Genomic DNA, 288358 nt, shown 5'->3' with positions numbered 1-288358 from the left:
AGAACCACTACCAGACGGGTATTAACCTGCTGAACTGGAAAGAGTAGGATAGATAGAGAACCACTACCAGACAGGTATTAACCCTGCTGAACTGGAAAGAGTAGGATAGATAGAGAACCACTACCAGACAGGTATTAACCTGCTGAACTGGAAAGAGTAGGATAGATAGAGAACCACTACCAGACAGGTATTAACCTGCTGAACTGGAAAGACTAGGATAGATAGAGAACCACTACCAGACAGGTATTAACCTGCTGAACTGGAAAGAGTAGGATAGATAGAGAACCACTACCAGACAGGTATTAACCTGCTGAACTGGAAAGAGTAGGATAGATAGAGAACCACTACCAGACAGGTATTAACCTGCTGAACTGGAAAGAGTAGGATAGATAGAGAACCACTACCAGACAGGTATTAACCTGCTGAACTGGAAAGAGTAGGATAGATAGAGAACCACTACCAGACGGGTATTAACCTGCCGAACTGGAAAGAGTAGGATAGATAGAGAACCACTACCAGACGGGTATTAACCTGCTGAACTGGAAAGAGTAGGATAGATAGAGAACCACTACCAGACAGGTATTAACCTGCTGAACTGGAAAGAGTAGGATAGATAGAGAACCACTACCAGACGGGTATTAACCTGCTGAACTGGAAAGAGTAGGATAGATAGAGAACCACTACCAGACGGGTATTAACCTGCTGAACTGGAAAGAGTAGGATAGATAGAGAACCACTACCAGACAGGTATTAACCTGCTGAACTGGAAAGAGTAGGATAGATAGAGAACCACTACCAGACAGGTATTAACCTGCTGAACTGGAAAGAGTAGGATAGATAGAGAACCACTACCAGACAGGTATTAACCTGCTGAACTGGAAAGAGTAGGATAGATAGAGAACCACTACCAGACAGGTATTAATCTGCTGAACTGGAAAGAGTAGGATAGATAGAGAACCACTACCAGACAGGTATTAACCTGCTGAACTGGAAAGAGTAGGATAGATAGAGAACCACTACCAGACAGGTATTAACACTGCTGAACTGGAAAGAGTAGGATAGATAGAGAACCACTACCAGACGGGTATTAACCTGCTGAACTGGAAAGAGTAGGATAGACAGAGAACCACTACCAGACAGGTATTAACCTGCTGAACTGGAAAGAGTAGGATAGATAGAGAACCACTACCAGACAGGTATTAACCTGCTGAACTGGAAAGAGTAGGATAGATAGAGAACCACTACCAGACAGGTATTAACCCTGCTGAACTGGAAAGAGTAGGATAGATAGAGAACCTCTACCAGACAGGTATTAACCTGCTGAACTGGAAAGAGTAGGATAGATAGAGAACCACTACCAGACAGGTATTAACCTGCTGAACTGGAAAGAGTAGGATAGATAGAGAACCACTACCAGACAGGTATTAACCTGCTGAACTGGAAAGAGTAGGATAGATAGAGAACCACTACCAGACAGGTATTAACCTGCTGAACTGGAAAGAGTAGGATAGATAGAGAACCACTACCAGACAGGTATTAACCTGCTGAACTGGAAAGAGTAGGATAGATAGAGAACCACTACCAGACGGGTATTAACCTGCTGAACTGGAAAGAGTAGGATAGATAGAGAACCTCTACCAGACAGGTATTAACCTGCTGAACTGGAAAGAGTAGGATAGATAGAGAACCACTACCAGACAGGTATTAACCTGCTGAACTGGAAAGAGTAGGATAGATAGAGAACCTCTACCAGACAGGTATTAACCTGCTGAACTGGAAAGAGTAGGATAGATAGAGAACCACTACCAGACAGGTATTAACCTGCTGAACTGGAAAGAGTAGGATAGATAGAGAACCACTACCAGACAGGTATTAACCTGCTGAACTGGAAAGAGTAGGATAGATAGAGAACCACTACCAGACAGGTATTAACCTGCTGAACTGGAAAGAGTAGGATAGATAGAGAACCACTACCAGACGGGTGTTAACCTGCTGAACTGGAAAGAGTAGGATAGATAGAGAACCACTACCAGACGGGTATTAACCTGCTGAACTGGAAAGAGTAGGATAGATAGAGAACCACTACCAGACGGGTATTAACCTGCTGAACTGGAAAGAGTAGGATAGATAGAGAACCACTACCAGACGGGTATTAACCTGCTGAACTGGAAAGAGTAGGGTAGATAGAGAACCACTACCAGACAGGTATTAACCCTGCTGAACTGGATAGAGTAGGATAGATAGAGAACCACTACCAGACGGGTATTAACCTGCTGAACTGGAAAGAGTAGGATAGATAGAGAACCACTACCAGACGGGTATTAACCTGCTGAACTGGAAAGAGTAGGATAGATAGAGAACCACTACCAGACGGGTATTAACCTGCTGAACTGGAAAGAGTAGGATAGATAGAGAACCACTACCAGACGGGTATTAACCTGCTGAACTGGAAAGAGTAGGATAGATAGAGAACCACTACCAGACGGGTATTAACCTGCTGAACTGGAAAGAGTAGGATAGATAGAGAACCACTACCAGACAGGTATTAACCCTGCTGAACTGGAAAGAGTAGGATAGATAGAGAACCAATACCAGACGGGTATTAACCTGCTGAACTGGAAAGAGTAGGATAGATAGAGAACCACTACCAGACAGGTATTAACCTGCTGAACTGGAAAGAGTAGGATAGATAGAGAACCACTACCAGACAGGTATTAACCTGCTGAACTGGAAAGAGTAGGATAGATAGAGAACCACTACCAGACGGGTATTAACCTGCTGAACTGGAAAGAGTAGGATAGATAGAGAACCACTACCAGACAGGTATTAACCCTGCTGAACTGGAAAGAGTAGGATAGATAGAGAACCACTACCAGACAGGTATTAACCTGCTGAACTGGAAAGAGTAGGATAGATAGAGAACCACTACCAGACAGGTATTAACCTGCTGAACTGGAAAGACTAGGATAGATAGAGAACCACTACCAGACAGGTATTAACCTGCTGAACTGGAAAGAGTAGGATAGATAGAGAACCACTACCAGACAGGTATTAACCTGCTGAACTGGAAAGAGTAGGATAGATAGAGAACCACTACCAGACAGGTATTAACCTGCTGAACTGGAAAGAGTAGGATAGATAGAGAACCACTACCAGACAGGTATTAACCTGCTGAACTGGAAAGAGTAGGATAGATAGAGAACCACTACCAGACGGGTATTAACCTGCCGAACTGGAAAGAGTAGGATAGATAGAGAACCACTACCAGACGGGTATTAACCTGCTGAACTGGAAAGAGTAGGATAGATAGAGAACCACTACCAGACGGGTATTAACCTACTGAACTGGAAAGAGTAGGATAGATAGAGAACCACTACCAGACAGGTATTAACCTGCTGAACTGGAAAGAGTAGGATAGATAGAGAACCACTACCAGACAGGTATTAACCTGCTGAACTGGAAAGAGTAGGATAGATAGAGAACCACTACCAGACGGGTATTAACCTGCTGAACTGGAAAGAGTAGGATAGATAGAGAACCACTACCAGACGGGTATTAACCTGCTGAACTGGAAAGAGTAGGATAGATAGAGAACCACTACCAGACGGGTATTAACCTGCTGAACTGGAAAGAGTAGGATAGATAGAGAACCACTACCAGACGGGTATTAACCTGCTGAACTGGAAAGAGTAGGATAGATAGAGAACCACTACCAGACGGGTATTAACCTGCTGAACTGGAAAGAGTAGGGTAGATAGAGAACCACTACCAGACAGGTATTAACCCTGCTGAACTGGATAGAGTAGGATAGATAGAGAACCACTACCAGACGGGTATTAACCTGCTGAACTGGAAAGAGTAGGATAGATAGAGAACCACTACCAGACGGGTATTAACCTGCTGAACTGGAAAGAGTAGGATAGATAGAGAACCACTACCAGACGGGTATTAACCTGCTGAACTGGAAAGAGTAGGATAGATAGAGACCCACTACCAGACGGGTATTAACCTGCTGAACTGGAAAGAGTAGGATAGATAGAGAACCACTACCAGACGGGTATTAACCTGCTGAACTGGAAAGAGTAGGATAGATAGAGAACCACTACCAGACAGGTATTAACCCTGCTGAACTGGAAAGAGTAGGATAGATAGAGAACCAATACCAGACGGGTATTAACCTGCTGAACTGGAAAGAGTAGGATAGATAGAGAACCACTACCAGACAGGTATTAACCTGCTGAACTGGAAAGAGTAGGATAGATAGAGAACCACTACCAGACAGATATTAACCTGCTGAACTGGAAAGAGTAGGATAGATAGAGAACCACTACCAGACGGGTATTAACCTGCTGAACTGGAAAGAGTAGGATAGATAGAGAACCACTACCAGACAGGTATTAACCCTGCTGAACTGGAAAGAGTAGGATAGATAGAGAACCACTACCAGACAGGTATTAACCTGCTGAACTGGAAAGAGTAGGATAGATAGAGAACCACTACCAGACAGGTATTAACCTGCTGAACTGGAAAGACTAGGATAGATAGAGAACCACTACCAGACAGGTATTAACCTGCTGAACTGGAAAGAGTAGGATAGATAGAGAACCACTACCAGACAGGTATTAACCTGCTGAACTGGAAAGAGTAGGATAGATAGAGAACCACTACCAGACAGGTATTAACCTGCTGAACTGGAAAGAGTAGGATAGATAGAGAACCACTACCAGACAGGTATTAACCTGCTGAACTGGAAAGAGTAGGATAGATAGAGAACCACTACCAGACGGGTATTAACCTGCCGAACTGGAAAGAGTAGGATAGATAGAGAACCACTACCAGACGGGTATTAACCTGCTGAACTGGAAAGAGTAGGATAGATAGAGAACCACTACCAGACGGGTATTAACCTACTGAACTGGAAAGAGTAGGATAGATAGAGAACCACTACCAGACAGGTATTAACCTGCTGAACTGGAAAGAGTAGGATAGATAGAGAACCACTACCAGACAGGTATTAACCTGCTGAACTGGAAAGAGTAGGATAGATAGAGAACCACTACCAGACGGGTATTAACCTGCTGAACTGGAAAGAGTAGGATAGATAGAGAACCACTACCAGACGGGTATTAACCTGCTGAACTGGAAAGAGTAGGATAGATAGAGAACCACTACCAGACAGGTATTAACCTGCTGAACTGGAAAGAGTAGGATAGATAGAGAACCACTACCAGACAGGTATTAACCTGCTGAACTGGAAAGAGTAGGATAGATAGAGAACCACTACCAGACAGGTATTAACCTGCTGAACTGGAAAGAGTAGGATAGATAGAGAACCACTACCAGACAGGTATTAATCTGCTGAACTGGAAAGAGTAGGATAGATAGAGAACCACTACCAGACAGGTATTAACCTGCTGAACTGGAAAGAGTAGGATAGATAGAGAACCACTACCAGACAGGTATTAACACTGCTGAACTGGAAAGAGTAGGATAGATAGAGAACCACTACCAGACGGGTATTAACCTGCTGAACTGGAAAGAGTAGGATAGACAGAGAACCACTACCAGACAGGTATTAACCTGCTGAACTGGAAAGAGTAGGATAGATAGAGAACCACTACCAGACAGGTATTAACCTGCTGAACTGGAAAGAGTAGGATAGATAGAGAACCACTACCAGACAGGTATTAACCTGCTGAACTGGAAAGAGTAGGATAGATAGAGAACCACTACCAGACGGGTATTAACCTGCTGAACTGGAAAGAGTAGGATAGATAGAGAACCACTACCAGACAGGTATTAACCCTGCTGAACTGGAAAGAGTAGGATAGATAGAGAACCACTACCAGACAGGTATTAACCTGCTGAACTGGAAAGAGTAGGATAGATAGAGAACCACTACCAGACAGGTATTAACCTGCTGAACTGGAAAGACTAGGATAGATAGAGAACCACTACCAGACAGGTATTAACCTGCTGAACTGGAAAGAGTAGGATAGATAGAGAACCACTACCAGACAGGTATTAACCTGCTGAACTGGAAAGAGTAGGATAGATAGAGAACCACTACCAGACAGGTATTAACCTGCTGAACTGGAAAGAGTAGGATAGATAGAGAACCACTACCAGACGGGTATTAACCTGCCGAACTGGAAAGAGTAGGATAGATAGAGAACCACTACCAGACAGGTATTAACCTGCTGAACTGGAAAGAGTAGGATAGATAGAGAACCACTACCAGACAGGTATTAACCTGCTGAACTGGAAAGAGTAGGATAGATAGAGAACCACTACCAGACAGGTATTAACCTGCTGAACTGGAAAGAGTAGGATAGATAGAGAACCACTACCAGACAGGTATTAACCTGCTGAACTGGAAAGAGTAGGAAATACAGAGAACCACTACCAGACAGGTATTAACCTGCTGAACTGGAAAGAGTAGGATAGATAGAGAACCACTACCAGACAGGTATTAACCTGCTGAACTGGAAAGAGTAGGATAGATAGAGAACCACTACCAGACAGGTATTAACCTGCTGAACTGGAAAGAGTAGGATAGACAGAGAACCACTACCAGACGGGTATTAACCTGCTGAACTGGAAAGAGTAGGATAGATAGAGAACCACTACCAGACAGGTATTAACCTGCTGAACTGGAAGAGTAGGATAGATAGAGAACCACTACCAGACGGGTATTAACCTGCTGAACTGGAAAGAGTAGGATAGATAGAGAACCACTACCAGACTGGTATTAACCCTGCTGAACTGGAAAGAGTAGGATAGATAGAGAACCACTACCAGACAGGTATTAACCTGCTGAACTGGAAAGAGTAGGATAGATAGAGAACCACTACCAGACGGGTATTAACCTGCTGAACTGGAAAGAGTAGGATATATAGAGAACCACTACCAGACTGGTATTAACCCTGCTGAACTGGAAAGAGTAGGATAGATAGAGAACCACTACCAGACAGGTATTAACCTGCTGAACTGGAAAGAGTAGGATAGATAGAGAACCACTACCAGACAGGTATTAACCTGCTGAACTGGAAAGAGTAGGATAGATAGAACCACTACCAGACAGGTATTAACCTGCTGAACTGGAAAGAGTAGGATAGATAGAGAACCACTACCAGACAGGTATTAACCCTGCTGAACTGGAAAGAGTAGGATAGATAGAGAACCACCAACAGACAGGTATTAACCTGCTGAACTGGAAAGAGTAGGATAGATAGAACCACTACCAGACAGGTATTAACCTGCTGAACTGGAAAGAGTAGGATAGATAGAGAACCACTACCAGACAGGTATTAACCTGCTGAACTGGAAAGAGTAGGATAGATAGAGAACCACTACCAGAAAGGTATTTACCTGCTGAACTGGAAAGAGTAGGATAGATAGAGAACCAATACCAGACAGGTATTAACCTGCTGAACTGGAAAGAGTAGGATAGATAGAACCACTACCAGACAGGTATTAACCTGCTGAACTGGAAAGAGTAGGATAGATAGAGAACCACTACCAGACGGGTATTAACCTGCTGAACTGGAAAGAGTAGGATAGATAGAGAACCACTTCCAGACAGGTATTAACCTGCTGAACTGGAAAGAGTAGGATAGATAGAGAACCACTACCAGACGGGTATTAACCTGCTGAACTGGAAAGAGTAGGATAGATAGAGAACCACTACCAGACGGGTATTAACCTGCTGAACTGGAAAGAGTAGGATAGATAGAGAACCACTACCAGACAGGTATTAACCTGCTGAACTGGAAAAAGTAGGATAGATAGAGAACCACTACCAGACAGGTATTAACCTGCTGAACTGGAAAGAGTAGGATAGATAGAGAACCACTACCAGACAGGTATTAACCTGCTGAACTGGAAAGAGTAGGATAGATAGAGAACCACTACCAGACAGGTATTAACCTGCTGAACTGGAAAGAGTAGGATAGATAGAGAACCACTACCAGACAGGTATTAACCTGCTGAACTGGAAAGAGTAGGATAGATAGAGAACCACTATCAGACAGGTATTAACCTGCTGAACTGGAAAGAGTAGGATAGATAGAGAACCACTACCAGACAGGTATTAACCTGCTGAACTGGAAAGAGTAGGATAGATAGAGAACCACTACCAGACAGGTATTAACCTGCTGAACTGGAAAGAGTAGGATAGATATAACCACTACCAGACAGGTATTAACCTGCTGAACTGGAAAGAGTAGGATAGACAGAGAACCACTACCAGACAGGTATTAACCTGCTGAACTGGAAAGAGTAGGATAGATAGAGAACCACTACCAGACAGGTATTAACCTGCTGAACTGGAAAGAGTAGGATAGACAGAGAACCACTACCAGACAGGTATTAACCTGCTGAACTGGAAAGAGTAGGATAGATAGAACCACTACCAGACAGGTATTAACCTGCTGAACTGGAAAGAGTAGGATAGATAGAGAACCACTACCAGACAGGTATTAACCCTGCTGAACTGGAAAGAGTAGGATAGATAGAGAACCACTACCAGACAGGTATTAACCTGCTGAACTGGAAAGAGTAGGATAGATAGAGAACCACTACCAGACAGGTATTAACCTGCTGAACTGGAAAGAGTAGGATAGATAGAACCACTACCAGACAGGTATTAACCTGCTGAACTGGAAAGAGTAGGATAGATAGAGAACCACTACCAGACGGGTATTAACCTGCTGAACTGGAAAGAGTAGGATAGATAGAGAACCACTACCAGACAGGTATTAACCTGCTGAACTGGAAAGAGTAGGATAGATAGAGAACCACTACCAGACGGGTATTAACCTGCTGAACTGGAAAGAGTAGGATAGACAGAGAACCACTACCAGACGGGTATTAACCTGCTGAACTGGAAAGAGTAGGATAGATAGAGAACCACTACCAGACAGGTATTAACCTGCTGAACTGGAAAGAGTAGGTTAGATAGAGAACCACTACCAGACAGGTATTAACCTGCTGAACTGGAAAGAGTAGGATAGATAGAGAACCACTACCAGACAGGTATTAACCTGCTGAACTGGAAAGAGTAGGATAGACAGAGAACCACTACCAGACAGGTATTAACCTGCTGAACTGGAAAGAGTAGGATAGATAGAGAACCACTACCAGACAGGTATTAACCTGCTGAACTGGAAAGAGTAGGATAGATAGAGAACCACTACCAGACAGGTATTAACCCTGCTGAACTGGAAAGAGTAGGATAGACAGAGAACCACTACCAGACAGGTATTAACCTGCTGAACTGGAAAGAGTAGGATAGATAGAGAACCACTACCAGACAGGTATTAACCCTGCTGAACTGGAAAGAGTAGGAAAGATAGAGAACCACTACCAGACAGGTATTAACCTGCTGAACTGGAAAGACTAGGATAGATAGAGAACCACTACCAGACAGGTATTAACCTGCTGAACTGGAAAGAGTAGGATAGATAGAGAACCACTACCAGACAGGTATTAACCCTGCTGAACTGGAAAGAGTAGGATAGATAGAACCACTACCAGACAGGTATTAACCTGCTGAACTGGAAAGAGTAGGATAGATAGAGACCCACTACCAGACAGGTATTAACCTGCTGAACTGGAAAGAGTAGGATAGATAGAACCACTACCAGACAGGTATTAACCTGCTGAACTGGAAAGAGTAGGATAGATAGAGAACCACTACCAGACGGGTATTAACCTGCTGAACTGGAAAGAGTAGGATAGATAGAGAACCACTACCAGACGGGTATTAACCTGCTGAACTGGAAAGAGTAGGATAGATAGAGAACCACTACCAGACAGGTATTAACCTGCTGAACTGGAAAGAGTAGGATAGATAGAGAACCACTACCAGACAGGTATTAACCTGCTGAACTGGAAAGAGTAGGATAGATAGAGAACCACTACCAGACAGGTATTAACCTGCTGAACTGGAAAGAGTAGGATAGATAGAGAACCACTACCAGACAGGTATTAACCTGCTGAACTGGAAAGAGTAGGATAGATAGAGAACCACTACCAGACAGGTATTAACCTGCTGAACTGGAAAGAGTAGGATAGATAGAGAACCACTACCAGACAGGTATTAACCTGCTGAACTGGAAAGAGTAGGATAGATAGAGAACCACTACCAGACAGGTATTAACCTGCTGAACTGGAAAGAGTAGGATAGATAGAGAACCACTACCAGACAGGTATTAACCTGCTGAACTGGAAAGAGTAGGATAGATTTAGAACCACTACCAGACAGGTATTAACCTGCTGAACTGGAAAGAGTAGGATAGATAGAGAACCACTACCAGACAGGTATTAACCTGCTGAACTGGAAAGAGTAGGATAGATAGAGAACCACTACCAGACAGGTATTAACCTGCTGAACTGGAAAGAGTAGGATAGATAGAGAACCTCTACCAGACAGGTATTAACCTGCTGAACTGGAAAGAGTAGGATAGATAGAGAACCACTACCAGACAGGTATTAACCTGCTGAACTGGAAAGAGTAGGATAGATAGAACCACTACCAGACAGGTATTAACCTGCTGAACTGGAAAGAGTAGGATAGATAGAGAACCACTACCAGACAGGTATTAACCTGCTGAACTGGAAAGAGTAGGATAGATAGAGAACCACTACCAGACAGGTATTAACCTGCTGAACTGGAAAGAGTATGATAGATAGAGAACCACTACCAGACAGGTATTAACCTGCTGAACTGGAAAGAGTAGGATAGATAGAGAACCACTACCAGACAGGTATTAACCTGCTGAACTGGAAAGAGTAGGATAGATAGAGAACCACTACCAGACGGGTATTAACCCTGCTGAACTGGAAAGAGTAGGATAGATAGAGAACCACTACCAGACGGGTATTAACCTGCTGAACTGGAAAGAGTAGGATAGATAGAGAACCACTACCAGACGGGTATTAACCTGCTGAACTGGAAAGAGTAGGATAGATAGAGAACCACTACCAGACGGGTATTAACCTGCTGAACTGGAAAGAGTAGGATAGATAGAGAACCACTACCAGACGGGTATTAACCTGCTGAACTGGAAAGAGTAGGATAGATAGAGAACCACTACCAGACGGGTATTAACCTGCTGAACTGGAAAGAGTAGGATAGATAGAGAACCACTACCAGACAGGTATTAACCTGCTGAACTGGAAAGAGTAGGATAGATAGAGAACCACTACCAGACAGGTATTAACCTGCTGAACTGGAAAGAGTAGGATAGATAGAGAACCACTACCAGACAGGTATTAACCTGCTGAACTGGAAAGAGTAGGATAGATAGAGAACCTCTACCAGACGGGTATTAACCCTGCTGAACTGGAAAGAGTAGGATAGATCGAGAACCACTACCAGACGGGTATTAACCCTGCTGAACTGGAAAGAGTAGGATAGATCGAGAACCACTACCAGACGGGTATTAACACTGCTGAACTGGAAAGAGTAGGATAGATAGAGAACCACTACCAGACAGGTATTAACCCTGCTGAACTGGAAAGAGTAGGATAGATAGAGAACCACTACCAGACGGGTATTAACCTGCTGAACTGGAAAGAGTAGGATAGATAGAGAACCACTACCAGACGGGTATTAACCTGCTGAACTGGAAAGAGTAGGATAGATAGAGAACCACTACCAGACAGGTATTAACCCTGCTGAACTGGAAAGAGTAGGATAGATAGAGAACCACTACCAGACAGGTATTAACCCTGCTGAACTGGAAAGAGTAGGATAGATAGAGAACCACTACCAGACAGGTATTAACCTGCTGAACTGGAAAGAGTAGGATAGATAGAGAACCACTACCAGACAGGTATTAACCTGCTGAACTGGGAAGAGTAGGATAGATAGAGAACCACTACCAGACAGGTATTAACCTGCTGAACTGGAAAGAGTAGGATAGACAGAGAACCACTACCAGACAGGTATTAACCTGCTGAACTGGAAAGAGTAGGATAGATAGAGAACCACTACCAGACAGGTATTAACCTGCTGAACTGGAAAGAGTAGGATAGATAGAGAACCACTACCAGACGGGTATTAACCCTGCTGAACTGGAAAGAGTAGGATAGATAGAGAACCACTACCAGACGGGTATTAACCTGCTGAACTGGAAAGAGTAGGATAGATAGAGAACCACTACCAGACGGGTATTAACCCTGCTGAACTGGAAAGAGTAGGATAGATCGAGAACCACTACCAGACGGGTATTAACCCTGCTGAACTGGAAAGAGTAGGATAGATCGAGAACCACTACCAGACGGGTATTAACACTGCTGAACTGGAAAGAGTAGGATAGATAGAGAACCACTACCAGACAGGTATTAACCCTGCTGAACTGGAAAGAGTAGGATAGATAGAGAACCACTACCAGACGGGTATTAACCTGCTGAACTGGAAAGAGTAGGATAGATAGAGAACCACTACCAGACGGGTATTAACCTGCTGAACTGGAAAGAGTAGGATAGATAGAGAACCACTACCAGACAGGTATTAACCCTGCTGAACTGGAAAGAGTAGGATAGATAGAGAACCACTACCAGACAGGTATTAACCTGCTGAACTGGAAAGAGTACGATAGATAGAGAACCACTACCAGACAGGTATTAACCTGCTGAACTGGAAAGAGTAGGATAGATAGAGAACCACTACCAGACAGGTATTAACCTGCTGAACTGGAAAGAGTAGGATAGACAGAGAACCACTACCAGACAGGTATTAACCTGCTGAACTGGAAAGAGTAGGATAGATAGAGAACCACTACCAGACAGGTATTAACCTGCTGAACTGGAAAGAGTAGGATAGATAGAGAACCACTACCAGACAGGTATTAACCCTGCTGAACTGGAAAGAGTAGGATAGATAGAGAACCACTACCAGACAGGTATTAACCTGCTGAACTGGAAAGAGTAGGATAGATAGAGAACCACTACCAGACAGGTATTAACCTGCTGAACTGGAAAGAGTAGGATAGATAGAGAACCACTACCAGACAGGTATTAACCCTGCTGAACTGGAAAGAGTAGGATAGATAGAGAACCACTACCAGACAGGTATTAACCTGCTGAATTGGAAAGAGTAGGATAGATAGAGAACCACTACCAGACATCAGCAGAAGAGACTGCCTATAGGGTAGCCTGTTGGCCAGATAGCCAGTGGAGGAAAATACACCATATAAAAACACACACGTCACAGCACAGGGGTAACCCAACCAATAATACCTCACACAAAATTAATGTCAAAGCAATTCAAAGGCAACTTCCTAGAAACAATGGACAAGAAAGAACCCAGTCATAAAACGTAGAGAATTTAATATATTCTGTATTACCTCCAAGTGGAGGAGGGAGGGGGTATGAATGGGTGTGTTCAGACAACAAAAGGCCTTAAAAATGTCCAAATGTCAGTTGTCCCACACAAAATCAATAAAGTTCAAAACAATACACACACAACCTCCCTCTAACTAAAATGTCAAACAGTACTACAGTGAATTATTAGTTCACTGAAGGCAGTTTACATAAAAAGGAGCGCAGCACAAAGAGAGAACATATTTCACTGTAAAGCACTGAAGAAGGAGATAGAAAGTGAGATGGGCTAAACTGTTGTGTCCAGGCTTGAACGTGCATTTGTCCGTCCGACACAATACTTGGTTGTTCGTTTGACAAAAGCTTGCAACAATGTTGCTAGTAATCGATGAGATCAGAGGCCAGAACGCTTCCAACTCGTCAGGAGTAATGTTTGAATGTTAAATGACGAGACAGAGGCATTGATGCGAGTAACCAGTCTTGTTCAGTATATTGCAATACATCCGGGTATTTCAAGCACACCGGTAAAAACACTGGAGTTGCAGTAATTAACATTTACCAACAGATGGCATCACTGTGCCATCTTACACCCATAACATCTTTCCTTTTATAAAATAGGACAGGAGCTGTCAATTCACTAACAAAACAAACCTAGTAGTAATTTCCAACATGAACAGTATTTTTTCTTTTTTTTTCTTCAGGTAACAACTTAACACATTTTGATACTCTCTTCACTTTTATCTCTGTCTGTCAACAATCCCTAATGGGAAACCTACAGAATAAGTTTTTTTTGGTGGCTGGGACAGACGCCCACTGCGTGAAAAGACTCGTCTGCGAGGACTGCGGGTTCCGCGAGCCTCCTTTTGTCTTTAAGGCTCATAACGTTACATGTGGCCCCTGAATCTAGCTGGCATTGCTGTGGTTTATTATTAAGTAGCAGAGTGACAAACCACTTTTGCCCTCAGTGCCCCTATGCACTCGCTAGCATGTACATCCTCTGTGCTGTTGTTCCCTTCATCTGTGTTTGTTTCAATGGAGTGCACTTTACCCTCCTTTCTCTTGCTTTTCATGCAGACTTGCGAAGTGATTAGCTGTACCACAGGATTTGCATATTTTTCCATAGGCTGGGCAGTATTCTTTTCCTCGTCCATGAGAAATGCCACAATATCGGCACGTATTGGGGTTGTCTGCTGCAGAGTTGGCTGTAGTATTAGCATTAGCTGTGGCAAAGGGGAATTTCTTTACTGGCTGCCTGAATGTAGCATTGACATTGTCCATATGTTGTCTTTCTAGTTCCATGGACCTTACCCGTATATCAGTAAGCTCTGCTGCACGGCATGTCTCCACCGCCAAGACCAGCGTCAGGTCACGTTCTCTCAGCAAACGTCTGCGGGTGCCCTCATCAGTTATGCCAAGCACTATCTTATCTCTGATCAGTTCATCTCTTAAAGCACCATAGTCACATGTAGCTGCCGTTTCCCTTAGCCTAGTGACAAAGCTGTCAATGGACTCCCCGTCCTCCTGTTTGCAACAACCGTAAACATAACGCTCATAGATAACGTTCTTTGCTGGCTTAAAGTAATGTTCAAGAGCATCAAGAACAGCTGTAGTGTTACCTTGCTGAGCTGCTGTTAGGTTCAGGTTGTGTTTGTATACGTGTCGGCATTCTGTTCCCATTATAGTCCTCAAAGTGGCAGCCACTACCTCATCGTCCTTGTCCAGAAGTCCCGTTGCTAGTGCATAGTCCTCCCATTCACCTCTAAACGTATCCCAGTTTGTGCTCCAGTCTCCGCTAAGCTTCATAACGGCGGGAGGAGGAATGTTCGCTGCCATGTCTAACCGGTGCTAACAACACTGAAGCTAACTAGCAAACTCACTCTAGCTAAAGACAATTCCGGCGTCCGGCGAAGTTTTACTCAAATAAGCATTTTTAGGGGGTAAACCAGAACAGGTGACTAATTTGCGGAAAGCATGGTTAGTTATCCGACTCTGACACCATGTTTGAATGTTAAATGACGAGACAGAGGCATTGATGCGAGTAACCAGTCTTGCTCAGTATATTGCAATACATCCGGGTATTTCAAGCACACCGGTAAAAACACTGGAGTTGCAGTAATTAACATTTACCAACAGATGGCAGCACTGTGCCATCTTACACCCATAACAAGTAACGCAACAAAAGGCGACCAAACTTGGAAACGTTATAACTAAGCATATTGAAACTAAACAAGACTTTTGCGGAGTTGCACACACCTGTCAAAACTGCCGCGACAACCGAGAGCTCCTAACAGAGCTGGAAGAGCCGTCTTGATTTCCTCTTTCCTGACTGCTGCTGCGCTCTTAAAGTGGCGGCGCACGGTGAAGGCTCCGTGTAGGATTTCGTTACTAGTGTTTGTGTGCTTAACTGTTGCTTTGTCAAGTAGCCAGGGATGTTTTTCACCATTCTGATTAATTTACAGTTTGTAATGTTGTTATTAGTCCAACATTATTGAGGACATTAACATTTGACGGCTGCAGTAATGTTGCATGCCACTAGGCGGAGATCTAGTCTAGAATAATATTCCGACAGTAGCACTTTGAGAGTAAATTGAATGTGTTTCTAGAATAGAATGAATGACATCATGGAACTGACCAAATGTAAATGGAACTTTGACCTGTGTCATGTAGAACTCAGAGAGACAATGCAACACTGTCTTGTTTTGTACGCTTTGTACAAAATAATAAAATGCAGTACTACAGGATATTTCTTAACGTAGCTCTTTATTAGCTAGCTACAACTGCATGTTCACTTATCTCCAACCATGATCAACTGACCATGACCTCACCATCTGGGTGGTCTTAACCAATCATAGCACAGTATGATACGGTGGTAAAATGCATCCAATTACATTTAGGTGTGTTTACACGCATGAATATTACATCCCCCTTCTTTTAAAACAAAAGACAAATGTTTACATATTCTAAGCGTTTCTTTTGAATACATGCTCTGTAGTTTGAACTCAAGGTAAGTAACCATTTATATTGCATACTACACCAACTGAATCAACATAGACTCTGAAACAATGATCCAACATACTGTTACGTTTCGAACAAGGAATTCTCAGCAACTCAGCTTTCACTATAGAAATTACATCTAAACATTTCAAACAAATACAATACCAAAGCATTTCAAGTGAACTTTCAATAACAAGTTTACAGTCTGGAACTCTTTTAGGGCAGCGATCCGCCTACACCCTTTGACATTTCACAGGTCTAGGACAGCTCTGGGCTTGACCTCTCTTCCTGACCTTGTGCGATATGATGCTGAGCATGCTTCTGTGTCAGTCAGCAGTTCTTGTGGTGTTGCAGGTAAGTATGGTGTATGTTGTGCTGTGTGTGTGTTTAGTCCATCACGTTCTCTTTCAGGGGAACAGTTCATCTCATCAGTGTGTTGTTCTTTTGTGTTCAGTAGGTGACGACGATTGCGGTGGTACACCGCTCCTTCTGCGGTGCGGACGTGATATGAGCGTTCAGTGTCAGCTGGCTGGATGACGACTGCTGGCTTCCAGGGGCCATGCTCCTGGATTCTAACTGACTCTCCGTCAATCAGTGGTGACAGTCTAGCTAACCTGTTGTAGTATCGCTTTTGTTATTGTTGTCTCTGTGCACGTTTTTCATGCATTTCCTTGTAGCTGACGACCTCAGGTTGCAGCTGCTGGTTGGTGCTGGGAAGGCTTGAGCGAAGTCTGCGGCTCATCAACAGCTGGGCTGGTGATTTGAAGTTGTTAACTGGAGTGTTGCGGCATTCAAGGAGACTGAGGTAGGGGTCTTTCTTGTCTGCTTTTGCTTTGTCCATGAGTGATTTAGCAATCTGCACAGATTTTTCAGCAAGGCCATTACTTTGAGGGTAATGTGGGCTTGTGGTGACATGTGTGAACTCCCATGCTTTTGTGAAGGATTCAAACTCATTTGATTTGTAACAGGGCCCATTGTCAGATATTAAAGTCTCTACAATGCCATGCCTGGCAAAGGCTGCTTTCAGCTTGTATCACAGCTGCAGATGTGGTGCTGTGAAGCTTGTCGAGTTCAAAGTATCTGCTGTAGTAGTCCACTGTTACGATGTAGTACTCGTTGTTCTAGGTGAACAGATCGGTTGCCACGACCTGCCAGGGTTGGTCTGGGATACAGTGAGGTAACATTGGCTCTTTGGTGTTTGAGGGGTGTCGCTCAAGATAGATGGCGCATTTACCAAGAATGTCCTCTATTTGTTTGCACATTCCGGGCCAAAACAAAATGTCCCATGCTCTCTGTTTGCACTTTTCCATGCCCATGTGTCCAGTGTGGATCTTTGTCAAAATCTCTTCTCTGAGACTGGTAGGAATAATGATTTTCTCTCCTTTGAAAATGATTCCGTTGATCTGTGATAGTTCATCACGATGGTTTCAGAATTCTGAGACGCTCCGAGGGCATTTTCTCCTCTCCTCAGGCCATCCATCCTGTATGACTTTCCTCAGCTGTGTGAGTTGTGAGTCCTTTTCTGTTTCTGCTTGGATCTCCTTCAGTTTTGTGTCACTAACTGGTAAGTTGCTGCACACAGTGTGCACTTGCATGTCCATGCCTTCACTGAGGCTGCTGTCCTTGAAGGTAAGAAACTTCCTGGAGAGTGTGTCTGCGACAGTGATGTCTTTGCCTGGACGGTGAGTGATTGTGAAGTCATATTTTTGTAGTTGAAGGATCATTCTCTGTAGCCTTGGCGGGGCTGCAGCTAGTGGTTTCCTCATGATTGACTCAAGGGACTTGTGGTTGGATTCCACAATAACTTGTCGTCCATATATGTACTGATGGAAACGTTTTACATCCGAACAGAATGGCGTAGAGCTCCTTTTCGATTTGAGCGTAGTTGATTTCACAGTCTGTGAGAGATTTGGAAGCGTAGCCGATGGGTTTTCCTGCTTGCAGTAGCACTGCACCTAGTCCATACTTCGATGCGTCCACTTGGAGTCTGAGCTCTTTGTTGGGGTCGTAGTAGGCAAGGATTGGTCCTGGTTCTCTTGTGATCAAGTCTTTCACACTCTGGAAACCAATGTCGTGTTGCTTGTCCCAGAGAAACTCACTGGACTGCTTTAGCAGTTGACGCAGGGGTGCATTAGTATTGGAGAGGCTGTGTGCGAACTTGGCTAAGTAGTTGACCATGCCAAGCACTGTTTCGAGCTCTGCACAGTTCTTTGGTGGCTCCATTTATTTTATGGCTAAGATCTTCTGTGGATCTGGCTTGATTCCGTTCGCTGTGAGAAGATGTCCGAAGTAGCTGACCTCTGTAGCACTAACTGGGCTCTTCTCGGGGTTGAGCCGAACTCTTCTCTCGCAGGACCTTTGCAGCATCGCGCGGAGGTTTCGGTCGTGCTCCTCTTTGGTTCGACCATAGACAAGGATGTCGTCCACAACTGCCACAACTCCGTCGAGGCCTTCGTACACTTCGTCGATCTTTCGCTGAAACTCGTCTTGGGCTGAGACAATCCCAAAAGGCAGGCGACAGAACCTGTAGCGTCCAAACGGTGTGTTGAACATTGTGAGCGTAGACGACTCTTCTGTGAGCTTGATAGCCCAGTAGCCTGATCTTGCGTCCATGACACTGAAGTAGTGTGCTCCTGCTAGCTTGTGTGTGTGTGATGTCATCTAGCGTCGGTAAAGGGTAATGGGGGGCGTTTGATAGCCTTGTTCAAGTCTCTTGGGTCGAGACATACTCGGAGCTTGCCTGTGCGTGGTTTCTCCACCACCACTAACGCGTTTACCCAGTCAGTCGGTTCTGTAACCTTGGTGACTGTGTCAGATTGCTCCATGCTCTCCAACTTTTCTTCAGACGGACACGGAGAGCAAGGGGAATCTTTCTCGGTGGGTAGACCACAGGGGTTGCGTCTGGGTCAAGGTGAATGGTACATTCTCCTGGGAATAATCCTATTCCTGTAAAAACATCAGCAAACTCCTCCAGTACATTTTCTGTCTCTACTGGTGCTGTTACTGATAAAACTAGCTTGATGAGGTCCATGTCTAAACATGCTTTAAGACCTAGCACTGCAGGTGTTCTAGTGTCAACAACGTAAAAGTCCAACATCATGTCACTTTCCTTCTATTTGCAATTGAAAGTGCATGTGCCTTTTACTGGGAGCTGTTCACCACCATAACCAGTCAGTCTGCACATGGTGGGCTGTAGCTCACACTCAGATGTCAAGCTGTGGTACTTATTCAGAATAATGTTTACTTGTGCACCAGTGTCTAGTTTGAACTTTAGCTTTGTGCCTTGTGTTCCTATCTCAATGTCAGCAAAGGCTTGCTCTGTCTCTGATATTTGACTTTTCTGTGTCAGTGAATCAATAAACAGTTCACCAGCGTTTGACTCTTTGATTGACATTTCATCTTCACTCACTGTGTTCTGTTTTTCCACGTTAAGCTCTGCACACTTTTGCAAAGTGATTCCATTGACTATATTTCAAGATATTGTCAAGTGTACTTACAAAGTGAAGTGAAGGGGTGAGGTCTTGTACAATGAGTCAGCTTACTGGTTGTGCATGGAAACTGACAGTAAGTGTGAATTATATGGTTGATACATATTTAAAGTAGTTGGGTGGAACAAATAGCTGATGCAGAACTTAATTTCCTTCCTCTTTAAGTCATTAACATTCCATTTACCACATGCCTTTAGCTGGGCAATTTCCTTGTTCGTCATGCACTTTGTATCCACAATATCCCCGTTTGTAGTCCTCTGGCACAGACCACAGATCCCAGACAGAACACTAGACATATATAATGAGTGTGTGAAGTGTCAAAGTGAAGAGGAGTGCACCTCTGATTTCCTTCCCCCTCTCCCTCAGCCTAAGCTGTGAAACATGGACATGACATCATCATTAGAACATTGAAGGGATCTTTGCCCAGTGAACCTCCTCTATGATGACCATGTTGTAGACACTAAGGGGGCTGACATCTGTTGTTATCATGTGTTTTACTGTGTATGTATTTATGGTCATGTGACTGGACGTGACCTGAATCTGTGACCCCTTGTGATGTCACTTTGAGACTCACTGCCAGCCTGATGCCATAGGGTGCCAAGTAATTGCCCCTACAGGGGATAAATAAACAATGCTTTTTAATTGAATATGGGGCATGTTCCAGGCAGACTAAATTGCAGTCACCTGCCTTCTCTCACAACACCTGGATAGGTGTTTGTTTAAGATGTCAGCTAACCCAATCATGATATAGCAAACTGATGCACGACTGCACAGTCAGTGACGTGGCACACAACCATGAGTCAACCTGGAACGTCACCAGTGTCCATGGGGTGTTCTAACATCCACACTAGACCACCTTAAATGAAACAAGTAGTGTGCTACTGTGGATATTGGAACAAGACCCATAATACCTTCGTAATATTGAGTTGCTCCACCCCCTTTTTGCTCTCAGAACAGCCTCAATTCGTCGGGGCGTGGACTCTACAAGGTGTTGAAAGCGTTCCACAGGGATGTTGGCCCATGTTGACTCCAATGCTTCCCACAGTTGTGTCAAGTTTGCTGGATGTCCTTTTGGTGGTGGACCATTCTTGATACACACGGGAAACTGTTGAGCATGAAAAATCCAGCAGCGTTGTAGTTCTTGACACACTCAAACCAGTGCGCCTGGCACCTAATACTGTACCCCATTCAAATGCACTTAAATCTTTTGTCTCACCCATTCACCCTCTGAATGACACACATATGCAATCCATGTCTCAAGGCTTAAAAATCCTTCTTTAACCTGTCTCCTCCCCTTCATCTACACTGATTGAAGTGGATTTAACAAGTGACATCAATAAGGGATCAAAGCTTTTATCTGGTCAGTTAATGTCATGGAAATAGCCGGTGTTTCTAATATTTTGTACACTCAGTGTCTGTTCAATGGACTAATACAATTGAAGTTGACTAAAGTGACAATATGAGGAGTACAGAATGACTGTTTGAGAGCATCAATGTAAAATGACAATCTGTCTGTATCCTCTCAGCATGTGGGGGAGCTGGGTGTACAAATGACTGTTTTATTATGTCAATCAGTTGTATTAATTCATAATAAAATACAGTTTTATCAAATCAGATGAAGTTTCATTATTAAATGTAATTTTTATCTGTATCTTTATCCGCTGCCACGTGGCGTATATTTACATTTCCCTCGCTGATTGGATTATCTGAATTCACTCGTCGAGTGACAATTTAAAGAAAAAAAACAACATTGCTGAAAGATGAAAGACAGACCATATCTGGGAAAACGATTTAGGCTTTGACTGTTTCTCTCTGCCCCTGGCCCCAATCCTTTCTGTCTGCGTCCCTTTTCTCCACCTTCCCGAAGTGTGCACTAACAATTAATCACACACACACACACACACACACATACACACACACACACACACACACACACACACACACACACACACACACACACACACACACACACACACACAGTATTAACTGAGTTGTCTCATTTCAGTTGGAGAGTTCAGACCCTGTGAAGAGAAAGAGAGCTTCACTAACAGGTGACATTAATACAATTGTCTCAGAATGATTATTTCTATTCACTGAAATGACCCCAGTTTAACACTGTATGTGTGTGTTCTCCTCCAGAGAAGGGTATCAGTTGTTTAAGCAGGGCCAGTACTCTCAGGCTGTGGACATGTTCTCTGAGGCTATCCACTGTAACCCCAAAGACCACAGGTACACCTTAAAGCTTGACCTCTAACCTACGACCCCAAACACCACAGGTACACAACATAAAATATCACTATACTCCCACCTGAAATTAGATTTGTGTAATCTTGTCCAAACTCTCTCTGTCTCTGTCTCTCTCTCTCTCTGGTTCTTTGGGAATAATTGATATAGCTACGGATGTTTGGAGATCTACTCCTCTGACTTATCAGATGCTCAGAAGTCTATCCAGCTTGCTCCTGATTGGCCAAATGGATACTTCCACAAAGGGAGTGCACTAACAGAGTTGAAGGTCACTATCTGAGCTATCTACTGTGAACGTGCACAATGCTTTGTGTGTGTGTGTCTGTCTGTCAGAATTCTGACTATCTCGCCATCTCTCTTCCTCCCTCCTCCCCTCTTCTCTCTCCAGGGGTATGGTGAGGCAGAGAGGGCCTCTTTTTTTATGTTAAACATTTAAAAAGTTATCCTTTTTAGATGAAACTATGTAATCAAATAAATTACTAAAACACACTATTTTGCAATGAAGGTCTATAGTAGCCTCAACAGCACTGTGTAGGGTAGCACCATGGTGTAGGTGGAGGACAGCTAGCTTCCTTCCCCTGGTACATTGAATTTCATACAAAACCCAAGAGGCTCATGGTTCTCGCCCCCTTCCATTGACTTACACAGTAATTATGACAAGTTCCAGAGCATGTCCTCCAACCTATCAGAGCTCTTGCAGAATGAACTGACATTTTGTCCACCCAATCAAAGGATCTGCGAATGAATCTAGTACTGAAAGTATAAGCTACAGCTAGCTAGCACTGCAGTGCACACAATGTGGTGAGTAGTTGACTCAGAGAGAAAGACAATAGTTGAACAGTTTTGAACAAAACAAACACATTTCTTCCAAAATGAAGGAGAAGCAAGATAGAGAGCAATTTCGTAATTCTTTTTCACTTTCACTTACTTAGCCAGCAAATGCAGCTATGTAGTTTAGCCTACTCAAACATCCTGCTCAAACAGAGGGATGCTATGTTAGCTAGCTGGCTATGACTATCCAACACAACACTGGAACTCTTCCAGGTCAAGGGAAGCTTTTGGTTTTACTAATTTATTGCCATCAGGGCTCGCCTGTGTAAGTGGTAAACTGCTTACTGACTGTACACAGTAACTTTACTGCATGATTTTAGCGGGATTACTAAAGGGTTAGTTCTATTAGCTATTGTAGCGACCCGCACAGACAGCTGTGTGTTATGTGTTAGGCTATTAGTTGGTTGTGTTGTACTTACCAGTACCCAGTGTTCGCGGGGTCCGACATGCCAATCAACCTGCCAATCACGGGAATGCCTGGAATGTTCTGATGCCGGGCATACTGGTGGTTGGTGGAGTGGCGTGGAGGGGGGTGTCGCATGGAAGTTAAGACCAGAAGTTCATGGTTGTTTTATAGGGTATCCTTCATTTATTTGGCGTGGGCTACGGCCAAACAGTAATCTGTGTGAAATTGGATTAATAAAACGTAAATTTGTTAACTCAATCCTCTGTCTGGACAATTGTTCCTTTATGATCTAGCCAGGTCATTACACTATGTTGACTATGACGTTACTTTAGCTAATATGGTGACAACGATATAGGGTGTGTGTAGTGGTTTGGCTTGGAAAGGTTTTTTTACCTGGTCACATGCATACAGCTGATGTGTTGTGCATTGCTACTATAACATCCTCCACTCTTCTGGGAAGGCTTTCCACTAGATGTTGGAACATTGCTACAAGCATTTCGCTACATCGTTTGGCTAACACCCGCAATAACATCTGCTAAACATGTGTATTTGACAAATACAATTTGATTTGATTTGATTGCTGTAGGGACTTGCTTCCATTCAGCCACAAGAGCATTGGTGAGGTTGGGCACTGATGTTCGGCGATTAGGCCTGGCTTGCAGTCGGCGTTCAAATTCATCCCAAAGGTTTTCGATGGGGTTGAGGTCTGGGCTCTGTGCAGGCCATTCAAGATCTTCCACACCGATCTCGACAAACCATTTCTGCATGGATCTTACTTTGTACACGTGGACATTGTCATGCTGAAACAGGAAAGTGTCTTTCCCAAACTGTTGCCACAAAGTTGGAAGCACAGAATCGTATAGAATATCATTGTATGCTGCAGCGTTAAGATCTCCCTTCACTGGAACTAATGGATCTAGCCTAAACCATGAAAATCAGCCCCAATCCATTATTCCTCCTTCACCAAACTTTACAGTTGGCACTGTGCATTGGGGCAGGTAGCATTCTCCTGGCATCCGCCAAACCCAGATTCGTCCGTCTGACTGCCAGATGGTGAAGGGTGATTCATCCTCCAGAGAACGTGTTTCCACTGCTCCAGAGTCCAATGGCGGCGAGCTTTACACTACTCCAGCTGACGCTTGGCATTGCGCACGGTGATCTTAAGAAATGGAAACCCATTTCATGAAGCTCCCGACAAACAGTTCTTGTGCTGAAGTTGCTTCTTGCCACATTTCGGAAGTTGGTAGTGAGTGTTGCAGCCGAGGACAGACGATCTCTACACGCTACACACTTCAGCACTCAGCGGACCCCGTTCTGTGAGCTTTTGTGGCCTACCACTTCACGGCTGAGCCGTTGTTGTTCCTAGACGTTACAACTTCATAATAACAGCACAACAGTTGACCAGGTCAGCTCTAGCAGGGCAGAAATTTGACAAACTGACTTGAAAAACAGTTGTAAAGTTGGCATCCTATGAAGGTGCCTCTTTGAAAGTCACTGAGCTCTTCAGTAAGGCCATTCTACTGCCAATGTTTATGGCGATTGCATGGATGTGTGCTCGATTATATACATCTGTCAGCAACTGGTGTGGCTGAAATAACCTAATCCACTAAGTTGAAGGGGTGTTAACATACTTTTGTATATATAGTGTATGTGTCCAAAAAAACACATTTCCTGAGCTTTGTTATATCCCCTAGATATAGGACAGTCACTTCAAAACATTAGTCCTTATGATACATTTTTTCACTGTCTTTTTTTAGAACCATTTATGAATGTGTTGTTCCATGCGTTTGTATTGTCTATAGCAGTAAAGGCCAAATTCAATATTTTATCAAATCACTTTTTAATGTATTTTATTTTTTTACCTAAAGGGGTACTATAATTCAAAATCAAAGAAGGTGGTACGACCACCTTAAAACAATTCCGTATGTCAGCTAGTAGAACCCCCCCAAACGGCTTAGACTTTTAGATGTTCAGAAACCCAGTGTCAGAGGGAGCAATGTCCAGCACCTAAACACACAAATCAAATCAAATTGTATTTGTCACATGCACCGAATGCAACAGGTGTAGACCTTACTGTAAAATGGTTACTGACAAGCCCTTTAGCAACAATGCAGTTGTTTTTATGTAAGAAAATATTATATTTTTTAAATTATAAAAATGCAAAAAAAATGAATTACACAGTAAAATAGCAATAACGAAGCAGCAATAAACAATTACATGAAAGATTATTCAATGTCATTTTCAAAAAACACGCATCATGCAGACACAATAGGACACAATAATCCCAGACAGACAGACAGACTTAGCTATGAGCATGTCAGGGTTCACTTTGGGTCCATTGCTCTGAAGATTAGTGAGCTGAACACATCTCTTTCACACAAGAACACATTGGAAATTCAGAGCAGCTTGCCTTGGCCTTGGCATAATGTCAGCTCACTTTTGTCTGTTGTTTCTAGCTAGCTAGCTAACGTTGTTATATAAAAGTTAGCTAACTAACTAGCTCACTAGCTAACTATGGGGTCTTGATGTAATTCAGAGGCAGCTTATCATATTGTTCACAATCCAGTACATTCAGAGTAGCTGTGTGATGCACAGAAATGCTTGTTTATCACTGAATAACAGCCTCTTCATGTAGCTAACAAGCTAGCTGAGCTCCCTAGTTCACTCAGTTCAAATGCCAGTTCAACATAAGTCCCAATGACACAGTATTTTTACGTGCATGCCTGGTTTATTCTATATATATTTTTAACATTTTCAAATGTTATTTGACCTTCTATTTTGTGTATTAACATCGGTCTAGTAGGGACATATGAAGCCTGGAGCCTGCAGTAATGTTGAGATGTCAGTAGGGAGAGCTCTAGTCTAGAACACTGGTACCAAAGACACTCCCCTTTCATCTGTTCTGGAACCTTCAGTACCACTTTGTTGCAGCTGATGAGGAGTGATGGAATGGGTCACATTTTGTCTCTTGTAAAACATGTAGGCCCACTGCTCAAATAAAGAAATGTAACTACAGTATGCTGACTTTAGACCATTTTCTATTTAGATACAGTAACATCCCTTATGTGACATGCTGTTGCTGCATGTTAATGCCCTGACTAGGCTACTTTAAAATGTATCAACCACAGAACTCACACAGGCTACTCCTGCTTCTACTAATACTTACAGTAGACTACTTCTTGTTTCCACGCAGTGACAGTAAGTTGACTAACTGTTCAAGACTTCTCCCCTTCACTTCACTCTGTAAGTACACTTGACAATATCTTGGAATATAGTTTTTGTTTTGATGTTTTTAGCCATACATCACATGACTTACTGTATCTTTGTACTTGTTGGTTTATTTTGAACTGTGTTTTGGTTGTTACATCAGGGCCTGTATTCATAAAGTGTCTCAGACGGTCCATATAATTATGATCTAAAAGGCTAAACTGATCCCAGATCAGCTCTCCTACTCTGATACACTTTGTGAATACGGACCTTTGGTTTTATGTGTTTAGTTCTGTTTATTCATTTGCATGTTTAAAACATGTTCAGTAGAGTATGCCAGTAATACCCAGATCTCCATTCAATAGGGTCAAGTTCACTGTCAAAGTATAACAGGGTCAAGTATAACTGTGTAAGTGTGCATGTGTGGTTTGTTTGTGTGTGTGTGTGTGTGTGTGTGTGTGTGTGTGTGTGTGTGTGGTGTGTGTGTGTGTGTGTGTGTGTGTGTGTGTGTGTGTGTGTGTGTGTGTGTGTGTGTGTGTGTGTGTGTGTGTGTGTATGTATAAATGTATTTTTACATATTCATCTGATGGTTGGATATACAGTCACGACCAAAATTATTGGCACCCTTGACAAATACTGAGCTATATATTGTGTGATACAAAAGATGGGATGTAAATTGTACATGTTTCACATAAAAACTTGTGCATGCTATTTTCAGAGCTCTGAGAGAAATAGATTGTTGTGGAGATATTTTGAAAATGGCGTGTATTTGACTTTTGTCACATGCACTGAATACAACAGGTGTAGACCTTACAGTGAAATGCTTACTTAAAAGCCCTTAACTTGTTACGGTATAGGGGGCAGTATTTTCACGGCCGGATGAAAAACGTACCCAAATTAAACTGCCTACTACTCGGGCCCAGAAACTAGGATGTGCATATCATTAGTAGATTTGGATAGGAAACACTCCGAAGGTTCTAAAACTGTTTGAATGATGTCTGTGAGTATAACAGAACTCATATGGCATGCAAAAACCTGAGAACAATCCAACCAGGAAGTGGGAAATCTGAGGCTTGTAGTCTTTCAAACCATTGCCTATTGAAACTACAGTGTCTGTGGGGTCATTTTGCACTTCCTAAGGCTTCCACTAGATATCAACAGTCTTTAGAAAGTTGTTTGAGTCTTCTATGGTGAATTTTGAGGGAATAACAGCCGGTTCAAGCAATGGACTGGCTGAGGTCATTTAGTTACTTCATGCGCATTCACGCATGGCTAGCATTTTTTTTTCTTCTGTAATGAATACGCTATTGTCCGGTTGGAATATTATTGATTATTTATGCTAAAAACACCCTAAGGTTTGATTGTAAACATCGTTTGACATGTTTCTACAGACGGTAATGGAACTTTTGAACTTTTCGTCTGTTGATTTGCGCTCCCGCATCGTGCCTTTGGAATAGTGTTCTGGATGCACCAAAATGGAGGTATTTGGACATAAATGATGAACCTTATCGAACAAATGAACATTTCTTGTGGGAGTCCTGCGAGTGCATTCCGCCGAAGATCAGCAAAGGTAAGGAAAGATTTATAACACTAATTTAGAGTTTTGTTGATGCCATGACTTGGCGGGTAGCTGTATAGCTTGCATTGATGGCTGAGCTCTGTACTCAGAATATTGAACATTGTGCTTTCTCCGTAAAGTTATTTTGAAATCTGACACAGCGGTTGCATTAACTTCTATGGGCTACGTGGGACGCTAGCGTCATAATAATTAGCCATAATGACCATCATCATGTTTGGAGGAAAAAGGTGGAGGCTTGCAAGCCGTAGAACGCCATCCCAACCGTGGAGCACGGGGGTGGCAGCATCATGTTGTGGGGGTGCTTTGCTGCAGGAGGGACTGGTGCACTTCAAAGTAGATTGTATCACGAGGGAAAATTATGTGGATATATTAAAGGAAGTTAAAGCTTGGTCGCAAATGGGTCTTCCAAATGGACAATGACCCCAAGCTTACTTCCAAAGTTGTGGCAAAATGGCTTAAGGACAACAAAGTCAATGTATTGGAGTGGCCATCACAAAGCCCTGACCTCAAACCAATAGAAAATTTGTTTGCAGAAATGAAAAAGCGTCTGCGAGCAAGGAGGCCTGAAAACCTGACTCAGTTACACAAGCTCTGTCAGGATGAATGGGCCAAAATTCACCCAACTTATTGTGGGAAGCTTGTGGAAGGCTACTCGCAACATTTGACCCAGGTTAAACAATTTAAAGGCAATGCTACCAAATACTAATTGAGTGTATGTAAACTTCTGACCCACTGGGAATGTGATGAAAGAAATAAAAGCTGAAATAAATCACTCTACTGTTATTCTGACATTTCACATACTTCCAATAAACTGGTAATCCTAACTGACCTAAGACAGGCATTTTTACAAGGATTAAATGTCAAGAAATGAGTTTAAATGTATTTGGCTAAGGTGTATGTAAACTTCCGACTTCAACTGTATATGGATAGATTCGACTATATGGATAACAGGCTACATTAGACTATATATATATATATGGATATGTCACAATAGTTGAAGCCGTGTTGTATGGACCAAACTGCAGACGGAATGTGGATACTCATCTTTTTAATATAGATAAGCAAAGCATTCACAGAAAACAATAAACAATGACAGACTTTAGACAGGCTACCAGGGTAATCGTACAAAATAATAGCAGTGCTAGCTCAACCACCCACAAACCCAAGTGACAAACACACTCCTAAATATATGACTCCCAATCAGGAACAACGATCCCCAGCTGTTCCTGATCAGGAGTCACAAGACCAACACAGAAACAGACATACTAGACAACACATACAGACTTCGTCTGCCACATCCTGACCAAAATACTACACCACTACTCCCTCTGCTGGTCAGGATGTGACAGTACCCCCCCCTAAAGGTGCAGACCCCAGAATGAACCTTAAAAGAAAACACAAAAATCCCCAATACCGCAACAAAAAATAATATTCCCTAAACAAAAAAGGGAGGGAAGGGAGGGTGGCTGCCGTCAACGATGGCACTGTGCTACACCCTCCCTCCCCAACCCACCTATCCTGGAGGTGGCTCTGGTTCCGGCCTCCTGCCCTCCAGGTTGTAGGCAGACTCATTGGGGTCTGGGTCGTAGACAGACTCAAGTTGTTGTGGCTCGTGGGCAGGTTCCCTCATCTCCACTCTGTAGGCAGACTCATTTACAACACAGTTAGTCAATTTCAGTTCCGAATCGCAGGCAGGCTCCCTCTGGTTCCGGGTCGCAGGCAGGCTCCCTCTGGTTCCGGACTAGACACTTGCCGAATACTCTGGACTGCACGCTGGTGCCGGATACTCTGGACTGCACGCTGGTGCCGGATACTCTGGACTGCACGCTGGTGCCGGATACTCTGGACTGCACGCTGGTGCCGGATACTCTGGACTGCACGCTGGTGCCGGATACTCTGGACTGCACGCTGGTGCCGGATACTCTGGACTGCACGCTGGTGCCGGATACTCTGGACTGCACGCTGGTGCCGGATACTCTGGACTGCACACTGGTGCCGGGCTCTTGAGGCTGGGCCGACGCACTGGAGGCCTGGTGCGTGGGGCTGGTAGAGGTGATACCAGGCTGAAGACACGCACCCTAGGGCTAGTGCGAGGAGCGGGAACAGGCTGAATAGGACTAGGCCGACTCATGGGAAGCTTGGTCCGGGTTGCTGGTACTGGTCGTGCCATACTGGAGGTACTCACTTCTGGGATAGCACGAGAGGCGGGAACCGGAAAGACTGGGCCATGGAGGCGCACAGGTGGCCTTGACCGCACCGCCTGCACAACCCATCCTGGCTGGATGGAACTAGCAGCCCTGCACAAGCGGGGTGCTGGTACAGGGCGAACTGGGCTGTGCAGGGGCCTGATGGTTGCCGTGCATAGAGCAGGAGTAGGGTAGCCTGGTTCTAGGAGGCGTAACGGCGACCAGATGCGCTGCACAGGCATCCCTCTACCAGGCAGGATGCCCACTCTAGCACGGCATCTGCGAGGGGCTGGAATGGAGCGCACCGGACTGTGCGTGCGTATGGGTGAGAGTGCGCACCTCAGCAAAACACAGCGCCCTCCACTCCTCCACATAATCACGGGTAGCTGGCTTATGGCTCTTCCTTGGCCTAGCCAAACTACCCATGTGCCCCCCCAAAAAAATTATTGGGGGTGCCTCTCCGGCTTCCTCGCCAGTCGTGTACCCCGGTAGCGTTCCCGGTCCTCACCAGCCTTTCTCCACGGGCCCTCTCCAGCCAGAATCTGGTCCCAAGTCCATTTCTCACGAGTGTCCATGTCAAAGTCTATTTCCTCAGAATAGTCCATATATTCAGAGTCCTGCTCCTTTTTCCGCTGCTTGGTCTTGTTGTGGTGGGTGGTTCTGTCACAATAGTTGAAGCCGTGTTGTATGGACCAAACTGCAGACGGAATGTGGATACTCATCTTTTTAATATAGACGAGCAACGCATACACAGAAACCAATGACCGACTTCAGACAGGCTACCAGGCTATACTTACAAAATAATAGCAGTGCTAGCTCAACCACCCAAAAACCCAAGTGACAAACATAATCCTAAATATATGACTCCCAATCAGGAACAACGATCCCCAGCTGTTCCTGATCAGGAGTCACAAGACCAACACAGAAACAGACATACTAGACAACATATACAGACTTCTTCTGCCACGTCCTGACCAAAATACTACACCACTACTCCCTCTGCTGGTCAGGACGTGACAGGATAACAGGCTACATTAGACTATATATAGATAACAGGCTATATTAGACTATATATGGATAACAGGCTACATTAGACTATATATGGATAACAGGCTACATTAGACTATATATGGATAACAGGCTACATTAGACTATATATGGATAACAGGCTACATTAGACTATATATGGATAACAGGCTACATTAGACTATATATAGATAACAGGCTATATTAGACTATATATGGATAACAGGCTACATTAGACTATATATGGATAACAGGCTACATTAGACTATATATGGATAACAGGCTATATTAGACTATATATGGATAACAGGCTACATTAGACTATATATGGATAATACAGCAGGCTATGGTGATGATGATACTGATTCCTCTGCTAACTAATGCTACTACCAGAACTGTACACAAGGGTCAACAGTGTAACATAATATGATAGTGGCATGTTGTAATACTACAGACATCAGTGTTTGTGTGATTAAATGTGACTTTGTCAAGTAGACAGTGTTGAGCTTCACCATTCTATCTGATATATTGTCAGTTTGTAATGTTGTTATTAGCCCAACTTTATTGATGGTGCAGTAATGTTGAGATGCCAGTAGGGAGATCTCTAGTCTAGAACACTGGAACCTTCAGTACCACTTTGATGCAGCTGCTGAAGAGTGTAAATTGAATGTGTTTGTAGAATAGAATGAATGACATCATGGAACTGACCAAATGTAAATGGAACTTTGACCTGTTCCATGTAGAACTCAGAGGGACAAAGCAACACATTCTAAGATATTATAAACATTCCATATAGAATAGTCAACATTTTGTTAACATGGTTCTGTATTGAATAAAAAGTGGAAATGTGGGACATTTTGTACATTTCAGAAATATAGGGCCCACTCTAATACAGTAACCTTCCTTTTCTGATGTGCTGTTCTGGTCCTCATGCATGTTAATGTCTTTAAGAGGAAGGAAAGGACAGTTCTGTATCAGCTACTTGTGTTCTGACTACTATAAATATGTATCAACTACAGAACTGACACTTACTAGCAGTTCCCACTCACTACCAGTCAGTTGACTCACTGTACAAGACCTCTCTCCTTCAGTTCACTCTGTAAGTACAATATAAAATATAGTTTTGGGTTATTTGTTTTTAGTCATTAGTCATATTCTTGAGGGTAATGTATCATTTTACTTCTTGTTTTGTGCTGTGTTTTGGTTGTTACATCAGGGTCAGTATTCATAAACTGTCTCAGTGTAGGAGTGTTGATCTACACAGGGATGAGATGATTAACCAGGGTAAAAAATACATGCAGACAAACATTGTAACACTGCAGTGTCTGTCTGTCTGTCTGTCTATCTGTCTGTCTGTCTGTCTGTCCGTGTGCGGGGGATTTGTACATTTCTAGACATGACCACCTTGTTGACCTGATAGCCAGCGAGGTGAGACAAGTAGTCTCACCAACAGCACATAAACAGCGCATAAACGTTCTTGTGTAAGGGGAAGCTGGTTTGATGTTCATGATGATGTGATTTCCTGTGTGCCAAATCCACCAGATATTTTTGTGCCGGGGGCAGGGTGAGGTGCTCATTTTGGAAGTGGGGTGCTCATTTGATGACTACATGGAGCAGGTTTTTACAGAGAATCTGCTTAAATACCAGCCCCTCGTGGTGTTTGGACAGCGTGGGTGGAGGTGTAGCGGGTGGTGCTGATATTTGGCGGTCTGAGACACTCTCACAGGCTTGCAGTTTGTGGCCTCCAGATTGAGGACCTGACAAAAACTAGGACAAAGCAACTGGCTAGGTACTGCTCAGTTTCAGCTGTCGCGGGAAGTCTAGCTGTTTGGAGAAGGAGGTGCTTTATGTACCTTTGAGTGTCATGCATACAGGGGCCTTCGAAATGTTTGGATGCTTTTTATTTCAAATGAGATTTTTGTGGATTCAAATAAAGTATTTAAAATGTGTGTGACACAGTGGATTTATCTGAGGGCCCTTCAGGACCAGACTGATAGGGAGTAGGGTGGACATCTATACTGTGTAGGATATGTGTTTTAACTTTTCTACATCCATAACAACCAGCTCTCTAGACTTTGATACAGACTCCATGGGCCTTATGGGCCTTCACTACTGATGCTGTGTGTGTGTGTGTGTGTGTGTGTGTGTGTGTGTGTGTGTGTGTGTGTGTGTGTGTGTGTGTCACTTGCTGTTTATCCTCACAGCTTGGGGATAGGAGCTGTCATTGAACCTGGTGGTCACTCTTTAGGCTGCTGTACAGCTTGACGGACCGTAGAGAATTGAACATTTATCCTCCTATATTTGGGGTTCTGAGGATAAAACAGCTTCAGAACAATCAATGTAGAAATATGTGTTTACAGTTCTACAGATCTGTTCAATAAGTTGTTGTTGATGATGGTGGTGATCATGACTTTATTGAATTCATGAGGAAATAATTTTTGCATCATACATCATGTCAGCTTAAATAGACAGACGAAGACAGACATGCAACACGTCACACACATTACATACATAGTGCAATAGACTTCCAGACAGACAGTATTCACATAGACAACCATATAGCACAATACAACACAACACAATATGAGCCTGGTTCATTTTCAGTAATGAGGCCCTGTACCCCATTTACAGTTTCTACTTCAATGTATCAGGTGGAGTTATTCACCAGCTATAGAGTGAGTTGTTGTTTATGTTTCTAAGACTGCAGGGTGGGAGATGCAACAATGGCCTTGAGAACAGCAGGAAGTGTGTTGGTGGTCTTTCTCTGGTCTGTAGCAGGTATGTTATCATTCATAATTGTATTATTGAATCCTTAGACATTTCTAAAAGAATGCAGATCTTGATGTTATTCTGGTGTGTTCAGTGATGTCGTCTGTTAGGAATCTCCACTTCACTTTTATAGCTGCATTTCACACCTCAATAAGTGTAGCTGTGGTTACCATTTACAGTTAACTCAGCAACTACAGACACAAAGTGTGGACAAAACCCTACTGTTAGTGTAAGCCAATAGGTAATGCCCTTGTGTTGTGTGAATGTTTCAGTGGTACTGGGTCAGAATGGCTGGAGTGTGACTTACACAAAGAAGAGTATCTGTACCTTAAATGGGTCAACAGTGGAGCTGTCCTGCTCTTACACTTATCCCAGAGGTTATACAATCACAACAACCTTCTGGTTCACTAAAAATGATGCTGCGGGTCCTGTTAGTCTGAGTGATGACCCAGACTACAAAGGACGTGTGACATACCGTAAGGATAAAGAGAATGGTCACACCCTGTCAATCACAGACCTGAGAGAGAGTGACTCAGCTGAGTACAAATTCAGATTTACAGATCAGACTGGAGGATGGAGATATACTGGCATACCTGGAGTCACTCTGTCTGTAACAGGTACAGTAACATTCTATATACTGGTGATCCTGGAGTCACTCTGTCTGTAACAGGTACAGTAACATTCATTATTATATAACATTCATTATAAACTGTTGAATTCCATTTAGATCGGGAAAATTGTCTTTGTTTGTATTTATGTCGGTATAACATTGGATTTCTTCCATCTTTGTGTTAGAGTGATAAGTCTCTGATAAAGGGATTTACAGTGATATTGTTTTTTCTCCAGGTCTTCAGGTGAAGGTGACTGGTGGACATCAGGATAAGACACTGACCTGTATCACCACCTGTACTCTGACTGACAACCCCACCTACATCTGGTACAAGAACGGACACAAAGTAAAGGAGGACACTTCCAGCCTGTACTCAGACTACTTTAGTGATGCAGACAGTTACTCCTGTGCTGTAAAAGGCCGTGAGGATCTCCGCACTCCTGCAGTGTGTAAGTGTGGACTTTTTTATCCAAAATTTGCTTCAGGTTGTCAGACGATCATTATTTAATTTTCTGTGAATGTGATGTTCACTTCTGCTTTAGGTCCGTATGCTTTGCCACGCAGTGTTGAATGGGCTACAAGATATATAATCAAATTCATGAAAATGCAGTGAATGGATGAATTTACTTCTACCAGATACCTTTCATTATGTTTTTGCACTTGTATTCAATTGCACTACTTTTTTAACTAATGAAAAAAATGAAAAATGAAAAAAACTACAAAGCTGAGGGAGTAGTCACATCCTTGTTACTTTCACAGCATATGATTTTGTCAGGTGTCAGTGTGCAGTGGTAGGATGGAGTCAGGCGCAGGACACAGAACTGAGTAAAAGACGTACTTTACTCGAAAAGAAACAACAATAATTTCCACGCAGGGAAAAACACACCAGCGCACAGAAGTCTAGAACACTAAACAAAGAACAAACATGCACAAAACCATGTGGGAACCAGAGGGTTAAATAGGGAATAAATTATAATGTAATGGGAACCAGGTGTACAATCAAGACAAAACAAATGGAAAAAGAAACATAGATCGGTGGTAGCTAGAAAGCCGGTGACATCGACCGCCAAACGCCGCCCGAACAAGGAGAGGCACCAACTTCGGCGGAAGTCGTGATAGTACCCCCCCTAGCCGCGCGCCGACACCGGCCTCGGGGACGACCCGGAGGATGAGGCGCAGGGCGATCCGGGTGGAGACAGTGAAATTCCTGCAGTAAGGAAGGGTCCCGGATGTCCTCCACCGGCACCCAGCATCTCTCCTCCGGACCGTACCCCTCCCAATCCACGAGGTACTGAAGGCCCCTCGCCCGACGCCTTGAGTCCATGATGGCTCGCAGAGTATACGCCGGGTTCCCCTCGATGTCCAGAGGGGGCGGAGGAACCTCCCACACCTCGGACTGCTGGAGCGGACCAGCCACCACCGGACTGAGGAGAGACACATGGAATGAGGGGTTAATACGGTAATCAGGGGGAAGCTGTAACCCATAACATACCTCGTTCAGTCTCCTCAGGACTTTAAATGGCCCCACAAACAGCTTCCGGCAGGGCAGGCGAAGGGGCAGGTTTCGGGTCGAGAGCCAGACCCGGTCCCCCGGTGCATACACTGGGGCCTCACTGCGGTGGCGGTCGGCGCTCGCCTTCTGTCGCCTGATGGCCCATTGCTGGCGCCGAAACCATTCATCCACCGCAGGTGCCTCAATCTGGCTCTGATGCCACGGTGCCAGGACCGGCTGATAACCTAGTACACACTGAAATGGAAGCAGGTTAGTGGAGGAGTGGCGGAGGGAGTTTTGGGCCATCTCTGCCCAGGGGATGAAAGCCGCCCACTCCCCCGGCCAGTCCTGGCAATAGGACCGCAGAAACCTACCCACATCCTGGTTAACTCTCTCCACCTGCCCATTACTCTCGGGATTAAACCCTGAGGTCAGGCTGACCAAGACCCCCAGACGTTCCATGTGAACTGGGGACCCCGATCAGACACTATATCCTCAGGCACCCCGTAGTGCCAGAAGACGTGTGTAAACAGGGCCTCCGCAGTTTGTAGGGCCGTATGGAGACCGGGCAAAGGAAGGAGACGGTAGGACTTAGAAAACCGATCCACAATGACCAGGATCGTGGTTTTTCCTTGTGACGGAGGAAGATCCGTCACGAAATCCACCGATAGGTGTGACCACGGCCGTTGTGGAACAGGTAGGGGTTGTATTTTCCCTCTGGGCAGGTGTCTAGGTGCCTTGCGCTGGGCGCACACTGAGCAGGAGGAAACATAAACCCTCTCGTCCTTAGCTAAAGTGGGCCACCAGTACTTCCCACTAAGACAGCGCACTGTCTGACCGATGCCAGGATGACCAGAGGAGGGTGACGTATGGGCCCAACAGATCAATCGATTGCGGACATCAGACGGAACGTACAGATGCCCAACTGGACACTGGGTGGGAGTGGGCTCCGTACGCATGCCCGCTCGTTGTCCGCGTCAACCTCCCATACCACCGGTACCACCAGGCAAGAAGCCGGAAGTATGGGAGTGGGATCTGTGGACCGCTCCTCTGTCATACATCCCAGACAGTGCGTCTGCCATAGCGTTCTGGGAACCTGGTCTGTAGGATAGGCTGAAAACAAAACAAGTGAAAAACATGGCCCACCTTGCCTGGCGAGGGTTCAGTCTCCTCGCCGCCCAGATGTATTCCAGATTGCGGTGGTCAGTCCAAATGAGGAAAGGGTGTTTAGCCCCCTCAAGCCAATGCCTCCACGCCTTCAGAGCCTTGAGAACAGCCAACAGCTCCCGGTCCCCCACATCATAGTTTCGCTCTGCCGGGCTGAGCTTCATCGAAAAGAAAGCACAGGGGCGGAGCTTTGGTGGCGTACCCGAGCGCTGAGACAGCACAGCTCCTATCCCAGCCTCGGACGCGTCCACCTCTACTATGAATGCCAAGGAAGGATCAGGATGAGCCAGCACGGGAGCCGAGGTAAACAGAGCCTTCAGGTGACCAAAAGCCACGTCTGCCCCAGCTGACCACTGCAGTCGCACCAGTCCCCCCTTCAGGAAGATCGGTGGTAGCTAGAAAGCCGGTGATGTCGACCGCCGAACACCTCCCGAACAAGGAGAGGCCCCAACTTCGGCGGAAGTCGTGACAGATTTTAACTGGTGAAAACTAGTTTTCCTACTTAATCAACAGTGTTGACTTCGTTTATTTTTCGAGATGGGATCACCTCGTTAGTCAGAATGTGTTACCCAGGTGCTCGCTTGTCCATCTGGTTACTGGGAAGGTGTTTCACCTGTGCTGGCCCAGGTGATATTTAAGAGTGGCTGGGTCGATGATGAAGTTTGTTCAAGAAATGTGGAGAGTCAACACCTTTACTTGATTCTCCCTTACTGATTTCTGGAAAAACAATTCTTTATCTTCTCTGCTTTTTGTTTTGCTCCACTTTTTGGTTTGCTTCCTGTCTTCACGTTTGGTGTAGGTTTTTACTTTCATCTTATCGGGCAAATATTGTGGGTGCTAATGTCTCTGGTTCCAGTTGTTGTTGCTAGTTAACTTTCAATAGACACCCCCATGAGTGTCTTTCACAACCTTTCCTAGAAACCGGTCTCATTTTGGTCTTTGTTAGTGACTCTGGTATTTTCCCCTTCTGTTTGAGTGACTTTTGGTTTTCTTGCAGGTGAACATAACAACATAAGTGTATTGGTAATATAAAGGTGTTCTATTGTCTTTTTGTCTTTCAGGTAAGAAGTGTTGGAGTGTGACTTACACCCATCAGAGTATCTGTGCCTTGAAGGGGTCAACAGTGGACATATCCTGCTCTTACGCATATCCCAGTTATCATGAGATCAAAACAGCTTTCTGGTTTACTAAATGGTCTGGTATGGATGCTGAAGATCTGAGCTCAGTGCCAGGGTATGAGGGTCATATAGAGTACCTTGGGGATAAGAAGAGTGACTGTACCCTGAGAATCACAGACCTGAGAGTGAGTGACTCTGCTGTGTACAGGTTCAGATTGATAACATCCGGAGAAAAGTTTTCTGGCTCACCTGTCTCCCTGACTGTCACAGGTAATCTGTCACACATCTCACATCTATTACTGCAATTACCTTATTAACCTTTTAGGGACAGACATTCCGCTAGCGGAACGCCTCACCAATATCCAATGGTAGAGCGTGGCGCGAAATACAAATACCTTAAAAATGCAACAACTTCAATTTCTCAAACATATGACTATTTTACACCATTTTAAAGACAAGACTCTCGTTAATCTAACCACATTGTCCGATTTCAAAAAGGCTTTACAGCGAAAGCAAAACATTAGATTATGTCAGGAGAGTACCCTGCCAATAATAATCACACAGCCATTTTCAAAGCAAGCATATATGTCACAAAAACCAAAACCACAACTAAATGCAGCACTAACCTTTGATGATCTTCATCAGATGACACTCCTAGGACATTATGTTATAAAATATATGCATGTTTTGTTCAATCAAGTTCATATTTATATCAAAAACCAGCTTTTTACATTAGCATGTGATGTTCAGAACTAGCATACCCACCGCAAACTTCGGGTGAATTTACTAAATTACTCACGATAAACGTTCACAAAAACAGAACAATTATTTTAAGAATTATAGATACAGAACTACTTTATGCAATCGCGGTGTCAGATTTTAAAATAGCTTTTCGGCGAAAGCACATTTTGCAATATTCTGAGTAGATAGCTCGGCTATCACAGGTTAGCTAATTTGACACCCACCAAGTTTGGTGCTCACTAAACTCAGAATTACTATAAGAAAATTGGATTACCTTTGCTGTTCTTCGTCAGAATGCACTCCCAGGACTTCTACTTCAACAACAAATGTTGTTTTGGTTTGAAATAATCCATAGTTATATTGAAATAGCTCCGTTTTGTTCGTGCGTTGAGGTCACTATCCGAAGGGTGATGCGCGAGCGCATTTCGTGACTAAAAATTTCAAAATATTCCATTACCGTACTTAGAAGCATGTCAAACGCTGTTTAAAATCTATTTTTATGCTACTTTTCTCGTAAAATAGCGATAATATTCCAACCAGGCAACGTTGTATTCATTCAAAGGCTGAAATAAAAAAATTGAGTAGTCTCGTGAATGCGCGTCTCAGTCTAACTGTCCCCAGGCTGACCACTCACAAATTCTGCTGCTGTTCTTTGCCCAGAGACAGCAGACACCCCATTCCACTTTCTGGCGGCTTTAGAGAGCCAATGGAAGCCTTAGAAAATGTCACGTTACAGCACAGATGCTGTATTTTCGATAGAGATGCAACAGAAGGACAACAAATTGTCAGACAGGGCACTTCCTGTATGGAATCTTCTCAGGTTTTGGCCTGCCATATGAGTTCTGTTATACTCACAGACACCATTCAAACAGTTTTAGAAACTTTTGAGTGTTTTCTATCCAAATCTACTAATTATCTGCATATTCTAGTTTCTGGGCAGGAGTAGTAACCAGATTAAATTGGGTACGTTTTTTATCCGGCCTTGAAAATACTGCCCCCTATCCCAAACAGGGATATACATCCCAAACAGCAGTCATACAGACACAGTAGTGGTATGTGATACCAAATGTACTATTTCACATAAGAGGACATACTGGACACTGAACAAAAATATAAATGCAACATGTAATGTGTTTGTTTCACAAGCTGAAATAAAAGATCCCAGAAATGTTCCATAGGTACAAAAAATGTACATCTCTCAAATGATGTGCACAAATTTGTTTACATCCCTGTTTGTGAGAATTTCTCCTTTGCCAAGATAACCCATCCACTTGACAGGTGTGGGATATTATGAAGCTGATTAAACAGCCTTATTATTACACAGGTGCACCTTGTGCTGGGGACAATAAAAGGACACTATAAATTGTGCAGTTCTGTCACACAAGACAATGCCACGGTTGTCTCAATTTTTGAGGGAGTGTGCAATTGGCATGCTGACTGCAGGAATGTCAACCAGAGCTGTTACTAGATAATTTAATGTTCATTTATCTACCGTAAGCCGCCTCCAACGTCATTTTAGAGAATTTGGCAGTGCGTCCAACTGGCCTCACAACCGCAGACCACGTGTAAGGCCACAATCAACAGCATGATCAACTCTATGTGAATGAGATGTATCACGCTGCATGAGGCAAATACGCTTTTTGTTCATATGGAACATTTCTGGGATTTATTTCAACTCATGAAAAATGGAACCAACACTTTACATGTTGTGTTTATATTTATTTTCGGTGTAGTTGAAACAGAGACCCGAGATAGAGAATGATTGTCATTATTGTCTCTAAAATAGTTTATTCAGATCCAGGAGGGCAGTATGACCCGGAGTTACTCTGTCTGTCACAGGTAATATCGTGTTAAATACTAGATCAAGATTCGATATAAATGTGCCTCATCAATCTACGGACTAACGTAATTTGAATTCAAACAAAATGAATAGTCTAGTTATTGTAGGCTAGTTCAACACATATCTTGATTTGTGTTTATTAAGTATTAAGATCAGGATGATAGTCTGTACAGACTGTAATAGGAATGGCTTGCATCATTTCTTCAGAAGAGAACTCAGTAAATTCATACAGTATTTTCATGTGTTGTATTTCTCTCCAGATCTTCAGGTAAAGATTACAACTTCACTGTTTTCAAGATGGGTGACCCTGAACTGTGGCACGTGTACTCTGACTGACAACCCCACCTACATCTGGTATAGGAACGGATACAAAGTAAAGGAGGACACATCCAGCCTGTACTCAGACTACATTAGTGATGCAGACAGTTACTCCTGTGCTGTAAAAGGCCATGAGAATCTCCACTCTCCTGCAGTGTGTGAGTGCAGATTCAATTACAGTATTCCTCCTCATTAGGCTGTATTCATTCATGTTGGTGAATTACACATCTGAAACACTCATCACACAAAGATCTGAAAAGAATACAGAAAACACTATATTGTCATGTTATTGTTTTAGGTGTTCGTGGTCAGAACTGTTGGAGTGTGACACTCCCATCAGGGAGTCTGTGCATTGAAGGGGTCATCAGTGGATATATCCTCCACGTATGACAGTGGTTATGATACGATCACATCATCACTCTGGTTTAGTCCTAAACATAATGCCAGCTGGAGTAATAAGTTGATCCCTGAGGACCTAACCACAGACCCAGGGTATGCAGGTCGTGTGGAGTATGCTGGAGAGAAGGAGAGCGGTCGCTCCACCCTGAGAATCACAGATCTGAGAGAAGAGGACTCTGCTGAGTACAAGTTCATATTCAACACAAAAACCTCAGGATGGGGGTACAGCTTCCCTGGAACAACTCTGACTGTCACAGGTAACAGTGAACTCACAATCTACAGGTGAATGTGACTCCTGTCTGGTGTCGTGTCTTTGGCATCATTAAAACTGAAGACCTATTTATCAAATAACTCTCTGTAATTATTATTACGCGATTAAACTGATTAATCATGTAACTGTAATTAACTAGGAAGTCGGGGCACCAAGGAATATATTCAGATTAAAGTTATAATTTTCCTAATATAACTTTCAGATATTTTAATATCTGATCAATTAGTCTTCAAATTAATGAATTATTATTTATGTCACGTTAGTCTCATTCCAAACGTCGTAAATTGTTGGTTATCTGCACGAACCCAGTCTTCACTATGAGTCATCCATACATCAATTGTCTTAAAATAATTGATTTACTAACTAGGTAATTCACAGAAATGCATAACAAACAGTAGATATGTTTACAAGGAAATGATAGGAGAATGTGCCCTAGTGGGCTAAACCGGCATGGTGGCTTGTTAGACGAAAGGGGAGTGGGGGGGTCAACTGAGGAGACACTACAGAGTTGAATATTATAACAATTGAAATGCTAATCCTTTGCACATGAACGCTCACTCATTCGGGAACAATTGCTATCAATATATATATATTTACGCTCAGTGTGTCGTCGGGATCTCTGTTGAAAAGTTTGTTTCTGTTGGAGAGTCTGTCCGCCCTCTCTCTCTCTCTCTCTCTCTCTCTGTCGTGGTTAGAATGGATAGTTCAGAGTAACATTCATGTCGTTATAGAATAGCTGTTTCCGCGGTTGTCGGTCTTCGCGTTCAATGATACCGAATTCCTAGCTGCAGACTAGTAATTAATATCAAAGACTTGTTCTTATTCTGTCGGTATCATTAGTCTAAGAGTTTAACCACGTGGTATGGTTAAAAGTTCATCAAGAGAAATGCATGGTCTCAAACCTTGGCCCTCTCGTTATCGAGGTAAGCTGGTCTCCTCTCAAACCTTGGCCATCTCGTTATCGAGGTAAGCTGGTCTGCTCTCAAACCTTGGCCCTCTCGTTATCGAGGTAAGCTGGTCTGGTGATAGAAAACCTTGGTGGGGGTTTTATTCGGAACATCGAAAAGGCTGTCTCATGACGCCAGGTCCTGTCTGTGCCCCTGGGGGCGTGCCAAGGACTTAGTGAAACTTTAAACAGAAATACAATTCTCTCACATTATCATTAAATAGCATCCCATCATCTCACAAATAGCTTCATCCTTATTCATTTTATACAACCATTAGATGTAAGTCTCATACCTGAGACTCTTCTATAAACATGGTTATGGTAATGTGGAGGTATTGTCTCTCATGAGTTTCACAAATTGTACCAAATGGACCAGTTTGTAGCTGGATTCTTCACCGATCTTTTATACCTTCTCCAGAACATAAATGTTGTTCGGTTCTCCAGTTCTGTGAGGTGGAAGAAATTCCTTTGTCCTCTCTATGAAAACTCACTCTCTCTCTATAATGTGGCCATGAGGAGAGGGTCTCCTCATAGGAATTTACGACCTCTTCTGACCACAGCAGCCTGGGTGTGGGAGACAGAGGTAGGGGGATGGTGCATAGCAAAGGGCTGGTGCAGAGGGGGGGGGGGGGGTATAGTGCTCGATGTGCCCAAAGAGGGCAACGTCATGACACTGGTGATGCAACACTTTGGGAACTTTCCCCAAATTCCAGAAATCCTGGTTGGAGGATTAATTCCTTCTGATTCTGGGAATATTCTGGAAAACATGGGGATTTTGGGAGAGTTACCATAATTGTTTAACCCTGTTCCTGCTACAGTGACAATGCAGCAGTGGGTGTTAACCTCTATGGGACCGGCGAATTCGTCCCACCTACGTAACAGCCAGTTGAATCCTGTGGCGCGATTTTTAAAACGTTTGAAATACTATTACTTCAATTTCTCAAACATATGACTATTTTACAGCTATTTAAAGACAAGACTCTCGTTAATCTAACCACACTGTCCGATTTCAAAAAGGCTTTACAACGAAAGCAAAACATTAGATTATGTCAGGAGAGTGCCCAGCCAGAAATAATCAGACACCCATTTTTCAAGCTAGCATATAATGTCACAAAAACCCAAACCACAGCTAAATGCAGCACTAACCTTTTATGATCTTTATCAGATGACACACCTAGGACATTATGTTATACAATACATGCATGTCTGTTCAATCAAGTTCATATTTATATCAAAAACCAGCTTTTTACATTAGCATGTGACGTTCAGAAAAAGCATACCCCCCGCAAACTTCCGGGGAATTTACTAACAATTTGCTAAATTACTCACGATAAATGTTCACAAAAAGCATAACAATTATTTTAAGAATTATAGATACATTACTCCTCTATGCACTCGATATGTCCGATTTTAAAATAGCTTTTCGGATGAAGCACATTTTGCAATATTCTAGTACATAGCCCAGCCATCACGGGCTAGCTATTTAGACACCCACCCAGTTCAGCCTTCACCAAAATCACATTTCCTATAAGAAAAATGGTCTTACCTTTCCTGTTCTTCGTCAGAATGCACTCCCAGGACTTCTACTTCAATGACAAATGTAGGTTTGGTCCCAAATAATCCATCGTTATATCCAAACAGCGGCGTTTTGTTCGTGCGTTCTAGACACTATCAGAATGGTAAATCACGGTCGTGCGCATGGCGCAGAACGTGACAAAAAAATTATAAATATTCCATTACCGTACTTCGAAGCATGTCAACCGCTGTTTAAAATCTTTATGCAATTTATCTCATAGAAAAGCGATAATATTCCGACCGGGAATCTGCAATTAGCTAAACAGCCGAAGGAAAATACTGCACGGGGTCGAATCGCACACGCGCCTAATTCTATTGTCCTCTGATGGGACACTTGGAAAAGGGGATTCTGTGTTTCAGCCTGAGGCTGCCTCGTCATCGTTCAGGTTTTTCCCGGGTTCTGAGAGCCTATTGGAGCCCTAGGAATTGTCACGTTACAGCTAAGATCCTGACTCTTCAATAAACAGAAGCAAGAACAACAACACCTTGTCAGACAGGGTACTTCCTGCATGAAACCTTCTCAGGTTTTTGCCTGCCATAGGAGTTCTGTTATACTCACAGACACCATTCAAACAGTTTTAGAAACTTTAGGGTGTTTTCTATCCAAACCTGAACAATAATATGCATATTCTAGCTTCTGAGTTGGTGTAGGAGGCAGTTAAAAATGGGCACATATTTTTTCCAAAATTCTCAATACTGCCCCCTAGCCCGTAGAGGTTAATTAATGTCTTATTTTACATTGATACAATAGGAACCATCTGCGTAGGAAAGTATTTGTTTATTGTAATAGAGATCAGGTGAGTCAGGGTTTTAATGATGTTTTTTATTCCAGGTCTTCAGGTGCGGATTAAGGATCCAACCAACATCATAGAGGGAAAGTGTCTTTGTATGTTCTGTGAGTCCATATGCTTTCTGCAGGACAACCTCTCTTACATCTGGTACAAGAACAGACAACGTCTGATCGGTCATGAGACTAAGTACCTGTACCTAAAGCCGGTCAGCAGTGCGGATACAGGCAGATACTCCTGTGCTGTAGTAAACCATGAGGATCTCCACTCTCCTGAAGAGACTCTCACTGTCACATGTGAGTATGTGGGATATAATTCTAGAACTATACACTGAGTATACAAAACATTAAAAACACCTGCTTTTTCCTTGACATAGACCAGTTGTCCACAACTGGCGGTCCACAGGCCGAATTTGGTTTGCGGGTGGTTTTATTTGGCCCCCCACAAGTTTTTTGAGCAAGGTAAGAGTACACATTGTTGCATTATACTATGTGTACTCTTACCTTTTCTGTCATCCTCTTTACCAGATGGCCAAAGGAACACCTCGGTGTCAGTCAGTCCCTCTGGTGAAATAGTGGAGGGCAGTTCAGTGACTCTGACCTGCAGCAGTGATGCCAACCCACCTGTGGACAAATACACCTGGTACAAGAGGAATGTAACCTCACCAAAAGCATCAGGACAGAGTTACAGCATCACTAACATCAGCTCTGAGGACAGAGGAGAATTCTACTGTGAGGCCCAGAATGAAGTTGGAGCAAAAATATCAAAGCTTGTTCCTGTAAATGTTTTGTGTAAGTATTGCATATCATCTCCATTTTCTACTCTATTTTACTTTAATTGCGATTTTACAGATATATTTTCTGAACTCAAAAGGAAAGTATTGTGACACACTTTTCTATCAGATAAACCAAAGACCACCTCAATATCAGTCAGTCCCTCTGGTGAAATAGTGGAGGGCAGTTCAGTGACTCTGACCTGCAGCAGTGATGCCAACCCACCTGTGGACAAATACACCTGGTACAAGAAGAACGTAACCTCACCAAAAGCATCAGGACAGAGTTACAGCATCACTAACATCAGCTCTGAGGACAGAGGAGAATACTACTGTGAGGCATTGAATGAAGTTGGAGCAAAAATATCAAAGCTTGTTCCTCTAAATGTTTTGTGTAAGTATTGCATATCTCAATTTTCTACCCTATTTTACTTTATATGTGATTCGACAGATATATTTTCTGAACTCAAAAGGCAAGTATTGTGTCACACTTTTCTATCAGATATATCAAATACCACCTCAATATCAGTCAGTCCCTCTGGTGCAATAGTGGAGGGCAGTTCAGTGACTCTGACCTGCATTAGTGATGCCAACCCACCTGTGGACAAATACACCTGGTACAAGAAGAATGTAACCTCACCAAAAGCATCAGGACAGAGTTACAGCATCACTAATATCATCTCTGAGGACAGAGGAGAATATTACTGTGAGGTTGAGAATAAATATGGACGTCGCAACTCTTCTTCTGTGTTTGTGGACGTTCACTGTGAGTACACCTAATCTTCATCTCTTCATTGGTTATCACACAGGTTAACAACAATAAATAATAGTGAGCAATGTTAGAGACTTATCATACCATATGACATAGAATTAAATAAATATTGTTTCATTTTGTTATTCCCTGGTTTCCCTTATATCTCCACCATGCATTTATAATCTCATGATACTGCAGCAGTGTTTCCCTGGTTTCCTCTATGTCATATCTCCACCATGCATTTATAATCTCATGATACTGCAGCAGTGTTTCCCTGGATTCCTCTATGTCATATCTCCACCATGCATTTATAATCTCATGATACTACAGCAATGTTTCCCTGGATTCCTCTGTCGTATCTCCACCATGCATTTATAATCTCATGATACTGCAGCAGTGTTTCCCTGGTTTCCTCTGTGTCATATCTCCACCATGCATTTATAATCTCATGATACTGCAGCAGTGTTTCCCTGGTTTCCTCTATGTCATATCTCCACCATGCATTTATAATCTCATGATACTACAGCAGTGTTTCCCTGGTTTCCTCTATGTCATATCTCCACCATGCATTTATAATCTCATGATACTACAGCAGTGTTTCCCTGGTTTCCTCTATGTCATATCTTCAACATGCATTTATAATATCATGATACTACAGCAGTGTTTCCCTGGTTTCCTCTATGTCATCTCTCCACCATGCATTTATAATCTCATGATACTGCAGCAGTGTTTCCCTGGTTTCCTCTATGTCATATCTCCATCATGCATTTATAATCTCATGATACTACAGCAGTGTTTCCCTGGTTTCCTCTGTCGTATCTCCACCATGCATTTATAATCTCATGATACTACAGCAGTGTTTCCCTGGATTCCTCTATGTCATATCTCCACCATGCATTTATAATCTCATGATACTACAGCAGTGTTTCCCTGGATTCCTCTATGTCATATCTCCACCATGCATTTATAATCTCATGATACTACAGCAGTGTTTCCCTGGATTCCTCTGTCATATCTCCACCATGCATTTATAATCTCATGATACTACAGCAGTGTTTCCCTGGTTTCCTCTATGTCATATCTCCACCATGCATTTATAATCTCATGATACTACAGCAGTGTTTCCCTGGATTCCTCTATGTCATATCTCCACCATGCATTTATAATCTCATGATACTGCAGCAGTGTTTCCCTGGTTTCCTCTATGTCATATCTCCACCATGCATTTATAATCTCATGATACCAGAGCAGTGTTTCCCTGCTTTCCTCTATGTCATATCTCCACCATGCATGTATAATCTCATGATACTGCAGCAGTGTTTCCCTGGGTTCCTGTGGTGGTGGTGGTGGTGGGGGCTGTCCTGACTGCTGGAGCTCTTCTAGTCACCATCTACTGCTATATGAAGAGGTGAGACAGCCATCTCCATATACTGTATTAGTAACATATCAACCTCCACTAGAGGTCAGTAGAGAGCAGAACTCACTCTGTCCCTCTTTACAGTAGATCCACAGGAGGAAGTGATGCCACAGCAGACACACAGGTAATAATGTAAAAAACCTAAGTTATTTCAATCCTAATACCACAGACATAGACAGTAAGTGAATGGATTCATGTATTTGTGTTTTATGCAGTATTGAGTGTTTGTTTTTCTGTGTCTCTCTCGACAGAGTGTCCATCCTGATCCTAACAGTGAGACGTACACAGCTCTGAACATGAAGACCAGGTCACCAGAGTATGACACCCTTGTAGTAAGTCGCTTATAATGCAGTTTGTGTGTCCATGTGCATGACAGTGTTAGAGGGAGTGCTGTGTAAAGTGCTCATTCAATGTGTCTTCTTTCAGAATGTGAGGGGACTCCCCAGTGACACAGCCCCTCAGATAAATACTGAGCTCTCCGATTATGAGAAATGAAGAGAACCACCACAGAACCTGGACTGAAGAGAACCACCACAGAACCTGGACTGAAGAGAACCACCACAGAACCTGACTGAAGAGAACCACCACAGAACCTGGACTGAAGAGAACCACCACAGAACCTGGACTGAAGAGAACCACCACAGAACCTGGACGAAAGAGCTCCAGCATCAAACCAAAGCTAGGCCTCACAATGCTATTCTCTTACTATCATATTGCTTTCTAATCTAGAATGTTTAAGACAATGAGCTTTAACTTTTGAGTAAATGATGGAATTTAGATTGTTCTCCTAATGATAAATACAGTATGTGCACTACCGTTCAAAAGTTTGGGGTCACTTAAAATGTACTTGTTTTTGAAAGAAAAGCAAAAAATGTTGTCCATTAAAATAACATCAAATTGATCAGAAATGCAGTGTAGACACTGTTAATGTGGTAAATTACTATTGTACCTGGAAATGGCAGATGTTTTATGGAATATCTACATAGGCGCACAGAGGCCCATTATCAGCAACCATCACTCCTGTGTTCCAATGGCACGTTGTGTTAGCTAATCCAAGTTTAAAATTTTAAAAGGCTAATTAATCATTAGAAAACCATATTGCAATTATGTTAGCACAGCTGAAAACTGTTGTCTGATTAAAGAATCAATAAAACTGGCCTTCTTTAGACTAGTTGAGTATCTGGAGCATCAGCATTTGTAGGTTCGATTACAGGCTCAAAATTTCAATTTATCTGTTTACTGTCTATAGATTGTATTGCTTATCTTTTTTTATGAGATTTTGCCAATTCCAGATTTTTATAACATATAAAGTTTTGGCTTGTCTTAGTGACACAAAAAGGAATTATATTGACAGGAGATTTTAAATATTTGTAGCTCTAGAGTTGCTCCTGATGTGTTTAAAGATGTTTTACTTTGTATTGCTGTCAGATATTATTGGGCATTTGATATTTTATATTATGTAATACCATATTGTTCAGTGTCATAATATTATTAATCATTACGTATTTTAGATACATTGACTACATGTTGTAAATAAGCTCAAATATAGACAACAAATAAATTGATTATTTTGTTAATTTACATTGAATCATAACTATCCATTCAGCTTGTTTCTTGTATTTCTGCCTGTTGGACACATGATGGTGCCATTGAACCACATAACCATGAGTGGCTAGGCGCACACACACACACACGCACACACACGCACACACGCACACACGCACACACACACACACACACACACACACACACACACACACACACACACACACACACACACACACACACACACACACACACACACATCTAGACCTTGCCAGATTCGTGTGGTATGGGCATGTTGCTCCCTAGACTACTGCCTGAGTACTCTAATGTAAGTTGTCAAACAGATTTCCTGTGTGGTAAAGATCTGGATGGACTATTTCTACTTTGATCTTATTTCTTTGGGAATGGTCTGTACTCCTAATGGTGTCTGGAGCTCTACCCCTCTGCCCTATCAGACGCTCAGAAGTCCATCCAGCTCGCCCCTGGGGAGCTGGATTGGCCAAAGGGATACTTCCTCAAGGGGAGTGCACTGATGGGGTTAAAGGTCAGTGTCTGAGCTCTCTACTGCGAAAGTGGAAATTGCTGACAGTGTGTGTGTCTGTCGGTGAAATCTGACTCTCAATCTCTTTTCCTTCATCTTATCTCCCCCTCTCTTCCCCCCTGCTCTCTCTCGCTTCATCTCCCCTCTCTCCCCCATCCTCTCTCCCTCCCCTCTACCTCCTCTCACTCACCCCTCCTCCCATCCCTCCCATCTTCTCTCTCCAGCTGTATGGTGAGGCAGAACAGGCCATGGATCAGGAGTTAAAGCTGGATCAGGACTGAGATGAGTCCTCCACTGAGGTCTTCAACTGCAAGGTCCTGCAGCTCATGGTGAGGGGAGACAGGGGTCAGGCTCCAGTGTAATGGAGTTGGTGGTAGTAGAGTTGGATAACGCAATGTGTCTGAAGCTGAGGTTTGGTTTTCTGTCTCTCTCTTTCTCCTGTAGGATCTGGGTTTTGAGGAGGTGCAGAGATAGTTGCTGCTAGAGAAGTTTACCACGGTGCAGGCTGCTCTCGGCTCCCCTCTCAGGACTCCAGTTGTGGACCCCTCCTCCCCTCAGAACTCCAGTGGTGGACCTCTCCTCCCCTCGGGACTCTACTGGGTGTGTATGTTTAACTCTGGGTGTCATACCTGGGTTGTTAGTGAGACTCTAGACCATGTTGTCCCACTGAGCTAAAGTCTAGGCATTAGCTCCAGGAGCTAACATGAATCTCTAGGTCTAAGACAAGGTTCTAATCATTACAGACCGGCTAAGTTCACTGAAATCACACCCAGTCTGTTGTTTGGTTATTCCACATCTAAATTATACATAATTGAACGTGAGTGTATATATACCTACAGTTATAGGTTCTATAGACTGTCCAGAATAGCACCCTATTCCTACATAGTGCACTACTTTCAACCGGAGCCTCATGGTCTTGGTCAACCATAGTGCACTGTGTAGGGGTTAGGGTGCCATCTAGGTCACATTCATAATGTTCTGTTGTTGTAAGGATGCTGTAGTGGATTTATTCTGACCATGGTCCCCTCCCTTCCTCTCATCCTCCGGTCCCCCTGTCCCTGTCTCTGGGTGGGGTACGTCACCATGGACCTCACTGAGAAACACATGTTGGACCTCTTCAAAACGTATGACCATCATGCCCCATTTCTATCTGTTTTAGTTCAGTATCTACGTTTCTATCTGCATGTTAGAACACACTTGGGAAAGGGTTGGGAATCGGAACCTCAGTCTCAGGGACCTTATTACCAGTTTGTTATTCTGTTATTGATCCAAATGGATGAGGACATGTTTGGGACATATGAAGAGAGACAGGAGGCTGCAGTAATGTTGAGATGCCAGTACGGAGAGCTCTAGTCTAGAACACAGAACCTTCAGTAGCACTTTGATGGAGATGATGAGGGATGGGTCACATTGTCACGGGTGTCGTAGGGTAGAGTCCAAAACGCAGCGGGAAAATGTATACTCATCTTCTTTTTGTTAGTGAAGAAGGAAAAACCAAACAACGTATACAAAAAAACAAACGAACTAGACAGTCTCGTCAGGCATACAGCAAAACAAGAAACAATCTCCCACAATTCCCAAAACAAACACACTCCAAAATATAGGACCTTCAATCAGAGGCAACGATAGACAGCTGTCTCCAATTGAAGGCCCCAATCCCCATACCTAAACATAGAAATACAATACCCTAGCACAGACATAGAACTAACAACATAGAACTAACCAAAAAAACCCAGACTAATAAATCAAATACCCCTCTACATGAACACTTACTCAAACACACCCTGAACCACATAAAACAAATACCCCCTGCCACGTCCTGACCAAACTAATAAGAACAAATAACCCCTTTACTGGTCAGGACGTGACACACATTATGTGAGTAAACATATTAAGAGACCATATAGAACAGTCAACACTTTCTTATGGATCTGTATTGAAAGAAAATACTACATTGAAAATGGGCTGCATTTAGCCTCTTTAAAAAAATGTAGACCCACTCCTCAAATGAAGAAATGCAAATAGCTATGCAGTCTTTAGCAGTAAATCCCTTTCTGACATGCTGTTGATGCATGTGATTGTCTTAAATCCCTGACTACTTTCACAACGTGTCAATCAATCCCTAAAATCACACTTCTTGTTTCTATGCACTGTTACGCCAGTAAGTTGTCCCACTGTACAAGACCTCTCCCCTTCACTCTGTAAGTATGGTTGACGAGATCATTAAATATATAGAGTACCAGTGAAAAGTTTGGACACACCTACTCATTCAAAGGTTTTTCTTTATTTTTACTATTTTCTCATTGTAGAATAATAGTGAAGACATCAAAACTATGAAATAACACATATGGAATCATATAGTAACCAAAGAAGTGTTAAACAAATATAAATATATTTTATATTTGAGATTCTTCAAAGTAGCCACCCTTTGCCTTGATGACAGCTTTGCACACTCTTGGCATTCTCTCAACCAGCTTCATGAGGTAGTCACCTGGAATGCATTTCAATTAATGACTTAAAATGTAATGTAAATGTGTGTTTTGTCAAAAGTTCATTTGTGGAATTTCTTTCCTTCTTAATGCTTTTGAGACAATCAGTTGTGTTGTGACAAGGTAGGGGTGGTATACAGAAGATAGCCCTATTTGGTAAAAGACCAAGTCCATATTATAGCAAGAACAACTCAATAAGCAAAGAGAAATGACAGTCCATCATTACTTTAAGACATGAAGGTCAGTCAATTCAGAAAATGTCAAGAACATTGAAAGTTTCTTCAAGTGCAGTCGAAAGAACCATCAAGTGCTATGATGAAACTGGATCTCATGAGGACTGCCACAGGAAAGGAAGACCCAGAGTTACCTCTGTTTTAGAGGATAAGTTCATTAGAGTTAACTGCACCTCAGATTGCAGCCCAAATAAATGCTTCACAGAGTTTAAGTGACAGACACATCTCAACATCAACTGTTCAGAGGAGACAGCGTGAAGCAGGTCTTCTTGGTTGAATTGCTGCAAAGAAACCACGACTAAAGGACACCAATAAGAAGAGGCTTGCTTGGGCCAAGAAACACAAGCAATGGACATTAGACCAGTGGAAATCTGTCATTTGGTCTGATGTGTCCAAATTTGAGATTTTTGGTTCCAACCGCCGTGTCTTTGTAAGACGCAGAGTAGGTGAAATTATGATCTACGCATGTGTGGTTCTGACCGTGAAGGATGGAGAAGGAGGTGTGTTGGTGTGGGGGTGCTTAGCTGGTGACACTGTGATTTATTTAGAATTCAAGGCACACTTAACCATCATGGCTACCACATAATTCTGCAGCGATACGCCATCCCATCTGGTTTGCGCTTAGCTGGACTATCATTTGTTTTTCAATAGGACAATGACCCAACACACCTCCAGGTTGTGTAAGGGCTATTTTACCAAAATGGAGAGTGATGGAGTGCTGCATCAGATGACCTGGCCTCCACAATCACTCAACCTCAAACCATCTTGAGATGGTTTGGCAGGAGATGGACTGCAGAGTGAAGGAAAAGCATCCAATAAGTGCTCAGCATATGTGGGAACTCCTTCAAGACTGTTTGAAAAGCATTCCAGGTGAAGCTGGTTGAGAGAATGCCAAGAGTGTCCAAAGCTTCATCAAGGCAAAGGGTGGCTACTTGGAAGAATCTCAAATGTTAAATATATTTTTATTTGTTTAACACTTTTTTGGTTACTACATGATTACATATGTATTATTTCATAGTTTATGTCTTTACTATTATTCTACAATGTAGAAAATAGTAAAAATAAAGAAAAACCCTTGAATGAGTACAAATGAGTAGGTGTCCAGACTTTTGAATGGTACTGTATACCATTGGGGGGGGGGGGGATAAATCATATACTTGTGTGTACGTAATGTATCATTTTATTTTTACTTACATTTTTTACCTCTGTTTTGGTTGTTACATCAGGGCCAGTATTCAAGTGTCTAAGAGTAGGAGTGCTGATGTAGGATCAGGTCCTACCGGTCCATATAATAATGATCTAAAAGGCTAAACTGATCCTAGATCAGCTCTCCGAGTCTACTCTGAGAATATGGACCCTGGACTGTTTTAATGTATCAGGTGGAGTTATTCACCAGCTATAGAGTGAGTTGTTGTTTATGTTTCTAAGACTGCAGGGTGGGAGATGCAACAATGGCCTTGAGAACAGCAGGAAGTGTGTTGGTGGTCTTTCTCTGGTCTGTAGCAGGTGTGATCTCATTCATAATTGTTTTAGTAATGTTATCTTAATGCTATTCTGGTGTGTTCAGTGACATCGTCTGTTAGGGTTTCTTCTTTTCTGGAATAGTTGTCTTTCATACCTCACTGAGTAACGCTTAGGACCCTTCCTGTGGTTTCCATTCACACTCAACAACTACTGTACAGCAACAAAGTATGGACAAACGCTGTTAGTGTGAGCAAATGGGTCTAATGTATAATCACTATAATGTGTGATTGTGTTGCAGTGTTACTGGGTCAGGATGGAGGGAGTGTTACGTACATCACTCAGAGTATCTGTACCTTGAAGGGGTCAACAGTGGAGCTGTCCTGCTCTGACACATATCCCAGAGGTTATACAGTCACAAAAAAATTCTTGTTTACCAAACTTTATACCGTGACTCTGAGTGATGACCCAGACCACAGAGGTCGTGTGATTTACCATAGAGATAAGAAGAATGGTCACACCCTGACAATCACAGACCTGAGAGAGAGAGACTCAGCTATGTACATGTTCAGATTTATAACAGATCAGACCGTAGGGAAATATACTGGCGATCCTGGAGTCATTCTGTCTGTCACAGGGACAGTTACATTCAATATAGCTAAACCGTCGAATTACATTTAGTTATGGAGAATTGTCTTGGTTTGTACAGTCTGTATAACATAGGATGTCTTCCATCTGTGTATTACAGTGATAACTCAGTGATAAATGGATTTACAGTGAAATTGTTTTTTGTTCACACTTTAATTGGATGGTCTGGATAGTACATCTGTAGATGCAACTCCATGTACTCCATCAGCATCGAGGTCTTACTTACCAATCATCATTATAGATAAAAAATATATTTATTTTCCTCATTGTTAATATTATGTTGACTAAATCCACTGTATTTTTCATCAGATAAACCAAAGACCATAGTGTCAGTCAGTCCCTCTGGTGAAATAGTGGAGGGCAGTTCAGTGACTCTGACCTGCAGCAGTGATGCCAACCCACCTGTGGACAAATACACCTGGTACAAGAAGAATGTAACCTCACCAAAAGTATCAGGACAGAGTTACCAACATCAGATCTGAAGACATTGGAGAATATTACTGTGAAGCTGGATTGAAATGTTACTAATGGATCTACTTCCAACAATGCAGAGTAAAACAATGTAAATAGTGACACAAGGAATAAATACACAGTGAATAACAAGTAAAAATAACATGTATATTTACCAAATCAAATCAAGTACCTAGTTCATGTGCAGGGATATGAGGTAATTGAGGTGTTTATGTACATACATATACGGGAAAGGGGGATACCTAGTCAGTTGCATGACTGAAGGCACCACTGAAGGCATTCAACTGAAATGTGTCTTCTACATTTAACCCAATCCCTCTGAAACAGAGCAGCACGGGGGGGGGGGGGGGGGGGGGCTGCCTTAATCGACGTCATCGGCGCCAGGGATCAGTTGTTGTTGGGGGTTAAGGACAGAACTGCATATTTTTCCAACTAGCCTGTTCGGGGATTCGAACCAGCACTCTTAACCTCTAGGCTACCTGCCACCCCATAGGTAGGAGCAAAGTGGCTAGGCATCAGGGTAGATAATAGACTAAGATGTAGCAGCAGCTTATGTGGAGTAGTAGCAGCAGCATATGTGGTGAAAGTGTGTGTGTGTGTGTCTGTGTGTTTGTGTGTGTGTGGTGTCAGTATCAGTATACATGTGTGCTCATGTTATGTGTGTGTTGGCATATGTCTGATTGTATCACACAGTCGTCTGGAACATATGGTACTCTCATGCGTGGTTCAGTGTTGCTTGCGTCGAAGCGAGCATAGAAGGCATTTACTGTAGCTCGTCTGGTAAGCTTGTGTAACTGGGCAGCTCGCGGCTGGATATCCCTTTGGAATCCGTGATAGTTTGCAAGCCCTGCCACATCCTTCAAGCTTCAGAGCCAGCATAGTAGGATTCAACCTTAGTCCTGTATTGACGCTTTAACTGTTTGATTGCTTATCCTAGGTCGCAGCGAGATTTCGTATAAGTGTCCGGATTAGTGTCCCACTACTTGAAAGCGGTTTTGCCAAAGGGAGGGCAAGGGAGGGCCTTTTATACGTGTGTGGAGTAAAAGTGATCTAGAGTTTTGTCGCCCCTAGTTTCACAGGTGACATGCTGATAAAAATGATGTAAAAGTGTTTTCAGTTTTCCTGCATTAAAATCACCTTCCATGAGAAACTCTGCCTCTAAATGAGTAATTTTTTGTTTGCTTATGGCTCTTCATAGCTTGTTGAGTGAGGTCTTAGTGACAGCATGGATTTGTGATGGTAAATAGAAAATTATGAAAAATATATACTGAGCAAAAATATAAACGGAGCATGTAAAGTTTTGATCCAATGTTTCATGAACTGAAATTAAAGATCCCAGAAATTTTCCATAAACACAACAAGCTTATTTCTCAAAAACATTTGCGCACAAATTTGTTTACATCCCTGTTCGTGAGCATTTTTCCTTTGCTAAGATATTCCATCCACCTGATGGGTGTGGCATATCAAGAAGCTGATTAAACAGTATGATCATTACACAGGTGCAACTTGTGCTGGGGACAATTAAAAGGCCACTAAATTGTGCAGTTTTGTCACAAAACACAATGCCAAAGATGTCTCAAGTTTTGAGGGAGCGTGCAATTGGCATGCTGACTTCAGGAATGTCAACCAGAACTGTTGCCAGATAATTTAATGTTAATTTCTCTACCATATGCCGCCACCAATGCCGTTTTAGAGAATTTGGCAGTGCGTCCAACCGGCCTCAGAACCGCAGACCACGTGAAACCTCACCAGCCCAAGACCTCCACGTTCAGCTTCTTCACCTGCAGGATGGGCTGAGAAGAGCCACCTGGACTGCTGATTTAACTGTTGCTTTGCTCAACTGAAGAATTTCTGCATAAACTGTCAGAAACTGTCTCAGGGAAGTTCATCTGCGTGCTCTTCGTCCTCACTAGGGTCTTGACCTGACAGCTGTTTGGCATCGTAATCGACTTCAGTGGGCAAATACTCACCTTCGATGGCCACTGGCACGCTGGAGAAGTGTGCTCTTCATGGATTAATTCCGGTTTCAACTGTACTGGGCAGATGGCAGACAGTGTGTATGGCGTAGTCTGGGCAAGCGTTCTGCTGATGCCAACGTGTGAACAGAGTGTCCCATTGTTGCGGTGGGGTTATGGTATGGGCAGGCATAAGCTACAGACAACAAACACAATTGCATTTTATCGATGTCAATTTGAATACAGAGAGATACTGTGATGAGATCCTGAGGCCCATTGTTGTGCTATTCATCCGCCACTGTCACCTCATGTTTCAGTATCATAATGCATGGCCCCATGTCGCAAGGATTGTAAACAATTCCTGGAAGCTGAAAATGTCCCAGTTCTTCTATGGCCTGCATACTCACCAGTCTCCTTTTGAGAATGCTTTGGATGCTCTGGATCGATGTGTACGACAGCGTGTTCCAGTTCCTGCCAATATTCAGCAACTTCGCACAGCCATTATAGATTAGTTGGACAACATTCGACAGGCCACAGTCAACAGCATGATCAACTCTATGCGAAGGATATGTGTCACACTGCATGAGACAAATGGTGGTCATACTAGTTTTCTGATCCACACCCCTACTTATTTTTAACAATGACTCGAAAAAATAGTACAGCCACAAAATTATTTTGTTTTTCTCAGGTTTTTGCCTGCCATATGAGTTTTGTTATACTTACAGACACCATTCAAACAGTTTTAGAAAATTCAGAGTGTTTTCTATCCAAATCTGGTAATAATATGCATATCATAGCTTCTGAGTTGGTGTAGGAGGCAGTTAAAAATGGGCACATATTTTTTGTCAAAAATTCTCAATACTGCCCCCTAGCCCCAACAGGTTTTAAGGTTGTGAGACTTATGTACATTATTCAATGAATATTGATCATTATTCAATAATTATGTTTTTTTTCTCACTACTGTAACCTATTCATTTGTTTTTTACTTTATAAACAACATCAATGTATACTGGTAGATATTGTCTTCTTGTATTTCAGGTCAGAACTGTTGGAGTGTGACTTACACCCATCAGAGGATCTGTGCTTTGAAGGGGTCAACAGTGGACATATCCTGCTCTTATACATATCCCAGTTATCATCAGATCAAAACAGCTTTCTGGTTTACTGAATGGGAGTCTGGTATGGATGCTGAAGATCTGAGCTCAGTGCCAGGGTATGAGGGTCATATAGAGTACCTTGGGGATAATAAGAGTGACTGTACCCTTAGAATCACAGACCTGAGACTGAGTGACATTGCTGGGTACAGGTTCAGATTCATAACATCTGGAGAAAAGATTCATGGCTCAACTGTCTCACTGGCTGTGATAGGTAATCTGTCACTCATTTCACATATAACTTTAGTTACCTTAATAAGGGCAGTCATACAGACACAGTAGTGTCATGACGTTGGCCTCTTTGAGTACAGGGAGGACAGTTGACCCCCTCCCCCCCTTTGTACAATCCCCCAACCTACCTTCCCCAACCACCCAGGCCCTGTGTGAAAGGGTTGTAAAAACTCTAAGAGGAGAATCTCCTACCACATGTTCATAGAGAGACAAAGGAAATTCTTCCAACTCATAGAATTGGAGAACCGAACGACATTTAAGTTCTGGAGAAGGTATGGAAGATTGGTGAAGAATCCAGCTACGAACTGGTCCACTTGGTACAATTATGTGATACTCAGAAGAGACAATATAGCCATATTACCATAAAACTGTTTATATAATAGCCTCAGCGATGAGACTTGCATCATAATGGTTGTATAAAATGTATTAATAAGGATAAAGCTATTTGTAATACATTGAGATGCTATGTACTGATGTTAATGTGATAGAATTGTATTTCTGAACCAAGCTTAACTCAGTCAACGGCACACCCCCCAGGGACACAGACAGGACCAGGCGTCATTTGACAAGCCTGTTCTAGGGTCACCTATAAAACCCCCCACCCTGATTTACTTTCTTCAGACCAGGCCTCCACTCCATTAGTGAGTTGGCCAGTAGGTTTTACCATCCAATTCCTCTACTGAAAGTGAACTACACCACGTGGTTAACGAGACCGACAGAATAAGAACAAGTCTTTGATAGTAATTATTAGTCTGCAGCTAAGTAAATTATATCATCGAACGCGAAGACCAACGAAACATCCATTCTATGACGACATTAATGAATGTCGCTCTGAAAGATCCATTCTAACCAAGAGAGAGAGAGAGAGAGAGAACGCGGACAAAACTCCCCAACAGAACAGAACTCTCCAACAAGGATCCCGACGACACACTGAGCGTAAATATATATTGATTGCAATTGTTCCCGAATGAGTGAGCGTTCATGTGCAAAGGATTAGCATATCAATTGTAATATTAATGAACTCTGTAGGTGTGCATCCTCAGCTGACTTTTATGATCCATTGTTCAACAGGCCGACCTGCCTGTTTAGCCCACAAGGGCACATTCCTCTACCAATTCTTTGTGACGATAATTACTGTTTGTATGTTTTCTGTTAATTACTTAGTGTAGTAAATAAATGATTTTAAGACAATTGATGTATGGATGATTTTAGTAAAGACTGGGTTCGTGCAGATACAACAATTTACGACGTTTGGAATGAGACTGAACGCGAGGTAAAATACACCATTTAAACCAGAAGATAATCGGCCTATATTATAATATAGGAAAGTTATATTAGGAAAATTATAACTTTGTAATCTGAATATTTTCCTTGGTGCCCCGATCTCCTAGTTAATTACAATTAAACGATTAATCAGTTAAATCGCGTGATAATAATTACAGGGAGTTAATTGATAAACATGTCTTCAGTTTAATGGTACCCCAAAGACACAACAGTAGTGTTATGTAACAGAAAAATACCAAATCTTGTATTTCATATCAGAGGACATACACTACATGACAAATGATGTGGACACCTGTTCGTTCGATACATCTCATTCCAAAATCATGGCCATTAATATGGAGTTGATCCCCCCCTTTGCTGCTATAACAGCCTCCACTCTTCTGGGAAGACTTTCCACTAGATGTTGGAACATTGCTTCCATTCAGCCACAACAGCATTAGTGAGGTCGGCACTGTTGTTGGGCAATTAGGCCTGGCTCGCAGTGTGCGTTCCAATTCATCCCAAAGGTGAGGTTGAGGTCAGGAATCTGTGCAGGCCAGTTAAATTCTTCCACAAACTTCGACAAACCATTTCTGTATGGACTTCGCTTGTGCACAGGGGCATTGTCAGGCTGAAACAGGAAAGGGCCTTCCCCAAACTGTTAGCACAAAGTTGGAAGCACAGAATCATCTAGAATGTCATTGTGCACTGTAGTGTTAAGTTTTCCCTTCACTGGAACTAAGGGGCCTAGCCCGAACCATAAAAAAATTGTCCAAGACCATTATTCCTCCTCCACCAAACTTTACAGTTGGCACTATGCATTTGGGCAGGTAGCGTTCACCTGGCATCTGCCAAACCCAGATTCATCCTTCAGACTGAAAGATGGTGACGTGTGATTCATCCCTTCAGAAAACGTGTTTCCACTGCTCCAGAGTCCAATGGTGGCGAGCTTTACACGACTCCAGCCGACGCTTGGCTGCTCTGCCATGGGAACCATTTCATGAAGCTCCCGACAAACAGTTGTTGTGCTGATGTTGCGCTGATGTTGCTTCCAGAGGTAGTTCGGAACTCGGTAGGGAGTGTTGCAGCAGAGGACAGACAAACTTTTACACGCTTAAGCACTCGGCGGTCCCGTTCTGTGAGCTTGTGTGGCCTACCATTTCGCGGCTGAGCCGTTGTTGCGCCTAGACGTTTCCACTTCACAATAATAGCACTTACAGTTGACCGGGCAGCTCTAGTAGGGCAAAACTTTGACGAACTGACTTGTTGTAAAGGTGGCATCCTATGACGGTGCCATGTTGAAAGTCACTGAGCTCCTCAGTAAGGCCATTCTACTTCCAGTGTTTGTCTATGGAGATTGCATGGCTGTGTGCTTGATTTTATACACCTGTCAGAAACAGGTGTGGCTGAAATAGCTGGATCCACTCATTTGAAGGGGTGACCACATACCTTCGTATATATTGTATATTCCGGAGTATATTAATGATTTGTTTCCTTTTACTCCAGATGTTGTGTTGGAGATGGATCCTACATCTGTGTCAGAGAGGGAGAATGTCACACTGACATATAGAACCAAATGTACACTGGACCATATCACAGCCTACAGTTGGTATAAGAATGGACAGCCTATACCAAACAGCAACACCTACTCTCCTGTCTATATCCTATTCTCAGTCAGCAGTGAGGATACAGGCAGATACTCCTGTGCTGTAGAAGGCCATGAGGATCTCCCCTCTGCTGAAGAGACTCTCACTGTCACATGTAAGTACATGGGGTTTAAATCATTAGTTTGGTATATTAACATTTTATGTATTTTTGATCTATCTCCAGTTGTATTCTTTATGAAGTAACATCATGTTGGAACCTCAGAGCATGTGCTTTTCTTTTTTCTCAATGTAATTATTTTAATCTATCTTGTCAAATGTCCTGATTTACTTTATTTGCTAAATCTAATGTCTCCAGAAAGCCAAGATAATATATAATATAACCAAGATGTAAATGTATTTTTAATGGTCCTTTATCAGATGGCCCAAAGAACACTTCAGCATCAGTCAGCCTCTCTGGTGAAATAGTGGAGGGCAGTTCAGTGACTCTGACCTGCAGCAGTGATGCCAACCCACCTGTGGACAAATACACCTGGTACAGGAAGAATGTAACCTCACCAAAAGCATCAGGACAGAGTAACAGCATCACTAACATCAGCTCTGAGGACAGTGGAGAATACTACTGTGAGGCTGAGAATAAATATGGACGTCTCAACTCTACTTCTGTGCATGTAGATGTTCATTGTAAGTACACCAATCCTTCTCTTTTGATCTGAGATTCACACATTTTATATTTTATTTCACTCATACAATCATAAGTCCAAGTATCATGATGTTCCTCATGTTAAACACTGTTTTAAAACACCGTTTTGCTACATACTGTCCACCAGATGGCCCAAAGAACACCTCATTGTCAGTCAGTCCCTCTGCTGGAATAGTGGAGGGCAATTCAGTGACTCTGACCTGCAGCAGTTATGCCAACCCACCTGTGGACAAATACACCTGGTACAAGAAGAATGTAACCTCACCAAAAGCATCAGGACAGAGTTACAGCATCACTAACATCAGCTCTGAGGACAGAGAGGGATACTACTGTGAGGCTCTGAACATTATAGGGAGAGAGACTATCCCTGTCCATTATAATGTTATATGTAAGTATGACACATTCTGTCTAATTTTGTGGTCTGTAACTTTACAGATTTCATTCTGACATCATGCATTTATAAACCCATGATACTGCAGCAGTGTTTCCCTGGGTACCTGTGGTGGGGGTGGGGGCTGTCCTGACTGCTGGAGCTCTTCTACTCACCATCTACTGCACTCTGAAGAGGTGAGTCTTTCATTGAGATATACTGTTAGTTACACATCAACCTCCACTGGAGGTCAGTAGAGAGCAGAACTCACTCTATCCCTCATTACAGGAGATCCACAGGAGGAAGTGATGCCACAGCAGACACACAGGTAATAATGTCAACAACCAAAGTTATTTCAATACCAATACAGCAGACACAGGCAGGAAGCAAATACATGTATGTATGTGTGTTTTATACAGTATTGAGAGTATTTGTGTTTCTGTGTCTCTCTCTCTCTCTCTCTCTCTCTCTCTCTCGACAGAGTGTCCATCCTGATCCTAACAGTGAGACGTACACAGCTCTGGACATGAAGAGTATGACACCCTGGCAGTAAGTCTCTTATAATGCAGTTTGTGTGTCCATGTACATAAAAATGTTAGAGGGACTGGTTCGTCAAGTTCTCATTCAATGTGTCTTCTTCCAGAATGTGAGAGACTCCCCAAAGACACAGCCCCTCAGATAGACACTTAGCCCTCTGATTATGAGAACTTAAGAGAACCATCACAGAACCTGGATTGAAGAGAACCACCACATAACCTGGATTGATTGAGAACCACAACAGAACCTGGATTGAAGAGAACCACCACATAACCTGAAGAGCTGCAGCATCAAACCAAAGCTAGGCTTCACAATACTATTCTCTTACTATCATAATACTTTCTTATCTATTAGGTTTACCAGACAATGTGCTTTAACTTTTGAGTAAATGCTGGAATTTAGATTGTTCTCCTAATGATAAATACAGTATGTCTATAGATGATCAATACAGTATGTATATAGATGATCAATACAGTATGTATATAGATGATCAATACAGTATGTATATAGATGATCAATATAGTATGTATATAGATGATAAATGGGATAGATTATGCTTCTGCTCTTTTTCTATAAGATTTTGCCATTTCCAGATTTGATTACATTTCACGTAGAAATATGTTGAACCATTCATTAGCTCTGCTCCTTCAGGGTAGCAGTAAGCTATACCACTCCCCCAGCAGGAACACAGAACCTAACTGGTGGAGGCTGGGGTGGTGGGAGGAGCTAGAAGCCAGCTCATAGTAGCAGCAAGTAACAGCAGAATGAGTGAGCTTACCTGGTCAGCCTAAATAGACCACCAAATATGGCGGACGTAAATGATACTAGCCTCTAATTGGTGCAATCTCTGCTGATGCGTCAGCTGAGACGGGCACTCAGGTTTATTTTCTGAACTGGCTCCGCTTAGTTTCAGAAAGAAAACACCACGTAGAAATATGTTTAACCATTTACAGTGCATCCGGAAAGTATTCAGACCTCTTGACTTTTTCCACATTTTGTTACATTACAGACTCATTCTAAAACTGATTATTTCCCTCATCAATTTACACACAATACCCCATATTCACAAAGCGAAATGTTTTGTCATTTATAAAAAACAAATACAGACATACCTTATTTACATAAGTGTTCAGGGCCTTTGCTATCGGACTTGAAATTGAGCTCAGTTGCATCCTGTTTCCATTGATCGTCCTTGATATGTTTATACAACTTGATTGGAGCCCACCTGTGGTGAATACAATTGATTGGACATGATTTGGAAAGACACATCTGTCTATATATGATCCCACAGTTGACAGTGCATGTCAGAGCAAAATCCAAGCCACGAGTCGAAGGAATTGTCCATAGAGCTCAGAGACAGGATTGTGTTGAGGCACAGATCTAGGGAATGGTACCAAAACATTCTGCAGCATTGAAGGTCCCGAAGAACACAGTGGTATCCATCATTCTTAAATGGAAGAAGTTTGGAACCACCAAGACTCTTCCTAGAGCTGGCCGCCCGGCCAAACTGAGCAATCGGGGGAGCACCTCAGGGAGGTGACCAAGAACCTGATGATGGTCACCGACAGAGCTCCAGAGTTCCTCTGTGGAGATGGGAGAACCTTCCAGAAGGACAACCATCTCTGCAGCACTCCACCAATCAGGCCTTTATGGTTGAGTGGCCAGACAGAAGCCACTCCTCAGTAAAAGGCACATGAAAGCCCACTTGGTGTTTGCCAAAAGGCACCTAAAGGACTCTCAGACCATGAGAAACAAGATTCTCTGGTCTGATTAAACCAAGATTGAACTCTTTGGCCTTGAAGGCCAAGCGTCATGTCTGGAGGAAACCTGGCACCATCCCTACGGTGAAGCATGGTGGTGGCAGCATCATCCTGTGGGATGTTTTTCAATCGCAGGGACTGGGAGTTTAGGAAGGATCGAGGCAAAGATGAACAGAGCAAAGTACAGAGAGATCCTTGATGAAAACCAGCTCCGGGAGAGCTCAGGACCTCAGACTGCGGCGAAGGTTCACCTTCCAACAAGTCAACTACCCTAAGCACACAGCCAAGACAATGCAGAATTGGCTTCAAGACAAGTCTCTGAATGTCCTTGAGTGGCCCAGCCAGAGCCCAGACATGAACCCGATCGAACATCTCTGGAGAGACAGCTGCGCAGCAATGCTCCCCTTTCAACCTGACACAGCTTGAGGGGATCTGCAGTGAAGAAACTCCCCAAATACAGGTGTGCCTAGCTTATAATGTCATACCCAAGATGACTTGAGGCTGTAATCGCTGCCAAAGGTCTATCAACAAAGTAATCCGCTAGCGGAACGCCTCACCAATATCCAATGGTATAGAGTGGCTCGAATTACAAATACCTCAAAAATGCAAAAACTTCAATTTTTCAAACATATGACTATTTTACACCATTTTAAAGACAAGACTCTCCTTTATCTAACCACATTGTCCGATTTCAAAAAGGCTTTACAGCGAAAGCAAAACATTAGATTATGTCAGGAGAGTACCCAGCCAGAAATAATCACACCCATTTTTCAAGCTAGCATATATGTCACAAAAACCCAAACCACAGCTAAATGCAGCACTAACCTGGATGATCTTCATCAGATGACACTCCTATGACATTATGTTATACAATACATGCATGTTTTGTTCAATCAAGTTCATATTTATATCAAAAAACAGCTTTTTACATTACCATGTTTTGTTCAGAACTAGCATACCCACCGAAAACTTCCGGTGAATTTACTAAATTACTCACGATAAACGTTGACAAAAAACAAATTATTTTAAGAATTATAGATACAGAACTCCTTTATGCAATCGCGGTGTCCGATTTTAAAATAGCTTTTCAGTGAAAGCACATTTTGCAATATTCTGAGTAGATAGCCCGGCATGGAAACTCTAAACTCTAGCCAGCCAATGTTCACACCAATCCCTTACTTAATAATTCCATGACAGGAAGTGTGCACTTGCTCACTTGGAAAAGTGTGGAGAATGGTGACCTCTCAGGCACCTTATTCACACCTTATTGCCAGGTACGGGATTTCCTAGACTAGTAGAGAAATGGCTAGCTATTTTGACACCCACCAAGTTTGGCACTCACCAAACTCAGATTTACTATAAGAAAAATTGGATTACCTTTGCTGTTCTTCGTCAGAATGCACTCCCAGGACTTCTACTTCAACAACAAATGTTGTTTTGGTTCCAAATAATCCATAGTTGTATCCAAATAGGCTTGTGTCCGGCTGATCCGCCATGTTAACCCTGTTCTAGCAGGGCAGAAATTTGTCAAACTGGAAAGGTGTCATCCTTTGAAGGTGCCACGTTGAAAGTCACTGAAGTCTTCATTAAGGCCATTCTACTGACAATGTTTGTCTATGGAGATGGCATGGCTGTGTGCTTGATGTTATACACCAGTCAGCAACGGCTGTGGCTTAAACAGCTGAATCCACTCATTTGAGGTGTCCACATTATTTTGTATATATAGTTTCCCCACAGGAACATTAAACCAACAACAATTTGACAAACTGGGGACATTGTTGGTCCCCTCAAGGTCAAATGCTATTTCTAGGGGGTTTAGGGTTAAGGTTAGAATCAGTGTTAGGTTTAAGAGCGTTTTTATTTATGCTGGTATCAACCCTTGTGTTGCATGGGCCTAATTCAACTTTCCACCCTGTTTCTATATTGTACACCCAACCCTTCTGGAGACAGCGGGAGAACACGAAAGGCCGAAGTTCAACAGGAGGAAGACAATTATTGATAAAGTGCTGAGGATAAGAAGTTAGAATTAGGTTTAGGAGTTAGGGAAAATAGGATTTGAATGGGACTGAATTGTATGTCCCCACAAGGTGGAATGCGCAAGACTGTGTGTGGACGTTTTAACTACTCTTTGTCCGTTTACTATAAAATAGTAAACGGACAAAAAATGTTGTTAGTCCCCATACGATCAAATGCTATTTCTAGGGGGTTTAGGGTTAAGATTTGAATTAATGTTAGAATTAGGTTTAGGAGCTAGGGTTAGTAGGTTTTGGGGTTAAGGTAAGGGAAAATAGGATTGTGAACAGGACTGAATTTTGTGTCCCCACAAGGATAGTTGTACAAGACTGTGTGCATGTGTATGAGCCACTTGCTGTTTAGCCTCACAGCTTGGGGACAGGAGCTATCATTGAACCTGGTGGTCAGTCTTTAGGCTGCTGTATAGCTTGACAGACCATAGAGGGTTGAGCATTTATCTACCTATATTTAGGGTTCTGAGATAGAACAGCTTCAGAACAAGCAATGTAGAAATATGCGTTTACAGCACATCTGTAGATGTTGATCTATAGTGCAACAGAGTATTCACACACACACAACCATATACAGAGGTAGGATCTTAAATTATCTTGCAGCAACAGGAAAAGTGAATTCTGTGGATTATAATTAATGTGGTGGTTGACACTTTTCATTAGGTAAAATGAAGTCTGACATTTTATATTACAAACATTAGCATCACGTTGTATAAATGACAGGTGCAGGAATATGTAATAGGAGGTTTTAAGACACGTAATACAAGTGCACAATACACGAAACCCGAAACAACAAAGCACAGGTACTCACAAGACCAACGGACATGGGAACAATAACTGACCAAGACAATGGTGAACAGAGGGCAGATTTATAAAATTACTAATCAGTGGAAATGGAAACCAGGTGTGCGTAATTAGACAGTTCATTGACGCCTAGAAATCCGGTGATGTAGACTTCCAGAACTGGTGTACGGAATAAACAGCTGTTCTGGATGGATCTGTGAAAGTTGGAGGCCTTTTAAAATCTTGAATACACTGCAAGTTTGCATTTCCAGGAATCAGGAACATTTTCTAGAACAAAAGAGTGATCAAATTAAGATCCTACATCTGTAGCACAAAATAGCGCAACACAAAATGAGCCTGGTTCATTTTCAGTAATGAGGCCCTGTACCCCATTTACAGTTTCTACTTCAATGTATCAGGTGGAGTTATTCACCAGCTATAGAGTGAGTTGTTGTTTATGTTTCTAAGACTGCAGGGTGGGAGATGCAACAATGGCCTTGAGAACAGCAGGAAGTGTGTTGGTGGTCTTTCTCTGGTCTGTAGCAGGTATGGTCTCATTGTTATCTTTTAGTTGCTCTGTTTAATAATCTACAGACATTTCTAAAAGGATAAGAATAATAATGTTATGCTGGTGTGTTCTGTTAGGAGTCTTCACTTCACTTAAATAGTTATCTTTCACACCTCACTGAGTGATGCTTATCTCTGGTTTCCATTCACACTCAAATCAGCAACTACGGCAACAAAGTGTGGACAAACCCCACCTTCAGTGTGAGCCAATTGGCCTTGGCTTAATTCTGATACCGTTGTGTGACTGTGTTTCAGTGGTACTGGGTCAGTATGGCTGGAGTGTGACTTACACCACTCAGAGTATCTGTACTTTGGAGGGGTCAACAGTGGAGCTGTCCTGCTCTATCGAATATCCCAGAGGTTATACAGTCACAACAACCTTTTGGTTCACTAAATATGATGCTGAGGGTCCTGTTAGTCTGAGTGATGACCCAGACTACAAAGGACGTGTGACATACCGTAAGGATAAAGAGAATGGTCACACCCTGTCAATCACAGACCTGAGAGAGAGTGACTCAGCTACGTACAAATTCAGATTTATAGATCAGACTGGGAAATGGAGATATACTGGCAATCCTGGAGTCACTCTGTCTGTCACAGGTACAGTTACATTCAATATAGTTAAACTGTTGAATTCCATTTAGCTCAGTAAAATTGTCTTGGTTTGTTTTTATGTCTGTATAACATAGGATTTCTTCCATCTTTGTATTAGAGTGAGAAGTCCGTGATAAAGGGATTTACAGTGATATTGTTTTTTCTCCAGGTCTTCAGGTGAAGGTGACTGGTGGACATCAGGATAAGAAACTGACCTGTATCACCACCTGTACTCTGACTGACAACCCCACCTACATCTGGTACAAGAACGGACAACATCTAGATGAGAGCACCTCCCCCCAGTACAAAGACCCAGTCTCCAGTAACTATGTAGACAGCTACTCCTGTGCTGTAAAAGGCCATGATGATCTCCACTCTTCTGCAGTGTGTGAGTGTGAATCTCATATGGAATCTAACACAGAATGTATACAGAATGTTTGTACTACATCCTTTTGGTCTCACTCTGTAATTTGATAGGTATTTTCATTCATGAAAATAACTTAAAATACAGTATAATGTACTAATGTGATTCCATTATATTGCAGGTGTCCAGGGTCAGGGCTGCAGCCGAGTAACTTACACCAACAGGACAATCTGTGCCCTGAAGGGGTCAACAGTGGACATATCCTGTACTTATGGCAGTGGTTATGATACCGTCACATCATCACTCTGGTTTAGCACTAAACAGAGTTACAGCTGGAGTGATAAGTTGATCCCTGAGGACCTAACCACAGACGCAGGGTATGCAGGTCGTGTGGAGTATGCACCCTGAGTATCACAGATCTGAGAGAGGAGGTCTCTGCTGAGTACAAGTTCATTTTCAACACACAAACCTCAGGATGGGGGTACAGCTTCCCTGGAACAACATTGACTGTCACAGGTAACACTGCACTCACAACCTTCAGGTGAATGTGACTCCTGCCTAGTGTTGTAACATTTTGGTAACTTTCCCAAAATTCCCAGGTTTTCCAGAAATCTTGGTTGGAGGATTAATTCCTTCTGATTCTGGGATTATTCTGGAAAACATGGGGATTTTGGGAGAGTTACCAGAGTTTTGCAACCCTGTTCCTGCCACAGTGACAATGCAGCAGTGGGTGACATGGATGAATATGTCAATGTATTATTTTATATTGATACAATGGCGACTTCGGCGATATCATTTACAAAATAGCCGCCAACACTCTACTCAGCAAATTGGATGCAGTCAATCACAGTGTCATCCGTTTTGTCACCAAAGCCCCATATACTACCCACCACTGCGACCTGTACTCTCTCGTTGGCTGGTCCTCGCTACATATTCGTCGCCAAACCCACTGGCTCCAGGTCATCTATAAGTATTTGCTAGGTAAAGCCCCGCCTTATCTCAGCTCACTGGTCACCATAGCAGCACCCACCCGTAGCACGCGCTCCAGCAGGTATATTTCACTGGTCACCCCCAAAGCCAATTCTTACTTTGGCCGCCTTTCCTTCCAGTTCTCTAATGCCAACGACTGGAACGAATTGTAAAAATCACTGAAGCCGGAGACTCATATCTCCTTCACTACACTTAAGCACCAGCTGTCAGAGCAGCTCACAGATCACTGCACCTGTACATAGCCCATCTGTAGCCAATCCAACTACCTCATCCCCATACTGTATTTATTGTAATTACTTCGCCACCATGGCCTATTTATTGCCTTACCTCCCTTATCTTACCTCATTTGCATACACTGTATATAGACTTTTTCTATTGAGTAATTGACTGTATGTTTGTTTATTCCATGTGTAACTCTGTTGTTTGTGTCGCACTGCTTTGCTTTATCTTGGCCAGGTCGCAGTTGTAAATGAGAACTTGTTCTCAACTAGCCTACCTGGTTAAATAAAGGTGAAATAAAAATAAAATTAAAAAATGGGAACCATCTGTGTAGGAAAGTATTTGTTTATTGTAATAGAGATCAGGTGAGTCAGGGTTTTAATGATGTTTTTTATTCCGGGTCTTCAGGTGTGGATTAAGGATCCAACCAACATCATAGAGGGAAAGTGTCTTTGTCTGTTCTGTGAGTCCATATGCTTTCTGCAGGACAACCACTCTTACATCTGGTACAAGAACGGACAACGTCTGATCAGGCATGAGACCAAGTACCTGTACCTAAAGCCGGTCAGCAGTGAGGATACAGGCAGATACTCCTGTGCTGTAGAAAACCATGAGGATCTCCCCTCTGCTGAAGAGACTCTCACTGTCAGATGTGAGTATGTGGGATATAATTCTAGAACTATACACTGAGTATACAAAACATTAAGAACACCTGCTTTTTCCTTGACATAGTCCAGGGTTTCACAACTGGCGGTCCGTGGGCCAAATTTGACCTGCGGGTGGTTTTATTTGGCCACCCTCAAGTTTTCTGAGCAAGGTCAGAGTACACATTGTTGCATTATACTATGTGTACTCTTACCTTTTCTGTCATCCTCTTTACCAGATGGCCCAAAGAACACCACAGTGTCAGTCAGTCCCTCTGGTGAAATAGTGGAGAGCAGTTCAGTGACTCTGACCTGCAGCAGTGATGCCAACCCACTTGTGGACAAATACACCTGGTACAAGAAGAACGTAACCTCACCAAAAGCATCAGGACAGAGTTATAGCATCACTAACATCATCTCTGAGGACAGAGGAGAATATTACTGTGAGGTTGAGAATAAATATGGACGTCTCAACTCTTCTTCTGTGTTTGTGGACGTTCACTGTAAGTACACCTAATCTTCATCTCTTCATTGATAATCACACAGGTCAACAACAATAAATAATAGTTAGCAATGTTACACACTTACCATACCATATGATATAGAATTAGTAGGCATATAATTAGTAATGTTACACACTTATCAGACCATATGACATATAATCAAATAAATATTGTTTCATTTGTTCTTCCCTGGTTTCCCCCATATCTCCACCATGCATTTATAATCTAATGATTCTGCAGCAGTGTTTCCCTGGTTTCCTCTATGTCATATCTCCACCATGCATTTATAATCTCATGAGACTACAGCAGTGTTTCCCTGGTTTCCTCTATGTCATATCTCCACCATGCATTTATAATCTCATGATACTACAGCAGTGTTTCCCTGGTTTCCTCTATGTCATATCTCCACCGTACACCAGTGGTGGTTCTAGACCGTTTCAACTGGGGGGGCCAAGAACCAGAACAGAACCTGGACTGAAGAGAACCACAACAGAACCTGGACTGAAGAGAACCACCACAGAACCTGGACTGAAGAGAACCACCACAGAACCTGGACTGAAGAGAAACAAAACAGAACCTGGACTGAAGAGAACCACCACAGAACCTGGACTGAAGAGAACCACCACAGAACCTGGACTGAAGAGAACCACCACAGAACCTGGACTGAAGAGAAACAGCATCAAACCAAAGCTAGGCCTCACAATGCTATTCTCTTACTATGATATTGCTTTCTAATCTAGAAGGTTTAAGACAATGAACTTTAGCTTTTGAGTAAATGCTGGAATTTAGAATTTAGATATCTCCTAATGATAAATACAGTATGTGCACTACCGTTCAAAAGTTTGGGGTCACTTAAAATTTCCTTGTTTTTGAAAGAAAAGCAAAAAAAATGGTCCATTAAAATAACATCAAATTGATCAGAAATGCAGTGTAGACATTGTTAATGTTGTAAATGACTATTGTACCTGGAAATGGCAGATGTTTAATGGAAAATCTACATAGGCATACAGAGGCCCATTATCAGCAACCATCACTCCTGTGTTCCAATGGCACGTTGTGTTAGCTAATCCAAGTTTAACATTTTAAAAGGCTAATTGATCATTAGAAAACCATATTGCAATTATGTTAGCACAGCTGAAAACTGTTGTGCTTGCTGATTAAAGAAGCAATGAAACTGGCCTTCTTTAGACTAGTTGAGTATCTGGAGCATCAGCATTTGTAGGTTCGATTACAGGCTCAAAATGTCAACTTATCTGTTTACTGTCTATAGATTGTATTGCTGATCTTTTTTTATGGGATTTTACCAATTCCAGATTTTTATAACATATAAAGTATTGGCTTGTCTTAGTGACACAAAAAGGAATTATATTGACAGGAGATTTGAAATATTTGTAGCTCTGGAGTTGCTCCTGATGTGTTTAAAGATGTTTTACTTTGTATTGCTGTCAGATATTATTGGGCATTTTATATTATGTAATACCATATTGTTCAGTGTCATAATATTATTAATCATTACGTATTTTAGATACATTGAATACAGTATAAGCATCATGTTGTAAATGTTGTTAATTTACATTGATTCATAACTATATCCATACAGCTCGGTTCTTGTATTTCTGCCTATTGGACACATGATGGTGCCATTGAACCACATAACCATGAGTGGCAAGGCACACACACACACACACACACGCACACACACACACACACACACACTCACACACTCACACACACATACATACACACACACACACACACACACACACACAGACACACACACACACACACACAGACACACACACACACACACACACACACACACACACACATACATACATACATACATACATACATACATACATACATACACACACACACACACACACACACACACACACACACACACACACACATACACATACATACATACATACATACATACATACATACATACATACATACATACATACATACATACATACATAGAACTTGCCAGATTCTTTCCCAGTAGTTCAGACATTGAATGGGTGTGCGCGTATGGATGTCTGTGTGTGTGGTATGGGTATGTTGCTTCCTAGACTATTGAAGGAGTACTCTAATGTAAGTTGTCAAACATATTTACTAGGTGGAAAAGATCTGGACTATTTCTACTTTGATCTCATTTCTTGTATTTCTTTGGGAATGGTTTGTACTCCTAATGGTGTCTGGAGCTCTACCCCTCTGCCCTATCAGATGCTCAGAAGTCCATACAGCTCGCCCCTATTGGCCAAGGGATACTTCCTCAAGGGGAGTGCACTGATGGGTTAAAGGTCAGTGTCTGAGCTCTTTACTGTGAAAGTTGACATTGCTGACAGTGTGTGTGTGTGTCTGTCGGTAAAATCTGACTCTCAATCTCTTCTCCCTCTCCCCACTCATCTTATTTCCCCCTCTCTTCCCCCTGCTGTCTCTCGCTTCATCTCCCCTCTCTCTCCCATCCTCTCTCTCTCCCTCCCCTCCCTCCCCTCTACCTTTGAGGAGGTGCAGAGATCGTTGCTGCTGGAGAAGTTTACAACAGTGCAGGCTGCTCTCGGCTCCCCTCTCAGGACTACAGTGGTGGACCTCTCCTCCCCAGGACTCCAGTGGTGGACCTCTCCTCCCCTCAGGACTCCAGTGGTGGACCTATCCTCCCCTCAGGACTCCAGTGGTGGACCTCTCCTCCTCCTCTCGGGACTCCAGTGGTGGACCTCTCCTCCCCTCAGGACTCCAGTGGTGGACCTCTCCTCCCCACTCCCAGTCTGTTGTTTGGTTATTCCACATCTAAATTATACATAATTTAATGTGAGTGTATATACCTACAGCTATAGGTTCTATAGACTGTCCAAAATAGCACCCTATTCCTACATAGTGCACTACTTTCTACCAGAACCACATGGTCTTGGTCAACCATAGTGCACTGTGTAGGGGTTAGGGTGCCATCTAGGTCACATTCATAATGCTCTGTTGTTGTAAGGTTGCTGTAATGGATTTATTCTGACCATGGTCCCCTCCCTTCCTCTCATCCTCAGGTCCCCCTGTCCCTGTCTCTGGGTGGGGTACGTCACCATGGACCTCACTGAGAAACACATGTTGGACCTCTTCAAAACGTATGACCATCATGCCCCATTTCTATCTGTTTTAGTTCAGTATCTGCATCTCTAACTACATGTTAGTTAACAGACGCTCTTATCCAGAGCGACTTACAGGACGACTTTCAGAGTTCAACATTCTAATTCTATCTCCCCTCACCTACAGTACAGAACATAGAGAGTATCACAGTTCTACATTCTAATTCTATCTCCCCTCACCTACAGTACAGAACATAGAGAGTATCACAGTTCTACATTCTAATTCTATCTCCCCTCATCTACAGTACAGAACATAGAGAGTATCACAGTTCAACATTCTAATTCTATCTCTGTGGCTCAGTTGGTAGAATTGCTCAGTTGGTAGAGCATGGTGTTTGCAACACCAGGGTTGTGGGTTTGATTCCCACGGGGGGCCAGTAAAACAAAAAAATGCATGAAATGGATGCATTCACTACTGTAAGTCGCTCTGGATAAGAGCGTCTGCTAAATGACTAAAATGTAAATGTAATCTCCCCTCACCTACAGTACAGAATATAGAGAGTATCACAGTTCTACATTCTAATTCTATGTTCTGTACTGTAGGTGAGGGGAGATTGTGTCAGAGTTCTACATTCTAATTATATGTTCTATACTGTAGATGTGGGGAGAGAGTATCAGAGTTCTACATTCTAATTCTATGTTCTGTACTGTAGGTGTGGGGAGAGAGTATCGGAGTTCTACATTCTAATTCTATCTCCCCTCATCTACAGTAAATAACATAGAAATAGAATGTAGAACTCTAATACTCTCTATGTTCTGTCTCTCCCTAGTTGTGGTTATATGTGTGGTGAGATAGAGAGTATCAGACTTCTACATGAAAGATTATGTGCCTTTGTCAACATCAAGAATACCAACATGGCTGCTCGCGCCTTGGAGAGGCTCCAGGTGAGTGGTGGGATGAAACATAATGCTGTCAAATGCATTTAACTATGTGAGATGTGCTTTCAATTATTTAGCATGCACTTTAGGAGATTGTACTTTTGGGGATATGCTATTGGTTCCTTTGTTCTATTGGGACAATGCTATTGGTTCCATTGTACTATTGGGACTAGGCTATTGGTTCCATTGTACTTTTTTGACTCTGTTATTGGTTCCATTGAACTTTTGGGACTATGCTATTGGTTCCATTTAATGTATTTTGACAGTGGCTGCTGTTGTATGTATTTTGACTTTGGTTGCTATTGTATGCATTTTGACAGTGGCCGCTGTTGTGTGTATTTTGACTGTGGATGCTGTTGTATGTATTTTGACTTTGGTTGCTATTGTATGGATTTTGACTGTGGATGCTGTTGTATGTATTTTGACTTTGGTTGCTATTGTATGTATTTTGACTGTGGCTGCTGTTGTATGTATTTTGACTTTGGTTGCTATTGCATGGATTTTGACTGTGGATGCTGTTGTATGTATTTTGACTGTGGCTGCTGTTTGTCCTACTGTCCAGCGGGTGGAGATGGAGAGCACCAGACTGGTGATTAGGTACCCAGACTGCTAGGTCCTCTCCTCAGACCTCAACACCTCCTCAGCCTCCCAGTATGCCGCCACAGGGTAAGGACATCCGACTATCTGTCAAAACATCAACTATAATTTATAAACATATTTAAGCATTTATAATGTTTTATTCTAAATTGTTACTAATCTATGGGCCATGAATTGTACAAAATTCAGACAACTGACAGAAGGTGGGGACAGGATTGTGTTTTCATACTGTTTGTGTCTCTCTCCCAGGCCCAGGAGGATGGCTCCCATCAATGGTGATGAGTGTTTCTTCTGGAGGACCACTGGCTGTCTCTATGGTGACAAATGTCGCATCAAACACAAGCCTGACCATAGAGGAAGAGACAGGAAACCATGGCAACCCTGACCACCCTGACCACCCAGACTAACCTGAACACCCTGAACATCACGCACCGTCCGGATATAACAGAGGGAGGAAGAAGAGGAGGAAGAGGAAGAACAGAATAATGAAAATGAAGATTAAGGAAGAGGGACCGTGTACCTACTTTAAAAGGGAACAGGAAGCTTGGATAGAATGGGGGTGTTGGGTGGTATCACCACTTTTGTAGTCCTCTGACACACAGAACACTGGACGTACAGTATGAGTGTGTGAAGTGTCAATCAAAGTGAAGAGCAGTGCTCCTCTGATTTCCTTTCCCCTCTCCCTCGGCCTGAGCTGTTTTTGAATTGAATTACAATTGAATATAGGGCATGTTCCAGGCAGACTATATTGCAGTCGCCTGCCAGATCTCACAATGCCTGGATAGGTGTTTGTGTTTAAGATATCAGTTAATCCGTGATTCCCGACTGCGCAATCGATGATGTGGCACACAACCATTGGTTGGTGCGCACAGATTGACTGCAATGTAGTCAGCCTGGAACGCCCCCAGTGTCCATGTGGTGTTCTAACATCCACACTAGACCACCTAAACTGAAACAAGTAGTGTGCTACTGTGGATATTAGAACGAGGCCCATATCTTCAGTTCAGTGAATTTATACTGTACATGTATGTTCAGTGGACTAATACATGTATGTTCAGTGGACTAATACATGTCTGTTCAGTGGACTAATACATGTATGGTCAGTGGACTAATACATGTATGTTCAGTGGACTAATACATGTATGTTCAGTGGACTAATACATGTCTGTTCAGTGGACTAATACATGTATGGTCAGTGGACTAATACATGTATGTTCAGTGGACTAATACATGTCTGTTCAGTGGACTAATACATGTATGGTCAGTGGACTAATACATGTATGTTCAGTGGACTAATACATGTATGTTCAGTGGACTAATAATGTATGTTCAGTGGACTAATACATGTCTGTTCAGTGGACTAATACATGTATGTTCAGTGGACTAATAATGTATGTTTAGTGGACTAATACATGTCTGTTCAGTGGACTAATACATGTATGTTCAGTGGACTAATAATGTATGTTTAGTGGACTAATACATGTCTGTTCAGTGGACTAATACATGTATGTTCAGTGGACTAATAATGTATGTTTAGTGGACTAATACATGTATGTTCAGTGGACTAATACATGTCTGTTCAGTGGACTAATACATGTCTGTTCAGTGGACTAATACATGTCTGTTCAGTGGACTAATACATGTCTGTTCAGTGGACTAATACATGTATGTTCAGTGGACTAATACATGTATGTTCAGTGGACTAATACATGTCTGTTCAGTGGACTAATACATGTCTGTTCAGTGGACTAATACATGTCTGTTCAGTGGACTAATACATGTATGTTCAGTGGACTAATATATGTATGTTCAGTGGACTAATACAATTGAAGTTGACTAAAGTGACAATATGAGGAGCACAGAATGACTGAGAGCATCAATGTAAAATGACAATCTGTCTGTATCCTCTCAGCATGTGGGGGAACTGGGTGTACAAATGACTGTTTTATTATGTCAATCAGTTGTATTCATTCATAATAAAATACAGTTTTATCAAATCATATGTAGTGTCATTATTAATGTAATGTCATTATTCAGAAAGGTTATGTATGGTGTTATAAAAACCAAATACAGTTTTAGCAACAAGTTTGGGGAATTAACACCACCACCACCAGAACTACTATTTCTCAAACCTCTCAGGAGGGACCCATCTATCCACTTTCCATATTGTAGCCACCAATGAAGAAATGCAAGTAGCCGATGACATATAAGACAGACATTTCTTGTAAAGTCCCTCTCTCTCCTGAAGATTTTCACACCTTTCTTAAAGCCCTTCACCGACGTGTTGGTTGCCAGGAAGAGGCATCATGAAAACAGGAAGCCAGCTCTGCAGCACCTTTCAGCCCCTCAGTACATTAAGTTGCTGTCAACCACAGAACTCACACCCTTCTGTTTCATTCTCTTCTTGGACAGTAAGCTCACCTCCCCTCTCTCTCCTCACACTGTAAGTACAATGGATGATGTCTATCTTTTCATTATTATTTGTTTCTAGTCATCAAACTTCTGCCAGGCATGGCAATTCAAATTATTGTTGGGCATGACAATTCCAAATTCTGCAGGGCATGACAATATTTGTATATTGTTGTTTTGTTTGGCTGTTAGCCTAGACATACATAATGTAGACCTACAAACAGATTGTTTGTCTGTTAACCTAGACATACATAATGTAGACCTACATACCGTTTGTCTGTTAGCCTAGACATAAATAATGTAAACCTACACACAGCGTGTTTGTCTGTTAACCTAGACATACATAATGTAGACCTATTTACAGTGTGTTAGTCTGTTAACCTAGACATACATCATGTAGACCTACATACAGTGTTTGTCTGTTAGCCTTGACATACATAATATAGACCTACATACAGTGTGTTTGTCCGTTAACCTAGACATACATAATGTAGACCTACATACAGTTTGTTTGTCTGTTAGCCTAGTTATACACAATGTAGACCTACATACAGTTTGTTTGTCTGTTAGCCTAGACATACATAATGTAGACCTACATACAGTGTGTTTGTCCGTTAACCTAGACATACATAATGTAGACCTACATACGGTTCGTTGTCTGTTAACCTAGACATACATAATGTAGACCTACATACAGAATTAGAGTGTGAGTTATGTTTTTCATGTGAATCTCTTTGTAAGATCTCTTTGGATAATGGTGTCATGTATTTTCGGGTTTATTATGTGTTTTTAAGTGCAAAAAGATGATGACTTCTGTGACAGCATGGGCAGCATCATTGAGGGCTGTATCCATTTTAAAGTAGTTAATTTCCTCTTCAACTTCCATGAGTTAATGACGTGGTTTAAAGTATAATACTTTGCATGCTGTGTTGAGGACTCTGAGAGCAATAGATTGCTGTGGAGACTTTCTAGAAAATGGACTAAAGTAAGAGTGAAAATAGAAGTAAGATTGATTGACTGGATGCTTACAAAGAGCTCAGGAATTAACATGAGACACAGTGATGGTGGGATGTGTTTAGGAATAGTATTAACATGAAACACAGTGATGGTGGGTTGTGTTTAGGAATAGTATTAACATGAGACAGTGATGGTGGGTTGTGTTTAGGAGTAGTATTAACATGAGACACAGTGATGGTGGGTTGTGTTTAGGAGTAGTATTAACATGAGACAGTGATGGTGGGTTGTGTTTAGAAGTAGTATTAACCTGAGACACAGTGATGGTGGGTTGTGTTTAGGAGTAGTATTAACATGAGACAGTCATGGTGGGTTGTGTTTAGGAGTAGTATTAACCTGAGACACAGTGATGGTGGGTTGTGTTTAGGAGCAATATTAACATGAGACAGTGATGGTGGGTTGTGTTTAGGAGTAGTATTAACATGAGACAGTGAAGGTGGGTTGTGTTTAGGAGTAGTATTAACATGAGACACAGTGATGGTTGGTTGTGTTTAAGAGTAGTATTAACATGAGACACAGTGATGGTGGGTTGTGTTTAGGAGTAGTATTAACATGAGACATAGTGATGGTGGGTTGTGTTTAGGAGTAGTATTAACATGAGACAGTGATGGTGGGTTGTGCTTAGGAGTAGTATTAACATGAGACACAGTGATGGTGGGTTGTGTTTAGGAGTAGTATTAACATGAGACAGTGATGGTGGGTTGTGCTTAGGAGTAGTATTAACATGAGACACAGTGATGGTGGGTTGTGTTTAGGAGTAGTATTAACATGAGACACAGTGTTGGTGGATTGTGTTTAGGAGTAGTATTAACATGAGACAGTGATGGTGGGTTGTGTTTAGGAGTAGTATTAACATGAGACACAGTGATGGTGGGTTGTGTTTAGGAGTAGTATTAACATGAGACACAGTGATGGTGGGTTGTGTTTAGGAGTAGTATTAACATGAGACACAGTGATGGTGGGTTGTGTTTAGGAGTGGTATTAACACGAGACACAGTGACAGTTGGATGTGTTTAGGAGCAGTATTGTAATGAGACACAGTGACGGTGGGTTGTATTGTGGAGTAGTATTGACGGTTTGTTGTGTTTAGGAGTAGTATGAACATGAGACACAGTGATGGTGGGTTGTGTTTAGGAGTAGTATTAACATAAGACACAGTGACAGTGGGTTGTTTTAAAGAGTAGTATTAACATGAGACACAGTGATGGTTGGTTGTGTTTAGGAGTAGTATTAACATGAGACACAGTGATGGTGGGTTGTGTTTAGGAGTAGTATTAACATGAGACACAGTGATGGTGGGTTGTGTTTAGGAGTAGTATTAACATGACAGTGATGGTGGGTTGTGTTTAGGAGTAGTATTAACATGAGACACAGTGATGGTGGGTTGTGTTTAGGAGTAGTATTAACATGAGACACAGTGATGGTGGGTTGTGTTTAGGAGTAGTATTAACATGACAGTGATGGTGGGTTGTGTTTAGGAGTAGTATTAACATGAGACACAGTGATGGTGGGTTGTGTTTAGAAGTAGTATTAACATGAGACACAGTGATGGTGGGTTGTGTTTAGGAGTAGTATTAACATGACAGTGATGGTGGGTTGTGTTTAGGAGTAGTATTAACATGAGACACAGTGATGGTGGGTTGTGTTTAGGAGTAGTATTAACATGAGACACAGTGATGGTGGGTTGTGTTTAGGAGTAGTATTAACATGAGACAGTGATGGTGGGTTGTGTTTAGGAGTAGTATTAACATGAGACACAGTGATGGTGGGTTGTGTTTAGGAGTAGTATTAACATGAGACACAGTGATGGTGGGTTGTGTTTAGGAGTAGTATTAACATGAGACAGTGACGGTGGGTTGTGTTTAGGAGTAGTATTAACATGAAACACAGTGATGGTGGGTTGTGTTTAGGAGTAGTATTAACATGAGACAGTGACGGTGGGTTGTGTTTAGGAGTAGTATTAACATGAGACACAGTGATGGTGGGTTGTGTTTAGAAGTAGTATTACTCCTAAACAGGAATGGCTGGAATGAATGGAACACTATCCGTAAATTTTATTCATATTACTGTACAAATGAATAGGGACATCAGGACAGGAAGCTGCAGTAATGTTGAGATGCCAGTAGGGAGAACTCTAGTCTAGAACACTGGAACCTTCAGTACCACTTTGATGCAGCTGATGAGGAGTGTAAATTGAATGTGTTTGTAGAATAGAATGAATGACATCATGGAACTGACCAAATGTAAATGGAACTTTGACCTGTTCCATGTAGAACTCGGAGGGACAAGGCAACACATTCTAAGATATTATAAACATTCCATATAGAATAGTCAACATATTGTTAATATGGTTCTGTATTTAAATAAAAGTGGATATGGGGGACATTTTGTCCATTATAGAAATGTAGGGCCCACTCTAATACAGTAACCTCCCTTTTCTGACATGTTGTTCTGATCGTCATGCATGTTAATGTCTTAAAGAGGAAGGAAAGGACAGTTCTGTTTCAGCTACTTTTGTTCTGACTACTTTAAGCCTCCTGTTGTGTTTGTTTCATGTTAATTCATTCTGTGTTCCCGGTCCAAAATGACCGACACATTATAGCTGATTATAAATCCATAATAACACATATATTATCACCTAATGTTGTGATAGATCTTTTATCAACTTAAATTATTGTGAACATTACAAGTTTTGAACTTCTATTTGCTATTTATGGCCTGTAGGCCTCATTGACCTGAGCTCATACAACACGTTTTTGAGTAAAAAAGCAAAATGTGTGGATTATTTTGACTATAACAAATACTCAGATGAAACATATTGTGTTGTTTATCACAGACTACTTTGTGTCAAAGTTTAACAAGGACTCTCTCCTCCTCATCAGTGTCGTGATCAAAGATATGATCAAGAGCCTCACATACAGTATATCGTTTGGTCATTGTGCTGCCACAGAATGAATTGTGAGCAAGGCCTCAAAAAGATTTATATACCAGAGCAATGTAAAAAGTTCTATATATTATTGAAACAATGTTGTGATTGTTTGTGAAAATGCCAACAGGTGTGGTTCCCGTGGGGGAAAGATTCTATTGGGGAAATGTTCCCGTGGGGGTTGACATGGAAGCCAAGAAGGGGAGTGAGGTGTGTGTGTGTGTGTGTGTATGCGCGCGCGCACTCAAACACACATGCATTTGGGGGTCTGGGAGAGGAAGTCTGTGCATCTGATGAATGGACAAGTGTCTTAACTCATTTTAATACACTAATTGTGGTCTCACCCATTCATTGCTACTGACCGGTCATTTTTGACCGGTAACAAAAGTAAAAAAAAACACCCAAAATGTTATGAAAATCACCTAAATGTATTTTGTGTGTTCAGATGCCCTGTGTGGACAAAGTCATGGAACCTTATGACCTTATGAACCTTATGACAATCAGATTAAATGAATGACATTTTTCAGAGAGAAAATCGGTTCAATTCCACCGGAACACAGCAGGAGGGTTAAATATGCATCAAAGGGAAAGGAAATGGGGATACCTAGTCAGTTGTACAACTGAATGCTTCAACTGAAATGTGTCTTCCACATTTAACCCAACCCCTACGCAACTACAGAACTGACACTTACTAGCAGTTCCCACTCACTACCAGTCAGTTGACTCACTGTACAAGACCTCTCCTCTTCACTTCACTCTGTACGTACTCTTGACAATATCTTGAAATATAGTTTTGGGTTATTTGATTTTAATCATAAGTCATATTCTTGAGGGTAATGTATCATTTTACTTCTTGTTATGTTTTGAGCTGTGTTTTGGTTGTTACATCAGGGTCAGTATTCATAAAGTGTCTCAGTGTAGGAGTGTTGATCTACATAGGGATGAGATGATTAACCAGGGTAAAAAAGACATTCAAACAAACGTTTGAATCCCTGCCACGTGTACTGGCCTGTGTGTGGTTGTGAATGACACAGCAGATTTTTCTGAGGGCCCTTCAGGACCAGACTGATAGGGAGTAGAGTTGACATCTACACTGTGTAGGATGTGTGTTTTAACTTTTCTACATCCATAACAACCAGCTCTCTAGACTTTGATACAGACTCCATGGGCCTTATGGGCCTCCACTACAGATGGTTTGTGTGTGTCTGGAACTAAGGGATCTAGCCTGAACCATGAAAAAGATCCCTACCAAACCCAGATTCATCTGTCTGACTGCCAGATGGAGAAGCCTGATTCATCACTCCAGAGAATGCGTTTCCACTGCTCCAGAGTCCAATGACGGCAAGCTTTACACTTCTCCAGCCGACGCTTGGCATTGCGCAAGGTGATCTTAAGCTTGTGTGTGGCTGCTCGGCCATGGAATCCCATTTCATGAAGCTCCCGACAAACAGTTCCTGTGCTGATATTGCACCCAGCAGCAGTTCGGAACTCGGTAGTGACTGTTGCAGCCGAGGACAGACTATTTTTTTTACGCGCTAGGCACTTCAGCACTTGGCTGGTCCCGTCTTGTGAGCTTGTGTGGCCTACCACTTCGCGGCTGAGCCGTTGTTGCTCCTAGACGTTACCACTTCATAATAACAGCACTTACAGTTGACCAGGGCAGTTCTAGCAGGGCAGAAATTTGACGAACTGACTTGTTGTAAAGGTGGCATCCTATGAAGGTGCCACATTGAAAGTCACTGAGCTCTTCAGTAAGGCCATTCTACTGCCAATGTTTGTTGATGGAGATTGCTCGATTTTATACATCTGTCAGCAACGGGTGTGTTATGGCCTAATCCACTAATCTGAAGGGGTGTTCACATACTTTTGAATATATAGTGTCCTGAGCTTTGTTATATCTCCTAGATATAGGACAGTCACTTCAAAACCTTAGTTCTTAATATACATTTTTTCACTGTCTTTTTTTACCATTTATGAATGTGTTATTCAATGTGTTTATATGGGCTATAGCAGTAAAGGATACATTCAATATTTTATCAAATCATTTTTAAGTATTTAATTTTTTTACCTAAAGGGGTACTATAATTCAAAATCAAATAGCTAAATGATCCAATGTAGGACCACCTTAAAACAATTCCATATGTCAGCTAGTAGAACCCCCCCAAACGGCTTAGACTTTTAGAGGTTCAGAAACCCAGTGTCAGAGGGAACAATGTCCAGCACCTAGACACAAATCAAATCAAATTGTATTTGCCACATGCTCCAAATACAACAGGTGTAGACCTTACTGTAAAATGGTTAATGACAAGCCCTTAACTAACAATGTAGTTGTTTTTAAGTAAGAAAATAATACATTTTTTAAATTATGGAAATGCTAAAATAAAAATCACAAAATAACAATAACGAAGCAGCAATAACCAAATACATGAAAGATTAATCAATGTCATTTAAAAAAACACGCATCATGCAGACACAATGGGACTGTCACGTCCTGACCAGCAGAGGGAGGTATTGTATCAGTTGTGGTCAGGATGTGACAGGTTGTTTGTATGTTAAGGGTTTGTGTTGGGGATGGGACTCCCAATTGAAGGCAGGTGTGTTGAGTTGCCTTTGATTGGGAGTCCTATATAGAAGGGTGTGTTTTTCTTTGGGATTGTGGGTAGTTGTTTTTGCACTGCGTTTGTATAGCCTGTAAACCTGTTGCTGTCGTCTTTATTGTTTTGTCCAGTGGATACTTTACTCCTTTTTTTGAAATTAAAATATGAGTATCCAAATACCTGCTGCGCCTTGGTCTTCTCTCCAGTACGAAATTTTTTTGTGACAGAACTACCCACCACCAAAGGACCAAGCAGCGGAAGAGGAGGAAGCCACAGGAGAACAGGGTGTATGAATGGACATGGGAGGACGTCCTGGACGGCAAGGGAGTCTACACTTGGGAAGAGATCCTGGCCGGAAGGGATCGCCTCCCATGGGAACAGGTGGAGGCACTCAGGAGAGTGGAGGCAGCTGGACAGAGGAACCAACGGGAACGTTATGCTGGAACACGGCTGGCGAGGAAGCCGGAGAGGCACCCCCAATCATTTTTTTTGGGGGGGGCACATGGGTAGCTTGGCCAGGCCAAGGAAGAGCCGTAAGCCAGCTACCCGTGATTACAGGGAGGTGCCTATGAGGTGGAGGGCGCCATGTTACGCTGAGGTACGCACCATCTCGCCTATACGGACACACAGGCCAGTCCGCCCTGTACCAGCGCCCCGCATGTGCCAGGGTGAGGGGAGCATCGAGCCGGAAGGGGTGATACCAACCCTGCGCTCAAGACCGCCAGTGCGCCTCGATGGTCCGGTGTTTCCCGCTAGACGCACTAGCATGGAGGTGCGTGTCTCCAGGCTGGCACGTCCAGTACCAGCCCCACGCATCAGGCGTCTAGTGTGTCAGCCCAGCCTCGCCAGTCAGGAGTCGCCAGAGCTGCCTGCCAGTCAGGAGTCGCCAGAGCGGCCTGCCAGTCAGGAGTCGCCAAAGCTGCCTGCCAGTCAGGAGTCGCCAGAGCTGCCTGCCAGTCAGGAGATGCCAGAGCGGCCCGACTGCCCAGAGATGCCAGAGCGGCCCGACTGCCCGGAGATGCCAGAGCGGCCCGACTGCCCGGGTCTGCCAGAGCGGCCCGACTGCCCGGGTCTGCCAGAGCGGCCCGACAGCCCGGGTCTGCCAGAGCGGCCCGACTGCCCGGGTCTGCCAGAGCGGCCCGACTGCCCGGGTCTGCCAGAGCGGCCCGACTGCCCTCCGGCCCAGCCCGAGTGGCCCGACTGCCCTCCGGCCCAGCCCGAGTGGCCCGCCTGTCCTCCGGCCCAGCCCGTGTGGCCCGCCTGTCCTCCGGCCCAGCCCGAGTGGCCCGCCTGTCCTCCGACCCAGCCAGAGTGGCCCGCCTGTCCTCCGACCCAGCCAGAGTGGCCCGCATGTCTTCCGACCCAGCCAGAGTGGCCCGCATGTCTTCCGACCCAGCCAGAGTGGCCCGCATGTCTTCCGGTCCAGCCAGAGTGGTCCGTCTGCCAGGGTCAGCCCGAGTGGCCTATCTGCCCGGCGCAGCTAGCGGCGCCACCGAAGTGGAAAACGCCTAAGGTGGAGCGAGGTCCACGTCCTGCACCTGAGCCACCTCCAGGATAGATGGGTTGGGGAGGGAGGGTGTAGCACAGTGCCGTCGGTGACGGCAGCCACCCTCCCTTCCCTCCTTTATTGTTTAGGGGTTATTGTTTATTGTTTTTGTTGGGGATTGTTTTTTTGTGTTGTCTTTTTATTAGGTGCATTCCGGGGTCTGCACCTTGAGGGGGGGGGGGGTACTGTCACGTCCTGGCCAGCAGAGGGAGGTATTGTATCAGTTGTGGTCAGGATGTGACAGGTTGTTTGTATGTTAAGGGTTTGTGTTGGGGATGGGACTCCCAATTGTAGGCAGGTGTGTTGAGTTGCCTTTGATTGGGAGTCCTATATAGAAGGGTGTGTTTTTCTTTGGGATTGTGGGTAGTTGTTTTTGCACTGCGTTTGTATAGCCTGTAAACCTGTTGCTGTCGTCTTTATTGTTTTGTCCAGTGGATACTTTACTCCTTTTTAAAAAATGTAAATATGAGTATCCAAATACCTGCTGCGCCTTGGTCTTCTCTCCAGTACGACATTTTTTGTGACAGGGACACAATAATCCCAGATAGACAGACAGACTTAGTTATATGCATGTCAGGGTTCACTTTGGGTCCATTGTTCTGAAGATCAGTGAGCTGAAGACATCTCTTTCACACAAGAACACACTGGAAACTCAGAGCAGCTTGTCTCGTTTACCCCCCTGACAGCCCCATTGAGTCTGTTTTTGGGATAGAAAATGGGGAGGGGGCAGTTGGGGTAAATATGGGTGTCCCTTCAATAGGCCACACCCACAGGAAGTGTCACTAAATGACATTGTTGAACAGATGCATGGACTGCATGATGTAATCATCCTGGCCTGGAGATAGGAAGGGACAAAAAGCACAACGGGTAAGAAGCAGCTGGAGAGAAGGTTTAATTCTATTTCCATGTATCTCTTTCCTCCTAGAAATCCTGTTGTATAAGAACCCAAAGTGAACCGGAGGGCCTTGTTGTGGTCACAATAACAACCCTTTGTCAGACATCCCTGTGGTCCTTCACACATTCCTGAGTCAGTACCTAGGGATTAGTAGAGGTCATCCAGACCGTTTTTACATGTATAAACAGCTGGATCTCGTCTGAGCGGTTAGCTGACAATGCCGAGACCCGCTACGTACTTAATGCTGATTGGTTTTGGTTTTGCCCACTATAGTGTTGTCTGGTCAGAACATGGTGTTGAGACCCGTCACTCTACTCTTGATGGTCACCACCGCCACATACATGCAGACACAGCTGTTTCCATTTGAAGATATTTTATATTATTGTGGTTATATTCGCTGGACTCACACTTCAGTAAGGAACTGCATGTCAGAAGTCTGTCAGCAACACAACACTTCTTCTCAAGACTGACGATGCCGTGCACTAACTAAAGGTGAGGGGAGGCGGTGTCCTGCAGCACATCCAAGCACCCTGATTGGTTGGATGAACAGCGGGTGCAAAGGGTGATTGACAGGGCTGCAGGCCAGTCATGTTGAGAGGGCATGCAAACGCACACAGTCATACCATGCCCATAGGGCTCTGGTCAAAGGTAGTGCACTATATAGGGATTATGGTGTCATTTGGGACGCATTCAGTGTAACAGAATGACAGTGGCATGGTGTACTACTACAAACATGTGTTTGAGTGCTTCAATGTGACTTTGTCGAGTAGCCAGTGTTGTGTTTCACCATTCTATCTGGTCTATTGTTAGTTTTATGTTGTTATTAGTCCAACATTATTGAGGACATAATTATTAGGATTGTGCAGTAATGTTGAGATGCCAGTAGGGAGATCTCTAGTCTAGAACACTGGAACCTTCAGTACCACTTTGATGCAGCTGATGAGGAGTGTACATTGAATGTGTTTGTAGAATAGAAGGAAAATCTAATGAAAGGTGTAGACCTTACCATGAAATGCTTACTTACAAGTCCATGGAACTGGCCAAATGTTAGCAGCACACCACCCTGCATCCCACTGCTAGCTTGCTTCTCAAGCTAAGCAGCATTCACCCTGGTCAGTCCCTGGATGGGAGACCAGAAGCTACTGGAAGTGGTGTTGGAGAGCCAGAAGGAGGCACTCTTTCCTCCGGTCTAAAAATATACATCCCAATGCCCCATGGTAGTGATTGGGGACATTGCCCTGTGTAGGGCGCTGTCTTTTGGATGGGATGTTAAACGAGTGTCCTGACTCTCTGTGGTCACTAAAAATCCCATGGCATTTATTGTAAGAGTAGGGGTGTTAACCCTGGTGTCCACTGCTAAAATTCACATGGCCCTCATGCCACCTAATCATCCCCAGATTTGAATTGGCTCATTCATCCCCCTTTTAAATATTCTCCAGGTTGTTGCTGTAAATGAGAATGTGTTCTCAGTCAACCTACCTGGTAAAATAAGGCTTAGATAAATAATAATAAATATATAGAACTTTGACCTCTTCCATGTAGAACTGAGAGGGGCAAGGCAACACATTCTAAGATATTATAAACATTCCAAATAGTAGACTATAGTAAACACATTCTAAGATATTCTAAAAATTCTAAATAGTAGACTATAGTAAACACATTCTAAGATATTTTAAACATTCCAAATAGTAGACTATAGTAAACACATTCTAAGTATTATAAACATTCCAAATAGTAGGCTATAGCAAACACATTCTAAGATATTAAAAACATTCCATATAGCAGTCTATAGTAAACACATTCTAAGACATTATAAACATTCCAAATAGTAGACTATAGTAAACACATTCTAAGATATTATAAACATTCTAAAAAGTAGGCTATAGTAAACACATTCTAAGATATTATAAACATTCTAAATAGTAGACTATAGTAAACACATTCTAAGATATTATAAACATTCCAAATAGTAGACTATAGTAAACACATTCTAAGATATTATAAACATTCTAAATAGCTGGCTATAGTAAACACATTCTAAGATATTATAAACATTCTAAATAGTAGACTATAGTAAACACATTCTAAGATATTATAAACATTCTAAATAGTAGGCTGTAGTAAACACTATTCTGACATGCTGTTCTGGTCCTCATGCATGTTAATGTCTTAAAGAGAAAGGAAAGGACAGTTCTGCATCAGCTACTTGTGTTCTGACTACTAAAAATATGTATCAACCACAGAACAGACACTTACTTGCAGTTCCCACTCACTACCAGTCAGTTGACTCACTGTACAAGACCTCTCCCCTTCAGTCTGTAAGTACTCTTGATATCTTGAAATATAGTATTTTTTTTTGCCATAAGTCATGTACTCAAGGGTCTCATACTTGGAGTGCTGATCTAGGATCAGGTCCTCCTGGTCCATATAAATATGATCTAAATGGGAAACTAATCCTAGATCCTACTCTGAGATACTTTGTGAATACAGACACTATCATATAATGATGATATAAAAGGTATGTGTGACTTATTGTTTAGCCTCACAGCTTGGGGATAGGAGCTATCATTCAACCTGGTGGTAACTGCCTTGCTCAAATTGGCAGATTTTTCCACCTTGCCAGGTCGGGGATTTGAACCAGCAATGTTTCAGTTACTAGCTCAACTCTCCTAACCGCTATGCTACCTGCCGATACCGCGGACACAGACCATATTACCAAACTATTATGATGATGCTATATACACACCATCCACTCAAGGCTGTGATGATGATGTGTTGTTATACTGCATCCCAAATGACACCATATTCCCTATAGAGTGCACTACTTTTGACTAGAGCCCTACCTGCTGCCCCTGATGGTATGTATTTAGTTATTCACCAGCTATAGATTGAGTTGTTGTTTATGTTTCTAAGACTGCAGGGTGGGAGATGCAACAATGGCCTTGAGAACAGCAGGAAGTGTGTTGATGGTCTTTCTCTGGTCTGTAGCAGGTATGGTCTCATTCTTATCTTTTAGTTGCTCTGTTTAATAATCTACAGACATTTCTAAAAGGATAAGAATCATAATGATATTCTGGTGTGTTCTGTTAGGAGTCTCCACTTCACCTTAATAGTTATCTTTCACACCTCACTGAGTGATGCTTATCTCTGGTTTCCATTCACACTCAAATCAGTAACTATGGCAACAAAGTGTGGACAAACCCTACCTTCAGTGTGAGCCAATAGACCTTGTCTTCATTCTGATACCATTATGTTGTGTGACTGTGTTTCAGTGGTACTGGGTCAGAATGGCTGGAGTGTGACTTACACCACTCAGAGTATCTGTACCTTGAAGGGGTCAACAGTGGAGCTGTCCTGGTCTATCAGATATCCCAGTGGTACAGTCACATCAACCTACTGGTTCACTAAATGGGGGACTGGTGTAGAACCTGAAGATCTAAGTCAGAACCCAGAGTATGCAGGTCGTCTGGAGTATCATGGGGATAAGAAGAATGACTGTACGCTGAGGATCACAGACCTGAGAGAGAGAGACTCAGCTACGTACAAGTTCAGATTAATAATAGATCAGACTGGATGGAGATATACTGGTGATCCTGGAGTCACTCTGTCTGTCACAGGTACATTTACATTCGATATACTGGTGATGCTGGAGTCACTCTGTCTGTCACAGGTACAGTAACATTCTATATACTGGTGATCCTGGAGTCACTCTGTCTGTCACAGGTACAGTAACATTCTATATACTGGTGATCCTGGAGTCACTCTGTCTGTCACAGGTACAGTAACATTCTATATATTGGTGATCCTGGAGTCACTCTGTCTGTAACAGGTACAGTAACATTCTATATACTGGTGATCCTGGAGTCACTATGTCTGTCACAGGTACAGTAACATTCTATATACTGGTGATCCTGGAGTCACTCTGTCTGTCACAGGTACAGTAACATTCAATATACTGGTGATCCTGGAGTCACTCTGTCTGTCACAGGTACAGTAACATTCTATATACTGGTGATCCTGGAGTCACTGTCTGTCACAGGTACAGTAACATTCTATATACTGGTGATCCTGGAGTCACTCTGTCTGTCACAGGTACAGTAACATTCTATATACTGGTGATCCTGGAGTCACTCTGTCTGTCACAGTTACAGTTACATTCTATATACTGGTGATCCAGGAGTCAGTCTGTCTGTCAAAGGTACAGTAACATTCTATATACTGGTGATCCTGGAGTCTCTCTGTCTGTCACAGGTACAGTAACATTCTATATACTGGTGATCCTGGAGTCAGTCTGTCTGTCACAGGTACAGTAAAATTCTATATACTGGTGATCCTGGAGTCACTCTGTCTGTCACAAGTACAGTAACATTCTATATACTGGTGATCCTGGAGTCTCTCTGTCTGTCACAGGTACAGTAACATTCTATATACTGGTGATCCTGGAGTCTCTCTGTCTGTCACAGGTACAGTAACATTCTGTATACTGGTGATCCTGGAGTCAGTCTGTCTGTCACAGGTACAGTAACATTCTATATACTGGGGATCCTGGAGTCTCTCTGTCTGTAACAGGTACAGTAACATTCTATATACTGGTGATCCTGGAGTCTCTCTGTCTGTAACAGGTACAGTTACGTACTTTATACTGCTAGTCTGTTGCATTAATATCTACTGTCCATTTCGGTCTAGAAATTGGATTTGTATATATGAAACAGATTGAAGAATGAAATGAGTATGAGAATGTCTTGCATTATGTGATTAAACTATAGAACAGGTGATTCAGGGTTTTAATGTTGTGATCTACTCCAGTTCTGCAGGTGAAGGTGACTTTTTCAACTTGGCCAAATTTGGTGATAATTACCTGTATCACCACCTGTACTCTGACTGGTAACCCCACCTACATCTGGTACAAGAACGGACAACATCTAGATGAGAGCACCTCCCCCCAGTACAAAGACTCAGTCTCCAGTAACTATGTAGACAGCTACTCTTGTGCTGTAAAAAGCCATGAGGATCTCCACTCTCCTGCAGTGTGTGAGTGTTTCTTTAATTAACAATACCGTACAACCTCTGTGAGTGATGGTTTCACTATGTAATATTAGAACTGTTATCATTTCTAGAATGAACTGAGAATATATTCCAGTTGTCCTCTTGTTATGTCACTGTGTTTCAGGTGTTCAGGGTCAGATCTGCTACAGAGTAACTTACACCAAGAGGAGAATCTGTGTCTTGAAGGGGTCAACAGTGGACATATCCTGTACTTATGTTGGTTATTATTCCCCCACATCAACATTCTGGTTTAGAAGTGATAAGTCGACCCCTGAAGACCTAACCAGAGACCCAGGGTATACAGGTCGTGTGAAGTACACTGGAACATACAGAGGTCCCTTCATCCTGAGAATCACAGATCTGAGAGAGGAGGACTCAGCTGAGTATCGCTTCACTTTTAAAACAGACAACTTTGAATGGGGTCATAGTTTCCCAGGAACAACTCTGTCTGTCACAGGTAATACTACACTGTATGATACAACTGTACATCATATTGAATTACAGGAGAAAATAAATGAACCATCCTGTTAACACAGAGGTGTATGTGGTTTTATACATATTGTTTCAGGTCTGCAGGTGAAGGTGACTCCTGCTGCAGAGGGACAGAAGACACTGACCTGTAGCACCACCTGTACTCTGACTGACAACCCCACCTACATCTGGTACAGGAATGGATTGAATGTACAAGATACCTCCTCTCCCATGTACTCCATCAGCAGTGAGGATGCAGACAGTTACTCCTGTGCTGTAAAAGGCCGTGAGGGTCTCAGATCTCCTGCAGTGTGTGAGTACAGTGCAGCAAAATAGTACAGTATTCTATTTGATTTGATTTCTACTTAGCAAGTATCATGCACTCAGGCAAAATAGACATGCCTTACTTTATCAATCATTTTACAATAAAAATATTTATTTTACTAATTGTTAATACTACTTTGACAAAATGTTTGGTATTTTACATCAGATAAACCAAAGAAGACCTCAGTGTCAGTCAGTCCCTCTGGTGAAATAGTGGAGGACAGTTCAGTGACTCTGACCTGCAGCAGTGATGCCAACCCACCTGTGGACAAATACACCTGGTACAAGAAGAATGGAGGTGACTATCAGAGTATGACAGGACCACATCATGTCTTCAATCAAATCCAGTCATCTGACAGTGGAGAGTACTACTGTGAGGCCCAGAATGAGATGGGGACAGACAGGTCTAGGACCATAAACATGGATGTGAAGTGTGAGTAAAGTACAGCTCAGTGTTTGAATGATAAGGTAGCAAAACAATTGGAATTAAATGCATTAGTCCTAAAGCATAACATCTCCATCTGTATTTTTTAACGTTTTGTGTAAGTTAGAGTTTTAGATAGTTCTCTGACTTAACAGATCATTTATTTTTGACATGTTATTTGTAAATATACTACGGTCATAAATATGCTACTGTCCTATCCCTCTGACAAATTCTCCTTTACCAGACGGCCCAAAGAGCACCTCAGTGTCAGTCAGTCCCTCTGGTGAAATAGTGGAGGGCAGTTCAGTGACTCTGACCTGCAGCAGTGATGCCAACCCACCTGTGGACAAATACACCTGGTACAAGAAGAATGGAGCTTCAATGACAGGATCTGAAAAGACATACAATTTCACCACCATCAGCTCTGAGGACAGTGGAGAATACTACTGTGAGGCTGAGAATAAATATGGACATCTCAACTCTTCTTCTGTGTCTGTGGACGTTCAGTGTTAGTACACCTAACCTCATCTTTTAATCAGAGGATCACATTTAAATTCATATTTCAATTACAAGTAAAACACTATTTAAAACACTGTTGTTACATATTGTCCACCAGATGCCCCAAAGAACACCTCAGTGTCAGTCAGTCCCTCTGGTGAAAGAGTGGAGGACAGTTCAGTGACTCTGACCTGCAGCAGTGATGCCAACCCACCTGTGGACAAATACACCTGGTACTTTCAAAATAAGACTTTTCTAAATGGATTTGGACAGATGTACAACATAAGTAAGTTCAAGTCTAAGGACAATGGACATTACCACTGTGAGGCCTGGAATGGAAGAGGATCTAGGAACTCTACAGCTCTGATGATTATTTTACCAGGTGAACTTTCATCTTCAATATTTCAATACAAAATGACATTTAAATCTAATATTAATAATTATACATTGGCTTATCAGACTTTGTTTTAGAATTATATGTACTTTGAGATTAGATCAGTTAACAAATATTGTACTATTGTACTCATATCATCTATATTTTCATTTAGGGAAACAAACCTCAGTTCTGAATGCAGCTGTAGGAATCATAGTGGTTGTTCTGGTTCTCATCCTCTGTCTCTCTGGACTCATGTGGTTCAGGTGAGTGATTCTTTTAAAGATTATTTCACTCTAACTCTTTTTATTAGTTTAATTTGTTCATTGATTCATTCAACAATAAATTAATTCATTAATGTGCAAACCAGGAAGAAGTCCTCCATATCCAGCTCTGACACAAGAGACACATCAGAGACTGTACAGGTGAGTCTGTTACAATCAGATTATTTGTATTGCTTTGTGGAACATTTCTACTCATTATGTTGTCTGTCCTCTCTTCCCATCAGGGAGACTCTAGTCCCGTGTATGAAAACGTCTCAAGCATGGCCATGACCCCTACTGCAGCACAGACAGCAGCCACCGTCGTCCAGGATGATGTTCACTATGCCAGTGTCCACTTCTCTCGCTTCAAAAACCAGGAAGTGCCTCTGTACTCCACTGTCCAGCTGCATCAACCCCAGAAACAGGAAGAGGATGTCCAGTACGATGCTGTGAAATTCAACCTCCCCAGTGCTGCCAACCAGTGAGAATATTCTGCCATTAAAATAACATTGAGTCAATTCTAGAGCATTGTGGATACACCACATTACAGGAGAAGTTGGCTTTTTTACAACCACATTTCTATTTTGTATCTAAATGCCATGTTATAGATGGGTCCAGAAAAACTTTTTTTGTGATTTCACTTGTTTTAGAGAAACTTACCACATCCAGCAATTCACTTCCTCATCCTCGTTGTGCAGTACGGAGGCTCTGAAAAAACATGAACAAATGCTCCAAAAACTCCCAAATATGTCCTTTTAGAAACAGAAAGCTCTCAGTATAGTGATGCAGGTCTTTAGATGTAACAGTTGTACACTTGAAATTGTGTCATTCCGAACTTTATCCACGTTATATTCCATTTTGTGTGACTCGTGCTGTTTCCCCGTCCAACTGTTCTATTCTCTGTGTATCATGCTGCTAGAACGGACGAGAGGCATCGTTCAAGTCTCAACAACATGGAACATAAAGTTGCGGATAATGTTCTGAATGACACAATTTCACTTGTACAACATCTAAAGACATGCATCACTCACTATAGACTATGTATAGCTTTTTTGTTTTGTTAAGGCTGCATGTGTTCGAATCTGATATAGGAACAAAGAGTCAATTATATTTTATATTAATGTCAATATTTATTCAGCAGTTAATAAATGGCAAATGCAATTTCCGTATATACGGGTTCACTGTAACACCTCGCAGGGCAAACAGAGAACTGAAAATGACATCATAAGTTCTTCATTAAATACTCTGACAGTGATAGTTCCAGCTCACTGCTGGCCTGTCAGAGGGAGGATGAGCGTGGTTTAAACTTACTCATCCTATCGTTGGCATGCAGGCTGGTCCCAGCCTCTAGATGCATCTTTGTTGCCAAGCATAGTTGTCTTCTAGCTTATCTTCATGTGTGTACCCGAGAGTCAGACACCCAAGGACAGTGCCTGTTTTTATGCTACAGTTAGGACAGTTTCTGCTTCCATTCTACCAGCCCCTCCCGTACACCTGTCCTTGAGCGGCCCCACAACCAGGCATTGTGTGTGTGTGTGTCCTCTTAGTGCATTACAGTCCGTTCATATTTAGGCCTACATCTACTGTAAATGGTAATGCATCATATCTAATAAGTGAAATAAAACCCAACAATACTTATTAGCTTATTAAAGGTATAGGTTAAACTTTAACACCCCATTATGCAGGACCAAATCTCACAGTTTCTTAAAGGATGTTTTTGGGTGTTTTTGGAGCCCACTTACTGAACAACAAGGATGAGGAAGTGAATCGTTGGTTGGAGATAGTTTCTCACAAACGAGTGAAATCGCAAAAAATATTGTGACCCTTCTATAACATATCTTTTACATATACTTTTTTTTTAGATTTGGTTGTAAACAAGCTAAATTCTTGATTACAGCTCATTCATATGCTGCTGCTTATTGGACAAGAAGACCATGATGTCATTTGATAAGCAAATGAGTTTACCCCTAGTTTCCACTAGTGATAGCATTTCCTTAAACTACAAACCCAACAATAGAAATCTCAAGACAATTCCTGTCTATAATGAGAGAGTGGTGGTTTTGAGCAACTGTTCTGTGTTCCAAATGGAGCCCTATTCCTTATTTAGTGTACTACTTTTCACCAGAACCATGTAGGCCTTGGTCAAAGTAATGCACTGTAAAGAGTATAAGAAGTTTTTTTTGGGGATGCAGATTCTGTTTAATTTCTGTTTCTCTCTCTTCAGACCCACAGCAGCACAAGCAGCTGAGGAGGACTCCTCTATTCTCTACAGTACAGTCAACTAACCCAGAACCAAGAAGACCTGAACACAACAAACCCAGAACCAAGAAGACCTGAACACAACAAACCCAGAACCCAGGGGACCTGAACACAACAAGTTTGACAGAAACCCTATATATCTGGACCTGTATAGTCAAACTAAGTGTTATAATAAGATATGCCATTTAGAAAATGCTTTTATCCAAAGCGACTTATAATTATGTGTGAATACATTTTTCATGCCTGTGGCCGCATTGGGAATGGAAACCATGGAGCATGCTCTACCAACTGAGCCACACAGGACTACTGTATTCAAACATAGTTGGAGTGCTGATCTAGGGTCGGTTTTGTCTTATAAACAATGCTGTATTTGTCATCTTGCTCAGTTGTGCACCGGGGCCTCCGGCTCCTCTTTCTATTCTGGTTAGAGCCAGTTTGCACTGTTCTGTGAAAGGAGTAGTACACAGCATTGGACAAGATCTTCAGTTTCTTGGCAATTTCTCGCATGGAATAGCCTTCATTTCTCAGAACAAGAATAGACTGATGAGTTTCAGAAGAATGTCCTTTGTTTCTGGCCATTTTAAGCCTACAATAGAACTCACAAATGCTGATGCTCCAGATACTCAACTAGTCTAAAGAAGGACAGTTTTGTTGCTTCTTTAATCAGAACAACAGTTTTCAGCTGTGCTACTAATTGCAAAAGGGTTTTCTAATGATCAATTAGCCTAAACTTGGATTAGCTAACACAACGTGCCATTGGAACACAGGAGTGATGGTTGCGATAATGGGCCTCTGTACACTTATGTAGATATTCCATAACAAAATCTGCCGTTTCCAGCTACAATAGTAATTTACAAAATTAACAATGTCTACACTGCATTTCTGATCAATTTGATGTTATTTTAATGGACAAAAAAATGTGCTTTTCTTTCAGAAACAAGGACATTTCTAAGTGTCCCCAAACTTTTTGAACGGTAGTGTGTATATGTATATATTATTCTTATTTAAAAAAATATATACACTTATAATAAAACTTACGCGATTATATATGAAGGCTAAGAACATTCTAAATATTTTTTAGTTACTTGTTGATGTTCGTTCTCGGGATTTCTTCTATTCTGATTCTATTCTATTACGTTATACAGTACTGTACTATTCTATTATGTTACATAATACTGTACAATGATACACAAAATATACAGTGCATTCAGAAAAGTCTTTAGACCCCTTGACTTTTTCCACATTTTGTTACGTTACAGCCTTGTTCTAAAATGGATTAAATAAATAAAAATCCTCATTAATCTACATACAATGCACCATAATGACAAATCAAAAACAGTTTTTTTTTTTACATTTTTGTCAAATGTATTAAATATAAAAAACAAATACCTAATTTACATAAGTACTCAGGCCCTTTGCTATGAGACTCGAAATTGAGCTCAGGTGCATCCTGTTTCCATTGATCATCCTTGAGATGTTTATACAACTTGATTGGAGTCCACCTGTGGTAAATTCAATTGATTGGACATGATTTGGAAAGGCCCACACCTGTCTATAAGGTCCCACAGTTGACCGTGCATGTCAGAGCAAAAACCATGCCATGAGGTCGAAGGAATTGTGTATAGAGCTCCGAGACAGGATTGTGTCAAGGCACAGATCTGGAGAAGGGTACCAAACAATTCTGCAGCATTGAAGGTCCGCAAGAACACAGTGGCTTCCCTCATTCTTAAATGGAATAAGTTTGGAACAACCAAGACTGGTCGCCTGGCCAAACTGAGCAATCAGGGAAGAAGGGCTTTGGTCAGGGAGGTGCTGAAGAACCCGATGGTCACTCTGACAGAGCTCCAGAGTTCCTCTGTGGAGATGGAAGAAACTTCCAGAAGGACAACCATCTCTGCAGGACTCCACCAATCAGGGCTTTATGATAGAGTTTCCAGATGGAAGCCACTCCTCAGCAAAAGGCACATAACAGCTTGGAGTTTGCCAAAAAGGCACCTAAAGACTCTCAGACCATGAGAAACAAGATTCTCAGGTCTGATGAAACCAAGATTGAACTTTTTGGCTTGAATTGCCAATTACTACCGGAGGTTTGTCCGAGGTTTTGGTCAGGTAGCGGCCCCCATTACCTCACTGCTGAAGGGGGGACCGGTACGTTTGCAGTGGTCGGCTGAGGCGGACAGGGCTTTTGGTCACCTGAGGGCTCTGCTTACCTCGGCTCCCGTGCTGGCCCATCCGGATCCCTCTTTGGCATTCATAGTGGAGGTGGACGCGTCCGAGGCTGGGATAGGAGCCGTGCTCTCTCAGCGCTCGGGTGCGCCACCGAAGCTCCGCCCCTGTGCCTTCTTCTCAAGGAAGCTCAACCCGGCCGAGCGAAACTATGACGTGGGGGACTGGGAGCTGTTGGCTGTCATCAAGGCTTTGAAGGCGTGGAGACATTGGCTTGAGGGGGCTAAACACCCTTTTCTCATCTGGACTGACCACCACAATCTCGAGTACATCCGGGGGGCAAGGAGACTGAACCCTCGCCAGGAAAGGTGGGCCATGTTTTTCACCTGTTTTGTTTTCCCCCTTTCTTACAGACCAGGTTCCCAGAACTGTAAGGACGCATTGTCCCGGCTGTATGACACAGAGGAGCGGCCCATGGATCCCACCGCCATACTCCCGGCCTCCTGCCTGGTGGCGCCGGTAGTGTGGGAGCTGGATGCGGACATTGAGCAGGCGTTGCGTGCAGAGCCCCCTCCCCTCCAGTGTCCTGCTGGGCGTCTGTATGTTCCGTTTGCTGTCCGTGACCGGCTGATCTATTGGGCCCACACGTCACCCTCCTCTGGTCATCCAGGCATCGGTCGGACAGTGCTCTGTCTGAGTGGGAAGTACTGGTGGCCCACTTTGGCTAAGGACGTGAGGGTGTATGTTTCCTTCTGCTCGGTTTGCGCCCAGTGTAAGGCTCCTAGGCACCTGCCCAGAGGTAAGCTACACCTTACCCCATGGTCACACCTGTCGATCGATTTCCTGACCAATCTTCCCCCATCACAGGGAAACATCACAATCCTGGTTGTTGTGGATCGTTTCTCTAAGTCCTGCCGTCTCCTCCCGCTGCCCGGTCTCCCTACGGCCCTACAGACTGCGAGTTTTCACCCCGAGAGTAATGGGCAGGTGGAGAGAGTAAACCAGGATGTGGGTAGGTTTCTGAGATCTTATTTCCAGGACTGGCCGGGGGAGTGGTTAGCGTTCTTGCCCTGGTCAGAGATGGCCCAGAACTTGCTCCGCCACTCCTCCACTAACCTCTACCCCTTCAAGCGCGTACTGGAGTATCAGCCGGTTCTGGCTCCTTGGCATCAGAGTTAGATCGAGGCTCCTGTGGTGGACGACTGGTTCCGGAACGCGGAGGAAACATGGGACACCGCCCATGTTCACCTTCAGCGCGCGGTGCTGCGCCAGAAAGCCGGCGCAGACCATCACCGCAGTGAGGCCTCGGTGTTCGCACCGGGAGACCGGGTCTGGCTCTAGACCCGAAACCTGCCCCTCCGCCTGCACTGCCGGAAGCTGGGTCCACGGTTTGTGGCGCCATTTAAAGTCCTGAGGAGACTGAACGAGGTGAGTTATAGATTACAACTTCCCCCAGATTACCGTATTAACCCCTCGTTCCATGTGTCTCTCCTCAGGCCGGTGGTGGCTGGCCCGCTCCAGGAGTCTGGGGTGCAGGAGGTTCCTCCGCCCCCTCTGGAGATCAAGGGGGCCCCGGCGCACTCTGTTTGCTCCATACTGCATTCGAGATGTCGGGCGAGTTGCCTTCAGTACCTCGTGGACTGGGAGAGGTACGGTCCAGGGGAGAGATGCTGGGTTCCGGTGGAGGACGTGTTGGACCCTCCGTCCGGATCGCCCTGCACCTCGCCCTCCGGGTCGTCCCGAGGCTGGTGTCGGCGTGCTGCTGGAGCCACGCGTCAAGAGGGGGTACTGTCATAACTTCCACCGAAGTCGTTTCCTCTCCTTGTTCGAGTGGTTTTCAGCGGCCGGCGTCATTTGAGTCAATTGGAGGTGTACCTGGGGATGTATTTCAAGGCCTACCTTCAAACTCAGTCCCTCTTTGCTTGACATCATGGGAAAATCTAAAGAAATCAGCCAAGACCTCAGAATTTTTTTTTTTAGACCTCCACAAGTCTGGTTCATCCTTGTGAGCAATTTCCAAACGCCTGATGGTACCACGTTCATCTGTACAAACAATAGTACGCAAGTATAAACACCATAGGACCACGCAACCGTCATAGGTATTGGAGTGGCCATCACAAAGCCCTGAACTCAGTCCCATAGAACATTTGTGGGCTGAACTGAAAAAGCGTGTGTGAGCAGGGAGGCCTACAAACCTGACTCAGTTACACCAGCTCTGTCTGGAGGAATGGGCCAAAATTCACCCAACTTATTGTGGGAAGCTTGTGGAAGCCTACCCGAAACATTTTGACCTAAGTTAAACAATTTAAAGGCAATGTTATCAAATACTAATTGAGTGTATGTAAACTTCTGACCCACTGGGAATGTGATGAAAGAAATAAAAGCTGAAGTAAATCATTCTCTCTACTATTATTCTGACATTTCACATTCTTAAAATAAAGTGGTGATCCTAATTGACCTAAGACAGGGAATTCTTACTAGGATTAAATGTCAGGAATTGTGAAAAATTGAGTTTAAATGTATTTGGCTAAGGTGTATGTAAACCTCCGACTTCAACTGTATATCCACGTCACTCTCAGAGAAAAAAGTAACAATGCAAGGTTTTACACAGTTAAATGTGACACATCATTACACACACATGAAGGTACCCATAAGCAATAATTTCTGATGAAAAAACACACATTTCTAGAAATAAACTTCACATTGTGACGTTTTAAATATTATTAAATCACGTCATAAATAATCATATCCTATAGAATCATGCTGAAATTTAACACATGCACATGTAACCGATGTGAAATGGCTAGTTTGTTCGGGTGGTGCACGCTAATAGCGTTTCAATCAGTGACGTCACTCGCTCTGAGACTTGAAGTAGGGTTTCCCCTTGCATTGCAAGGGCCGCGGCTTTTGTGGTACGATGGGTAACGATGCTTCGTGGGGTGTCAGTTGTTGATGTGTGCAAGGGTCCCTGGTTCGAGCCCGGGTTGGGGCGAAGAGAGGGACGGAACCTACACTGTTACACACACACACAAGCATGCACTCACACAGCCACACACAGACACACAGACACACACTCACACACAGAGAGAGAGACACACAGACACACACACAGACCTTTTGACAAGACTCCAGAAATTCCTCAATGGTGACCACGCCATCTTTGTTCTTGTCCATTTTCTGACAGAGTGAAACAGAGAAACAGTTGAATATGCTACTCTGATCCCTGGCCGTGACCCCACACTCCGAAGGGTGTCTCCGTGGGATATGCAACAAACGCATTTCCATTCCACACCACACACTGTACAGGTTACACACCTACAGGACAAATGTAAGTAACCTCTATTTGACCTTTTGGTTGTTCACAAAGTCAGAATTCAACAATAAGGAGGTTATGTCTAGAGGGTCCTTTTAAAACCCTTTGTGAAAAACACTGGAGGTAGAATTAACTAACCCTATGGCCTGGATTCAATTAGAAAACAATGGAGGTAGAATTAACTAACCCTAGGTTCTGGATTCAATTAGAAAACACTGGAGATAGAATTATCTAACCCTGGGGTCTGGATTCAATTAGAAAACACTGGAGGTAGAATTATCTAACCCTGGGGCCTGGATTCAATTAGAAAACACTGGAGGTAGAATTAACACTGGAGGTAGAATTAACTAACCCTGGGGCCTGGATTCAATTAGAAAACACTGGAGGTAGAATTAACTAACCCTGGGGCCTGGATTCAATTAGAAAACACTGGAGGTAGAATTAACTAACCCTAGGTTCTGGCTTCAATTAGAAAACACTGGAGGTAGAATTAACTAACCCTGGGGCCTGGATTCAATTAGAAAACACTGGAGGTAGAATTAACTAACCCTATGGCCTGGATTCAATTAGAAAACACTGGAGGTAGAATTAACTAACCCTGGGGCCTGGATTCAATTAGAAAACACTGGAGGTAGAATTAACTAACCCTGGGGCCTGGATTCAATTAGAAAACACTGGAGGTAGAATTAACTAACCTTGGGGCCTGGATTCAATTAGAAAACACTGGAGGTAGAATTAACTAACCTTGGGGCCTGGAATAAATAAGATACCGTGCTAAAGCATTTAAAGGTCATTTCCAATTGAGCCGACATCTTCTCAGTTTACCTTGAATGTGCTCTCCAGTAAAGCAGTAACATGGCCTTTAAAATGTGCTGTTGTCTACAAGCAGATTAGGATTGAATCAAGGTTTAGATATGTGGTTAGTTGTGTTACCTGGAAGAAGTTGTTCATCTGATCCTAGATATGTGGTTAGTTGTGTTACCTGGAAGAAGATGTTCATCTGATCCTAGATCTGTGGTTAGATGTGTTACCTGGAAGAAGTTGTTCATCTGATCCTAGATCTGTGGTTAGTTGTGTTACCTGGAAGAAGTTGTTCATCTGATCCTAGATCTGTGGTTAGTTGTGTTACCTGGAAGAAGATGTTCATCTGATCCTAGATCTGTGGTTAGTTGTGTTACCTGGAAGAAGTTGTTCATCTGATCCTAGATCTGTGGTTAGTTGTGTTACCTGGAAGAAGGTGTTCATCTGATCCTAGTTCTGTGGTTAGATGTTACCTGGAAGAAGATGTTCATCTGATCCTAGATCTGTGGTTAGTTGTTACCTGGAAGAAGGTGTTCATCTGACTTGTTTACGCTGCTGTGCGTTTTTGCTGCCGTTTTTACTTTGCTACCTAACGGTTTTTACTTTTTCATTACCGTATATTTTTACTTTTTCCCTCACTCAACTTTTTTTTTTTTCCTTCAACTTTCCTACCCCGGAGGTTTTATCTGGACATGGTTCGTCAGGACTTCAAACAGCCGAAGCTAAGTAACATTAACATGATGCCTTCTAATTGCAGTCGTTGTACTCATAATATACAGGAGAACGATCGCCTTACGGCAAGGATAGCTGTGCTGCAAGCCCAGCTTCAGACGCAATCGTTAGGCAAGGGTCATTTCAGTGTAGGAAAGGATGAAACAGCGTCTGTGCCACCAGCAAGTACAGATAGTAACGTTAGTATAAACCCCCTCGCACGGTCCCCGCAGCCGGACATCTTTCTCATGGCTTCTGGAGGGAAACGCTGTAGGAATGCTCAACCGGTGTCGCTTATTCAGCCGACAGAAACTTTCAACCGGTTCTCCCCGTTAAGCGAGTCGGAGTCGGAGGCCGAGACTTCTCTGGTCTCTACTCCTCCCGTTGTGGGGTCTGAGATGCCGACGGCTCCCACCATTAGCTCTGACAAATTGAAAACCCTAGTCATTGGCGACTCCATTACCCGCAGTATTAGACTTAAAACTAATCATCCAGCGATCATACACTGTTTACCAGGGGGCAGGGCTACCGACGTTAAGGCTAATCTAAAGACGGTGCTGGCTAAAGCTAAAACTGGCGAGTGTAGAGAGTATAGAGATATTGTTATCCACGTCGGCACCAACGATGTTAGGATGAAACAGTCAGAGGTCACCAAGCGCAACATAGCTTCAGCATGTAAATCAGCTAGAAAGATGTGTCGGCATCGATTAATTGTCTCTGGCCCCCTCCCAGTTAGGGGGAGTGATGAGCTCTACAGCAGAGTCTCACAACTCAATCGCTGGATGAAAACTGTTTTCTGCCCCTCCCAAAAGATAGAATTTGTAGATAACTGGCCCTCTTTCTGGGATTCACCCACAAACAGGACCAAGCCTGGCCTGCTGAGGAGTGACGGACTCCATCCTAGCTGGAGGGGTGCTCTCATCTTATCTACGAACATAGACAGGGCTTTAACTCCTCTAGCTCCACAATGAAATAGGGTGCAGGCCAGGCAACAGGCTGTTAGCCAGCCTGCCAGCTTAGTGGAGTCTGCCACTAGCACAGTTAGCGTAGTCAGCTCAGCTTTCCCCATTGAGACCGTGTCTGTGCCTCGATCTTGGTTGGGCAAAATTAAAAATGGCGGTGTTCGCTTCAGTAATCTTACTAGTATAAAGACCTCCTCCATTCCTGCCATTATTGAAAGAGATTGTGATACTTCACATCTCAAAATTGGGTTACTTAATGTTAGATCCCTCACTTCCAAGGCAGTTATAGTCAATGAACTAATCACTGATCATAATCTTGATGTGATTGGCCTGACTGAAACATGGCTTAAGCCTGATGAATTTACTGTGTTAAATGAGGCCTCACCCCCTGGTTACACTAGTGACCAAACCCCCCGTGCATCCGGCAAAGGCGGAGGTGTTGCTAACATTTACGATAGCAAATTTCAATTTACAAAAAAAAAAACAATGACGTTTTCGTCTTTTGAGCTTCTAGTCATGACATCTATGCAGCCTACTCAATCACTTTTTATAGCTACTGTTTACAGGCCTCCTGGGCCATATGCAGTGTTCCTTACTGAGTTCCCTGAATTCCTATCGGATCTTGTAGTCATAGCAGATAATATTCTAATTTTTGGTGACTTTAACATTCACATGGAAAAGTCCACAGACCCACTCCAAAAGGCTTTCGGAGCCATCATCGACTCAGTGGGTTTTGTCCAACATGTCTCTGGACCTACTCACTGCCACAGTCATACTCTGGACATAGTTTTGTCCCATGGAATAAATGTTGTGGATCTTAATGTTTTTCCTCATAATCCTGGATTATCGGACCACCATTTTATTGCGTTTACAATTGCAACAAATAATCTGCTCAGACCCCAACCAAGGAAGATTAAAAGTCGTGCTATAAATTCTCAGACAACCCAAAGATTCCTTGATGCCCTTCCAGACTCCCTCTGCCTACCCAAGGACGTCAGAGGACAAGAATCAGTTAACCACCTAACCGAGGAACTCAATTCAACCTTGCGCAATACCCTAGATGCAGTTGCACCCCTAAAAATTAAAAACATCTGTCATAAGAAACTAGCTCCCTGGTATACAGAAAATACACGAGCTCTGAAGCAAGCTTCCAGAAAATTGGAACGGAAATGGCGCCACACTAAACTGGAAGTCTTCCGACTAGCTTGGAAAGACAGTACCGCGCAGTATCGAAGAGCCCTCACTGCTGCACGATCATCCTATTTTTCCAACTTAATTGAGGAAAATAAGAACAATCCGAAATTTCTTTTTGACACTGTCGCAAAGCTAACTAAAAAGCAGCATTCGCAAATGGAGGATGGCTTTCACTTCAGCAGTAAAACATTTATGAACTTCTTTGAGGAAAAGATCATGATCATTAGAAAGCAAATTACGGACTCCTCTTTCAATCTGGGTATTCCTCCAGGGCTTCATTGTCCAGAGTCTGCACAACTCTGCCAGGACCTAGGATCAAGGGAGATACTAAAGTGTTTTAGTACTATATCTCTTGACATAATGATGAAAATAATCATGGCCTCCAAACCCTCAAGCTGCATACTGGACCCTATTCCAACTAAACTACTGAAAGAGCTGCTTCCTGTGCTTGGCCCTCCTATGTTGAACATAATAAACGGCTCTCTATCCACCGGATGTGTACCAAGCTCACTAAAAGTGGCAGTAATAAAGCCTCTCTTGAAAAAGCCGAATCTTGACCCAGAAATTATAAAAAACTATCGGCCTATATCGAATCTTCCATTCCTCTCAAAAATTTTAGAAAAAGTTGTTGCGCAGCAACTCACTGCCTTCCTGAAGACAAACAATGTATACGAAACGCTTCAGTCTGGTTTTAGACCCCATCATAGCACTGAGACTGCACTTGTGAAGGTGGTAAATGACCTTTTAATGACGTCAGACCGAGGCTCTGCATCTGTCCTCATGCTCCTAGATCTTAGTGCCGCTTTTGATACCATCGATCACCACATTCTTTTGGAGAGATTGGAAACCCAAATTGGTCTACATGGACAAGTTCTGGCCTGGTTTAGATCTTATCTGTCGGAAAGATATCAGTTTGTCTCTGTGAATGGTTCGTCCTCTGACAAATCAATTGTAAATTTCGGTGTTCCTCAAGGTTCCGTTCTAGGACCACTATTGTTTTCACTATATATTTTACCTCTTGGGGATGTCATTCGAAAACATAATGTTAAATTTCACTGCTATGCGGACGACACACAGCTGTACATTTCAATGAAACATGGTGAAGCCCCAAAATTGCCCTCGCTAGAAGCCTGTGTTTCAGACATAAGGAAGTGGATGGCTGCAAATTTTCTACTTTTAAACACGGACAAAACAGAGATGCTTGTCCTAGGTCCCAAGAAACAAAGAGATCTTCTGTTGAATCTGACAATTAATCTGGATGGTTGTACAGTCGTCTCAAATAAAACTGTGAAGGACCTCGGCGTTACTCTGGACCCTGATCTCTCTTTTGAAGAACATATCAAGACTGCTTCAAGGACAGCTTTTTTCCACCTACGTAACATTGCAAAAATCAGAAACTTTCTGTCCAAAAATGACGCAGAAAAATTAAACCATGCTTTTGTTACTTCTAGGCTCGACTACTGCAATGCTCTACTTTCCGGCTACCCGGATAAAGCACTAAACAAACTTCAGTTAGTGCTAAATATGGCTGCTAGAATCCTGACTAGAACCCAAAAATTGGATCATATTACTCCAGTGCTAGCCTCCCTACACTGGCTTCCTGTTAAGGCAAGGGCTGATTTCAAGGTTTTACTGCTAACCTACAAAGCATTACATGGGCTTGCTCCTACCTATCTTTCCGATTTGGTCCTGCCGTACATACCTACACGTACGCTACGGTCACAAGACGCAGGCCTCCTAATTGTCCCTAGAATTTCTAAGCAAACGGCTGGAGGTAGGGCTTTCTCCTATAGAGCTCCATTATTATGGAATGGTCTGCCTACCCATGTGAGAGACGCAGACTCAGTCTCAACCTTTAAGTCTTTACTGAAGACTTATCTCTTCAGTAGGTCCTATGATTAAGTATAGTCTGGCCCAGGAGTGTGAAGGTGAACGGAAAGGCTGGAGCAACGAACCGCCCTTGCTGTCTCTGCCTTGACGGTTCCCCTCTTCCCACTGGGATTCTCTGCCTCTAACCCTTTTACAGGGGCTGAGTCACTGACTTACTGGTGTTCTTCCATGCCGTCCATGGGAGGGGTGCGTCACTTGAGTAGGTTGAGCCACTGACGTGGTCTTCCTGTCTGGGTTGGCACCCCCCCCCCTTGGGTTGTGCCGTGGCGGACATCTTTGTGGGCTATACTCGGCCTTGTCTTCGGACGGTAAGTTGGTGGTTGTAGATATCCCTCTAGTGGTGTGGGGGCTGTGCTTTGGCAAAGTGGGTGGGGTTATATCCTGCCTGTTTGGCCCTGTCCGGGGGTATCATCGGATGGGGCCACAGTGTCTTCTGATCCCTCCTGTCTCAGCCTCCAGTATTTATGCTGCAGTAGTTTATGTGTCGGGGGGCTAGGGTCAGTCTGTTACAGCTGGAGTATTCTCTTGTCTTATCCGGTGTCCTGTGTGAATGTAAATATGCTCTCTCTAATTCTCTCTTTCTCTCTTTCTTTCTCTCGGAGGACCTGAGCCCTAGGACCATGCCTCAGGACTACCTGGCATGATGACTCCTTGCTGTCCCCAGTCCACCTGGCCATGCTGCTGCTCCAGTTTCACCTGTTCTGCCTGCGGCTACGGAACCCTGACCTGTTCACCGGACGTGCTTGTTGCACCCTCGACAATTACTATGATTATTATTATTTGACCATGCTGGTCATTTACGAACATTTTAACATCTTGACCATGTTCTGTTATAATATCCACCCGGCACAGCCAGAAGAGGACTGGCCACCCCTCATAGCCTGGTTCCTCTCTAGGTTTCTTCCTAGGTTTTTGGCCTTTCTCAGGAGTTTTTCCTAGGGAGTTTTTCCCAGCCACCGTGCTTCTTTCACATGCATTGCTTGCTGTTTGGGGTTTTAGGCTGGGTTTCTGTACAGCACTTTGAGATTTCAGCTGATGTACGAAGGGCTATATAAATAAATTTGATTTGATTTTGATTTGATCTGATCCTAGATCTGTGGTTAGATGTTACCTGGAAGAAGATGTTCATCTGATCCTAGATCTGTGGTTAGTTGTGTTACCTGGAAGAAGGTGTTCATCTGATCCTAGATCTGTGGTTAGATGTTACCTTGAAGTTGTTCATCTGATCCTAGATCTGTGGTTAGTTGTGTTACCTGGAAGAAGATGTTCATCTGATCCTAGATCTGTGGTTAGCTGCGTTACCTGGAAGAAGTTGTTCATCTGATCCTAGATCTGTGGTTAGATGTTACCTGGAAGAAGATGTTCATCTGATCCTAGATCTGTGGTTAGATGTTACCTGGAAGAAGGTGTTCATCTGATCCTAGATCTGTGGTTAGTTGTGTTACCTGGAAGAAGATGTCGACGTTCTCCTTGGGGGCGTCGTTCTGCATACAGGGGTACGTGGACGTCCCCATCATATCATAGATAGAGCTCATTATGTCAGTCATCTCCTGAAACAAACACACACACAGACGCACACAGAAACACACACAGACGCACACACACAAATACACATGCACGCACAAACATGCACACACACACTCACAGATATTCATGCTCACACACACAGACACGCACACACACACAGAGAGGATAGGGGAGGATAGGGGAGGATAGGGGAATAGTTTAGAAGAGAAACAAAACATATTTGCAAACACACACATACACATACACACAGTTGAAGTCAGAAGTTTACATACACTTATGTTGGAGTCATTAAAACTTGTTTTTCAACCACTCCACAAATTTCTTCTTAACAAACTATAGTTTTGGCAAGTCGGTTAGGACATCTACTTTGTGCATGACACAAGTAATTTTTCCAACAAATGTTTACAGACAGATTATTTAACTTATAATTCAATGTATCACAATTCCACTGGGTCAGAAGTTTACATACACTAAGTTGACTGTGCCTTTAAACAGCTTGGAACATTTCAGAAAATGATGTCATGGCTTTAGAAGCTTCTGACAGGCTAATTAACATTATTTGAGTCAATTGGAGGTGTACCTGTGGATGTATTTCAAGGCCTACCTTCAAATTTAGTGCCTCTTTGCTTGACATCAGGGGAAAATCAAAAGAAATCAGCCAAGACCTCAGAAAACAAATTGTAGACCTCCACAAGTCTGGTCCATCCTTAGGAGCAATTTCCAAACACCTGAGGGTACCACGTTCATCTGTACAAACAATAGTTTGCAAGTATAAACACCATGGAACCATGCAGCCATCATACTGCTCAGGAAGAGGACGTGTTCTGTCTCCTAGAAATGAACAAACTTTGGTGCAAAATGTGCAAATCAATCCCAGAACAACAGCAAAGGACCTTGTGAAGATGCTGGAGGAAACAGGTACAAAAGTATCTACATCCACAGTAAAACGAGTCCTATATGGACATAACCTGAAAGGCCATTCAGCATGGAAGAAGCCACTGCTCCAAAACCGCCATAAAAAAGGCAGACTACGGTTTGCAACTGCACATGGGGACAAAGATCATACTTTTTGGAGAAACGTCCTCTGGTCTGTTAAAACAAAAATAGAACTGTTTGGACATAATGACCATCGTTATGTTTGGAGGAAAAAGGGGGAGGCTTGCAAGCCAAAGAACAGCATCCCCACCATGAAGCATGGTGGTGGCAGCATCATGTTGTGGGGGTGCTTTGCTGCAGGAGGGACTGGTGCACTTCACAAAATAGATGGCATCATGAGGGAGGAAAATTATGTGGATATATTGAAGCAACATTTCAAGGCATCGATTAGGAAGTTAAAGCTTGGTTGCAAATGGGTCTTCCAAATGGACAATGACCCCAAGCATACTTCCAAAGTTGTGGCAAATGGCTTAAGGACAACAAAGTCAAGGTATTGGAGTGGCCATCACAAAGCCCTGACCTCAATCCCATAGAACATTTGTGGGCTGAACTGAAAAAGCGTGTGTGAGCAAGGAGGCCTACAAACCTGACTCAGTTACACCAGCTCTGTCTGGAGGAATGGGCCAAAATTCACCCAATGTATTGTGGGAAGCTTGTGGAAGGCTACCCGAAACGTTTGACCCAAGTTAAACAATTTAAAGGCAATGCTACCAAATACTAATTGAGTGTATGTAAACTTCTGACCCACTGGGAATGTCATGAAAGAAATAACAGCTCAAATAATCATTCTCTCTACTATTATTTTGACATTTCACATTGTTCAAATAAAGTGATCATCCTAACTGACCTAAGACACAGAATTTTTACTAGGATTAAATGTCAGGTATTGTGAAAAATTTAGTTTAAATGTATGTGGCTAAGGTGTATGTAAACTTCCGACTTCAACTGTACATACATACACACTTTGGTGATGAAGCCATCTTTGTTGAGGTCGTAGAGGTTAAAAGCCCAGTTGAGTTTCTCTGTGACAGAGCCTCTCAGGATGATTGACAGGCCTGTGACGAAGTCTTCGAAGCTCACAGAACCATTCTTGTGGGTGTCAAACGTTTCGAACAGAAAATGAGCGTAGGTGCTGGAGTCTGAAACAGAGGGGAAAGGGAAAGGGGGATACCTAGTCAGTTGTACAACTGAATGCATTCAACTGAAATGTGTCTTCTGCATTTAACCAAACCCCTCTGAATCAGAGAGGTACAGGGGGCTGCCTTAATCGACATCCACGTCTTCGGCGCCCGGGGAGGAAGTGAGAGAGGGATACTGAGAGACTGAAAGGCTGAGAGAGAGAGAGAAAAACCTTGACAAAGTACAGGCTCAGTGAGAACAGCCTTGCCATTGAGAAGGCTAGACAAAGGAAAACCTGGCTCCCTGTAGAGGAAAGGCTGTGCAACCACAGCAGAACCCGAGACAGAGCTGTATTTCCTGACAAAATGTCAAAAATATAAAACAATTAGAGAGCTTAATTTCCCTAAATTTGAAACCCTTTTTCAAGGTTTCAAAGACCTCTCTGATGAGGATAGGCTACCCGTCTTGTTGGGGGAGGACGCAGAGAGCTGTGGGTTGGCAGCGCACTACATTGCTGCCTGCCATAAGATGAGGGACAGTGTCTGACAGACCAATCAACCTGCACATGTCCTCTATGCTTATTGTTCAATAATTGGTTATTTTGACCCTTGGTTATTGTTGTTACTGTTGTCCCGTTGACCATTTTTATCATAATTATTAATTATGTTAGTATTGCAAATCTCTAAAGTATGATTTGGCAATATGTACATTGTTACGTTATGACAATAAAGCAATTTGAATTGGGGGGAAGAGAGAGAGAGAGAGCAAGAGAGAGCGAGAGAGCGAGAGAGAGAGAGAGAGCGAGAGAGAGAGAGAGAGAGAGAGAGAGAGAGAGAAGGGGAAACAGAGAGAGGGAGAGACAGAGAAAGAAAGAGACGTAGAAAAACTTAAACAGAATTGCATGCACGGGTGCAGCACGCACACTTAAAGACACTCACCTTCCTGAGGAAGGAACTGGGAGTAGATTAACTTGAATGTCTCTTCATCCACCACACCACTAGGACATTCCTATTGGACAATCAACAGAATGTTAGAACACACAGAGATGGAGAGACAGACAGACACCACTAGGACATTCCTATTGGACAATCAACAGAATGTTAGAACACACAGAGATGGAGAGACAGACAGACACCACTAGGGCATTCCTATTGGACAATCAACAGAATGTTAGAACACACAGAGATGGAGAGACAGACAGACACCACTAGGACATTCCTATTGGACAATCAACAGAATGTTAGAACACACAGAGATGGAGAGACAGACAGACACCACTAGGGCATTCCTATTGGACAATCAACAGAATGTTAGAACACACAGAGATGGAGAGACAGACAGACACCACTAGGACATTCCTATTGGACAATCAACAGAATGTTAGAACACACAGAGATGGAGAGACAGACAGACACCACTAGGACATTCCTATTGGACAATCAACAGAATGTTAGAACACACAGAGATGGAGAGACAGACAGACACCACTAGGACATTCCTATTGGACAATCAACAGAATGTTAGAACACACAGAGATGGAGAGACAGACAGACACCACTAGGGCATTCCTATTGGACAATCAACAGAATGTTAGAACACACAGAGATGGAGAGACAGACAGACACCACTAGGACATTCCTATTGGACAATCAACAGAATGTTAGAACACATTAAGACAGAGAGACAGACAGACACCACTAGGACATTCCTATTGGACAATCAACAGAATGTTAGAACACACAGAGATGGAGAGACAGACAGACACCACTAGGACATTCCTATTGGACAATCAACAGAATGTTAGAACACACAGAGATGGAGAGACAGACAGACACCACTAGGACATTCCTATTGAACAATCAACATAATGTTAGAACACACAGAGATGGAGAGACAGACAGACACCACTAGGACATTCCTATTGAACAATCAACAGAATGTTAGAACACACAGAGATGGAGAGACAGACAGACACCACTAGGACATTCCTATTGAACAATCAACAGAATGTTAGAACACACAGAGATGGAGAGACAGACAGACACCACTAGGACATTCCTATTGAACAATCAACAGAATGTTAGAACACACAGAGATGGAGAGACAGACAGACACCACTAGGACATTCCTATTGAACAATCAACAGAATGTTAGAACACACAGAGATGGAGAGACACCACTAGGACATTCCTATTGAACAATCAACAGAATGTTAGAACAAACAGAGATGGAGAGACAGACAGACACCACTGGGGCATTCCTATTGAACAATCAACAGAATGTTAGAACAAACAGAGATGGAGAGACAGACAGACACCACTAGGACATTCCTATTGAACAATCAACAGAATGTTAGAACACACAGAGATGGAGAGACAGACAGACAACACTAGGACATTCCTATTGAACAATCAACAGATTGTTAGAACACACAGAGATGGAGAGACAGACAGACACCACTAGGACATTCCTATTGAACAATCAACAGATTGTTAGAACACACAGAGATGGAGAGACAGACAGACACCACTAGGACATTCCTATTGAACAATCAACAGAATGTTAGAACACACAGAGATGGAGAGACAGACAGACACCACTAGGGCTTTCCTATTGAACAATCAACAGAATGTTAGAACACACAGAGATGGAGAGACAGACAGACACCACTAGGATATTCCTATTGAACAATCAACAGAATGTTAGAACACACAGAGATGGAGAGACAGACAGACACCACTAGGACATTCCTATTGAACAATCAACAGAAATAACACACACATAAAAACAGAGAGCGAGAGAGACAGCGACACAGAAAGAGAAATTGAGAGAGGGGGGTCAGAAAGAGAGAGAGAGAGAGAGAGAGAGAGAGAGAGAGAGAGAGACAGACAGATGTATAATACGTTTGTGAGACAGAATGAGACAGAGAGAGTGCGCGAGAGAGAGAGAGAGAAATACTCCCAAGAAAGATAATATTTTTTAAAGAAAATATCTCAATCAATTCCCAACTTCTGTGCATTTACTAATGACATAAAGCTGAATTATTCTGGGTGAGGGAGGAACAGCAAATATTACAGCCAGACATGAATATGACTGCCATAGCCTGAGGGACATCCCATGACCACTAGTTCTCTGAAGTATTTACATTGTATATAACTGACAGTAATACATAGTGGAACCATCATCCATATAGCCTGAGGGACATCCCATGACCACTAGTTCCCTGAAGTATTTACATTGTATATAACTGACAGTAATACATAGTGGAACCATCATCCATATAGCCTGAGGGACATCCCATGACCACTAGTTCCCTGAAGTATTTACATTGTATATAATTGACAGTAATACATAGTGGAACCATCATCCATGTAGCCTGAGGGACATTACATGACCACTAGTTCCCTGAAGTATTTACATTGTGTATAACTGACAGTAATACATAGTGGAACCATCATCCATGTAGCCTGAGGGACATCCCATGACCACTAGTTCCCTGAAGTATTTACATTGTATATAACTGACAGTAATACATAGTGGAACCATCATCCATGTAGCCTGAGGGACATCCCATGACCACTAGTTCCCTGAAGTATTTACATTGTATATAACTGACAGTAATACATAGTGGAACCATCATCCATGTAGCCTGAGGGACATCCCATGACCACTAGTCCCCTGAAGTATTTACATTGTATATAACTGACAGTAATACATAGTGGAACCATCATCCATGTACATGTTGTTGTTTATTTACTAGCCATTCTTTTTATTTTTTATAATAATTTCATAAACATATTTATTTATTTAATTAAATGTATTGACTGTAGATTCCACAATACAACAGCAGTAGTATTGTACCTGAATACATGATTCCACAATACAACAGCAGTAGTATTGTACCTGAATACATGATTCCACAATACAACAGCAGTAGTGTTGTACCTGAATACATGATTCCTGTCACGTACTGGCCAGTATAAGGGTTAATTAGTATTGTAGTTTGGTCAGGACGTGGCAGAAGGTATTTGTTTTATGTGGTTCAGGGTGGTGTGTTTGTTAATAAAAGGGTGTTTGAATAAGTATTCCGGGGTTTTTGGGCACTGTTTGGTTTTCATGTATTTCTATGTTTAGTCTAGTGTGTGTGGTTCTATGTTGCGTTAATTGGGGTTGGACTTCCAATTGAAGGCAGCTGTTTGGTGTTGTCTTTGATTGGAAGTCCTATATTAGTTGGGTGTGTTTGTCTTGTATTTTGTGGGAGATTGTTCTGTGTTTAGCCTTGTGCCTTACCAGACTGTTTTTTGTCGATCGTATTTCTGTTTGTTATTTTGGTGTTCATTTTGATAGTTAATAAAAGTCAAGATGAGCCTGCACATACCTGCTGCGTTTTGGTCCTCCTTCACCGACGACAACCGTGACAATTCCACAGTACAACAGCAGTAGTGTTGTACCTGAATACATGATTCCACAATACAACAGCAGTAGTGTTGTACCTGAATACATGATTCCACAATAAAACAGCAGTAGTGTTGTACCTGAATACATGATTCCACAATACAACAGCAGTAGTGTTGTACCTGAATACATGATTCCACAATACAACAGCAGTAGTATTGTACCTGAATACATGATTCCACAGTACAACAGCAGTAGTGTTGTACCTGAATACATGATTATATGTACTATTATTATTACTACTGAAATAAATTGTATTCATTATCCTCATTGCACTGTACTATATTTACTGAAATGCTGTACCACTATACTGCTTTGACAATATCTACAAATTGTATTTCATGTCAATAAAGCAATCTGAATTGGAGCGAGAGCGAGAAAGAGAGAGCGAGATAGGGTTTTAAAGAGTGACAGACAGACAGACAGACAGACAGACAGACAGACAGACAGACAGACAGACAGACAGACAGACAGACAGACAGACCTCAGGGACAGACAGACCTCAGGGACAGACAGACAGACAGACAGACAGACAGACAGACAGACAGACAGACAGACAGACAGACAGACAGACAGACAGACAGACAGACAGACAGACAGACAGACAGACAGACAGACAGACAGACAGACAGAGAGTCCTCAGGGAGAGATGTACATTCTTGAAGCCCCTGTAGAGGATCTGTAGTTCTCTCCTGGTGAACTTAGTCTGTTGTAGTAGCTGGTCCAACCCCTCTGGTCTATAACACACTGTAGATAACTCCCCATCCTCCACTACACTGTCTGTAGGAGGGGGGGCAGAGAGAGGGAGGGGAAGAGAGGCATGGTTGTTATGCTTAGTAACTATCCTCTGTTATGTGTGAGAAAGAGGAAGAGAGAAGAAGAAGTGAAAGAGATAAAGATAGAAGACGGTGATACTCAGTTCCTTGTTACAAAGTGGTGTAAAGTACTTCAGTTAAAATACTGTACTTTAAAGTACTACTTAAGTCACTTTTGGGGGTATCTGTACACTACTTTACTATTCATATTTCTGACAACTTTTACTTCACTACATTCTTACAGAAAATAATGTACTATTTACTCCATACATTTTCACTGACACCCAAAGTACTGGTTACATTTTCCCTGACTCCCAAAGTACTGGTTACATTTTCCCTGACACCCAAAAGTACTCCTTACATTTTCCCTGACTCCCAAAGTACTGGTTACATTTTCCCTGACACCCAAAGTACTGGTTACATTTTCCCTGACACCCAAAGTACTGGTTACATTTTCCCTGACACCCAAAAGTACTGGTTACATTTTCCCTGACTCCCAAAGTACTGGTTACATTTACCCTGACACCCAAAAGTACTGGTTACATTTACCCTGACACCCAAAAGTACTGGTTACATTTTCCCTGACACCCAAAGTACTGGTTACATTTACCCTGACACCAAAAGTACTGGTTACATTTCCCCTGACACCAAAAGTACTGGTTACATTTTCCCTGACACCCAAAGTACTGGTTACATTTTCCCTGACACCCAAAGTACTGGTTACATTTCCCTTGACACCAAAAGTACTGGTTACATTTTCCCTGACACCCAAAAGTACTGGTTACATTTACCCTGACACCCAAAAGTACTGGTTACATTTTCCCTGACACCCAAAGTACTGGTTACATTTCCCCTGACACCAAAAGTACTGGTTACATTTTCCCTGACACCCAAAAGTACTGGTTACATTTTCCCTGACACCCAAAGTACTGGTTACATTTACCCTGACACCAAAAGTACTGGTTACATTTCCCCTGACACCAAAAGTACTGGTTACATTTTCCCTGACACCCAAAGTACTGGTTACATTTTCCCTGACACCCAAAGTACTGGTTACATTTCCCCTGACACCAAAAGTACTGGTTACATTTTCCCTGACACCCAAAAGTACTGGTTACATTTACCCTGACACCCAAAAGTACTGGTTACATTTACCCTGACACCAAAAGTACTGGTTATATTTTCCCTGACACCAAAAGTACTGGTTACATTTACCCTGACACCCAAAAGTACTGGTTACATTTACCCTGACACCAAAAGTACTGGTTATATTTTCCCTGACAATTAAAAGTACTGGTTATATTTTCCCTGACAATTAAAAGTACTCCTTGCATTTTCCCTGACACCCAAAGTACTGGTTACATTTACCCTGACACCAAAAGTACTGGTTACATTTTCCCTGACAATTAAAAGTACTGGTTATATTTTCCCTGACAATTAAAAGTACTGGTTACATTTTCAATTCTTAGCAGGATTGTCAATTGTCAAATTCAGGCACTTATCAAGAGAACATCCCTGGTCAACTTTACTGCCTCTGAACTGGCGCACTCACTAAACACAAATGCTTTGTTTGTAAATGATGTCAGAGTGTAGGAGTGTGCCCCTGGCTATCGGTAAATAAAATAAAAAAATCTAGAAAATGGTGGTGTCTGGTTTGCTTAATATAAGTAATTTAAAATTCTGAGTACTTTTACTTTCATTTTTGATACTTAAGTGCATTTTAACAATCACTTTTACTTTTGATTCCTAAGTTGATATGAAACCAAATACTTTTAGACTTTTACTCAAGTAGTATTTTACTGAAGTAGTATTTTACTGGGTGACTTTCACTTGAGTTATTTTCTATTAAGGGATCTTCACTTTTACTCAAGTATGACAATTGGTTACTTTTTCAACCACTGCAGGTAACTAGCACTGCAGTTACTAGCACTGCAGTTATCAAGGAGAAGCATCAGAGAGAGAGAGGGAGAGAGAGAGAGATAACTATATTTTGTTATATGTTTTCTTCTTTTTAGTTTACCTTTCACTTACTTAGCTAGCTAATTTAGCTAATTTAGCAACAACATAACTCAAATAGAGAGGAATGCTATTTATGTTAGCTAGCTGCCTAAAGCTACTCAACACGGCAACTCGTCTGTGTAGCGGTTGGCGGTTAGCAGTTAGTTGTTAGCGGTTAGCTTCTTCCACCACTGCCTATTACACTTGTTTAGCAAGGGCTTGAAGGGGGCGGAGGAACGGCGGAAGGGGTGGGGATATGCAAACGAGCACTTGCTTTGACTGAGTGAGGGGGCGGTTCTGGAGCGACAGCAGGGCAGCAGCTTGAGGAACCTCTGTTTTATAGTTCGCTTGCTGTGGTTGGATGCTGGGTTACCTGGAAGTAACCAATCACAGCACAGATTAGAGCAGGAAGGCACGACCCCATAGAATGGACTCAAATCACACATATGCATGCACACACACACAAGTTGAAGTAGTCATTATTCCATCCTGATGCTATAGTTAGTTTGTTGATCTGGCTTTAGGTTATAGTCTCTTATGATAGGTGATATATATACAGAGACAGAGACGAGACAAGACAGAGAAACAGAGAGAGAGTGACAGAGAGAGAGAGAAGCAGTGTTTTATCAGTTAGTGGTCTCTAGTGTATAAAGTGTCACACATAAACTTGCGCTGACCCTCTATGGCCGGTAAACAGCATCAGGGTCCAGTGGTATTTTAATGGAACATACAGTATATCAGTTTGTCACATGGCATTTTACCTACCCGTGTTTTAACTGTATGTGTGTGTCAGCCATGCCCTTTCTCCCTTTACTCCGTTCCCCTGTTTCTCTCTCTCTCTCTCTCTCATCAGAAAGGGCAGGCCACCAGTAACCAGCCGTGGTTGTCAGGTTCCATCTACAGAGCGGAGGGTTCCGAGAAGAACAGCCGTCTCCATGGTAACCTGACAGAGGTGTAAACACAGGAACGTAAGTTCCTGTCTGCTTCCTTCTCACGGTTCAGTAGCTCTGTGTGTGTGTGTGTGTGTGTGTGTCACATGCGTTTTAGGTACCCGCGTTTTAAATGTGTGTGTGTCCGTGTGTGTTATCACAGTTCCATCAGACACAACATGGTAGACTATGAAAAGAGCAGGCAGCATGCTATGTTGCTATTGTTTCTGTAGTTGTTGAAGGAGACTTACTGAAAGATACATTCTGATTGGATTATGTAAATAATCAGAATCCTTCCACTGTATCTTGTAGATTTCTATTCTTTATTTCTTGTGATGTCATCATTCTCTATCTTCACAAACGAGAGAATGGTTTGGTGTTGTTGTCACGGTTGTCTTCGTCTTCTGACGATATAACGAAATCGTCATCAGAAAAGGTAGACCAATACGCAGCAGGTACGTGTATGCTCATTTTGACTTTTATTTAACTATCAAAAGAACACTCCAAAACAACAAAACACGAAAACGAACGAACAACAAAACAGTCTGGCAAAGCCTAGGCTCAACACAGCACAATCACCCACAAATCCCAAACACAAACACACCCTACTATATGAGACTCTCAATCAAAGGCAGATAGACAACACCTGCCTTCAACTGCCTTCAACTGAGAGTCCCAACCCCAATTAACCAAACATAGACATACATTCACTAGACTCCCCATAGAAATACCTAAACATAAACCAACACCCGGAATTACTAAAACAAACACCCTTTTAACAAAACACACCACCCTGAACCACATAAAACAAATACCCTCTGTCACGCCCTGACCAAACTACAAAACAATTAACCTTATATATTGGCCAGGACGTGACAGTACCCCCCCCCTTAAAGGTGCTACCCCGGAAGCACCTTAACAAAAAAAAAAAAAAAATACCCCCAAACAATACCCAAAAGAAAATTTCCCCCTTACTAAAGGGAGGGAAGGGAGGGTGGCTGCCGTCAACGACGGCACTGTGCTACACCCCCCCTCCCCAACCCACCTATTTTTTGGAGGTGGCTCCGGCTCAGGCCGTTCCAGGCTGTCTGGGCAGTCTGGCAGCTCGGGACAGTCTGGGCAGTCTGGCAACTCGGGACAGTCTGGGCAGTCTGGCAACTCGGGACAGTCTGGCAACTCGGGACAGTCTGGGCAGTCTGGCCACTCGGGACGTTCAGGGCAGTCTGGCCACTCGGGACGTTCAGGGCAGTCTGGCCACTCCGGCAGGTCAGGGCAGTCTGGCCACTCCGGCAGGTCAGGGCAGTCTGGCCACTCCGGCAGGTCAGGGCAGTCTGGCCACTCCGGCAGGTCAGGGCAGTCTGGCCACTCCGGCAGGTCAGGGCAGTCTGGCCACTCCGGCAGGTCAGGGCAGTCTGGCCACTCCGGCAGGTCAGGGCAGTCTGGCCACTCCGGCAGTTCAGCGCAGTCTGGCCACTCCGGCAGTTCAGCGCAGTCTGGCCACTCCGGCAGTTCAGAGCAGTCTGGCCACTCCGGCAGTTCAGAGCAGTCTGGCCACTCCGGCAGTTCAGCGCAGTCTGGCCACTCCGGCAGTTCAGCGCAGTCTGGCCACTCCGGCGACTGTTGACTGGCGGGCAGCTCCGACGACTGTTGACTGACGGGCAGCTCCGACGACTGTTGACTGACGGGCAGCTCCGACGACTGTTGACTGACGGGCAGCTCCGACGACTGTTGACTGGCGGGCAGCTCCGACGACTGTTGACTGGCGGGCAGCTCCGACGACTGTTGACTGGCGGGCAGCTCCGACGACTGTTGACTGGCGGGCAGCTCCGACGACTGTTGACTGGCGGGCAGCTCCGACGACTGTTGACTGGCGGGCAGCTCCGACGACTGTTGACTGGCGAGGCTGGGTTTACGCACTTGCCGTTTAGTGCGGGGAGCGGGAACAGGACGAGTCGGACTGGGTGGACGCACTTCCGGGTCCGCACGAGAGACAGGAGCTGGAAACCCAGGGCTATGGAGGCGCACAGCCGGTCTAGATCTTACCTCCTGCACAACCCGCCTTGGCTGGATGGAACTAGTAGCCCTGTACGAGCGGAGTGCTCGTACAGGGCAGACTGGGCTGTGCAGGGGCCTGATGGTAGCCGTGCGTAGAGTGGGAGTTGGGTAGCCTGGTCCTCGGAGGCGTACCGGCGACCAGATGCGCTGCGCAGGCATCCTCCTACCAGGCTGGATGCCCGCTCTAGCACGGCACCTGCGAGGGGCTGGAATAACTCGCACCGGACTGTGCGTGCGTATGGGTGAGATAGTGCGCTTCTCAGCAAAACATGGCGCTCCCCACCTCATACGCTCCTCCATATAACCACGGGTAGCTGGCTTCCGGCTCTTCCTTCGCCTAGCCAAACTACCCGTGTGCCCCCCCAAAAAAAATTCTTGGGGGTGCCTCTCGTGCTTCTCCCTCAGCGCGTCTCTGGCCTCGTACCACCCCCTCTCTGCCTTGGCTGCTTCTATTTCCCACTGCGGGCGGCGATACTCCCCAGCCTGATGCCAAGGTCCGGCCCCGTCCAGAACTTCCTCCCAAGTCCACTTCTCCCGCCAGTCCAACTCGTAATTCCTCCGCTCCTTCCTCTGCTGCTTGGTCCTTTGGTGGTGGGTGATTCTGTCAGGGTTGTCTTCATCTTCTGACGATATAACGAAATCGTCATCAGAAAAGGTAGACCAATACGCAGCAGGTACGTGTATGCTCATTTTGACTTTTATTTAACTATCAAAAGAACACTCCAAAACAACAAAACACGAAAACGAACGAACAACAAAACAGTCTGGCAAAGCCTAGGCTCAACACAGCACAATCACCCACAAATCCCAAACACAAACACACCCTACTATATGAGACTCTCAATCAAAGGCAGATAGACAACACCTGCCTTCAACTGAGAGTCCCAACCCCAATTAACCAAACATAGACATACATTCACTAGACTCCCCATAGAAATACCTAAACATAAACCAACACCCGGAATTACTAAAACAAACACCCTTTTAACAAAACACACCACCCTGAACCACATAAAACAAATACCCTCTGTCACGCCCTGACCAAACTACAAAACAATTAACCTTATATACTGGCCAGGACGTGACAGTTGTTGATTTATTCCATTCACTTGTGTACCTTAATGGCTTTCAAACGGATTATTGAAGCTTAATGAAAGTTTCATTTTTAACACACTGAATATAGACATCTGACAGAATCTCTGAGTGGTGTCTTGGCATGAGAACCAGGCTTTGACAGAATCTCTGAGTGGTGTGAGAACCAGGCTCTGACAGAATCTCTGAGTGGTGTCTTGACATTAGAACCAGGCTCTGACAGAATCTCTGAGTGGTGTCTTGGCATTAGAACCAGGCTCTGACAGAATCTCTGAGTGGTGTCTTGACATTAGAACCAGGCTCTGACAGAATCTCTGAGTGGTGTCTTGACATTAGAACCAGGCTCTGACAGAATCTCTGAGTGGTGTCTTGGCATGAGAACCAGGCTCTGACAGAATCTCTGAGTGGTGTGAGAACCAGGCTCTGACAGAATCTCTGAGTGGTGTCTTGGCATTAGAACCAGGCTCTGACAGAATCTCTGAGTGGTGTCTTGGCATGAGAACCAGGCTCTGACAGAATCTCTGAGTGGTGTCTTGGCATTAGAACCAGGCTCTGACAGAATCTCTGAGTGATGTTTTGACATTAGAACCAGGCTCTGACAGAATCTCTGAGTGGTGTTTTGACATTAGAACCAGGCTCTGACAGAATCGCTGAGTGGTGTTTTGGCATGAGAACCAGTCTCTGACAGAATCTCTGAGTGGTGTCTTGGCATTAGAACCAGGCTCTGACAGAATCTCTGAGTGGTGTCTTGGCATGAGAACCAGGACTTGTCCTTAATGGTACCTTGTCCCCTATATAGTGTCCTACTCTTGACCAGGTAGTGTACCATATAGGGAATAGGGTGCCATTTGTGACGCAGGTATTGTGAGATATTATACATAATACATGACAAGCTGCTCATAAACCCAGTCCAGCGCTATGATGCTTCACTCATAAGGGATTAATCAATACCATTTATCAATAATCAATCAATCAGATGTAGTTTGGAAAGTCAGACCAGTCTGAATGGATCGTCATTTCATTCATTTAGTAAACTCTACAGTTCACATCGCTTCCTATCTCACTCATCCTCATAGCAGGTACACTACATGACCAAATGTATGTGGACACCTGCCTGTCGAACATCTCATTCCAAAAACATGGGCATTAATATGGAGTTGGTTCCCCCTTTGCTGCTATAACAGCCTCCACTCGTCTGGGAAAGCAGTTTGGAACTCGGTAGTGAGTGTTTCAACCGAGGACAGAGGATTTTTATGAGCTTTTCAGTAAGGCCATTCTACTGCCAGTGTTTGTCTTTGGAGATTGCATGGCGGTGTGCTCAATTTTATACACCTGTCAGCAACGGGTGTGGCTGAAATAGCTGAATCCACTAATTTGAAGGGGTGTCCACATACTTTAGTGTATATAGTGTATTGATAGGGTAGTGACTATAATGGTACCTCTTTAGCACAGCGTCACATCTCCTCTTCACCATGAACAAGTGTGTGGAAGGTCATTCACCTATTAACTTCAGCCAATGAGCATGGCACACTAAGGCAATCCCACCCCGCTTTCTGATATAACCTATGGGCTCACTTGGGCAATAATCACTTCCCTTTCTGTCAACCAATGGGCATAAATCTCAGGGAGCCTTTATATGTCAACTCATCCCTTGTCTCTCACTTGATGTTCTGCAGTCTTCCAATGACCTTTCACCTCCTCCCCACCAGCAGCATAACAACCTGAAGGCTAGTCATCAGAACCCCGTTCTCCAAGAGGGGGGGTTTCCGATGCCAGCTGCCCAGCATAGGACAACCTGTCATCAGCATCTGGCTCTGAGGAGCATTCCTCTGAGAAGAGACCTACCCCAAACTATTTAATAACATTCCATATTGTATTCTGTCTCTGTTGTCATTCAGTTAACCCAGTACTTGATTGAACTCTCTGATCTTCTAGAAGGATTTCTCTTCGAGGCCTGCGACAAGACCTTTCTACAAGAACACTTTCTACCCAACCACACAGCTACTCACCTATTCAAACGGTCTACAGTCACCATAGCGAGCAGTAGTGGGCCTATTTCTGTAGCTTGGACCTACTACCAGCTCGATTCAAGGAGCACAGTACCCATTCCAGGACCAGCCAACAGCGTGAATATTTCAACACCTTGGACAGCTACACAGGCCTCTGGCAGCAAGTCACAGAGAGAGCATTACAACAGCATGTGGACAGCTACACAGGCCTCTGGCAGCTAGTCACAGAGAGAGCATTACAACAGCATGTGGACAGCTACACAGGCCTCTGGCAGCAAGTCACAGAGAGAGCATTACAACAGCATGTGGACAGCTACACAGGCCTCTGGGTGCAAGTCACAGAAAGAGCATTACAACAGCATGTGGACAGCTACACAGGCCTCTGGCAGCAAGTCACAGAGAGAGCATTACAACAGCATGTGGACAGCTACACAGGCCTCTGGCAGCATGTCACAGAGAGAGCATTACAACAGCATGAGGACAGCTACACAGGCCTCTGGCAGCAAGTCACAGAGAGAGCATTACAACAGCATGAGGACAGCTACACAGGCCTCTGGCAGCAAGTCACAGAGAGAGCATTACAACAGCATGTGGACAGCTACACAGGCCTCTGGCAGCAAGTCACAGAGAGAGCATTACAACAGCATGAGGACAGCTACACAGGCCTCTGGCAGCAAGTCACAGAGAGAGCATTACAACAGCATGAGGACAGCTAGACAGGCCTCTGGCAGCAAGTCACAGAGAGAGCATTACAACAGCATGTGGACAGCTACACAGGCCTCTGGCAGCAAGTCACAGAGAGAGCATTACAACAGCATGTGGACAGCTACACAGGCCTCTGGCAGCAAGTCACAGAAAGAGCATTACAACAGCATGTGGACAGCTACACAGGCCTCTGGCAGCAAGTCACAGAGAGAGCATTACAACAGCATGTGGACAGCTACACAGGCCTCTGGCAGCAAGTCACAGAGAGAGCATTACAACAGCATGTGGACAGCTACACAGGCCTCTGGCAGCAAGTCACAGAGAGAGCATTACAACAGCATGAGGACAGCTACACAGGCCTCTGGCAGCAAGTCACAGAGAGAGCATTACAACAGCATGTGGACAGCTACACAGGCCTCTGGCAGCAAGTCACAGAGAGAGCATTACAACAGCATGTGGACAGCTACACAGGCCTCTGGCAGCAAGTCACAGAGAGAGCATTACAACAGCATGTGGACAGCTACACAGGCCTCTGGCAGCAAGTCACAGAGAGAGCATTACAACAGCATGAGGACAGCTACACAAGCCTCTGGCAGCAAGTCACAGAGAGAGCATTACAACAGCATGTGGACAGCTAGACAGGCCTCTGGCAGCAAGTCACAGAGAGAACATTACAACAGCATGTGGACAGCTACACAGGCCTCTGGCAGCAAGTCACAGAGAGAACATTACAACAGCATGTGGACAGCTACACAGGCCTCTGGCAGCAAGTCACAGAGAGAGCATTACAACAGCATGTGGACAGCTACACAGGCCTCTGGCAGCAAGTCACAGAGAGAACATTACAACAGCATGTGGACAGCTACACAGGCCTCTGGCAGCAAGTCACAGAGAGAGCATTACAACAGCATGTGGACAGCTACACAGGCCTCTGGCAGCAAGCTTTTTGGTGCATGTTATTTTGGCATTAATACATGTCACATATCAGTTTGCAAACAATGTAAAAAAAAGAAATAAAGCATTGAGTTAATAAAGCCGCGTACAAACATGGTCTCTTTTTTGCAGCTCAAAAATGCAGGTGTTTCAGCCTAGCTCAGTGACTTCTGTGGTGGGGGGGCAGCCAGCAGAAAACACGGAGCATAGGTGTTGTGTCACAGGCGTCGAAAGGATTAGACCAAGGCGCAGCGTGTAGAGTGCTCATGCTTAATTTATTTTATGAGAACACTTAAACAACAAAATAACAACGGCCAACAGTTCCGTAAGGTACCCAGACTATACGGAAAGCAAACACCCACAAAACCCAAAGAAAAACAGGCTGCCTAAGTATGGCTTCCAATCAGAGACAACGAAAGACACCTGCCTCTGATTGGAAACCATACTCGGCCACACATGGAAAATGAAACATAGAAACAGAAAACTAGAACAAATGCCCCTAGAAACGAACCAACCCCAAAACACACAAAACAACCCCCCTGCCACGCCCTGACCATTCTACTATGGTAAAATGACCCTTCTCACTGGTCAGGACGTGACAGGTTGGTAATGTTCTCTAGTTGCGCCGTGATTGGCTCAGTGTTCTGTCACTCATGGGAACACTAAGCCACTGTAAAATCTATGGGGCTGCCATTGAGTTACATCAGAAGTGCCCATTCAAGAAGGCTCAAGGTCATAGGCCACAGACAAAATGAAGTCAAATCACGTTATATCTACAGTACCTTTGGTGGACTGATCATGTCAACATCATACTTTCAAAATCTTAGCTTGCAAGATAGACAAGCAGTCATCATCATGCATCAAGTCGACAATCTACTGTCAAATCCTTTTCAATCCTTGTCATATGAAGAGAAATTATAGATAAAACGTATTGGTGCTCATCGTCCATTGGACATGAACATTACACAACAACTTGGAAATCTCTGACCATCCTGACCACCCTGACAACCCTGACAACCCTGACCACCCTGACCACCCTGACCACCCTGACAACCCTGACCACCCTGACCACCCTGACAACCCTGACAACCCTGACCACCCTGACCACCCTGACAACCCTGACCACCCTGACAACCCTGACCACCCTGACCACCCTGACAATCCTGACCACCCTGCCCACCCTGACTATCCTGACCACCCTGACCACCCTGACAACCCTGACCACCCTGACCACCCTGACAATCCTGACCACCCTGCCCACCCTGACTATCCTGACCACCCTGACCACCCTGACAACCCTGACAATCCTGACCACCCTGCCCACCCTGACTATCCTGACCACCCTGACTATCCTGACCACCCTGACAACCCTGACCACCACGCACTGTCCGGATTTGACAGAGGAGGAAGAAGAACAGAATAATGAATATGATGACTGAAGAAGAGGAAGAGAGAGTGTTCCTAAGAGAACAGGAGGCTTGGATAAAATGGTGTTGGGGGGAGTCACCGCTTCTGTAGGAACACAGACAGCTGATGTGCTGTGCAATGAAGTCCACAAGCAAAGGGAAAAGGAAGGAGGAGTAGGGTGCAAAGATGGGAGAAGGAGTTCTACAACGGGCAAAGTGATCCTTCTCTTTCTATGTGGCTGCTATGAAAGTGAACTGTGTGTTTGTGTGTGATACAGGGCTGTATTCATTCCGCCAATTCTGTATAAAAACATTTCTTAAACGGAATCAAATGAAACAGGGATAAACATACCTGAATAAATCCAACAGAAACTCTCGTTTGCAAATGTTGGACTAATGATTACATTCTATATCTGCTAGATGCAGGCAAGAGTGTGCAAGGCAGTATTGAATGTGTCACTGTCTGTCACCTTGATTACTCCAAATTCATAGGCTAGGTTGTAACAACCTCATGATGGCTATAGGGAACACTAGAGTATCATGACATGTAGTAGCCTAAACCTATTGATGTTACATTGAGCTGGGTGAATGGAATGTGAATGACAGTCATCCAATGTGCTGTGATAGGCCAAAAAACATTTGTCCTCCCTCCTCTGACATGTCACCGACTGCCTCTGATGTTGATGTGAATTTTGCTGTGTGGGTGTGTTTGTGTGTGTGTGTCTGGCTGTGTGTCTGTCACTCCATCTCTCCTCTCTGCACTACCAGACCCCTCCACAGGGGTCATAGTATAGACAGGCTGCACTACCAGACCCTACCACAGGGGTCATAGTATAGACAGGCTGCACTACCAGACCCACCACAGGGAGCATATTATAGACAGGCTGTACTACCAGACCCCACCACAGGGGACATAGTATAGACAGGCTGTACTACCAGACCCCACCACGGGGGTCATAGTATAGACAGGCTGCACTACCAGACCCCACCACAGGGGACATAGTATAGACAGGCTGCACTACCAGACCCCACCACAGGGGGCATAGTATAGACAGGCTGCACTACCAGACCCTATCACAGGGGGTATAGACAGGCTGCACTAGTATAGACAGGCTGCACTACCAAACACCACCACAGGGGGCATAGTATAGACAGGCTGTACTACCAGACCCCACCACAGGGGTCATAGTATAGACAGGCTGCACTACCAGACCCCACCACAGGGGGCAAAGTATAGACAGGCTGCACTACCAGACCCCACCACAGGGGGCATAATATAGACAGGCTGTACTACCTGACCCCACCACAGGGGCCATAGTATAGACAGGCTGCACTACCAGACCCCACCACAGGGGTTATAGTATAGACAGGCTGCACTACCAGACCCCACCACAGGGGTCATAGTATAGACAGGCTGTACTACCAGACCCCACCACAGGGGTCATAGTATAGACAGGCTGCACTACCAGACCCCACCACAGGGGACATAGTATAGACAGGCTGCACTACCAGACCCCACCACAGGATTCATAGTATAGACAGGCTGCACTATATCAGACACCACCACAGGGGGCACAGCCATTGACTTTACAGGAGTTAGACTTTTTATTTAATAAAAAAACTGCAACAATAAATAAATACATATTGTACATCTAACATTGATTTATTATGAGGTTTCACTACAATGTTTCTCCAAAGATAGTAAAGTAGAACTATTCTCTGGTTTTAATAATGATTGAACATTTTCCTCTTCCTTCTGCTGTGGTGGACCTCTCCTCCCCTCAGGACTCCAGTGGTGGACCTCTCCTCCCCTCAGGAAAGCAGTGGTGGACCACTCCTCCCCTCAGGACTCCAGTGGTGGACCTCTCTTCCCCTCAGGACTGCAGTGGTGGACCTCTCCTCCCCTCAGGACTGCAGTGGTGGACCACTCCTCCCCTCAGGACTCCAGTGGTGGACCTCTCCTGCCTTCAAGACTCCAGTGGTGGACCTCTCCTCCCCTCAGGACTGCAGTGGTGGACCTCTCCTCCCCTCAGGACTCCAGTGGTGGACCTCTCCTTCCCTCTTGACTCCAGTGGTGGTCCTCTCCTCCCCTCAGGACTCCAGTGATGGATCTCTCCTCCCCTCAGGACTGCAGTGGTGGACCTCTCCTCCCCTCAGGACTCCAGTGGTGGACCTCTTCTCCCCTCATGACTCCTGTGGTAGGCCTCTCCTTCCCTCTTGACTCCAGTGGTGGACCTCTCCTCCCCTCAGATCTCCTTTTGGTGAGTATGTTTAATTCTGGTTTTTCCACAGTATATATTCCTACAGTTATGAGTTCTATAGGCTGTCTCAAATAGCACCCTGTTCCTATATTCCTTGTATTTTGACTGTGGTCACCTCTCTCCCTTCCTCTCCTACATTCTGTACTTTAGTTGTGGGGAGATATAATTAGAATGTAGAACTCTGATACTCTCTATGTTCTGTACTGTAGTTGTGGGGAGAGAGAGAGTATCAGAGTTCTACATTCTAATTCTTTATTCTGTACTGTAGTTGTGGGGACAGAGAGAGTATCAACGTTCTACATTCTAAATCTAGGTTATGTACTGTAGTTGTGGGGAGAGAGAGAGTATCAGAGTTCTACAAGAGAGATTATGTGCCTTTGTCAACTTCAAGAATCCCAACGTGTCCACTTGCACCTTGGAGAGGCTAAAGGTGAGTGGTGGGATGAAACATAATCCTGTCATATGCATTGAACTATGTGAGATGTGCTATCAATATTTTAGCTTGAACTTAAGGAGTGTGTACTTTTGGGACTATGCCATTGGTCCCATTGTACTTTTGGGACTATACTATTGGTTCCATTGTACGCTTAGGACTGTGCTATTGGTTCTATTGTACTTTTGGGACTATACTATTGGTTCCATTGCACTTTTGGATAATCTTTATTTAACCAGGCAAGTCAATTAAGAACACATTTTTATTTACAATGGCGGCCTGGCAAGAGGCAAAAGGTCTCCTGTGGGGACGGGGGCTTAAAATAAGGCAATACAAACTAGTGACATGGGCTGACAACTAGAAACAGCTACATATCTCAATAACCTGTTCATCTATTTGTCCTTTGAACTCCTCCAATGGAGGACATTCTAAGATCAAGGGGCTGAATAATGAAATGAAAGGACTTTTTTCATGTTTGGTTCTAATTTTCAGAACTGTTTAGCATAAAACAACATTGAGATCTGAGTTTGTACGTGTTCTCATTTCATGCTAGAAGAGAGAATATATAAAATGGCAGTTTTCCTTAAATGGTCTTCTGAATAAAAATGTACCAGTGTTTGAGCCTGCGTGTTGCTACTGATGTCCACCTGACAGCACTGTAGAGATCACAATGGTGAGTTAGACATCTCTGCATGATACACAGAGTCAAGAGCCTTCAGTGGAGAGCATGAGTCTTGCACATCAATTGTATCACTGTCCAACACAGAGAGAAAAGTACAACGATTCAACTCCTTTCTGGCGGCAAATGAAAAACAAGCCGGTAATAAAACCAAATACAATGTTATTGGTTTCATTGTACTTTTGGGACAATGCTATTAGTTCCATTGTACTTTTGGGACCATGCTACTGGTTCATTTGTATGTATTTGGACTACGCCTGCGGTTTGTCTTCCTGTCCAGGGGGTGGAGCTGGAGAGCACCAGGCTGGTGATCAGGTACCCAGACAGCTAGTATTACAACAATATAGAAATACATACTGTACATCTAATAATGATTTATTGTGAGGTTTAGCTACGTTTCACCAAAGATAGTACATTAGAATGACTCTCTGGTTTTACAAATAATAAGTGAACCTTTTCTTGTACTTTTGAGACTAATCTATTGGCTCCATTTTACTTTTGGGACAATGCTTTTGGTTCCATTGTACTTTTGGGACTTTGCTATTGGTTCCATTCTAACTATTTTGACTGTTGCTGCTGTTTGTCCTCCTGTCCAGGGGATGGAGCTGGAGAGCACTAGGCTGGTGATCAAGTACCTAGACCGCTGGCTGTAGAGAACCCCTCCCTCTCCTCAGAGGATCAACCCTATAGGCCTCATCACCTCCTCAGCCTCCCAGTACGCCTCCACAGGGTAAGAACATCCATCTGTCTGTCAAAACATCATTATGAGTTATTCTAAAGTGTTATCAATCAACTCATAAACTTTTGAAATGTACAAAGTGATGGAAGGAGGAAGCAGGAGCACAGGTGCAGGTGTTTGTGTTTTGACACTGTTTGTCTCTCTCTCCCAGGACCAGGAGGATGGCTCCCATCAACGGTGACGAGGGTTTCTTCTGGAGGACCACCGGCTGTTTCTATGGTGACAAATGTCGCTTCAAACACAAGCCTGACTAGAGAGGAAGAGACAGGAATCCATGGCAACGCTGACCACCATGACAACCCTGACCACCACACAGTGACTGGATAGTAGAGAGGGAGGAGAATGATGAAGATTAAGGAAGAGGATGAGGGACCGTGTCCCAACTTTAAAAGGGAACAGGAGGTTTGGGGGGATGGTGGATGGGGGGACTGAACACTAGACATATAGAATGAGTGTGTGAAGTGTAAATCAAAGTGAAAAAGAGAGCACCTCGGATTTCCTTCCCCCTCTCCCTCGGCATGAGCTGTGAAACAAGTCATCATTGATGTCAGATGATGGAGATGATGTCATCATTGATGTCAGATGATGGAGATGATGTCATCATTAGAACCTTGATGGGATCTTTGCCCAGTGAACCTCCTCTATGATGACCACGTTGTAGACACTAAGGGGGCTGACATCTGTTGTTATCATGTGTTTTACTGTGTATGTATGTATGGTCATGTGACTGGACATGTGACCTGAAAGTGTGACCCCTTGTGATGTCACTGTGAGACTCACTGCCAGCCTGATGCCATAGGGTGTTTAGTAATTGCCCCCTACAGGGGATAAATAAATGTTATTTTTTATTGAATTACAATTGAATATGGGGCATGTTCCAGGCAGACGATATTGCAGTCACCTGCCTGCTCTCACAAACATTAGTCCTTATCCTTTTTTACCTAAAGGGGTACTATAATTCAAAATCAAATAGATAAATGATCCATGGTATGACCACCTTAAAAAACAATTCCATATGTCAGCTAGTAGAACCCCCCCAAACGGTTTAGACATGTAGAGGTTCAGAAACCCAGTGTCAGAGGGAGCAAAGTCCAGCACCTAAACACACAAATCAAATCAAATTGTATTAGTTACATGCGCCAAACACAACAGGTGTAGACCTTACTGTAAAATGGTTAATGACAAGCCCTTAACTAACAATGCAGTTGATTTTATTAAAAATGCTACAAAAAAAAGATCAGACAATAAAATAACAATAACGAATCAGCAAAAACCAATTACATGAAAGATTATTCATTGTCATTTAAAAGAAACACGCATCATGCAGACACAATGGGACACAATAATCCCAGACATTTACCTTTACATTTACGTCATATAGCAGACGCTCTTATCCAGAGTGACTTACAAATTAGTGCATTCACCTTATGATATCAAGTGGAACAACCACTTTACAATAGTGTATCTAAATCTTTTAAGGGGGGGGGTTAGAAGGATTACTTTATCCTATCCCAGGTATTCCTTAAAGAGGTGGGGTTTCAGGTGTCTCCGGAAGGTGGTGATTGACTCCGCTGTCCTGGCGTCGTGAGGGAGCTTGTTCCACTATTGGGGTGCCAGAGCAGCGAACAGTTTTGACTGGGCTGAGCGGGAACTGTGCTTCCGCAGAGGTAGGGAGGTGAGCAGGCCAGAGGTGGATGAACGCAGTGCCCTTCTTTGGGTGTAGGGACTGATCAGAGCCTGAAGGTACGGAGGGGCCATTCCCCTCACAGCTCCGTAGGCAAGCACCATGGTCTTGTAGCAGATACGAGCTTCAACTGGAAATGGAGGAGCGGGGTGACGTGAGAGAACTTGGGAAGGTTGAACACCAGACGGGCTGCGGCATTCTGGATGAGTTGTAGGGGTTTAATGCACAGGCAGGGAGCCCCGCCAGCAGCGAGTTGCAGTAATCCAGACAGGAGATGACAAGTGCCTGGATTAGGACCTGCGCCGCATCCTGTGTAAGGCAGGGTCGTACTCTGCGAATGTTGTAGAGCATGAACCTACAGGATCGGGTCACCGCCTTGATGTTAGCGGAGAACGACAGGGTGTTGTCCAGGGTCACGCCAAGGCTCTTAGCACTCTGGGAGGAGGACACAATGGAGTTGTCAACCGTGATGGCGAGATCATGGAACGGGCAGTCCTTCCCCGGGAGGAAGAGCAGCTACGTCTTGCCAAGGTTTAGCTTGAGGTGGTGATCCGTCATCCACACTGATATGTCTGCCAGACATGCAGAGATGCGATTCGCCACCTGGTTATTAGAAGGGGGAAAGGAGAAGATGAATTGTGTGTCGTCTGTGTAGCAATGATAGGAGAGACCATGTGAGGATATGACAGAGCCAAGTGACTTGGTGTATAGCGAGAATAGGAGAGGGCCTAGAACTGAGCCCTGAGGGACACCAGTGGTGAGAGCACGTGGTGAGGAGACGGATTCTCGCCCCGCCACCTGGTAGGAGCGACCTGACAGGTAGGACGCAATCCAAGAGTGAGCCGCGCCGGAGATGTCCAACTCGGAGAGGGTGGAGAGGAGGATCTGATGGTTCACAGTATCAAAGGCAGCAGATAGGTCGAGAAGGATGAGAGCAGAGGAGAGAGAGTTAGCTTTAGCAGTGCGGAGAGCCTCCGTGACACAGAGAAGAGCAGTCTCAGTTGAATGACCAGTCTTGAAACCTGACTGATTTGGATCAAGAAGGTCATTCTGAGAGAGATAGCAAGAGAGCTGGCCAAGGACGGCACGCTCAAGAGTTTTGGAGAGAAAAGAAAGAAGGGATACTGGTCTGTAGTTGTTGACATCAGAGGGATGGAGTGTAGGTTTTTTGAGAAGGGGTGCAACTCTCGCTCTCTTGAAGACGGAAGGGACGTAGCCAGTGGTCAAGGATGAGTTGATGAGCGAGGTGAGAAGGTCTCCGGAAATGGTCTGGAGAAGAGAGGAGGGGATAGGGTCAAGCGGGCAGGTTGTTGGGCGGCCGGCCGTCACAAGTCGCAAGATTTCATCTGGAGAGAGGGGAGAAAGAGGTCAAAGCATAGGGTAGCAGACAGACAGACAGACTTATAACAGACTTAGTTATATGCATGTCAGGGTTCACTTTGAGTCCATTGTTCTGAAGATCAGTGAGCTGAAGACACCTCTTTCACACAAGCACACTGGAAATTCAGAGCAGCTTGCCTTGGCCTTGGCATAATGACAGCTCACTGTTGTCTGTTGTTTCTACCTAGCTAATGTTGATAGATAAATGTTAGCTAACTAGCTAGCACACTAGCTAATGATGGGGTCTTGCTGTAATTTCAGCAGCAGTGCATCGTATTGTTCACAATCCAGTCCATTCAGAGTAGCTGTGTGATGCACAAAAATGCTTGTTTATCACTGAATAACAGCAGCTTCATGTAGCTAACAAGCTAGCTGAGCTCACTAATTCACTCAATTCAAACGCCAGTTCAACATAAGTCCCAATAACACAGTATTTTTACGTGCGTGACTGTGTTATTCTATATTTATGCCATTTTCTACCTTCTATTTTGTATATTTTCAATGGACAAGTAGGGACATGTGAAGCCTGGAAGCTGCAGTAATGTTGAGATGTCAGTAGGGAGAGCTCTAGTCTAGAACACTGGAACCAAAGATTCTCCCCTTTCATCTGTTCTGGAACCTTCAGTACCAGCTGATGAGGAGTGATGGAATGGGTCACATTTTGTCTCTTGTAAAACATGTAGGCCCACTCCTCAAATAAAGAAATGTAACTACAGTATGCTGACTTTAGACCATTTTCTATTTAGATACAGTAACATCCCTTATGTGACATGCTGTTGCTGCATGTTAATGCCCTGACTAGGCTACTTTAAAATGTATCAACCACAGAACTCACACAGGCTACTCCTGCTTCTACTAATACTTACAGTAGACTACTTCTTGTTTCCACGCAGTGACAGTAAGTTGACTAACTGTTCAAGACTTCTCCCCTTCACTTCACTCTGTAAGTACACTTGATGATATCTTGAAATATAGTTTTTGTTTTTATGTTTTTAGCCATACATCACATGACTCCCTGTATCTTGTACTTGTTGGTTTATATTGAACTGTGTTTTGGTTGTTACATCAGGGCCTGTATTCATAAAGTGTCTCAGACGGTCCATATCATTATGATCTAATGGACTGTGGTTTCATGTGTTTAGTTTAGTTCAGTTTAATCAATTGCATGTTTAATACGTGATCAGTAGATTATGCCGTAATGGACGGATCTCAATTCAATGTTCACTGTCAAAGTAAAACAGGGTCAAGTATAACTGTGTGTGTGTGTGTGTGTGTGTGTGTGTGTGTGTGTGTGTGTGTGTGTGTGTGTGTGTGTGTGTGTGTGTGTGTGTGTGTGTGTGTTATGTGTCTGTTTCTGTGTGAGTGTCAATGTATTTTTATATATTAATCTGATTGTTGGATATACAGTCACAACCAAAATTATTTGCACCCTTGACAAATACTGAGCTATATTGTATGCTACAAAAGATGGGATGTACGTTGTACATGTGGTTTTACATGAAGACTTGTGCATGCTATTTTAAGAGCTCTGAGAATAATAGATTGTTGTGGAGACATTTTGAAAATGGCCTAAAGCAAGAGTGACAGTAAGAGTTAGAGTGATTGAGTGGATGCTTCGTAAGAGCTTTAGAAGAAGTATTAACATGAGACACAGTGATGGTGGGTTGTGTTTAGGAGTAGTATTAACATGAGACACAGTGATGGTGGGTTGTGTTTAGGAGTAGTATTAACATGAGACACAGTGATGGTGGGTTGTGTTTAGGAGTAGTATTAACATGAGACACAGTGATGGTGGGTTGTGTTTAGGAGTAGTATTAACATGAGACACAGTGATGGTGGGTTGTGTTTAGGAGTAGTATTAACATGAGACAGTGATGGTGGGTTGTGTTTAGGAGTGGTATTAACATGAGACACAGTGATGGTGGGTTGTGTTTAGGAGTAGTATTGGTACGTTAGTATATATATGGATTACAGGCTACATTAGTCTATATATGGATAGCAGGCTATATTGACTATATATGGATAACAGGCTACATTAGACTATATATGGATAACAGGCTACATTAGACTATAGATGGATAACCTCTCTAGGGTATGTGGGACGAAATCGTCCCACCTACTCAACAGCCAGTGGAATCCCGTGGCGCGATATTCAAATACCTTAGAAATGCTATTATTTAAATTTCTCAAACATATGACTATTTTACACCATTTTAAAGACAAGACTCTCGTTAACCTGTTGGAGATAGGGGGCAGTATTTGCACGGCCGGACAAAAAAGTACCCAATTTATTCTGGTTACTACTCCTGCCCAGTAACTAGAATATGCATATAATTATTGGCTTTGGATAGAAAACACCCTGAAGTTTCTAAAACTGTTTCAATGGTGTCTGTGAGTATAACAGAACTCATATGGCAGGCAAAAACCTGAGAAGATTCCTTACAGGAAGTGGCCTGTCTGACCATTCCTTGAGCTTCTTGACTCTGTTTATTGAAGACTGAGGATCTTTGCTGTAACGTGACACTTCCTACGGCTCCCATAGGCTCTCAGAAGGCGGGAAAAAGCTGAATGATGTAATTCCAGCCCCAGGCTGAAACACATTAGCGCTTTTGGCAAGTGCTCTATCAGAGGACAATGGGCTGAGGCGATGGGCCGTGCACGAGTCGACCCCATGTTTTTATTTTCTATCGTCTTTGAACATAAACACAGATTCCCGGTCAGAATATTATCGCTTTTTTACGAGAAAAATGGCATAACATTTTTCTTTAAACAGCGGTTGACATGCTTCGAAGTACGGTAATGGAATATTTAGAATTTTTTTGTCACGAAATGCGTCGTGCGCATCACCCTTCTTTACCATTCGGATAGTGTCTTGAACGCACTAACAAAACAGAGGATATTTGAACATAACTATGGATTATTTTGAACCAAACCAACATTTGTTGTTGAAGTAGAAGACCTGGGAGTGCATTCTGATGAAGACCGCAAAGGTAATAACATTTTTCTTATAGTAAATCTGATTTTGGTGAGTGCTAAACTTGGTGGGTGTCTAAATAGCTAGCCCTGTGATGCCGGGCTATCTACTCAGAATATTGCAAAATGTGCTTTCACCGAAAAGCTATTTTAAAATCGGACATAGCGAGTGCATAGAGGAGTTCTGTATCTATAATTCTTAAAATAATTGTTATGTTTTTTGTGAACGTTTATCGTGAGTAATTTAGTAAATTCACCGGAAGTTTGCGGGGGGTATGCTAGTTCTGAACGTCACATGCTAATGTAAAAAGCTGGTTTTTGATATAAATATGAACTTGATTGAACAAAACATGCATGTATTGTATAACATAATGTCCTAGGGTTGTCATCTGATGAAGATCATCAAAGGTTAGTGCTGCATTTAGCTGTGGTTTGGGTTTATGTGACATTATATGCTAGCTTGAAAAATGGGTGTCTGATTATTTCTGGCTGGGTACTCTGCTGACATAATCTAATGTTTTGCTTTCGTTGTAAAGCCTTTTTGAAATCGGACAGTGTGGTTAGATTAACGAGAGTCTTGTCTTTAAAATGATGTAAAATAGTCATATGTTTGAGAAATTGAAGTAATAGCATTTCTAAGGTATTTGAATATCGCGCCACGGGATTCAACTGGCTGTTGAGTATGTGGGACGATTTCGTCCCGCCGACCCTAGAGAGGTTAATCTAACCACACTGTCCGATTTCAAAAAGGCTTTACAACGAAAGCAAAACATTAGATTTTTGTTCTGACTACTTAAAGCCTCCTGTTGTGTTCATTTCATGTTAATTAATTCTGTGTTCCCGGTCCAAAATGACAGTTTTTTTTAAAAACACCCAAAATGTAATGAAAATCATCAAAATGTATTTTGTGTGTTCAGATGCCCTGTGTGGACAAAGTCATGGAACCTGATGACCTTATGAACCTTATGACAATCAGATTAAATTAACAACATTTTTCAGAGAGAAAATCGGTTCAATTCCACCGGAACACAGCAGGAGGGTTAAATATGCATCAAAGGGAAAGGAAATGGGGATACCTAGTCAGTTGTACAACTGAATGCTTCAACTGAAATGTGTCTTCCGCATTTAACCCAACCCCTACGCAACCACAGAACTGACACTTACTAGCAGTTCCCACTCACTACCAGTCACTTGACTCACTGTACAAGACCTCTCCCCTTCAGTCTGTAAGTACTCTTGATATCTTGAAATATAGTTGTTGGTTATTTGTTTTTAGTCATTAGTCATATTCTTGAGGGTAATGTATCACAGTGGATTTATCTGAGGGCCCTTCAGGACCAGACTGATAGGGAGAAGAGTTGACATCTACACTGTGTAGGATGTGTGTTTTAACTTTTCTACATCCATAACAACCAGCTCTCTAGACTTTGATACAGACTCCATGGGCCTTATGGGCCTTCACAACAGATGGTCTGTGTGTGTGTGTGTGTGTGTGTGTGTGTGTGTGTGTGTGTGTGTGTGTGTGTGTGTGTGTGTGTGTGTGTGTGTGTGTGTGTGTGTGTGTGTGTGTGTGTGTGTGTGTGTCTGTGAGTCACTTGCTGTTTATCCTCACAGCTTGGGGATAGGAGTTATCATTGAACCTGGTGGTCAGTCTTTAGGCTGCTGTACAGCTTGACGGACCGTAGAGGATTGAACATTTAGAGTACCGTGGGAATAAGGAGAATGACGGCATCCTGAGAATCACAGACTTGAGAGAGGAGGATTCAGAATCATATTACTTCTCATTTACAACAGGCTCATGGACATCTGGTTCAGCTGTCACTCTCTCTGTCAGAGGTTGTGTATTCTGACATAAAGAGTATAGTTACCACTTCTAATGATTTATTCCATTTTCAATTAGAACCTTGGAATGATGCTGACTGACAGATGTTCTCCATTGTTCTTTCATAACTACAGATCTAAAGGTGACTGGGGGAATGTGGACAACAGGGGAGTATTGGAAGACACTGACCTGTATCACCACCTGTACTCTGACTGACAACCCCACCTACATCTGGTACAAGAACGGACACAAAGTAAAGGAGGACACTTCCATTCTGTACTCAGATCTTTAGTGATGCAGAGAGTTAGACCTGTGCTGTAAAAGACCATGAGAATCTCCACCCTCCTGCAGTGTGTGAGTCTGGACTTTTTTATACACATTTCATATGAATACAATGTTGTTTAAGGTTGTGAGACATATGTACATGTTTCAATGAATATTGATCATTATTCAATAAATATGTTTTTTTTCACTACTGTAAACTATTCATTTGTTTTTTTTACTTTATAAACAACATCAGTGCATAGTACTATATATTGTAATTAAAGATGTATAGATGTATGCAAGGTGTTCTATTGTCTTTTTGTATTTCAGGTCAGAAGTGTTGGAGTGTGACTTACACCCATCAGAGTATCTGTGTCTTGAAGGGGTCAACAGTGGACATATCCTGTTCTTACACATATCCCAGTTATCATGAGATAAAAACAGCTTTCTGGTTTACTAAATGGGAGTCTGCTATTGGTCCTAACGATCTGAGCTCAGTGCCAGGGTATGAGGGTCATATAGAGTACCTTGGGGATAAGGAGAGTGACTGTATCCTGATAATCACAGACCTAAGATTGAGTGACTCTGCTGGGTACAGGTTCAGATTCATAACATCTGGAGGAAAGTTTTCTGGCTCACCTGTCTCCCTGACTGTCACAGGTGATCTGTCACTCATCTCACATCTTTTACTGTAATTACCTTATTAAAGGCAGTCATACAGACACAGTAGTGGTATGTGATGGAAAAATGCCAAATCTAGTATTTCACATAAGAGGACATATATAGGAGGAGAATAATGATTTGTTTCATTTAACTCCAGATGTTGTGTTGGAGATGGATCCTACATCTGTGTCAGAGAGGGAGAATGTCACACTGACATGTAGAACCAAATGTACACTGGACCCCATCACAGCCTACAGTTGGTATAAGAATGGACAGTCTATACCAAACAGCAACACCTACTCTCCTGTCTATATCCTATTCTCAGTCAGCAGTGAGGATACAGGTAGATACTCCTGTGTTGTAGAAGACCATGAGGATCTCCCCTCTGCTGAAGAGACTCTCACTGTCACATGTAAGTACATGGGGTTTAAATCATTAGTTTGGTATATTAACATTGTAGTGACAGATATTGGCTCCACATGATACTTTAATTGATCATCTTCAATAAGAGGATGGATCTAAAAGTCATTGTGTGGAAAAGTACAATTGTGGAAAGTTTATGCAATATTTTAACTGATCGTATTTGTATTCTTTTTTAAATCCACTGTGTTTTACATCAGATGGACCAAGGAACACCTCAGTGTCAGTCAGTCCCTCTGGTGAAATAGTGGAGGGCAGTTCAGTGACTCTGACCTGCAGCAGTGATGCCAACCCACCTGTGGACAAATACACCTGGTACAAGAAGAACGTAACCTCACCAAAAGCATCAGGACAGAGTTACAGCATCACTAACATCATCTCTGAGGACAGAGGAGAATATTACTGTGAAGTTGAGAATAAATATGGACGTCTCAACTCTTCTTCTGTGTTTGTGGACGTTCACTGTAAGTACACCTAATCTTCATCTATTCATTGATAATCACACAGGTCAACAACAATAAATAATAGTTAGCAATGTTAGACACTTACCATACCATATGACATATAATTAATAGGCATATCATTAGTAATATTACACACTTACCATACCATATGACATAGAATTAATAGGCATATCATTAGTAATATTACACACTTACCATACCATATGACATAGAATTAATAGGCATATCATTAGTAATATTACACACTTACCATACCATATGACATAGAATTAATAGGCATATCATTAGTAATATTACACACTTACCATACCATATGACATAGAATTAATAGGCATATCATTAGTAATATTACACACTTACCATACCATATGACATAGAATTAATAGGCATATCATTAGTAATATTACACACTTACCATACCATATGACATAGAATTAATAGGAATATCATTAGTAATATTACACACTTACCATACCATATGACATAGAATTAATAGGCATATCATTTGTAATATTACACACTTACCATACCATATGACATAGAATTAATAGGCATATCATTAGTAATATTACACACTTACCATACCATATGACATAGAATTAGTAGGCATATAATTAGTAATGTTAGACACTTACCATACCATATGACATAGAATTAATAGGCATATCATTAGTAATATTCACACTTACCATACCATATGACATATAATTAGTAGGCATATAATTAGTAATGTTACACACTTATCAGACCATATGACATAGAATTAAATAAATATTGTTTCATTTTGTTCTTCCCTGGTTTCCCCTATATCTCCATCATGCATTTATAATCTCATGATACTGCAGCAGTGTTTCCCTGGTTTCCCTTATATCTCCACCATGCATTTAGAATCTCATGATACTACAGCAGTGTTTCCCTGGTTTCCTCTATGTCATATCTCCACCATGCATTTATAATCTCATGATACTGCAGCAGTGTTTCCCTGGTTTCCTCTATGTCATATCTCCACCATGCATTTATAATCTCATGATACTGCAGCAGTGTTTCCCTGGTTTCCTCTATGTCTTATCTCCACCATGCATTTATAATCTCATGATCCTGCAGCAGTGTTTCCCTGGTTTCCCTTATATCTCCACCATGCATTTATAATCTCATGATACTGCAGCAGTGTTTCCCTGGGTTCCTGTGGTGGGGGTGGGGGCTGTCCTGACTGCTGGAGCTCTTCTACTCACCATCTACTGCTATATGAAGAGGTGAGACAGCCATCTACATATACTGTATTAGTAACATATCAACCTCCACTAGGTCAGTAGAGAGCAGAACTCACTCTGTCCCTCTACAGTAGATCCACAGGAGGAAGTGATGCCACAGCAGACACACAAGTAATAATGTCAAAAACCTAAGTTATTTCAATCCCAATACCACAGACATAGACAGTAAGTGAATGGATTCATGTATTTGTGTTTTATGCAGTATTGAGTGTTTGTGTTTCTGTGTCTCTCTCGACAGAGTGTCCATCCTGATCCTAACAGTGAGACGTACACCAGTGGTGGTTCTAGACCATTTCAACTGGGGGGGGGGGGGGCAAGAACCACAACAGAACCTGGACTGAAGAGAACCACCACAGAACCTGGACTGAAGAGAACCACCACAGAACCTGGACAGAAGAGAAACAAAACAGAACCTGGACTGAAGAGAACCACCACAGAACCTGGACTGAAGAGAACCACCACAGAACCTGGACTGAAGAGAACCACCAAAGGAACCTGGACTGAAGAGAGCCACCACAGAACCTGGACAGAAGAGAACCACCACAGAACCTGGACTGAAGAGAACCACCACAGAACCTGGACTGAAGAGAACCACCACAGAACCTGGACTGAAGAGAACCATCACAGGAACCTGGACTAAAGAGCTACAGCATCAAACCAAAGCTAGGCCTCACAATGCTATTCTATTACTATCATAATGCTTTCTAATCTAGGTTTGAGACAATGAGCTTTAGCTTTTGAGTAAATGCTGGAATTTAGATTGTTCTCCTAATGATAAATACAGTATGTGCACTACCGTTCAAAAGTTAGGGGTCACTTAAAATTTCCTTGTTTTTGAAAGAAAAGCAAAAAAATGTGTCCATTAAAATAACATCAAATTGATCAGAAATGCAGTGTAGACATTGTTAATGTTGTAAATTACTATTGTGCCTGGAAATTGCAGATGTTTTATGGAATATCTACAGGTGTACAGAGGCCCATTATCAGCAACCATCACTCCTGTGTTCCAATGGCACGTTGTGTTAGCTAATCCAAGTTTATCATTTTACAAGGCTAATTAATCATTAGAAAACCATATTGCAATTATGTTAGCACAGCTGTAAACTGTTGTCTGATTAAAGAAGCAATACAACTGGCCTTCTTTAGACTAGTTGAGTATCTGGAGCATCAGCATTTGTGGGTTCGATTACAGGCTCAAAATGTCAAGTTATCTGTTTACTATCTATAGATTGTATTGCTTATATTTTTTTATGGGATTTGACCAATTCCAGATTTTTATAACATATAAAGTATTGGCTTGTCTTAGTGACAAAAAGGAATTATATTGACAGGAGATTTTAAATATTTGTAGCTCTGGAGTTGCTCCTGATGTGTTTAAAGATGTTTTACTTTGTATTGCTGTCAGATATTATTGGGCAATTTATATTTTATATTATGTAATACCATATTGTTCAGTGTCATGGTATTGCTTGTTTTATTGTCAAATTATTAATTATTACGTATTTTAGATACATTGAATACAGTATAAGCATCATGTTGTAAGTGTTGTTAATTTACATTGATTCATAACTATATCCATACAGCTCGGTTCTTGTATTTCTGCCTGTTGGACACATGATGGTGCCATTGAACCACATAACCATGAGCGGCAAGGCACACACACACACACACACACACACACACACACACACACACACACACACACACACACACACACACACACACACACATACATACACACACATTCACACACACACACACACACACACACACACACACACACATACATACATACATACATACATACATACATACATACATACATACATACATAGAACTTGCCAGATTCTTTCCCAGTAGTTCAGACATTGAATGGGTGTGCGCGTATGGATGACTGCGTCTGTGTGTGTGGTATGGGTATGTTGCTCCCTAGACTATTGATGGAGTACTCTAATGTAAGTTGTCAAACAGATTTACTAGGTGGAAAAGATCTGGACTATTTCTACTTTGATCTCATTTCTTGTATTTCTTTGGGAATGGTTTGTACTCCTAATGGTGTCTGGAGCTCTACCCCTCTGCCCTATCAGATGCTCAGAAGTCCATACAGCTCGCCCCTGTTGGCCAAGGTATACTTCCTCAAGGGGAGTGCACTGATGGGGTTAAAGGTCAGTGTCTGAGCTCTCTACTGTGAAAGTGGACATTGCTGACAGTGTGTGTGTGTCTGTCGGTGAAATCTGACTCTCAATCTCTTCTCCCTCTCCCCACTCATCTTATTTCCCCCTCTCTTCCCCCCTGCTGTCTCTCGCTTCATCTCCCCTCTCTCCCCATCCTCTCTCTCTCCCTCCCCTCCCTCCCCTCTACCTTTGAGGAGATGCAGAGATCGTTGCTGCTGGAGAAGTTTACCACAGTGCAGGCTGCTCTCGGCTCCACTCTCAGGACAACAGTGGTGGACCTCTCCTCCCCTCGGGTCTACAGTTGTGGACTTCTCCTACCCTCTGGACTCCAGTGGTGGACCTCTCCTCCCCTCGGGACTCCAGTGGTGGACCTCTCCTCCCCTCGGGTCTACAGTGGTGGACCTCTCCTCCCCTCAGGACTCCAGTGGTGGACCTCTCCTCCCCTCGGGACTCCAGTGGTGGACCTCTCCTCCCCTCGGGACTCCAGTGGTGGACCTCTCCTCCCCTCGGGACTCCAGTGGTGGACCTCTCCTCCCCTCGGGACTCCAGTGGTGGACCTCTCCTCCCCTCAGGACTCCAGTGGTGGATCTCTCCTCCCCACACCCAGTTTGTTGTTTGGTTATTCCACATCTAAATTATACATAATTTAATGTGAGTGTATATACCTACAGCTATAGGTTCTATAGACTGTCCAAAATAGCACCCTATTCCTACATAGTGCACTACTTTCTACCAGAACCACATGGTCTTGGTCAACCATAGTGCACTGTGTAGGGGTTAGGGTGCCATCTAGGTCACATTCATAATGCTCTGTTGTTGTAAGGTTGCTGTAATGGATTTATTCTGACCATGGTCCCCTCCCTTCCTCTCATCCTCAGGTCCCCCTGTCCCTGTCTCTGGGAGGGGTACGTCACCATGGACCTCACTGAGAAACACATGTTGGACCTCTTCAAAACGTATGACCATCATGCCCCATTTCTATCTGTTTTAGTTCAGTATCTGCATCTCTAACTACATGTTAGTTAACAGACGCTCTTATCCAGAGCGACTTACAGGACGACTTTCAGAGTTCAACATTCTAATTCTATCTCCCCTCACCTACAGTACAGAACATAGAGAGTATCACAGTTCTACATTCTAATTCTATGTTCTGTACTGTAGGTGTGGGGAGAGAGTATCGGAGTTCTACATTCTAATTCTATCTCCCCTCATCTACAGTAAATAACATAGAAATATAATGTAGAACTCTAATACTCTCTATGTTCTGTCTCTCCCTAGTGGTTATATGTGTGGTGAGATAGAGAGTATCAGAGTTCTACATGAAAGATTATGCGCCTTTGTCAACTTCAAGAATACCAACATGATCGCTCGCGCCTTGGAGAGGCTCCAGGTGAGTGGTGGGATGAAACATAATGCTGTCAAATGCATTTAACTATGTGAGATGTGCTTTCAATTATTTAGCATGCACTTTAGGAGATTGTACTTTTGGGAATATGCTATTGGTTCCTTTGTACTATTGGGACAATGCTATTGGTTCCATTGTACTATTGGGACTAGGCTATTGGTTCCATTGTACTTTTTTTACTCTGTTATTGGTTCCATTGAACTTTTGGGACTATGCTATTGGTTCCATTTAATGTATTTTGACAGTGGCTGCTGTTGTATGTATTTTGACTTTGGGATTATTGTATGTATTTTGACTTTGGTTGCTATTGCATGGATTTTGACTGTGGATGCTGTTGTATGTATTTTGACTGTGGCTGCTGTTTGTCCTACTGTCCAGGGGGTGGAGATGGAGAGCACCAGACTGGTGATCAGGTACCCAGACCGCTAGGTCCTCTCCTCAGACCTCAACACCTCCTCAGCCTCCCAGTACGCCGCCACAGGGTAAGGACATCCGACTATCTGTCAAAACATCAACTATAATTTATAAACATATTTAAGCATTTAGAATGTTTTATTCTAAATTGTTACTAATCTATGGGCCATGAATTGTACAAAATTACAGACAACTGACAGAAGGTGGGGACGGGATTGTGTTTTCATACTGTTTGTGTCTCTCTCCCAAGCCCAGGAGGATGGCTCCCATCAATGGTGATGAGTGTTTCTTCTGGAGGACCACTGGCTGTCTCTATGATGACAAATGTCGCATCAAACACAAGCCTGACCATAGAGGAAGAGATAAGAAACCATGGCAACCCTGACCACCCTGACCACCCAGACTAACCTGAACACCCTGAACATCACGCACCGTCCGTATATAACAGAGGGAGGAAGAAGAGGAAGAAGAGGAAGAACAGAATAATGAATATGAAGATTGAGGAAGAGGAGGAGGGACCGTGTACTGTACCTACCTTAAAAGGGAACAGGAAGCTTGGATAGAATGGGGGTGTTGGGTGGTGTCACCACTTTTGTAGTCCTCTGACACACAGAACACTGGACGTACAGTATGACTGTGTGAAGTGTCAATCAAAGTGAAGAGCAGTGCTCCTCTGATTTCCTTTCCCCTCTCCCTCGGCCTGAGCTGTTTTTGAATTGAATTGCAATTGAATATAGGGCATGTTCCAGGCAGACTATATTGCAGTCGCCTGCCAGATCTCACAATGCCTGGATAGGTGTTTGTGTTTAAGATATCAGTTAACCCGTGATTCCCGACTGTGCAATCGATGATGTGGCACACAACCATTGGTTGCTGCGCACAGATTGACTACAATGTAGTCAGCCTGGAACACCCCCAGTGTCCATGTGGTGTTCTAACATCCACACCAGGCCACCTTAAATGAAACAAGTAGTGTGCTACTGTGGATATTAGAACGAGGCCCATATCTTCAGTTCAGTGAATTTATACTGTACATTTATGTTCAGTGGACTAATAATGTATGTTAATTGGACTAATACATGTCTGTTCAGTGGACTAATACATGTCTGTTCAGTGGATTAATACATGTCTGTTCAGTGGACTAATACATATATGTTCAGTGGACTAATAATGTATGTTCAGTGGACTAATAATGTATGTTCAGTGGACTAATACATGTCTGTTCAGTGGACTAATACATGTCTGTTCAGTGGACTAATACATGTATGTTCAGTGGACTAATACATGTCTGTTCAGTGGACTAATACATATATGTTCAGTGGACTAATACATGTATGTTCAGTTGACTAAAAATGTATGTTCAGTGGACTAATACATGTCTGTTCAGTGGACTAATACATGTATGTTCAGTGGACTAATACATGTATGTTCAGTGGACTAATACATATCTGTTCAGTGGACTAATACATGTATGTTCAGTGGACTAATACATGTATGTTCAGTGGACTAATACATGTATGTTTAGTGGACTAATACATGTATGTCCAGTGGACTAATACATGTATGTTCAGTGGACTAATACATGTATGTTTAGTGGACTAATACATGTATGTTCAGTGGACTAATACATGTATGTTCAGTGGACTAATACATGTCTGTTCAGTGGACTAATACATGTCTGTTCAGTGGACTAATACATGTCTGTTCAGTGGACTAATACATGTCTGTTTAGTGGACTAATAAATGTCTGTTCAGTGGACTAATACATGTCTGTTCAGTGGACTAATACATGTATGTTCAGTGGACTAATACATGTCTGTTCAGTGGACTAATACATGTATGGTCAGTGGACTAATACATGTCTGTTCAGTGGACTAATACATGTATGTTCAGTGGACTAATACATGTCTGTTCAGTGGACTAATACATGTATGGTCAGTGGACTAATACATGTCTGTTCAGTGGACTAATACATATATGTTCAGTGGACTAATACAATTGAAGTTGACTAAAGTGACAATATGAGGAGTACAGAATGACTGAGAGCATCAATGTAAAATGACAATCTGTCTGTATCCTCTCAGCATGTGGGGGAGCTGGGTGTATAAATGACTGTTTTATTATGTCAATCAGTTGTATTAATTCATAATAAAATACAGTTTTATCAAATCATATGTAGTGTCATTATTAATGTAATGTCATTATTCAGAAAGGTTATGTATGGTGTTATAAAAACCAAATACAGTTTTAGCAACATGTTTGGGGAATGAACACCACCCCCACCAGAACTAGTGTTTCTCAAACCTCTCAGGAGGGACCCATCTATCCACTTTCCATATTGTAGCCACCAATGAAGAAATACAAGTAGCCTATGACATATAAGACAGACATTTCTTGTAAAGTCCATCTCTCTCCTCATGAAGATGTTCACACCTTTCTTAAAGCCCTTCACCGACATGTTGGTTGCCAGGAAGAGACATCATGAAAACAGGAAGCCAGCTCTGCAGTACCTTTCAGCCCCTCAGTACATTAAGTTGCTGTCAACCACAGAACTCACACCCTTCTGTTTCATTCTCTTCTTGGACAGTAAGCTCACCTCCCCTCTCTCTCCTCACGCTGTAAGTACGATGGATGATGTCTATCTTTTCATTATTATTTGTTTCTAGTCATCAAACTTCTGCCAGGCATGACAATTCAAACTTCTGCCAGGCATGGAAATTCAAACTTCTGCCAGGCATGGAAATTCAAACTTCTGTTGGGCATGACAATTCCAAATTCTGCAGGGCATGACAATATTTTTATATTGTTGTTTTGTTTGGCTGTTAGCCTAGACATACATAATGTAAACCTACACACAGCGTGTTTGTCTGTTAACCTAGACATACATAATGTAGACCTACATACAGTGTGTTTCTCCGTTAACCTAGACATACATCATGTAGACCTACATACAGTTTGTTTGTCTGTTAGCCTAGTTATACATAATGTAGACCTACATACAGTGTGTTTGTCTGTTAACCTAGACATACATAATGTAGACCTACATACAGTTTGTCTGTTAACCTAGACATACATAATGTAGACCTACATACGGTTTGTTTGTCTGTTAACCTAGACATACATAATGTAGACCTACATACAGTGTGTTTCTCCGTTAACCTAGACATACATCATGTAGACCTACATACAGTTTGTTTGTCTGTTAGCCTAGTTATACATAATGTAGACCTACATACAGTGTGTTTGTCTGTTAACCTAGACATACATAATGTAGACCTACATACAGTTTGTCTGTTAACCTAGACATACATAATGTAGACCTACATACGGTTTGTTTGTCTGTTAACCTAGACATACATAATGTAGACCTACATACAGAATTAGAGTGTGAGTTATGTTTTGCATGTGAATCTCTTTGTAAGATCTCTTTGGATAATGGTTTCATGTATTTTCGGGTTTATTATCTATTTTTAAGTGCAAAAAGATGATGACTTCTGTGACAGCATGGGCAGCATCGTTGAGGGCTATATCCATTTTAAAGTAGTTAATTTCCTCTTCAACTTTCATGAGTTTAATGACGTGGTTTAAAGTATAATACTTTACATGCTGTGTTGAGGACTCTGATAGCAATAGATTGCTGTGGAGACTTTCTAGAAAATGGACTAAAGTAAGAGTGAAAATAGAAGTAAGATTGATTGACTGGATGCTTCCTAAGAGCTCAGGAATTAACAAGAAACACAGTGATGGTGGGTTGTGTTTAGGAGTAGTATTAACCTGAGACACAGTGATGGTGGGATGTGTTTAGGAGTAGTATTAACATGAGACACAGTGATGGTGGGATGTGTTTAGGAGTAGTATTAACATGAGACAGTGATGGTGGGTTGTATTTAGGAGTAGTATTAACATGAGACACAGTGATGGTGGGTTGTGTTTAGGAGTAGTATTAACATGAGACACAGTAATGGTGGGTTGTGTTTAGGAGTAGTATTAACATGAGACACAGTGACAGTTGGTTGTGTTTAGGAGCAGTATTGTAATGAGACACAGTGACGGTGGGTTGTATTGTGTAGTAGTATTGACGGTTTGTTGTGTTTAGGAGTAGTATTAACATGAGACACAGTGATGGTGGGTTGTGTTTCGGAGTAGTATTAACATGAGACACAGTGATGGTGGGTTGTGTTTAGGAGTAGTATTAACATGAGACACAGTGAAGGTGGGTTGTTTTAAACGGTAGAATTAACATGATACACAGTGACGGTGGGTTGTGTTTAGGAGTAGTATTAACATGAGACACAGTGATGGTGCGTTGTGTTTAGGAGTTGTATTAACATAAGACACAGTGACGGTGGGTTGTCGTTTAGGAGTAATATTAACATTAGACACAGTGCCCAGTGGGTTGTGTTTAGGAGTAGTATTAACATGAGACAAGGTGATGATGTGTTGTGTTTAAGACTAATATTAACATGAGGCACAGTGACGGTGGGTTGTGTTTAGGAGTAGTATTAACATGAGACACAATGATGGTGGGTTGTGTTTAGGAGTAGTATTAACATGAGACACAGTGATGGTGGGTTGTGTTTAGGAGTGGTATTAACATGAGACACAGTGACAGTTGGTTGTGTTTAGGAGCAGTATTGTAATGAGACACAGTGACGGTGGGTTGTGGTTAGGAGTAGTATTAACATGAGACAGTGATGGTGGGTTGTGTTTAGGAGTAGTATTAACATGAGACACAGTGATGGTGGGTTGTGTTTAGGAGTAGTATTAACATGAGACAAGGTGACGATGGGTTGTGTTTAGGACTAATATTAACATGAGACACAGTGATGGTGGGTTGTGTTTAGGAGTAGTATTAACATGAGACACAGTGATGGTGGGATGTGTTTAGGAGTAGTATTAACATGAGACACAGTGATGGTGGGTTGTGTTTAGGAGTAGTATTAACATGAGGCACAGTGATGGTGGGTTGTGGTTAGGAGTAGTATTAACATGAGACACATTGATGGTTTGTTGTGTTTAGGAGTAGTATTTACATGAGACACAGTGAAGGTGGGTTGTGTTTAGGAGAAGAATTAACACGAGACAGTGATGGTGGGTTGTGTTTAGGAGTAGTATTAACATGAGACACAGTGATGGTGGGTTGTGTTTAGGAGTAGTATTAACATGAGACACAGTGATGGTGGGTTGTGTTAAGGAGTAGTATTAACATGAGACACAGTGATGGTGGGTTGTGTTTAGGAGTAGTTTTAACATGAGACACAGTGATGGTGGGTTGTGTTTAGGAGTAGTATTAACATGAGACACAGTGATGGTGGGTTGTGTTTAGGAGTAGTATTAACATGAGGCACAGTGATGGTGGGTTGTGGTTTCGTTTGTTTAGATTCACACACCGACTGTCAACTTCCTGTTCTGCTTTCCTGTTTGTCCTCTCACAGGCCTCCTGATTCATATCTGAAATCTGTATATACACATTAGACTATACAGAGTATGGTTCTTTGTAACTCAGTTGGTAGAACGTGGCAGTAGGGAGAGCTCTAGTCTAGAACACTGGAACCTTCAGTACCACTTTGATACAGCTGATGAGGAGTGTAAATGTGTTTGTAGAATAGAATGAATGACATCATGGAAGTGACCAAATGTAAATGGAACTTTGACCTGTTCCATGTAGAACTCAGAGGGACAAGGCAACACATTCTAAGATATTATAAACATTCCATATAGAATAGTCAACATATTGTTAACCTGGTTCTGTATTTATATAAAAGTGGAAATGGGGGACATTTTGTCCATTATAGAAATGTAGGGCCCACTCTAATACAGTAACCTTCCTTTTCTGACATGTTGTTCTGGTGCATGTTAATGTCTTAAAGGGGAAGGAAAGGACAGTTCTGTTTCAGCTACTTTTGTTCTGACTACTTTAAGCCTCCTGTTGTGTTCGTTTCATGTTAATTAACTCTGTGTTCCCGGTCCAAAATGACCGACACATTATAGCTGATTCTAAATCCATAATAACACATATATTATCACCTAATGTTGTGATAGATCTTTTATCAACATAAATTAGTGAACATTACAAGTTTTGAACTTCTATTTGCTATTTATGGCCTGTAGGCCTCATTGACCTGAGCTCATAGAACTCGTTTTTGAGTAAAAAAGCATAATGTGTGGATTATTTTGACAATAACAAATACTCAGATGAAACATATTGTGTTGTTTATCACAGACTACTTTGTGTCAAAGTTTAACAAGGTCTCTCTCCTCCTCATCAGTGTCATGATCAAAGATATGATCAAGAGCCTCACACACAGTATATCGTTTGGTCATTGTGCTGCCACAGAATGAATTGTGAGCAAGGCCTCAAAAAGATTTATATACCAGAGCAATGTAAAAAGTTCTATATATTATTGAAACAATGTTGTGATTGTTTGTGAAAATGCCAACAGGTGTGGTTCCCGTGGGGGAAAGATTCTATTGGGGAAATGTTCCCGTGGGGACTGCCATGGAAGCCAAGAAGGGGAGTGAGGTGTGTGTGTGTGTGTGTGTGTGTGTGTGTGTGTAAGCGCGCGCGCACACTCAAACACACATGCATTTGGGGGTCTGGGAGAGGAAGTCTGTGCATCTGATGAATGGACAAGTGTCTTAACTCATTTTAATACACTAATTGTGGTCTCACCCATTCATTGCTACTGACTGGTCATTTTTGACCGGTAACACCGCAGGTGTACAAAAGTTGAAAAAAAAACACCCAAAATGTTATGAAAATCATCAAAATGTATTTTGTGTGTTCAGATGCCCTGTGTGGACAAAGTCATGGAACCTTATGACAATCAGATTAAATGAACAACATTTTTCAGAGAGAAAACCGGTTCAATTCCACCGGAACACAGCCGGAGGGTTAAATATGCATCAAAGGGAAAGGAAATTTTATTTTTTTATTTTTTTATTTATTTCACCTTTATTTAACCAGGTAGGCAAGTTGAGAACAAGTTCTCATTTACAATTGCGACCTGGCCAAGATAAAGCAAAGCAGTTCGACAACATACAAAAACACAGAGTTACACATGGAGTAAAACAACATACAATCAATGATGCAGTAGAAAAAAAACAAGACTATATACAATGTGAGCAAATGATGTGAGATAATGGAGGTAAAGGCAAAAAAGTGCCATGGTGGCAGAGTAAATAAAGTATGGCAAGAAAAACACTGGAAAGGTAGATTTGTAGTTTGAAGAAAGTTAAAAGTTAAAATATAAATAATATGGTGCAAAGGAGCAAAATAAATAAAATAAATAAATACAGTAGGGGAAAAGGTAGTAGTTTGGGCTCAATTAAAGATGGGCTATGTACAGGTGCAGAGATCTGTGAGCTGCTCTGACAGCTGGTGCTTAAAGCTAGTGAGGGAGATAAGTGTTTCCAGTTTTAGAGATTTTTGTAGTTCGTTCCAGTCATTGGCAGCTGAGAACTGGAAGGAGAGACGACCAAAGGAGGAGTTGGCTTTAGGGGTGACCAGAGAGATATGCCTGCTGGAGCGCGTGCTACAGGTGGGTGCTGCTATGGTGACCAGTGAGCGGAGATAAGGGGGGACTTTACCTAGCAGGGTCTTGTAGATGACCTGGAGCCAATGTGTTTGGCGACGATTATGAAGTGAAGGCCAGCCAACGAGAGCATACAGGTCGCAGTGGTGGGTTGTATATGGGGCTTTGGTGACAAAACGGATGGCACTGTGATAGACTGCATCCAGCTTGTTGAGTAGGGTATTGGAGGCTATTTTGTAAATGACATCGCCGAAGTCGAGGATTGGTAGGATGGTCAGTTTTACGAGGGTATGTTTGGCAGCATGAGTGAAGGATGCTTTGTTGCGAAATAGGAAGCCAATTCTAGATTTCACTTTGGATTGGAGATGATTGATGTGAGTCTGGAAGGAGAGTTTACAGTCTAACCAGACACCTAGGTATTTGTAGTTGTCCACAAATTCTAAGTTAGAACCGTCCAGAGAAGTTATGCTGGATGGGCGGGCAGGTGCAGGCAGCGATCGGTTGAAGAGCATGCATTTAGTTTTACTTGTGTTTAGGAGCAGTTGGAGACCACGGAAGGAGAGTTGAATGGCATTGAAGCTCGTCTGGAGGGTTGTTAACACAGTGTCCAAAGAAGGGCCAGAAGTATACAGAATGGTGTCGTCTGCGTAGAGGTGGATCAGAGATTCACCAGCAGCAAGAGCGACATCATTGATGTATACAGAGAAAAGAGTTGGCCCAAGAATTGAACCCTGTGGTACCCCCATAGAGACTGCCAGAGGTCCAGACAGTAGGTCCTCCGATTTGACACACTGAACTCTGTCAGAGAAGTAGTTGGTGAACCAGGCGACGCAATCGTTTGAGAAACCAAGGCTACTAAGTCTGCCGATGAGGATGTGGTGATTAACAGAGTCAAAAGCTTTGGCCAGGTCAATGAATACGGCAGCACAGTAATGTTTCTTATCGATGGCGGTTACGATGTCGTTTAGGACCTTGAGCGTGGCTGAGGTGCACCCATGACCAGCTCTGAAACCAGATTGCATAGCGGAGAGGGTGCGGTGGGATTCAAAATAGTCGGTAATCTGTTTGTTGACTTGGCTTTCGAAGACCTTAGAAAGGCAGGGTAGGATGGATATAGGTCTGTAGCAATTTGGGTCAAGAGTGTCACCTCCTTTGAAGAGGGGGATGACAGCAGCTGCTTTCCAATCTATGGGAATCTCAGACGACACGAAAGAGAGGTTGAACAGGCTAGTAATAGGGGTTGCAATAATTTCGGCAGATAATTTTAGAAAGAAAGGGTCCAGATTGTCAAGCCCAGCTGATTTGTAGGGGTCCAGATTTTGCAGCTCTTTCAGAACATCAGCTGAATGGATTTGGGAGAAGGAGAAATGGGGGAGGCTTGGGCGAGTAGCTGTGGGGGGTGCAGTGCTGTTGAATGCAGTAGGGGTAGTTAGGTGGAAAGCATGGCCAGCCGTAGAAAAATGCTTATTGAAATTCTCAATTATAGTGGGCTTATCGGTGGTGACAGAGTTTCCTATCCTCAGTGCAGTGGGCAGTTGGGAGGAGGTGTTCTTATTCTCCATGGACTTTACAATGTCCCAGAACTTTTAGAGTTGGAGTTGCACGAAGCAAATTTCTGTTTGAAAAAGCTAGCCTTGGCGTTTCTAACTGCCTGTGTGTATTGGTTTCTAACTTCCCTAAAAAGTTGCATATCGCGGGGGCAGTTCGATGCTAATGCAGAACGCCACAGGATATTTTTGTGTTGGTTAAGGGCAGTCAGGTCTGGGGAGAACCAAGGGCTATATCTGTTCCTGGTTCTAAATTTCTTGAAAGGGGCATGCTTATTTAAGATGGAGAGGAAGGCATTTTTAAAAAATAACCAGGCATCCTCTACTGACGGGATGAGGTCAATATCCTTCCAGGATACCAGGGCCAGGTCGATTAGAAAGGCTTGCTCGTTGAAATGTTTCAGGGAGCGTTTGACAGTGATGAGTGGAGGTCGTTTGACCGCTGACCCATTACGGGTGCAGGCAATGAGGCAGTGATCGCTGAGATCTTGGTTGAAAACAGCAGAGGTGTAATTAGAGGGCACATTGGTTAGGATGATATCTATGAGGGTGCCAGTGTTTGCGGCTTTGGGGTTGTACCTGGTGGGTTCATTAATAATTTGTGTGAGATTGAGGGCATCAAGCTTGGATTGTAGAATGGCTGGGGTGTTAAGCATGTCCCAGTTTAGGTCGCCTAGTAGCACGAGCTCTGAAGATAGATGGGGGGCAATCAGTTCACATATGGTGTCCAGAGCACAGCTAGGGGCCGAGGGGGGTCTATAGCAGGCGGCAACGGTGAGAGACTTGTTTTTGGAGAGGTGGATTTTTAAAAGTAGAAGTTCAAATTGTTTGGGTACAGACCTGGATAGCAGGACAGAACTCTGCAAGCTATCTCTGCAGTAGATTGCAACACCGCCCCCTTTGGTCGTTCTATCTTGTCTGAAAACGTTGTAGTTAGGGATGAAAATTTCACAGTTTTTGGTGGACTTCCTAAGCCAAGATTCAGATACAGCTAGGACATCCGGGTTGGCAGAGTGTGCTAAAGCAGTGAATAAAACAAACTTAGGGAGGAGGCTTCTAATGTTAACATGCATGAAACCAAGGCTATTACGGTTACAGAAGTCATCAAAAGAGAGCGCCTGGGGAGTAGGTGTGGAGCCAGGCACTGCAGGGCCTGGATTCACCTCTACATCCCCAGCGGAGCAGAGAAGAATAAGTATGAGGGTACGGCTAAAAGCTATAAGAATTGGTCGTCTGTGACGTCCAGAATAGAGAGAAAAAGGAGCAGGTGTCTGGGGGCGATAAAATAGCTTCAAGGTATAATGTACAGACAAAGGTATGGTGGGATGTGAGTACAGAGGAGGTAAACCTAGGCATTTAGTGATTATGAGAGAGATATTGTCTCTAGAAACATCATTGAAACCAGAAGATGTCATAGCATGTGTGGGTGGAGGAACTGAGAGGTTGGATAAGGTATAATGAGCAGGGCTAGAGGCTCTACAGTGAAATAAGCCAATAAACACTAACCAGAACAGCAATGGACAAGGCATATTGACATTAAGGAGAGGCATGCTTAGCCGAGTGATCAGAGGGTCCAGTGAGATTCAGACAGCTAGCCGGGCCATAGGTAGCAAGCTGGTGGAAGATGGGAGGGAGGTCTGTTTTTAGCCGCCTCGTGCGTTTCCGTCTGTGGGTTAGTGGGGTTCCGTGTGGAAGGGGGGACCTGTCCAAGTTGGCAAAATAGTTAGTTATAGTGGCCCAAGAAAAGTGTCCGACAGACCTATTCAGATCGCAGCCGAAAAGACAGCTAACGATTAGCTGGCCGCAGATGGGCGATCAGGTTACGTCGCGACGGAGGGGCCAGTTGGACAACTCCCTCGGGCAGATAACGTCGGTGATCCAGTCGTGAAGACCCAATGGGGCTCCGCATCGGCAGTAAAACGGGTCAGGATAGGTGAGTTGTAGCCCAGGAGACATGTGGGGATACCTAGTCAGTTGTACAACTGAATGCTTCAACTGAAATGTGTCTTCCGCATTTAACCCAACCCCTACGCAACCACAGAACTGACACTTACTAGCAGTTCCCACTCACTACCAGTCAGTTGACTCACTGTACAGACCTCTCCTCTTCAGTCTGTAAGTACTCTTGATATCTTGAAATATAGTTGTTGGTTATTTGATTTTAGTCATAAGTCATATTCTTGAGGGTAATGTAGCATTTTACTTCTTGTTATGTTTTGAGCTGTGTTTTGGTTGTTACATCAGGGTCAGTATTCATAAAGTGTCTCAGTGTAGGAGTGTTGATCTACATAGGGATGAGATGATTAACCAGGGTAAAAAAGACATTCAAACAAACGTTTGAATCCCTGCTCTGTGTGTGGGTGTGAATGACACAGCAGATTTTTCTGAGGGCCCATCAGGACCAGACTGATAGGGAGTAGAGTTGACATCTATACTGTGTAGGATGTGTGTTTTAACTTTTCTACATCCATAACAACCAGCTCTCTAGACTTTGATACAGACTCCATGGGCCTTATGGGCCTCCACTACAGATGGTGTCTCTGTGTGTGTGTGTGTGTGTGTGTGTGTGTGTGTGTGTGTGTGTGTGTGTGTGTGTGTGTGTGTGTGTGTGTGTGTGTGTGTGTGTGTGTGTGTGTGTGTGTGTGTGTGTGTGTGTGTGTGTGTGTGTGTGAGAGAGAGAGAGACAACGATATAGTGTGTGTGTAGTGGTTTGGCTTGTTAAGGTTTTTTCGCCTGGTCACATACAGCTGATGTGTTGTGCATTGCTATTATAACAACCTCCACTCTTCTGGGAAGGCTTTCCACTAGATGTTGGAACATTGCTGTGGGGACTTGTTTCCATTCAGCCACAAGAACATTAGTGAGGTTAAGCATTGATGTTGGGCGATTAGTCCTGGCTTGCAGTCAGCGTTCCAATTCATCCCAAAGGTTTTTGATGGGGTTGAGGTCTGGGCTCTGTGCAGGCCATTCAAGATCTTCCACACTGATCTCGACAAACCATTTCTGTATGGACCTTGCTTTGTACACGGGGGCATTGTCATGCTGAAACAGGAAAGTGTCTTCCCCATACTGTTGCCACAAAGTTGGAAGCACAGAATCGTATAGAATGTCATTGTATGCTGTAGCGTTAAGATCTCTCTTCACTGGTACTAAGGGATCTAGCCTGAACCATGAAAAAGATCCCCACCAAACCCAGATTCATCTGTCTGACTGCCAGATGGAGAAGCCTGATTCATCACTCCAAAGAACGCGTTTCCGCTGCTCCAGAGTCCAATGACGGCAAGCTTTACATTACTCCAGCCGACGCTTGGCATTGCGCAAGGTGATCTTAAGCTTGTATTTATATAGCCCTTCTTACATGAGCTGATATCTCAAAGTGCTGTACAGAAACCCAGCCTAAAACCCCAAACAGCAAGCAATGCAGGTGTAGAAGCACGGTGGCTAGGAAAAACTCCCTAGAAAGGCCAAAACCTAGGAAGAAACCTAGAGAGGAACCAGGCTATGAGGGGTGGCCAGTCCTCTTCTGGCTGTGCCGGGTGGAGGTTATAGCAGCACATGGCCAAGATGTTCAAATGTTCATAAATGACCAGCATGGTCAAATAATAATAATCATAGTAGTTGTCGAGGGTGCAACAAGTCAGCAACTCAAGAGTAAGTGTCAGTTGGCTTTTTCATAGCCAATCTTTGAGAGTATCTCTACCGCTCCTGCTGTCTCTAGAGAGTTGAAAACAACAGGTCTGGGACAGGTAGCACGTCCGGTGAACAGGTCAGGGTTCCATAGCCGCAGGCAGAACAGTTGAAACTGGAGCAGCAGCACGGCCAGGTGGACTGGGGACAGCAAGGAGTCATCATGCCAGGTAGTCCTGAGGCATGGTCCTAGGGCTCAGGTCCTCCGAGAGAGAGAAAGAAAGAAAGAGAGAAAGAGAGAATTAGAGAGAGCATATTTAAATTCACACAGGACACCGGATAAGACAAGAGAAATACTCCAGATGTAACAGACTGACCCTAGCCCCCCGACACATAAACTACTGCAGCATAAATACTGGAGGCTGAGACAGGAGGGGTCAGGAGACACTGTGGCCCCATCCGATGAAACCGCCGGACAGGGCCAAACAGGCAGGATATAACCCCACCCACTTTGCCAAAGCACAGCCCCCACACCACTGGAGGGATATCTCCAACCACCAACTTACCATCCTGAGGCAAGGCCGAGTATAGCCCACAAAGATCTCCGCCACGGCACAACCCAAGGGGGGGCGCCAACCCAGACAGGAAGACCACGTCAGTGACTCAACCCACTGAAGTGACGCACCCCTCCCAGAGACGGCATGGAAGAACACCAGTAAGCCAGTGACTAAGCCCCCGTAATAGGGTTAGAGGCAGAGAATCCCAGTGGATCCTATCCTATTTCATGAAGCTCCCGACAAACAGATATTGTGCTGATATTGCTTCCAGCAGCAGTTCGGAACTCGGTAGTGACTGTTGCAGCCGAGGACAGACAATTTTGTTTACGCTCTAGGCACTTCAGCACTTGGCTGGTCCCGTCTTGTGAGCTTGTGTGGCCTACCACTTCGCGGCTGAGCCGTTGTTGCTCCTAGACGTTACCGCTTCATAATAACAGCACTTACAGTTGACAAGGGCAGCTCTAGCAGGGCAGACATTTGACAAAATGACTTGTTGTAAAGGTGGCATCCTATGAAGGTGCCACATTGAAAGTCACTGAGCTCTTCAGAAAGGCCATTCTACTGCCAATGTTTGTTGATGGAGATGCTCGATTTCATACATCTGTCAGCAACGGGTATGTTATGGCCTAATCCACTAATCTGAAGGGGTGTTCACGTAGTTTTGAATATATAGTGTCCTGAGCTTTCTTATATCTCCTAGATATAGAACAGTCACTTCAAAACCTTAGTTCTTATTAGATATTTTTTCACAGTCTTTTTGTTGCCATTTATGAATGTGTTATTCAATGTGTTAATATGGGCTATAGCATTAAAGGACACATTCAATATTTTATCAAACCATTTTTAAGTATTTTTTTTTACCTAAAGGGGTACTATAATTCTAAATCAAATAACTAAATAATCCATGGTACGACCACCTTAAAACAATTCCATATGTCAGCTAGTAGAACCCCCCCAAACGGCTTAGACTTTTAGAGGTTCAGAAACCCAGTGTCAGAGGGAGCAATGTCCAGCACCTAGACACACAAATCAAATCAAATTGTATTTGTCACCTGCTCCAAATACAACCATTTTACGACCTTACTGTAAAATGGTTAACTACAAGCCCTTAACTAACAATGCAGTTGTTTTTATGTAAGAAAATAACTTTTTTTATTAATGAAATGCAACTAAAAAAGATCACACAATAAAATAACATTAACGAAGCAGCAATAACCAATTACATGAAAGATTATTAATTGTCATTAAAAAAAACACGCATCATGCAGACACAATGGGACACAATAATCCCAGATAGACAGACAGACTTAGTTATATGCATGTCAGGGTTCACTTTGGGTCTGTTGTTCTGAAGATCAGTGAGCTGAAGACACCTCTTTCACAAAAGCACACACTGGAAATTCAGAGCAGCTTGCCTTGGCCTTGTCATAATGACAGCTTACTGTTGCCTGTTGTTTCTAGCTAGCTAGTTAACGTTGGTAAATAAAAGTTAGCTAACTAACTAGCTTACTAGCTCAGTATGGGGTCTTGCTGGGTCTTGCATAGAGGTTAACCTCTCTAGGACCGGCGGGACGAATTCGTCCCACCTACGTAACAGCCAGTTGAATCCTGTGGCGCGATTTTCAAAACCTTTGAAATGCTATTACTTCAATTTCTCAAACATATGACTATTTTACAGCTATTTAAAGACAAGACTCTCGTTAATCTAACCACACTGTCCGATTTCAAAAAGGCTTTACAACGAAAGCAAAACATTAGATTATGTCAGCAGAGTACCCAGCCAGAAATAATCAGACACCCATTTTTCAAGCTAGCATATAATGTCACAAAAACCCAGAAGACAGCTAAATGCAGCACTAACCTTTGATGATCTTCATCAGATGACACACCTTGGACATTATGTTATACAATACATGCATGTTTTGTTCAATCAAGTTCATATTTATATCAAAAACCAGCTTTTTACATTAGCATGTGACGTTCAGAACTAGCATACCCCCCGCAAACTTCCGGGGAATTTACTAACAATTTACTAAATTACTCACGATAAACGTTCACAAAAAGCATAACAATTATTTTAAGAATTATAGATACATTACTCCTCTATGCACTCGATATGTCCGATTTTAAAATAGCTTTTCGGATGAAGCACATTTTGCAATATTCTGAGTAGATAGCCCGGCATCACAGGGCTAGCTATTTAGACACCCGGCAAGTTTAGCCTTCACCAAAATCACATTTACTATAAGAAAAATGGTCTTACCTTTCCTGTTCTTCGTCAGAATGCACTCCCAGGACTTCTACTTCAATAACAAATGTAGGTTTGGTCCAAAATAATCCATAGTTATGTTCCAACAGCGACGTTTTGTTCGTGCGTTCTAGACACTATCCCAATGGTAAATAACGGTCATGCGCACGGCGCATTTCGTGACAAAAGATTTCTAAATATTTCATTACCGTACTTCGAAGCATGTCAACCGCTTTTTAAAATCAATTTTTATGCCATTATTCTCGTAAAAAAGCGATAACTTTCCGACCGGGAATCTGCAATTAGCTAAACAGCCGAAGAAAAATACTGCACGGGGTCGAATCATGCACGCGCCTAATTCCATTGTCCTCTGATGGGCCACTTGGAAAAGGCGATAATGTGTTTCAGCCAGAGGCTGCCTCGTCATCGTTCAGGTTTTTCCCGGGCTCTGAGAGCCTATTGGAGCCGTAGGAAGGGTCACGTTACAGCTAAGATCCTGACTCTTCAATAAACAGAAGCAAGAACAACAACACCTTGTCAGACAGGCCACTTCCTGCATGAAATCTTCTCAGGTTTTTGCCTGCCATAGGAGTTCTGTTATACTCACAGACACCATTCAAACAGTTTTCGAAACTTTAGCGTGTTTTCTATCCAAAGCCAATAATTATATGCATATTCTAGTTACTGGGCAGGAGTCGTAACCAGATTAAATCGGGTACGTTTTTTATCCGGATGTGAAAATACTGCCCCCTAGCCCAAAGAAGTTAAAGTCACCCAGAACTGTGAGAGGTGAGCCATCCTCCGGAAAGGAACTTATCAAGGCGTCAAGCTCATTGATGAACTCTCCAAGGGAACCTGGAGGGCGATAAATGATAAGGATGTTAAGCTTGAAAGGGCTGGTAACTGTGACAGCATGGAATTCAAATGAGGAGATAGACAGATGGGTCAGGGGAGAAAGAGAGAATGTCCACTTGGGAGAGATGAGGATTCCAGTGCCACCACCCCGCTGGCTCGATGCTCTAGGGGTATGCGAGAACACATGGGCAGACGAGGAGAGAGCAGTAGGAGTAGCAGTGTTATCTGTGTTAATCCATGTTTCCGTCAGCGCCAGGAAGTCTAGGGACTGGAAGGTAGCATAGGCTGAGATGAACTCAGCCTTGTTGGCCGCAGACCGGCAGTTCCAGAGGCTGCCGGAGACCTGGAACTCCACGTGGGTCGTGCGCGCTGGGACCACCAGGTTAGAGTGGCAGCGGCCACGCGGTGTGAAGCGTTTGTATGGCCTGTGCAGAGGGGAGAGAACAGGGATAGACAGACACATAGTTGACAAGCTACAGAAGAGACTACGCTAATGCAAAGGAGATTGGAATGACAAGTGGACTACACGTCTCGAATGTTCAGAAAGTTAAGCTTACGTTGCGAAAATCTTATTGACTAAAATGACGAAAATGCTAGCTAACTAACACTAACACTACACTAATCAAGTCGTTCCGTTGTGATGTAATAGTTTCTACAGTGCTGCTAGTCGGTAGAGGTTGGCTATTATACAAAAGCAACTTTGTAGCTAGCTAACATAACACTAATCAAGACGTTCCTTTGTAATGTATTTAGTTTCTACAATGCTGCTCGTCGGTAATAGTTGGCTAGGTATGGAACAATGGCGTTGCGGGGGACGGAAATAGCTGCTAGCTAACCTCCATAATTACTAAACTACACAATTATCAAGCTATGACAAAGACAACTATGTAGCTAGCTAGCTAACACTGCACTAGTCAAATCGTTCCGTTGTAATGTATTAGTATCTACAGCGCTGCTAGTTGGTAACGGTTGGCTAGCTAGCAAACCCACTAGCTAGCAGTGGGTTTGATGACTAGGTGTGTTGACTAAGTCTGGAGTCTGGACAAGGCGTCGCGTCGCGGCTGGCTAGCTTACCTCGATAATTACTCTAAACTACACAATTATCTTAGATACAAAGACAGCAAAGACAACTATGTAGCTAGCTAACTAACACTACACTAATCAAGTCGTTCCGTTGTAATGTAATAGTTTCTACAGTGCTGCTAGTCGGTAGAGGTTGGCTAGCTAGCAGTGTTGACTAGCTAGCAGTGTTGACTAGCTAGCAGCTAGCAGTGTTGACTACGTTAGGAGGACGAAAAAAATAGCTAGCCACGATAATTACTCTAATTACTCTAAACTACACAATTATCTTTGATAGCTAAGAAAAATTGATCAGATCAAACAAACCAAACCGTTGTAATGTAAAGAAGTGTAATATTACCTGTGGAGCGAAGTGAAGTGCGACTGCTCACTCCGGACCGGAGTGGTGGAATTGTGGTGGAATGGGTCACATTTTGTTTCTTGTAAAACATGTAGGCCCACTCCTCAAATAAAGAAATGCAACTACAGTATGCTGACTTTAGACCATTTTCTATTTAGATACAGTAACATCCCTTATGTGACATGCTGTTGCTGCATGTTAATGCCCAGACTAGGCTTCTTTAAAATGTATCAACCACAGAACTCACACAGGCTACTCCTGCTTCTACTAATACTTACAGTAGACTACTTCTTGTTTCCACGCATTGACAGTAAGTTGACTCACTGTTCAAGACTTCTCCCTTTCACTTCACTCTGTAAGTACACTTGATGATATCTTGGAATATAGTTTTTGTTTTGATGTTTTTAGCCATACATCAAATGAATCCCTGTATCTTTGTACTTGTTGGTTTATATTGAACTGTGTTTTGGTTGTTACATCAAGGCCTGTATTCATAAAGTGTCTCAGACGGTCCATATAATTATGATATAATGGACTGTGGTTTCATGTGTTTAGTTTAGTTCAGTTTAATCAATTGCATGTTTAATACGTGATCAGTAGATTATGCCGTAATGGACGGATCTCAATTCAATGTTCACTGTCAAAGTATAACAGGGTCAAGTATAACTGTGTGTGTGTGTGTGTGTGTGTGTGTGTGTGTGTGTGTGTGTGTGTGTGTGTGTGTGTGTGTGTGTGTGTGTGTGTGTGTGTATTAATCTGATTGTGGGCTATACAGCCACGACCAAAATGATTGGCACCCTTGACAAATACTGAGCTATACTGTGTGCTACAAAAGATGGGATGAACGTTGTACATGTGGTTTCTCATAAAGACGTGTGCTTGCTATTTTAAGAGCTCTCAGAGCAACAGACATAGATACATATATTATATTTAAGATATAGCAATAGATTGTTGTGGAGACATTTTGAAAATGGCCTGAAGTAAGAGTGACAGAAAGAGTGATTGAGTGAATGCTTCGTAAGAGCTTTAGGAGTAGAATTAACATGAGACACAGTGATGGTGGGTTGTGTTTAGGAGTAGTATTAACATGAGACACAGTGATGGTGGGTTGTGTTTAGGAGTAGTATTAACATGAGACACGGTGATGGTGGGTTGTGTTTAGGAGTAGTATTAACATGTGACACAGTGATGGTGAGTTGTGTTTAGGAGTACTATTAACATGACACAGTGATGGTGGGTTGTGGTTAGGAGTAGTATTAACATGAGACACAGTGATGGTGGGTAGTGTATAGGAGTAGTATTAACATGACACAGTGATGGTGGGTTGTGGTTAGGAGTAGTATTAACATGAGACACAGTGATGGTGGGTAGTGTTTAGGAGTAGTATTAACATGAGACACAGTGATGGTGGGTTGTGGTTAGGAGTAGTATTAACATGAGAGACAGTGATGGTGGGTTGTGTTTAGGAGTAGTATTAACATGTGACACAGTGATGGTGAGTTGTGTTTAGGAGTACTATTAACATGACACAGTGATGGTGGGTTGTGGTTAGGAGTAGTATTAACATGAGACACAGTGATGGTGGGTAGTGTTTAGGAGTAGTATTAACATGGGACACAGTGATGGTGGGTTGTGGTTAGGAGTAGTATTAACATGAGACACAGTGATGGTGGGTAGTGTTTAGGAGTAGTATTAACATGAGACACAGTGATGGTGGGTTGTGGTTAGGAGTAGTATTAACATGAGAGACAGTGATGGTGGGTTGTGTTTAGGAGTAGTATTAACATGAGACACAGTGATGGTAGGTTGTGTGTAGGAGTAGTATTAACATGAGACACAGTGATGGTTGGTTGTGTTTAGGAGTAGTATTAACATGAGACAGTGATGGTGGGTTGTGTTTTGGAGAAGTATTAACATGAGACACAGTGATGGTGGGTTGTGTTTAGGAGTAGTATTAACATGAGACACAGTGATGGTGGGTTGTGTTTAGGAGTAGTATTAACATGAGACACAGTGATGGTAGGTTGTGTTTAGGAGTAGTATTAACATGAGACACAGTGATGGTGGGTTGTGTTTAGGAGTAGTATTAACATGAGAGACAGTGATGGTGAGTTGTGTTTAGGAGTACTATTAACATGACACAGTGATGGTGGGTTGTGGTTAGGAGTAGTATTAACATGAGACACAGTGATGGTGGGTAGTGTTTAGGAGTAGTATTAACATGGGACACAGTGATGGTGGGTTGTGGTTAGGAGTAGTATTAACATGAGACACAGTGATGGTGGGTAGTGTTTAGGAGTAGTATTAACATGAGACACAGTGATGGTGGGTTGTGGTTAGGAGTAGTATTAACATGAGAGACAGTGATGGTGGGTTGTGTTTAGGAGTAGTATTAACATGAGACACAGTGATGGTAGGTTGTGTGTAGGAGTAGTATTAACATGAGACACAGTGATGGTTGGTTGTGTTTAGGAGTAGTATTAACATGAGACAGTGATGGTGGGTTGTGTTTTGGAGAAGTATTAACATGAGACACAGTGATGGTGGGTTGTGTATAGGAGTAGTATTAACATGAGACACAGTGATGGTGGGTTGTGTTTAGGAGTAGTATTAACATGAGACACAGTGATGGTAGGTTGTGTTTAGGAGTAGTATTAACATGAGACACAGTGATGGTGGGTTGTGTTTAGGAGTAGTATTAACATGAGACACAGTGATGGTGGTGTCATGACGTTGGCCTGTGGGTAAGGTTTATGACCCCCCCCATAAATACCTTTCTCCCTTCCCCTCTCTTACTGACCCTACTGAAAGACTGCTGTCCTGTTAAATATAGAGAGTCTGGGAACATCAAACAAATGGGGAAAGGAACCATATTTAGGTAATAAAACCAGTTGGAAATATGCTTGATAACGTAATGAGTATGGATGTCAGTTCATTGTTATCTGTGACATTATGACTGATGACAGGACGACATAAACTGTACCTGGGAAAGTATACACCCTCTAGTTATCAGAGTCACATGGAATTGTTATGCAATTGAAATGTTTGATATTGAAATTGTTTGTTAGGAGATTAAATGTAATTTTAGCTTCCAAATGAGAGATTTGGGTTTTCATAAGGAAAGTGCCCTGCTTGATCAGTGGCCCACCCCTGTGAAGAGGAGGGGTTATAAACGATGAAATACATCCTTCCCCCCTCTCCACTATATAAGCCTTTGACGAAAAGATAACCGTTGTTCCAGTACGTGAGGTCTGCAGCCTCTACGTTAGAAGGACACACATGTCAAGAACAGAACTAAGCCAACCTTGGCGTGAGCTATGGCATGAACTGGTATTAACCTTGAGCTTATTCACTACAGAAGTGATACTTCCTAGCCGTTGAGTTCGCAGCGGCCGCTGTCGACGTGGGCTAGGAAAGGACGGACGAAGATACCACCACGTATCCAATTTACCACCAGAGACATTGTTCCGAGTACAGGAAGATCTGTTGGCCAACCCGGCCAGCATCTATGACCAATCTACCGAAGCGCAGCTCAGAGTAAATATTTATTGCATTTTCCTTTTCCAAATGGGCGGTAATTTAGAATGCATAAGATAATGTATTTACGATGGCATAGCTGCTGTTTGTGGTTCCTAAGTCTTCCCGCTCTTTCATTCAAGCCCAACCCCCTTTCCTTTGTGTAACCAGGTTCCGTCCACCGGGACGTTTTCTGTATGACATTCGTTTGTATTCTGTGTATTTGTAATTCTGTGTGATTAGTTTAGGTATTTAGTAAATAAATAATTAAACCCAATTTTGTATTGCTGATTCAACTTGTTAGCCAGGGTTCGTGAAGATAGCCTAGAATTTACAACTTTCATTATGAGACTGAAAATAAGATAAGGGTTAATATTGACTGCTATCGATGTAAAATATTACTAAGTATTTTAAGAGTTTATTCGGAAGATAACAGCTCTATAAACGTTCTTCCGTGGTGCCCTAACTTTCTAGTTAATTACATTTACATGATTAGCTTAATCAGGTAATATTAATTACAGAGAAATCATTTTATAAGTTAGCATGTCATATCACTTAATCCGGCATAGCCAAAGACACGACAGTGGGTTGTGTTTAGGAGAAGTATTAACATGAGACACAGTGATGGTAGGTTGTGTTTAGGAGTAGTATTAACATGAGACACAGTGATGGTGGGTTGTGTTTTGGAGTAGTAGTAACATGAGACACAGTGATGGTGGGTTTTGTTTTGGAGAAGTATTAACATGAGACAAAGTGATGGTGGGTTGTGTTTAGGAGTAGTATTAACATGAGACACAGTGATGGTGGGTTGTGTTTAGGAGAAGTATTAACATGAGACAGTGATGGTGGGTTGTGTTTAGGAGTAGTATTAATATAAGACACAGTGATGGTTGGTTGTGTTTAGGAGTAGTATTAACATGGGACACAGTGATGGTGGGTTGTGTTTAGGAGTAGTATTAACATGAGACACAGTGATGGTGGGTTGTGTTTAGGAGTAGTATTAACATGAGACACTGACGGTGGGTTGTGATTAGGAGTAGTATTAACATAAGACACAGTGATGGTGGGTTGTGTTTAGGAGTAGTATTAACATGAGACACAGTGATGGTGGGTTGTGTTTAGGAGAAGTATTAACATGAGACACAGTGAAGGTGGGTTGTGTTTAGGAGTAGTATTAACATAAGACACAGTGATGGTGGGTTGTGTTTAGGAGTGGTATTAACATGAGACACAGTGATGGTGGGTTGTGGTTTCGTTTGTTTAGATGCACACACTTACTGTCAACTTGATGTTCTGCTTTCCTGTCTGTCCTCTCACAGGCCTCCTGAATCATATCTGAAATCTGTATATACACATTAGACTATTGTCACGTCCTGACCAGTATAAGGGTTAATTGTTATTGTAGTTTGGTCAGGATGTGGCAGAGGGTAGTTGTTTTATGTGGTTCGGGGTGGGGTTCAAAGGGCATTTGATTTATGTATTCCGGGTTTTTTTGGGCACTGTGTCATGTTCATGTATTTCTGTTTTATCTAGTAAATCTGTTTCTATGTTTAGTTAATTGGGGTTGGGACTCTCAATTGAAGGCAGGTGTTGTCTCTTTGCCTTTGATTGAGAGTCCTATATATTAGGGTGTGTTTTGGTTTGTATTTTGGTGGGAGATTGTTTCTTGTTTTGCTTGTTTCTTGTTTAGCGTGAGTAAGCCTTACAAGACTGTTTCGTTGATCGTGAGTTCGTTCTTTTGTTATTTTGGTGTTCACTTCGTTATTTCAATAAACGTAAAGATGAGCATCCACATTCCTGCTGCATTTTGGTCCTCCTTTCCCGACGTCAACCGTGACAGAATCTTCCACCACAAAAGGACCAAGCAGCAGAAGAAGGAGCAACAGGTGGACTGGAAGGAGCAGAAGGAATTCGGTGAGGACCAGGAACGCTACCGAGGTACACGACTGGCGAGGAAACCAGAGAGGCAGCCCCAATCATTTTTTTGGGGGGGGCACACGGACAGATCAGCGGAGCCGAGGAGGGAACCAGAGCTAGTTGGGGGAAAATGGGAGGTGAGAGAAAGAGACTATAAAGGAGTTGATGGGTAAATTGGAGGAGAAAAGGATGAGAGAGCTACTATGTTGGTGTTTTAGGCACGACATTCGCCCTACAGAGCGTGTCCTAAGGTTGTCACCTGAAGTAGCGTTTATTAATAGTCCTGAGGTGCGTGCTAGCTGTCTGGTGAGAATAATACCAGCACCACGCACCAGGCCTCCAGTTCGTCAGCCCAGTCCGACTCGTCCTGTTCCCGCTCCCCGCACTAGCTCTGAGGTGCGTGTTCCCAGTCTGGCACGTCCAGTACCAGCACCACGCACCAGGCTTCAAGTGCGTCAGCCCAGTCCGACTCATCCTGTTCCCGCTCCACGCACTAGCCCTGAGGTGCGTGTTCCCAGGCTGATAACCCCAGTACCAGCACCACGCACCAGGCTTCCAGTGCGTCGGCTCAGTCAGGAGTCGCCAGAGCTGCCCGTCAGTCAGGAGTCGCCAGAGCTGCCCGTCAGTCAGGAGTCGCCATAGCGGCCCGTCAGTCAGGAGTCGCCAGAGCTGCCCGTCAGTCAGGAGTCGCCAGAGCTGCCCGTCAGTCAGGAGTTGCCAGAGCGGCCCGTCAGTCAGGAGTCGCCAGAGCGGCCCGTCTGCCCGGAGCCGCCAGAGCGGCCCGTCTGCCCGGAGCCGCCAGAGCGGCCCGTCTGCCCGGAGCCGCCAGAGCGGCCCGTCTGCCCGGAGCCGCCAGAGCGGCCCGTCTGCCCGGATCAACCAGAGCGGCCCGACTGCCCGGATCAGCTAGAGTGGCCCGTATGCCAGGATCAGCCAGAGTGGCCCATGTGCCCAGAGTCTGCCGATGACCCGAAACCAAGGGAGTCTAGCAGCAACCCTGAACTGAGTAAGCCTGACAATATAGAACTAATAATAATGAACTGTCTAATGATTGAGTCTGCCTACAGTGTGGAAAGGAGGAGGTCAGCCTACGATCCGGAACGAGGGAGGTCTGCCTGCGGCCCGAGGCTGATCGGTCGGTCTGCATGTTGGAGGACAGTAGGCCGGAGCCTGAACCACCACCTGCATAGGTGGGTTGGGGAGGGGGGGTGTAGCACAAGTGCCGTCGGTGACGTCAGCCACCCACCCTTCCCTCCCTTTAGTTTAGGGGGAATTTTTGTTGTTGTTTTGGGTTTGGTTTATTTAGGAGGTGCGTCCGGGGTCTGCACCTTTAGGGGGGGGGGGGGTACTGTCACGTCCTGACCAGTATAAGGGTTAATTGTTATTGTAGTTTGGTCAGGACGTGGCAGAGGGTATTTGTTTTATGTGGTTCGGGGTGGTGGTTTTTGTAGAAGGGCATTTGATTTATGTATTCCGGGGTTTTTTGGGCACTGTGTCATATTCATGTATTTCTATGTTTTGTCTAGTATATCTGTTTCTATGTTTAGTTAATTGGGGTTGGGACTCTCAATTGAAGGCAGGTGTTGTCTCTTTGCCTTTGATTGAGAGTCCTATATATTAGGGTGTGTTTTGGTTTGTATTTTGGTGGGAGATTGTTTCTTGTTTTGCTTGTTTCTTGTTTAGCGTGAGTAAGCCTTACAAGACTGTTTCGTTGATCGTGAGTTCGTTCTTTTGTTATTTTGGTGTTCACTTCGTAATTCAATAAACGTAAAGATGAGCATCCACATTCCTGCTGCATTTTGGTCCTCCTTTCCCGACGTCAACCGTGACAACTATACAGAATATGGTTCTCTGTATCTCAGTTGGTAGAACGTGGCACCTGCAACATAATGGGTTTTATTCCCAGGACCACCCATATGTAAAATATATGCACATGGCTGTAAATTGATTTGGATAGTTGAGTCTACTAAACTGCATTATATATGGACAGCAGACTACAATAGACCACACAGTCAATACAGCAGGCTATAGTGATGTTCATTGATGTCTCCGCTAGATAAAGCTACTACCAGTACTGTACAACAGAGCAGGCTGGTGAGTGGATAAATAGGGGGATGGACTCATTGCAATGGCTGGAATGAAGAATCACTAACCATTCATTTTAATAATTTTACAGTCCAAATGAATGAGGACATCAGATGAGGACTGGAGGCTGCAGTAATGTTGAGATGCCAGTAGGGAGATCTCTAGTCTAGAACACTGCAACCTTCAGTACCACTTTGATGCAGATGATGAGGAGGGATGGGAACGGGTCAGATTTTAATTATTTAAAAAAATATAGGCCCATTCCTTAGAAGAATAAGAAATGCAACCATTTTTTGACATGTTGTTTATGCATGTCAGTGTCTTAACATCCTGACTAGGCTGCTTTTAAAATGTGTCTCACACTTACAAATCAAATGTTATTAGTCACATGCGCCGAATACAACAGGTGTAGACCTTACAGTGAAATTCTTACTTACAAGCCCCTAACCAACAGTGCAGTTTAAAAAAATACGGATAAGAATGAGATAAAAGTAACAAGTAATTAAAGAAGAGCAGTAAAAAATAACAATATATACAGGGGGGTGCCGGTACAGAGTCTATGTGCGGGGGCAACGGTTAGTTGAGGTAGTATGTACATGTAGGCAGAGTTATTAAAGTGACTAAGCATAGATGACAACAGAGAGTGGCAGTGGTGCGGAGGGGGGGGGGGGCAATGCAAATAGTCTGGATAGCCATTTGACTTGTTTAGAAGCCTCTTGGACCTAGACTTGGCGCTCCAGTACCTCTAGCCATGCGGTAACAGAGAGAACAGTCTATGACTAGGGTGGCTGGAGTCTTTGACAATTTTTAGGGCCTTCCTGACACCGCCTGGCATAGAGGTCCTGGATGGCTGGAAGCTTTGTCCCAGTGATGTACTGGGCCGTTCGCACTACCCTCTGTAGTGCTTTGCGGTCGGAGGCCAAGCAGTTGGGATACCAGGCAGTGATGCAACCAGTCAGGATGCTCTCGATGGTGCAGCTGTAGAACCTTTGAGGATCTGTGGACCCATGTCAAATCTTTTCAGTCTCCTGAGGGGGAATAGGTTTTGTCATGCCCGCGTCACGAATGTCTTGGTGTACTTGGACCATGTTAGTTTGTTGGTGATGTGGACACCAAGGAACTTGAGCTCTCAACCTGCTCCACTGCAGCCCTGTTGATGAGAATGGGGGCGTGCTCGGTCCTCTTTTTCCTGTAGTCCACAATCATCTCCTTTGTCTTGATCACATTGAGGGAGAGGTTGTTGTCCTGGCACCACACTGCCAGGTATCTGACCTCCTCCCTATACCCTTTGTCGTTGTTGTCGGTAATCAGGCCTACCACTGTTCAGTCATCGACAAATTTATTGATGGTGTTGGAGTCGTGCCTGGCCGTGCAGTCATAAGTGAACAGTGTGGAGTGGGTCTAGGAGTGGGTCTAGGGTTTCTGGGATGATGGTGTGAGCCATGACCAGCCTTTCAAAGAATGAATCGCTACAGACGTGAGTGCTACGGGTCTGTAGTCATTTAGGCACAGGCACTTGGTGGTCTGCTTAAAACATGTTGGTATTACAGACTCGGACAGGGAGAGGTTGAAAATGTCAGTGAAGACACTTGCTAGTTGGTCAGCGCATGCTCAGAGTACACGTCCTGGTAATCCGTCAGGCCCTGTGGCCTTGTGAATGTTGACGTGTCTAAAGGTCTTACTCATGCCGGCTGCGGAGAGCATGATCACACAGTCGTCCGGAACAGCTGGTGCTCTCCTGCATGTTTCAGTGTTATTTGCCTCGAAGCGAACATAGAAGTAGTTTAGCTCGTCTGGTAGACTCGTGTCACTGGCCAGCTCTCGGCTGTGCTTCCCTTTGCAGTCTGTAATGGTTTGCAAGCCCTGCCACATCCAGCGAGCGTCAGAGTCGGTGTAGTACGACTCAATCTTAGTCCTGTATTGATGCTTTGCCTGTTTGATGGTTCGTTGGACAGCACAGCGGGATGTCTTATAAGCTTCCAGGTTAGAGTCTCGTTCCTTGAAAGCGGCAGCTCTAGCCTTTAGCTCAGAGCGGATGCTGCCTGTAATCCATGGCTGCTGGTTGGGGTATGTACGTACGGTCAGTGTGGGGACGACGTCATCGATACACTTATTGATGAAGCCAATGACAGATATGGTGTACTCCTCAATGCTATTGGAGGAATCCCGGAACATATTCCAGTCTGTGCTAGCAAAACAGTCCTGTTGCTTTGAATCTGCTTCATCACTTTTTTTTTGATCTAGTCACTGGTGCTTCCTGCTTTAATTTTTGCTTGTATGGAGGAATCAGGAGGATGGAATTATAGTTAGATTTGCCAAATGGAGCGTGAGGGAGAACCTTGTATGCGTCTCTGTGTGTGGAATATAGGTGGTCCAGAGTTCTTTTCCCTCTGGTTGCACATTTAACTTGCTGATAGAAATTTGGTAAAATGTATTTAATTTTCCCTGTGTTAAAGTCCTCGGCTACTAGGAGCGCCGCCTAGGACCGTTTTCTTGTTTGCTTATGGCGGAATACAGCTCATTCAATTCTGTCTTAGTGCCAACCTCTGACTGAGGTGGTATGTAACCAACTACGAAGAATACAGATGAGAACTCTCTCGGTAGGTAGTGTGGTCTACAGCTTATCATGATATACTCAACCTCAGGTGAGCAATAGCTTGAGAATTCCTTAGATATAGTGCACCAGCTGTTATTTATAAAAATACATACATCGCCCCTTGTCTTACCAGACGCCCGCTGTTCTATCCTGCCGGTACATCGTATAACCAGCCAGCTGTATGTTGACATTGTCCTGGTTCAGCCACAACTCCGTGAAGCATAAGATGTTACAGTTTTTAATATCCGTTGGTAGTTTATGTGGTGTGTTTGCCAGCAGAATTGAGGGAATTGGGGGTTTATTAGATCGCCTCCGAATCCTCAGAAGGCAGCCTTCTCCACGGCCTCTCTTTCTACGCCTCTTCTTCATGCAGATCACAGGGGTCGGGCCTGTTCTTGTTTCTCTGCACTGTCAGTAAGTGTTGTTGGTTTAGATGAACTAACTCAGCATCACCTTCCTGTCATCCATAGACCTATACAGTTATTTATATGGACATTATACTGTATGTCCTTCATTAGCACTTTATATTCACAGAATAGTATATGGACAACAGGCTACATTAGAATATATATGGATAACAGGCTAAATTAGACTATATATGGATAACAGCCAACATGAGACTATATATGGACAACAGGCTACATTAGACTGTATATGGATAACAGGCTACATTACACTATATATGGACAACAGGCTACATTAGACTATATATGGACAGCAGGCTACATTAGACTATATATGGACAACAGGCTACATTAGACTATATATGGATAACAGGCTACATTGGACTATATATGGATAACACGCTACATTCGACTATATATGGATAACAGGCTACATTAGACTGTATATTGATAACAGGCTACATTAGACTACATATGGACAGCAGGCTACATTACACTATATGTGGACAACAGGCTACATTAGACTATATGTGGACAGCAGGCTACATTAGACTATTTATGGATAACAGGCTACATTAGACTATATATGATAACAGGCTACATTAGACTATATATGGATAACAGGCTACATTAGACTATATATGGATAACAGCCTACATTAGACTAAATATGGATAACAGGCTACATTAGACTACATATGGATAACAGGCTACATTAGACTATATATGGACAGCAGGCTACATTAGACTATATATGGACAACAGGCTACATTAGACTATGTATGGACAGCAGGCTACATTAGACTATATATGGATAACAGGCTACATTAGACTATTTATGGATAACAGGCTACATTAGACTATTTATGGATAACAGGCTACATTAGACTATATATGGATAAAAGGCTACATTAGACTATATATGGAGAACAGGCTACATTAGACTATATATGGATAACAGGCTACATTAGACTATATATGGATAACAGGCTACATTAGACTATACATGGATAACAGGCTACATTAGACTATACATGGATAACAGGCTACATTAGACTATACGTGGATAACAGGCTACATTAGACTATACGTGGATAACAGGCTACATTAGACTATATGTGGATAACAGGTTACATTAGACTATATGTGGATAACAGGCTACATTAGACTATATGTGGATAACAGGCTACATTAGACTATATATGTATAACAGGCTACATTGGACGGTATATGGATAACAGGCTACATTAGACTATATATGGATAAAAGGCTACATTAGACTATATATGGATAACAGGCTACGTTAGACTATATATGGATAACAGGCTACATTAGACTATATATGGATAACAGGCTACATTAGACTATATATGGATAACAGGCTACATTAGACTATATATGGATAAAAGGCTACATTAGACTATATATGGATAACAGGCTACATTAGGCTATATATGGATAACAGGCTACATTAGACTATATATGGATAACAGGCTACATTAGACTATATATCGATAACAGGCTACATTAGACTATACGTGGATAACAGGCTCCATTAGACTATACGTGGATAACAGGCTACATTAGACTATATGTGGATAACAGGCTACATTAGACTATATGTGGATAACAGGCTACATTAGACTATATGTGGATAACAGGCTACATTAGACTATATGTGGATAACAGGCTACATTAGACTATATATATAAGTACACTTGACAATATCTTGAAATATAGTTTCTGGTTATTTGATTTTAGTCATAAGTCATATTCTTGAGGGTAATGTATCATTTTACTTCTTGTTATGTTTTGAGCTGTGTTTTGGTGATTACATCAGGGCCAGTATTCATAAAGTGTCTCATTGCCACAGTGTTGATCTAGGATCAGGGCCCCCAGTCCATATAATTATTATATAAATGGTGTGTGTGTGTGTCTGTGTGTGTGTGTGTGTGTGTGTGTGTGTGTGTGTGTGTGTGTGTGTGTGTGTGTGTGTGTGTGTGTGTGTGTGTGTGTGTGTGTGTGTGTGTGTGTGTGTGTGTGTGTGTCTGTGTGTCTGTGTGTCTGTGTGTCTGTATGTGAGTGTCACTTGCTGTTTAGCCTCACAGTTTGGGGATAAGATTTATCATTGAACCTGGTGGTCAGTCTTTAGGCTGCTGTACAGCTTGAAGGACCGCAGAGGATTGAACATTTATCCTCCTATATTTGGGGCTCTGAGAATAAAACAGCTTCAGAACAATCAATGTAGAAATGTGTGTTTACAGTTCTACTGTAGTTGTTGTTATTGATGATGTTGATCCATAGTGCAATAGACAGACAGTATTCACACACACAACCATATACAGATTTCGGATCTTAAAAGTAATCCTGCAGCAACAGGAAAAGTGAATTATTATGTGGATCATAATTAATGTGGTGGTTGACACAGTTTTCATTAGGGAAAATGAAGTCTGACAGTTGAATTTACAAACTTTAGAAGCCTCTCTACAACCAAAGAGTGATCAAATTATATCCTACATCCGTAACACAATACAACACAACACAATATGAGCCTGGTTCATTTTCAGTAATGAGGCCCTGTACCCCATTTACAGTTTCTACTTCAATGTATCAGGTGGAGTTATTCACCAGCTATAGAGTGAGTTGTTGTTTATGTCTCTAAGACTGCAGGGTGGGAGATGCAACAATGGCCTTGAGAACAGCAGGAAGTGTGTTGGTGGTCTTTCTCTGGTCTGTGACAGGTATGTTATCATTCATAATTGTATTATTGAATCCTTAGACATTTCTAAAAGAATGCAGATCTTGATGTTATTCTGGTGTGTTCAGTGGTGTCGTCTGTTAGGAATCTCCACTACACTTTTATAGCTGCATTTCGCACCTCAATAAGTGTAGCTGTAGTTTCCATTCACACTCAACTAAGCAACTACAGACACAACGTGTGGACAAAACCCTACTGTTAGTGTAAGCCAATAGGTAATACCCTTGTGTTGTGTGAATCTTTCAGTGGTACTGGGTCAGAATGGCTGGAGTGTGACTTACACCAAGAAGAGTATCTGTGCCTTTAAGGGGTTAACAGTTGAGCTGTCCTGCTCTTACACATATCCAAGTGGTAGAGTCACAACAACCTTCTGGTTCACAAAAAAGGATGCTAAAGGGAATCCTGTGAGTCTGAGTGATGACCCAGACTACAAAGGTCGTGTGAAGTACCTTAGAGATGAGACGAATGGACACACCTTGACAATCACAAGCCTGAGAGAGAAAGACTCAGCTACGTACAAGTTCAGATTTATAACAGATCAGACTGGAGGGAAATATACTGGTGATCCTGGAGTCACTCTGTCTGTTACAGGTACAGTAACATTCTATATACTGGTGATCCTGGAGTCACTTTGTCTGTAACAGGTACAGTAACATTCTATATACTGGTGATCCTGGAGTCTCTCTGTCTGTCACAGGTACAGTAACATTCTATATACTGGTGATCCTGGAGTCACTCTGTCTGTCACAGGTACAGTAACATTCTATATACTGGTGATCCTGGAGTCACTCTGTCTGTCACAGGTACAGTAACATTCTATATACTGGTGATCCTGGAGTCACTCTGTCTGTAACAGGTACAGTAACATTCTATATACTGGTGATCCTGGAGTCACTCTGTCTGTCACAGGTACAGTAACATTCTATATACTGGTGATCCTGGAGTCACTCTGTCTGTAACAGGTACAGTAACATTCTATATACTGGTGATCCTGGAGTCACTCTGTCTGTCACAGGTACAGTAACATTCTATATACTGGTGATCCTGGAGTCTCTCTGTCTGTAACAGGTACATTAACATTCTATATACTGGTGATCCTGGAGTCGCTCTGTCTGTCACAGGTACAGTAGCATTCTATATACTGGTGATCCTGGAGTCTCTCTGTCTGTCACAGGTACAGTAACATTATATATACTGGTGATCCTGGAGTCACTCTGTCTGTCACAGGTACAGTAACATTCTATATACTGGTGATCCTTGAGTCACTCTGTCTGTCACAGGTACAGTAACATTCTATATACTGGTGATCCTGTAGTCTCTCTGTCTGTAACAGGTACAGTAACATTATATATACTGGCGATCCTGGAGTCTCTCTGTCTGTAACAGGTACAGTAACATTCTATATACTGGTGATCCTGGAGTCACTCTGTCTGTCACAGGTACAGTAACATTCTATTTACTGGTGATCCTGGAGTCACTCTGTCTGTCACAGGTACAGTAACATTCTATATACTGGTGATCCTGGAGTCTCTGTCTGTAACAGGTACAGTAACATTCTATATACTGGTGATCCTGGAGTCTCTCTGTCTGTAACAGGTACAGTAACATTCTATATACTGGTGATCCTGGAGTCACTCTGTCTGTAACAGGTACAGTAACATTCTATATACTGGTGATCCTGGAGTCACTCTGTCTGTCACAGGTACAGTAACATTCTATATACTGGTCATCCTGGAGTCTCTGTCTGTAACAGGTACAGTAACATTCTATATACTGGTCATCCTGGAGTCTCTGTCTGTAACAGGTACAGTAACATGCTTTATACTGCTAGTCTGTTCAATTAATATCTACTGTCCATTTAGGTCTAGAAATTGGATTTGTATATATGAAACAGATTGAAGAATGAAATGTGTTTAGAATGTCTTGCATTATGTGATTAAACTATGAACAGGTGATTCAGGGTTTTAATGTTGTGATCTACTCCAGCTCTGCAGGTGAAGGTGACTCCAACATGGTGGGCAATGTCGAAGACACTGACCTGTAGCACCACCTGTACTCTGACTGGTAACCCCACCTACATCTGGTACAAGAACGGACAACATCTAGATGAGAGCACCTCCCCCCAGTACAAAGACCCAGTCTCCAGTAACTATGTAGACAGTTACTCCTGTGGTGTAAAAGGCCATGAGGATCTCCACTCTCCTGCAGTGTGTGAGTGTTTATTTAATTAACAGTACCGTACAACCTCTGTGTGTGTTGGTTTCACTATGTAATATTAGAACTGTTATCATTTCTAGAATGAACTGAGAATATATTCCAGTTGTCCTCTTGTTATGTCACTGTGTTTCAGGTGTTCAGGGTCAGGACTGCAGCAGAGTAACTTACACCAAGAGGAGAATCTGTGTCTTGAAGGGGTCAACAGTGGACATATCCTGTACTTATGTTGGTTATTATTCCACCACATCAACATTCTGGTTTAGAAGTGATAAGTCGACCCCTGAAGACCTAACCAGAGACCCAGGGTATACAGGTCGTGTGAAGTACACTGGAACATACGAAGGTCCCTTCACCCTGAGAATCACAGATCTGAGAGAGGAAGACTCAGCTGAGTATCGCTTCACTTTTAAAACATACAACTTTGAATGGGGTCATATTTTCCCAGGAACAACTCTGTCTGTCACAGGTAATACTACACTGTATGATACAACTGTAAATCATATTGAATTACAGGAGAAAATAAATGAACCATCCTGTTAACACAGAGGTGTATGTGGTTTTATACATATTGTTTCAGGTCTGCAGGTGAAGGTGACTCCTGCTGCAGAGGGACAGAAGACACTGACCTGTAGCACCACCTGTACTCTGACAGTCAACCCCACCTACATCTGGTACAGGAATGGACAGAATGTACAAGATAACTCCTCTCCCATGTACTCCATCAGCAGTGAGGATGCAGACAGTTACTCCTGTGCTGTAAAAGGCAGTGAGGGTCTCAGATCTCCTGCAGTGTGTGAGTTCAGTGCAGCACAATAGTTCAGTATTCTATTTGATTTGATTTTTACTTAGCAAGTATCATGCACTCAGGCAAAATAGACATGCCTTACTTTATCAATCATTTTACAACAATTTTTTTTATTTTTTTACTATTTGTTAATACTACTTTGACAAAATGTTTGGTATTTTACATCAGATAAACCAAGGAACACCTCAGTGTCAGTCAGTCCCTCTGGTGAAATAGTGGAGGGCAGTTCAGTGACTCTGACCTGCAGCAGTGATGCCAACCCACCTGTGGACAAATACACCTGGTACTTTCAAAATAAGACTTTTCTAAATGGATTTGGACAGATGTACAACATAAGTAAGTTCAAGTCTAAGGACAATGGACATTACCACTGTGAGGCCCAGAATGGAAGAGGATCTAGGAACTCTACAGCTCTGATGATCATTTTACCAGGTGAACTTTCATCTTCAATATTTCAATACAAAATTACATTTCAATCTGATATTAATAATTATACTTTGGCTTATCATACTTTGTTTTATAATTATATATACGTTGAGATTAGATCAGTTAACAGATGTTGTATTATTGTCCTAGACTACATTATGTTCAATTTATTAAATTACAGTACTTGTATCATCCATATTTTATTATAGAGAAACAGACCTCAGTTCTGACTGCAGCTGTAGGAATCATAGTGGTTGTTCTGGTTCTCATCCTCTGTCTCTCTGGACTCATGTGGTTCAGGTGAGTGAAGAAGTGATTAACTTCATTCATGTATTTATTGGCCCAAAGCCCTTAACTACTAAACTATATTAGAAACATATCAACCTCCAGTGGTCAGTAGAGAGCAGAACTCACTCTGTCCATCTTTACAGGAGATCCACAGGAGGAAGTGATGCCACAGCAGACACACAGGTGATTATATCAGTTACACCAGGACCCCCCCCCCCCCCCCCCCCCCCCCCACACACACACACACAGCTCATCAGGCTTTGATTATATGAATCAGCTGTGTAGTGTTCGGGCAAAAAAACAAAATGTGCAGCTCTGAGATCAATGTGTGCAGGGCCCAGCTCTGAGTTTGGGAAACCATGAGTTACAACTCCATTTTCATTCATTTACTGTGTCACGACAGTCTCTTTCATACTCTCTCTCTCTCTCTCTCTCTCTCTCTCTCTCTCTCTCTCTCTCTCTCTCTCTCTCTCTCTCTCTCTCTCTCTCTCTCTCTCTCTCTCCAGAATGTCCATCCTGACCCTACCAGTGACCCCAACAGTGACATGTACACACCTCTGAACATGAATACCAGGTCACCAGAGTATGACACCCTGGCAGTAAGTGTGTGTGTGTGTGTGTGTGTGTGTGTGTCCATAAACCTTTTAGAGGGAGTGCTAATTCAGTATGTCTTCTTTCAGAATGTGAGGGGAATCTCCCTCTGAAGAGAAACACCACAGAAGCTGGACTGAAGAGAAGCACCACAGAACCTAGCCTGAAGAGAACCACCACAGATCCTGGCCTGAAGAGAACCACCACAGATCCTGGACTGAAGAGAAGCACCACAGAACCTGGACTGAAGAGAAGCACCACAGATCCTGGACTGAAGAGAAGCACCACAGATCCTGGCCTGAAGAGAAGCACCACAGATCCTGGACTGAAGAGAAGCACCACAGATCCTGGCCTGAAGAGAAGCACCACAGATCCTGGACTGAAGAGAAGCACCACAGAACCTGGACTGAAGAGAACCACCACAGAAGCTGGACTGAAGAGAACCACCACAGAAGCTGGACTGAAGAGAACCACCGCAGAAGCTGGACTGAAGAGAAGCACCACAGAACCTGGACTGAAGAGAAGAACCACAGAACCTGGACTGAAGAGAACCACCACAGAATCTGGACTGAAGAGCTTCTGTTCCAATCCAAAGCCAGGCTTCACACCTCTATTCTCTTGCTATCATATCTAGATGGTTTTCCAGACCATGATCTTTAACTTTTGAGTAAATGCTGGAATATACATTTTATTGTTTTATTATGATAATTATGTATATTGATGATAAATGGGATGGGTTACGCTTCTGCTTTTTTTTCAATGGGATTTTTCCATTTCCATATTTTTTATTGTGTACTATTCTGTTTAATATCTATAGTTGAAGTTTATATTTCTGATCTTTTTCAATGGAATTTTGCCATTTAGGGATTTATAACATCAATAGTCCTACTTTCCTCAGCAACTAATATGGATAATATTGATAAAAGCTTTTTAATATTTTTAGCTTTTGGGTCAAGTTTCTCCTGATGTGTTTAATGATGATTTACTTTGTATTGCTGTCATATATTATTCCACATTTTATATTTGGGGTGGCAGGTAGCCTATATTGGGGTGGTAGGTAGCCTATATTGGGGTGGCAGGTAATCTAGTGGTTAGAGCGTTGGACTAGTAACCGGAAGGTTGCAAGATCGAATCCCTGAGCTGACAAGGTACAAATCTGTCGTTCTGCGCCTGAACAAGGCAGTAAACCCACTGTTCCTAGGCCGTCATTGAAAATAAGAATTTGTTCTTAGCTGACTTGCCTAGTTAAATGAAGGTAAAAAATATTATGCAATACGATATTGTTTTTTTATTTTTTATCAGTACATTACATACATTTAAACATTTGCAGTTTTTTACATTTTATATTAATTATAATTGTATATTACGTAATGCTATATTGTTCAGTGTCATGATATCACTTGTTTTGTCATCACATTCTTCATTATTATGTACTTTATATACGTTAAATACATGTTTACCTTTGCAGTTTTTACTGTGTGGTTTAGTGTCAATACAGTATAAGCATCATGTTGTAAACAAGATCAACATTTAAGACAATAAATACTTAGATTATTTGATTAACTAATTATACATTGATTCATAACTATTTCCACTCAGGTCTTGTTTCTTGTATTTCTGCCTATTAGACACATGATGGTGGCATTGAATCATTTAACCATGAGTGGCTAGGCCAGCGTTTCCTCAACTCAGCTCTAACCACTAGGCTACCTGCCTTGTGGGGAACCCCTTGAGGTCCCCAGGACTGAGTTGAGGAAACGCTGGCCTAGCCACTCATGGTTAAATGATTCAATGCCACCATCATGTGTCTAATAGGCAGAAATGCAAGAAACAAGAGCTGAGTGGAAATAGTTATACTCAATGTATTATTAGTCTGTCTGTCTCCCCGCCATAGTATAGACAGGCTGCACTACCAGACCCCACCTCTGGGGGCATTGTATATGCAGACTGCACTATCAGACCCCACCACAGGGGGTATTGTATAGACAGGCTGCACTACCAGAACCCACCACAGGGACATAGTATAGACAGGCTGCACTACCAGACCCCACCACAGGGGTATTGTATATGCTGACTGCACTACCAGACCCCACCACAGGGGGTATTGTATAGACAGACTGCACTACCAGACCCCACCTCAGGGGGTATTGTATAGACAGACTGCACTACCAGACCCCACCTCAGGGGGTATTGTATAGACAGACTGCACATACAGACCCCCCCACAGGGGGTATTGTATAGACAGACTGCACTACCAGACCCACCACAGGGGGTATTGTATATGCAGACTGCACTACCAGACCCCACCACAGGGGGTATTGTATAGACAGACTGCACTACCAGACCCACCACAGGGGGTATTGTATATGCAGACTGCACTACCAGACCCCACCACAGGGGGTATTCTATATGCAGACTGCACTAACAGACCCCACCACAGGGGGTATTGTATATACAGCCTGCACTATCAGACCCCACCACAGGGGGTATTGTATAGACAGACTGCACTACCAGACCCCACCACAGGGGGTATTGTATAGACAGACTGCACTACCAGACCCCACCACAGGGGGTTTTGTATATACAGACTGCACTACCAGAACCCACCACAGGGAGCATAGCCATTATTAGAGGACTTTGATTTCTGATTTACCCAAAACACTACAACAATAATGAAATACATGCTGTACATCTAACATTGATTTATTGTGAGGTTTAGCTACAATGTTTCCTGAGGGAAGGACCTCTTATCCCCTAAGGATTCCAGTGGTGGACCTCACCTCCCCTCAAGACTCCAGTGGTGCCCCTTCCTCCCCTCACGACTCCAGTGGTGGACCTCTCCTCCCCTCACGACTCCAGTGGTGGACCTCTCCTCCCCTCATGACTCCAGTGGTGGACCTCTCCTCCCCTCAGGACTCCAGTGGTGGTCCTCTCCTCCCCTCAGGACTCCAGTGGTGGACCACTCCTCCCCTCAGGACTCCAGTGGTGGACCACTCCTCCCCTCAGGACTCCAGTGGTGGACCTCTCCTCCCCTCAGGACTCCAGTGGTGGACCTCTCCTCCTCTCAGGACTCCAGTGGTGGAGCTCTCCTCCCCTCAGGACTCCAGTGGTGGACCTCTCCTCCCCTCATGACTCCAGTGGTGGTCCTCTACTCCCCTTAGGACTCCAGTGGTGGTCCTCTCCTCCCCTCAGGACTCCAGTGGTGGACCACTCCTCCCCTCATGACTCCAGTGGTGGACCTCTCCTCCCCTTAGGACTCCAGTGGTGGTCCTCTCCTCCCCTCATGACTCCAGTGGTGGACCACTCCTCCCCTCATGACTCCAGTGGTGGACCACTCCTCCCCTCATGACTGCAGTGGTGGACTTCTCATCCCCTCAGGACTGCAGTGGTGGACCTCTCCTCCCCTCAGGACTCCAGTGGTGGTCCTCTACTCCCCTCAGGACTCCAGTGGTGGTCCTCTCCTCCCCTCAGGACTCCAGTGGTGGACCTCTCCTCCCCTCAGGACTCCAGTGGTTGACCAGTGGTCAAGAGCCTTCAGTGGAGAGCTTGAGTCTTGCACATAAATAGTATCACTGTCCAGCACAGAGAGAAAAGTACAACGATTTAACTCCTTTCTGGCGGCAAATGAAAAACAAGCCGGTAATAAAACCAAATACAACGTTATTGGTTTCATTGTACATTTGGGACAGTGCTATTAGTTCCATTGTACTTTTGGGACCATGCTACTGGTTCATTTGTATGTATTTGGACTACGCCTGCGGTTTGTCTTCCTGTCCAGGGGGTGGAGCTTGAGAGCACCAGGCTGGTGATCAGGTACCCAGACAGCGAGTATTACAACAATATAGAAATACATACTGTACATCTAATAATGATTTATTGTGAGGTTTAGCTACGTTTCACCAAAGATAGTACATTAAAATGACTCTCTGGTTTTACAAATAATAAGTTAACCTTTTCTTGTACTTTTGAGACTAATCTATTGGCTCCATTTTACTTTTGGGACAATGCTTTTGGTTCCATTGTACTTTTGGGACTTTGCTATTGGTTCCATTCTAAATAATTTGACTGTTGCTGCTGTTTGTCCTCCTGTCCAGGGGGTGGAACTGGAGAGCACTAGGCTGGTGATCAGGTACCTAGACTGCTGGCTGTAGAGAACCCCTCCCTCTCCTCAGAGGACCAACATTATAGGCCTCATCACCTCCTCAGCCTCCCAGTACGCCTCCACAGGGTAAGGACATCCATCTGTCTGTCATAACATCATTATGAGTTATTCTAAAGTGTTATCAATCAACTCATAAACTTTTGAAATGTACAAAGTGATGGAAGGAGGAAGCAGGAGCACAGGTGCAGGTGTTTGTGTTTTGATACTGTTTGTCTCTCTCTCCCAGGACCAGGAGGATGGCTCCCATCAACGGTGACGAGTGTTTCTTCTGGAGGACCACCGGCTGTTTCTATGGTGACAAATGTCGCTTCAAACACAAGCCTGACTAGAGAGGAAGAGACAGGAATCCATGGCAACGCTGACCACCATGAGTACCCTGACCACCACACAGTGACTGGATAGTAGAGAGGGAGGAGAATAATGAAGATTAAGGAAGAGGATGAGGGACCGTGTCCCAACTTTAAAAGGGAACAGGAGGTTTGGGGGGATGGTGGATGGGGGGACTGAACACTAGACATATAGAATGAGTGTGTGAAGTGTAAATCAAAGTGAAAAAGAGAGCACCTCGGATTTCCTTCCCCCTCTCCCTCGGCATGAGCTGTGAAACAAGTCATCATTGATGTCAGATGATGGAGATGATGTCATCATTGATGTCAGATGATGGAGATGATGTCATCATTAGAACTTGAAGGGATCTTTGCCCAGTGAACCTCCTCTATGATGACCATGTTGTAGACACTAAGGAGGCTGACATCTGTTGTTATCATGTGTTTTACTGTGTATGTATGTATGGTCATGTGACTGGACATGTGACCTGAAAGTGTGACCCCTTGTGATGTCACTGTGAGACTCACTGCCAGCCTGATGCCATAGGGTGTTTAGTAATTGCCCCAACAGGGGATAAATAAATGTTATTTTTTATTGAATTACAATTGAATATGGGGCATGTTCCAGGCAGACTATATTGCAGTCACCTGCCTGCTCTCACAAACATTAGTCCTTCTCCTTTTTTACCTAAAGGGGTAGTATGATTCAAAATCAAATATCTAAATGATCCATGGTATGACCACCTTAATACAATTCCATATGTCAGCTAGTAGAACCCCCCCAAACGGCTTAGACATGTAGAGGTTCAGAAACCCAGTGTCAGAGGGAGCAATGTCCAGCACCTAGACACACAAATCAAATCAAATTGTATTAGTTACATGCTCCAAACACAACAGGTGTAGACCTTACTGTAAAATGGTTAATGACAAGCCCTTAACTTCTCTGGGCTAGCGTCCCACCCTAGTCAACAGCCAGTGGAATCGCGTGGCGCGAAATACAACTACCTCAAAAATGCTATAACTTCAATTTCTCAAACATATGACTATTTTACACCATTTTAAAGACAAGACTCTCCTTAATCTAACCACATTGTCCGATTTCAAAAAGTCTTTACAGCGAAAGCAAAACATTAGATTATGTCAGGAGAGTACCCTGCCAAAAATAATCACACAGCCATTTTCAAAGCAAGCATATATGTCACCAAAACCATAGCTAAATGCAGCACTAACCTTTGATGATCTTCATCAGATGACACTCCTAGGACATAATGTTATACAATACATGCATGTTTTGTTCAATCAAGTTCATATTTATATAAAAAAACAGCTTTTTACATTAGCATGTGATGTTCAGAACAACCATACCCACCGCAAACTTCCAGTGAATTTACTAAATTACTCATGATAAACGTTCACAGAATACATAACAATTATTTTAAGAATTACAGATACAGAACTCCTTTATGCAATCACGGTGACAGATTTTATAATAGCTTTTCGGCGAAAGCACTTTTTGCAATATTCTGAGTACATAGCCCGGCCATCATGGCTAGCTATTTTGACACCCACCAAGTTTGGGACAACCTAAACTCAGAATTACTATTAGAAAAATTGGATTACCTTTGCTGTTCTTCGTCAGAATGCACTCCCAGGACTTCTACTTCAACAACAAATGCTGTTTTGGTTCCAAATAATCCATGGTTATATTGAAATAGCTCCGTTTTGTTCGTGCATTCAGGTCACTATCCGAAGGGTGACGCGCAAGCACATTTCGTGACAAAAAAAAAATCTAAATATTCCATTACCGTACTTAGAAGCATGTCAAACGCTGTTTAAAATCAATTTTTATGCAATTTTTCTTGTAAAATAGCGATAATATTCCAACCGGGCGACGTTGTATTCATTCAAAGGCTGAAAGAAAAAATTGAGAATTCTCATGAACACGCATCTCCAGTGTCACTGTCCCCAGGCTGACCACTCACAAATTCTCCTGCTGTTCTTCGCCCAGAGACAGCAGACACCCCATTACACTTTCTGGTGGCTTTAGAGAGCCAATGGGAGCCTTAGAAAGTGTCACGATACAGCACATATGCTGTATTTTCGATAGAGATGCAACAGAAGGACAACAAATTGTCAGACAGGGCACTTCCTGTATGGAATCTTCTCAGGTTTTGGCATGCCATATGAGTTCTGTTATACTCACAGACACCATTCAAACAGTTTTAGAATCTTTAGAGTGATTTCTATCCAAATCTACTAATTATATGCATATTCTAGTTTCTGGGCAGGAGTAGTAACCAGATTAAATTGGGTACGTTTTTTATCCGGCCGTGCAAATACTGCCCCCTAGTCCCAACAGGTTTTAACTAACAATGCAGTTGATTTTATTAAAAATGCTACAAAAAAAAGATCGGACAATAAAATAACAATAACGAATCAGCAATAACCAATTACATGAAAAATTATTCATTGTCATTTAAAAGAAACACGCATGAGACACAATGGGACACAATAATCCCAGATAGACAGACAGACTTGGTTATATGCACGTCAGGGTTCACTTTGAGTCCATTGTTCTGAAGATCAGTGAGCTGAAGACACCTCTTTCACACAATCACACTGGAAATTCAGAGCAGCTTGCCTTGGCCTTGGCATAATGACAGCTCACCGTTGTCTGTTGTTTCTACCTAGCTAATGCTGATAGATAAATGTTAGCTAACTAGCCAGATCACTAGCTAATTTCAGCAGCAGTGCATCGTATTGTTCACAATCCAGTCCATTCAGAGTAGCTGTGTGGTGCACAAAAATGCTTCTTTATCGCTGAATAACAGCCTCTTCATGTAGCTAACAAGCTAGCTGAGCTCACTAATTCACTCAATTCAAACGCCAGTTCAACATAAGTCCCAATAACACAGTATTTTTACGTGCGTGACTGTTTTATTCTATATATATTTTTGACATTTTCTACCTTCTATTTTGTATATTTTCATCAGACTCTAGGGACATGTGAAGCCTGGAAGCTGCAGTAATGTTGAGATGTCAGTAGGGAGAGCTCTAGTCTAGAACACTGGAACCAAAGATACTCTCCTTTCATCTGTTCTGGAACCTTCAGTACCAGCTGATGAGGAGTGATGGAATGGGTCACATTTTGTCTCTTGTAAAACATGTAGGCCCACTCCTCAAATAAAGAAATGCAACTACAGTATGCTGACTTTAGCACATTTTCTATTTAGATACAGTAACATCCCCTATGTGACATGCTGTTGCTGCATGTTAATGCCCTGACTAGGCTACTTTAAAATGTGTCAACCACAGAACTCACACAGGCTACGCCTGCTTCTACTAATACTTACAGTAGACGACTTCTTGTTTCCACACACTGACAGTACGTTGACTAACTGTTCAAGACCTCTCCCCTTCACTTCTCTGTAAGTACACTTGATTATATCTGGGAATATAGTTTTGTTTTGATGTTTTTAGCCGTACATCAAATGACTCCCTGTATCTTTGTACTTGTTGGCTTATATTGAACTGTGTTTTGGTTGTTACATCAGGGCCTGTATTCATAAAGTGTCTCAGACGGTCCATATAATTATGATCTAATGGACTGTGGTTTCATGTGTTTAGTTTAGCTCAGTTTATTCAATTGCACGTTTAATACGTGATCAGTAGAGTATGCCGTAATGGACGGATCTCAATTCATTGTTCACTGTCAAAGCATAACAGGGTCAAGTATAACTTCTCTAGGGCCGGCGGGACAAAATCGTCCCACCTACGTAACAGCCAGTGGAATCCTGTGGCGCGTTATTCAAATACCTTAGAAATGCTATTACTTCAATTTCTCAAACATATGACTATTTTACACCATTTTAAAGACAAGACTCTCGTTAATCTAACCACACTGTCCAATTTCAAAAAGGCTTTACAACGAAAGCAAAACATTACATTATGTCAGCAGAGTACCCAGCCAGAAATAATCAGACACCCATTTTTCAAGCTAGCATATAATGTCACAAAAACCCAGAAGACAGCTAAATGCAGCACTAACCTTTGATGATCTTCATCAGATGACACACGTAGGACATTATGTTATACAATACATGCATGTTTTGTTCAATCAAGTTCATATTTATATCAAAAACCAGCTTTTAACATTAGCATGTGACGTTCAGAACTAGCATACCCCCCGCAAACTTCCGGTGAATTTATTGAATTACTCACGATAAACGTTCACAAAAAGCATAACAATTATTTTAAGAATTATAGATACAGAACTCCTCTATGCACTCTATATGTCCGATTTTAAAATAGCTTTTCGGTGAAAGCACATTTTGCAATATTCTAAGTAGATAGCCCGGCATCACAGGGCTAGCTATTTAGACACCCAGCAAGTTTAGCACTCACCAAAGTCAGATTTACTATAAGAAAAATGTTATTACCTTTGGTGTTCTTCGGCAGAATGCACTCCCAGGACTTCTACTTCAATAACAAATGTTGGTTTGGTCCCAAATAATCCATTGTTATATCCAAATAGCGGCGTTTTGTTCATGCGTTCAAGACACTATCCGAAAGGGTAAAGAAGGGTGACGAGCATGGCGCATTTCGTGACAAAAAAATTCTAAATATTCCATTACCGTACTTCGAAGCATGTCAACTGCTGTTTAAAATCCATTTTTATGCCATTTTTCTCGTAAAAAAGCGATAATATTCCGACCGGGAATCTGCATTTAGGTAAACAGACGAAAGAAAATAAAGCATGGGGTCGACTCGGGCACGCGCCTAAGCCCATTGTCCGCTGATAGACCACTTGCCAAACGCCCTAATGTGTTTCAGCCTGGGGCTGCCTCGATATCGTTTAGCTTTTTCCCGGGCTCTGAGAGCCTATGGGAGCCGTAGGTAGTGTCACGTTACAGCAAAGATCCTCAGTCTTCAATAAAAAGAGCCAAGATGAACAACAAATTGTCAGACAGGCCACTTCCTGTTCAGAATCCTCTCAGGTTTTTGCCTGCCATATGAGTTCTGTTATACTCACAGACACCATTCAAACAGTTTTAGAAACTTTAGGGTGTTTTCTATCCAAAGCCAATAATTATATGCATATTCTAGTTACTGGGCAGGAGTAGTAACCAGATTAAATCGGGTACGTTTTTTATCCGGCCGTGTCAATACTGCCCCCTACCCCCAACAGGATAACTGTGTGTGTGATGTGTCTCTTTCTGTGTGAGTGTCAATGTATTTTTATATATTAATCTGATTGTTGGATATACAGTCACAACCAAAAATATTTGCACCCTTGACAAATACTGAGCTATATTGTGTGCTACAAAAGATGGGATGTACGTTGTACATGTGGTTTTACATGAAGACTTGTGCATGCTATTTTAAGAGCTCTGAAGTAATAGATTGTTGTGGAGACATTTTGAAAATGGCCTAAAGAGTGACAGTAAGAGTTAGAGTGATTCAGTGGATGCTTCGTAAGAGCTTTAGGAGTAGTATTAACATGAGACACAGTGATGGTGGGTTGTGTTTAGGAGTAGTATTAACATGAGACTGTAACGGCTGTCTTCGTCGTCAGATGAAACAGAGAAGTCATCGTCGGAAAAGGTGGACCAATACGCAGCGGAGGATGTGTTCATATTCAAAATTTAATTAATAGAAACACATCAAACAAAACACGAAAATGAACAACAGCCTACAGTTCTGCTAGGTACAAAACTAAACAGAAAATACAATTACCCACAAAACCCAAAGGAAAAACATGCTCCTTATGTGTGACTCCCAATCAACAACAACGAACTTCAGCTGTGCCTGATTGGGAGCCACACACGGCCCAAAACACAGAAATACAAAAACCTAGAAAAAGAACAAAGAACGCCCACCCAATGTAACACCCTGGCCTAACCAAAATAAAGAACAAAAAAACCCTCTCTATGGCCAGGGCGTTACAGAGACACAGTGATGGGGGGTTGTGTTTAGGAGTAGTATTAACATGAGAAAGTGATGGTGGGTTGTGTTTAGGAGTAGTATTAACATGAGACACAGTGATGGTGGGTTGTGTTTAGGAGTAGTATTGGTACGTTAGTATATATATGGATAACAGGCTACATTAGTCTATATATGGATAACAGGCTACATTAGACTATATATGGATATCAGGCAACATTAGACTATATATGGATAACAGGCTACATTAGACTATATATGGATAACAGGCTACTTTATACTATATATGGATAACAGGCTACATTAGACTATATATGGATAACAGGCTACATTAGATTACATATAAATAAAAGGCTACATTAGACTATATATGGGTAACAGGCTACATTAGACTATATATGGATAACAGGCTACATTAGACTATATATGGATAACAGGCTACATTAGACTATATATGGATAACTGGCTACATTAGACTATATATAGATAACAGTCTACATTAGACTATATATGGATAACAGGCTACATTAGACTATATATAGATAACAGGCTACATTAGACTATATATGGATAACAGGCTACATTAGACTATATATGGATAACAGGCTACATTAGACTATATATAGATAACAGGCTACATTAGACTATATATAGATAACAGGCTTCATTAGACTATATACGGATAACAGGCTACAGTAGACTATATATGGATAACAGAATACATTAGACTATATATGGATAACAGGCTACAGTAGACTATATATGGATAACAGGCTACATTAGACTATATATGGATAACAGGCTACATTAGACTATATATGGATAACAGGCTACATTAGACTATATATGGATAACAGGCTACATTCAACTATATATAGATAACAGGCTACATTAGACTATATATGGATAACAGGCTACATTAGACTATATATGGATAACAGACTACATTAGACTATACAGTATATGGACAGCAGCAGTCAATACAGCAGGCTATGGTGATGATGATACTGATTCCTCTGCTAACTAATGCTACTACCAGAACCTTACACAAGGGTCAACAGTGTAACATAATATGATAGTGGTATGTTGTATTACTACAGACATCAGTGTTTGTGTGATTAAATGTGTCTTTGTCAAGTAGCCAGTGTTGTATTTTTGTTATATTCCCAACATTATTGAGGACATTATTATTAGGATGCTGCAGTAATGTTGAGATGCCTGTAGGAGGAGCTCTAGTGGATATGGGGGACATTGTGTCCATTATAGAAATGTTGGGCCCACTCTAATACAATAACCTCCCTTTTCTGACATGTTGTTCTGATCGTCATGTTCTGATAGTCATGCATGTTAATGTCTTAAATAGGAAGGAAAGGACAGTTCTGTTTCAGCTACTTTTGTTCTGACTACTTTAAGCCTCCTGTTGTGTTCGTTTCATGTTAATTCATTCTGTGTTCCGGATCCAAAATGACAGTTTTTTTTAAAAACACCCAAAATGTAATGAAAATCATCAAAATGTATTTTGTGTGTTCAGATGCCCTGTGTGGACAAAGTCATGGAACCTTATGACCTTATGAACCTTATGACAATCAGATTAAATTAACAACATTTTTCAGAGAGAAAATCGGTTCAATTCCACCGGAACACAGCAGGAGGGTTAAATATGCATCAAAGGGAAAGGAAATGGGGATACCTAGTCAGTTGTACAACTGAATGCTTCAACTGAAATGTGTCTTCCACATTTAACCCAACCCCTACGCAACCACAGAACTGACACTTACTAGCAGTTCCCACTCACTACCAGTCAGTTGACTCACTGTACAAGACCTCTCTCCTTCACTTCACTCTGTACGTACTCTTGACAATATCTTGAAATATAGTTTTGGGTTATTTGTTTTTGGTCATTAGTCATATTCTTGAGGGTAATGTATCACAGTGGATTTATCTGAGGGCCCTTCAGGACCAGACTGATAGGGAGTAGGGTTGACATCTATACTGTGTAGGATGTGTGTTTTAACTTTTCTACATACATAACAACCAGCTCTCTAGACTTTGATACAGACTCCATGGGCCTTATGGGTCTTCACTACAGATGGTGTGTGTGTGTGTGTGTGTGTGTGTGTGTGTGTGTGTGTGTGTGTGTGTGTGTGTGTGTGTGTGTGTGTGTGTGTGTGTGTGTGTGTGTGTGTGTGTGTGTGTGTGTGTGTGTGTCTGTGAGTCACTTGCTGTTTATCCTCACAGCTTGGGGATAGGAGTTGTCATTGAACCTGGTGGTCAGTCTTTAGGCTGCTGTACAGCTTGACGGACCGTAGAGGATTGAACATTTAGAGTACCGTGGGAATAAGGAGAATGACGGCATCCTGAGAATCACAGACCTGAGAGAGGAGGATTCAGCATCATATTACTTGTCATTTACAACAGGCTCATGGACATCTGGCTCAGCTGTCACTCTCTCTGTCACAGGTTGTGTATTCTGACATAAAGAGTATAGTTACCACTTCTAATGATTTATTCCATTTTCAATGAGAACCTTGGAATGATGCTGACTGACAGATGTTCTCCATTGTTCTTTCATAACTACAGATCTAAAGGTGACTGGGGGAATGTGGACAACAGGGGAGTATTGGAAGACACTGACCTGTATCACCACCTGTACTCTGACTGACAACCCCACCTACATCTGGTACAAGAACGGACACAAAGTAAAGGAGGACACTTCCATTCTGTACTCAGACTCCTTTAGTGATGCAGAGAGTTACACCTGTACTGTAAAAGACCATGAGAATCTCCACTCTCCTGCAGTGTGCAGGTTCAGATTCATAACATCTGGAGGAAAGTTTTCTGGCTCACCTGTCTCCCTGGCTGTCACAGGTAATCTGTCACTCATCTCACATCTTTTACTGTAATTACCTTATTAAAGGCAGTCATACAGACACAGTAGTGGTATGTGATGGAAAAATACCAAATGTAATATTTCACATAAGAGGACATATATAGGAGGAGAATAATGATTTGTTTCCTTTAACTCCAGATGTTGTGTTGGAGATGGATCCTACATCTGTGTCAGAGAGGGAGAATGTCTCACTGACATGTAGAACCAAATGTACACTGGACCCCATCACAGTCTACAGTTGGTATAAGAATGGACAGTCTATACCAAACAGCAACAACTACTCTCCTGTCTATATCCTATTCTCAGTCAGCAGTGAGGATACAGGCAGATACTCCTGTGTTGTAGAAGACCATGAGGATCTCCCCTCTGCTGAAGAGACTCTCACTGTCACATGTAAGTACATCTGGTGTTTAGACATCCAGTTTGATATAGTGATCATCTTGATAATTGAGAATTGATTGTTTTCCATATAAATATATCTATCAATAAATATTTTCGGGTGCAACATCTGCTCCCCTGAATTTGTATTACCATAATGTCGTCATTCTTTTTAATGATTCTGTTTCTGATTGTCTTTTACTCTGAATTACATTTTTTCAAACTCACCCGTAAAATGTAAACACAAATGTTGCTATAATTAAATACAATGTATTTTACACCAGACAGCCCAAAGAACACCTCAGTGTCAGTCAGTCCCTCTGGTGAAATAGTGGAGGGCAGTTCAGTGACTCTGACCTGCAGCAGTGATGCCAACCCACCTGTGGACAAATACACCTGGTACAAGAAGAATGGAGCTTCACTGACAGGATCTGAAAAGACATACAATTCCACAACCATCAGCTCTGAGGACAGTGGAGAATACTACTGTGAGGCTGAGAATAAATATGGACGTCTCAACAATTCTTCTGGTGTCTGTGGACGTTCAGTGTTAGTACACCTAACCTCATCTTTTGATCAGAGGATCACATTTAAATTCATATTTCAATAACAAGTAAAACACTATTTAAAACAATGTTGTTACATATTGTCCACCAGATGGCCCAAAGAACACCTCAGTGTCAGTCAGTCCCTCTGGTGAAATAGTGGAGGGCAGTTCAGTGACTCTGACCTGCAGCAGTGATGCCAACTCACCTGTGGACAAATACACCTGGTACAAGAAGAACGTAACCTCACCAAAAGCATCAGGACAGAGTTACAGCATCACTAACATCAACTCTGAGGACAGATGAGAATATTACTGTGAGGCCCAGAATGGAAGAGGATCTATGAACTCTACAGCTCTGATGATCATTGTAGCAGGTAAAGATACATCTTCAATACTTCAATACAAAATTATTTTCAATAAGAAATTATGTTTCAAGGTAATCTTCTTCTAGTTTGCCTTATTACACTTTGGTAAATAACTCTACATAGGCTTATAATCTCAGCAAAAAAAGAAATGTCCTCTCACTGTCTACTGCATTTATTTCCAGCAAACTTAACATATTTAAGTAAATATTTGTATGAACTTAAGATTCAACAACTGAGACATAAACTGAACAAGTTCCACAGACATGTGACGAACATAAAGGGAATAATGTGTCCCTGAACAAAGAGGGCGTCAAAATCAAAAGTAACAGTCAGTATCTGGTGTGGTCACCAGCTGCATTAAGTACTGCAGTGCATCTCCTCCTCATGGACTGCACCAGATTTGCCAGTTCTTGCTGTGAGGTCTTACCCCACTTCTCTACCAAGGCACCTTCAAGTTCCCGGACATTTCTGGGGGGAATGGCCCTAGCCCTCACCCTCTGATGCAACAGGTCCCAGACTTGCTCAATGGGATTGAGATCCGGGCTCTTCGCTGGCCATGGCAGAACACTGACATTCCTGTCTTGCAGGAAATCACGCACCGACCCAGCAGTATGGCTGGTGGCATTGTCATGCTGGAGGGTCATGTCAGGATGAGCCTGCAGGAAGGGTACCACATCAAATCAAATCAAATCAAATGTATTTATATAGCCCTTCGTACATCAGCTGAAATCTCAAAGTGCTGTACAGAAACCCAGCCTAAAACCCCAAACAGCAAGCAATGCATGTGAAAGAAGCACGGTGGCTGGGAAAAACTCCCTAGGAAAAACTCCTGAGAAAGGCCAAAAACCTAGGAAGAAACCTAGAGAGGAACCAGGCTATGAGGGGTGGCCAGTCCTCTTCTGGCTGTGCCGGGTGGATATTATAACAGAACATGGTCAAGATGTTAAAATGTTCGTAAATGACCAGCATGGTCAAATAATAATAATCATAGTAATTGTCGAGGGTGCAACAAGCACGTCCGGTGAACAGGTCAGGGTTCCGTAGCCGCAGGCAGAACAGTTGAAACTGGAGCAGCAGCATGGCCAGGTGGACTGGGGACAGCAAGGAGTCATCATGCCAGGTAGTCCTGAGGCATGGTCCTAGGGCTCAGGTCCTCCGAGAGAAAGAAAGAAAGAGAGAAAGAGAGAATTAGAGAGAGCATATTTACAATCACACAGGACACCGGATAAGACAAGAGAATACTCCAGATGTAACAGACTGACCCTAGCCCCCCGACACATAAACTACTGCAGCATAAATACTGGAGGCTGAGACAGGAGGGATCAGAAGACACTGTGGCCCCATCCGATGATACTCCCGGACAGGGCCAAACAGGCAGGATATAACCCCACCCACTTTGCCAATGCACAGCCCCCACACCACTAGAGGGATATCTACAACCACCAACTTACCGTCCGAAGACAAGGCCGAGTATAGCCCACAAAGATCTCTGCCACGGCACAACCCAAGGGGGGGGCGCCAACCCAGACAGGAAGACCACGTCAGTGGCTCAACCTACTCAAGTGACGCACCCCTCCCATGGACGGCATGGAAGAACACCAGTAAGTCAGTGACTCAGCCCCTGTAAAAGGGTTAGAGGCAGAGAATCCCAGTGGGAAGAGGGGAACCGACAAGGCAGAGACAGCAAGGGCGGTTCGTTGCTCCAGCCTTTCCGTTCACCTTCACACTCCTGGGCCAGACTATACTTAATCATAGGACCTACTGAAGAGACAAGTCTTCAGTAAAGACTTAAAGGTTGAGACTGAGTCTGCGTCTCTCACATGGGTAGGCAGACCATTCCATAAAAATGGAGCTCTATAGGAGAAAGCCCTACCTCCAGCCGTTTGCTTAGATATTCTAGGGACAATTAGGAGGCCTGCGTCTTGTGACCGTAGCGTACGTGTAGGTATGTACGGCAGGACCAAATCGGAAAGATAGGTAGGAGCAAGCCCATGTAATGCTTTGTAGGTTAGCAGTAAAACCTTGAAATCAGCCCTTGCCTTAACAGGAAGCCAGTGTAGGGAGGCTAGCACTGGAGCAATATGATCAAATTTTTTGGTTCTAGTCAGGATTCTAGCAGCCGTATTTAGCACTAACTGAAGTTTGTTTAGTGCTTTATCCGGGTAGCCGGAAAGTAGAGCATTGCAGTAGTCGAGCCTAGAAGTAACAAAAGCATGGATTAATTTTTCTGCGTCATTTTTGGACAGAAAGTTTCTGATTTTTGCAATGTTACGTAGATGGAAAAAAGCTGTCCTTGAAGCAGTCTTGATATGTTCTTCAAAAGAGAGATCAGGGTCCAGAGTAACGCCGAGGTCCTTCACAGTTTTATTTGAGACGACTGTACAACCATCCAGATTAATTGTCAGATTCAACAGAAGATCTCTTTGTTTCTTGGGACCTAGGACAAGCATCTCTGTTTTGTCCGAGTTTAAAAGTAGAAAATTTGCAGCCATCCACTTCCTTATGTCTGAAACACAGGCTTCTAGCGAGGGCAATTTTGGGGCTTCACCATGTTTCATTGAAATGTACAGCTGTGTGTCGTCCGCATAGCAGTGAAATTTAACATTATGTTTTCGAATGACATCCCCAAGAGGTAAAATATATAGTGAAAACAATAGTGGTCCTAGAACGGAACCTTGAGGAACACCAAAATTTACAATTGATTTGTCAGAGGACGAACCATTCACAGAGACAAACTGATATCTTTCCGACAGATAAGATCTAAACCAGGCCCGAACTTGTCCATGTAGACCAATTTGGGTTTCCAATCTCTCCAAAAGAATGTGGTGATCGATGGTATCAAAAGCGGCACTGAGATCTAGGAGCATGAGGACAGATGCAGAGCCTCGGTCTGACGTCATTAAAAGGTCATTTACCACCTTCACAAGTGCAGTCTCAGTGCTATGATGGGGTCTAAAACCAGACTGAAGCGTTTCGTATACATTGTTTGTCTTCAGGAAGGCAGTGAGTTGCTGCGCAACAACTTTTTCTAAAATTTTTGAGAGGAATGGAAGATTCGATATAGGCCGATAGTTTTTTATAATTTCTGGGTCAAGATTCGGCTTTTTCAAGAGAGGCTTTATTACTGCCACTTTTAGTGAGCTTGGTACACATCCGGTGGATAGAGAGCCGTTTATTATGTTCAACATAGGAGGGCCAAGCACAGGAAGCAGCTCTTTCAGTAGTTTAGTTGGAATAGGGTCCAGTATGCAGCTTGAGGGTTTGGAGGCCATGATTATTTTCATCATTATGTCAAGAGATATAGTACTAAAACACTTTAGTATCTCCCTTGATCCTAGGTCCTGGCAGAGTTGTGCAGACTCAGGACAATGGAGCCCTGGAGGAATACCCAGATTTAAAGAGGAGTCCGTAATTTGCTTTCTAATGATCATGATCTTTTCCTCAAAGAAGTTCATAAATTTATTACTGCTGAAGTGAAAGCCATCCTCCATTTGCGAATGCTGCTTTTTAGTTAGCTTTGCGACAGTGTCAAAAAGAAATTTCGGATTGTTCTTATTTTCCTCAATTAAGTTGCAAAAATAGGATGATCGAGCAGCAGTGAGGGCTCTTCGATACTGCACGGTACTGTCTTTCCAAGCTAGTCGGAAGACTTCCAGTTTAGTGTGGCGCCATTTCCGTTCCAATTTTCTGGAAGCTTGCTTCAGAGCTCGTGTATTTTCTGTATACCAGGGAGCTAGTTTCTTATGACAGATGTTTTTAATTTTTAGGGGTGCAACTGCATCTAGGGTATTGCGCAAGTTTAAATTGAGTTCCTCGGTTAGGTGGTTAACTGATTCTTGTCCTATGACGTCCTTGGGTAGGCAGAGGGAGTCTGGAAGGGCATCAAGGAATCTTTGGGTTGTCTGAGAATTTATAGCACGACTTTTAATCTTCCTTGGTTGGGGTCTGAGCAGATTATTTGTTGCAATTGTAAACGCAATAAAATGGTGGTCAGATAATCCAGGATTATGAGGAAAAACATTAAGATCCACAACATTTATTCCATGGGACAAAACTAGGTCCAGAGTATGACTGTGGCAGTGAGTAGGTCCAGAGACATGTTGGACAAAACCCACTGAGTCGATGATGGCTCCGAATGAGGGAGGAGGATGTCTTCCCGGTAACACACAGCGTTGAGATTGCCTGCAATGACAACAAGCTCAGTCCGATGACTCTGTGACACACAGCCCCAGACCATGACGGACCCTCCTCCAAATCGATCCCGCTCCAGAGTACAGGCCTCGGCGTAACGCTCATTCCTTCGACGCTAAACGCGAATCCGACCATCACCCCTGGTGAGACAAAACCACGATTCATTAGTGAAGAGCACTTTTTGCCAATCCTGTCTGGTCCAGCGATGGTGGGTTTGTGCCCGTAGGCGACGTTGTTACCGGGGAAGTCTGGTGAGGACCTGCCTTACAACAGGCCTACAAGCCCTCAGTCCAGCCTCTCTCAGCCTATTGCGAACAGTCTGAGCACTGATGGAAGGATTGTGCGTTCCTGGTGTAACTCGGGCAGTTGTTGTTGCCATCCTGTACCTGTCCCACAGGTGTGATGTTCGGATGTACTGATCCTGTGCAGGTGTTGTTACACGTGATCTGCCACTGCGAGGACGATCTGCTGTCCATCCTGTCTCCCTGTAGCTCTGTCTTAGGCATCTCACAGTACAGACTTTGCAATTTATTACTCTGGCCACATCTGCAGTCCTCATGCCTCCTTGCAGCATGCCTTAGGCACGTTCACGCAGATGAGCAGGGACCCTGGGCATCTTTCTTTTGGTGTTTTTCAGTGTCAGTAGAAAGGCCTCTTTAGTGTCATATGTTTTCATAACTGTGACCTTAATTGCCTGCCTTCTGTAAGCTGTTAGTGCCTTAACGACCGTTCCACAGGTGCATGTTCATTAATTGTTTATGGTTCATTGAACAAGCATGGGAAACAGTGTTTAAACCTTTTACAATGAAGATCTGTGAAGTTATTTGGATTTCTACACATTTTCTTTGAAAGACTGGGTCCTGAAAAGAGGCGTTTATTTTTTTGCTGAGTTTATATACAAGTATTACATTATTGTCCTGTGTTGCCATATATTCATTTTCAGTTTATAATAACATGTGATCATATCATCTATATTACTGTGTCTGTTAGGGAAATAAACTATCATGACACAAGGCGAGACCCAGATGCAGACACAGGAGCAGATGATTGGAGTCTTAAAATATTTATTAATCCAAAGGAGTAGGCAAGAGAATGGTCGTGGACGGGCAAAAAGGTCAAAACCAGATCAGAGTCCAGGAGGCACAGAGTGGCAGACAGGCTCGTGATCAAGGCAGGCAGAAAGGTCAGGCAGGCGGGTATATAGTCCAGAAACAGGCAAGGGTCAAAACCAGGAGGACTAGAAAAAGGAGAATAGCAAAAGGAGTACGGGAAAAACAAGCTGGTTGACTTGACTTAAACATACAAGACGAACTGGCACAGAGAGAGAGGAAACACATGGATAAATACACTGGGGAAAATAAGCGACACCTAGAGGGGCTGGAGACAATCACAGGAACAGGTGAAAATGCATCTTTCAAAAATGATTCCACTGTATTAACTTAAGTATTTATTCATATATTAATTAATTTGTTTACAAAATAGGAAGAAGTTCTCCAAATCCACCTCTGACACAAGACAAACAGCAGACAACGGACAGGTGAGTCTGTTCAAACAGATGTAAGATAATTTTTATTGCTTTGTGGGACATTTCCACTCTTCATGCTGTCTGTCCTCAGGTCTATTGAAATTGTCTGTTCTCTCTCTCCATCAGGGAGACTCTAGTCCAGTGTATGACAACGTCTCAGGCATGGCCATGACCTCTACTGCAGCACAGATAGTGGACACAGGCGAGCAGGATGACGTTCAATACGCCAGCGTTAAATTCTATCGATTTCCTAGACTAGTAGAGACATTTGAAGACTGTAGTCTGCAGTAATGTTGAGATGCCAGTAGGGAGCAGTCTAGTCTAGACCACTGGAGCCAAACATACTCACCTTTCATTTGTGCTGGAACTTTCAGTTGCACATTGATGCAGCTGATGAGGAGTGATGGGAATGAGTCACATTTTACGTCTTTTAAAAATGTAGGCCCACTCCTCAAATAAAGCAATGCAACTACGGTATGCTGACTTTTGTTCATTTTCTATTTAGATACAGTAACATTGTTTAGTGACATGCTGTTGCTGCATGTTAATGCCCTGACTAGTCTACTTTTAAAATGTGTCACCCACAGAACTCACACTTCGGCTACGCCTACTTCTACTAGCCCTTACAGTAGACTACTTCTTGTTTCCACGCAGTGACAGTAAGTTGACTCACTGTACAAGACCTTCCCCTTCACTTCACTCGGTAAGTACTCTTGATAATATCTTGAAATATTGTTTATGTCATATGTTTTTCTTGTAATATATCATATATTTAAGGGTAAGACGTACTGTATCTTTTACTTTTTGTAATGTTTTGAGCTGGTGGTTTGGTTGTTACATCAGGGTCAGTATTCATAAAGTGTATCAGAATATGAGTGCTGATCTAGGATCAGGTTCACCTCATCCAAATAATTATGATCTAAAAGGCTAAACTGATCCTAGAACAGCACTACTACTCTGATACACTTTCTGAATACCGGCCCTGGACTATGTTGATGTGTTTAGTTTAGTTCAGTTTATTCATGTGCATGTTTTTTTGTGTGTGTATATGTGGGTTGTGTTTAGGAGTAGTATTAACATGAGGCACAGTGATGGTGGGTTGTGTTTAGGAGTAGTATTAACATGAGACACAGTGACGGTGGGTTGTGTTTAGGAGTAGTATTAACATGAGACATAGTGATGATGGGTTGTCTTTAGGAGTAGTATTAACATGAGACACAGTGATGGTGGGTTGTGTTTAGGAGTAGTATTAACATGAACAACAGTGATGGTGGGTTGTGTTTAGGAGTAGTATTAACATGAGACACAGTGATGGTGGGTTGTGTTTAGGAGTAGTATTAACATGAGACACAGTGATGGTGGGTTGTGTTTAGGAGTAGTATTAACATGAACAACAGTGATGGTGGGTTGTGTTTAGGAGTAGTACTAACATGAGACACATTGTGAAACATTAGACTATGCAGAGTATGGTCCTCTGTAACTTAGTTGGTAGAGCACGGCGCCTTCAACAACACTGGAACCTTCAGTAGCAGCTGATGAGGAGTGATGGGAATTGGTCACATTTTGCCTGTAAAAAATATATGGCCCACTCCTCAAAGGCAACTATTTTCTGACATGTTGTTTATGCATGTTAATGTCTTAACGCCTTGACTGGGCTACTTTTAAAATGTGCCAACCACAGAATTCACACTTACAGTAGGCTACTTCTTGTTTCTATGTACTGCCAGCATCACCTTCCTGTCATCCATAGACCTCTACAGCCTGAACCATATCAGAGTTCTTTATATGGACATTATACTGTATGTACTTCATTAGCACTTTATATTCACAGAATAGTATATGAACAACACGCTACATTGGACTATATGTGACCCATTTCAGGAAACTAGACCTGTGGCGCGGGTCACTACTTCACAGGAGAGCCATTTGAAGGTAAACATTTTTTATCAAAATGAGTTTTTTGGCAGAAATGCCTTCTCGAACATGTGAACTTTCATGTGCCTTAATAACAAACTTGTATGCCAACTGTAAATACGAATAAAATTGTTAAATTACTAGCCTAGTTGGTTTAGCCACAGAAAATGCCAGCAACCTTCCCACTAGCCATGATTGGCTGAGATAATGAGTGGGCTGGACATGCCGGGAGATGAGTTTTGATTGGTCTGCCATACAGCCCTCTTCTATCTATTTGAGCTGGTCACTATGTGTAGGTAATCCTGTCTAATGTGGTAATCCTGTCTAGAACATCCTGACCGGTTGCATCACCGCCTGGTATGGCAACTGCTCGGCATTTTACCGTAAGGGGCTACATAGGGTAGTGCGTACGGCCCAGTACATCACTGGGACCAAGCTTCCTGCAATCCAGGACCTATATAATAGGCGGTGTCAGAGGAAAGCCCATAAAATTGTCAGAGACTCCAGTCACCCAAGTCATAGACTGTTTTCTTTGCTACCGCACGGTAAGCGGATTAAATCTTCAAACTAAGGGCAACCATGGCATCTGACAGGAGACACGTCCATCCATGAATCATGTAGTAAGATAATCTAGCTCGCTACAATTTCAGATGTTACACATTTTTTATTTTGACAAGAAGGGGTTTCATTTCAAGTTAAAGTGTACTGTTAGCTAGCTAGCTAACATTAGCTGGTTGGCTCGCTAGCTAACATTACGTGAACGATTTTATTATCTGTATCTCAGAGCTATTTGCTTGGCTTGCTATAGCCTAATCTCCTGAGTGGTGCAGGGGTCTAAGGCAGTGCATCTCAGTGCTAGAGGCATCACTACAGACCCTGGTTCGATCCCAGGCTGTATCACAACAGGTTATGATCGGGGGCCCCATAGGGCGGCGCAAGATTGGTCTGGGGAGGGTTTGGAAGGGGTAGGTCGTCATTGTAAAATAAGAATTTGTTCTTAACTGACTTGCCTAATTAAATGAAGATGAAATAAAATAAATAATAAAATAATATTAGCTAGCTAACATTGAACCTGGCTCGCTAGCTAACATTAGGTGTATGATCTTATTATTTGTATCTCAGAGACATTTGCTTGGCCAGCTATAGCCGAATGTTAGCTAGCTAACATTGGACCTGGTTGTTTAGCTACCTGAAGATTCATGCAGGGTAGTAAAGTCATGAGTTGGGATTATGGTTCATTGGTTACCTAGCTAGCTAGCTACATATCTTAACAAAAGACTCCACTATGCAAGTAACCATTTTGGGTGCATTCGTAAATTCAGTCTGGCCATCTGATCTGATTTTAGAGCCCTCTCGTCTGAGTGTGCCAGAGCGCAGAATAACTGAAGAATTTACAAACGCTCAATGTCCGTTGAATATTGCCATTGTCAGTAATCATCGGCAAAAAATTATAATTCAGTTGTTGCCAGCAGCACAGTTACAATCACCAACGCTCTGGATAGCATGAAAACAGTCTAACCAGCACTGCTTGGGCGAGTACAATGGACAGAGTGGGGTGTTCTCTCATTTGTGTCTGGAAGTAGCTAGCAAGCTAGCCAATGTTAGCTAGTTAGCTTGGGTGCTTGACTGCTGTTGTTAGTACAAAACGCTCAGCTCAACGCAGAGATGGGTGAGGCTGAAGCTTACAGTGAGGGAAAAAAGTATTTGATCCCCTGCTGATTTTGTACGTTTAACCACTGACAAAGAAATGATCAGTCTATAATTTTAATGGTAGGTTTATTTGAACAGTGAGAGACAGAATAACAACAAACAAATCCAGAAAAACGCATGTAAATTTTTTTAGAAATTATACATTTATTTGAATTTTAATGAGGGAAATAAGTATTTGACCCCCTCTGAATCAGAAAGATTTCTGGCTCCCAGGTGTCTTTTATACAGGTAACGAGCTGAGATTAGGATCACACTCTTAACCTGTTGGGGATACGGGGCAGTATTTGCACGGCCGGATAAAAAAACGTACCCGATTTAATCTGGTTACTACTCCTGCCCAGTAACTAGAATATGCATATAATGTAATAAATTGTTTTATTTGGATAGAAAACACCCTAAAGTTTCTAAAACTGTTTCAATGTTGTCTGTGAGTATAACATAACTCATTTGGCAGGCAGAAACCTGAGAAGATTCCAAACAGGAAGCGCTCTCTCTGACCATTTCATGGCCTTCTTGATCATCTCTAACCAAAACAGGGGATCTCTGGCATGACGTGACATTTTCTAACACTCCCATAGGCTCTCAGAAGGCGCCAGAAAGCTGAATGGTGGCTTTGCAGGCCCTGGCTGAAAAACATTAGCGCATTTTGTAAGTGGTCGATCTGAGGACAATGAGACTGGAGGCGCTTGCCCGAGCTGACACCATGTTTACTTTCTCTCTCTTTGAACAAAAACAACCACTCCCGGTCGGAATATTATCACTTTTTTACGAGAAAAATGGCATAAAAATTGATTTTAAACAGCGGTTGACATGCTTCGAAGTACGGTAATGGAATATTTATAATTTTTTTGTCACGAAACGCGTCGGGCGCGTCACCCTTATTTACCCTTCGGATAGTGTCTTGAACGCACGAACAAAACGCAGCTATTTGGATATAACTATAGATTATTTGGGACCAAACCAACATTTGTTATTGAAGTAGAAGTCCTGGGAGTGCATTCTGACGAAGAACACCAAAGGTAATCAAACTTTTCTAATAGTAAATCGGAGTTTGGTGAGTACCACACTTTGTGGGTGTCAAAATGCTAGCCTGTGATGGCTGGGCTATCTACTCAGAATATTGCAAAATGTGCTTTCACCCAAAAGCTATTTTAAAATCGGACATAGCGAGTGCATAAAGGAGTTCTGTATCTCTAATTCTTAAAATAATTGTTATGTTTTTTGTGAACGTTTATCGTGAGTAATTTAGTAAATTCACCGGAAGTGTTCGGTGGGAATGCTAGTCACATGCTAGTCACATGCTAATGTAAAAAGCTGGTTTTTGATATAAATATGAACTTGATTGAACAAAACATGCATGTATTGTATAACATAATGTCCTAGGATTGTCATCTGATGAAGATCATCAAATGTTAGTTCTGCATTTAGCTGTGGTTTGGGTTTATGTGATATTATATGCTAGCTTGAAAAATGGGTGTCTGATAATTTCTGGCTGGGTACTTTGCTGACATAATCTAATGTTTTGCTTTCGTTGTAAAGCCTTCACTCTTAAAGTGAGTGCTCCTAATCTCAGCTTGTTACCTGTATAAAAGACACCTGTCCACAGAAGCAATCAATCAGATTCCAAACTCTCCACCATGGCCAAGACCAAAGAGCTCTCCAAGGATGTCAGGGACAAGATTGTAGACCTACACAAGGCTGGAATGGGCTACAAGAGCATCGCCAAGCAGCTTGGTGAGAAGGTGACAACAGTTGGTGCGATTACTCGCAAATGGATGAAACACAAAAGAACTGTCAATCTCCCTCAGCCTGGGGCTCCATGCAAGATCTCACCTCGTGGAGTTGCAATGATCATGAGAACAGTGAGGAATCAGGCCAGAACTACACGGGAGGATCTTGTCAATGATCTCAAGGCAGCTGGGACTATAGTCACCAAGAAAACAATTGGTAACACACTACGCCGTGAAGGACTGAAATCCTGCAGCGCTCGCAAGGTCCCCCTGCTCAAGAAAGCACATATACATGCCCGTCTGAAGTTTGCCAATGAACATCTGAATGATTCAGAGGACAACTGGGTGAAAGTGTTGTGGTCAGATAAGACCAAAATGGAGCTCTTTGGCATCAACTCAACTCGCCGTGTTTGGAGGAGGAGGAATGATGCCTATGACCCCAAGAACACCATCCCCACCATCAAACATGGAGGTGGAAACATTATACTTTGGGGGTGTTTATCTGCTAAGGGGACAGGACAACTTCACCGCATCAAAAGGACGATGGATGGGGCTATGTACCGTCAAATCTTGGGTGAGAACCTCCTTCCCTCAGCCAGAGCAATGAAAATGGGTCGTGGATGGGTATTACAGCATGACAATGACCCAAAACACACGGCCAAGGCAGCAAAGGAGTGGCTCAAGAAGAAGCACATGAATGAATTAACACAGTGTCCAGAGAAGGGCCAGAAGTATACAGAATGGTGTTGTCTGCATAGAGGTGGATCAGGGAATCACCAGCAGCAAGAGCGACATCATTGATGTATACAGAGAAGAGAGTCGGCATGAGAATTCAACCCTGAGGCACCCCCATAGAGACTGCCAGAGGTCCGGACAACAGTCCCTCCGATTTGACACACTGAGCTCTATCAGAGAAGTAGTTGGTGAACGAGGCGAGACAATCATTTGAGAAACCAAGGCTGTTGAGTCTGCCAACGAGAATGTGGTGACTGACATAGTTGAAAGCCTTGGCCAGGTCGATGAATACGGAAACGCAGTAATGTCTCTTATCGATGGCGGTTATAATATCGTTTAGGACCTTGACCGTGGCTGAGGTGCACCCATGACTAGCTCTGAAACCAGATTGCATAGCGGAGAATGTATTGTGGGATTCGAAATGGTCGGTAATCTGTTTGTTAACTTGGTTTTCGAAGACCTTAGAAAGGCAGGGTAGGATAGATATAGGCCTAACAGTTTGGGTCTAGAGTGTCTCCCCCTTTGAAGAGGGGGATGACCGCGGCAGCTTTCCAATCTTTGGGAATCTTAGACGATATGAAAGAGGTTGAACAGGCTAGTAATAGGGATTGCAACAATTTCAGCAGATACTTTTAGAAAGAGAGGGTCCAGATTGTCTAGCCCGGCTGATTTGAAGGGGTCCAGATTTTGCAGCACTTTCAGAACATCAGCTATCTGGATTTGGGAGAAGGAGAAATGTGGGAGGCTTGGGCGAGTTGCTGTGGGGGATGCAGGGCTGTTGACCGGGGTAGGGGTAGCCAGGAGGAAAGCATGGCCAACTGTAAAAAAATTCTTATTGAAATTCTCAATTATAGTGGATTTATCGGTGGTGACAGTGTTTCCTAGCCTCAGTGCAGTGGGCAGCTGGGGTGCTCTTATTCTCCATGGAATTTACAGTGTCCCAGAACTTTTGTGAGTTTGTGCTACAGGATGCAAATTTCTGCTTGAAAAATCTAGCCTTAGCTTTCCTTACTGACTTCCCTGAATATTTGCAAATCACGGGGGGGGGGGGGGGGCTATTCGATGCTAATGCTGAACGCCACAGGATGTTTTTGGAGAGAACCAAGGGCTATCTGTTCCTGGTTCCATATTTTTTGAAAGGGGCATGCTTATTTAAGATGGTGAGGAAGGCACTTTTAAAGCATAATCAGGCGTCCTCTACTGACGGGATGAGGTCAATATCCTTTGAGGATACCTGGGCCAGGTTGAGTAGAAAGGTTTGCTCGCTGAAGTGTTTTAGGGAGCGTTTGACAGTGATGAGGGGTGGTCGTTTGACCGCAGACCCATTACGGATGCAGGCAGTGATCGCTGAGATCTTGGTTGAAAACAGCAGAGGTGTATTTGGAGGGTAACTTGGTTAGGATTATATCTATGAGGGTGCCCGTGTTTATGGATTTGGGGTTATACCTGGTGGGTTCATTGATAATTTGTGTGAGATTGAGGGCATCAAGCTTAGATTGTAGGATGGCCGGGGTGTTAAGCATGTCCCAGTTTAGGTCACCTAGCAGCCCTGGACATGGGGTCCAGGGCACAGCTGGGGGCACAGGGTGGTCTATAGCAAGCGGCAACAGTGAGAGACTTGTTTCTGGAAAGGTGGATTTTTAAAAGTAGAAGCTCGAATTGTTTGGGTACAGACCTGGATAGTAAGACAGAACTCTGCAGGCTCTCTCTGCAGTAGATTGCAACACCGCCCCCTTTGGCAGTTCTATCTTGTCAGAAGATGTTATAGTTAGGGATGGAAATTTCAGGGTTTTTGGAGGTCTTCCTAAGCCAGGATTCAGACATGGCTAAGACATCCGGGTTGGCAGAGTGTGCTAAAGCAGTGAGTAAAACAAACTTAGGGAGGAGGCTTCCAAGGCTTTTACGGTTACACAAGTCAACAAATGAGAACACCTGGGAAATAGGAGTGGAGTTGGGCACTGCAGGGCCTGGATTAACCTCAACATCACCAGAGGAACAGAGGAGTAAAATAAGGGTACGTCTAAAGGCTATCAGAACTGGTTGTCTAGTACGTTCGGAACAGAGAGTAAAAGGAGCAGGTTTCTGGGCGCGATAGAATAGATTCAAGGCATAATGTACAGACAAAGGTATGGTAGGATGTGTATTGAGTGGAGGTGAACCTAGGCATTGAGTGATGATGAGAGAGATAATGTCTAGAAACATCATTTAAACAAGATGATGTCATCGCGTGTGTGGGGGTGGCATTAAAGGGTTGGCTAAGGCATATTGATCAGGGCTAGAGGCTCTACAGTGAAATAAGACAATAATCACTAACCAGAACAGCAATGGACAAGGCATATTGACATTAGGGAGAGGCATGCGTAGCCGATTGATCATCGGGGTCCAGTGAGTAGTGAGGCTGGCTGGAGACACGGCAATTCAGACAGCTAGCGGGCCGGGACTAGCAAGCTAGCAGAAGGGCCTTAGAGGGACGTCGCGGCGGAGGAAGTCTGTTTTTGCCTCCTCGTGCGGAGCCTCCTCGTCAGTTGTGATGGATTAGCAGGGTTCCGTGTGGTAAAGGGGTCTATTTCCGTGTGGTAAAGGGGTCCAGACCAATTGGCAAAATAGGTATAGTGGCCCAAAAATTCAGCTAACAATCCGATATGCTCTAGACAGCTAGCGGGCCGCGGCTAGCAGGCTAGCAGATGGGCATTCAGGCGACACCGTGACGGAGGGGCCAGTTGAATAACCCTCTCAGGCAGATTACGTCGGTGGTCCAGTCGTGAAGGATCGGCGGGGCTTTGTACCAACAGTAAAAGGGGTCCAGGTATAGGTATTGTAGACCAGGAGTGGCTGATGGATCTCTTCAGCTAGCCGGGAGGTGGGCGTAGCGTGGGCTAGCTCCAGGCTAATTGGTGCTTGCTTCGGGACAGAGACGTTAGCCAGGAGTAGATACTTGGATTGCAGCTAGCCATCTGCGACGATCCAGATAAAAAGGTTCAGACCTTGCGATGGGAATACGGGGTATGGAGAGAAAATAGGTCCGGTATGCTCTGGTTTGAATCATGTTGTGCAAACTGGCGAGAGTTTTCCGAGCTAAAGGTTAGCTGATGACCGCTAGCAGTGGTTAGCTGACTACTAGCTAGTAGCTAGTTAGCTGGCTAGCTTCTGTAGGTGGTTCCGATTCAGAAGTAAAGAAAAATGCTTCAGAAAAAATCTGATCCAGACCACATTGGATGAGGCGGGTTGCAGGAGAATATTTTGAAGTTGAGGTTTAGAAAAATATAAAAAGATATGCGAAGAAAAAAAAGATAAGATATATACATGGGACACGACAAAGACGAGGACAAAGATGTCTGACTGCTACGCCATCTTGGAATCAAGGTTGATCCCAAAAACGTTCTACCTGGGACCCAAAAGGTTCTATCTGGAACCAAAATTGTTCTTCAAAGGGTTCTCTTAAGGGGACAGCCAAAGAACCCTTTTAGGTTCTAGATAGCACCATTTGTTTTCTAAGAGTGTAGACAAATCAGCAAGATGTATATACATGTCCTCGTTCAGCCACAACTCTGAGAAACATATATTACAGTTTTGTTCAGGTCCTGTTGATAGGATAGTCTCAAACAGAGCTCATCCAGTTTGTTCTCCAGAGATTGCACGTTTGCCAACAGAACAGAGGGCATTGGCGGTATATTTGATCACCAATGTAAACTCATCAGGATGCCTGCTCACTTGCCTCTCCATTGCCACCACTTCCTCTTTCGAGTCCCGGGGATTAGGGCCTGGTCCGGAGTAAGCAGAACGTCCAATAACTGCCGTCTCGTTGAAGTAGAAATGTTCATCCAAATCAAATTTAGAAGCTGTTTTCGATCATAGGAAATGATGGAGGAGACATTATGTAAAAAAAAAAGTTTAAATCAGCATAAAAAAAAACACAAAATAGCAGAGTTGGTCAGGAGCCCGTAAGACGACTGCCATCACCTCATTCTATCACCAGCCTCCTCTGCTGTTTACAAGGGCCAACAGTGTAATATAATATGATAGTAGCATGTACTACAGTACAGACATCAATGTTTGTGTGCTTAAATGTGACTTTTTCAAGCCAGTGTTGTGTTTCATTAGTTTGTTATGTTGTTATTAGCCAACATTATTAAGGACATTACTTCTAGGTACCGGTACTATACATAATGGCCAACAGTGGCTCTGTCCCAAGTGGCACCTTGTTCCCTTAATCGTGTACTACTTTTGACCAGGGCTATAGTGTACCATTTGGGACGCAACCAGTGTAACAGAATATGATAGTGGCATTATATTACTGCCCAAATGAATGAGGACATCGTATGAAGAGACGGGATGGTGCAGTAATGTTGAGATCCCAGTAGGGAGACCTCTAGTCTAGAACACTGGAACCTTCAGTAGCACATTGATGCAGCTGATGAGGAGTGATGGGAATGGGTCATATTTAGCCTCTTTTAAAAATGTAGGTCCACTCCTCAAAATAAGAAATGCAACCCTTTTCTGACATGTTGTTTATGCATGTTTATGTTGTAATGCCTTGACTAGGCTATTTAAAAAATGTGTCAACCACAGAACTCACACTTACAGTAGGCAACTTCTTGTTTCTCTGCACTGTCAGTAAGTGTTGTTGGTTTAGATGAACTGACTCAGCATCACCTTCCTGTCATCCATATACCTCTACAGCCTGAACCATATCAGAGTTATTTATATGGACATTATACTGTATGTACTTCATTAGCACTTTATATTCACAGAATAGTATATGGACAACATTCCACATTAGACTATATATGGATAACAGGCTACATTAGACTATATATGGACAACAGGGTACATTAGACTATATATGGATAACAGGCTACATTAGACTATATATGGATAACAGGCTACATTAGACTATATATGGATAACAGGCTACATTAGACTATATATGGATAACAGGCTACATTAGACTATATATGGATAACAGGCTACATTAGACTATATATGGATAACAGGCTACATTAGACTATATATGGATAACATGCTACATTAGACTATATATGGATAACATGCTACATTAGACTACATATGGATAACATGCTACATTAGACTACATATAGATAACAGGCTACATTAGACTATATGTGGATAACAGGCTACATTAGACTATATATGGATAACATGCTACATTAGACTATATATGGATAACATGCTACATTAGACTATATATGGATAACAGGCTACATTAGACTATATATGGATAACATGCTACATTAGACTATATATGGATAACAGGCTACATTAGACTATATATGGATAACAGGCTACATTAGACTATATATGGATAACAGGCTACATTAGACTATATATGGATAACATGCTACATTAGACTACATATGGATAACATGCTACATTAGACTATATATAAATAACAGGCTACATTAGACTATATATGGATAACATGCTACATTAGACTATATATGGATAACATGCTACATTAGACTATATATATATAACAGGCTACATTAGACTATATATGGATAACATGCTACATTAGACTATATATGGATAACAGGCTACATTAGACTATATATGGATAACAGTCTACATTAGACTATATATGGATAACAGGCTCATTAGACTATATATGGATAACAGGCTACATTAGACTATACAGTATATGGACAGCAGCAGTCAATACAGCAGGCTATGGTGATGATGATACTGATTCCTCTGCTAACTAATGCTACTACCAGAACTGTACACAAGGGTCAACAGTGTAACATAATATGATAGTGGCATGTTGTACTACTACAGACATCAGTGTTTGTGTGATTAAATGTGACTTTGTCAAGTAGCAGCAAGTGTTGTTTTCACCTTTCTGTCTGACTGATTGCCAGTCTTATGTTGTTATTAGTCCAACGTTATTGATGACATTATTATTAGGATGCTGCAGTAATGTTGAGATGCCAGTAGGGAGATCTCTAGTCTAGAACACTGGAACCTTCAGTACCACTTTGATGCAGCTGATGAAGAGTGTAAATTGAATGTGTTTGTAGAATAGAATGAATGACATCATGGAACTGACCAAATGTAAATGGAACTTTGACCTGTTCCATGTAGAACTCAGAGGGACAAGGCAACATATTCTAAGTTATTATAAAACATTCCAAATAGTTTGATGTTAAAAAAAAAAAAAAAACGACATTTTAATTGAGAAGTATTGGTCTGAAGCAGAAAAAGCATGAAAATTCACATAAGCACTACAATGCCTCCTCTTCCCATGCCCTACCAAGTTTTTGCAGCATTCAGCTTTGACCTCCAACAGTAGCTATGTTGGTCTTTTGTACTTCAAACAATGTGTATGCAAGTTGCTTAGGGTTCAAACCTTCTCACCCAGCTGATTCATACTCTTAGAGGATTTGCTCCCACAATAATGTGAATCTTACCATATACAAGTAACTGTATTGGATTCTTCACACACCATACTAATCCCATTCCATTCACTTTCAAGCTTTTTTTATATATGAAAGAAAGTTTTGCTTTTGTACTTACAAGACCATCATGCTTGATTGAGTGAGCTGTTTTGTTTTGTAGTAATGTGGCGCCTGCCTGTATTTCAATAACCCTTTATTTTAGCAACACATATCATTGTGAAAAAAACGTATATTTCATAACATCTTTTTTTGGTCAGTAGGTGCCCAACATAACAACAAGTGGTGGTGTGTTGGGCACATTCAATCATCTGTAGAGGTCTATAGAGCCTGTCTCCATTCCTGATGTCTGTAACCAGTGCAATATTGACATAAGCTCAGAAACACTTGTTTTGAAAACATAGTGCCTTGCAAAAGTATTTATCCCCCTTGGCGTCTTTCCTATTGTGTTGCATTACAACCTGTAATTTAAATGGATTTGTAATTGGTTTTCATGTAATGGAGATACACAAAATAGTTCACAAAAATTAAAAAATATAAAAGCGGTAAAGTGGTGCGTGCATATGTATTAACCCCCTTTGCTATGAAGCACCTAAATAAATTCTGGTGCAACCAATTACCTTCAGAGGTCACATAATTAGTTAAATAAAGTTCACCTGTGTGCAATCTACAGTGGAGGAAAAAAGTATTTGATCCCCTGCTGATTTTGTACGTTTGCCCACTTACAAAGAAATGATCAGTCTATAATTTTAATAGTAGGTTTATTTGAACAGTGAGAGACAGAATAACAACAAAAAATCCAGAAAAACTCATGTCAAAAATGTTATAAAATGATTTGCATTTTAATGAGGGAAATAAGTATTTGATCCCTCTGCAAAACATGACTTAGTACTTGGCGGCAAAACCCTTGTTGGCAATCACAGAGGTCAGACGTTTCTTGTAGTTGGCCACCAGGTTTGCACACATCTCAGGAGGGATTTTGTCTCACTCCTCTTTGCAGATCTTCTCTACGTCATTAAGGTTTCGAGGCTGACGTTTGGCAACTCGAACCTTCAGCTCCCTACGCAGATTTTCTATGGGATTAAGGTCTGGAGACTGGCTAGGCCACTCCAGGACCTTAATGTGCTTCTTCTTGAGCCACTCCTTTGTTGCCTTGGCCGTGTGTTTTGGGTCATTGCCATGCTGGAATACCCATCCACGACCCATTTTCAATGCCCTGGCTGAGGGAAGGAGCTTCTCACCCAAGATTTGACAGTACATGACCCCGTCCATCATCCCTTTGATGCGGTGAAGTTGTCCTGTCCCCTTAGCAGAAAAACACCCCCAAAGCATAATGTTTCCACCTCCATGTTTGACGGTGGAGATGGTGTTCATGGGGTCATAGGCAGCATTCCTCCTCCTCCAAACACGGTGAGTTGAGTTGATGTCAAAGAGCTCCATTTTGGTCTCATCTGACCACAACACTTTCACCAGTTGTCCTCTGAGTCATTCAGATGTTCATTGACAAACTTCAGACGGGCATGTATATGTATTCTTGAGCAGGGGACCTTGCGGGCGCTGCAGGATTTCAGTCCTTCACGGCGTAGTGTGTTACCAATTGTTTTCTTGGTGACTGTGGTCCCAGCTGCCTTGAGATCATTGACAAGATCTTCCCGTGTAGTTCTGGGCTGATTCCTCACCGTTCTCATGATCATTGCAACTCCACGAGGTGAGATCTTGCATGGAGCCCCAGGCCGAGGGATATTGACAGTTCTTTTGTGTTTCTTCCATTTGCGAATAATCGCACCAAATGTTGTCACCTTCTCACCAAGCTGCTTGGCGATGGTCTTGTAGCCCATTCCAGCCTTGTGTAGGTCTACAATCTTGTCCCTGACATCCTTGGAGAGCTCTTTGGTCTTGGCCATGGTGGAGAGTTTGGAATTTGATTGATTGATTGCTTCTGTGGACAGGTATCTTTTTTACAGGTAGCAAGCTGCGGTTAGGAGCACTCCCTTTAAGAGTGTGCTCCTAATCTCAGCTCGTTACTTGTAAAAGACACCTGGGAGCCAGAAATCTTTCTGATTGAGAGGGGGTCAAATACTTATTTCCCTCAATAAAATGCAAATCAATTTATAACATTTCTGACATGTTTTTCTTGATATTTTTGTTGTTATTCTGTCTCTCACTGTTCAAATAAAACTACCATTAAAATTATAGACTGATCCTTTCTTTGTCAGTGGGCAAATGTACAAAATCAGCAGGGGATCAAATACTTTTTTCCACACTGTAAGTGTCACATGATCTGTTACATAATCTCAGTATATATACACATCTGTTCTGAAAGGCATCAGAGTCTGCAACACTACTAAGCAAGGGGCACCACCAAGCAAGCGGCAGCATGAAACAGGTCAGGGACAAAGTTGTGGAGAAGTACAGATCAGGGTTGGGATATAAAAAAATATCAGAAACTTTAAATAAATATCCCACGGAGCACCATTAAATCCATTATTAAAAAATTGAAATAATATGGCACCACAACAAACCTGCCAAGAGAGGGCCGCCCACCAAAACTCACGGACCAGACAAGGAGAGCATTAATGAGAGAGGCAACAACGAGACTAAAGATAACCCCGAAGGAGCTGCAAAGCTCCACAACGGAGATTGGAGTATCTGTCCATATGTAACGGCTGTCGTCTGAAGAAGTGGACCAAGGTGCAGCGGAGTTAGTGTTCATTATTAGACTTTAATATAAACAACGTGAACACTATACAAAACAAGAAAAGAGTAAACCGACAGCAAACAGTCCTGTCTGGAACAAAACTCTGACAGAAACAATTACCCACCAACCCAAAGGAAAAACATGCTCCTTATGTGTGACTCCCAATCAGCAGCAACGAGCTTCAGCTGTGCCTGATTGGGAGCCACACACACGGCCCAAAACAAAGAAATACAAAAACATAGAAAAAGGAACATAGAACGCCCACCCAATGTAACACCCTGGCCTAACCAAAATAAAGAACAAAAACCCCTCTCTATGGCCAGGGCGTTACACCATAGGACCACTTTAAGCCGTACACTCCACAGAGCCGGGCTTTACTGAAGAGTGGCCAGAAAAAAAAGCAATTTCTTCAAGAAAGAAATAAGCAAACACGCTTGGTGTTCGCCAAAAGGCATGTGGGAGACTGCCAAAACATATGGAAGAAGGTAGTCTGGTCAAATGAGGCTAAAAGTGAGCTTTTTGGCCATCAAGGAAAATGCTATGTCTGGCGCAAAAACCCAACACCACAAAAACACCATCCCCACAGTGACACATGGTGGTGGCAGCATCTGCTGTGGGGATGTTTTTCATCGGCAGGGACTGGGAAACTGGTCAGATTTGAAGGAATGATGGATGGCGCTAAATACAGGGAAATTCTTGAGGGAAACCTGTTTCAGTCTTCCAGAGATTTGAGACTGGGACGGAGGTTCACCTTCGGGCAGTACAATGACCCTAAGCATACTGCTAAAGCAACACTCAAGTGGTTTAAGGGGAAACATTTAAATATCTTAGAATGGCCTAGTCAAAGCCCAGACCTCAATCCAATTGAGAATCTGTGGTATGATTTAAAGATTGCTGTACACAAGCAGAACCAATCCAACTTGAAGAAGCTGGAGAAGTTTCGCCTTGAAGAATGTGCAAAAATTCCAGTAGCTAGATGTGCCAACCATATAGAGACATCCCAAGAGACTTGCAGCTGTAATTGCTACAAAAGGTGGGTCAACAAAGTATTGACTTTGGGGGGGTGAATAGTTATGCACGCTCAAGTTTAGTTTTTTTTCTTATTCCTTTTTTGTTTCACAATAAAAAATATTTTGCGTCTTCAAAGAGGTAGGCATCTTGTGTAAATCAAATGATACAATCCCCCCCAAAATACATTTTAATTCCAGGTTGTAAAGCAAAAAAAAATTGAAAAAATGCCAAGGGGGTGAATACTTTCGCAAGCCACTGTAGTAGGCTGTAGTAAACACATTCTAATATATTATAAACATTCCAAATAGTAGGTTATAGTAAACATTATTTGATTTTGATTCATTAGGATCCCCATTAGCCGACGCCAATGGAGACAGCTAGTCTTACTGGGGCTCAACACATAACATTATTCTGTATGTAATTAATGGAATACATTGGAAATGGTCAAAATCTTGCCCATTTTGAAAATGTAAGCCCACTCAAATGAAGAAAGTCAACTAGATATGCAGTCTGTTTTACATTTTCTATTGAAATACAGTAACACCTCTTTCTGACTTGCTGTTCTGGTCCTCATGCATGTTAATGACTTAAAGAGGAAGGAAAGGACAGTTCTGTATCAGCTACTTGTGTTCTGACTACTATAAATATGTATCAACCACAGAACTGACACTTACTAGCAGTTCCCACTCACTACCAGTCAGTTGACTCACTGTACAGACCTCTCCCCTTCAGTCTGTAAGTACTCTTGATATCTTGAAATAGGGCTTTTAGTTTTTAGCCACAAGTCATGTACTCAAGGGTCTCAGACTTGGAGTGCTGATCTAGGATCAGGTCCTCCTGGTCCATATAATTATGATCTAAATGGGAAACTAATCCTAAATCCGACTCTGAGACACTTTGTGAATACAGACACTATCATATAATGATGATATTAAAGGTATGTGTGTGTGACTTACTGTTTAGCCTCACAGCTTGGGGATAGGAGTTATCATTGAACCTGGTGGTCAGTCTTTAGGCTGCTGTACAGCTTGAGGGATCGTAGAGGATTGAACATTTATCCTCCTATATTTGGGGTTCTGAGAATAAAACAGCTTCAGAACAATCAATGTAGAAATATGTGTTTACAGTACTACTGATCTGTTCAATAAGCAATTGTTGATAATATACTTAGTCAGTTGCACAGAGCTGCCTTAATCAACGTGCATGTCAGCACCACCCAGGATCGGTTGTTGTGGGGTGGGGGACAACTGCCTTGCTCCAGGGCAAATTGGCAGATGTTTCCACCTTGCCTGCACCTGTATTTGAACCAGCAATGTTTCAGTTCCTGGCCCAACTCTCTTAACCACTATGCTACCTGCCAATACCGCTGACACAGCATATTACCAAACTATTATTAAACACTCAAGGCCAAGATAATGTGAGTTGTTATACTGCATCCCAAATGACACCATATTCCCTATAGAGTGCACTACTTTGACAAGAGCCCTACCTGCTGCCCCTGATGGTATGTATGTAGTTATTCACCAGCTATAGAGTGAGTTGTTGTTTATGTTTCTAAGACTGCAGGGTGGGAGATGCAACAATGGACTTGAGAACAGCAGGAAGTGTGTTGGTGGTCTTTCTCTGGTCTGTAGCAGGTATGGTCTCATTCTTATCTTTTAGTTGCTCTGTTTAATAATCTACAGACATTTCTAAAAGGATAAGAATCATAATGATATTCTGGTGTGTTCTGTTAGGAGTCTCCACTTCACTTTAAATAGTTACCTTTCACACCTCACTGAGTGATGTTTATCTCTGGTTTCCATTCACACTCAACTCAGCAACTACAGCAACAAAGTGTGGTCAAACCCTACTGTCAGCGTGAGCCAGTAGACCTTTCCTAATTCTGATACTATTGTGTGGTGTGACTGTTTCAGTGGTACTGGGTCAGTATGGCTGGAGTGTGACTTACACCACTCAGAGTATCTGTGCCTTGAAGGGGTCAACAGTGGATCTGTCCTGCTCCTACACATATCCCAGAGGTTATACAGTCACAGCAACCACATGGTATAACTGGAAGCGTGGTGTTGGGTATATTTATGCTTTTCAAGATAAGAATAAGGGCCGTATGGAGTACCGTGGGAATAAGAAGAATGACTGCACCCTGAGAATCACAGACCTGAAATGGAGTGATGCTGCAACATATTATTTCACGTTTACAACAACGTCCTACACATGGACTCCTCGCAATGACTATGTCACTCTCATTGTCACAGGTATTGTGATATTGTACATAGAATAAAGCACCACTTCAAATGACAAATATTATATTAGTCCTCCACAAAAGATGAATCTTAACTTGTGACACAACAGATTCACAGTAATATGATTACTTAAATCAATAGAATACATGATTTATGGCACACAGATTTACACGTTTGTCTCGATTTAGGACTAGGTCCAATGAGAACAGCACAATTGTATTAATCTAGAGCGGATTGTTCCGTTGTGTTTTAATACACTCTTTGTATTCAGAACTGCAAGTGGAGGTAACATACACAAGTAATAGGAAGACACTGTCCTGTATCACCACCTGTACTCTGACTGGTAAACCCACCTACATCTGGTACAAGAACGGACAACATCTAGATGAGAGCACCTCCCCCCAGTTCAAATACTCAGTCTACAGTAACAGTAAAGACAGTTACTCCTGTGCTGTAAAAGGCCATGAGGATCTCCACAGCTCTTCTTCAGTGTGTGAGTGTGAATCTAATACAGAATGTTTGTACTAGGTCCTTTTGGTCTCACTGTGTAATTTGACAGGTCTTGGCTTTTATGTAAATATCTGAAATACAGTATAATGTACTCATGTGATTCCATTATATTGCAGGTGTCCAGGGTCAGGACTGCAACAGAGTGACTTACACCAAGAGGAGAATCTGTGTCTTGAAGGGGTCAACAGTGGACATATCCTGTACTTATGGCAGTGGTTATGATACCGTCACATCATCACTCTGGTTTAGCACTAAACAGAGTTACAGCTGGAGTGATAAGTTGATCCCTGAGGACCTAATCACAGACCCAGGGTATGCAGGTCGTGTGGAGTATGCTGGAGAGGAGAGAGGTCGATCCACCCTGAGAATCACAGATCTGAGAGAAGAGGACACTGCTGAGTACAAGTTCATCTTCAACACACAGACATCAGGATGGGGATACAGCTTCCCTGGAACAACTCTGACTGTCTCAGGTTACACTGAACAAATGATGATACTCATAGATTTCTATTCACTGTTGGTATCTTTTTATGTTATCCATAATAATTGATTGCTCTAATTATTTGATTGTCGTTTACCATGTATTCAGACCTGCAGGTGAAGATGACTTCTGTCACAGAGGCAGGGAAGAGGACACTGACCTGTATCACCACCTGTACTCTGACTGACAACCCCACCTACATCTGGTACAAGAATGGACACAAAGTAAAGGAGGACACTTCCAGCCTGTATTCAGACTCCTTTAGTGATGCAGACAGCTACTCCTGTACTGTGAAAGGCCGTGAGGGACTCCATTCTCCTGCAGTGTGTATGGACTTTTTCATTCAAATTTCATACCATTTTGTTTTCAGGTTGTTAGACTTAGACTAGTTCGTCATTTAAGCAATTATTACCCGGAGTAAAATGGGGGAGGGTCATGCTTTTTCAATTTCAGTCAGGGGGAGGATTTGTTTTTATTAAATCCAGAGTAGGGTCATGTAATTTATAAACGATTTTGTGTCAGGATTTTTCAGCATTTGGGAATTTACCTTTTGAATTTGAGTATATGTAACTTTGGTGTACAAGCCTTCTCTCTCTCCATCACTCTCCCCCTCTTGCTCTCTCTTTCTCCTCACTGAGCCCTGCAGGGTGGGAATTTCACTTTCACCTTTCCATTGGCTGTTCGATCTGTCCCTCTTTGTGCTTGACGTATACATAAATTGGGCGTGTAGAGTATCTGGTTAATAAAATAGTGCTTTTAGTGATGACACGGCGAGCTAGCGCGCAACATAAATACTGCTTTCAAAACAACTGGCAACTGGGAAATGTCAGACTTCAAACTTCAGTGTGTTCAGTACAAGTACTCGGGAAACAAACAAACTGACTGGGAAAATCGTTTTGAACGGTCATCCAACTCTGAATTCAAATTCAGAAACTCTGGCATATTTCTAAAGCTCAGACTTTCTGACATGAAGATCCCTAAAATCATGATTTGATCATGTTTTTTTTCCAGTGTTCCCAGTTGTCTTGAAAGCACCAAAGAAATATGTGGTTTATCACAACAACAAGCATGGCATTGCAGAATTAGGCCTACGCAAGGACCCAGCTTGTGAGAAGTTATCTTCACAATAATGAAAGGGTTTCTTGCAGTCTCTGTCCTCTGAAGAGAGTCTAGAAAAGTTCCATGTGGATGACTGGACTATGTTTCTGCCTCCGTGTTGTTTATCCTAGGCTGCCTGTCATTTCATATAAATGTTATTTGTAAAAAATCTATATATTTCATTGTGTAAATTCGTTGGGTAGACTTGGCTATTCACTTCAGTATTATTCCTAATAATTCCTCTTTAGCTCTTGGAGTTCTCTGTTTGCTTAATTTGGTTATAAATGGTAAACGGTTTCCATAATGAAAACGCCCCTGGCTGGGAGTAGGCGCTGCATGGTCAATCTGTCGTCTGCAGTGGCCGTACCGCATTTACTGTGATACGGCCACTGCAGAAGTTAGGGCATTTTTACTTCTTGCACTTAGCGGAGCAGAGCAGAGCTGTTATGAAGGAAGTTGTCAAGGAAGTGAGTTTGTGTTTATACAGGACCTCCCGCACCCCACCTACCGTCAACCAATCATGTCAATGGGGAGCTAAACGGAGCCCTCCGCATTGTTACAAAATTTGGGAGGCGCACATTGATGTGGTACGGAGCTGGAGTTGGCCTATGCAAGCCTCCGGTTGTAATGCGTGTATATGGGAGGCGAAGTCGAGTGCAGGAGAGCGGAGTATAATAAAAAGGCGCACTTTAATACTGGTTACCAAATACAGCACAAAACACAGACATGTGCCAAAACACGGTCTTAAACAAAAGTGCAACGCCTGACAATAATGCACGTAACAAAATGACAATCACTCACAAATACAACATGGGGGACAGGGTTAAATAATAAACCAGTGATTGGTGAGTGAAGCCAGGTGTGATAAGACAAAGACAGAACAAATAGAAAATGAAAAGTGGATCTGCGGTGGCTAGAAAGCCGGTGACGTCGACCGCCGCCCGAACAAGGAGAGGGACCGACTTAGGCGGAAGTCGTGACACCGGTGACTCTCCATATGGAGCCTCCGGAGAGAGAGCGCGAGGGTGTGATCAAAATACACCACATAAATAACCTGCTAATGTACGTTTCTGGACTTCGTAAACTGTTCAGAATAGACCCATAACTGATCCAAATGGTTGGATAATCAGGCTAAGGCTGTATGGTACTACCTGTATATAGCTCCATACGGCTCTGTATAGTTCCACATTGACATGATTGGTTGACGGTAGGTGTGGGTGGTACGTCCTGTATAAACACAAACTCACTTCCTTGACAACTTCCATCACAATAGCTCTTCTCTGCTCCACTAAGCACAAGTATGAAAGCCCTGACTTGTAGTAAATGCTGTATGGCCAATGTAGAGGTCGAGCTATGTGAAAGAAGTTGTCAAGGAAGTGAGTTTGTGTTTATACCGGATGTACCTCCCCCACCTACCGTCAACCAATCATATCAATGCAGAGCTATAAAGAGCCCTCTGCATAGTTACAAAATTTGAGAGGCGCACTGTGATGCGGTACAGAGTTTGATCTGGCCTTTCCATGGCTCCAGAGGCTACGCAATTGCATCACACCCTACATACGAAGCCTCCGACCACATTCTCAGATCAAGCATAAATTGGCTTTAACCTTTTTGTGGTGTTCATGTTTTTGTTATTCACCCAATGTTTGCAGGTCTGATGGACCCACAACATTAGTGCTTTTTAAAACAATACAGCAATAACAATTTACATAAACATACTTAATACTCAAATGTTGACTTATATCAAAGATAAGCAATATAGACAGCATACATGGTTAATATTTGCCATTCACCTCTGCTGGATCACATTTATCAATAAAGCGCTATTCAGTAATGTGCTATTCCACTATGCTGATTGTCAACACAGGGGCCCCACAAGGGCTAAGCATACACCTCTGAGGGGCCCCTGTATTGAGGGTCAGAGTGGCGGATGTGTTTTTGCCTACCCCCCACCACCTGGGGGGGCGGCCCGTCAGAAAGTCCAGTATCCAATTGCAGAGGGAAGTGTTTAATCCCAGGATCCTGAGCTTAGTGATGAGCTTGGATGGCACTATGGTGTTGAGCTGTGCTGTAGTCAATGAACAGCATTCTCATGTAGGTGTTCCTTTTGTCCAGGTTGGAAAGGGAAGTGTTGAGTGCAATAGGGACTGCCTCATCTGTTGGGGCAGTATACAAATTGGATTGGGTCCAGGGTGTTTGCGATGATGGTTGTGATATGAGCCATGAACAGCCTTTCAAAGCATTTCATGGCTCAGATGTGAGTGCTACAGGGCCATAGTCAGTTAGACAGGTTACCTTGGCATTCTTGGGCACGGGGACTATGGTGGTCTGCTTGAAGCATATGGGTATTTTAGACTGGGTGAGGGAGAGGTTGAAAATGTCAGTGAAGACACTTGCCAGCTGGTCAGCACATGCTCTGAGTCAGTGTCCCGTTAACCTCTCTTGGGTAGGGGGCAGTATTTTGACATCCGGACGAAAAGCGTGGCCAAAGTAAACTGCCTGTTACTCAGGCCCAGAAGCTAGGATATGCATATAATTGGTAGATTTGGATAGAAAACTCTAAAGTTTCTAAAACTGTTAACATAATGTCTGTGAGTATAACAGAACTGATATGGCAGGTGAAATCCCGAGGACAAACCATCCCCCCCCCAAAAAAATTCAGCCTACCACTATTTTCAATGGCTGTCACGTTTATTATAAGGCAAAGTCCTCCCAGATTGCAGTTCCTAGGGCTTCCACTAGATGTCAACAGTCTTTAGAAAGTGTTTCAGGCTGGTTTTTGGAAAAATGAGCCAGAAATTGTAGTTTTTCTAGGTGCCTCCCATTTTGGCTGTAGCGTTTCCAAGCGCGTGAATGAGAGCGCGTTCTTTGGTATTTCTCTCCGGTAAAGACAATAACCATTATCTGTCTTAAATTTTATAGTTTATTTACGTATTAGGGTATGCCCATAAGAAGTTAAAAGGTCTTACTAACATCAGCTACGGAGAGCGTGATCACACAGTCGTCTGAAACAGCTGGTCCTCTCATGCATGGTTCAGTGTTGCTTGCCTCAATGCGAGCATAGAAGAATTGTAGCTTGTCTGGTCGGCTCGCGTCACTGGGCAGCTCGCAGCTGCGTTTCCCTTTGTAATCTGTGATAGTGTGTAAACCCTGCCACATCCGACAAGCATCAAAACCAGTGTAGTAGGATTCAATCTTAGTCCTGTATTTACACTTTGCCTGTTTGATGGTTCGTCGGAGGGCGTAGCGGGATTTCTTATAATCATCCAGATTTGTATCCAGCTCTTTGAAAGTGGCAGCTCTAGCCTTTAGCTCAGTGCTGACCTGTACTATATGCATATTGCCTGTAATCCATGGCTCAATGGTGGTAAATACACAGCTACAAAAAATATAGAAAAAAACTCTTGGTAAATAGTCTGGTTGACAAAGAGACCCCCCCCCCCCCGCCCCTCAGCTTACCTTATGCAGCTGTTCTGTCCTGCCAAAGTATAGAAAAAAACTGCTCGATTTATACAGTACTTTCCCTGTACTTGTCCATACACGACTCTGTGAAACATATGATATTACCGTTCTTCAGGTATCCCTCAATATGAACAACGTTCACTCCCTTATGCCAAGTAATCAATGAGTATTGATCATTATTCAGTAATTATGATTTTCACTACTGTAAACTGTTAAACTTGTTTGTTTTTCTACTTTATAAACATCATCAGTGTATACTGGTAGACATTGTAATTGCATTTTTATATTGTATTTTTGTATTTAAGGTCAGAAGTGTTGGAGTGTGACTTACACCCATCAGAGTATCTGTACCTTGAAGGGGTCAACAGTGGACATATCCTGCTCTTACACATATCCCAGTTATCATCAGATCAAAACAGCTTTCTGGTTTACTAAATGGTCTGGTATGGATGCTGAAGATCTGAGCTCAGTGCCAGGGTATGAGGGTCATATAGAGTACCTTGGGGATAAGAAGAGTAACTGTACCCTGAGAATCACAGACCTGAGACTGAGTGACTCTGCTGGGTACAGGTTCAGATTCATAACATCTGGAGGAAAGTTCTCTGGCTCAGCTGTCTCCCTGACTGTCACAGGTAATCTGTCACTCATCTCAAATTATTACTGTAATTACCTTATTAAGGGCAGTCATACAGACACAGTAGTGGTTTGTGATGGAAAAATACAAATCTAGTATTTCACATAAGAGGACATATATAGGAGGAGAATAATGATATGTGTCCTTTTACTCCAGATGTTGTGTTGGAGATGGATCTTACATCTGTGTCAGAGGGGGAGGGAGTCACACTGACATGTAGAACCAAATGTACACTGGACCCCATCACAGCCTACAGTTGGTATAAGAATGGACAGCCTATACCAAACAGCAACACCTACTCTCCTGTCTATATCCTATTCTCAGTCAGCAGTGAGGATACAGGTAGATACTCCTGTGCTGTAGAAGGCCATGAGGATCTCCCCTCTGCTGAAGAGACTCTCACTGTCAGATGTAAGTACATGGGGTTTAAATCATTAGTTTGCGATATTAACATTGTAGTGACAGATATTGGCTCCACATGATACTTTAATTGATCATCGTCAATAAGAGGGTGAATCTAAAAGTCATTGTGTGGAAAGTTTGTAATATTTATAACTGATCTAATTTGTACTATTTTTTTAAATCCACTGTCTTTTACATCAGATGGACCAAGGAACACCTTAGTGTCAGTCAGTCCCTCTGATGAAATAGTGGAGGGTAGTTCAGTGACTCTGACCTGCAGCAGTGATGCCAACCCACCTGTGAACAAATACACCTGGTACAAGAAGAATGTAGCCTCACCAAAAGCATCAGGACAGAGTTACAGCATCACTAACATCAGCTCTGAGGACAGAGGAGAATATTACTGTGAGGCCCAGAATGGAAGAGGATCTATGAACTCTACATCTCTGATGATCATTGTAGCAGGTAAAGTTACATCTTCAATACAAAACTACATGTTTCAATCTAATCCTAATCAATATACTTTGTCTTATTAAACCTTAGTTTATAACTATACATTGGGTTATAAGATCCCTTAACAAGTATTGTATTAATGTCCCGTATTTATGTTTATTTTTAGTTTATTATATCATACCATGTACTCATATCATCCATATTTTATTATAGTGAAACAAACAGTTCTGACTGCAGCTGTAGGAATCATAGTTGTTGTTCTGGTTCTCATCCTCTGTCTCTCTGGACTCATGTGTTTCAGGTGAGTGAAAATGCATATTTTTATGTTCATTATTTAAATGTAGCAGTCTGATTTGTTGTTAACATCATTAATTAATTCATGTGCAAAACAGGAAGAAGGCCTCCAAATCCACCTCTGACACAAGACACACAGCAGACGATGGACAGGTGAGTCTGTTGGAATCAGAAGATGACTGTATTCTTTGTGGAACATTTCCTTCCTCATGTTGTCTGCCCACTCGTCCCATCAGGGAGACTCTGGTCCAGTGTATGACAACGTCTCAAGCGTGGCCATGAGCCCTACAGACAACCCCACAGACAACCAGGATGACATTCACTACGCCAGCGTCCACTTCTCTCACTCCAAAAACCAGGATGTTCCTCTGTATTCCACCGTCCAACTGCCTCAAACCCAGAAACAGGATGAGGATGTCCAGTACTCTGCTCTGAAATTCAACCGCCCCACTGCTGCCACCCGGTGAGCATATTCTGCAATAAGGTCATTCATATGCTGCTGCTTATTGTAGGAGATGTCATCAATATGCAAAACAGTTGACCCCTAGTGACCACTAGTGATGTCATTTCTTAAAACTACCAACCCAACAATGGACATCTCAATACAATTACTCTGACATGTCTATAATGAGGGAGTGATTTGATGATGACCTTTTTGCTGTGTTCTAAATGGCACCCTATTTCCTATTTAGTGAGCCCTATAGGCCCTGGTCAAAGGTAGTGCACTATAAAGGGTGCATTTGGGGTGCCACTCTTTGTTTCATTTTTGTTTCTCTCTCCTCAGACCCACAGCAGCACAAGCATCTGAGGAGGACCCCTCTGTTCTCTACAGTACAGTCAACAAACCCAGAACCCAGAAGACCTGAACACAACAAACTCAGAACCAAGAAGACCTGAACACAACAAACTCAGAACCAAGAAGACCTGAACACAACAAACTCCGAACCAAGAAGACCTGAACACAACAAACTCAGAACCAAGAAGACCTGAACACAACAAACTCAGAACCAAGAAGACCTGAACACAACAAACCCAGATCCAAGAAGACCTGAACACAACAAACCCAGAAACAAGAAGACCTGAACATAACATACCCAGAAACAAGAAGACCTGAACACAACAAACACAGAACCAAGAAGACCTGAACACAACAAACCCAGAACCAAGAAGACCTGAACACAACAATTTAAACCAAAACCTTGTACACTATATATACAAAAGTATGTGGACACCCCTTCAAATTAGTGGATTTGGCTATTTCAGCCACACCGGTTGCTGACGGGTGTATAAAATTGAACACACAGCCATGCAATCTCCATAGCAAACAATTGGCACTAGAATGGCCTTAATTAAGAGCTCAGTGACTGCCCGTCAACTGTAAGTGCTGTTATTGTGAATTGTAAACGACTACGAGCAACAACGGCTTAATCGCGAAGTGGTAGGCCACACAAGCTCACAGAACGGGGCCGCTGAGAGCTGAAGTGCGTAAAAATCATCTGTCCTCGGTTGCCACACTCAGCACAATAACTGTTCTTCGGGAGCTTCATGAAGTGGGTTTCAATGGCCGAGCAGCCCCACACAAGCCTAAGATCACCATGCGCAATGCCAAGCGTCAGCTGGAGTCGTGTAAAGCTCGCCGCCATTGGACTCTGGAGCAGTGGAAACGCATTCTCTTGAGTAATGAATCACTCTTCACCATCTGACAGGCCCACGGATGAATCTGGGTTTGGCGGATGCCAGGAGAACGCTACCTGCCCCAATGCATAGTGCCAACTCTAAATAATGGTCTGGGGCTGTTTTTCATGGTTCGGGCTAGGCCCCTTCATTCCAGTGAAGGGAAATCTTTACGCTACAGCATACAATGACATTCTAGATAATTCTGTGCTTCCAACAGTTTGGGGAAGGCCCTTTCCTGTTTCAGCATGACAATTCCCCTGTGCACAAAGTGAGGTCCATACAGAAATGGTTTGTCGAGATCGATGTGGAAGAACTTGACTGGCCTGCACAGAGACCTGATCTCAACCCCATCGAACACCAACTGCGAGCCAGTGTCCGAACTCACTTAGGAGAAGCAGAAGCAGGTTCTTAATGTAACTGTCTGGTGACAATCTCACTTTTAAAAGTTCATATTCTGTTATCTCATACCCAAATAAAGTTGTTGACTTGTCCTATACTCATATTTGTGGCCAAAGCATGAATTGAAGAGAAAAACACTGGCCAATCAGCGGTCTAGAGGAGAATGAGCTGGCCAATCAGCGGTCTACAGTACATTCATATTTTTTTATGACCAGTATACGCCCACAGCATTCTGTTGTTGGGGTACGCCCACAGCATTCTGTCGTTGGGGTACGCCCACAGCATTCTGGCGTTGGGGTACGCCCACAGCATTCTGTCGTTGGGGTAAGCCCACACCATTCTGTTGTTGGGGTACGCCCACAGCATTCTGTCGTTGGGGTAAGCCCACACCATTCTGTCGTTGGGGTACGCCCACAGCATTCTGTTGTTGGGGTCCGCCCACAGCATTCTGTCGTTGGGGTCCGCCCACAGCATTCTGTCGTTGGGGTACGCCCACAGCATTCTGTCGTTGGGGTACGCCCACACCATTCCAACACAGGACAGCTGTTTAACATACTTAATTATAATTTTTTGGAAGGAAAACTATTTCACTTATATTGTAAGTAATTATAGGTCATATTTCATAGGAATCTGGAAACACTGGACAGTTACTTTAAATTGTGATGATTTAGATGTCAACCAAATCATGTCATACATAATCATATCTGATATGCTGAAAAATCACACTGACGAACACACACTCACACACAAACACACAAACCCACCTTTTGACAGGACTCCAGGAACTCTTCAATGGTGACCACTCCGTCATTGTTCTTGTCCATTTTCTGACAGAGTGAGACACAGAGTAAAGGTATAGTCTAACTTTAAGGCTGACAGAGTGAGACACAGAGTGAAGGATTAAAGGTATAGTCTAACTTTAAGACTGACAGAGTGAGACACAGAGTAAAGGATTAAAGGTATAGTCTAACTTTAAGGCTGACAGAGTGAGACACAGAGTGAAGGACGATGGACGGGGCCATGTACCGTCAAATCTTGGGTGAGAACCTCCTTCCCTCAGCCAGGGCATTGAAAATGGGTCGTGGATGGGTATTCCAGCATGTCAATGATCCAAAACACACCCGGCCAAGGCAACAAAGGAGTGGCTCAAGAAGAAGCACATTAAATAAGACAGAAATTTGCTACATTTATACAGTAATACCGTATTGAAATATATTCCAAATCTAAAAAAATGAAATATGAAAACAGTTAGACCAAACACAGTTGATTCCTATTGTTGCTGAACACCTATCCAGGTGTTAGTCTTTCAATTACATTACCATCTATACAAAAGGGGACATCTTAGGAATAATGCTGTACTGTAATGTAAACATGGACCCAGACAGAGATAGAGAAGAGGCTGACAGAGGAAGAAGAGTGGCTGGGAGAGGGAGAGGAGTTCGTACGCGTGGTGGAAGAAGACTGAGAGGAAGATCAAGAGCTGTAGTCTCAGATGAGTTTAGGGCTACTATAATTGATCATGTAATAAATCATCGTCTATCAATGAGAGAGGCTGTTCTGAGAGTGCAGCCAAATATGCTATACTCAACAGTGGCATCTATTGGGAGAAATTTCCGGCAAAACAACAGGTAAGATGATCATCTGTCTGAACTGCACATTAAAGAAGTAAATTGAGCAAAGCCTCAAAACCCACTTGTGTGTAATTGTTTTTGTATTTCTGCTTAGGACCCAACGGTTACCTCCCACAGGCAGGAGAGGTAGGATTCTCACTGCTGTGCAGGAAGCTGCAATCGTTGATATGGTCATCAGAAACAATGACATAAAACTGACAGAGATTCGGGACAGAGTGTTGGCAGACAACATTACATTTGGAAATATTCACAATGTAAGCATAACTATTTCTAGAGTCCTGAAACAACATCAAGTCAGGATGAAGCAGTTGTACACTGTCCCCTTTGAGAGGAACTCTGAACGAGTCAAGGAACTCAGGAACCAATATGTCCAGGAAAGATGACTATAAAATACAGAACTGGTTTTGAACAAAACCAAACAGGGAAGAGGCACACAATGGCATGTTTTTAGGTATAATGTAAACTACCGTGATAGCCTAACTCTTATGATGCCATGTGGATTTAATTTAGCGAGTCATGGAGATTGAAGAAGGCAAACACCTCACATATTCATCTTTGTGGATGAGGCTGGTTTCAACTCGGCCAAAACACGGAGGCGAGGAAGGAATGTGATTGGGAAAAGAGACACTGTGGATGTCCCGGGCCAGCGAGGTGCCAACATCACAATGTGTGCAGCAATATCCGCTGATGGATTGCTGTTACACAAACCGCTAATTGGGCCATACAACACCGAGCATCTCATTTCATTCCTGGATGACCTCTATGGAAGGGTTGTGCCAGGTGAGGAAAGGGTTGCAAAGAGGCGAAATCGGCCAACGTTTGTAATTGTATGGGACAATGTGGCATTTCAGCACTCCCGTGCAGTCACAGAGTGGTTTGCAGCCCATCCCAGGATGCTGTCACTTTTCCTCCCACCTTACTCTCCATTCCTCAACCCCACAGAGGAATTATTTTCCTCGTTGAGGTGGAAGGTTTATGACCACCATCCTCTTGATCAAATGTCCCTTCTGGACACAATGAATGCTGGATGCCTGGACATATCTGCAGAAGATTGCCAGGGATGGACCAGGCATGCCAAAATATTCTTTCCTAGGTGTATTGCCCAAGATGACATAAGATGTGATGTGAATGAGAACCTGTGGCCAAATGCAGAAGACAGTGTTGACTAGCATTGCTACTGTATCTGTATATGGTGTATATACAAATTATTGTATTTTGGAATCACTCAATGCCAAAAATGACATAAAACATATTGAAGCATATTGCATCATGTCTGATTCATTCCTGTAACATATACTGCAGTGAATTCTAAACAGTAGAGAGGTGTCATTCTTGTTTTGTGAAGACCTTTTACAAAAGAAAACATTGTGTAATGGTACCTGTTGTTAGTGTTGTTTAGGTCATTGTTTTATGAGTGACAAAGTGTGCTTGTTGGGTGACAACCTTTGCTAGTGTTATGGAAGAATGAGCGGATTTGAGACATGTATGACGTGTTTAGGTAGTTTTAGTGCATTTTGGATGTGAAATTAACTGCTTTGCAAAGCTGAAAGTTGGTTAGGAGAACTCGGTGAAGAGTTTTGAAAAAGTGACCTAAGTATTGAGAAGTGGGTCCTAGCGATTGTAAAAAAAAAACTGCCAAATTGTATTTAACATAACCACTTTCACTAGAGATCACTAGAGAGCATAACTCACTCTGTCCCTTATTACAGGAAATCCACAGGAGGAAGTGATGCCACAGCAGACACACAGGTGATCATATCAGTCACACCTCCACCTTCACACCTGATGACATTAATTTACTGTGTCAAGACAGTTTCTTTCATACTATTTTAACTGTTACCTGGACACCACTCTCTCTCTCTACAGAGTGTGCATCCTGACCATAACATTGACACATACACAGGTCTGAACATAAGGACCGAGTTAGAGGTGTCTCAAAGAGCTCATGCATTTACTTTCCATCCATCTCTCTCTCTCTCTCTCTCTCTCTCTCTCAACATGAAGACCAGGTCACCAGACTATGACACCCTAGCAGTAAGTGTGTTTGTGTGTGTGGCTGGGTGTCCATAATACTTATGTAAATTGCTCATTCAGTGTGTCTTCTTTCAGAATGTGAGGGACTCCCACAGTCCACACAGCCCCTCAGATAGATGCTGAGCACTCCCATTATGAGAACTGAAGAGAACCACCACGGAACCTGGACTGAAGAGAACCACCAAAGAACCTGGACTGAAGAGAACCACCACAGAATCTGGACTGAAGAGAACCACCACAGAACCTGGATTGAAGAGAGCCACCGCAGAACCTGGACAGAAGAGAGCCCCCGCAGAACCTGGACTGAAGAGAACCACCACAGAACCTGGACTGAAGAGAACCAACACAGAATCTGGACTGAAGAGAACCACCACAGAACCTGGACTGAAGAGAGCCCCCATAGAACCTGGACTGAAGAGAGCCCCCGTAGAACCTGGACTGAATAGAATGACCACTGAACCTGGACTGAAGAGAACCACCACAGAACCTGGACTGTAGATCATCGGCACCAAACCAAGATAACCCTTACATCTCTATTATCCTGATGTCATATCTAGAAGTGTGAGGACAGACGCCGGGAGACGAGAAGAAAGTACAGGGAGTGAACATTTAATAAATAACAGATATGAGACAAACACGGACAGCATCTGGACAAGGGAAAAGAAACAACATCAATGCTGACACGGGGATCAAACTGAGGAACAGACAGATATAAGGGAGGAAATCAATAAAGTGATGGAGTCCAGGTGAGTCCAATGAAGCGCTGATGAGCGTAACAATGGTGATAGCTGTGCGTAATGATGGGCAACCTGGCGCCCTCGAGTGCCAGGGAGGGGGAGTGGGAGTAGGCATGACAAGAAGGTTTTCCAGACCATTAGTAATTACAGTTGAAGTCGGAAGTTTACATACACTTAGGTTGGAGTCATAAAAACTCATTTTTCAACCACTACACAAATTTCTGGTTTACAAACTATAGTATTGGCAAGTCGGTTAGGACATCTACTTTGTGCATGACACAAGTAATTTTTCCAACAATTGTTTACAGACAGATTATTTCACTTATAATTCACTGTATCACAATTCCACTGGGTCAGAAGTTTCCATACACTAAGTTGACTGTGCCTTTAAACAGCTTGGAAAATTCCAGAAAATGATGTCATGGCTTTAAAAGCTTCTGAAAGGCCTAATTGACATCATTTGAGTCAATTGGATGTGTACCTGTGGATGTATTTCAAGGCCTACCTTCAAACTCAGTGCCTCTATGCTTGACATCATGGGAAAATCCAAAGAAATCAGCCAAGACCTCGGAAAAAAATGTAGACCTCCACAAGTCTGGTTCATCCTTGGGAACAATTTCCAAACGTTTGAAACTACCACGTTCATCTGTACAGACAATAGTACGCAAGTATAAACACATTTACATTTTTGTCATTTAGCAGACACTCTTATCCAGAGCGACTTACAGTAGTGAATGCATACATTTCATATATTTTTTTTCTCCGTACTGGTCCCCCCGTGGGAATCAAACCCACAACCCTGGCTTTGCAAACACCATGCTCTACCAACTGAGCTACACGGGACTACACCATGGGACCACACAGCCGTCCTACGCTCAGGAGGGAGACGCGTTCTGTCTCCTAGAGATTAACATACTTTGGTGCGAAAAGTGCAAATCAATCCCAAAACAACAGCAAAGGACCTTGTGAAGATGCTGGAGGAAACAGGTGCAAAAGTATCTATATTCACAGTAAAATGAGTCCAATATCAACATAACCTGAAAGGCCGCTCAGCAAGGAGGAAGCCACTGCTCCAAAACCGCCATAAAAAGCCAGACCAAGGTTTGCAACTGCACATGGGGACAAAGACCATACTTTTTGTAGAAATGTCCTCTGGTCTGATGAAACAAAAATAGAATTCTTTGGCCATAAAGACCATCGTTATGTTTGGAGGAAATAGGGGGAGGCTTGCAAGCCAAAGAACACCATCCCAACCGTGAAGCACGGAGGTGGCAGCATCATGTTGTGGAGGTGCTTTGTTGCAGGAGGGACTGGTGCACTTCACAAAATAGATGGCATCATGAGGAACATAAATTATGTGGATATACTGAAGCAACATCTCAAGACATCAGTCAGGAAGTTAAAGCTTGATCGCAAATGGGTCTTCCAATGGACAATGACCCAAAGCATACTTCCAAAGTTGTGGTAAAATGGCTCAAGGACAACAAAGTCAAGGTATTGGAGTGGCCATCACAAAGCCCTAACCTCAATCCTATAGAACATTTGTGGGCAGAACTGAAAAAGTGTGTGCGAGCGAGGAGGCCTACAAACCTGACTCAGTTACACCAGCTCTGTCGTCAGGAGGAATGGGCAAAAATTCACCCAATTTATTGTGGGAAGCTTGTGGAAGGCTACCCGAAACGTTTGACCCAAGTTAAACAATTTAAAGGCAATGCTACCAAATACTAATTGAGTGTATGTAAACTTCTGATCCACTGGGAATGTGATGACAGAAATAAAAGCTGAAATAAATCATTCTCTCTAATATTATTCTGACATTTCACATTCTTAAAATAAAGTGGTGATCCTAACTGACCTATGACAGGGAGTTTTACTGAGTTTAAATGTATTTGGCTAAGGTGTATGTAAACTTCTGACTTCAACTGTACTTTCCATTTACTCGCGCTTAACTCTGGTCGGAATTGGGCCCAAAGTTTATCAGAGAAGGAGCACTGATCTAGGATCAGGGCCCCCGTCCATATAATTATGATCTAAAAGGCTAAACTGATCCTAGATCAGCACTCATGGCCTCTTAGATACTTTGTGAATATGGACCCTGGCCTGGACTGTGGTTTCATGTGTTTAGTTTAGTTCAGTTTATTAATACATTGATTCATAACTATTTCCATCCCGCTCTTGTTTCTTGTATTTCTACCTATTGGACAAATGATGGCTCCATTGAACCGCCTAACCATGAGTCTCTAGGCTGTAGGCCAGTGAGGTTTAAGTCTTTTCCAGTGTGTGTGTGAGTCAGTTTATGTTTATCCTCACAGCTTGGGGCTAGGAGCTATCATTGAACCTAGTGGTCAGTCTTTAGGCTGCTGTACAGCTTGACGGACCATTGAGGATTGAAAATGTATCCTCCTATATTTGGGGTTCCCACTGCTAGCTAGCCAACCGCTACCGACTAGCAGCGCTGTAGATACTAATACATTACAACGGAACGATTTGACTAGTGCAGTGTTAGCTAGCTAGCTACATAGTTGTCTTTGTCATAGCTTGATAATTGTGTAGTTTAGTAATTATCGAGGTTAGCTAGCCAGCTATTTCCATCCCCCGCGACGCCATTTTTCCAAAAGTAGCCAACTATTACCGACGAGCAGCACTGTAGAAACTAAATACATTACAAAGGAACGTCTTAATTAGTGTTATGTTAGCTAGCTACAAAGTTGCTTTTGTATCATGACAAGGTGTAGTACTGAAACTATCGAGGTTACCTAGCCAGCTACACGTTCAAAGTCAACAACGCAGCCACTGCTAGCTAGCCTACTCCACCAGCCAGCAGTACTGTATCATTTTCGTCATTTTAGTCAATAAGATTTTTGCAACGTAAGCTTAACTTTCTGAACATTCGAGACGTGTAGTCCACTTGTCATTCCAATCTCCTTTGCATTAGCGTAGCCTCTTCTGTAGCTTGTCAACTATGTGTCTGTCTATCCCTGTTCTCTCCCCTCTGCACAGGCCATACAAACGCTTCACACCGCGTGGCCGCTGCCACTCTAACCTGGTGGTCCCAGCGCGCACGACCCACATGGAGTTCCAGGTCTCCGGCAGCCTCTGGAACTGCCGGTCTGCGGCCAACAAGGCTGAGTTCATCTCAGCCTATGCTACCCTCCAGTCCCTAGACTTTCTGGCGCTGACGGAAACATGGATTACCACAGATAACACTGCTACTCCTACTGCTCTCTCCTCGTCTGCCCACGTGTTCTCGCATACCCCTAGAGCATCGAGCCAGTGGGGTGGTGGCACTGGAATCCTCATCTCTCCCAAGTGGACATTCTCTCTTTCTCCCCTGACTCATCTGTCTATCTCCTCATTTGAATTCCATGCTGTCACAGTTACCAGCCCTTTCAAGCTTAACATCCTTATCATTTATCACCCTCCAGGTTCCCTTGGAGAGTTCATCAATGAGCTTGACGCCTTGATAAGTTCTTTTCCTGAGGATGGCTCACCTCTCACAGTTCTGGGTGACTTTAACCTCCCCACGTCTACCTTTGACTCATTCCTCTCTGCCTCCTTTTTTCCACTCTTCTCCTCTTTTGACCTCACCCTCTCACCTTCCCCCCTACTCACAAGGCAGGCAATACGCTTGACCTCATCTTTACTAGATGCTGTTCTTCCACTAATCTCATTGCAACTCCCCTCCAAGTCTCCGACCACTACCTTGTATCCTTTTCCCTCTCGCTCTCATCCAACACTTCCCACTCTGCCCCTACTCGGATGGTATTGCGCCGTCCCAACCTTCGCTCTCTCTCTCCCGCTACTCTCTCCTCTTCCATCCTATCATCTCTTCCCTCTGCTCAAACCTTCTCCAACCAATCTCCTGATTCTGCCTCCTCAACCCTCCTCTCCTCCCTTTCTGCATCCTTTGATTTTCTCTGTCCCCTATCCTCCAGGCCGGCTCGGTCCTCCCCTCCTGCTCCGTGGCTCGACGACTCACTGCGAGCTCACAGAACAGGGCTCCGGGCAGCCGAGCGGAAATGGAGGAAAACTCGCCTCCCTGCGGACCTGGCATCCTTTCACTCCCTCCTCTCTACATTCTCCTCTTCTGTCACTGCTGCTAAAGCCACTTTCTACCACTCTAAATTCCAAGCATCTGCCTATAACCCTAGGAAGCTCTTTGCTACCTTCTCCTCCCTCCTGAATCCTCCTCCCCCTCCCCCCCCTCCTCCCTCTCTGCGGATGACTTCGTCACCCATTTTGAAAAGAAGGTTGACGATATCCGATCCTCATTTGCTAAGTCAAACGACACCGCTGGTCCTGCTCACACTGCCCTACTCTGTGCTTTGACCTCTTTCTCCCCTCTCTCTCCAGATGAAATCTCGCGTCTTGTGACGGCCGGCCGCCCAACAACCTGCCCACTTGACCCTATCCCCTCCTCTCTTCTCCAGACCATTTCCGGAGACCTTCTCCCCTACCTCACCTCGCTCATCAACTCATCCTTGACCGCTGGCTACGTCCCTTCCGTCTTCAAGAGAGCGAGAGTTGCACCCCTTCTGAAAAAACCTACACTCGATCCCTCCGATGTCAACAACTACAGACCAGTATCCCTTCTTTCTTTTCTCTCCAAAACTCTTGAACGTGCCGTCCTTGGCCAGCTCTCCTGCTATCTCTCTCAGAATGACCTTCTTGATCCTAATCAGTCAGGTTTCAAGACTGGGCATTCAACTGAGACTGCTCTTCTCTGTGTCACGGAGGCTCTCCGCACTGCTAAAGCTAACTCTCTCTCCTCTGCTCTCATCCTTCTAGACCTATCTGCTGCCTTTGATACTGTGAACCATCAGATCCTCCTCTCCACCCTCTCCGAGTTGGGCATCTCCGGCGCGGCCCACGCTTGGATTGCGTCCTACCTGACAGGTCGCTCCTACCAGGTGGCGTGGCGAGAATCTGTCTCCGCACCACGCGCTCTCACCACTGGTGTCCCCCAGGGCTCTGTTCCAGGCCCTCTCCTATTCTCGCTATACACCAAGTCACTTGGCTCTGTCATATCCTCACATGGTCTCTCCTATCATTGCTATGCAGACGACACACAATTAATCTTCTCCTTTCCCCCTTCTGATAACCAGGTGGCGAATCGCATCTCTGCATGTCTGGCAGACATATCAGTGTGGATGACGGATCACCACCTCAAGCTGAACCTCGGCAAGACGGAGCTGCTCTTCCTCCCGGGGAAGGACTGCCCGTTCCATGATCTCGCCATCACGGTTGACAACTCCCTTGTGTCCTCCTCCGAGAGTGCTAAGAACCTTGGCGTGATCCTGGACAACACCCTGTCGTTCTCCACTAACATCAAGGCGGTGACCCGATCCTGTAGGTTCATGCTCTACAACATTCGCAGAGTACGACCCTGCCTCACACAGGAAGCGGCGCAGGTCCTAATCCAGGCACTTGTCATCTCCCGTCTGGACTACTGCAACTCGCTGTTGGCTGGGCTCCCTGCCTGTGCCATTAAACCCCTACAACTCATCCAGAACGCCGCAGCCCGTCTGGTGTTCAACCTTCCCAAGTTCTCTCACGTCACCCCGCTCCTCCGCTCTCTCCACTGGCTTCCAGTTGAAGCTCGCATCCGCTGCAAGACCATGGTGCTTGCCTACGGAGCTGTGAGGGGAACGGCACCTCCGTACTTTCAGGCTCTGATCAGGCCCTACACCCAAACAAGGTCACTGCGTTCATCCACCTCTGGCCTGCTCGCCTCCCTACCTCTGAGGAAGCACAGTTCCCGCTCAGCCCAGTCAAAACTGTTCGCTGCTCTGGCACCCCAATGGTGGAACAAGCTCCCTCACGACGCCAGGACAGCGGAGTCAATCACCACCTTCCGGAGACACCTGAAACCCCACCTCTTTAAGGAATACCTGGGATAGGATAAAGTAATCCTTCTAACCCCCCCCTAAAAGATTTAGATGCACTAGTGTAAAGTGGTTGTTCCACTGGATATCATAAGGTGAATGCACCAATTTGTAAGTCGCCCTGGACAAGAGCGTCTGCTAAATGACTTAAATGTAAATGTAAAATGGGTTCTGTAAATAAATCCGCTTCAGAACAATCAATGTAGAAATATGTATCCATGTAGCCATGATAAAAAGGGTGAAATTAGCAGAAGAGAGTGGTTTGGCAGTGAGTTTCCATTTGCAAGGGAAGAGACTTCGCTTCCTTCCATTGTTAAGTCCATTCCCCCCAGTGGTACAAAAGGAAATTACTAACTTTCCGGAGGTCATTTTACTTCTGGGTAACCAAGATTAAGCACAATTCAACACAACACAATATGAGCCTGGTTCATTTTCAGTAATGAGGCCCTGTACCCCATTTACAGTTTCTACTTCAATGTATCAGGTGGAGTTATTCACCAGCTATAGAGTGAGTTGTTGTTTATGTTTCTAAGACTGCAGGGTGGGAGATGCAACAATGGACTTGAGAACAGCAGGAAGTGTGTTGGTGGTCTTTCTCTGGTCTGTAGCAGGTATGGTCTCATTCTTATCTTTTAGTTGCTCTGTTTAATAATCTACAGACATTTCTAAAAGGATAAGAATCATAATGTTATTCTGGTGTGTTCTGTTAGGAGTCTCCACTTCACTTTAAATAGTTATCTTTCACACCTCACTGAGTGATGCTTATCTCTGGTTTCCATTCACACTCAAATCAGGAACTACAGCAACAAAGTGTGGACAAACCCTACCTTCAGTGTGAGTCAATAGACCTTGGCTTAATTCTGATACCATTGTGTTGTATGACTGTGTTTCAGTGGTACTGGGTCAGTATGACTGGAGTGTGACTTACACCACTCAGAGTATCTGTACCTTGGAGGGGTCAATAGTGGCGCTGTCCTGCTCTTACACATATCCCAGTGGTTATACAGTCACAACAACCTTTTGGTTCACTAAATATGATGCTGCGGGTCCTGTTAGTCGGAGTGATGACCCAGACTACAAAGGACGTGTGACATACCATAAGGATAAAGAGAATGGTCACACCCTGTCAATCACAGACCTGAGAGAGAGAGACTCAGCTGAGTACAAATTCAGATTTACAGATCAGACTGGAGGATGGAAATATACTGGTGATCCTGCAGTCTCTCTGTCTGTAACAGGTACGGTAACATTCTATATACTGGTGATCCTGGAGTCTCTCTGTCTGTAACAGGTACAGTAACATTCTACATACTAGTGATCCTGGAGTCTCTCTGTCTGTAACAGGTACAGTAACATTCTATATACTGGTGATCCTGGAGTCTCTCTGTCTGTCACAGGTACAGTAACATTCTATATACTGGTGATCCTGGAGTCACTCTGTCTGTTACAGGTACAGTAACATTCTATATACTGGTGATCCTGGAGTCACTCTGTCTGTCACAGGTAAAGTTACATTCAATATAGTTAAACTGTTGAATTCCATTTAGCTCAGTAAAATTGTCTTAGTTTGTATTTATATCTGTATAACATAGGATTTCTTCCATCTTTGTATTAGAGTGAGAAGTCAGTGATAAAGGGATTTACAGTGATATTGTTTTTTCTCCAGGTCTTCAGGTGAAGGTGACTGGTGGACATCAGGATAAGACACTGACCTGTATCACCACCTGTACTCTGACTGACAACCCCACCTACATCTGGTACAAGAACGGACAACATCTAGATGAGAGCACCTCCCCCCAGTACAAAGACTCAGTCTCCAGTAACTATGAAGACAGTTACTCCTGTGGTGTAAAAGGCCATGATGATCTCCACTCTTCTGCAGTGTGTGAGTGTGAATCTCATATGGAATCTAACACAGAATGTATACAGAATGTTTGTACTACATCCTTTTGTTCTCACTCTGTAATTTGATAGGTATTTTCATTCATGAAAATAACTTAAAATACAGTATAATGTACTAATGTGATTCCATTATATTGCAGGTGTCCAGGGTCAGGACTGCAACAGAGTGACTTACACCAACAGGACAATCTGTGCCTTGAAGGGGTCAACAGTGGACATATCCTGTACTTATGGCAGTGGTTATGATACCGTCACATCATCACTCTGGTTTAGCACTAAACAGAGTTACAGCTGGAGTGATAAGTTGATCCCTGAGGACCTAATCACAGACCAAGGGTATGCAGGTCGTGTGGAGTATGCACCCTGAGTATCACAGATCTGAGAGAGGAGGACTCTGCTGAGTACAAGTTCATTTTCAACACACAAACTTCAGGATGGGGGTACAGCTTCCCTGGAACAACATTGACTGTCACAGGTAACACTGCACTCACAACCTTCAGGTGAATGTGACTCCTGCCTAGTGTTGTAACATTTTGGTAACTTTCCCAAAAATCCCAGGTTTTCCAGAAATCTTGGTTGGAGGATTAAATCCTTCTGATTCTGGGATTATTCTGGAAAAAAATTGGGATTTTGGGAGAGTTACCAGAGTTTTGCAACCCTGTTCCTGCCACAGTGACAATGCAGCAGTGGGTGACATGGATGAATATGTCAATGTATTATTTTATATTGATACAATGGCGACTTCGGCGATATCATTTACAAAATAGCCGCCAACACTCTACTCAGCAAATTGGATGCAGTCAATCACAGTGTCATCCGTTTTGTCACCAAAGCCCCATATACTACCCACCACTGCGACCTGTATGCTCTTGTTGGCTGGCCCTCACTTCATATTCGTCGCCAAACCCACTGGCTCCAGGTCATCTATAAGTATTTGCTAGGTAAAGCCCCGCCTTATCTCAGCTCACTGGTCACCATAGCAGCACCCACCCGTAGCACGCGCTCCAGCAGGTATATTTCACTGGTCACCCCCAAAGCCAATTCCTACTTTGGCAGCCTTTCCTTCCAGTTCTCTAATGCCAACGACTGGAACGAATTGTAAAAATCACTGAAGCCGGAGACTCATATCTCCTTCACTAAACTTAAGCACCAGCTGTCAGAGCAGCTCACAGATCACTGCACCTGTACATAGCCCATCTGTAGCCAATCCAACTACCTCATCCCCATACTGTTATTTATTTATTTATTTTGCTCCTTTGCACCCCAGGATCTCTACTTGCACATTCAACTTTGGCACATCTATCACGCCTGTGTTTAACTGCTATATTGTAATTATTTCGCCACCATGGCCTATTTATTGCCTTACCGCCCTTATCTTACCTCATTTGCATACACTGTATATATACTTTTTCTATTGAGTAATTGACTGTATGTTTGTTTATTCCATGTGTAACTCTGTTGATTGTGTCGCACTGCTTTGCTTTATCTTGGCCAGGTCGCAGTTGTAAATGAGAACTAGTTCTCAACTAGCCTACCTGGTTAAATAAAGGTGAAATATAAATAAAATAAAAAAATGGGAACCATCTGTGTAGGAAAGTCTTTGTTTATTGTAATAGAGATCAGGTGAGTCAGGGTTTTAATGATGTTTTTTATTCCAGGTCTTCAGGTGTGGATTAAGGATCCAACAAACATCATAGAGGGAAAGTGTCTTTGTCTGTTCTGTGAGTCCATATGCTTTCTGCAGGACAACCACTCTTACATCTGGTACAAGAACGGACAACGTCTGATCAGGCATGAGACCAAGTACCTGTACCTAAAGCCGGTCAGCAGTGAGGATACAGGCAGATACTCCTGTGCTGTAGAAAACCATGAGGATCTCCCCTCTGCTGAAGAGACTCTCACTGTCAGATGTGAGTATGTGGGATATAATTCTAGAACTATACACTGAGTATACAAAACATTAAGAACACCTGCTTTTTCCTTGACATAGTCCAGGGTTTCACAACTGGCGGTCCGTGGGCCAAATTTGACCTGCGGGTGGTTTTATTTGGCCACCCTCAAGTTTTCTGAGCAAGGTCAGAGTACACATTGTTGCATTATACTATGTGTACTCTTACCTTTTCTGTCATCCTCTTTACCAGATGGCCCAAAGAACACCACAGTGTCAGTCAGTCCCTCTGGTGAAATAGTGGAGAGCAGTTCAGTGACTCTGACCTGCAGCAGTGATGCCAACCCACCTGTGGACAAATACACCTGGTACAAGAAGAACGTAACCTCACCAAAAGCATCAGGACAGAGTTATAGCATCACTAACATAAGCTCTGAGGACAGAGAAGAATATTACTGTGAGGTTGAGAATAAATATGGACGTCTCAACTCTTCTTCTGTGTTTGTGGACGTTCACTGTAAGTACACCTAATCTTCATCTCTTCATTGATAATCACACAGGTCAACAACAATAAATAATAGTTAGCAATGTTACACACTTATCAGACCATATGATATAGAATTAGTAGGCATATAATTAGTAATGTTACACACTTATCAGACCATATGACATAGAATCAAATAAATATTGTTTCATTTGTTCTTCCCTGGTTTCCCCCATATCTCCACCATGCATTTATAATCTCATGATACTGCAGCAGTGTTTCCCTGGTTTCCTCTATGTCATATCTCCACCATGCATTTATAATCTCATGACCCTGCAGCAGTGTTTCCCTGGTTTCCTCTATGTCATATCTCCACCATGCATTTATAATCTCATGATACTACAGCAGTGTTTCCCTGGTTTCCTCTATGTCATATCTCCACCGTACACCAGTGGTGGTTCTAGACCGTTTCAACTGGGGGGGCCAAGAACCACAACAGAACCTGGACTGAAGAGAACCACAACATAACCTGGACTGAAGAGAACCACCACAGAACCTGGACTGAAGAGAACCACCACAGAACCTGAACTGAAGAGAAACAAAACAGAACCTGGACTGAAGAGAACCACCACAGAACCTGGACTGAAGAGAACCACCACAGAACCTGGACTGAAGAGAACCACCACAGAACCTGGACTGAAGAGAAACCGCAAACCAAAGCTAGGCCTCACAATGCTATTCTCTTACTATGATATTGCTTTCTAATCTAGAAGGTTTAAGACAATGAACTTTAGCTTTTGAGTAAATGCTGGAATTTAGAATTTAGATATCTCCTAATGATAAATACAGTATGTGCACTACCGTTCAAAAGTTTGGGGTCACTTAAAATTTCCTTGTTTTTGAAAGAAAAGCAAAAAAAATGGTCCATTAAAATAACATCAAATTGATCAGAAATGCAGTGAAGACATTGTTAATGTTGTAAATGACTATTGTACCTGGAAATGGCAGATGTTTAATGGAAAATCTACATAGGCATACAGAGGCCCATTATCAGCAACCATCACTCCTGTGTTCCAATGGCACGTTGTGTTAGCTAATCCAAGTTTATAATTTTAAAAGGCTAATTGATCATTAGAAAACCATATTGCAATTATGTTAGCACAGCTGAAAACTGTTGTGCTTGCTGATTAAAGAAGCAATACAACTGGCCTTCTTTAGACTAGTTGAGTATCTGGAGCATCAGCATTTGTAGGTTCGATTACAGGCTCAAAATGTCAATTTATCTGTTTACTGTCTATAGATTGTATTGCTGATGGGATTTTACCAATTCCAGATTTTTATAACATATAAAGTATTGGCTTGTCTTAGTGACAAAAATGAATTATATTGACAGGAGATTTTAAATATTTGTAGCTCTGGAGTTGCTCCTGATGTGTTTAAAGATGTTTTACTTTGTATTGCTGTCAGATAATATTGGGCATTTTATATTATGTAATACCATATTGTTCAGTGTCATAATATTATTAATCATTACGTATTTTAGATACATTGAATACAGTATAAGCATCATGTTGTAAATGTTGTTAATTTACATTGATTCATAACTATATCCATACAGCTCGGTTCTTGTATTTCTGCCTATTGGACACATGATGGTGCCATTGAACCACATAACAATGAGTGGCAAGGCACACACACACACACACACACACACTCACACACTCACACATTCACACACACACACACACACACACACACACACATACATGCATACATACATACATACACACATACATACATACATACATACATACATACATACATACATACATACATACATACATACATACATACATACATACATTCATACATACATAGAACTTGCCAGATTCTTTCCTAGTAGTTCAGACATTGAGTGGGTGTGCGCGTATGGATGCCTGCGTCTGTGTGTGTGGTATGGGTATGTTGCTCCCTAGACTATTGAAGGAGTACTCTAATGTAAGTTGTCAAACAGATTTACTAGGTGGAAAAGATCTGGACTATTTCTACTTTGATCTCATTTCTTGTATTTCTTTGGGAATGGTTTGTACTCCTAATGGTGTCTGGAGCTCTACCCTTCTGCCCTATCAGATGCTCAGAAGTCCATACAGCTCGCCCCTATTGGCCAAGGGATACTTCCTCAAGGGGAGTGCACTGATGGGTTAAAGGTCAGTGTCTGAGCTCTTTACTGTGAAAGTGGACATTGCTGACAGTGTGTGTGTGTGTCTGTCGGTAAAATCTGACTCTCAATCTCTTCTCCCTCTCCCCACTCATCTTATTTCCCCCTCTTTTCCCCTGCTGTCTCTCGCTTCATCTCCCCTCTCTCTCCCATCCTCTCTCTCTCTCTCCCTCCCCTCCCTCCCCTCTACCTTTGAGGAGGTGCAGAGATCGTTGCTGCTGGAGAAGTTTACAACAGTGCAGGCTGCTCTCGGCTCCCCTCTCAGGACTACAGTGGTGGACCTCTCCTCCCCTCAGGACTCCAGTGGTGGACCTCTCCTCCCCTCAGGACTCCAGTGGTGGACCACTCCTCCCCTCGGGACTCCAGTGGTGGACCTCTCCTCCCTTCAGGACTCCAGTGGTGGACCTATCCTCCCCTCAGGACTCCAGTGGTGGACCTCTCCTCCTCCTCTCGGGACTCCAGTGGTGGACCTCTCCTCCCCTCAGGACTCCAGTGGTGGACCTCTCCTCCCCACTCCCAGTCTGTTGTTTGGTTATTCCACATCTAAATTATACATAATTTAATGTGAGTGTATATACCTACAGCTATAGGTTCTATAGACTGTCCAAAATAGCACCCTATTCCTACATAGTGCACTACTTTCTACCAGAACCTCATGGTCTTGGTCAACCATAGTGCACTGTGTAGGGGTTAGGGTGCCATCTAGGTCACATTCATAATGTTCTGTTGTTGTAAGGTTGCTGTAGTGGATTTATTCTGACCATGGTCCCCTCCCTTCCTCTCATTCTCAGGTCCCCCTGTCCCTGTCTCTGGGTGGGGTACGTCACCATGGACCTCACTGAGAAACACATGTTGGACCTCTTCAAACGTATGACCATCATGCCCCATTTCTATCTGTTTTAGTTCAGTATCTGCATCTCTAACTACATGTTAGTTAACAGACGCTCTTATCCAGAGCGACTTACAGGACGACTTTCAGAGTTCAACATTCTAATTCTATCTCTGTGGCTCAGTTGGTAGAGTTGCTCAGTTGGTAGAGCATGGTGTTTGCAACACCAGGGTTGTGGGTTTGATTCCCACGGGGGGCCAGTAAAACAAAAAAATGCATGAAATGGATGCATTCACTACTGTAAGTCGCTCTGGATAAGAGCGTCTGCTAAATGACTAAAATGTAAATGTAATCTCCCCTCACCTACAGTACAGAATATAGAGAGTATCACAGTTCTACATTCTAATTCTATGTTCTGTACTGTAGGTGAGGGGAGATCATGTCAGAGTTCTACATTCTAATTATATGTTCTATGCTGTAGATGTGGGGAGAGAGTATCAGAGTTCTACATTCTAATTCTATGTTCTGTACTGTAGGTGTGGGGAGAGAGTATCGGAGTTCTACATTCTAATTCTATCTCCCCTCATCTACAGTAAATAACATAGAAATACAATGTAGAACTCTAATACTCTCTATGTTCTGTCTCTCCCTAGTTGTGGTTATATGTGTGGTGAGATAGAGAGTATCAGACTTCTACATGAAAGATTATGTGCCTTTGTCAACATCAAGAATACCAACATGGCTGCTCGCGCCTTGGAGAGGCTCCAGGTGAGTGGTGGGATGAAACATAATGCTGTCAAATGCATTTAACTATGTGAGATGTGCTTTCAATTATTTAGCATGCACTTTAGGAGATTGTACTTTTGGGAATATGCTATTGGTTCCTTTGTTCTATTGGGACAATGCTATTGGTTCCATTGTACTATTGGGACTAGGCTATTGGTTCCATTGTACTTTTTTGACTCTGTTATTGGTTCCATTGAACTTTTGGGACTATGCTATTGGTTCCATTTAATGTATTTTGACAGTGGCTGCTGTTGTATGTATTTTGACTTTGGTTGCTATTGCATGGATTTTGACTGTGGATGCTGTTGTATGGATTTTGACTTTGGTTGCTGTTGTATGTATTTTGACTGTGGCTGCTGTTGTATGTATTTTGACTTTGGTTGCTATTGCATGGATTTTGACTGTGGATGCTGTTGTATGTATTTTGACTGTGGCTGCTGTTTGTCCTACTGTCCAGGGGGTGGAGCTGGAGAGCACCAGACTGGTGATTAGGTACCCAGACCGCTAGGTCCTCTCCTCAGACCTCAACACCTCCTCAGCCTCCCAGTACGCCGCCACAGGGTAAGGACATCCGACTCTCTGTCAAAACATGAACTATAATTTATAAACATATTTAAGCATTTATAATGTTTTATTCTAAATTGTTACTAATCTATGGGCCATGAATTGTACAAAATTACAGACAACTGACAGAAGGTGGGGACAGGATTGTGTTTTCATACTGTTTGTGTCTCTCTCCCAGGCCCAGGAGGATGGCTCCCATCAATGGTGATGAGTGTTTCTTCTGGAGGACCACTGGCTGTCTCTATGGTGACAAATGTCGCATCAAACACAAGCCTGACCATAGAGGAAGAGACAGGAAACCATGGCAACCCTGACCACCCTGACCACCCAGACTAACCTGAACACCCTGAACATCACGCACCGTCCGGATATAACAGAGGGAGGAAGAAGAGGAGGAAGAGGAAGAACAGAATAATGAAAATGAAGATTGAGGAAGAGGGACCGTGTACCTACTTTAAAAGGGAACAGGAAGCTTGGATAGAATGGGGGTGTTGGGTGGTATCACCACTTTTGTAGTCCTCTGACACACAGAACACTGGACGTACAGTATGAGTGTGTGAAGTGTCAATCAAAGTGAAGAGCAGTGCTCCTCTGATTACCTTTCCCCTCTCCCTCGGCCTGAGCTGTTTTTGAATTGAATTACAATTGAATATAGGGCATGTTCCAGGCAGACTATATTGCAGTCGCCTGCCAGATCTCACAATGCCTGGATAGGTGCTTGTGTTTAAGATATCAGTTAACCCGTGATTCCCGACTGCGCAATCGATGATGTGGCACACAACCATTGGTTGGTTCGCACAGATTGACTGCAATGTAGTCAGCCTGGAACGCCCCCAGTGTCCATGTAGTGTTCTAACATCCACACAAGACCACCTAAACTGAAACAAGTAGTGTGCTACTGTGGATATTAGAACGAGGCCCATATCTTCAGTTCAGTGAATTTATACTGTACATGTATGTTCAGTGGACTAATACATGTCTGTTCAGTGGACTAATACATGTCTGTTCAGTGGACTAATACATGTATGTTCAGTGGACTAATACATGTCTGTTCAGTGGACTAATACATGTCTGTTCAGTGGACTAATACATGTATGTTCAGTGGACTAATACATGTCTGTTCAGTGGACTAATACATGTATGTTCAGTGGACTAATACATGTCTGTTCAGTGGACTAATACATGTCTGTTCAGTGGACTAATACATGTATGTTCAGTGGACTAATACATGTCTGTTCAGTGGACTAATACATGTCTGTTCAGTGGACTAATACATGTCTGTTCAGTGGACTAATACATGTCTGTTCAGTGGACTAATACATGTCTGTTCAGTGGACCAATACATGTCTGTTCAGTGGACCAATACATGTCTGTTCAGTGGACTAATACATGTACGTTCAGTGGACTAATACATGTACGTTCAGTGGACTAATACATGTCTGTTCAGTGGACTAATACATGTCTGTTCAGTGGACTAATACATGTCTGTTCAGTGGACTAATACATGTCTGTTCAGTGGACTAATACATGTCTGTTCAGTGGACTAATACATGTCTGTTCAGTGGACTAATACATGTCTGTTCAGTGGACTAATACATGTCTGTTCAGTGGACTAATATATGTCTGTTCAGTGGACTAATACATGTATGTTCAGTGGACTAATACATGTCTGTTCAGTGGACTAATACATGTCTGTTCAGTGGACCAATACATGTCTGTTCAGTGGACTAATACATGTCTGTTCAGTGGACTAATACATGTATGTTCAGTGGACAACTAATGTATGTTTAGTGGACTAATACATGTATGTTCAGTGGGCTAATACATGTCTGTTCAGTGGACTAATACATGTCTGTTCAGTGGACTAATACATATATGTTCAGTGGACTAATACAATTGAAGTTGACTAAAGTGACAATATGAGGAGTACAGAATGACTGTTTGAGAGCATCAATGTAAAATGACAATCTGTCTGTATCCTCTTAGCATGTGGGGGAGCTGGGTGTACAAATGACTGTTTTATTATGTAAATCAGTTGTACTAATTCCTAATAAAATCCAGTTTAATCAAATCATATGTAGTGTCATTATTAATGTAATGTCATTATTCAGAAAGGTTATGTATAACGGTGTTATAAAAACCAAATACAGTTTTAGCAACAAGTTTGGGGAATGAACACCACCCCCACCAGAACTAGTGTTTCTCAAACCTCTCAGGAGGGACCCATCTATCCCCTCTCCATATTGTAGCCACCAATGAAGAAATACAAGTAGCCGATGACATGTAAGACAGACATTTCTTGTAAAGTCCCTCTCTCTCCTCATGAAGATGTTCACACCTTTCTTAAAGCCCTTCACCGACATGTTGGTTGCCAGGAAGAGGCATCATGAAGACAGGAAGCCAGCTCTGCAGCACCTTTCAGCCCCTCAGTACATTAAGTTGCTGTCAACCACAGAACTCACACCCTTCTGTTTCATTCTCTTCTTGGACAGTAAGCTCACCTCCCCTCTCTCTCCTCACGCTGTAAGTACGATGGATGATGTCTATCTTTTCATTATTATTTGTTTCTAGTCATCAAACTTCTGCAGGGCATGGATATTCAAACTTCTGTTGGGCATGACAATTCCAAATTCTGCAGGGCATGACAATATTTTTATATTGTTGTTTTGTTTGGCTGTTAGCCTAGACATACATAATGTAAACCTACACACAGCGTATTTGTCTGTTAACCTAGACATACATAATGTAGACCTACATACAGTGTGTTTCTCCGTTAACCTAGACATACATAATGTAGACCTACATACAGTTTGTTTGTCTGTTAGCCTAGTTATACATAATGTAGACCTACATACAGTGTGTTTGTCCGTTAACCTAGACATACATAATGTAGACCTACATACAGTGTGTTTGTCCGTTAACCTAGACATACATAATGTAGACCTACATACGGTTTGTTTGTCTGTTAACCCAGACACACATAATGTAGACCTACATACAGAATTAGAGTGTGAGTTATGTTTTTCATGTGAATCTCTTTGTAAGATCTCTTTGGATAATGGTTTCATGTATTTTCGGGTTTATTATGTATTTTTAAGTGCAAAAAGATGATGACTTCTGTGACAGCATGGGCAGCATCATTGAGGGCTGTATCCATTTTAAAGTAGTTCATTTCCTCTTCAACTTCCATGAGTTTAATGACGTGGTTTAAAGTATAATACTTTAAATGCTGTGTTGAGGACTCTGATAGCAATAGATTGCTGTGGAGACTTTCTAGAAAATGGACTAAAGTAAGAGTGAAAATAGAAGTAAGATTGATTGACTGGATGCTTCCTAAGAGCTCAGGAATTAACATTAGACACAGTGACGGTGGGTTGTGTTCAGGAGTAGTATTAACATGAGACAGTGATGGTGGGTTGTGTTTAGGAGTAGTATTAACATGAGACACAGTGATGGTGGGTTGTGTTTAGGAGTAGTATTAACATGAGACACAGTGACGGTGGATTGTGTTTAGGAGTAGTATTAACATGAGACAGTGATGGTGGGTTGTGTTTAGGAGTAGTATTAACATGAGACACAGTGATGGTGGGTTGTGTTTAGGAGTAGTATTAACATGAGACAGTGATGGTGGGTTGTGTTTAGGAGTAGTATTAACATGAGACAGTGATGGTGGGTTGTGTTTAGGAGTAGTATTAACATGAGACACAGTGATGGTGGGTTGTGTTTAGGAGTAGTATTAACATGAGACACAGTGACAGTGGGTTGTGTTTAGGAGTAGTATTAACATGAGACACAGTGACGGTGGGTTGTGTTTAGGAGTAGTATTAACATGAGACACAGTGATGTTGGGTTGTGTTTAGGAGTAGTATTAACATAGTATTAACATGAGACACAGTGATGGTGGGTTGTGTTTAGGAGTAGTATTAACATGAGACACAGTGATGGTGGGTTGTGTTTAGGAGTAGTATTAACATAGTATTAACATGAGACACAGTGATGGTGGGTTGTGTTTAGGAGTAGTATTAACATGAGACACAGTGATGGTGGGTTGTGTTTAGGAGTAGTATTAACATGAGACACAGTGATGGTGGGTTGTGTTTAGGAGTAGTATTAACATAGTATTAACATGAGACACAGTGATGGTGGGTTGTGTTTAGGAGTAGTATTAACATGAGACACAGTGATGGTGGGTTGTGTTTAGGAGTAGTATTAACATGAGACACGGTGATGGTGGGTTGTGTTTAGGAGTAGTATTAACATGAGACACAGTGACGGTGGGTTGTGTTTAGGAGTAGTATTAACATGAGACACAGTCATGGTGGGTTGTGTTTAGGAGTAGTATTAACACGAGACACAGTGACGGTGGGTTGTTTTAAACGGTAATATTAACATGAGACACAGTGATGGTGGGTTGTGTTTAGGAGTAGTATTAACATGATACACAGTGACGGTGGGTTGTGTTTAGGAGTAGTATTAACATGAGACAGTGATGGTGGGTTGTGTTTAGGAATAGTATTAACATGAGACACAGTGATGGTGGGTTGTGGTTAGGAGTAGTATTAACATGAGACACAGTGATGGTGGGTTGTGTTTAGGAGTAGTATTAACATGAGACACAGTGATGGTGGGTAGTGTTTAGGAGTAGTATTAACATGAGACACAGTGATGGTGGGTTGTGTTTAGGAGTAGTATTAACATAGTATTAACATGAGACACAGTGATGGTGGGTTGTGTTTAGGAGTAGTTTTAACATGAGACACAGTGATGGTGGGTTGTGTTTAGGAGTAGTATTAACATGAGACACAGTGATGGTGGGTTGTATTTAGGAGTAGTATTAACATGAGACACAGTGATGGTGGGTTGTGTTTAGGAGTAGTATTAACATGAGACACAGTGATGGTGGGTTATGTTTAGGAGTAGTATTAACATGAGACACAGTGACGGTGGCATGTGTTTAGGAGTAGTATTAACATGAGACACAGTGATGGTGGGTTGTGTTTAGGAGTAGTATTAACATGAGACACAGTGATGGTGGGTTGTGTTTAGGAGTAGTATTAACATGAGACACAGTGATGGTGGGTTGTGTTTAGGAGTAGTATTAACATGAGACACAGTGATGGTGGGTTGTGTTTAGGAGTAGTATTAACATGAGACACAGTGACGGTGGGTTGTGTTTAGGAGTAGTATTAACATGAGACACAGTGATGTTGGGTTGTGTTTAGGAGTAGTATTAACATAGTATTAACATGAGACACAGTGATGGTGGGTTGTGTTTAGGAGTAGTATTAACATGAGACACAGTGATGGTGGGTTGTGTTTAGGAGTAGTATTAACATGAGACACAGTGATGGTGGGTTGTGTTTAGGAGTAGTATTAACATAGTATTAACATGAGACACAGTGATGGTGGGTTGTGTTTAGGAGTAGTATTAACATGAGACACAGTGATGGTGGGTTGTGTTTAGGAGTAGTATTAACATGAGACACGGTGATGGTGGGTTGTGTTTAGGAGTAGTATTAACATGAGACACAGTGACGGTGGGTTGTGTTTAGGAGTAGTATTAACATGAGACACAGTCATGGTGGGTTGTGTTTAGGAGTAGTATTAACATGAGACACAGTGACGGTGGGTTGTTTTAAACGGTAATATTAACATGAGACACAGTGATGGTGGGTTGTGTTTAGGAGTAGTATTAACATGAGACACAGTGACGGTGGGTTGTGTTTAGGAGTAGTATTAACATGAGACAGTGATGGTGGGTTGTGTTTAGGAATAGTATTAACATGAGACACAGTGATGGTGGGTTGTGGTTAGGAGTAGTATTAACATGAGACACAGTGATGGTGGGTTGTGTTTAGGAGTAGTATTAACATAGTATTAACATGAGACACAGTGATGGTGGGTTGTGTTTAGGAGTAGTTTTAACATGAGACACAGTGATGGTGGGTTGTGTTTAGGAGTAGTATTAACATGAGACTCAGTGATGGTGGGTTGTGTTTAGGAGTAGTATTAACATGAGACACAGTGATGGTGGGTTGTGTTTAGGAGTAGTATTAACATAGTATTAACATGAGACACAGTGATGGTGGGTTGTGTTTAGGAGTAGTTTTAACATGAGACACAGTGATGGTGGGTTGTGTTTAGGAGTAGTATTAACATGAGACTCAGTGATGGTGGGTTGTGTTTAGGAGTAGTATTAACATGAGACACAGTGATGGTGGGTTGTGTTTAGGAGTAGTTTTAACATGAGACACAGTGATGGTGGGTTGTGTTTAGGAGTAGTATTAACATGAGACTCAGTGATGGTGGGTTGTGTTTAGGAGTAGTATTAACATGAGACACAGTGATGGTGGGTTGTGTTTAGGAGTAGTATTAACATAGTATTAACATGAGACACAGTGATGGTGGGTTGTGTTTAGGAGTAGTTTTAACATGAGACACAGTGATGGTGGGTTGTGTTTAGGAGTAGTATTAACATGAGACTCAGTGATGGTGGGTTGTGTTTAGGAGTAGTATTAACATGAGACACAGTGATGGTGGGTTGTATTTAGGAGTAGTATTAACATGAGACACAGTGATGGTGGGTTGTGTTTAGGAGTAGTATTAACATGAGACACAGTGATGGTGGGTTATGTTTAGGAGTAGTATTAACATGAGACACAGTGACGGTGGCATGTGTTTAGGAGTAGTATTAACATGAGACACAGTGATGGTGGGTTGTGTTTAGGAGTAGTATTAACATGAGACACAGTGATGGTGGGTTGTGTTTAGGAGTAGTATTAACATGAGACACAGTGATGGTGGGTTGTGTTTAGGAGTAGTATTAACATGAGATACAGTGATGGTGGGTTGTGTTTACGAGTAGTATTAACATGAGACACAGTGACGGTGGGTTGTGTTTAGGAGTAGTATTAACATGAGACACAGTGATGTTGGGTTGTGTTTAGGAGTAGTATTAACATAGTATTAACATGAGACACAGTGATGGTGGGTTGTGTTTAGGAGTAGTATTAACATGAGACACAGTGATGGTGGGTTGTGTTTAGGAGTAGTATTAACATAGTATTAACATGAGACACAGTGATGGTGGGTTGTGTTTAGGAGTAGTATTAACATGAGACACAGTGATGGTGGGTTGTGTTTAGGAGTAGTATTAACATGAGACACAGTGATGGTGGGTTGTGTTTAGGAGTAGTATTAACATAGTATTAACATGAGACACAGTGATGGTGGGTTGTGTTTAGGAGTAGTATTAACATGAGACACAGTGATGGTGGGTTGTGTTTAGGAGTAGTATTAACATGAGACACGGTGATGGTGGGTTGTGTTTAGGAGTAGTATTAACATGAGACACAGTGACGGTGGGTTGTGTTTAGGAGTAGTATTAACATGAGACACAGTCATGGTGGGTTGTGTTTAGGAGTAGTATTAACATGAGACACAGTGACGGTGGGTTGTTTTAAACGGTAATATTAACATGAGACACAGTGATGGTGGGTTGTGTTTAGGAGTAGTATTAACATGAGACACAGTGACGGTGGGTTGTGTTTAGGAGTAGTATTAACATGAGACAGTGATGGTGGGTTGTGTTTTTGAATAGTATTAACATGAGACACAGTGATGGTGGGTTGTGGTTAGGAGTAGTATTAACATGAGACACAGTGATGGTGGGTTGTGTTTAGGAGTAGTATTAACATGAGACACAGTGATGGTGGGTTGTGTTTAGGAGTAGTATTAACATGAGACACAGTGATGGTGGGTTGTGTTTAGGAGTAGTATTAACATAGTATTAACATGAGACACAGTGATGGTGGGTTGTGTTTAGGAGTAGTTTTAACATGAGACACAGTGATGGTGGGTTGTGTTTAGGAGTAGTATTAACATGAGACTCAGTGATGGTGGGTTGTGTTTAGGAGTAGTATTAACATGAGACACAGTGATGGTGGGTTGTATTTAGGAGTAGTATTAACATGAGACACAGTGATGGTGGGTTGTGTTTAGGAGTAGTATTAACATGAGACACAGTGATGGTGGGTTATGTGTAGGAGTAGTATTAACATGAGACACAGTGACGGTGGCATGTGTTTAGGAGTAGTATTAACATGAGACACAGTGATGGTGGGTTGTGTTTAGGAGTAGTATTAACATGAGACACAGTGATGGTGGGTTGTGTTTAGGAGTAGTATTAACATGAGACACAGTGATGGTGGGTTGTGTTTAGGAGTAGTATTAACATGAGACACAGTGATGGTGGGTTGTGTTTAGGAGTAGTATTAACATGAGACACAGTGACGGTGGGTTGTGTTTAGGAGTAGTATTAACATGAGACACAGTGATGTTGGGTTGTGTTTAGGAGTAGTATTAACATAGTATTAACATGAGACACAGTGATGGTGGGTTGTGTTTAGGAGTAGTATTAACATGAGACACAGTGATGGTGGGTTTTGTTTAGGAGTAGTATTAACATGAGACACAGTGATGGTGGGTTGTGTTTAGGAGTAGTATTAACATAGTATTAACATGAGACACAGTGATGGTGGGTTGTGTTTAGGAGTAGTATTAACATGAGACACGGTGATGGTGGGTTGTGTTTAGGAGTAGTATTAACATGAGACACAGTGACGGTGGGTTGTGTTTAGGAGTAGTATTAACATGAGACACAGTCATGGTGGGTTGTGTTTAGGAGTAGTATTAACATGAGACACAGTGACGGTGGGTTGTTTTAAACGGTAATATTAACATGAGACACAGTGATGGTGGGTTGTGTTTAGGAGTAGTATTAACATGAGACACAGTGACGGTGGGTTGTGTTTAGGAGTAGTATTAACATGAGACACAGTGATGGTGGGTTATGTTTAGGAGTAGTATTAACATGAGACACAGTGACGGTGGCATGTGTTTAGGAGTAGTATTAACATGAGACACAGTGATGGTGGGTTGTGTTTAGGAGTAGTATTAACATGAGACACAGTGATGGTGGGTTGTGTTTAGGAGTAGTATTAACATGAGACACAGTGATGGTGGGTTGTGTTTAGGAGTAGTATTAACATGAGACACAGTGATGGTGGGTTGTGTTTACGAGTAGTATTAACATGAGACACAGTGACGGTGGGTTGTGTTTAGGAGTAGTATTAACATGAGACACAGTGATGTTGGGTTGTGTTTAGGAGTAGTATTAACATAGTATTAACATGAGACACAGTGATGGTGGGTTGTGTTTAGGAGTAGTATTAACATGAGACACAGTGATGGTGGGTTGTGTTTAGGAGTAGTATTAACATAGTATTAACATGAGACACAGTGATGGTGGGTTGTGTTTAGGAGTAGTATTAACATGAGACACAGTGATGGTGGGTTGTGTTTAGGAGTAGTATTAACATGAGACACAGTGATGGTGGGTTGTGTTTAGGAGTAGTATTAACATAGTATTAACATGAGACACAGTGATGGTGGGTTGTGTTTAGGAGTAGTATTAACATGAGACACAGTGATGGTGGGTTGTGTTTAGGAGTAGTATTAACATGAGACACGGTGATGGTGGGTTGTGTTTAGGAGTAGTATTAACATGAGACACAGTGACGGTGGGTTGTGTTTAGGAGTAGTATTAACATGAGACACAGTCATGGTGGGTTGTGTTTAGGAGTAGTATTAACATGAGACACAGTGACGGTGGGTTGTTTTAAACGGTAATATTAACATGAGACACAGTGATGGTGGGTTGTGTTTAGGAGTAGTATTAACATGAGACACAGTGACGGTGGGTTGTGTTTAGGAGTAGTATTAACATGAGACAGTGATGGTGGGTTGTGTTTTTGAATAGTATTAACATGAGACACAGTGATGGTGGGTTGTGGTTAGGAGTAGTATTAACATGAGACACAGTGATGGTGGGTTGTGTTTAGGAGTAGTATTAACATGAGACACAGTGATGGTGGGTTGTGTTTAGGAGTAGTATTAACATGAGACACAGTGATGGTGGGTTGTGTTTAGGAGTAGTATTAACATAGTATTAACATGAGACACAGTGATGGTGGGTTGTGTTTAGGAGTAGTTTTAACATGAGACACAGTGATGGTGGGTTGTGTTTAGGAGTAGTATTAACATGAGACTCAGTGATGGTGGGTTGTGTTTAGGAGTAGTATTAACATGAGACACAGTGATGGTGGGTTGTATTTAGGAGTAGTATTAACATGAGACACAGTGATGGTGGGTTGTGTTTAGGAGTAGTATTAACATGAGACACAGTGATGGTGGGTTATGTGTAGGAGTAGTATTAACATGAGACACAGTGACGGTGGCATGTGTTTAGGAGTAGTATTAACATGAGACACAGTGATGGTGGGTTGTGTTTAGGAGTAGTATTAACATGAGACACAGTGATGGTGGGTTGTGTTTAGGAGTAGTATTAACATGAGACACAGTGATGGTGGGTTGTGTTTAGGAGTAGTATTAACATGAGACACAGTGATGGTGGGTTGTGTTTAGGAGTAGTATTAACATGAGACACAGTGACGGTGGGTTGTGTTTAGGAGTAGTATTAACATGAGACACAGTGATGTTGGGTTGTGTTTAGGAGTAGTATTAACATAGTATTAACATGAGACACAGTGATGGTGGGTTGTGTTTAGGAGTAGTATTAACATGAGACACAGTGATGGTGGGTTGTGTTTAGGAGTAGTATTAACATGAGACACAGTGATGGTGGGTTGTGTTTAGGAGTAGTATTAACATAGTATTAACATGAGACACAGTGATGGTGGGTTGTGTTTAGGAGTAGTATTAACATGAGACACGGTGATGGTGGGTTGTGTTTAGGAGTAGTATTAACATGAGACACAGTGACGGTGGGTTGTGTTTAGGAGTAGTATTAACATGAGACACAGTCATGGTGGGTTGTGTTTAGGAGTAGTATTAACATGAGACACAGTGACGGTGGGTTGTGTTTAGGAGTAGTATTAACATGAGACACAGTGACGGTGGGTTGTGTTTAGGAGTAGTATTAACATGAGACAGTGATGGTGGGTTGTGTTTAGGAATAGTATTAACATGAGACACAGTGATGGTGGGTTGTGGTTAGGAGTAGTATTAACATGAGACACAGTGATGGTGGGTTGTGTTTAGGAGAAGTATTAACATGAGACACAGTGATGGTGGGTTGTGTTTAGGAGTAGTATTAACATGAGACACAGTGATGGTGGGTTGTGTTTAGGAGTAGTATTAACATAGTATTAACATGAGACACAGTGATGGTGGGTTGTGTTTAGGAGTAGTATTAACATGAGACACAGTGATGGTGGGTTGTGTTTAGGAGTAGTATTAACATGAGACACGGTGATGGTGGGTTGTGTTTAGGAGTAGTATTAACATGAGACACAGTGACGGTGGGTTGTGTTTAGGAGTAGTATTAACATGAGACACAGTCATGGTGGGTTGTGTTTAGGAGTAGTATTAACATGAGACACAGTGACGGTGGGTTGTTTTAAACGGTAATATTAACATGAGACACAGTGATGGTGGGTTGTGTTTAGGAGTAGTATTAACATGAGACACAGTGACGGTGGGTTGTGTTTAGGAGTAGTATTAACATGAGACAGTGATGGTGGGTTGTGTTTAGGAATAGTATTAACATGAGACACAGTGATGGTGGGTTGTGGTTAGGAGTAGTATTAACATGAGACACAGTGATGGTGGGTTGTGTTTAGGAGTAGTATTGGTACGTTAGTATATATATGGATAACAGGCTACATTAGACTATATATGGACAGCAGGCTACATTAGACTATATATGGATAACAGGCTACATTAGACTATATATGGATAACAGGCTACATTAGACTATATATGGATAACAGGCTACATTAGTCTATATATGGATAACAGACTATATTAGACTATATATGGATAACAGGCTACATTAGACTATATATGGATAACAGGCTACATTAGACTATATATGGATAACAGGCTACATTAGACTATATATGGATAACAGGCTACATTAGACTATATATGGATAACAGGCTACATTAGACTATATATAGATAACAGGCTACATTAGACTATATATGGATAACAGGCTACATTCGACTATATATGGATAACAGGCTACATTCGACTATATATGGATAACAGGCTACATTAGACTATATATGGATAACAGGCTACATTAGATTATATATGGATAACAGGCTACATTAGACTATATATGGATAACAGGCTACATTAGACTATATATGGATAACAGGCTACATTAGACTATATATGGATAACAGGCTACATTAGACTATATATGAATAACAGGCTACATTAGACTATATATGGATAACAGGCTACATTAGACTATATATGGATAACAGGCTACATTAGACTATACAGTATATGGACAGCAGCAGTCAATACAGCAGGCTATGGTGATGATGATACTGATTCCTCTACTAACTAATGCTACTACCAGAACTGTACACAAGGGTCAACAGTGTAACATAATATGATAGTGACATGTTGTATTACTACAGACATCAGTGTTTGTGTGATGAAATGTGACTTTGTCAAGTAGCCAGTGTTGTGTTTCACCATTCTATCTGATTCATTTCCAGTTTGTAATGTTGAAATTTTCCCAACATTATTGATGACATTATTATTAGGATGCTGCAGTAATTTTGAGATGCCAGTAGGTAGATCTCTAGCCTAGAACACTGGAACCTTCAGCATCACTTTGATACAGCTGATGAGGAGTGTAAATTGAATGTGTTTGTAGAATAGAATGAATGACATCATGGAACTGACCAAATGTAAATGGAACTTTGACCTGTTCCATGTAGAACTCAGAGGGACAAGGCAACACATTCTAGGATATTATAAACATTCTATATAGAATAATCAACATATTGTTAACCTGGTTTTGTATTTAATGAAAAGTGGAAATGGGGGACATTTTGTCCATTATAGAAATGTAGGGTCCACTCTAATACAATAACCTCCCTATTCTGACATGCTGTTCTGGTCCTCATGCATGTTAATGTCTTAAAGAGGAAGGAAAGGACAGTTCTGTATCAGCTACTTGTGTTCTGACTACTATAAATATGTATCAACCACAGAACTGACACTTACTAGCAGTTCCCACTCACTACCAGTCAGTTGACTCACTGTACAGACCTCTCCCCTTCAGTCTGTAAGTACTCTTGACAATATCTTGAAATATGACTAAAAACAAATAACAAACTATAAGTCATATACTTGAGGGTAATGTATCATTTGTCTTCTTGTTATGTTTTGAGCTGTGTTTTGGTTGATACATCAGGGTCAGTATTCATAAAGTGTCAATGTTTAGGAGTGTTGATCTACATAGGGATGAGATGATTAAACAGGGTTAAAAAGACATGCAAACAAATATTGTAACAGTGCAGTGTGCATGTGTGTGTGCGGGGGATTTGTACATTGCTAGACATGACCACCTTGTTGACCTGATAGCCAGCGAGGTGAGACAAGTAGTCTCACCAACAGCACATAAACAGCACATAAACATTGTTGTGTAAGGGGAAGCTGGTTTGATGTTCATGATGATGTGTTTTCCTGTGTGCCAAATACTCCAGATATTATTGTTGCTGGGGAGGTGCTCATTGTGGAAGTGGGCTGCTCATTTAACGGCTACATGGAGCAGGTCTTTACAGAGAAGCTGCTTAAATACCAGCCCCTCATGGCTCTTGGACAGTGTGTGTGTGTGTGTGTGTGTGTGTGTGTGTGTGTGTGTGTGTGTGTGTGTGTGTGTGTGTGTGTGTGTGTGTGTGTGTGTGTGTAAGTCATTGCTGTCTTGCGTCACAGCTTGGGGATAGGAGTTATCATTGAACCTGGTGGTCAGTCTTTAGGCTGCTGTACAGCTTGACGGACCGTAGAGGGTTGAACATTTATCCTCCTATATTTGGGGTTCTGAGAATAAAACAGCTTCACAACAATCAATGTATAAATATGTGTTTACAGTAATACACATCTGTTCAATAAGTGATTGTTGTTGTTGATGATGATGACTATTGTAAACGTTAGGAAATTGTTTTTGCATCATGTCATCTTAAATAGACAGACGTAGACAGACATGCAACACATCACACAATACATACATAGTGCAATAGACTTACAGACAGACAGTATTCACATAGACAACCATATAGCACAATACAACACAACACAATATGAGCCTGGTTCATTTTCAGTAATGAGGCCCTGTACCCCATTTACAGTTTCTACTTCAATGTATCAGGTGGAGTTATTCACCAGCTATAGAGTGAGTTGTTGTTTATGTTTCTAAGACTGCAGGGTGGGAGATGCAACAATGGCCTTGAGAACAGCAGGAAGTGTGTTGGTGGTCTTTCTCTGGTCTGTGACAGGTATGGTCTCATAACTGTTTTCAATTTACAAACATGTCTAAATGGTTAAGAGTCATTATGTTGTTCTGTTAGGCGTCTCCACTTCACTTTAATAGTTGTCTTTCACACATCATTGAGTGATGCTTATCTGTGGTTTCCATTCACACTCAACTCAGGAACTATGTCAACAAAATGTGGACCAACAATACTCTTATTGAGAGCCATTTTTGCTTAATTTTAATTTAATAAATGTTGTGTTATGTGACTGTGTTTCAGTGGTACTGGGTCAGAATGGCTGGAGTGTGACTTACACCACTCAGAGTATCTGTGCCTTGAAGGGGTCAGCAGTGGAGCTGTCCTGCTCTTACACATATCCCAGTGGTCATAAAGTCACATCAACCCTCTGGTTCACTAAAATGGAGACTGAAGATCTGGGTCAGGACCCAGAATATGCAGGTCATGTGGAGTATCGTGGGGATAAGGAGAAAGACTGTACACTGAGAATCACAGACCTGAGAGAGAGAGACTCATCTACATACAGGTTCAGATTACTAACAGATCAGGAAGGAGGGACATATACTGGCAAACTTGGAGTGACTTTGTCTGTCACAGGTAAAGTAAAAACCAGCTATTATTTTCAATTACAATTAGTTCTGGACAATTGTTGTGGTGTGTATGTATGATAGTCTGTATAACATAGGATGTCTTCCATCTTTGTATTAGAGTGAGAAGTCAGTGATAAAGGGATTTACAGTGATATTGTTTTTTCTCCAGGTCTTCAGGTGAAGGTGACTGGTGGACATCAGTATAAGATACTGACCTGTATCACCACCTGTACTCTGACTGACAACCCCACCTACATCTGGTACAAGAACGGACACAAAGTAAAGGAGGACTCTTCCAGCCTGTATTCAGACTACTTTAGTGATGCAGACAGCTACTCCTGTGCTGTTAAAGGCCATGAGAATCTCCTGCAATGTGTGAGTCTGGACTTTTACATACAACATTTGTTTCAGGTTGTCAGACGATCATTATTTAATTTGCTGTGAATGCGACGTCCACTTCTGCTTTAGTTCCGTATCCTTTGCCACGCAGTGTTGAATGGGCTTCAAGATATATAATCAAATTCATGAAAATGCAGTCAATGGATGAATTTACTTCTACCAGATACCTTTCATTACGTTTTTGCACCAAAGTTTAAAACTTCTTATGGATGGTGGCAGTATTGAGTAGCTTGGATGACTGATGTGCCCAGAGTAAACTGCCTGCTACTCACTCCCAGAAACTAAGATATGCATATTATTATTAGATTTGGATAGAAACCATTCTGAAGTTTCTAAAACTGTTTGAATGATGTCTGTGAGTATAACAGAACTCATATGGCAGACAAAAACCTGAGAAAAAATCCAAACAGGAAGTGGTCTGTAGGATTAATTCCCTATTCAAACTACAGTGTCTGTGGGGTCATTTTGCACTTCCTAAGGCTTCCACTAGATGTCAACAGTCTTTAGAACCTTGTTTGAGGCTTCTACTGTAAAGTGATGATGAATAAGAGCTACTGGAGTCAGAACACTGCCAGCAGGACATGAGCCTCAGGCATGCGTGCTCACGTGAGAAGTACCTCAGTTCCATAGCATTTATTGAAGACAAAGGATTTCTCCGATTGAAACTTTATTGCGGATTTACGATAAAACCATCCTAAAGATTGATTCTATACATCGTTTGACATGTTTCTATGAACTGTAATGGAAATGTTTGAGTTTTCGTCTGACATGCGCGTCCTGAATTTGGATTTGTGAACTGAAGGCGCGAACAAAAAGGAGGTATTTGGACATAAAGGATGGACTTTATCGAACAAAACAAACATTTATTGTGGACCTGGGATTCCTGGGAGTGCATTCTGATGAAGATCATCAAAGGTAAGTGAATATTTATAATGCTATTTCTGACTATTGTTGACTCCAACATGGCGGATATATTGTATGGCATGTTTTTGTGTCTTTGCGCCGTACTCAGATTATTGCTTTTTCAGTAAAGCTTTTTTGAAATCTGACACAGCGGTTGTATTAAGGAGAGGTTTATCTAAAGTTCCATGTATAACACTTGTATTTTCATGAACATTTATGATGAGTTTTTCTGTAAATTGATGTGGCTCTCTACAAAATCACCGGATGTTTTTGGAAGCAAAAGATTACTGAACATAACGCGCCAATGTAAACTGAGATTTTTGGATATAAATATGAACTTTATCGAACAAAACATACATGTATTGTGTAACATGAAGTCCTATGAGTGTCATCTGATGAAGATCAAAGGTTAGTGATTCATTTTCCCTCTATTTCTGCTTTTTGTGACTCCTCTCTTTGGCTGGAAAGTGGCTGTGTATTTGTGCGTGTAGGCGCTGACCTAACATAATCATATGTTTTGCTTTCGCCGTAAAGCCTTTTTGAAATCAGACACTGTGGCTGGATAAACAAGAAGTAAAGCTTTAAAATGGTGTATAATACTTGTATGTTTGAGGAATTTTAATTATGAGATTTTTGTTGTTTTGAATTTGCCGCCCTGCACTTTCACTGGCTGTCGTCACATCCGCTAACGGGATCAAGCCATAACAGGTTAAAAACTACAAAGCTGAGGGGATAGTCACTTCCTGGTTACTTTCACAGCATATGATTTAAACATGGTTGATTTTTGTTTTTCATTTATATTTGGAGATGGGGTGCCCCGATTGGCCTCATTCGTTAGTCAGTATGTGTTACACCTGTGCTGGCATGTGGGTTTTTATTTTGTTTGCCTCTTCTTGGGCAAATGTTGTGTGCGCTCGTGGTGGGCGCTCGTGGTGGGCACTCGTGGTGTGCGCTCGTGGTGGGCGCTCGTGGTGGGCGCTCGTGGTGGGCACTCGTGGTGTGCGCTCGTTGTGGGCGCTCGTGGTGGGCGCTCGTGTTGGGCGCTCGTGTCTTTTTGGTTCCAGTTGTTGATACTAGTCAATTTTCAATGGACACCCCCATGAGTGTCTTTCAGAACCCCTCCTAAAAACCCACTGGTCTCATTTTTATCTTTGTCAGTGACTCTTTTATTAATTCCCCCTTTTGTTTGGGTGACATTTTAGGTTATCTTGCTGGGGAACGTAACAACATAAGTGTATACAGTAGATATTGTAATTAAAGATGTATATAAAGGTGTTATATTGTCTTCTTGTATTTCAGGTCAGAAGTGTTGGAGTGTGACTTACACCCATCAGAGTATCTGTGTCTTGAAGGGGTCAACAGTGGACATATCCTGCTCTTACACATATCCCAGTTATCATGAGATCACAACAACTTTCTGGTTTACTAAATGGTCTGGTATGGATGCTGAAGATCTGAGCTCAGTGCCAGGGTATGAGGGTCATATAGAGTACCTTGGGGATAAGAAGAGTGACTGTACCCTGAGAATCACAGACCTGAGACTGAATGACTCTGCTGGGTAGAGGTTCAGATTCATAACATCTGGAGGAAAGTTTTCTGGCTCACCTGTCTCCCTGACTGTCACAGGTAATCTGTCACACATCTCATATCTATGACACATATCTAGATAGCTGGAATGTGAGTGTGGTTTTGTATGGATGCTAATCAAATCAAATCAAATCAAATCAAATTTATTTATATAGCCCTTCGTACATCAGCTGAAATCTCAAAGTGCTGTACAGAAACCCAGCCTAAAACCCCAAACAGCAAGCAATGCATGTGAAAGAAGCACGGTGGCTGGGAAAAACTCCCTAGGAAAAACTCCTGAGAAAGGCCAAAAACCTAGGAAGAAACCTAGAGAGGAACCAGGCTATGAGGGGTGGCCAGTCCTCTTCTGGCTGTGCCGGGTGGATATTATAACAGAACATAGTCAAGATGTTAAAATGTTTGTAAATGACCAGCATGGTCAAATAATAATAATCATAGTAATTGTCGAGGGTGCAACAAGCACGTCCGGTGAACAGGTCAGGGTTCCGTAGCCGCAGGCAGAACAGTTGAAACTGGAGCAGCAGCATGGCCAGGTGGACTGGGGACAGCAAGGAGTCATCATGCCAGGTAGTCCTAGGGCTCAGGTCCTCCGAGAGAAAGAAAGAGAATTAGAGAGAGCATATTTAAATTCACACAGGACACCGGATAAGACAAGAGAATACTCCAGATGTAACAGACTGACCCTAGCCCCCCGACACATAAACTACTGCAGCATAAATACTGGAGGCTGAGACAGGAGGGATCAGAAGACACTGTGGCCCCATCCGATGATACCCCCGGACAGGGCCAAACAGGCCGGATATAACCCCACCCACTTTGCCAAAGCACAGCCCCCACACCACTAGAGGGATATCTACAACCACCAACTTACCGTCCGAAGACAAGGCCGAGTATAGCCCACAAAGATGTCCGCCACGGCACAACCCAAGGGGGGGGCGCCAACCCAGACAGGAAGACCACGTCGGTGGCTCAACCTACTCAAGTGACGCACCCCTCCCATGGACGGCATGGAAGAACACCAGTAAGTCAGTGACTCAGCCCCTGTAAAAGGGTTAGAGGCAGAGAATCCCAGTGGGAAGAGGGGAACCGACAAGGCAGAGACAGCAAGGGCGGTTCGTTGCTCCAGCCTTTCCGTTCACCTTCACACTCCTGGGCCAGACTATACTTAATCATAGGACCTACTGAAGAGATAAGTCTTCAGTAAAGACTTAAAGGTTGAGACTGAGTCTGCGTCTCTCACATGGGTAGGCAGACCATTCCATAAAAATGGAGCTCTATAGGAGAAAGCCCTACCTCCAGCCGTTTGCTTAGAAATTCTAGGGACAATTAGGAGGCCTGCGTCTTGTGACCGTAGCGTACGTGTAGGTATGTACGGCAGGACCAAATCGGAAAGATAGGTAGGAGCAAGCCCATGTAATGCTTTGTAGGTTAGCAGTAAAACCTTGAAATCAGCCCTTGCCTTAACAGGAAGCCAGTGTAGGGAAGCTAGCACTGGAGTAATATGATCCAATTTTTTGGTTCTAGTCAGGATTCTAGCAGCCGTATTTAGCACTAACTGAAGTTTGTTTAGTGCTTTATCCGGGTAGCCGGAAAGTAGAGCATTGCAGTAGTCGAGCCTAGAAGTAACAAAAGCATGGATTAATTTTTCTGCGTCATTTTTGGACAGAAAGTTTCTGATTTTTGCAATGTTACGTAGATGGAAAAAAGCTGTCCTTGAAGCAGTCTTGATATGTTCTTCAAAAGAGAGATCAGGGTCCAGAGTAACGCCGAGGTCCTTCACAGTTTTATTTGAGACGACTGTACAACCATCCAGATTAATTGTCAGATTCAACAGAAGATCTCTTTGTTTCTTGGGACCTAGGACAAGCATCTCTGTTTTGTCCGAGTTTAAAAGTAGAAAATTTGCAGCCATCCACTTCCTTATGTCTGAAACACAGGCTTCTAGCGAGAGCAATTTTGGGGCTTCACCATGTTTCATTGAAATGTACAGCTGTGTGTCGTCCGCATAGCAGTGAAATTTAACATTATGTTTTCGAATGACATCCCCAAGAGGTAAAATATATAGTGAAAACAATAGTGGTCCTAGAACGGAACCTTGAGGAACACCGAAATTTACAATTGATTTGTCAGAGGACGAACCATTCACAGAGACAAACTGATATCTTTCCGACAGATAAGATCTAAACCAGGCCAGAACTTGTCCATGTAGACCAATTTGGGTTTCCAATCTCTCCAAAAGAATGTGGTGATCGATGGTATCAAAAGCGGCACTAAGATCTAGGAGCATGAGGACAGATGCAGAGCCTCGGTCTGACGTCATTAAAAGGTCATTTACCACCTTCACAAGTGCAGTCTCAGTGCTATGATGGGGTCTAAAACCAGACTGAAGCGTTTCGTATACATTGTTTGTCTTCAGGAAGGCAGTGAGTTGCTGCGCAACAACTTTTTCTAAAATTTTTGAGAGGAATGGAAGATTCGATATAGGCCGATAGTTTTTTATAATTTCTGGGTCAAGATTCGGCTTTTTCAAGAGAGGCTTTATTACTGCCACTTTTAGTGAGCTTGGTACACATCCGGTGGATAGAGAGCCGTTTATTATGTTCAACATAGGAGGGCCAAGCACAGGAAGCAGCTCTTTCAGTAGTTTAGTTGGAATAGGGTCCAGTATGCAGCTTGAGGGTTTGGAGGCCATGATTATTTTCATCATTGTGTCAAGAGATATAGTACTAAAACACTTTAGTATCTCCCTTGAGCCAAGGTCCTGGCAGAGTTGTGCAGACTCTGGACAATGAAGCCCTGGAGGAATACCCAGATTTAAAGAGGAGTCCGTAATTTGCTTTCTAATGATCATGATCTTTTCCTCAAAAAAGTTCATAAATTTATTACTGCTGAAGTGAAAGCCATCCTCCATTTGCGAATGCTGCTTTTTAGTTAGCTTTGCGACAGTGTCAAAAAGAAATTTCGGATTGTTCTTATTTTCCTCAATTAAGTTGGAAAAATAGGATGATCGTGCAGCAGTGAGGGCTCTTCGATACTGCACGGTACTGTCTTTCCAAGCTAGTCGGAAGACTTCCAGTTTAGTGTGGCGCCATTTCCGTTCCAATTTTCTGGAAGCTTGCTTCAGAGCTCGTGTATTTTCTGTATACCAGGGAGCTAGTTTCTTATGACAGATGTTTTTAATTTTTAGGGGTGCAACTGCATCTAGGGTATTGCGCAAGGTTGAATTGAGTTCCTCGGTTAGGTGGTTAACTGATTCTTGTCCTCTGACGTCCTTGGGTAGGCAGAGGGAGTCTGGAAGGGCATCAAGGAATCTTTGGGTTGTCTGAGAATTTATAGCACGACTTTTAATCTTCCTTGGTTGGGGTCTGAGCAGATTATTTGTTGCAATTGTAAACGCAATAAAATGGTGGTCCGATAATCCAGGATTATGAGGAAAAACATTAAGATCCACAACATTTATTCCATGGGACAAAACTAGGTCCAGAGTATGACTGTGGCAGTGAGTAGGTCCAGAAACATGTTGGACAAAACCCACTGAGTCGATGATGGCTCCGAAAGCCTTTTGGAGTGGGTCTGTGGACTTTTCCATGTGAATGTTAAAGTCACCAAAAATTAGAATATTATCTGCTATGACTACAAGATCCGATAGGAATTCAGGGAACTCAGTAAGGAACACTGCATATGGCCCAGGAGGCCTGTAAACAGTAGCTATAAAAAGTGATTGAGTAGGCTGCATAGATTTCATGACTAGAAGCTCAAAAGACGAAAACGTCATTGTTTTTTTTTTTGTAAATTGAAATTTGCTATCGTAAATGTTAGCAACACCTCCGCCTTTGCCGGATGCACGGGGGGTTTGGTCACTAGTGTAACCAGGGGGTGAGGCCTCATTTAACACAGTAAATTCATCAGGCTTAAGCCATGTTTCAGTCAGGCCAATCACATCAAGATTATGATCAGTGATTAGTTCATTGACTATAACTGCCTTGGAAGTGAGGGATCTAACATTAAGTAACCCAATTTTGAGATGTGAAGTATCACAATCTCTTTCAATAATGGCAGGAATGGAGGAGGTCTTTATACTAGTAAGATTACTGAAGCGAACACCGCCATTTTTAATTTTGCCCAACCAAGATCGAGGCACAGACACGGTCTCAATGGGGAAAGCTGAGCTGACTACGCTAACTGTGCTAGTGGCAGACTCCACTAAGCTGGCAGGCTGGCTAACCTAATGCATATGATGTGTGTGCTTCAGTGTATGCTGTGATTTTAGCTGTGCTTTTGTATGTTTGCTAATGAGAATGTTGTATTTTAATCTGTTTTTATTGATTCTATGGAACCCAGGACTTCCTGGAAAAAAGTGGAAATTATTACAGAGTTGCCTATCCTGACTAAATATATCAAATTAATTACCGTAATATCCTTGTTAAAGGGCAGTCATAAAGACACTGCAGTGTTATGTAACAGGGAAGAACAAATATAATATTTCACATAAGAGAACATATATAGGAGGAGAATAATGATTTGTTTCCTTTTACTCCAGACGTTGTGTTGAAAATGGATCCTACATCTGTGTCAGAGAGGGAGAATGTCACACTGACATGTAGAACCAAATGTACACTGGACCCCATCACAGCCTACAGTTGGTATAAGAATGGACAGTCTATACCAAACAGCAACACCTACTCTCCTGTCTATATCCTATTCTCAGTCAGCAGTGAGGATACAGGTAGATACTCCTGTGTTGTAGAAGACCATGAGGATCTCCCCTCTGCTGAAGAGACTCTCACTGTCACATGTAAGTACATGGGGGGTTTTAATGTCCAGTTTGATATACAGACAATGTTGATACTTGAATTTAGAATAGATTGTTTTCCACATAAATATATCTATCAATCAATATTTTAGTGTTTAACATCCATTTCCCTGAATTTGTGTTACTACAATGTCATCATTATTTTTAGTGATTCTGTTTCAGATTTTCTTTTATTAATAATTTATTATAATTTATAAACTATTTCAAACTCACCTGTAAAATGTAAACACAAATGTTACTATAAATAAATACAATGTATTTTACATCAGATGGCCCAAAGAACACCTCAGTGTCAGTCAGTCCCTCTGGTTAAATAGTGGAGGGCAGTTCAGTGACTCTGACCTGCAGCAGTGATGCCAACCCACCTGTGGACAAATACACCTGGTACAAGAAGAATGTAGCCTCACCAAAAGCATCAGGACAGAGTTACAGCATCCCTAACATCATCTCTGAGGACAGAGGAGAATATTACTGTGAGGCCCAGAATGGAAGAGGATCTATGAACTCTACAGCTCTGATGATCATTGTAGCAGGTAAAGTTCCATCTTCAATACTTCAATACAAAATGAAGTTCAATAACTAATCATGTTTCAAGGTAATCTTCTCATAGTTTGCCTTATAACAATTTGGTTTATAACTATATATGTGCTTCAAAATACAAGTATTGCATTAATGTCCAGTATTGCTGTATATTCATTTTCAGTTCATAATAACATGTACTCATATCATCTATATTATCTTTTAGAGAAACAAACCTCAGTTATAACTGCAGCTGTAGGAATCATACTGGTTGTTCTGGGTGTCATACTGGCTTCAAGTCTCTCTGGACTCATGTGGTTCAGGTGAGTGAAAATGCATATTTTAAATATTATTTAACTTTATTATCTTCATTACTTTATTAATATATTCATTCATTCATTTACAAAACAGGAAGAAGGCCTCCAAATCCACCTCTGACACAAGACACACAGCAGACAATGTACAGGTGAGTCTGTTCAAATGTAAGATCATTTTTATTGCTTTGTGGGAAATCTACACTCTTCATGCTGTCAGTCCCCAGGTCTATTTATATTGTCTGTTCTCTCTCCATCAGGGAGACTCTAGTCCAGTGTATGACGTCACAGACATGGCCATGACCCCTACTGCAGCACAGACAGCAGCCACCGTCGACCAGGATGACGTTCACTATGCCAGCGTCCACTTCTCTCGCTTCAAAAACCAGGAAGTGCCTCTGTACTCCACCGTCCAGCTGCATCAACCCCAGAAACAGGATGAGGATGTCCACTACGATGCTGTGAAATTCAACCTCCCCAGTGCTGCCCACCGGTGAGCATATTCTGCCATTACAACATAGAGCCAATTCTAGAGCATTGTGGATACACCACATTAAAGTAGAAGTTGGCTTTTTACAACCACATTTCTGTTTTTTATGTAAATGTTATAGAAGGGTCCAGACACCTTTTATTGCGACTTGTTTTAGAGAAACTTACCCCAACCAGCAATTCACTTCCTCATCCTCGTTCTGAAAAACGATGAACAAATGCTCCAAAAACACAAATATGTCCTTTTAGAAACAGAAAGCTCTCAGTATAGTGATGCAGGTCTTTAGATGTAACAGTTGTACACATGAAATTGGGTCATTCCGAACTTTATCCACAACGTTATATTCCATTTTGTGTGACTCGTGCTGTTTCCCCGTCCAACTGTTCTATTCTCTGTGTGTCATGCTGCTAGAACGGACGAGAGGCATCGTTCAAGTCTCAACAACATGGAACATAACGTTGAGGATTAAGTTCAGAATGACACAATTTCACTTGTACAACATATAAAGACATGCATCACTATAGACTACTTAGAGCTTTTTAGTTTCTAAAAGGATGTTTTGGGGTGTTTTTGGAGCCCACTGAACAACGAGGATGAGGAAGTGAATATCTGGTTGGGGATAGTTTCTCAAAAAAGAGTGAATTCGCCCCCAAAAAATCTGGACCCTCCTATAACATTCAGTTACATATGTTTTTAGATTTGGTTGTAAATAGGCTATATTCTTGATTACAGCTCATTCATATGCTGCTGCTTATTGGACGAGAAGACCATGATGTCATTAATAAGTGAAAGAGTTGACCCCTAGTGGCCACTAGTGATGTCATTTCCTTACAAACCCAACAATATAATGAGAGAGTGGTGGTTTTGAGGAACTGTTCTGTGTTCCAAATGGAACCCTATTCCCTATTTAGTGCACTACTTTTCACCAGAGCCATATATAGGCCTTGGTCAAAGTAAGGCACTATAAAGAGTATATGAAGGTTTTTGGGGGATGCAGATTCTGTTTAATTTCTGTTTCTCTCTCTTCAGACCCACGGTGGCACAAGCAGCTGAGGAGGACTCCTCTGTTCTCTACAGTACAGTCAACTAACCCAGAACCAAGAAGACCTGAACACAACAAACCCTGAACCAAGAAGAGCTGAACACAACAAACCCAGAAGACCTGAACACAACAAACCCAGAAACAAGAGGACCTGAACACAACAAACCCAGAACCAAGAGGACCTGAACACAACAAACCCAGAACCCACAGGACCTGAACACAACAAACCCAGAACCCAGAAGAGCGGAACACAACAAACCCAGAACCCAGAAGACCTGAACACAACAAACCCAGAAGCAAGAAGACCTGAACACAACAAACCCAGAACCAAGAATACCCGAACACAACAAACCCAGAAGCAAGAAGACCTGAACACAACAAACCCAGAACCAAGAAGACCTGAACACAACAAACCCAGAACCAAGAAGACCTGAACACAACAAACCCTGAACCAAGAATACCTGAACACAACAAACTCAGAAGCAAGAAGACCTGAACACAACAAACCCAGAACCAAGAATACCTGAACACAACAAACTCAGAACCAAGAAGACCTGAACATAACAAACCCAGAAGCAAGAAGACCTGAACACAACAAACCCAGAAGCAAGAAGACCTGAACACAACAAACCCAGAACCAAGAAGACCTGAACACAACAAACCCAGAACCAAGAAGACCTGAACACAACAAACCCAGAACCAAGAAGACCTGAACACAACAAACCCAGAACCAAGAAGACCTGAACACAACAAACCCAGAACCAAGAAGACCTGAACACAACAAGTTTGACAAAAACCTTGTATATCTGGAACCTTATATTCAAACTAAGTGACATAAGGCCTGAGGGGGTGTGGAATATTGGCCATTATAAACCAGGTGGTTTGAGCCCTGAATGCTTATTTGCTGAAAGGCGAGGTATATCAGACCGTATACCATGGGTATGACAGAAAATGATTATGTACTCCTCTAGTTACGTTGGTCACCAGTTAATAGTAGCAGTAACGTTTTTGTGAGTCATACCCGTGGTATTTTGACTGATATACAGTACACACTTCTGAAATGCTGTTTCAGCCAGTCAGCTTCCAGGAACCAAACTGCCCAGTTCATAATAGGATGTAATTATATTTGCCATCTGGCAGGTACTTTTAACCAAAGTCATTCACTCAGTCATTACAGTTATGTGTGAATACGTTTTTCATATGGGAAGTCCCAGCAGGAATCAGACCCGTGAGCCACGCTCTACCAACTGAGCCACACAGGACTACTGTATTCACACTTAGAGTAGGAGATCTGATCTAGGGTCAGTTTTGGATTTCAGACAATGATGAATAAGAAAGGGACCTTAACATTTGAATTGTTTTATTTTAGTTGTTTTTAAGTAAAAAAATGTAATTGTAAATATTTCTGATTACAATAACTTTTGTCAAAATCTTTGAATTTATGAAGTAGCCAAGCTCAAGGTCCAGTTATATTTTATAAGGCTATTTATTTTTTAATGTTATGTTTCTGAAACAATCATCAGACTTGTGAGACTGTATATGAAGTCTGACAATAATAGATATTGTGTTTCTATTGTCTTGTATTACTTCATATTCTTCTATTAGATGATACAATAGTAGAAGGTTGCTGGATTTTTTTAGATATAGTTTTAATAGTTTTTATGACAAAGTTATGGCATGATTTTGCTTCAATGTCCAGGAAAGAGTTCTGCTTAATGCAAAATTTCTTATCACTTTTATTAATAACAAAAATGTGTTGTAAACTAATGTGTGAAGTGTGAAATGTATAAACAAATACACTTTTAAGAATAAACTTCATTTACATTGTTTTTTCCTTGTTATAACAGTATTTCTGTGGAGAAAAAATGAAAGGTTTTCAAAATCACACCTCTTGTACTGTACTATACAGTAAGTACAAATAATACTGTACATCTATATTGGTTTGGAGAGCAGTAGTGGTTAATGCCATCATCATCATGTCAGTACAACATATACAAAGACACTTTCAGAAGGAGCAATGTCCAGCACCTAGACACAACCAGTTACATTAAATATTATTTATTGTCATTTTTGAAACACTCAGATGCAATATGACATGGAGGGTAGTTCCATTAGCGAGGACATTCCACTCCGGAACACAGAAAGATGGAACATTCCAGAATGTTTGATGACAGAATTACCCTCCACACTCCAAACATCCATGTTATCTCATATTGTGTCTATGTGTTTCAAAAATGACAATGAACAATATTTTATGTAATTGGCGTGGCTCTTCACCCCCTAACTGTTGTCTGACTCTCCAAGGTAGGTGTCTCACTTTGGGGACAGAGAGGGGCTAGGGGTGGATGGGAAAGTGGAGATCCCTTAGAGAGGCACCTTTAACCCCCCTGACAGCCTCACTGAGTCTGTTTTTGGGATAGAGCTATGGGCGGGGGCAGTGGGGGTCAATATGGGCGTCCCTTCTGTTAGGCCTCACCCACAGGAAGTGTCACTAAATTACTTTGTTGAACAGATGCATGGACTGTATGATGTTGTAATCCTGGATGGGAGGCAGGAAGGGACAAAAAGCACAACAGGTAAGAAGCAGTTGGAGATAAGGGTTAAACAGTACAATAGCAGAAGCAGGTTCTTAAAGTAACTGTCCAGTGAAAATCTCACCTTTAAAAGTTCATATTCTGTTAATTCATAGCAAAATAATGTTGTTGACTTGTCCTATACTCATATTTGTGGCCAAAACAGAGATGAAAAATACTTCAAAAACCCCACCTCAAGAATATAATTTCATACTACTTGTGTGAATATTTTTTAGGACCGATATACGCACACAGCATTCTGTTGTTGAGGTACGCCAACACCATTCCAACAAAGAAAAGCTGCTTTTTAACATACATCATTTTTAACATACATAAATTCTCATCCACAACACAGTGAATGTCCTCATTGTTCGTGCACCGTGGGAAAAACCTTTTGGCATGGCAATTCAAGCTTGACATTGGTCTGCATTGATGTCGTCGCATGTCTCATCCATGACCAGATGGAGGGTAACACACTCATGTGGATGGCGATCACACACCTTCCACCTCCATGCACACACACCTTCCACCTCCATTCCACCTCCCTCTTTTACGCTGCTGCTACTCTCTGTTATTATCAATGCATACTCACTTTAATAACTCTACCTACATGTACATAGTACCTCAATTACCTCGACTAGCCGGTGTCCCCGCACATTGACTCTGTACCTGTACCCCCTGTATACAGCCTCACTATTGTTTTTGAGGTATTTTTCTTAAAACTGCATTGTTGGTTAAGGGCTTGTAAGTAAGCATTTCACTGTAAGGTTTACACCTGCTGTATTCAGCTCATGTGACACATAATATTCTTTCTCCATGCTGCTTTTGTTTCTTGTATTTCTGCCTGTTGGACACATGATGGCGCCATTGTAGCACGTAACCATGAGTGGCTCGGCTGTAGGCTAGTCAGACCCACTACATTACTGTCAGGAGATAAACTGTTATAGATCAACACCCTTCATCACCACACACACACACACACACACACACACACACACACACACACACACACACACACACACACACACACACACACACACACACACACACACACACACACACGCACACACAGAGGCAGTGTTAACTGAGTTGTTTCATTTCAGCCCCTGTGAAGAGGAAGGGAGTCTCACTAACAGGTGACATTAATACAATTGTCTCAGAATGATTATTTCTATTCACTGAAATGACCCCAGTTTAACACTGTTTGTGTGTGTTCTCCTCCAGAGAAGGGTATTCAGCTGTTTAAGAAGGGCCAGTACTCTCAGGCTGTGGACATGTTCTCTGAGGCTATCCGCTGTGACCCCAAAGACCACAGGTACACCTTAAAGCTTGACCTCTGACCCTAAACACCACATGTACACAACACATCACACAACTATGATCTCTGACCTGAAATTAGATCTCTGTCATCTTGTGTTTTAGTGTGTCCTCTCTCTCTGTCTCTCTCTCTCTCTCTCTCTCTGTCTGTCTGTCTCTCTGTCTGTCTCTCTGTCTCTTTCTCTCTCAGGTTCTCTGGGAATCGTTCATACTGATACTGGTGTCTGGAGCTCTACCCCTTTGTCCTATCAGACGCTCAGAGGTCCATCCAGCTCGCCCCTGATTGGCGCAAGGGACACTTCCGCAAGGGGAGTGCTCTGATGAGGTTGAAGGTCAGTGTCTGAGCTCTCTACTGTGAACGTGGACATTGCTGTGTGTGTGTCTGTCTGTCTGTGACTCTCCATCTCCCATCTCTCCCCTCCCTCTCTCCCCCTCTTCCTCCCCTCTTCTCTCTCCAGCGGTATGGTGAGGCAGAGAGGGCCATGCAGCAGGTGTTGAAGTTGGATCAGGACTGTGAGGACGCCTCCACTGAACTCTTCAACTGCAAGGTCCTGCAGCTCATGTTGAGGGGAGACAGGGGTCAGGGGTCAGGATCTAGTCTTGTGTTATTGGATTTCTCAAAGTGTCCAAAGCTTTGTTGATTGGTAAACTTGTCTGCTTCTTTGCATTTTGAGTTTTTTTTCTGAGATCTGTACTGATATCAGTTTATAAATTCAACCTCCGCTGTCTCTCTCCCCCTGTAGGATCTGGGTTTTGAGGAGATGCAGGGTGTGTTGCTGCTAGAAGTTTACAACGATGCAGGCTGCTCTCAGCTCTCCTGGGGCTGCCAGATGTACAGTATAGACAGTCTGCACTAGTAGACCCCACCACAGTGGGCATAGTATAGACATGATGCACTACCAGACCCCACCACAGGTGGTATAGTATAGACAGGCTGCACTACCGGACCCCACCACAGGGGACATAGTATAGACAGGCTGTACTACCAGACCCCACCACAGGGGACATAGTATAGACAGGCTGCACTACCAGACCCTACCACAGGGGACATAGTATAGACAGGCTTCACTACCAGACCCCACCACAGGGGACATAGTATAGACAGGCTGCACTACCAGACCCCACCACAGGGACATAGATAGACAGCCTGTACTACCAGACCCCACCACAGGGGACATAGTATAGACAGACTGCACTACTAGACCCAACCACAGTGTTCATAGAATAGACAGGCTGTACTACCAGACCCCACCACAGGGGGCATAGTATAGACAGGCTGCACTACCAGATCCCACCTAAGGGGGCATAGTATAGACAGGATGCACTACCAGATCCCACCTAAGGGGGCATAGTATAGACAGGCTGCACTACTAGACCCAACCACAGTGTTCATAGAATAGACAGGCTGTACTACCAGACCCCACCACAGGGGGCATAGTATAGACAGGATGCACTACCAGACCCCACCACAGGCGGCATAGTATAGACAGGCTGCACTACCAGATCCCACCACAGGGGGCATAGTATAGACCTGATGCACTACCAGACCCCACCACAGGGGGTATAGTATAGACAGGCTGCACTACCAGACCCCACCACAGGGGGTATAGTATAGACAGGCTGCACTACCAGATCCCACCACAGGGGGCATAGTATAGACAGGCTGCACTACCAGACCCACCACAGGGGACATAGTATAGACAGGCTGCACTACCAGACCCCACCACAGGCGGCATAGTATACACAGGCTGCACTACCAGATCCCACCACAGGGGGCATAGTATAGACAGGCTGCACTACCAGACCCCACCACAGGGGGTATAGTATAGACAGGCTGCACTACCAGACCCCACCACAGGGGGTATAGTATAGACAGGCTGCACTACCAGATCCCACCACAGGGGGCATAGTATAGACAGGCTGCACTACCAGACCCCACCACAGGGGACATAGTATAGACAGGTTGCACTACCAGACCCCACCACAGGGGGTATAGTATAGACAGGCTGCACTACCAGACCCCACCACAGGGGACATAGTATAGACAGGTTGCACTACCAGACCCTACCACAGGGGGCATAGTATAGACATGATGCACGACCAGACCCCACCACAGTGGGTATAGTATAGACAGGCTGCACTACCAGACCCCACCACAGGGGGTAAAGTATAGACAGGCTGCACTACCAGACCCCACCACTGTCAATAGGTGTTTGTTAGGTGTTTGTTTAAGATATCAGCTAACCCAATCATGATATAGCAGTCTGATGCCCGGCTGCACAGTCAATGAGTCAGCCTGGAACGTCACCAGTGTCCATGGGGGGTTCTAACACCCACACTAGACCACCTTAAATGAAACAAGTAGTGTGCTGCTGTGGATATTGGAACGAGGCCTTTATCTTCAGTTCAGTGATTTTATACATATACACTGAGTATACCAATCATTAAGAACACATTCCTAATATTGAGTTGCACCCCCCACTTTTGCCCTCAGATCAGCCTAAATTCATCGGGGCATGGACTCTACAATGTGTCAAAAGCATTCCACGGGGTTCCTAACTTCCCTGAAAAGCTGCATATCGCGGGGGCTATTTGATGCTAATGCAGTACTCCACAGGATGTTTTTGTGCTGGTCAAGGGCAGTCAGGTCTGGAGTGAAACAAGGGCTATATCTCTTCCTGGTTCAAAATATTTGAATGGGGCATGCTTATTTAAGTTGGTGAGTAAAGGACTTTTAAAGAATAACCAGGAATCCTCTACTGACGGATTGAGGTCAATATCCTTCCAGGATACCCGGGCCAGGTCGATTAGAAAGGCCTGCTCACTGAAGTGTTTTAGGGAGCGTTTGACAGCAATGTGGGGTGGTCGTTTGACCGCAGACCCATTACGGACGCAGGCAATGAGGCAGTGATCGCTGAGATCCTGGTTGAAGACAGCAGAGGTGTATTTGGAGGGCAGGTTGGTTAGGACGATATCTATGAGGGTGCCCGTGTTTATGGATTTGGGGTTGTACCTGGTAGGTTCATTAATAATTTGTGTGAGATTGAGGGCATCTAGCCATCTAACCTATGACCCCAAACACCACAGCTACTCAACACAAAATTCCACTATACTCCCATCAAACTCTCTCTCTATCGCTCTCTGTCACTCTCTCGCTCCCTCTCTTTCCATCTCTCCCCACTCACTCTCTCTTCCTTTTCTTTCTCTCTCTCTCTTCCTTTTCTTTCTTTCTCTCTCTTCCTTTTCTTTCTTTCTCTCTCTTCCTTTTCTTTCTCTCTCTTCCTTTTCTCTCTCTCTCTTCCTTTTCTCTCTCTCTCTCTCTCTCTCTGGTTCTTTGGGAATAATTGATACAGCTACGGGTGTTTGGAGCTCTACTCCTCTGACTTGCTCCTGATTGGCCAAAGGGATACTTCCACAAAGGGAGTGTACTAATAGGGTTGAAGGTCACTATCTGATCTTTCTACTGTAAACGTGGACATTGATCTGTGTGTGTGTGTGTTTGTCTGTAAGAAATCTGACTCTCTCTCCATCTCCCCCCTCCTCTCCCTCCCTCCTCCCCTCTTCTCTCTCCAGGGGTATGGTGAGGCAGACAGGGTGATAAGAGAATTATCTAATAAAGGTAAATTAATCAATAAACCATGATGAATTATTAGTCATACAGCATGGTTAATGAATAATCAATGTAATGATCAATGAAGGGATCGTTTGGTCTGATTAGTTCCGGAGAGTCCAGGAACCACTGGAGAGGGAAAGAAATGTGTGTATGCAATTAGTATAGAGAGCTAGAGAAGCAGATGGTCAAGGGAGTAAAACTTCAGCCTGTTCCTAACCTTGAAGGAAAGGAACAGGCTGAGCTAGAAGGTGATAAACAGTTTGAGAAGTTTATGGGGGTTGCAGGTCACCAACAGATTGTGTGTAAATGCATGTGCGTAAGTAAGCAAGAACTATATAATGACTGTTTTGTTATCCTGACGGCAGAACGTTCTCATGAATAAAGCTACAGAAACCTTTTGCAGAAAGCTGAGTCCTTGACTAATTATTTTAACCCATTGTCTTACAAACCTTGGGCATTAGTCAAGGCGAATTGATTATTGATTATTATCATCAACATATAAAATTCCTTTAACACAGGGCCATGTAACACAGTGGAGGCTTCTCAGAGGAGGAAAGGGAGGACCATCCTCCTTTGTGAATTTAATAAAAATAAAATGTCTTAAACATTTAAAAAAGTGATCCTTTTAAGATAAAACTATGTCATCAAATAAATTATTAAAACATACTATTTTGCAATGAAGGTCTACAGTAGCCTCAACAGCACTCTGTAGGTTAGCACCATGGTGTGGCTGGAGGACAGCTAGCTTCTGTCTTCCTCTGAGTATATTGATTTCAATACAAAAACCTAGGAGGCTCATGATTCCTACCCACTTCCATAGACTTACACATTAATTATGACAACTTCCGGACGATGTCCTCCACCCTGTCAGCACTCTTGCAGCATGAACTGACATGTTGTCCACCCAATCCCAGAATCAGAGAATAAATCTAGTACTGAAAGCATAAGCTACAGATAGATATCACTGCAGTGCACACAATGTGGTGAGTAGTAGACTCAGAGAGAAAGACAATAGTTGAACAGTTTTGAACAAACACTGTACTTCCAAAATGAAGAATAAGCAAGAGGGAAATAGAGAGATTTCGTATTTTGTTTTCACTTTCACTTTCACTTACTTAGCTAGCAAATGCAGCTATCTAGTTTAGCCTACTCAAACACGCTGCTCAAACAGAGGGATGCTATGTTAGCTAGCTGGCTATGACTATCCAGCACAACACTGGAAGTCTTCGAGGTCAAGGGAAGCTTTTGGTTTAACTAATTTATTGCCACCGGGGCTCGCCGGTGTAACGGCTTACTACTGACTGTAAACTGTAACGTTACCTCATGATTTTAGCGGGTTTACTAGCGCTTTAGTTCTATTAGCTATGTTGACTATGACGTTAACTTTAGCTAATATGGTGACAACAATATAGGGTGTGTGTAGTGGTTTGGCTTGGAAAGGTTTTTTCCCCTGGTCACATACAGCTGATGTGTTGTGCATTGCTACTATAACAACCTCCACTCTTCTGGGAAGGCTTTCCACAAGATGTTGGAACATTGCTGTGGGGACTTGTTTCCATTCAGCCACAAGAGCATTAGTGAGGTTGGGCACTGATGTTGGGCAATTATGCCTGGCTTGCAGTCGGCGTTCCAATTCATCCCAAAGGTTTTTGATTGGTTTGAGGTCTAGGCTCTGCAGGCCATTCAAGATCTTCCACACTGATCTCGACAAACCATTTCTGTAGTGACCTTGCTTTATACACGGGGGCATTGTCATGCTGAAACAGGAAAGTGTCTTCCCCATACTGTTGCCACAAAGTTTGAAGCACAGAATCGTATAGAATGTCATTGTATGCTGTAGCGTTAAGATCTCTCTTCACTGGAAGTAAGGGATCTAGCCTGAACCATGAAAAAGAGCCCCACCAAACCCAGATTCATCTGTCTGACTGCCAGATGGTGAAGCCTGATTCATCACTCCAGAGAACACGTTTCCACTGCTGCAGAGTCCAATGATGGCAAGCTTTACACTACTCCAGCCGACGCTTGGCATTGCGCAAGGTGAATCATGATCATGATAAGGTGTAGTACTGAAACTATCGAGGTTACCTAGCCAGCTACACTTTCAAACAAAGTCAACAATGCAGCCACTGCTAGCTAGCCTACTTCACCAGCCAGCAGTACTGTATCATTTTAATCATTTTAGTCAATAAGATTTTTGCAACGTAAGCTTAACTTTCTGAACATTCGAGACGTGTAGTCCACTTGTCATTCGAATCTCCTTTGCATTAGCGTAGCCTCTTCTGTAGCCTGTCAACTATGTGTCTGTCTATCCCTGTTCTCTCCCCTCTGCACAGGCCATACAAACGCTTCAAACCGCGTGGCCGCTGCCACTCTAACCTGGTGGTCCCAGCGCGCACGACCCACGTGGAGTTCCAGGTCTCCGGCAGCCTCTGGAACTGCCGGTCTGCGGCCAACAAGGCAGAGTTCATCTCAGCCTATGCTAACCTCCAGTCCCTCGACTTCTTGGCGCTGACGGAAATATGGATTACCACAGATAACACTGCTACTCCTACTGTTCTCTCCTCGTCTGCCCACGTATTCTCGCATACCCCGAGAGCATCTGGCCAGCGGGTTGGTGGCACTGGAATCCTCATCTCTCCCAAGTGGACATGCTCTCTTTCTCCCCTGACCCATCTGTCTATCGCCTCCTTTGAATTCCATGCTGTCACCGTTACCAGCCCTTTCAAGCTTAACATCCTTATCATTTATCGCCCTCCAGGTTCCCTTGGAGAGTTCATCAATGAGCTTGACGCCTTGATAAGTTCCTTTCCTGAGGATGGCTCACCTCTCACAGTTCTGGGTGACATTAACCTCCCCACGTCTACCTTTGACTCATTCCTCTCTGCCTCCTTCTTTCCACTCCTCTCCTCTTTTGACCTCACCCTGTCACCTTCCCCCCCTACTCACAAGGCAGGAAATACGCTTGACCTCATCTTTACTAGATGCTGTTCTTCCACTAATCTCATTGCAACTCCCCTCCAAGTCTCCGACCACTACCTTGTATCCTTTTCCCTCTCGCTCTCATCCAACACTTCTCACTCTGCCCCTACTCGGATGGTATTGCGCCGTCCCAACCTTCGCTCTCTCTCTCCCGCTACTCTCTCCTCTTCCATCCTATCATCTCTTCTCTCTGCTCAAACCTTCTCCAACCTATTTCCTGATTCTGCCTCCTCAACCCTCCTCTCCTCCCTTTCTGCATCCTTTGACTCTCTATGTCCCCTATCCTCCAGGCCGGCTCGGTCCTCCCCTCCTGCTCCGTGGCTCGACGACTCATTGCGAGCTCACAGAACAGGGCTCCGGGCAGCCGAGCGGAAATGGAGGAAAACTCGCCTCCCTGCGGACCTGGCATCCTTTCACTCCCTCCTCTCTACATTTTCCTCTTCTGTCTCTGCTGCTAAAGCCACTTTCTACCACTCTAAATTCAAAGTATCTGCCTCTAACCCTAGGCAGCTCTTTGCCACCTTTTCCTCCCTCCCGAATCCTCCTCCCCCACTCCCCCCCCTCCCTCTCTGCGGATGACTTCGTCAACCATTTTGAAAAGAACGTCGACAACATCCGATCCTCGTTTGCTAAGTCAAACGACACCGCTGGTCCTGCTCACACTGCCCTACTCTGTGCTTTGACCTCAATCTCCCCTCTATCTCCAGATGAAATCTCGCGTCTTGTGACGGCCGGCCGCCCAACAACCTGCCCGCTTGACCCTATGCCCTCCTCTCTTCTCCAGACCATTTCCGGAGACCTTCTCCCTTACCTCACCTCGCTCATCAACTCATCCTTGACCGCTGGCTACGTCCCTTCCGTCTTCAAGAGAGCGAGAGTTGCACCCCTTCTGAAAAAACCTACACTCGATCCCTCCGATGTCAACAACTACATACCAGTATACCTTCTTTCTTTTCTCTCCAAAACTCTTGCACGTGCCGTCCTTGGCCAGATCTCTTGCTATCTCTCTCAGAATGACCTTCTTGATCCAAATCAGTCAGGTTTCAAGACTGGTCATTCAACTGAGACTGCTCTTCTCTGTGTCACGGAGGCTCTCCGCACTGCTAAAGCTAACTCTCTCTCCTCTGCTCTCATCCTTCTAGACCTATCTGCTGCCTTTGATACTGTGAACCATCAGATCCTCCTCTCCACCCTCTCCGAGTTGGGCATCTCCGGCGCGGCCCACGCTTGGATTGCGTCCTACCTGACAGGTCGCTCCTACCAGGTGGCGTGGCGAGAATCTGTCTCCGCACCACGTGCTCTCACCACTGGTGTCCCCCAGGGCTCTGTTCTAGGCCCTCTCCTATTCTCGCTATACACCAAGTCTCTTGGCTCTGTCATATCCTCACATGGTCTCTCCTATCATTGCTATGCAGACGACACACAATTAATCTTCTCCTTTCCCCCTTCTGATAACCAGATGGCGAATCGCATCTCTGCATGTCTGGCAGACATATCAGTGTGGATGACGGATCACCACCTCAAGCTGAACCTCGGCAAGACGGAGCTGCTCTTCCTCCCGGGGAAGGACTGCCCGTTCCATGATCTCGCCATCACGGTTGACAACTCCATTGTGTCCTCCTCCCAGAGTGCTAAGAACCTTGGCGTGACCCTGGAAAACACCCTGTCGTTCTCCACTAACCTCAAAGCGGTGACCCGATCCTGTAGGTTCATGCTCTACAACATTCGCAGAGTACGACCCTGCCTCACACAGGAAGCGGCGCAGGTCCTAATCCAGGCACTTGTCATCTCCCCTCTGGATTACTGCAACTCGCTGTTGGCTGGGCTCCCTGCCTGTGCCATTAAACCCCTATAACTCATCCAGAACGCCGCTGCCCGTCTGGTGTTCAACTTTCCCAAGTTCTCTCATGTCACCCCGCTCCTCCGCTCTCTCCACTGGCTTCCAGTTGAAACTCGCATCCGTTACAAGACCATGGTGCTTGCCTACGGAGCTGTGAGGGGAACGGCACCTCCGTACCTTCAGGCTCTGATCAGGCCCTACACCCAAACAAGGGCACGCGTTCATCCACCTCTGGCCTGCTCGCCTCCCTACCTCTGAGGAAGCACAGTTCCCGCTCAGCCCAGTCAAAACTGTTCGCTGCTCTGGCACCCCAATGGTGGAACAAGCTCCCTCACGACTCCAGGACATCGGAGTCAATCACCACCTTCCGGAGACACCTGAAACCCCACCTCTTTAAGGAATACCTAGGATAGGATAAAGTAATCCTTCTAACCCCCCCCCCCCACCCTTAAAAGATTTAGATGCACTATTGTAAAGTGGTTGTTCCACTGGATATCATAAGGTGAATGCACCAATTTGTAAGTCGCTCTGGATAAGAGCGTCTGCTAAATGACGTAAATGTAAATGTAAGCTAGTAGAACCCCCCCCCCCAAACGGCTTAGACTTTTAGAGGTTCAGAATCCCAGTGTCAGAGGGAGCAATGTCCAGCACCTAAACACAAATCAAATCAAATTGTATTTGTCACATGCGCCAAATACAACAGGTCTGTAGACCTTACTGTAAAATGGTTAATGACAAGCCCTTAACTAACAATGTAGTTGTTTTATGTAAGAAAATAATACATTTTTTAAATTATGGAAATGCTACAATAAAAATCC

The 288358-nt window shown here is 43.0% G+C and overlaps 4 protein-coding genes and 4 long non-coding RNA genes across 10 annotated transcripts; all 8 read left to right on the top strand.

The window, feature by feature from the left end:
- The first annotated feature begins 41672 nt into the window (after positions 1-41672).
- On the top strand, positions 41673-49126 carry LOC115147487 (B-cell receptor CD22-like). The gene is made up of 9 exons (XM_029689735.1): positions 41673-42001; positions 45369-45620; positions 45852-46115; positions 46227-46490; positions 46599-46862; positions 48165-48258; positions 48355-48391; positions 48519-48599; positions 48694-49126. Exons 2-9 carry the CDS (start codon positions 45425-45427, stop codon positions 48760-48762), a joined length of 1269 nt encoding a protein of 422 aa, XP_029545595.1. The 5' UTR covers positions 41673-42001; positions 45369-45424; the 3' UTR covers positions 48763-49126.
- Positions 49127-68400: 19274 nt separating this feature from the next.
- LOC115147894 (B-cell receptor CD22-like) lies at positions 68401-275091 on the top strand. Its single transcript, XM_029690153.1, has 19 exons — positions 68401-68585; positions 68862-69249; positions 69504-69522; positions 71260-71425; positions 71657-71678; positions 74965-75042; positions 75834-75948; positions 90866-90917; positions 91199-91543; positions 92733-92957; positions 93097-93429; positions 93541-93765; positions 93928-94200; positions 94436-94699; positions 94808-95071; positions 95238-95328; positions 95433-95487; positions 95571-95806; positions 274909-275091. The coding sequence occupies exons 1-19, from the start codon at positions 68531-68533 to the stop codon at positions 274979-274981; spliced, it is 3279 nt and encodes a 1092-aa protein (XP_029546013.1). The 5' UTR covers positions 68401-68530; the 3' UTR covers positions 274982-275091.
- Positions 132576-133045, top strand: LOC115147515 (uncharacterized). Its single transcript, XR_003866376.1, has 2 exons — positions 132576-132703; positions 132864-133045. It is a non-coding gene; the product is annotated as an uncharacterized LOC115147515 (long non-coding RNA).
- Positions 140868-141767, top strand: LOC115147508 (uncharacterized). The gene is made up of 3 exons (XR_003866370.1): positions 140868-140925; positions 141166-141495; positions 141656-141767. It is a non-coding gene; the product is annotated as an uncharacterized LOC115147508 (long non-coding RNA).
- Positions 178818-230287, top strand: LOC115147492 (B-cell receptor CD22). 2 transcript variants are annotated; one of them, XM_029689741.1, is made up of 7 exons: positions 178818-179061; positions 181505-181720; positions 181901-182164; positions 182368-182458; positions 229251-229305; positions 229389-229615; positions 229937-230287. In XM_029689741.1, exons 2-7 carry the CDS (start codon positions 181639-181641, stop codon positions 230016-230018), a joined length of 801 nt encoding a protein of 266 aa, XP_029545601.1. In that variant the 5' UTR covers positions 178818-179061; positions 181505-181638; the 3' UTR covers positions 230019-230287. The 2 variants fall into 2 exon arrangements, with proteins under 2 accessions (XP_029545601.1, XP_029545602.1); XM_029689742.1 differs by lacking the exons at positions 178818-179061; positions 181505-181720; positions 181901-182164; positions 182368-182458 and adding exons at positions 228731-228870; positions 229072-229159.
- LOC115147501 (uncharacterized) lies at positions 187199-187603 on the top strand. Its single transcript, XR_003866361.1, has 2 exons — positions 187199-187265; positions 187426-187603. It is a non-coding gene; the product is annotated as an uncharacterized LOC115147501 (long non-coding RNA).
- Positions 195633-196154, top strand: LOC115147514 (uncharacterized). The gene is made up of 2 exons (XR_003866375.1): positions 195633-195928; positions 196049-196154. It is a non-coding gene; the product is annotated as an uncharacterized LOC115147514 (long non-coding RNA).
- Positions 220882-228139, top strand: LOC115147484 (uncharacterized). Of its 2 annotated transcripts, none has more exons than XM_029689732.1 (6): positions 220882-221212; positions 221492-221830; positions 222090-222311; positions 222445-222801; positions 222918-223136; positions 227675-228139. In XM_029689732.1, the coding sequence occupies exons 1-6, from the start codon at positions 221158-221160 to the stop codon at positions 228097-228099; spliced, it is 1617 nt and encodes a 538-aa protein (XP_029545592.1). In that variant the 5' UTR covers positions 220882-221157; the 3' UTR covers positions 228100-228139. The 2 variants fall into 2 exon arrangements, with proteins under 2 accessions (XP_029545592.1, XP_029545593.1); XM_029689733.1 differs by having other exon boundaries at positions 222918-223132; positions 227675-227821.
- Positions 275092-288358: the final 13267 nt, after the last annotated feature.

The sequence above is a fragment of the Salmo trutta genome, chromosome 14, assembly GCF_901001165.1.
Source record: "Salmo trutta chromosome 14, fSalTru1.1, whole genome shotgun sequence".
NCBI lineage: Eukaryota > Metazoa > Chordata > Actinopteri > Salmoniformes > Salmonidae > Salmo > Salmo trutta.
Note: the sequence above shows the minus strand (reverse complement) of the source record. Positions and strands in the feature narration are given on the sequence as shown.

Excerpts from the sequence above, each read along its gene's own strand:
- LOC115147487 (XM_029689735.1), top strand. The coding sequence starts at position 45,425 with ATGTTCTGTGAGTCCATATGCTTTCTGCAGGACAACCTCTCTTACATC. Across the intron at positions 46,863-48,164 it reads TGTGTTTGTGGACGTTCACT|CAGTGTTTCCCTGGGTTCCT; the intron begins GTGAGTACACCT and ends ATGATACTGCAG. Across the intron at positions 48,600-48,693 it reads CAGAGTATGACACCCTTGTA|AATGTGAGGGGACTCCCCAG; the intron begins GTAAGTCGCTTA and ends GTCTTCTTTCAG.
- LOC115147894 (XM_029690153.1), top strand. The coding sequence starts at position 68,531 with ATGGCCTTGAGAACAGCAGGAAGTGTGTTGGTGGTCTTTCTCTGGTCT. Across the intron at positions 75,949-90,865 it reads GCGCCTTGGAGAGGCTCCAG|GCCTTGAGAACAGCAGGAAG; the intron begins GTGAGTGGTGGG and ends GATGCAACAATG. Across the intron at positions 93,430-93,540 it reads AACAACTCTGTCTGTCACAG|GTCTGCAGGTGAAGGTGACT; the intron begins GTAATACTACAC and ends ATATTGTTTCAG.
- LOC115147492 (XM_029689741.1), top strand. The coding sequence starts at position 181,639 with ATGTACTCCATCAGCAGTGAGGATGCAGACAGTTACTCCTGTGCTGTA. Across the intron at positions 182,165-182,367 it reads TCTGATGATCATTTTACCAG|AGAAACAGACCTCAGTTCTG; the intron begins GTGAACTTTCAT and ends ATTTTATTATAG. Across the intron at positions 229,616-229,936 it reads CGCCCCACTGCTGCCACCCG|ACCCACAGCAGCACAAGCAT; the intron begins GTGAGCATATTC and ends CTCTCTCCTCAG.
- LOC115147484 (XM_029689732.1), top strand. The coding sequence starts at position 221,158 with ATGGACTTGAGAACAGCAGGAAGTGTGTTGGTGGTCTTTCTCTGGTCT. Across the intron at positions 222,312-222,444 it reads CCACAGCTCTTCTTCAGTGT|GTGTCCAGGGTCAGGACTGC; the intron begins GTGAGTGTGAAT and ends ATTATATTGCAG. Across the intron at positions 223,137-227,674 it reads ACTCCATTCTCCTGCAGTGT|GTCAGAAGTGTTGGAGTGTG; the intron begins GTATGGACTTTT and ends TTTGTATTTAAG.